This window comes from Loxodonta africana, chromosome 25 (assembly GCF_030014295.1).
Source record: "Loxodonta africana isolate mLoxAfr1 chromosome 25, mLoxAfr1.hap2, whole genome shotgun sequence".
Classification (NCBI taxonomy): Eukaryota; Metazoa; Chordata; class Mammalia; order Proboscidea; family Elephantidae; genus Loxodonta; species Loxodonta africana.
The window spans coordinates 2,130,745-2,346,983 of NC_087366.1; the positions used below are offsets into that span (position 1 = coordinate 2,130,745).

The 216,239-nt window shown below is 37.8% G+C and overlaps 1 protein-coding gene and 1 non-coding gene across 2 annotated transcripts; one reads left to right on the forward strand and one right to left on the reverse strand.

Moving 5' to 3' along the window:
• Positions 1 to 5,422: 5,422 nt before the first annotated feature.
• On the reverse strand, positions 5,423 to 168,443 carry LOC100654507 (complement factor H). Its single transcript, XM_064276478.1, has 14 exons — positions 167,154 to 168,443; positions 77,616 to 77,789; positions 65,624 to 65,815; positions 65,024 to 65,200; positions 34,374 to 34,556; positions 32,746 to 32,922; positions 26,563 to 26,739; positions 25,442 to 25,624; positions 25,157 to 25,336; positions 18,093 to 18,269; positions 11,146 to 11,328; positions 10,464 to 10,673; positions 6,405 to 6,587; positions 5,423 to 5,634 (listed from the first exon to the last, which is right to left on the reverse strand). The coding sequence occupies exons 1-14, from the start codon at positions 167,359 to 167,361 to the stop codon at positions 5,423 to 5,425; spliced, it is 2,616 nt and encodes an 871-aa protein (XP_064132548.1). The 5' UTR covers positions 167,362 to 168,443.
• LOC111750971 (U6 spliceosomal RNA) lies at positions 36,531 to 36,637 on the forward strand. Its single transcript, XR_002786042.1, has one exon. It is a non-coding gene; the product is annotated as a U6 spliceosomal RNA (small nuclear RNA).
• Positions 168,444 to 216,239: the final 47,796 nt, after the last annotated feature.

Here is a 216,239-nt window from a genome sequence, read left to right on the forward strand (position 1 = left end):
CTTTATGAGATCAGAAACAAAGCAGTAAAGCAAACAGATTTACATATGGTAGTGATGCATATGACTAACAGAAGTTGGTTGATAAATGCACAGAAGCTTTAAGGTCCTGTCAAAACGATAACGTTTTAAGGAATAACTCACTCAGGGCCCGCCTGAAATATTCCACAGCCAACGAAGATTTAACTAGTGTTGTTACCTGCACCAAGGTTTAAACAAAAAGTGCAATGCTTGGTAGAGTTGTTTGGATTTTGTAGAACATGTTTCACATTTAGAAATATTGGTAGCTCCTATCCATAAAATTGTTGGAAAGTAAAATCACAGTGAAAAGTGGACCTGAGCAGCATCAGGCCATATCTTTCATACTAAAATATTTGATAAAACTATCCTCTGTGATACTTTGGAAAACAAACAACGCTGTTAACGTATTCTTTCAGGGAAATTATTGAAAAAAAAACCATAATGGTGGTATGGTTTGAATGCTTCTTGCTTCATTGCAGAAAGACATACAAAAGAGAGACTAGAGCTGGCCAGTTTTTAAGGAGAGTTGGGAGGGCATGCAGCTTTAGAGGGTGAATTGATCACTGTATCTGGTCTTTAGTCTAAAGCAAATGAGATTCTGATAATTTATAGATCCACACAGTTGATAAAGCTAATTGCTACTGTATTCCACACTGTAGACTAACCCTACAAACCTATTTGCTTCCTGAATTTGGATTGTTAAAAATACTTTGGTAGTGGCTATTGTTTCATGAATGTATTTATTTCCTGAATTTCAGATAGCGCTTTTAGCTAGAGTTCAGGTAACGCAGAATTTATTTACCTCGTGCTGTGGAGGAAACCCTGGTGGCATAATAGTTAAGAGCTACAGCTGCTAACCAAAAGGTCGGCCGTTAAAACCCACCAGGCACTCCCTGGAAACTCTATGGGGCAGTTCTGCTCTGTCCCATAGGGTTGCTGAGTCAAAATTGACTTGACGACAACAGGTTTGGTTTTTGTACTGTGGATGCAGATGACTTATACCCTAGATTTTGGGAAGAAATTTGCTCTGAGAAGGAGGTTCTCAGTCATACATGATTTAAAATATGAGGTTTTTTTTTTTTTTTAATTTAGTGTGAATGCTGGAAAGATTAAGACTTTTGGGAATACTGGGATAGGGTAAATGTATTTTGCACATGGGAAGGACTTGAATGGGGGTGGCAGAGGATAAACTATTATGGAATGAATTGTGTTCTCCAAAAAGATGTTTTAAATTCTTAAAAACAGAAAAGATGAGAGAATTCCTGTAGAAGAGCGAACGCTGGTGGCACAGAGGTCAAGCACTTGGCTGGTAACCAAAAGGTCCGCAGTTTGAACCAAGTAGCCACTCTGTGGGAGAAAGATGGGGCAGTCTGCTTTCCTAAAGATTTACAGCCTTGAAGACCTAATGGGGCATTTCTGCTCTATTCTATAGGGTTGCTATGAGTCAGAATTCACCCTACTGCAATGTGTTTGGGTTTTGTTTTATACCTGTGGATGTGACCTTGTGTGGAATATGGTTTTTCTTTTTGAAGCTGTTATTTGTTAAGTATGGATCATACTAGAGTAGGGTGAGACCTAATGCCTTTTGAGTGGTATCTTATCAAAGGAGAAAAAGAGGCACAGAGACAGAGTCTCATGGGAGAAGACAGTTACCAAGTGAAGATGCGTCTAAAAGCCAGGGAACAGCAGTTCATGATTGAGGCTACCAGAAGCTGCAAAAGACAAACTCCACTAGAGTTTGCAGTGAGAGCGTAATACTGCCAAGACCCCGAATCTGGACTTCTAGTCTCCAGAACTGTGAGACAATAAGTTTCTGTTCTCTAAAGCCACCCCCTTTGTGGTGTTTTGTTATGGAGGCCCTAGGACACCTAGACACTCTCCGGTTTTCACTGGACAATGACCTTGTGTTCACCGTCTTCTAACACTGTTTCCCTGGAAACCTGGTGAATAGGAAAAGTCACCTGCGTTAGTTGCAAATGCAGGCTTTGGATTAATATTTGGGGAAAGGTGCAGCTTTAAAAGGAAGCTTCTATAAAGGAAGCTTATATTACATACTGATCTGTACTTTACTGTTTTTGTTTTATAAAATATTTCAACTGTTCCAATATTTTATTATAACAGATAAGGAATGATATTGTGATTATACTTGTGCGTATGTTACTTTTTATTTGTGTGTGCATATCATCAGAAGATACAACTTGAAGTGAGATTAATGGATCAAGAGGCCAATATTTTGTTAAATTTATTAGATATTTCAAATTCTTCTCCAGAGGGGTGTGATATTTTAGCCTTCCACCATGTGCTAAGAGCCTACTTTTCCTTGACCTTGCCGACTGAGGTCATCGTCAAACTTCTACATTGTTTCCCATGTGCAAGATATATGGTTCATCTGTTTAATTTGCATTTTCCTTATTATGAATAAGGTTGAAAAATATCTAATTGCATTTGTTTTTCCGTCTCTTAATTTTCTGATTATGGGCTTCTTAGGGGTCAATATCTCCCTAAAGCGAACTTTGGAAGAATTTCAGGTTCCACCAAGGAGAACATTCACATAAAAACCAGGCAGTGGTTAACAGCTTTGCTGCTAACCAAAAACTCGGCAATTTGAATGTACCAGCCATTACTTGGAAACACTTTGGGGCATTCTACTCTGTCCTATAGGGTTGCTATGAGTCAGAATCAACTTGACACAATATTGGTTTGGTTCTCTATAAAAAAAAAAGGAAAGAACACTGAATAAATTTATCAGGAACTAGTGAATGATTTTTAAATGAGAGAAAAGGTAGAAGGAGGTATGATAGAAATAAGACTACTCACCATGAGCCCTTTCATACAATTTTTTCTTTTTAATTGTAGGTGTTTTTTGTAGTTAAAAAATGAGGTTAGATAAAAAAGAGAAGAAACAAAAATCTAAAATTTAAAGCAAGCTAGAAGAAATGAATGTATAACTTCATCAATACGGTAACAGAGTCATGCAGAGATCAGAATTATTACAAGTTGTTATTCATACATAACTTAGAGGCAAACATTCTGGGATAAGAGAAATTTTAACCTTCATTCAGTAGTTGAACTGTTAATAGTAATATTTGCATTGCTCTATGGATGTTATTTTTATAAATTTCATAGAATGGAAAGAAAATAGTAAAGAGAAAATATGTTAAAAATTTATTTAAAACTGATTATTAAAATTCAATTGTAAAATCTAATAGAAATGACTGAATTTTAAATGTCATTTATGTTTCTAAGATCTGACCAGTAAAAGGCTGGAGAAGTACACAGTGTGCTGAGAACCTCTTGTTGTGCTACAAGAGGAGAAATGTGCAAAGGCTAATGGGAATAAGTCAACTGCAATCAGAAGCCAGCTTCAGGGGGCACCCACTAACCAAATTTGGAATAGTTTGAGCTTCAAAAGGAAAATGATTATAACTGATTGTGACAAATTGAACAAATAAAAATTCCTGAATTCTTGGTAATACACACAACAAAAAAGACAGGGAGAGTTCCTCACTGAACTCCCTTAGTGCTGTAGTTTCTACAGATCCCCTGTAAGTTCTGTCAGACTGAGTTTCAACTTTAAAGGTTTTGTGTTTTTGTGGAAATTAAATATGTTTCTAGCCAAGAGTGATTTTAACTAATGCTATTCAAAATGTTTGAACATAAAAATTACATTTCAAAATCTTATTGTTGAATGTTTCACCAAAATGCTTCCCCCCACAAAGAAAAACCCATTGCCATCGAGTCAGTTTCGACTCAGTGACTCTATAGAACAGAATAGAACTGCCTCATAGAATTTTCAAGGAGTGCCTGGTGGATTTAAGCTGCTGACCTTTTGGTTAGCAACCGCAGCTCTTAACCACTATGCCACCAGGGCTTCCAAAACTCTTCCACACAGACAAAATCATGAAAATGTTATTAGACCCTAAGATAATTACAAACAGATTCTTTAGAGTCATCAAATGTATTACTTTTTAAGCCATCTTTATTTTTAAAATAACATTCTTGTGATTCAAATATGATATATGTTAAATATTTGAAAAAACATGAATAACTACTCCTGTTATCTCTAAACCCAAATATGATGTTGTTGATAGGTGCCATCAAGTTGATTTCAACTCATAATGACTTCATGTGACAAAATAGAACTTCCCCATAGGGTTTTCTTGGCTGTAATCTTTGCAGAAGCAGATTGCCAGGCCTTTCTCCCACGGAACCGATGAGTGGATTCGAATCATCAGCCTTTCAGTTAGCAGTCGAGACTTAACCATTTGTGGCATCAGGACTCCTTAACCTGAACATAATCATTGGAATACGTTATTGACTTTTCTGCTATCTTTGTTTTACAGACATTAATTCTGAGCTTACAGAATCGTGTGCATGTATTTGCATGTGTGTCTATATGTGTTATTAGGTTTTTATCACTTTTTATGTCAGTGTTATGATTGTTATATACCCAACTCAATTTTAATTTTTCCTCATAATTTGTTTGAATTATAAAGTGTGCTAGACATCTTGTAGAAGATGATAATTTGATCTTTTTGGCATATTTGTTTATAAATAGGTAAGTAGGCTAATATTAAAAAAAAGAAAAACACTTGCCATCAAGTTGACCTGACTCATAGAGACCCTATAGGAAAGAGTAGAACCGCCACATAGGGTTTCCAAGGAGCAGCTGGTGAATTTGAACTGCTGACCATTGGGTTAGCAGCTCTTAACCACTGGGCAACCAGGGCTCCAGGCTGATATTAAAAAAAAAAAAAAAAGAACAAACCCATTGCTGTCCAGTCGATTCCAACACATAGCTACCCTATAGGACAGAGTAGAACTGCCCCGTAGTGTTTTCAAGAAACACGTGGTGGGTTTGAACAGCTGACCTTTTTGTTAGCAGCCATAGCTTTTAACCGCTATACCACCAGGGTTTCCAGGCTAATATTAAAAAACAAGGCTGATAAATAATTGCTTATATTTTGTTACTAGCATAGGTCTGATTTAGTTTGATTTCTACATGTTTGTCATGTAATGTTACTCTGAAGATGAAGACCACCAGATCTTTTCCAGTTCCTCTGAAACAGAACGTCTTAGAAAGCCTCAGAGGTTATGCTGAAAACTTTGAGAGAGTTAGGAAAGTGATGGACCTAAGCAGGCACTGAAGTGAGTGCCTCTAATTTCTTGTCAAGGACTTTTTAGGAACAGAACACGTTGCTTTATGGTTTGCCAAGTTTTAATATGGTGCTAACTTTTTAGCGTCAGATGTTGGTCTCTCAGATTATAATTACATCATGTACTTAATATTTAATGCAAATTCTAATTTACGAATTAAAAGGACTTAACAAAAATAAAATTGAGAAAACTAGATTAATAATACAAAATTCAGGATATGTATATATTTTGATTATATACACACACTTTAACCAAAGTATGATTTTTCACAACTGGGATACTTCAGCTTCCCTTCCTGACATGTTGCTTGAAAAGTCTCTCTTGGTGTCTTTTCTGTATATCCCTGTTTACAGGTAAATTCAACAGTATCCCCTGTTTTGGAATAAATTTTTTTGTCATATTTCCATTTTAACTTTATATTATGTTTTTCCATCATTTCTTCTGATATTACACATGCATCTGAAAGTAGAAAAAAATAAAAATTATTAATACACAAAAAATTATTTTCATAGACTTTCAGGGTTTCAAGTAGATTATTAGATAATGGTTTAGGAATTCTTTCTCTAAATCTTTACAAACTGCCTCTGTGAAAAATCATCATGTATATATAAATATGGTGGAAATGGTAAACCTAACTAACCTAGCCTATTGCAGTCGAATCAATGATGACTTGTCGAGTCGATTCCAACGCCGTGTATTATAGCATAGAATTGCCTCATAGGTTTCCTTGGCTGTAATCTTTACAGAAGCAAATCGCCAGGCCTTTCTTTCACAACACTGCTTGGTGAGCTCAAACCACCAAACTTTAGGCTAGTAGATGAGTGCAAGCCATTTGCTTCACCCAGCAAACTTGAAATTAGTGAATTTTGCAAAAATGACATATTTTGCTTGCTGAGTGATAACTAGATGTTATTATCAGAGAATCATAACATGAATTATTATATTAAGAGTTTTGCATTAAAGAAATGTTCATATCTATTGTTTCAATAAGAATTTACAAAACTTCATATCTTCACATATTCACATATGGAGAAGTTCTACTCTGTAACACATGGAGTTGCATTGAGTAAAAATTGACTTGATAGCAATAGATTTTGCTTTATTAATATTTGGTAGTCAAGTATTCAACACAATGGTTCTTCACTAATCTATAAACATATTATAAATACCAAACATCATCTTCATTACTCTGATTTTCCCAGGATCCAGGAGAATACTGAAGTACTTACCTAAGCATTTTGGTGGTTCTGACCACTGTCCTTTTGTACATGTTATATGTTTGTTACCCTGAAGTTCGTAGAGGTTCTGGCATTGGTACTCAACTGTTGATCCTTGAGCATATGTGGGTAATGGGAATGAAGTTATGTCTCCATTTTCAATAGGTGGAGGGGGCCCACATTTTCCTTCAGAATCTATATATACATACATATATGATTTATTAAGAGACCCAATCAATGAGCAGATTAAATTGAGGCAAATACAAATTTAGCAAAATAAGTAAAATCAAACCAAACAAAAAAACCAAACCCAAGACGTGTAATTTCTGAGAAAAGAAATGATTCATTGAAGAAATTCTAATCATATAAATTGAGAGCTACAAAATTTTTCAGTTTTTCCTTTTATCCTACTTTAAGATACTAATAAACATGTCTTCTGTGCAGTATTACAGTATCAAGTTTTTTCTTCATGAATATATGCAGAAAAATTCACAGCTAAGGTAAACAAAGGAAGTTTTTCTTTCTGTTATATAATATACTGTAGTGTCTATTGGGTCTCCAGTCATTTTTTAAAAATTTTTATTACAAAGGAAACATCAATTCCTTACAAAAATTCAAAGAATAAAAATGTGTATTTGTACTTCTGCGAAGTGTTGTTAAAAATCTTTGGCATATTATATAAAACCAAGAACACTCTGAAAGATGAAGAGAAGTTGGACCTTGAGTCTCAAGGAACCATATGATTGTGAGTTATTTGGTTTTCTTTCTGTCTTCTGTATATCCTGAACTGGTTATTGGAGAAGACTGCAACCCAGAATCGATATAGAGTTTAGACAAAATAGTTCTGAGAAGAGCCTGTTTCTCTAACCAAAGGCTCTGGAAAGGAGCGGCCTAGCAAGACAGAAATCTTTTTTTAACAATACCTGACTGTGATGGTTAAGATTATGTGTCAACTTGGCTTGGCCTTGATTCTCAGTGTTTATACATGATCACTCCTATGATCTTCACTAATTCATAAATCTGCTGTGAGTAACCAATCAGTTGAAAAGAATTTTCCTTGGAGGTGTGGCCTGCATCCAAATATAAGCAGATGTTGTGGCTTTTTTGCTTGCTCTGGATCCTGCAACTGCCTCTTGTTGGTCGGACCTCTGGTTCTTGGGACTTGAGCTATCAACTTATCTGCCAATCTTGGGATTCCTCAATTTTCAGAGCCTGTGAGTAGGAGCCCTGCTCGCTAACCTGCTGATCCTGGGTTCACCAGCCCCTGCAGCCACATGAATCAGAAGAAGGCTTGCAGTCTTACCGGCCAATACTGGGCTTCACTGATCTTCACAGCCTGTGAGCAAGAGCCCTGCTCTCTGACCTGCCGATCTTGGGTTTGCCAACCCCTTTGGCTATGTGAATTGAGAGAAGCCTCTATCCTGATCCATGGACTTGGGACGTTCCAGCCTCTACAATCATGTGACCCATTTCCTTGATATAAATCTCTCTCTATATATATTTATACACTTTCCTGGTTTTGCTTCTCTAGAGAACCCAGCCTAAGATTCTGACCTACTCTAGAAAATCACCATAGAAGAAATAAAGACCATCTTCCCCTCTCCCATGATCACCAGGGCTAAGTGAGTGGTCTAGACTTCCACTAACGCATGAGATAACAGTGGTGTAGCACTCAGCTGCTAACCAAATGGTTAGTGGTTGGAAACCACCAGCCGCACCACAGGAGAAAGATGTGGCAGTCTGCTTCTATAAAGATTACCACCTTGGAAACCCTATGGGGCATTTCTACTCTATCCTATAGTATCAGCATGAGTTGCAATCTTGGCAATGGGTTATCTTTTTATTTTAATTTTTTTTTTTTTTGGTACTGAAGACTATACGCACAGTTCAGGGACCAAGGCTATAACCTACTATTGCTTCATGTACGCCTGAAACTCTTTGAAGAATTATACATTGTGCATTATTATATCTTTAAGCACTTGCCAAATAAAATCAATAGAGTTGTTTTTATAAATTATAGATTTGTTTTTCTATTTTTTTTTTTTTTTTTGGATCTCCTGTTTGAATACTTTCAGTAAATCATGTCCCTCTTTCTTTAATTACGGTATTCTTTAAAGCATTCTCTTAATTCTTGACTTATTCTTTAAGGAAGTGCATACATGTATTATGTTTCTAAGGGGCTAAAATCATGATTAATAAGCAGAATAACTGCAAATCAAAATCTGATGTCATGATCTCTTTTTTATGGTTTTTTTACAGTTTTCCTATACTCTGAGATTATCTAGGACAACTGTCATTTTCACTGGTTTCTGCGGGAAAAATGTCTGTCTTCTGGTGAAGATAGATGAATGATATAAGGATGTTAAAACTTAAACATTACAGCATTTTTTAACCTATTTTCCTTAATTTTACGTGTAAATTTTTTTATATTGGGAATCTTTACCATGATAGGTTATCTACTGATTTTAAACCTCCTTTGAAATTTATTTGAAATCTCATTTATTATTTGTTACTCAAAATGAACCCTAATGGAGAGAATATTTTTCTTTGTATTGAGATTTTTCCTGTAGAAATCCACCCAAAGTGAAAAATGCTAATATTATCTCAAAACAGATGACTAGGTATCCACCTGGGGAGAGAGTACGTTATAAATGTCAGAAACCTTATTCCCTGTATGGGAAGGTAGAAGTGATGTGTCTGAGAGGAACCTGGACAGAACCACCTCAGTGCAAGGGTAGAATATCTTATTTCATAAAAAATTATAGAGAAATAGTAGTGATACCTTATGTTGATAAAGACACATATATCATAGTGTTTTTGGAACATATTAGTCCAAATGCAAATAAAATTATAATGCTTAAAATCTAATTCTTTTTGTGGACTGAGCCAGCCAATATGCTTTGTTTTATGAAATACTTGACCTTATTTAAGAAATAGTTGGAATCTTGGAAAATCTGTTACCTTCAACCGGAAGGCACTGAATCATTTCCTGAAGAATAAATGTATAAAAGGCACTTCACATAAGTTTCACAGCTCTATGAGAAGTGGAATAGACAGCTGGGGAGTAATCACAGAAAGTGATAACAAATTTAGACACCTTTAGCAGGCAGATTATAATCAAAACTATGTGACCAACTAAGCTCACCTAGGGAATTAGTTTTTCTAGAAGAAGTCTGAACACTTAGTCACGGACACACCAACAGTTAGAGTTTGTGAGACAAGGGGAGCCAGCAAAGGATTTTTTGGGTTTTTTTTAAAACAATGTTTGCCTAGTATATTTTTTCAGTCTTTTACTTGAAGCTACCTATGTTTTTAGGTTTGAAGTGACTTCTTGTAGACAACATATAGTTGAGTCTTGTTCCAATCCACCCAACTATTCTCGGTCTTTTAACTGGTATATTTGGACCATTGACATTTAAAGTAATTATTGATATGTTAGGGCTTATGCCTAGCATTTTATTATTAGTTTTGTGTTTGTTTCTTCTGTGTCTCATTCCTGTTCCCAATTTCTTACCTTTCTTGTAGGTTTCTTGAGTATTTTTTAAGAATTTCATTTTGATTTATCTGTATTGCCTTTTTAGTTTCTCTTTGTATAGTTGTTTAATCCAGTGATTGCATCATGCAATACAATTAAAAAAAAAATTGTTGAGTTGATTCTGACTCATAGCAACCCTATAGGACAGAGTAAAACTGCCCCATAGGGTTTCCAAAGAGTAGCTGGTGGATTTGAACTCCTGACCTTTTGGTTAGCAGCCATAGCTCTTAACCAGAGGAACATTGTATGAAAAACAATTCAAAAAATAAAAATGCCAGTTGGCAAGGCTATAACATATAGTTAGGTTTTATTATACTATGCATTACATTTTAAAACAAAATAAATGGCAGAGTTTAAAGTGATTTTATAATGAACAAAAATAAGACTGATTCGATCATGCAAAATTATTTTAATCATAAGATATATAAACAATTATATATTATATCTAAACTATGTTGCTTTATGACTTTGATGACATCTGATTATTTTTAATAAATTATTCTGAAAACAAATTTTACTTGTTTATACGCCCTTACCTACACACTGAGGTGGAGAACTCCATTTTCCCCCATGGCATGTTATCCCATCTTCTTCAGATAGCTTGAAACCATCTTCACAGATGTAAGTCAATTTAGTGCCATGTGAATAGGATCTAGGTGTGGATGTTTCTTTCCTTACTTCTGAAAATCTTGATAAATTAATTTTTCCATGTTTAATATGAGGTGGTAGAGAACATAGAATGTTTTCTATATGAACAACAAAGAGATCAAAGGGTCAAGCACAAATACAATGTTTAAATGGAAAAATAAAATCAAATACTATTTGGAATTATAAAATAAAGATAATTTAAATAAATATTATTGTTTAAAAACTGAACAACTATCTGGAGCTTGCAAGGATATTTTTCGCCACAATATCTATGCTACTATCCTCTTGTTAAATATCCTTCTTCATTCTTCTGTTCATCATGAGGAAAGAAATAGTAACAAACAACTTCATCTGGTACTTAAATAATATCCCTAAGTCTTTTGTCTGTATTGATTTCACAGTATAAGTGAATGAATGCTGATTAATTTGGGGATAGACTGTAGTTTACTGTTTTAGTTAAAAAGTAATAGATATAAAGAAAGATCTTCATCTTGTTCAATTATGCAAAGCATTGTAGAGTATTAACCTCATTTTGAAGGAATGTTCTAAAGCAAGTTATGAACTACTAACCAACACAGCGAGGTATCGACTGCCATCTTCCATCTTTGCACACGATTTCATTGGTTTTCTGAATTAGGTAATTTTCTTGACAGAGAATAGATATTTTTTCTCCTTCCTGATAATTCACTGTTATTGTCATATTTCGAGCGTTGGGAATATGAGGTGGAGGTGGGCATAATTGTTTTTTTTCCTCTAAAAAATATTGAAATTAGATTGTTTTATTAAAAAATCATAAATTAAGAGTATAAAAAGGATAATTTTAATATATAGAATATTCAGCACCAATGTATCATAATGATCATATACTAATTACTAATTACAAAAAAAATTAAAATAATTTTTATTTATTTTTATATATATGTAGTACTCTTTGTAGCTTTTTAACCCTTAATATTGTCACTTTTGGTTTATATTATAGTTTCTTCCTTTTATTTTTTTCGGTGATCAATCTTGTACAATTTATGTAACTTAATTATATCTAAACATTATGATGTTTTAACTGGATTACATAGTCTTAATGCCAGGCATTATCACGGTCTTTTTTGTAGCTATCCATGAACAAATGTATTGGCATTAAATTAAAACCCTCACAAGATATTCTACCGGTGGAAGCTGATAAGCCAGAAGAAGAATTAACAATTCTTTCATCTGGTACTGACTCTTGGTTAAGATTAAGAATTAAATATGTTTACCTGTGATTTAGAGTATGCCGTTTAAAAAGTGAAATTCACCTGGCGGTACTGTTTATAACTTGTTTACACTATTTAGAGTGTGGTGCTATCGAGTCCTTAGAGACATACAGATTAATGATATGCACTCAGTTTAACAATTATACAGCCTGGCTTTAGTTACATGACAAAAAGGGTATAAAATACCCCTTAGTAAACTTCTGTCTGAGCTCCCCTGAAGCTGAGATACCTCAGATATATCTTGTGGGTTTATAATCTGAAGATGAAAATGTCCTGTCTGACTGAGGGTAGACTCTGGATGGCTGTACCTGAGAGTTTTGACCTTTCTCTGACTCCCTGATTTTGCTTTTTCTTCTTGGTCTGTGTGCTTTACCTTTGTTAAAGCCTCATGCGATTGATTGTACACTGGTAAGTCTCATGAATCCTTTCAGTAGTCCAGCACTTTGCAATCCACCCAGGGAGATATTTGACTGAATTGTTAGGTCTCATCCAGTCTTTACTGACTCATAGTGATCCTATGAACAACAGAACGAAACACTGCCTGGTCCTGTGCTATTCTTACAATCATTGTTATGCTTGAGCCCATTGTTGAAGCCCTCTCATTGAGGGTCTTCCTCTTTTTCACTGACCAAGCATGATGTCCTTCTCCAGGGACTGGTCCCTCCTGACAACATGTCCAAAGTATGTGAGATGAAGTGTCTCCATCCTTGCCTCTAAGGAGCATTCTGGATGTACTTCTTCCAAGACAGACTTGTTCGTTCTTTTGGCAATCCATGTTATATTGAATATTTTTTATCAACACTGTAGCTCAAAGTCATCAATTCTTCAGTCTCCCTTATTCATTGTCCACCTTTCACATGCATACGAGGAAACTGAAAAAAAAAAAAAAAAACCATGGCTTGGTTCAGGTGCACCTTAGTCCTTAAGTGACATCTTTGCTTTTTAACACTTTAAAGAGGTCTTTTGCAGAAGATTTGTCCAATGCTATGCATCATTTGATTTCTTGATGCTGCTTTCATGGACATTGATTGTGGATCCAAGTACAATGAAATTCTTTACAACTTCAGTCTTTTCTCTGTTTATCATGATGTTGCTTATTGGTCCAACTGGGAGGATCTTTGTTTTTATTATGTTGAAATGTAAGCCATACTGAAGGTTGTAGTCTTTGATCTTTGTCAGTAAGTGCTTCAAGTTCTCTTCACTTTCAGCAAGCAAGGTTCCAATCCTGATGCCACGTTCTTCTTCATATAGTCCAGCTTCTTGGATTATTTGCTCAGCATACAGATTTAATACGTATGGTGAAAGGATACAACCCTGATGCACACCTTTCCTGACTTTAAACCGCTTAGTATCCCCTTGTTCTTTTCCAGTGACTGACTCTTGATATATGAACAGGTTTCTCATAAGCACAATTAAGTGCTCTCAAATTCCTATTCTTCACAATGTTATCCTTAGTTTGTTGTGATTCACACAGTCCAATGCCTTTGCATAGTCAATAAAACACAGGTAAGCATCTTTCTGCTATTCTCTACCTTCAGCCAGGATTCATCTGACACCAGCAATAATATCCCTCCTTCCACATCCTCTTATGAATCTGGCTTGAATTTCTGACAATTCCCTGTCAACGTACTGCTGCAACCACTTTTGAATAATCTTCAGGAAAATTTTACTTGGGTGTGATATTAATGATATTGTTTAATAATTTCCACATTTGGTTGAATCACCTTTTTTTGGAATGGGCATAAATATAACTCTCTTACAGTCAGTTGGACAGGCAGATCTCTTCCAAATGTTTGGGCATAGAACAATGAGAACTTTCAGCCCTATATCTGTCTGTTGAAACATCTCAGTTGATATTCAGTCAGTTCCTGGAGCCTTTTTTTTTTTTTGTCAATGTCTTCAGTGAAGCTTGGGCTTCTTCCTTCAGTACCATTGATTCTTATCATATGCTACCTTCTGAAATGATTCACTGTCGACCATTCTTATTGGTACAGTGACTCTGTGTATTCCTTCCATCTTCTTTTGATGTTTCCTGCGTTGTTCAGTATTTTGCCTATAGAATCCTTCAATATTGCAATTCGAGGTTTGAATTTTTTCTTCAGTTCTTTCAGCTTGAGAAATTCCAAGTGTGTATTTTCCTTTTGGTTTTCTAACTCCAGGTCTTTGCACATGCCATTATAATACCGTACCATATCTTTTCGAGCCATCCTTTGAAATCTTGTGTTCAGCAATTTTAGTTTATCATTTCTTCCTTTCAGTTTAGCTCCTCAATGTTCAAGGGCAAATTTCAGAGTCTCTTCTGACATCTGTTTTGGTCTTTTCTTTTGTCCTGCCTTTTTAATGATCTCTTGCTTTCTTCATGTATGATGTCCTTGGTGTCATTCCACAACTTGTCTGATCTTTGGACGTTAGTGTTTAATGCACCAGATGTATTTTTGAGATGATCTCTAAATTCAGGTGGAATACCCATAGGGTTGTAGACTTGTTGTAATTTTCTTCAACTTCAACTTGAATTTGCATATGAGCAATTGGTGGTCTATTCCATAGCTGGTCCTTGGTCTTGTTCTGACTGATTGAGTCTTCCATTGCCTCTTTCCGATGTAGCCAATTTGATTCCTGGATATTCCATTCTGCAAGGTCCACATGTATAGTCGCCATTTATGTTGTTGTAGAAGGTATTTTTTTTTTTTTTAGAAGGTATTTGCAATGAAGAAGTCATTGGTCTTGTAAAATTTTATCACGCGATTTCAGGCAATTTTTTCTCTCATCAAGACCATAATTTCCAACTACCAACCCTTGTTGTTTGCAACTTTCACAATCCTATCACCAGTAATTATTGCATCTTGATTCCATGTTTGATCAATTTCAGACTGCAGAAATTATTAAAAACCTTCAATTTCTTCATCTTTGGCCTTAATGTTTGGTTCCTAAATTTGAATAATAGTTGTATTAAGTGGTCTTCCTTGCAGGTGTGTGGATATTATCCTATCAGTGACAGGGTTGTGTTTCAGGATACATCTTGAAGTGTTCTTTTAGACAATGAACGTGACACCATTCTTCAATTTGTCATTTCGAGCATAGTAGATCATATGATTGTCTGATTCAAAATGGGCAACACCAGTCCATTTCAGCTCACTAATGCCTAGGATATCCATGTTTATGTGTCCATTTAATCTTTCACAATGTACAGATTTCCTAGATTCATACTTCATACAGGCCACACTCCTATTATTAATGGATGTTTGCAGCTGTTTCTTTTCATTTTCAGTCATGCCACTTCAGCAAATGAAGATCCTGAAAGTTTTACTCTATCCACATCATTGAGGTCGAATTTACTTTGAGGAGGCAGCTCTTCCACAGTCATATTTTGAGCACCTTCCAACCTGAGGGGCTCATTTTTTGGGGCTACGGCAGACAATATTCTGCTGCTATTCATAAGATTTTCATTGGCTAATTTTTTCAGAAGTAGACCACCAGGTTCTTTTTCCTAGTCTGTCTTAGTCTGGAAGCTCAGCTGAAACGTGTCCACCATGGCTGACCCTACTGGTATTTGAGTACCAGTGACAAAGCTTCCAGCATCACAGCAAGTAAGACAAATTGACAAACCAGATGCATGGGGTTTGACTGAATATACTTCAATAATAGTAATTAATAACTTAAGGTTTTCTCTTTCTGTCTAAGTCAATATAAGTATTTTATATTTGATCAAAAATACTTTGTCTCATTACTGATTTTATATTTCTTTGCACAATTCTTCAATGTATTCTTATGGATTTATTTTCTTCTATGTCTGATATTTAAACTTTTTTGTCCAAAAAACCTTAATTTGTATTTTCTCTTCATGAGTCTAGACAGAGTTTGTTGTAGTTAATACATTTTCCTAAAAACAGAATTATAAATTTATAAATCCAATATACACTTTGATTTTTTTTAACTTCTTACATTAATGTAGGCTTTAGTTATTCTCTCCTTTAAGTACTTGGGTGTATGTTCTTTTCTACCTTCTAGGTCCCTGGTGGCGTAGTGGTTAAGTGCTAAGCTGCTAACCGAAGGGTCGGCAGTTCAAATCCAAGATGTGCTCCTTGGAAACTCTATGGGGCAGTTCTACTTTGCCCTATAGGGTCACTATGAGTCGGAATTGACTCGATGGCAACAGGCTTAGGTTATAATAACTGTTGCTTTTATCTTATTGCTTGTTTGCTCATGGATATTTTAAAACTAAAATACCCTTGCTATCGCTGTATCTCATTCATTTCAATGTATAATGCTAACACTGAAGTTTCATGAAAATATTTTAAGAATGTAGGTCATCAGCTTTGTTAGATGGAGGATAAGATGGGCAGCTATCCCTCTTATTATTTTCTCTTATTTTGGCCTTTATTTTAGGAAGAAGATTTTGAGGACGTTGATTCTTTGCAATTTGTTAAGACTTCCTTTATCACATAAAAAAAAAAAAAACTGGGAGGAGTGATCGAAATAAAAGAGAATAAAAATGATCAGTATCAGGAATGAAAGAACAGATATAGCGTAGGGTCCTATAAATATTAAAAGGAAAATAGAATAGTAATTTTTTTTCTTTTTATTAGGAACAACGGTATGCTAATAAATTCGATTGAGTTAAAATAAACATATTTCTTAAACAATGCAACTTCCATGTCCTGACAAAAGACAACAGAGAAAATCGTAATAGCCCTCTACCTATTAAAGAAATTGAATTCTTCATGAAAACACATTTTTACAAAAAAAAGTAAACTACAGGATCAGATGGTGTCATAGGTGAATTCTATAAAACATTTAAGGGAAAAATACAAATATTGCACACACGCTTTCAAAATACAGAGGAGCAGGGACCACTTTTCAGTTCATCGTATGAGGCTATATATCCCTGATGACAAAATCTGTTGCGGATATTATAAGAAAATGAAACTAAACACCATTTTCCCCTGTGAATATAGATGTAAAAACTCAACAATATATCAAATCAAATACTTCAAAATAGATAAGGATAATTATATTATCACGAGAATTATACATTACAATGAGGTAAAGTTTATCCCAGGAAAGACATATTGGTTTTGCATTCAAAACCAACATATGGATTTGAACATTTTTAACAGAATTAAGAACAAAGTCATTTAATCATACCAGTAAATGCAGAAAATGCATTTAAAGTCATCAAACATCCATTAATGATAAAATTTCTCACCTAACTAGGAATAGAAGGAAACTTCTTAAATCTGATAAAGAGCATTTTTAAAAATCCTAATCATAAAACATCATGTGGTGGTCCACATCATTGCTGTGGCTAAATATCAAATGATCAGGAACAGATCGAGTGGTTTTTCTCATCACTTCCCTTCAACACTGCACTGGAGACTATAAACAGTGTCAGAGGATAAGAAAAGAGGCAAAAACATGAAAATGGTACGGACAGAAATAAAATTTTAATTTGCAATGATTTAAGTGTTTACAGAAAATTCTAAGAGATTTCTAAGGCAACACCTAAAACAAATAAAGGAATTTAGGTTTTATTTTTCAGGATAAAAGCCAATATGCAAAAATCAAGTATATTTCTTTATACTTGCATCAAAAAATTGGAAAATATAATATTTATAATGACAAAATTGTAAATTAGGAATAATTGTTTTAGAGCTGCAACCTTCTAAATGAAAACATTATTGAGAAAAATGAACTAGATATAAATAATAGGAGAGAAATACAATGTTTATAGATTGGAAGCTTAACATGGTTATGATGTTAATTCTCCCAAATTTGTCTATAAATTTGACGCCATCCCTTTTATTAACTAAGCAGGTATTTTCTAGAAATTGGTACCTTTTTTTCCCCTAAAATTTCTGTTGAGAGCAAAGACCAGAATAGTTAAATCAACCTTGAAACCAAAACACATTGCCATTGAGTAGATTCTGACTTATCGGGAACCTACAGGATGGAAAAAAATTGCTCCACAATTAGTTGTGTGTAATAAAAGGACTGAAGTAATGGGAATCCAACAGTAATGAGCACAACTTAGTGCCCAGATATTACTTTAAAGCCACCGAGTTTCTGTGTGGTTTGTTATACAGACAGTTAATGCATAGGGTAAAATTATTATTTCAAAAACAGTGTTTTGGTTAGCTTTTAAATTACCTTGTTGCTTGAAAAGCAATTGATATAATAGTTTTTTTTTTTTTTTTTTAAGAGACACATAGATACCACTTTTATAAGTTAGGAAGAAATAAATTTTAAAAAACACTGTAAAGACCTTACCTGTGCAAGTTAGCTTGGGATCCCACCTTCCATTTATGCAGGTTGATTGTTTGTACTCTGATTTTCCTCTACACCTGTAACTGAAGTTTGTGTTATGATTAATTTCAGTCTGATCTGATAGTCTTGAATAAGATCCAACTATCCTTGATAATTTACACTTCTCAAGTTGTTCTGTTGCTGTAAAATAAAAATATTCCCATGAAAATACTAATTATAAAAAATCTAAACAACTACTATATAACTCTAGCTACAGAATCAATGATATCATGAAATTATGATTTATGCTAATGAATTCTATCAATCAAGTTATTCTTGGTTGTATTGCATGAGGTGGGCTATTATGTATAAATATAACTTTTGTGTCCATTCTTTGAAATATCAGAGTAAGTATCTGTCATAAAGACATTTTGAACTTCGGGGATTTGTAGAGTCTAAGAAGTTCACTTTCTTGGATGATCTACACACTGAACACTTATGCAACCTATTGTGGCCTTGATCTAAAATATGTAAAAATGTGCATATACGTTTTGTTTCCTTGATCTCAAGAGACACTACATTATTTTTTAATCAATAACCTTAAAGCATTAGAAATAAAAACATTAGCTATGCGGATAGGATAAAAGAAGTTGCTAGTTTAAATATATTTTTTCAGAAAGGCAATTAAATAGCATTAAAAATATATCTATAATGTACAGAATCTGAATATTTTAGCAGATCTCTTCAAGATCACCAAAAAAAAAAAAAACAGATACAGGTCTTGGAATAAGAATTGGGTGCTAAAAATCACAACCTGTTTTATTATATAATCTTAGGGTCTTTGAGAAGCTGTTTTATACACCAATTATATTGCAAGCCATAATAATAAAACTTTGTTGGCTCAAAATGAGTAAACATATAGACCATGTAAGCTTGTAATATAGATACATATTTCAATAATTCTACTATTATCAGAGTCCTTTTTGAATTTGTTAAAATAGCAATGTAAGTCTTTTATAGTATTTGTTGTTAATTATTAGAAAAGCAGAGTTGACTAAGGTTGAACAGAGTAAAGAAAATTTAAGTAATCAGCCAAAGAAAAATAATGGCTTTGTTATGCAACCTTGAAAGAAAGAAAGAGGCTAATTCAAAACATACTAGAGGCTTCAGGAGAAATTAGTCCCGTTTTTAAGAAGGAGTGGCCTACAACATGGTCCAAAGTACTGCTGCAGACAAAGCAAGGTGTTCTTTGAAGGATAATAACTGCGGGGATATCGACAGTAAAGAGGAGTTGTTGTTGTCATTGATATGTCATATGACTGCTGGTTTTATGAGTGGATTTCTTGGTTTATTAGGTGAACAATAAATATATCTGGAAGAGGGAAGAACCCAGAATAGCAAACCCAAAAAACCAAACCCATTGCATCAAGTCAATTCCTATAGGACAGAGTAGAATTTCCCTATAGGATTTCTAAGGAATGGATGGTGGATTTGATCTGCTGACCTTTTGGTTAGCAACTGAACGCATAACCACTGCACCACCAGAATAGAGAGGGATCAAAATAAACACTGAGAGGGAATAACTGGTGGAATAAGGCCTACAGTCATGGGTATACAAGGCTGAACATATGTAGAGAATTAAATTTATGAAGGCTATTCTAAATTTTCAGAAGGGAGTGAAAATTAAAGCTGAAGTTTGGTATATGTTAGAGAGAAAAGCTGACTGTTCTCGTGCCTGATTTTATCTTGGGCTTCTCTCTGTGTGGAATGAGGTGAAATCATTTATGGAGATCAAACAGGACAAAGGTGAGGCTGGCTCATGAAGGACTGGCAGTGCCATTAACAGGAATATGCTCTGCAAAAATAGAAGGATTAATCAGAAACAAAGTTTAACAATTCATTTCACAAACTCTCACTGAATGTCTCCTCTATGTCAGCCAGTCTTTTTGGTGTTGGGAATACAACAGCAAACAAAACAGGTAGGAACTCCTGCTTTCCTGGAGCTTAATCCTGAGCTCTACCTTCTTCTGGAGTTAATTAATATCTAGGAATCTGATGATTAAATAAGAGTGGGCACCCAGATGTTGCTGAATGAAGGACTCAGATAAAGTTTAGGAAAGAACTCATTTAACGGAAAAGTGAATCAGGGTCCACCATCCTCCCACTTGGACTTGGCCATCAGTGGGGCTGATGAACCTCTTACAGAGTAAACTCTATGTCAGGTTTGTTTCCTGGCCCAATTCCCCACTGCCTCATGTCACTAAGTTATACTCTGACTAAGAGGGCTTGTGGCCCCCACTCTGCAGCACATTCACTGCCTTCTGCTGCATTTGAAACAGACTGAGAAATGATTATTGCTAGAAGCTTTGAGAGAGGCAAGGGTAGCAGAGTGGGTATTTTCCCAACTTCATTTCTTCTTTTTCTAGGCCCTAAAGGAATGAGTTATGGAATAACAATAATGGCATTTATGTAAAAAAAAATAGTAAGTTTCCTGATAATCTGTATTCTTATTTTATAAAATATGATAATCTATAAGTAAAATTTAGGTTCACACTTATAAAAATGAACCATATTAATATCAGGGGCATAGGAACCATAATATTATGTTGCTAGTTTATATTTTTCCCCTGTAGACACATACAGGATTTGAGTGGAATATATCTTGAGTCATCACCTTACTGGAGTCATCACCCTTACCCCAGTCACTACCCTTACCACCTTTATTCAAGTCTCAGCCTTACTTGGGTCATACCTTTTATGTTACAAGAGATATAAGGAGAGAGAAATAAGCAGAGATAGACCTCAATACCAAAAAGAAAAAGAAATGAGAGCAGATCATGTCTTTTGGACCCGGGGTCCCAGTGCTGAGATCCTCCTGTTGTTGTTGTTGTTAGGTGTCGTGGAGTCGGTTCCAACTCATAGCGAGCCTGTGCACAACAGAACAAACACTGCCCTGTCCTGCGCCATCGTTACAATTGTTATGCTTGAGCTCATTGTTGCAGCCACTGTATCAATCCACCTTGTTGAGGGTCTTCCTCATTTCTGCTGACCCTGTACTCTGCCAAGCATGATGACCTTCTCCAGGAACTCATCCCTCCTGACAACATGTCCAAAGTATGTAAGACGCAGTCTTGCCATTCTTGCCTCTAAGGAGCATTCTGGCCGCACTTCTCCAAGACAGATTTGTTCGTTCTTTTGGCAGTCCATGGTATATTCAATATTCTTTGCCAACAGCCCAATTCAAAGGCGTCAACTCTTCTTCGGTCTTCCTTATTCATTGTCCAGCTTTCACATGCATATGATGTGATTGAAAATACCATGGCTTGGGTCAGGCACACCTTAGTCTTCAGGGCGACATCTATGCTCTTCAACATTTTAAGAGGCCCTTTGCAGCAGATTTGCCCAATGCAATGAGTCTTTTGATTTCTTGACTGCTACTTCCATGGCTGTTGGTTGTGGATCCAAGTAAAATGAAATCCTTGATAACGTCAATCTTTTCTCCGTTTATCATGATGTTGCTCATTGGTTCAGTTGTGAGGATTTTTGTTTTCTTTATGTTGAGGTACAATCCATACTGAAGGCTGTGGTCTTTGATCTTCATTAGTAAGTGCTTCAAGTCCTCTTCACTTTCAGCAAGCAAGGTTGTGTCATCTGCATAACGCAGGTTGTTAATGAGTCTTCCTCCAATCCTGATGCCCCATTCTTCTTCATATAGTCCAGCTTCTTGGATTATTTGCTCAGCATACAGATTGAATAGGTATGGTGAAAGAATACAACTCTGATGCACACCTTTCCTGAATTTAAACCAATCAGTATCCCCTTGTTCTGGCTGAACAACTGCCTCTTGATTTATGTAAGGTTCCTCATGAGCACAATTAAGTGTTCTGGAATTCCCATTCTTCGCAGTGTTATCCATAGTTTGTTATGATCCACACAGTCGAATGCCTTTGCATAGTCAATAAAACACAGGTAAACATCCTTCTTGTATTCTCTGCTTTCAGCCAGGATCCATCAGACATCAGCAATCCTCTTCTGAAACCCGCCTGAATTGCTAGCAGTTCCCTGTCGATATACTGCTGCAGTCGTTTTTGAATGATCTTTAGCAAAATTTTGCTTGTGTGTGATATTAATGATACTGTTTTATAATTTCCACATTCAGTTGGATCACCTTTCTTGGGAATAGGCATAAATATGGATTTTTTCCAGTCAGTTGGCCAGGAAGCTGTCTTCCATATTTCTTGGCATAGACGAGTGAGCACCTCCAGCACTGCATCTGCTTCTTGAAACATCTCAGTTGATATTCCATGAATTCCTGGAGCCTTGTTTTTCACCAGTGCCTTCAGAGCAGCTTGGACTTCTTCCTTCAGTGCCATCGGTTCCTGATCATATGCCACCTCTTGAAATGGTTGAATATTGACTAATTCTTTTTGGTATAATGACTCTGTGTATTCTTTCCATCTTCTTTTGATGCTTCCTGCGTCATTTAATATTTTCCCCATGGAATCCTTCACTATTGCAACTCGAGGCTTGAATGTTTTCTTTAGTTCTTTCAGCTAGAGAAACGCCAAGGGTGTTCTTCCCTTTTGGTTTTCCATATCCAGCTCTTTGCACACGTCATTATAATCCTTTACTTTGTCTTCTCAAGACACCATTTGAAATCTTCTGTTCAGTTCTTTTACTTCATCAGTTCTTCCTGTTGCTTTAGCTGCTCGACGCTCAAGAGCAAGTTTCACAGTCTCCTCTGACATCCATCTTAGTCTTTCCTTTTTTTCCTCTCTTTTCAGTGACCTCTTCCTTTCTTCATGGATGATGTCCTTGATGTCATTCCACAACTTGTCTGGTCTTCGGTCACTTGTGTTCAATGCATCAAATCTATTCTTGAGATGGTCTCTCAATTCAGTTGGGATATACTCAAGGTCATATTTTGGCTCTTGTGGACTTGCTCTGATTTTCTTCAGTTTCAGCTTGAACTTGCATATGTGATCTGTGCCACAGTCAGCCCCTGGCCTTGTTCTGACTGATGATATTGAGCTTTTCCATTGTCTCTTTCCACACATGTAGTCAATTTGATTTCTATGTGTTCCTTCTAGCGAGGTCCATGTGTATAGTCACCATTTGTGTTGATGAAAGAAGGTATTTGCAGTGAAGAAGTCGTTGGTCTTGCAAAATTCTATCATTCGTTCTCTGGCTTTGTTTCTATCACCAAGGCCACATTTTCCAACTACTGATCCTTCTTCTTTGTTTCCAACTTTTGCATTCCAATCGCCAGTAATTATCAATGCATGTTGATTGCATGTTCCATCAATTTCAGACTGTAGCAGTTGATAAAAACTTCAATTTTTTCATCTTTGGCCCTAGTGGTTGGTGCGTAAATTTGAATAATAGTCGTATTAACTGGTCTTCCTTATAGGCATATGGATATTATCCTATGACTGACAGCATTCTACTTCAGGATAGATCTTGAAATGTTCTTTTTGACGATAGATGCAACACCATTCCTCTTCAAGTTTTCATTCCCGGCATAGTAGACTATATGATTGTCCAATTCAAAGTGGCCAATACCAGTCCATTTCAGCTCACTAATGCCTAGAATATCGATGTTTATGCATTCCATTTCATTTTTCATGATTTCCGACTTTCCTAGATTCCTACTTTGTACATTCCAGGTTCTGATTATTAATGGATGTTTGCAGTTGTTTCTTCTCATTTTGAGTCATGCCACATCAGCAAATGAAGGTCCCAAAAGCTTTACTCCATCCACGTCATTAAGGTCGACTCTACTTTGAGCAGGCAGCTCTTCCCCAGTCATCTTTTGAGTGCCTTGCAACCTGGGGGGCTCATCTTCCAGCACTATATCAGACAATGTTCTGCTGCTATTCACAAGTTTTTCACTGGCTAATGCTTTTCAGAAGTAGACTCCTGGGTCCTTCTTCCTAATCTGTCTTAGTCTGGAAGCTCAGCTGAAACCTATTCTCCTTGGGTGACCCTGCTGGTATCTGAATACTGGTGGCATAGCTTCTAGCATCACAGCAACACAAAAACCCCCACAGGACGACAAACTGACAGATACATGGGGGGAGAACCTCCTAGAATCTGGAAATAGAGAGAACTGTAGCATCAGAGATAGTACAAGATAGTGAGAAGTGGCAGCAGAAGAACAGCGGCACCAGAACCAGGAGACCTGTATGAGAAGGCGTGGCAGCAGACCCAGAGAGAGAGAGAGAGAGAGAGCTGAGTGCCTTCAGGCAGGAGGCTTTCTGGCAAAGCAAGGTGCCTCTGGGCACTTACTGACAAAGCCAAAGAGCTTTGTAACACTTGTTCAAGCAGGGCAGAGGCTGGGTGGAGGAGCTGAGAGCCAGAGAGAGGCCTGACTGCCTTCAGCTGCTAACCAAAATGTTCAACGATCAAACCCACCATTAGTTCTGCAGGAGAAAGATGTGGCAGTCTGCTTCCACAAAGATTATAGCTGTGGAAACCCTTTGGGGCAGTTCTACTCTATCCTATAGGATTGCTATAAGTCAGAATTGACTCCATGAAAACAGGCTTGGTTTTTTTGGTTTTGGTAAACACATACTGAGCTATAAACAGCAAGTGTTTAGATTCATTATAATTGAAGACTTGGCATTTTCAGCAATATCTCTGAATATATTTTTAAGCTATTTATGCAAAACAGTTATAAATTTTCTAATAATTTGTACTTTTATATTATATAACAATCTGTAGGTTAAATTTGGATCCCTAGTGGTACAGTGGTTAAGTGTATGGCTGCTAACCAAAAGGTTGGCAGTTTCAATCCACCACCCACTCCTTGGAAACCCTGTGGGGCAGTTCTACTCTGTCCTATAGGGTCGAGTAAAATTTAGCTCACATTTAACAAAATAAACTGTGTTAATCACGAGGATAAAGAACCATAATATTCTGTTGCTAGTTTATATTTTTCCCCAATAGACACATATTGAGCTAAAAACAACAAATGTTTAGATTCATTACAGTTTAAAAACTGACATTTTCAGCAATATCTCTAAATATATTTTTAAGGTAAAAATATTAAACTTTATTAAATATCTATTTGAGAAATATGTTCTCACCAACGCACTGAGGAAGTTGGCTCCACATTCCGCTGACACACGTAATTAATCTGTATCCGATCATTGTAAAGGATTCTTTGCAAGTGAACTCCACTGAATCTCCGTGGTGATAGGGAGGGTCAGAAGGCAAGCTGTAGCCATGCTCCAGTATAGGTATATCCCCACATGTACTCTCTTCCTCTTTGTAAATTTCACAAAAATATGTTTCTCTTTAAAACATTTGTCTTTATACAAATACAAATAAAATGCTGATTCATTTAAATATTAATAGTTTATGTACATTACCAACACATATAGGCAAAGCTGTCCATTCTCCATCAACACATTGAATTTTCTTAGATCCCTTCATTAGGAATCTGGGATTGCAACCATATTCCACCACATCGTTGTGTTCATATTTTTCCTTCTTTGTCCCCTTAACGTCCCCGTTGAGGAGTTGAGGAGGTGGACCACAAGAGCTTACTTGCCCTACAGTAGAAATAATGTTTAAATAATGGTTAAGTAGTTTCTGCTACAATAAAAATTTAAGCAAAATGGAGAGATCTTTAATTTTTTAATGATAGTATTCTTGAACAATGAACAACGAATGGTGTTTAGTGTGAGTTCTTCTTTCTCAATTCTGTTACTTATCCTGAACTAAAAAATCCCTGGTGGTGCAATGGTTAAGGGCTTGCCTACGAACTGAATGGAAGATCAGAAGTTAGAATCCACCAGCCGTTCTGCTGGAGAAAGATGTGGCAATCTACTTCCTTAAAGATTACAGTCTTGGGAACATTATAGGGCAGTTCTACTCTGTTCCATAGGGTCTCTATGAGTCAGAATTTTTTCGACAGCAACAGGTTTTTTTTTTTTTTAAATATTGAACTAGTTCATTGTAGGTATAGTTAAGCCTTTAAAGTATGTTCAATAATCTGAATGTTTTAAAGATGTGTACAGGTTAGCAAATACGGTTGTGTAAATTAAATAATATTCATATTCCATGGAAACATTGTTTCAAAACTTTTTGAAAAAGTACCATTGCTTGAGACAATCAGTTGATCAACATATTTTAACTTCGATTAAGCCATACATATGATTGAATTGACTTTAAGCTGTTTGAGTATTGCTCAGACAAACACAATGAAACTTGGATAAGGTCCATCTATATAAAATGTTCAGCATTAACAGTGGCATAATAGGTAATGGAAAAGAAACAAAAGAAGTATCTCCAAGTGCAGCTGTCAAGTATGTATCTCTGAATACTCCCAATACACATTTCAAGAAACAATATCCTTCCCAGGTATAACATTTCTTGTTTAATGTGTTACATTATAGATAACCTGAAAGGCCACTGAAAATGAAGAGAAGAAAGTGTTGATATCTAAAAAATTAATTGTTGTTACATCGATTGAAAGATAAATATTCACCTTTACATGTTGGGGGATTAGGGGACCATCCAAAGTGGTAGCACTGGATGGAATCTGCTCCAACTCTTTTAGATCTCTGTTTACAAGAGAATTGCAGTACATCTCCAACTTTATATTTGTCTTTCTTGGGTGAAGCATCTAAGTTTGGTGGTATACCAGGAACACTGCATTCTCTTTCTAAAAAAAAAAATATAGATTAGTTTAATGAAAATATATAATTTATCATTGCCAAAATAAGCTTTACATGTGTCATGCAAAAATGAGGTGCTGGGCGCTATGCAAACAGAGGGGTATCAGATAAACCCTTTTCTTTAAAGAACTTAACAGTTGTGGACATTCTGTCACTTCATGTGGTACTCTGTGAGACACATTAAGGTACTGAACTGCAATGTGTGTGTTCTGAAAATTTATTTGCAAAGTGAAGTTGCTTAGATTGGATCTCATTTTATCACTGCTATGTATAAAATTTAACTTTTTTCACTCTAAATACATAAAATTATTCTCTTGCATTAAAAAGAATGCTATAGTTTTTATATTGCACATTTAATAAAAATTGATATTTGTTTAATATAAGTAACCATTTGCTGTCAAGGCAATTCTGATTCATAGCAACCCTATAAGACAGAGTAGTACTGCCCCATTGGCTTTCCAAGGCTGTAATCTTTACAGACACAGACTGCTACATCTTTCTTCCACAAAATGGCTAATGAGTTCCAACTGCTGACTTTCAGTTATTAGCCAAGCACTTAAGCACTGCACCATCAGGGTTCCTTTTAATACAATTCGGGAACCAGGATTCAGGAAAGATGCAATATGTAATATATTTTAAGTTAGAGGGTCATTAAAAATCAACTAATTAAATTTTTTATGAAGGAAGAAAACAAACACTCATTAATCTACACAATTAAAAACTAGGTTTTAAGACTTGGAGCCATGTTAATAAGAAAATTCATATCAAAGAGTCAAGTATTAACACATAATCATAAAATTAAATATAAATGAACTATTTCAAAAAGGTAATGCCACAAAATAAGTAACTAAAAAAAATAAGCCTTTGTTTTTATTTGTATGTTGAGGTTAGCAACTTAATTGAGATCACACTTGAATAAGAATCACTAAAATTCCTCTCTTTAATTTCATTCTATTACACACCAATTCTTTTATTTGTATTTGGGTTTGTTTCCATATTTTGTGCTCTTTTTATGCAAATTATTTTTCTCATCATGTTGTGGAACAAACCGTCTTAACAAGTAAAAAAAATCTTGCTGTTTGGGTATTTTTCAACTAGTACATTTACATAGTATGATCTCTTTATGATCCAGCCCTTGCCTACACGTCCAACATGCCTTCCCCCCTCTCAATCCAGTACCCAGAATTTCTCACCTTTTAATTTTTTGAATAAAGTCAAGTTCTTTGCTGCCTTAGCTGTTTCACACTCCCTTCTCCCTACCTGAACGGATTTCTCTTTCTTTTCATAGACAACTTCCTACACAAAATAGAGTTTTTTATCCCCGCTATTTTCTACATAAATCCTTGGTTTGTTTTATTTCTTTGAACACAGTAATATATAAAATATATTTATCATTTGCTTCTTTATTTGGTTTAATCCATTGTGTTCCCCCCATCCCCACACTCCTATACTTTAATGAAAGCTCTGGAAAGGCAGGCCTATATTTGTATTTTTCACTATTTTCTCACAGCCTATTAAATAGGTGTTTGTTGGCAGCCTAAATGAGTCAGATTTAACTGGGCTCTCAGCAGTGCAAACCAAGTCTACACCACTGCTGTAATAAATTCACTCTTATTCTCTCTGCAGTCTCTATTTTAAACCTTTTCTCTGCCCAGTGCTGCTCCTTCTCCTATCCCAAACACTGCTCACTCTGAGATCACCTTACCTCATACTTGACAGAAAATAGAAATATCACCTCCTGCTTCTTTCCAGCATTCGCTTTACAGAAGCCATTTTCCTTCTTTCCTCCTGTTACAAAATTGGAAGTAGCCCTGTTGCCACCAAAGCCTAGGATCTCCACAAGAGCTCTGGTTCTCTTTCCCTCCCACAGTCACAGGGACATATCTGCCTGCTATATTCGATCCCTGTCTCCTTCCTTTCTACCACAGCCTTGCCTTCAGCAGTCAGCATGTTCTCATGGCAACGATCTTACCAAAAACAAAAAAATGAACAAACAAAAAAGAATGACATTATTTCCTTTAGTGCAAAATTTGCTCTAGTCATATTCTGAACTTTCTATTCCCTGTCACAGTTAAATTTCTTCAAAGAGTTATGTCCATATGCTTCCTCTCTGTTAACATTTTCTCCTCTTCACATCCATGACAAGAAACATTTTTAGTTTTTTTCTTCTCTCTGATACTCTGAATCCTCCTTTTCTCCATTTATATTGCCACCTATTCCTCTTCTCTTTGACCTTTCCATATGGAAGTGTTTCAGGACTTAGTCCTACACTTTCTTCCTTTTCATTTTGTATGTTTTACTAATTAGATTACATAATTTGTGTGTTAATAATCCAAATGAATTAAAGACTATCTTAAGAATATACTGAACACTAATGATGGAGAACCAGATGAGTTGTGGAATGACATAGAGAATATCATACATGAAGAAAGCAAAAGGACGGGAAAGAAAAAAAAAGACTGAAATTGATGTCAGAAGAGACTCTGGAACTTGCTCTTGAACATAGAGTACATAAAACGAATGGAAAATTGATGATATAAAAGAGCTGAACAGAAGATTTCAAAGGGCAGCTTGAGGAGACAAAGTAAAGTATAATGAAATGTGCAAAGACCTGGAAATGGGAAAACCAAAGGGAAGAACGCACTTGACATTTCACAAGCTGAAAGAACTGAAGAAAAAAATTCAAGGCTTGGGTTGCAATATTGAAGGATTCTATTGGGAAAATATTAAACTACACAGGAAGCATAAAAAGAAGATAGGAGCAACACACAATTCTTTTGAATTGGTCAACGTTCAACCATTTCTGGAGGTAGCATATGATCAAGCCCTGACAGTACTGAAGGAAGAATTCCAAGCTGCACTGAAGGCATTGGCAAAAAAAAGGTTTCAAGAATTGACAGAATACCACTTGTGTTTTCAACAAATGGATGTAGTACAAGAAGCTCTTAAACATCTATGTCAAGATATTTAGAAGACAGCTACTTGGCTAACCTACTGGAAGAGAACCATATCTGAATTCATTCCAAAGAAAGGTGATGCAACAGGATGCAGAAATTATCGAACAATATCATTAATATCACAGAAAAGTAAAATTTTGCTGAAGATCATTCAAAAATGGTTGCAGGAGTACATTGACAGGGAACTGCCAGAAATACAAGCCAAATTCAGAAGAGGACAGGGAAACAGGAATATTATTGCTGATGTTAGATTCATCCTGGCTGAAAGAAGAGAATACGAGAAAGATGTTTACCTGTGTCTTATTGACTATGCAAAGGCATTCGACTGTGTGGATCATAACAAATTATGGATAACATTGCAAAGAATGGGAATTCTGGAATGTTTAATTGTGCTCATGAGGAACCTGTACATAGACCAAGAGGCAGTTGTTGAAACAGAACAATGGAATACTGAGTTGTATATAGTCAGGAAAGCTGTGTGTCAGGGTTATATCCTTTCGTCATACTTATTCAATCTGTATGCTGAGCAAATAATATGAGAAGCTGGATGATATGAAGAAGAACGCAGCACCAGGGTTGGAGGAAAACTCATTAACAGCCTGTGAAATGCAGATGACACTACGTTGCTTGCTGAAAATGAAGAGGACTTGAAGCATTTACTGATGAATATCAAAGACTACAGCCTTCAGTATGGATTACACTTCAACATAAACAAAACAAAAATCCTCACAACTGGACCAATAAGCATCATGATAAATGGAGAAAAGATTGAAGTTGTTAAGGATTTTATTTTACTGGGATCCACAATCAACACCCATGGAAGCAGCATCAAGAAGTCAAAAGATGCATTGCATTGGGCATATCTGCTGCAAAATACATCTTTAAAGTGTAAAAAGCAAAGATGTCACTTTATGTCTAAGGTGCACGTGATCCAAGCCACAGTGTTTTCAATCATTTCATGTGGAAATGAAAACAGGGCAATGGATAAGGAAGACTGAAGAAGAATTGACACCTCCGAATTATGGCCTTGGGGAAGAATATTTAATATACCATAGACTGTCAAAAGATTGAACAAATTTGTCTTCCAAGAAGTACAGCAAGAATGTCCCTTAGAAGCAATGGTGGCAAGACTTTGTCTCACATACTTTGGACTTGCTATCATGAGGGAACAGTCTCTGGAGAAGGGGAGAGAACCTCCTAGACCTAGAAAAGAGAGCTGTAATAATGAAAAAGAGGCAAAAGGCTAATAACTGCAGCAAGGACAGCAGAGCCAAGCAGCAGAGAGACAGCTGCAGCAGTATGAGTGACAGGGTCTTCAAGACCAGTTGTGACCTTTCTGGCCCATGGAGAGAGAGCTGAGTGTCTCCAGGCAGAAGGCTTGCTGAGAAATCAGGGTGCTGGGGCACTTGTTGAGGGAGCTAAAAGAGCTATAACACTTGTTCCTGCAAGGCAGAAGCCTGTTTGTGCCTTGTGCTGGCATTGCACAACTCTCTCCTTCCAAGCAAGGCAGGATTCATGCAGGCTCTTGAGCAGTGTAGGTATGGGTAGCTTGGTAGGAGCCAGTGGTAGAAGTCTGTAAGGCCCCACCAGCAGAGGCTCAGGGTATCCTGTGCAGAGGAATTCCTAAGAATGAGGCCAGGCTCAGTGAGGACCAGGAGTAGAGTAGAAGGCTTGGGACCCATGCAGGCAGCCATGATGTGAACACAGCATCTGACCTGAACCACAATGTGCCTGTCCAGCAATGTAAGAATGGATGTGGGTAATTTGGGGAAAGGTAAGCATTTCCCCCTTGAGAACCTGTGGTAACTGTAATTGTTTACTGTTTGCTTTCCATAAATAATAAGAATGATTTTCACTTTTTCAATACTGTGTGTCTCGTGTGTTCAGGACCCATGGAATTGTTGATACCAGTGGATGTACTCATTCCTAGCAGTTTTATGGCTGCCTGGAAGTTTGAGGTACAGCCTGTCTGCATGCGCAATACAGATAGACAGACAGATAACCATACACTGGCATTACCATTTACCTCCTTGTTATTGAAAAACAAAGAAAAACATGTGAGTCCCTTGATCCAACATTTAATAACATTGCCTCTCCTTTCTACCACCAAATATATCCAAAATTTGTCCTCTTCTCTGCATCTCCACAGCCATCACCTTATCTGAATCCCCACCATTTCTTACCCTTCAAAGGACTCATTTCTTCTTGTCTTGACTATCTCATGCACAGCATTCAGGAACAAAAACAAACAAAACTTTCATAAATGCAAGTCTATTTATATCGCTGATTTTGTTAAAATGTTTTTGTCTTTTCATCAAGCCCAAAATTAATCCAATGCTAATGTTCCCTGAAATAACCTGGATAATCTTGTTTATGCCTCTAATCCAACCTCAGCTCAGCTCAGCTTACACCTTGATTAGATTCTTCTCATCCTGCTATTCCCCAAATTTTCCCTTTAGAGCTTTGCGTATATTTTTTCCTTTGCTTGGAACACTCTATATCCACTCATTTTTCACAGATTCAATGCTACTTTCTATACCTGGAAACATACAACTGTTTGGTAAACATACAAGAGGTTTTCAGAACAGTTCAGAGAATGTGTTGATATCTGAAAATGAAGAGTTCCTGGCAAGAATTGAAGGTGGGAAAGCAAAACAAAAACTCAGGAGTAAAATAACTGAAAAGGTTGTGACTAACCGTAATTTGTAAAGGCTGCCCAGTTTTGAATAATTTAAAAGTTTGCATTTAGTATTACTTGAAAATAATTTATATTTTAATGACTAATCTGTAATGTATGTGGCCCACAGGAAACATTACTATGATGCACTGTTTTAAAGATAGATTATAGTTTTGGGCTTCAAAACACCATCTCCTCCCAGTTTACATTAAATCAGAAGGAGACACCTAGATTTTAATCATTGTTTCTTAACAATGTCTCTAGGTAATTCGATTACTCCTGAAAAGGTGTAATAATTATATTATCCCAAAGAAATGAATACCAGAAAGGAGAAAAAAAAAAAAAAGGACAGTACTTACCATAACACGTGGGTGTGTCAGACCAGCCATCATCACCACATACTATAGAGCCTGTGGTGCTCCCACCTGTGTTTTCATAGCCAGCGCTGCATTCATAGTCCATCTGGTCATTGAGCTTAAACCACGTGCCATTACTTTTGGCTCTGGCGTTCTCAAAGAATGGCATATCACAAGATTCTAATGAGTGATAAAATTGAGAATTTCATTTCATGTTATTGAATGTGGAAGCTGAGTAAATCCCATGCCAGAAGCAAAAATTCTTCCCAATAATTATGTGCTAATATTTAAGTACCTTTTAAAAATAATCTGAGAAGAGCAAAGATAAATTGTTCTCCTGAAATCATTACTACAATATATATACATCTTTACATATATAGCATTCTTGACGTTGCTTCAATCATCTGAAAAAAATTTATATTAAGTGTATTTTTCTCAATTCTATTTATACTTGTGAGCTTATCATATGCTGGTAATAAAACAAGTCATTAAAAAAAGTTAGAAATGTATAATTCTTTTTCAGAAAGCCACAATAACTTTATTTAAGATGACAATCTTATTTCCAGTTGAGACATACATGCCAGAAAAAATGCATTAATCGGATATAAAGATCTATATACTCATTATCTGACATATTCTCTTTCATAAGAAACTATTGCAATAGTTATTTGGTTCCAATTTAGTGTAAAAAAGTCGATATGAGAGGAGCCTTTGTAATTTTTTCTTTAGCCAGATCACATAGTAAACATAAAAGATGAAAAAAAAAAGATAATTACACACTAGGATAGATATTTTTTACTTCTAAAATACCACTAAGGAGCTTTGGGAAAATATAGTGCATAAATAAGGCAAAATAAGCAAACTATTCTTAGAGGGTCTTTATAAAGTTCTAGGTAGTGGGGCAGAGTAAACTCTCAACACAATAGAATTTAGCACTATCAAGAAATGTTTCTCTTCATTACCTAGACTTTTATGAAGATTTTCCAAAAGGACAGAAGGAATTTTCATAAGTGAGCCTCTCTTAAAGCATTAATTATATAAATTATAAAGGTCAAATCTCCTGGGATTCTGCACTATGGACTCATCTCTTCAGTTAAAAACATGACGTTTATGTCTAGGAGCAAGTACTCCAATATTAAAGGCTGATCACCTAAACACAGTCACAACAGACAAGAAGGTTTCAGCTGAAAACACACCAGTCTACAGCCGAATACATGAGTCTCCCTCACTAGTTTCTAAATCACAGAATTTCTTTAAAATACAGAAAACCTGAAATGAAAAAATGGAATGATCCTCCTTCCTATCAGTAATTACTCTCAAAAGGCAAATGAGACACAACTAACTCTATGTACATGTATACGTATAGGATTTGTACATGATATATGATTTCTACGTTATATATATGATTTACATACAATATATATATGAACTCTATATCACATACCTATGATTTCTATATCATATATATAAATTCTACATTATATGTAATTTCTCATAGGGTTTTATTTGTACTTACAAATGAAAACATCTTGGCCCCATCCCAACTCTCCAACTCCCTAGTAAAGAGAATTAACTAAAGTAAAATTTTGTTTTTTTAATTATCAGAAGAATAAGTCTAAGAAATTACTTACTAATGCATATGGGTTGAGTTGACCATCCACTTTCCAAGCATATGATAGGTCCTGATGTTTTACCCTCTGCTGTTACATATCCTGGTTTGCACTTGTATTGTGTTTGATAATACACAGGATATGTATGCCTAGGTTCAGAAATAAATCCATTCACAATATTTGTATCTGACTTTGAACATGTTTCTAGATGAAGAAAGCACAAGTGAAGATAAGCATATGTTCAATAAATTTTTTTTTTGCCCAGAATGAAATAATAAGACAATATAAAATAATAAAAAGTCCTTTGTAAATGAAAATCTGAAGTAACTGTAATTATACAAGTTGTTGTGTCAGAGAAAATAAGCTAAGTTTCCTAAGATATTAAATCAAGAAACTTTGTTAAAGATTTTTTGAAATGAGGCAAGATTTAAAACAAGCACAAAGAAAGAGCCAGTTGTTCACAGAGCTTTAGCACACTGTGGGATTCCAGATCCATTAAACAATTAGATTTCTAATAACTCCTTTAAGGAATTATAAGTGGTATGCCATTAATACATTGATAATTGCCATAGCATTGACTCTTAACAGAATGAAATGTTGCCTGGTACTGCTCATCCTCATGATACTGGCACGTTCAAGTCCATCCTTGCAACTATTTTACCAAATCTTCTCACCAAGAATCTCTCTCATACTTTCTGTCCCTTTTTTCACCAAACATGTTGTCCTCCTCTAGTGATTGATCCCTCCTGATGATGTGTCCAGAGCAAGTGATTTAGACAATGTTCTGTTGTGATCCATAAGGTTTTCATTAGCTAATTTTTGGAAGTAGGTGACTGGGCCTTTGTTCCTAGTCTTTCTTGCTGTGGAAGATTTGCTGAAACCTGTCCATCACGGGTAACCCTGCTGGTATTTGAAATATCAGTGGCATAGCTTCCAGCATCATAGAAAAATGCTGGTGGCCACAGTAAGTGGTACTTTGGGAGAAATTTGTCATACTAAATACCTGTATTAGAAAAGAAAAAGCGTTCCACATCAATGACTTTGATTTCCACATTAAGCATTAGAAAAAGTATTGGACATTAAGCCCAAAGAAAATGGAAGAAACTAAAGAAAGATCAGAGCAAAAATTAAGATAGCTAAAAAAAAAAAAAAAAGAAGAAGCAATTAATGGAGGAAAAATCTTAGATGGATATAATTACAAACCTTTAAACAGACTGATCAGGAAAAAAAAAAGAAAACTCAAATTGCTAATAACAACAAAAAATAAAAGGATGATAAAAGAATATTTTGAACGATAATGTTATTGTCTATTATGCCAATAAATCCACAAATTAGACAAATTGTGAAATTTCTTGACTGCAACAACCTACCAAAATTCAATCAAGAAAGAGTAGATAACATGGATATACTTACGTGTATTAAACAAATAGAAGTTTTAGTTTAAAAAACAAAAACTTTTCCAAAAAGAAAAATCCAAGTACAGATGGCTTCACAAGTGAATTCTACCAAACACTTAAGGGAGAAAAAAATTATAACTCTACATAAAGTGTCCATAAAATTGAAGAGGGGGGACTTATCTGCCTTTCATTTTCTGAAGCCAGCATTATCCTATTACCAAAACCAAATAAATTTATTAAAAATACTAAAAAACAGTAGACCAATATCCCTCATGAACAAAGATGTAAAGCTTCGTAACAAAATTTTAACAACTGCATCCAAAATATTATGAAAGGATATTAGGATCAAATGGGTTATCAAATGATACAAGGATGATTTATTCTTAGAAAGTATATCAGTGTAATTCACCATATTAAGAAGATAAAAAAGAAAAATGTAGACATACCAATGGTGAAAGACTAAATGTGTTTACCCTAAGATCAGGACGAATACATGAATGTTTACTGTCACCACTTCTATTCAATATTTTACTAGAGGTTCTGGGCAATAAATAACCCAAGAAGAAGAAATAAAAAGCTCCTGGCCTGAAAAAGAAATAATTATGTCTTTATTTGCAGTTACCATGATGTCTATATAGAAAATCCAATGGATTACTAGAATTCAGAAGTGAGCTTGTCAAAATTACAAGATATGATGAAATCAATAAACACAAAAAATCAATTTATTCTTACATATCCACAGTGAATCACCAGAAATTGAAATTAAGACTAACAATATTGTGTGCTCGCTTTGGCAGCACATGTACTAAAAATGGAACCAGATAGAGAAGATTAGCATGGCCCTTGCACAAGGATGAACCACAAATTCATGAAGTCTTTCATATTTTTCTGAAACCATTCCCGAAGCCCACTCTTCAGGCAAAGATTAGACAGGACTATAAAACCAAAACTAATACACAGGAGGAGTATGCTTCTTAGTTCAATCAGATATACAAGACCAAATGGGCAGCTCCTGTCCAAAAGCAGAATGAGAAGGCAGGAAGTGACAGGAACTGGTTGAATGGACACAAAGAACCTGGGGTGGAAAAGGGTAGTGTGCTGTCACATTGTGGGGATTGCAACTAATGTCACACAAAAAAAGTGTATAAATTTTTGAATGAGAAATTAACTTGAGCTATCAACTTTCACCTAAAGCACACACATATGAAAAAGACAAACAATATTGTGCCCACTGGCATAAAAAATATGAACTAGTTAGGAATAAATCTAATAAAATGTGTGCAACATTTGTATATCAAATACTTGAAAATATTGCTGAGAAATATTAAAGAATACTTAATAAAAAAAGGATGCAATATGTTCATGAGTCAGAAAACTCAATACTTTTAAGTCAGTTTTCCCAAAACTGATCTACAGATTCAATGCGATCCTCATAAAAATCCCAGAATTTTTTTTTTAGTAATTGTTATGGTTGTTCAAAAGGTCATATAGAAATGAAAAGAACCACAAATAAACTTTTGAAATAAATAAATAAATTTGGAAAGTTAACACTGCCTAATGTCAAGACATCAGAAAACTTGAGTAGTCAAGCCAGTGTAGTATTGGTGTCAAGTTAGAGAAAACATCTTTGGAACAGAATAGAAAGACCCAAAATAGACCCAAACATCTATGACAACTGATATTTTACAAGTATGCTAAGGCAGTTTAGTGGAGAAAGAAAACTCTTTCAACAAAAGGTGCTGCAACAATAGAATACTAAAATACAAATGGGTAAGGTTTGCTCCATACCTCCCATTAAATAAAAAAATTAACTCCATATGGAACATAGACCTAAATGTAAACTGTAAAACTTCTAGTAGGAAACATAAAGTAAAATCTTGAGTTAGGGAAATGTTTCTTACATATGACATAAAAATTTTTTAAAAGTCTTAGAAAAAACAACCCTACTGTTTTTCAACTTTGCATTGGAACATCTAGCTAATGCAACAAGGCAAGAAAAAGAAATAATATACATAGAGAGAGATTGAAAAGGAAGTAATAAAACTCTGTCAAAGATGGTGTAATTGTCTACACAGAAACCCCAAATAGTCTACAAAAAAAAAAAAAAAACTCTAAGAACTAACATCTCAGTTTAACAAGGTTTAAAATACAAGGCCCATATACAACATTCAGTCATATCTTTGTATACTAGCAATAAACAAATGGAAAGCTAAATTTAAAAAACAGAGCCATTCATAATAGCACCAAAAACATGAAATACTTAACAAGAAATATAACAAAATATGTGCAACAAATACTGTTGTAAGAAATTTTAAAAAGATCTAAATAAACTCTCAAGGACTATCCAAAACCAAAAGAATTGCAACAAGGAACCAGAGAGGTTAATCTGTAAATGACAACAATGTCAGAACAATAAAAGAGGGAATAAAAGGTGTAGGTATAGAACTTTCTAATGGAGAGGAAGACAAGGTGATGCCAAGTAATAATAGACTGGTTCAGACCTAGGAAGATAAGGGCAAATTTTCAAGGTAACCACAAAGAAAGTTAACAAATCTACTCATCAAAATAAAGAAAAATATAAAGCCTCAATAAAAACAAAAGAAACAAGAAAGAAATCCAGAAACAAAAGGAATTCAGCACATGAAAATAAGAGGAACAAAGAAAATGTTAGCACCACAAAAAAAGCACTACAAAATGACAGAAATAAACTCACACCTATCACTAATTGCACTGAATGTAAATGGCCTAAATGCACCCATAAAGAGACACAGAGTGACAGAATGGATTAAAAAAACAGGATCTGTCAATATGCTGTCTACAAAAGATACGCCTAAGAAACAAATAAACAAATTTATTAAAAATCAAAGGATCAAAAAAATGTATCGAGCAAATAACTACCAAAAAAAAAAAAAAAAGAGCAGGAGTGGCAAAATTAATCTAAAAAAAAAAAAAAGGCTTTAAAACAACATCCATCATAAAAGATAAAAAAGGGTACTATATAATGATTAAAGGGACAATCCATCATGAAGACGTAATCATAATAAACAGTTACACACCAATGACAGCACTCCAAAATACATAAAATGAACTCTAATGGCACTGAAAAGAGAAACTGACAGTTCCACAATAACAGTAGGAGACTTTAACCCACCACTCTCGGTAAAGGACAGAACATCTAGAAAGAAAGTCAACAAAGATACAGAAGAGCTAAAGAGCACGATAAGCCAACTTGACCTCATAGACATGTATAGAACACTCCACCCAACAGCTACAAAGTACATATTCTTTTCCAATGCACATGGAACATTCTCCAAAATAGATCACATCTTAGGCCACAGAGCAACCCTCAACACAATCCAAAACATTGAGATAATGCAAAGTATCTTCTCTGACCACAGCACCATCAAAGTAGAAATTAACAACAGGAAGAGTAACGAAAAAAATTAATTACATGGAAACTGAATAACGCCCTGCTTAAAAACCACTGGATAATAGAAGAAATCAAAGATGGAATAACAAATTTCCTTGAATTAAATGAAAATGAAAACACATAACACCAAAACCTTTGGGACACAGCCAAGGCAAGCATCGGAGGTCAATTGATAGCAATGGATGCACACATCAAAAAGCAAGAAAGGGACAAAATCAAAACATTAGCTACACAACTTGAACAAATAGAAAAAGAACAGCAAAAGTAGCCCACAGCCACCAGAAGAAAGGAAATGATAAAGATCAGAGCAGAAATAAATGAGATAGAGAATAGAAAAAACAATTAACAAAATCAAAAGTTGGTTCCTTGAAAGGATCAACAAAATCAACAAACCACTGGACAAATTGACAAAAGAAAAACACAAGAGGAAGCAAATAATCCAAATAAGAAATGAAATGGAGGACATTAGAACACACCCAACTGAAATAAAAAGAATCATAACAGAGTGTTATGAAAAACTATACTCCAACAAATTTGAAAATCTTGAGTACATGGACAAATTTCTAGAGACACACTACCTACACAAACTAACACAAGCAATGCTGAAAATCTGGACAGACCCGTAACAAGCGAAGAGATTGAAAAAGTAGTAAAAAAAAAAAAAAAAAACTCCCAAGAAAAAAAAGCCCTGGAGAGGCAGGGCCAAAATGGTGGAGTAGTCAGACACTTATGGTGATCCCTCTTACAACAAAGACCTGAAAAAAAACAAGTGAAATGATTACATTTATGACAACCTAGCAGTCCTGAACATAAAAGGTGAAGTTAGAAAACTGACTAAGTGGTGGGGGAGGGAGGGAGACAGGTGGATAGGATTTACCAGATCTGAATCGCCAGAACCCTCAAGCACCATTCCCGGAAGTGACTGCGACTGGCTGGCAGTAGTATTCCAGCCACTGTTTCCTCAGAGAGAAACAGCCAGCCACACACCTACTCACACCTCTGGAACCAGAGAAGAACAGCGTTATTGGCAAAAATTAAGTAATTGCGTAGATTTTACCACACCCCCAGCCCTGAAGCCAGCTTCCATGGCTATTTCCCTGGGCCTGAGTAGGTTTTACTGAGCATTCTGAGCCATTCTCTCAGCCTTGGAGAAGGAATAAATTCACAGTGGGGGAAAAGATAATCTGCCAGCTCCACTAACCTGGGGAGCTCAAGACAGAAGAGACTCCTGTCCAGGCATAGACAGTCCATGGACATTGAATAACTTTCCTTCCTGCATGGACCTGTGTGGGCCCATTTTAGGAGAATAGACCCTTGTTGTCAGACTGCAACTGTTTCAGCTGTGTGGTGGAGAGGTGGGTGTTTGATATTTGACACTGCTTTGCCTATTAAACAGGGTCCTCACCTGCCCACATCAGGGGCCTAGGACTGATGGCTTCACCCACATCAACCCACCACCCATAACAGGGGTCCAAGGATAACTGGTACCTCCAAGTCCTTACACCCAAAAGCACTGGGTGTTCATGGTCTGTCTGCAGAACCTATCCACCCATGCACTCTAGGGAACAGGGATGCACTTTCCTCATGGACACTTGGGGGACAGTTGTCAGCTCCTGCCTTGTTCAGAGCATGAAGACCTGCTGCAACCAGATACTTGTACCTATACCAATCTCCCCTGTCCCTCTAAGACAATAGGACAGACCCTGTACCACACACTTGATGACCAACTACTTGGACACCTGAGCTGAATCCATACAAGAAAAGGGAATGGACTCTTAGGTTCATTTACCTCATAACAGCTCTAACCATCTAAGACAGAAATTTAGAGCTTCAAAGGTGAAAATAATGAAGCTAGCACACTCCAGCAACCTATTTGGGCATATCAAAACAAAACGAAGTAAGAAGCTAGGATATAGTAACCAAACATAAAATAAACTAATATAATAACTTACAGATGGCTCTGAGACAACACTCAATATAAAATCATATAAAGAAGCAGACCATGATAGCTTCAACAGACTCTCAAAGCAAAGAATCAAGGGATCTTCTGGGTGCAAGTGCATTCCCTGAATTACCAGATGCAGAATACAAAAGGTTAGTATACAAAACTCTTCAAGACATCAGGAAGAGATCACGAAGGAAATTAGGCAACACTCAGAACAAGCCAAGGAAGACATGGATAAAGCAGCTAAAGAAATTAAAAAGTATATTCAAGAAAATAACAAAAAATTTAATAAGCTGCAAGAATCCATAGAGAGACAGCAATCAGAAATACAGAATATTAATAATAAAATTATAGAATTAGACAACTCAATAGAAACGCAGAGGAGCAGAACTGAGGAATTGGAAGGCAGAATTACTGAGATTGAAGATAAAACACTTGGCACCAATATATTTGAAGAAAAATCAGATGAAAGAATTTAAAAATGAAGAAACTCTAAGAATCCTGTGGGACTCTATCAAGAGAAATAAGCTATGAGTGACTGGAATACAAGAACAGGGAGGGATAACAGAAAATACAGAGAGAGTTGTTGAAGATTTGTTGGCAGAAAACTTCCTGATATCATGAAAGATTAGAAGATAGCTATCCAAGATGCTCATCGAACTCCACATAAGGTAGATCAAAAAAGAAACTCACCAAGACATGTTACAATTAAACTTGCCAAAACCAAAGATAAAGACAATTTTAAGAGCTGCTAAGGATAAAGGAAAAGTCACCTACAAATGCGAGTCAATAAGGATAAGCTCGAACTCTTCAGCAGAAACTATGCAGGCAAGAAGGCAATGGGATGACTTATATAAAGCATTGAAGGAAAAAAATTGCCAGCCAAGAATCATATATCCAGCAACACTGTCTTTCAAATATGAAGGCGAAATTAGGACATTTCCAGATAAACAGACGTTTAGGGAATTCATAAAAACCAAACCAAAACTACAAGAAATACTAAAGGGGGATCTCTGGTTAGAAAATCAATAATATCAAATATCAACACAAGACTAGAACATAGGACAGAGTAATCAGTTGTAAACCTAGATAGAGAGATCACAAAAATAATTCAAGATTAAAAAATGCTCAAAACAGGGAAACAGCTATGTCAATATGTACAAGAAGACAATATTAAAACTAGAAAGAGGGACTAAGAAATGTACTTATAGATCTTTCATATGGAGGTGAAGACAAGGCAATATAAAGAAATAAAAGTTATGTTTAAACTTAGAAAAATAGGTGTAAATATTAAGGTAACTACAAAGGAGAATAATAAGCCTACTCATCAAAATAAAATACAAGAAAAAAATAGAGATTCAGCAGAATCAAAATCAACAACAACAAATAAGAGGAGAAGACAATATATGAACTACTCAGGTTAAGTGGGAAAAATTAAATGGGAAAAGGAAACTATCAACAACACACACAAAAAAGACACCAAAATGACAGCACGTAAAGTCATTCCTATTCATAATTACACTGAATGTAAATGGACTAAATGCACCAATAAACAGACAGAGAGGGGCAAAATGGATAAAAAAAAAAAAAAAAAAGATCCATCTATACGCTGCCTACAAGGGACACAAGCAAACTAAAACTCAAAGGATGGAAAAAAAATATATCAAGCAAACAACAATCAAAAAAGAGCAGGAGTGGCAGTATTAATTTCTGAAAAAATAGACTTTAAAGTTAAATCCACCACAAAGGACAAGGAAGGACACTATATAATGATTAATAGGACAATATACCAGGAGGATATAACCATATTAAATATTTATGAAGCCAATGACAGGGTGGCAAGATACATAAAACAAACTGTAACAGTATTGAAAAGTAAGAAACTTCAACACACCACTTTTGGTGAAGAACAGAACATCCAGAAAAAAAAATCTCAATAAAGACAAGGAAGATCTAAGTGCCACAATCAACCAACTTGACCTTATAGACATGTATAGAACACTCCACCCAACAGCAGCCAAGTACATTTTCTTTTCTACTGCACATGGAACATTCTCTGGAATAGACCACATATTAGGTCATAAAGCAAGCCTTAGCAGAATCAAAAAATTGAAATATTACAAAGCGTCTTCTCTGACCATAAGACCATAAAAGTAGAAATCAATAACAGAAAAAAACAGGGAAAAGATATCAAACACTTGGAAACTGAACAACACCTTGCTCAAAAAACAAAGACATTAAGGATGGAATAAAGAAATTCAGACAATCCAATGAGAACGAAGAAACATCCTAAGAGAACATTTGGAACATAGCTAAAGCAGTGCTCAGAGGTCAATTTATATCAATAAATGCACACGTACAAGAAGAAGAAAGGGCCAAAATCAAATAATTATCCCTACAACTTGAACAAATAGAAAGAGAGCAACAAAAGAAACCCTCAGGCACCAGAAGAAAGAAAATAATAAAAATTAGAGCAGAATTATATACAATAGAGAACAGAAAAACAATTGAGTTAACAAAACCAAAAGCTGGTTCTTTGAAAAACTTAACAAAATTGATAAACCATTGGCCAAACTGACAAAAGAAAAACAGAAGAGGAAGCAAATAACCTGAATAAGAAATCAAGACCCAACTGAAATTAAAAGAATCATATCATATTTCTATGAAAAATTGTACTCTAACAAATTTGAAAACCTAGAAGAAATGGATGATTTCTTAGAAACACACTACCTACCTAAACTAACAAGCAGAGGTAGAACAAGAAACCCATAACAAAAGAAGAGGTTGAAAAGGTAATTTAAAAACTCTCCCTGACAAAAAAAAAAAAAAAAAAAAAAAAGCCCTGGCCCTGATGGCTTCACTGCAGAGTTCTACCAAACGTTCAGAGAAGAGTTAACACCACTACTACTAAAGGTATTTCACAGTATAGAAGAGAAAGGAATACTTCCAAACTTTCTATGAAGCCAGCATATCCCTGATACCAAAACCCGGGAAAGAGACCACAAAAAAAGAAAATCACAGACCTATATCCTTCATGAACGTAGATGCAAAAATCCTCAATAAAATTGTATCCAAAAGAATTCAACAACATTTCAACAACAACAACAAAATTACCATGACCAAGTGGGATTCATACCATGTATGCAGGGATGGTTCAACATTAGAAAAACAATTAATGTAATCCATCATATAAGTAAACAAAAGACAAGAAACACATAATCCTGTCAATTGTTGCAGAAAAGGCAGTTGACAAAGTTCAACACCCATTCATGATAAAAAAAAACTCTCAGCAAAATAGGAATAGAAGGAAAATTCCTCAATATAATAAAGGGCATTTATACAAAGCCAACAGCCAACCTCATCCTAAATGGAGAGAGCCTGAAAGTATTCTCTTTGAGAACAGGATGCTCTTTATCACCACTCTTATTCAACATTGTGCTGGAGGTTCTAGCCAGAGCAATTAGGCTAGATAAAGAATTAAAGGACAGCCAGATTGGTAAGCAAGAAGTAAAAGTATCTATGTTTGCAGATGACGTGATCTTATACAGAGAAAACCCTAAAGAATCCACAAGAAAACTATTGAAACTAGTAGAAGAGTTCAGCAGAGTATCAGGATATATAAGCTAAACATACAAAAATCAGTTGGATTCCTCCACACCAACAAAAAGTACGTCAAAGAGGAAATCACCAAATCAATACCATTTACAGTAGCCCTCAAAAAGATAAAATACTTACGAATAAATCTTACCAGAGACATAAAAGACCTATACAAAGAAAACTACAAGACACTACTGCAAGACACATAAAGAGACCTACATAAGTGGAAAAACATACCTTGCTCATGGATAGAAAGGCTTAACATTGTAAAAGTGTCTATTCTACCAAAAGCCATCTATAGATACAGTGCAATTTCCATCCAAATTTCAACAACATTTTTATAAGGTAAAATTTATAAGGAGATGGAGAAAAAAATCACCAACCACATATGGCAGGAAAAGATGCCCCAGATAAGTAAAGCACTACTGAAAAAGAAGAGCAAAGTTGGAGGCCTCGCTCTACCTGATTTTAGAAACTATTATACTGCCACGGTAGTCAAAACAGTCTGGTAGAGGTACAACAGATACATGGACCAATGGAACAGAATGGAGAATCCAGATCTAAATCAATCCACATATGAGCAGCAGATATTCTACAAAGGCCCAAAGTCAGTTAAACGGGGGAAGAGACAGTCTCTTTAACAAATGGTGCTGGAATAACTGGATACCCACCTGCAAAAAAGAGAAAAGAGGGCCATACCTCATATCATGCACAAACACGAACTCAAGATGGATCAAAGGTAAAAATCTAAAACAGTAAAGATTATGGAAGAAAAAATAGGGACAATGCTAGGAGCCCTAATACATAGCATAAACAGTATACAAAACATCAATAAAAATCCTCACCAGAAGGGAAACTAGAGAACTGGAAGCTATGCTCATCCAAAGACTTCACCAAAAGAGTAAAAAGGTTACCTACACAGTAGGAAAAAGTTGTTAGCTATAGCATTTCCGATCAGCATCTGATCTCTAAAATCTACATGATACTGCAAAAACTCAACTGCAAAAAGACAAATAACCCAATTGAAAAATGGGCAAACAGGCACTTTTAAAGAAGACATTCAGGTAGCTAAAAGATACTTAAGGAAATGCTCACGATCATTAGCCATTAGAGAAATGTAAATCAAAACTACAAGATTCCATCTCACTCCAATGAGGCTGGCATTAATCCAAAAAACACAAAATAATAAATGTTGGAGAGGTTATGGAAAGACCAGAACACTTTTATGCTGCTGGTGAGAATGTAAAATGGTACAACTACTTTGGAAATCGATTTGGTGCTTCCTTAAGAAACTAGAAATAGAACTACCATACGATCCAGCAATCCCACTCCTTGGAATATAACCTAGAGAAATAAGAGCCTTTACACAAACAGATATGGGCACATCCATGTTCACTGACTCACTGTTTACAGTAGTAAAAAGATGGAAACAACCAAGGTGCCCATGAACGGATGAATGGATAAATAAATTATGGTATATTCACACAGTGGAATACTATGCATCGACAAAGAACAGTGATGAATCCATGAAACATTTCATAACATGAAGGAACGTGGAAGGCATTATGCTGAGTGAAATTAGTCAGTTGCAAAAGGACAAATATCGTATGAGACGACTATTATAAGAACTCGAAAAATAGTTTAAACAGAGAAGAAAATATTCTTTGACGGTTACAAGAGTGGGGAGGTAGGGAGGGAGAGAAGTATCCACTAATTAGATAGTAGAGAAGAACTATTTTAGGTGAAGGGAAGAAAACACACAATACAGGAGAAGTGAGCACAACTGGACTAAACCAAAATCAAAGAAGTTTCCTGAATAAACTGAAAGCCTCAAACGCCAACGTAGCCGGGGCAGGGGTTTGGACACCATGGTTTCAGGGGACATCTAGCTCAATTGGCATAATAAAATCGATTAAGAAAATGTTCTGCATCCCACTTTGGAGGGTTGCATCCGGGGTCTTAAATGCTAGCAAATGACCATCTAAGATGCATCAATTTGTCTCAACCCACCTGGAGCAAAGGAGACTGAGGAACGCCAAAGATGCAAGGTAATTATGAGCCCAAGAGACAGAAAGGGCCACATAAACCAGAGAGTACATCATCCTGAGACCAGAAGAAATAGATGGTGCCTGGCTACAACCAATGACTGCCCTGACAGGGAACACAACCGAGAACGCCTGAGGGAGCAGGAGCACAGTGGGATGTAGGCCTCAAATTTTCATAAAAAGACCAGACTTAATGATCTAAGACTAGAAGGACCCCAGAGGTCATTGTCCCCAGACCTTCTGTTAGCCCAAGACTGAGACCATTCCCAAAGCCAACTCTTCAGAAAGGCATTGGATTGGACTATGGGATAGTAAATGATACTGGTGAGCAGTAAGCTTTTGGATCAAGTAGACCCTTGAGACTACCTGGGCAGCTCCTGTCTTCAGGGGATATGAGAGGGCGGAGGGGGTCAGAAGCTGGCTGAATGGATACAAAAATAGAGAATGAAGAAAAGGAGTGTGCTGTCTCATTAGGGGGAGAGCAACTAGGAGTATATAAAATATATATATATATATATATATATATATATATATATAGCAAGCCGTATATGAATTTTTGTATGAGAGACTGGCTTGATTTATAAACGTTCACTTAAAGCACAATAAAAATTAAACAAAACAAAAAGCCCTAGCTCAGGTGACTTTACTGGAGAATTCTACCAAACATTCAGAGAAGAGCTTATACCAGTACTACTCAAACCCCTGGAGAACCTAGGAAAGGGAACAATACTTCAGAATTAATTCTATGAAGTCAGAATAACCCTGACACCAAAACCAGGCAAAGACACCACAAGAAAAGAAAATTACAGGCCAATATCTCTCATGAATATAGATGCAAATATTCTCAACAAAATTCAAGCCAATGGAATTCAGCAACATATCAAAAACATGTTATGTCATGACCAGGTAGGATTCATACCAGGTATGCAAGGATGATTCAACATAGGAAATTAATCAATGTAATCCACTACATAAAGAGAAAGAAAATAATCATATGATCATCTCAATTGATGCCAAAAAGGCGTTCAACAAAGTCCAACACCCATTCCTGATAAAAACTCTCAATACAGTATAGAAGGAAAATTTCTCAACCAATAAAGGGCATGTATGTAAAATCAATGGCCACCATCATCCGTAATGGAGAAAGGCTGAAAGCATTCCCCTTGAGAAAAGGAACAAGAAAAGGCTATTTTATCACCAATCCTATTTAACATTGTGTTGGAAGTCCTAGCTATAGCAATAAAGCAAGAAACAGAAATAAAGGGCATTCACACTGGTAATGAAGAATTTAAACTGTCGTTATTTGGGGATGATATGATACAATACATAGAAAACCCAAAAGACTTCACGAGAAAACTACTGGAACTAATAGAAAGATTCAGCAGAGTGGCAGGATACAAGATAAACACACAAAAATCAGTTGGATACCTATACACCAATAAAGACAACAATGAAAAGGAAATCAGGAAAACAATACTATTTATAATAGCCCTTAAAAAAATAAAATACTTAGCAATGAATCTAACCAGGAATGTAAAGGGCCTATACAAAGAAAACTACAAAACACTACTGCAAGAAACAAAAAACGATCTACGTAAATGGAAATACATACCATGCTGATGAGTAGGCAGACTCAACATTGTGAAAATGACAATTCTATCCAAAGTGATTTACAAATGCAGTGCAATCTCAATCCAAATACCAATAACATTCTTTAAAGAGAGGGAAATACATATCATTAACTTTATATGGAAAGGGAAGAAGACCCGGATAAGTAAAGCACTATTGAAGAAGAAAAATAAAGTAGGAGGACTTGCACTACTTGACCTCAGAACTTACTATACAGCTATGGTAGTCAAAACAGCCTGGTACTGGTACAACAACAGATACATTGACCAATGGAACAGAATGGAGAACCCAGATGTAAATCCATCCACCTATGGTCATGTGATCTTCAATAAAGGCCCAAAATCCATCAAATGGGAAAAAGACAGTCTTTTTAACAAATACTGTTGGCAAAACTGGATGTCCATCTGCAGAAAAACTAAACAGGACCCATGCCTGACAGCATATACAAAAACTAACTCAAAGTGGATCAAAGACCTAAATATAAAGCCAAAAATTCATAGAAGAAAAAATAGGATGAACTGTACAGGCCATAATACACAGCATTAACAGGATACAAACCACAACCAACATCACGAAAGCTCCAGAAGATAAGCTAGATAGCTGGGATCTTCTAAAAATTTAATGCTTATGCTCATCAAAAGACTTCACCAAAAGAGTAAAAAGAGAACCTACAGACTGGGAAAAAAATTGGGGCTATTACAAATCAGACAAAGGTCTAATCTCTAAAATCTACAAGAAAATCCAATACCTCTGCAACAAAAAGACAAATAATCCAATTGAAAAATGAGCAAAGGAAATGAACAGACATTCACCAAAGAAGACATTCTAGTGGTCAACAGACACATGAGGAAATGCTCACCATCTTTAGCCAGTAGAGAAATGCATATGAAGGCCACAGTGAGATACCATCTAACCCCAGTATTACTGGCATGAATCAAACAAGCAGGAAATAACAAATTTGGAGACGCTGCAGGGAAATTGGAACTCTTATGCACTACTGGTGGGAATGCAAGATGATACAACCATTTTGGAAAATGGTATGGCACATCATTAGAAAGCTATAAACAGAAATACACATGATCCAGCAATCCCACTGTTAGGAAAATACCCTAGAGAAATAGGAGTTGTCACATGAACAGACATATGCATGCCCATGTTCATTGCAGCATTGTTCATAGTAGCAGAAAGATGGAAACAATCTAGATGTCCATTAACAGATGAATGGATAAACAAACTGTGGTGCATACACACAATGGAGTACTATGCAATGATAAAGAACAACAATGAATCTATGAAACAGCTCACGACATGGATAAATCTGGAGGGCATTATGCTGAGTGAAGTAAGTCAATCACAAAAGGCCAAATACTGCATGAGACCACTGCTCTAAATATTCATGAAAGGGTTTACATACAAAAAGTTTACACACAATCTTTAATGGTTACAAGGGAGGGGAGGAGGGGAGGAGTGTGGATGCAAAAACACTCAATAGACAATAGATAAGTGGAAAATTTGGTGAAGTGTAAGGCAGTACGCAATACTGGGGAAGCCAGCACAACTTGTACAAGGCAAGGTCATAGAAGCTCCATAGACGCATCCAAATTCCCTGAGGGAACAAATTGCTGGGCTGTGGGGACCCTGAGCTCGGGGACTATGTACCTCAATTGGCATAGCATAGTTTGTAAAGAATATGTTCAACATTCTACTTTACTAAGTAGCATCTGGGGTCTTAAAAGCCTGTGAGCGGCCATCTAGGATACTCCACTGGTCTCGCCCCTTCAGGAGCAAGGATGGACGAAGAAAACAAAAGACAGGAGGGAAAGATCACTCCATCTTCCATGGCCTCTGCCAGACCGAGTCCAGAATGAGATGGTACCCTGCTACCACCACTGACTGTTCTGACAGGGATCACAGTAGAGGGTCCCAGAGAGCTGGAGAAAAATGTAGAACAAAATTCAAACTCAGAAGGAAAGACCAGACTTCCTGACCTGGCAGAGACTGAAGAAATCCTGAGAGTATGCCCTACAGACACCGTTTCAGCTCAGTAATGAGGTCACTCCTGAGGTTCACCCTTCAGCCAAAGATTGAACAGGCCCAAGGAACAAAACAAGACTAAAGAGGCACACCAGCCCTGGGGCAGGGACTGAAAGGTAGGAGGGAACAGGAAAGCTGGTAATAGGGAACCCAGGGTTGAGAAGGGAGAGTGTTGACATGTCGTGGGGTTGTTAACCAAGTGGGGTTGTTAACCAATGTCATAGAACAATGTGTGCACTAACTGTTTGATGAGAAGCCAGTTTGTTCTGTGAACCTTCATCTAAAGTACAATAAAAAAATTTTTAAAAAGATCTAAATAAATGAAAAGATATACCATCTTAATATGTTGGAAGACTCAATATTGTTATGATGTCAAATGACCTCAAATTGATTTCTAAATTTATTGAAATTCCAACAAAAATCTCACAAATACATTTAGTAACTATTTTTTTATTTCTCTTTTTTTTAAATAATTTTTATTGTGCTTTAAGTGAAAGTTTACAAATCAAGTCAGCCTCTCACATATAAACTTATATACACCTTACTACATACTCCCATTTACACTCCCCCTAATGAGTCAGTCTGTTCCCTCCTTCCAGTCTCTCCTTTCGTGACTGTTTTGCCAGTTTCTAACCCTCTCTACCCTCCCATCTCCCCTCCAGACAGGAGATGCCAACACAGTCTCAAGTGTCCACCTGATCCAAGTAGCTCACTCCTCATCAGCATCTCTCTCCAACCCATTGTCCAGTCCAATCCATGTCTGCTGAGTTGGCTTCAGGAATGGTTCCTATCTTGGGCCATCAAAAGGTTTGGGGACCATGACCACCGGGATTCTTCTAGTCTCAGTCAGATCATTAAGTCTGGTCTTTTTATGAGAATTTGGGGTCTGCATCCCACTGTTCTCCTGCTCCCTCAGGGGTTCTCTGTTGTGCTCCCTGTCAGGGCAGTCATCGGTTGTGGCTGGGCACCATCTAGTTCTTCTGGTCTCAGGGTAATGTAAGTCTCTACTTCATGTGGCCCTTTCTGTCTCTTGGGCTCATAATTATCTCGTGACCCTGGTGTTCTTCATTCTCCTTTGATCCAGGTGGGTTGAGTCCAATTGGTGCATCTTAGATGGCCGCTTGTTAGCATTTAAGACCCCAGATGCCACACTTCAAAGTGGAATTCAGAATGTTTCTTAATAGAATTTATTTTGCCAATTAACTTAGATGTCCCCTTAAGCCATAGTCCCCAAACCCTCGCCCTTGCTCCACTGACCTTTGAAGCATTCAGTTTATCCTGGAAACTCCTTTGCTTTTGGTCCAGTCCAGTTGAGCTGACCTTCCATGTATTGAGTATTGTCTTTCCCTTCACCTAAAGTAGTTCTTATCTACTATCTAATCAGGAAGTAACCCTCTCCTACCTTCCCTCCCTCCCCCCTCTCATAACCACAAAAGAATGTGTTCTTCTCAGTTTAAACTATTTCTTAAGATCTTGTAATAGTGGTCTTATACAATATTTGTCCTTTTGTCTCTGACTAATTTCACTCAGCATAATGCCTTCCAGGTTCCTCCATGTTATGAAATGTTTCACAGATTCATCACTGTTCTTTATTGACGCATAGCATTCCATTGTGTGAATATACCACAATTTATTTACCCATTCATCCGTTGATGGACACCTTGGTTGCTTCCAGCTTTTTGCTATTGTAAACAGTGCTGCGATAAACATGATTGCTGGATCATGTGTATTTCTGTTTATAGCTTTCTGTTTATGTATTTCTGTACATATCTGTTCGTTTAAAGGCTCTTATTTCTCTAGGATATATTCCGAGGAGTGGTATTTCTGGGTTGCATTTTTTTATGGTAGTTCTATTTCTAACTTTTTAAGGGAATGCCAGATAGATTTCCAAAGTGGTTGTACTATTTTACATTCCCACCAGCAGTGTATAAGAGTTCCAATCTCTCTGCAGCCTCTCCAACATTTATTATTTTGTGTTTTTTGGATTAATGCCAGCCTTGTTGGAATGAGATGGAATCTCATCATAGTTTTAACTTGCATTTCTCTAATGATCGAGAGCATTTTCTCATGTATCTGGTAGCCGCCTGAATATCTTCTTTAGTGAAGTGTGTGTTCATATCCTTTGCCCAATTTTTAATTGGGTTGTTTGTCTTTTTGTGGTTGAGTTTTAACAGAATCATATAGATTTTAGAGATCAGGCACTGGTCATAGCTGAAAATTTTTTCCCAATCTGTAGGTGGCCTTTTTACTCTTTTGGTGATGTCTTTAGATGAGCATAGGTGTTTGATTTTTAGGAGCTCCCAGTTCTCTGGTTTCTCTTCGTCATTTTTAGTAATGTTTTATACTCTGTTTATGCCTTATATTAGGGATCCTAACATTGTCCCTAATTTTTCTTCCATGATCTTTATCGTTTTAGTCTTTATGTTTAGGTCTTTGATCCACTTGGAGTTAGTTTTTGTGCATGGTGTGAGGTATGGGTCCTGTTTCATTTTTTTGCAAATGGATATCCAGTTATGCCAGCACCATTTGTTAAAAAGACTATCTTTTATCCCTGGCTGCTTTTAAAATTTTCTCTTGATCTTTGGTTTGGGCAAGTTTGATGATAATATGCCTTCGCGATTTAAGTTTTGGATCAGTCTTGTATGGGGTTTGATGAGCATCTTGGATAGATATCGTTTCATCTTTCACAATGCCAGGGAAGTTTTCTGCCAACAGATCTTCAACTATTCTCTCTGTATTTTCTGTTATTCCTCCCTGTTCTGGAACTCAAATCACATGCAAGTTATTCTTCTTGATAGAGTCCCACATGATTCTTAGGGTTTCTTCATTTTTTTTTTTAATTCGTTTATCTGATTTTTCAACTATATTGGTGTCAATTGCCTTATCCTCTAACTCCCCCAGTCTGCATTCCAAGTCCTCGATTCAGCTCCTCTGACTTCCTATTGAGTTGTCTAATTCTGTAATTTTACTGTTAATCTTTTGGATTTCTGAATGCTGTTTCTCTATGGATTCTTGCAGCTTATTAATTTTTCCACTATGTTCTTGAATAATCTTTTTGATTTCTGCAACTGCTTTATCAGCGTGTTCCTTGGCTTTTTCTGTTGATTGCCTTATTTCATTTCTGAGGTCATCCCTGATGTCTTGAAGCATTCTGTATATTAGTTTTTTATATTCTGTATCTGGCAATTCCAGGATTGTATCTTCATTTGGGAAAGATTTTGATTCTTTATCTGGGGATTTGTGGAAGCAATCATGGTATGCTTCTTTATGTGATTTGATATTGACTGCTGTCTCCGAGCCATCTATAAGATATTGTAATGATTTATTTTATATTTGCTCACTGAATCTTATCTTCTTGTTTTGTTTTGTTTCAGTATACCCAGATGGGCTACTAGATTGTGCTGTCTTGATTGTTGTAGCCTTTGAATCACTTATGTCCTATTACCAGCTGGTTTGAGCTGTTACCAGATATATAAGCCTAAGAGTCCATTCACTATTCTCGAATAGAATCAGCTTAGGTGTTCTGATTTTGGGTCACCAAGTGTGTGGTGTAGACTGTCACCTGTTCACTTAGAGGAGTAGTGGTGATAGTTGTGTGCACCAAATTTTAGTAGCAGCAGGGGGTCACACTCCCAGGAGGGCAGGATGCTGACAGCATTCCCCCACATGCCAGTGAGGTAGATGTGTCTCTATTCCTAGAGCACTTTGGTGGGTGGGCTCTGCAGCTGTACCTTAGGCACGCAATGCATGTGCCTCTAAAGATTAGTAAGTGTCAGTATCCTCAGACCCCTTTGGCAGGTGGGTAGGTGGTTTGGGTGAAGCTTCAGCCCCAGCTCTCCATTGTGGATCAGTGAGGGCTCTGTTTAACAGGTAGAGAGATCAGACCTGGAAAACTTGTCTTTCCAGTGACTGCTAAAACAATTACAATCAGATCTCTATCAGAATTGTCTTTGCATTATAATAGCCACCCTGTTCCCTGTAGGGATGAAAGTCAAATACTGTGGCTCTCATATGCTTGGCTGGAGCTTGTTTTGTATTTTTATTCCAGTTAGGGAAGTCAGAAAAGGATTTTTCATCCCTGGGTTTTTAGTAGCTGCTTCTCTCAGGCCAGGAGAATGGGTTAGGAAAAAAAAAGAAAAATGCAGAGCACTTCACTCCCTGGTCTAGGAAATTCCAATGTTAATGAAGCCGCCTGGGGCAGGGAGGGGAGGGATCAGATAGATAGGAGAGAGTAGCACCCAGCAATATAGACAAAGTTACTTATCTTGCGTAGCAGATGACTGTTTTATCTGAGATTCCTGAGGGGTGTGTTGCCTGTCTGTGCTGGCTGGGTCGAGATTGCCCCCGAGGGTCAGGCCCACGTCCTGTTCTTGTGCTGTCTCAGAAGCCATGGTCAGCTCCTCCACTCCCAGTCCAAAGCCCAGCGCCAAGGTTCCCCAGCTGGGATGCCACACTCCAGGCTCCAAAACCAGTTGCTGCCTCCTGGTGACTTCTCCTCCTATCAGCCACGTCATTGCGCTGCCTGCATATGCTGGCTGGGCTTCCCCTGAGGCCACTTCAGGGGGCTATGGCTGCATCCCATGTTTCCACCATCTCAGAAAGCTGTGCTCAGCTATCCGTGTGCCCAGTCCAAAGCCTGGCGCCAAGGTTTTCTGTGGGTCACTGGCTCCAGGCTCTGAAAACAGTTGCTTCTTCCCCATGGTTGCTCGTTCTCTCGTCAGCCTCTTCAGTGTGCAGCCTGCTTGCACTGGCTGAGTCTCTACCGAGGTTACCCCAGGGGGCTAGGGGTTAGGGCTGTGTCCCAGGCCTGCCCCGCCTCAGGAAGCTGCAATCAGCCCTGCCACTCCGCACCAGGGAACCGCAAGGGTTCAAGACTGTGGAGCGGGACACCGGTTCCAGAGGTGGTTGCTGCTTCAGGGCGCAGCTTTTCGCTCCCCTGTCACTCAGGTCAACTCTAGATCTGTGTTTGATGGTCAGGGTTCGTAGATTGTCATGTATGTGATCGATTCACTTGTTTTTCCAAGTCTTTGTTGCAAGAGGGATCCGAGGTAGCTTCTACCTAGTTGGCCATCTTGGCCCCCACATTTAGTAACTATTAATAAGCTGATTCTAAAATTCACATAGAAAGTCAAAGGAACTAGAAGAATATCCAAAACAATTTTTCTGAAGTACAAAGTTGGAGGGCTCACACTACATAAAGCTCTTAAGACTTACTAAAAACTACAGTAATTTTAACAACCTGTGGTATTGGTGAAAGGATAAACACAGAGAAGAATGGAATAGAAAAGAGTTCAGATATGGGCCCACACATATATGGTCAACTGATATTTGATAAAGGAGCAAAGGCTATTGATGGGAGAAAGAATAGTTTTTTCAGCAAATGGTAGTATAACTATCAGGTGTCAAAATGAAAAATAATGAATATTGCCATATTCCTCACATTTCATACAAAAATTAACTCAAAATTGATCATATAACTAAATTTAAAACATAAAACTATAAAATTTCTACAAGAGCACACGATCTTCATTTAGGCACTTTTTAGATATGATGCCCAAAATATAAAGCATAAAGGAAAAAATTGATAAATTGAAATAAAAATTAAATACAGTTTCTCTATGAAAAACATTGGAAAATGAATAAAATGTAAGGGATGGATAGGGGGTGAGTGTTGCAAAGCACATATCTGACAAAGCAGTAGTATCCAGAATAAATAACAAACTCTCTAAAGTTCAATAATCATAAAAAATAAAATAAAAAAGTGGGCAAAAGAGTTGACAGGCTTCACTGAAGAAGACACATGCATGGCAAATAAGCACAGGAAAAATGATCAAGAGCATTAGTCTTTAGGAGATGAGATAGTATCACATACATATTAGAATGGCCAAAAAAGAACAAAAACAAAGTAAAACAAAAACTTAACTATATCAAGTGTTAACAAGATTGGGAGCCACTGGAACCTTCATCCACTAAGGGTGGAAGATGGTGTAAATACAAAGGGGCACTATAAAGGAAGTTTTTTTGTGGTGATAAGGTGGTTATTACACAGAATATTTATCCTGATGACTCATGTATTTGTGAAATCTTATGGAACTGTACATCAAAATATAAAAAGACTTCAGTGCATGTAATAAAAAAAAAATATACCTGCGTATTATCAAAAAATTTCAACTTTAATTAAGGATATTAGTTGTAGGTATATTAATATCTACAATTTCATTGTTTAATAGTCCATTTTAGCTAGTGAGAAATAATTATGGATACTGGAAACTAACTGGAGAGACTCTAGAGGACTGAGAAAAGTAGAGCTTTCAGAAGTATCTGTCAAAAGGCTGTTAACTTTTAAGCTGGAAAACAAGCTAAGAAGAATTTCCTATTCTGTCACCAATTTGGCTGTTTCCTTTTCAATACCTATTTTAAAGAAAATCAACGTCAATTTGTATTCATGTAGGACAAACTAAGAAACATGTTTCTGCACTCCCGCAAGCACATTTGAATTCTTCCACTTATTGCCTCAACATGTTTATAATATTTGTTTCAGCTGAAAAGCACTATTCTTCATTATATTGATGATATACTGTTGATATCTCAGTCTGAAGATCAACCTAGGGTTTTTTAATTAGATGATTTAAAAAAAAGCAGCTGATATTGAATATATTCCAACTCATGAATAGATACCTCATGTATTTCTGAGTATCACTGTGCTCCATAGGATTTTCCTTCTTTGGAAACAGATCACCAAGGTTTCTTCTGAGGTACCATTGGGTGGATTTGAACAACTGACCTGTCAGTTGGTAGCTGCACACTTAACCATTTGCACCACCTAGGGACTCATATAACAACCATAGAGTCCTAAATAACCTAACTAAAGTACAGAACTAAGGCACAACAGTAAATTTCTTAGACGTTATGTGGGCCAGGCAGACTGGGATATTCTTCAAACAACCATTAATAACTTTGAGGAGTCTGTTTTATCCTGCCAACTAAAAAATCAAAGCAAGAATCAGAAAATATAATTGGGTTGTTTAGTTTCTGGAGAAACTGCATACCACACCAGGGAATGTTATTAGTCTCTGTTAAACAATCTACCAGAAAAAAAAAAAAATGTATATATCAATTGAGATGTTTCAACAAACGGATGCAGCGCTGGAGGTGCTCACTCATCTATGCCAAGAAATATGGAAGACAGCTTCCTAGCCAACTGACTGGAAGAGATCCGTATTTATGCCTATTCCCAAGAAAGGTGATCCAACCGAATGTGGAAATTATAAAACAATATCAGTAATATCACACGGAAGCAAAATTTTGCTGAAGATCATTCAAAAATGGCTGCAGCAGTATATCAACAGGGAACTGCCAGAAATTCAGGCCGGTTTCAGAAGAGGAAGTGGAACCAGGGATATCATTGCTGATGTCAGATGGATCCTGGCTGAAAGCAGAGAATACCAGAAGGATGTTTAAAAAAAAAAAAGTTTACCTGTGTTTTATTGACTATGCAAAGGCATTTGACTGTGTGGATCATAACAAGTTATCATTAAATTGCGAAGAATGGGAATTCCAGAACACTTAATTGTGCTCATGAGGAACCTTTACGTAGATCAAGAGGCAGTTGTTCAGACAGAACAAGGGGATACTGATTAGTTTAAAGTCAGGAAAGGTGTGCGTCAGGGTTTTATTCTTTCACCATACCTATTCAATCTGTATGCTGAGCAAATAATCCAAGAAGCTGGACTATATGAAGAACGGGGCATCAGGATTGGAGGAAGACTCATTAACAGCCTGCGTTATGCAGATGACACAACCTTGCTTGCTGAAAGTGAAGAGGACTTGAAGCACTTACTAATGAAGATCAAAGACCACAGCCTTCAGTATGGATTGTACCTCAACATAAAGAAAACAAAAATCCTCACAACTGGACCAATGAGCAACATCGTGATAAACGGAGAAAAGATTGAAGTTGTCAAGGGTTTCATTTTACCTGGATCCACAGTCAACAGCCATGGAAGCAGCGGTCAAGAAATTAAAAAGACACATTCCTTTGGGCAAATCTGCTGCAAAGGACTTCTCTAAAGTGTTGAAGAGCAAAGATGTCACCTTGAAGACTAAGGTGCACCTGACCCAAGCCATGGTATTTTCAATCACATCATATGCATGTGAAAGCTGGACAATGAATAGGGAAGACCAAAGAAGAATTGACGCCTTTGAATTATGGTGTTGGTGAAGAATATTGAATATGCCATGGACTGCCAAAAGAACGAACAAATCTGCCTTGGAAGAAGTACAATCAGAATGCACCTTAGAAGCAAGGATGGTGAGACTGCGTCTTACATACTTTGGACATGTTGTCAGGAAGGATCAGTCCCTGGAGAAGGACATCATGCTTGGGATAGCACAGGGTCAGTGGAAAAGAGGAAGACCCTCAAGGAGGTGGATTGACACAGTGGCTGCAACAATGAGCTCAAGCATAACAATGATTGTAAGTAGGGTGCAGGACAGCGCAGTGTTTCGTTCTGTTGTGCATAGGGTCGCTATGAGTCAGAACTGACTCGACGGCACCTAACAACAACAACAACAAATATATATATAAACAGTATCATCATCAAACTCTAATAGCATCTATGGGCCACGTGTCAAAGAGATATAAAGTAACCCATCACTGGCAGGTGGATTACATTAACTTGTTATCCATGCCTCCAGGTAGATACCAATGTTCCTGCCTGGGATATATGTTCTGTTTATCCGGATTTTCATACCTAGTACCCGAAGCAAATGTCTCTAACACTACTTGAGGCTCACAGCTGAAAATATCTCAGTTTGATCCTCCTAAGCAGAGATCATATTTTACTGCCAGTGTAGTGTGATGATGAGTTAAAAAGCATCATATACAAAGAAGTGAACTTATATACTTTACAACTCACAACACACTGGACTGATTAAAAATTGATTGTGCTGGGGAGAGGTGATAAGAGATTGACAGAATGGATTGCATGACTAACGAATGTATGTTAAAATTTAATATGTATGAAAATAAAGGGGGGACACCAGTGGATAGATATTTTTTAGATTTTGTTGGGAAGATACAGAGAAGGTGGGGTAAAACAGAGAAACTTTAAAAAAAAAAAAAACAACTCTATTTCTAAAACGTTTTCTTTTACCCTTCCTGACCTGATCCTATATACCTGGGATGTAATTTTATTTTCAAGTTTAGAGGAAGGATCAGTTGTTAATGTGAACTATAATAATATCTCTAAATACTACTGGCTAAATTTCCAGAGACATCACTTGATGGATTATTTCTTCTTCTTATCTTTCCAAACTGAAATTGATGATTTTTGCCTCTTTCCCAAACAGTAAATGCAATAGTCATATAAGCTTTTTTTTTTAATCCACCTCTATTCCATATTGTCAAACATGTACAAAGTGGGAAACACTGGAGAGACTCATATTGTTGCCATTTTTATGGGTTAATCCTCTGGCTAAACCCCATGACCCTATCCCTGTTTTAGTGTGTAGGTGAAGGATATGGTGAAAATTAATGCTAAATGAAAAATAAGAGAAGATCATTGACCAAAAGGCAACCAATATGCATAAATGCAAAAATGAAAAGCTAAAATTGCCTTGGTAATCTGTGAGAGGCTGTAAGAAAAAGAATGTAATAATCTCATAGTTATTACAAATGCCCAGATAAATTAAGCTATTTGCCTGCAGAAATTCCCCTCTGTCTAAAACTGAAGGTTCAGACTGTGTTCTAGGAAGAATATAAGAACATTCAATCTGAAGTCACCTATGTGATACATTTTAATGATTTAACAAGACCTTATTTGTATGAGAGAATCCCCTTTAGGAGATAACTTGTGGGAACTGTTGCTCCCGAATGCACCCAAAGGGCTTTGTTCAACAATAGAGCCTCAGACCACTGTGTAACTATAACTCAGAAGACTATGTATTGGATACACTAGTCATAAAATATTTTTGGCATGTCTGATTTGTCATATGTTCATGTACCCCAATGGCTTTAGAACTGGAATTGGCAAACCACTGCCTGTGGATCAAACCTATTTTGTAAATAATGTGTCAGTGAAATGCAGTCACACTGATTCATTTACATATTGTCTATGCTACAAAAACAAAGTGAAATAGCTACAACAGAAACCATATGACTGACAAAGCCAAACATATTTACCATCTGACTTTTTACAAAAATTGAGTTACTATCTGGTTCTTGTTCTGTACCATGTTTTTCTGGATAGAGAACAATAACCAAGGTGAAGAAAACTAGTCAAATTAAATCCAATATCAGTATAGGGTGTCATAGTATATTTACATATCTACCACTGACAACCTCAAAGGTTCGCCTATGGCGCCAATGGGAAGATTTTTGGCATATGCAAACTAGTGTATTTCTGGATAACTACCATCCATATGGAGGCCTGGTGGCAGAGTGGTTAAGAGCTGGCTGCTTATCAAAAGGTCAGCAGTTCAAATCCTCCAGTCACTTCTTGGAATCACTATGGAGCAGTTCTACGGTGTCCTATAGGGTCGCTATGGGTCAAAATTGACTCAACACCAATGGGCTTTTTTGGGTACCATGCATAGGACACTATCCTAGGTAATGCACATTTTTGATCCAGAATATATTCTTTAATTGTATTCAGCCAATAAGAAGTCAATGGTATAACATTTTTTGTAGATAATCCAACATTGTCCAAAATGCTCCAGAAGTATCTTAGGCAAAATTGTCACAGGCCAGGAGTTCGAAGAGAAGTCAGATTTACCTTTAAGGAGGACTTACATACTGAGGAAAATTAGTTATTGACCCATATTAGGTGCTTAGAAGGGATATTATTTTAGGAGTTAGGAAAACAATAGTGATTAGCTTGGACAGATACCTCGACTTTAGAACCACAGGTAAAATTAACTCACAGGCAGTACAACAGTATGATCGAAAATATAGATGGACAAGAGTATTCGTGCTTACCCAAAGGAGCTGATAAGTATGCCCCACCAGGTGGAAGTGGAGATAGCTCAAAAAAAAAAAAAAAAAAAAAAAAAGCTCAGAGATTTTGGCAACAGAATCACAAGAAATGAAATCACAAAAGACTTCTGATTGCCCTAGTCTATGGGGTTTTATAAATGGAAAATGTAATTTGCCTAGGTGCTATCTAACTTCCAAGGCCCTGACATAAGCAAAAATCAGATGTACCCCATAGTACGATTAATTAGAGCTGGAAATTGATTACACTTGACTAAGATTATTTGAATTGAGAGAAGGTGAGCATACTTAAAGCCAGTTAGAAGCCCATGCCATTGCAACCTATTGGAGCAATGGTGCAAGGGAAGATTAGGTGGACAAGGGCACAAGGTTACTCTCTTCTGAGATTAAAATTGTCTCTAAATTGATAGGATTTGTGGTCATCAGCGCATATGTATTTTTCAAAAGCCATTGCTTACACGGTAAATGTGGATTTTATTTTGTGCAATTTATACCTCAATAAAGTTGATTTTAAAAGTAAGCTCTTGGAAACTAAAATTAAATTGCTTAGAATATTTAATGTGACTGAGTTACCAGGAGACAAAAACCAAAGCAATCTCTCAGAATAGGAAGTGAAATGTAAAAAAAAAAAGGAAAATACAGTAAAATATTTAATTTTCTCAGAATATCAAGCACAATAAAAGAAATCCCAATCAAAAAGAAAAGGCAAAAATTAAGAAAGATGAAACAAACCAAAGTGGCACTGAAGAAATTCAAAGGCCACCAAATTTTAAGCAAGATTAATAATATTGATATTAATCATTTGAATATTCAAATCAAGTATTAAAAGAACATCCTTAAAGCTTACATAAATAATGAACATGTTATCTATAAGAAACATAACTCATAATAACTACAAAATTCTCATAAGCAAATATACATAAGAGAAAACAACTGGCAGACATTCAAAAACACCTAATGTCATGGGTTGAATTCTGTCCCCCCAAAATGTGTGTCAACTTGGCTAGGCCATGATTCCCTGTATTGTGTGGTTGTCTTCCATTTTGTGATCTGATGTAATTATCTTGTGTGTTGTAAACCCTAGCCTCTATGCCTATGGTTAGGTTCCTATTCGGGAATGAGCTGTCCATTATGTTAATGAGGCAAGTCAAATCTATATGATTAGCCTGTATCTTGTGTCAATCTCTTTTGAGATATAAAAGAGAGAAGTGAGCAAAGAGGAGATGGACCTCAGTACCATCAAGAAAGAAGAAGCAGGAGCAGAGTGAGTCCTTCAGACCCAGGGTCCTTGCCCTGAGAAGCTCCTAGAATAAGGGAAGATTGATGACTTTCCCCAGATTCCACAGAGAGAAAAAGTCTTCCCTTGAGCAGGAGCCCTGATTTCAGACTTCTAGCCTCCTAAACTGTGAGAGAATAAATTTCCGTTTCTTAAAGCCATCACTTGTGGTGTTTCTGTTAGAGCAGACTAGGTGACTAAGACACCTAAATAAATGTTTAAATATTTAGCATTCATCAGCAGAAAGGCTCAATATCATAAAGATATCTGCTTTTCATAAATTGATCTGGAGTTCCAAGATAATCCCAATATGAATCTATGTAATGCTTTAGAAGGAACTTGCTAAACTGATTTAAAATGTATCTGTCAGACTATAGGCTGAAGGAAAAAAAAAAAAAAAACAAGAAAATCAGGACGAAAAAATATTTGGGTGAAAGGTTTTGAGTAAATATTCAGACTTATTTAAATTTACAGTAAAAATAGTTCTAGTGACACTGGAACATTGACTAAAAATGTATTTACTTATGTCAGAGACTAGAGAACTCAGATGAATAGCCATTATATAACTTAAAATTCATGGGAAATGTACAATTACAGATTATTGGCGAAATGCTGAGTTTTTCGTATTATTTAAGAAAAGAAACTTGATTATTACCTTGCATAAAAATCAACCAAAAAAGGGTTGAATATAAAATAGGAAAGGTGAAATATTAAGACTTTTAAGAACAGAATATAGCATAATCTAAGTCCTTGATGTAGAGAAATATTCCTTGAGTAAGACGTGAGAAGCATTAATCATGAAAAAAAGAATAACATTGAATGTAGTAAAAAAGAAAAGAAAAATGGACGCCATAGAAGAGGAGAAATTGCTTGCAATACTTATAAAAGAAAATTAATATTCAGAATAGTCAATTATGACAAATCAATACCAAAAAAACACCTAAAAAGATAAACTAAGAAAAACATCAATGCATTTCATAAATTAGATAAAGCAGTTGCCAATAAATGAATATATGCTCAACTCAATTAATAAAAGAAATGAGTATTGACTGTAATGCTATGACATTTTACAGCCACTCAATTTGTAAATATTAAAATGTAAACCTTAATCATTAACAAGGATGTAAAGCAACAAGGAACTGTTGTTATAAATATATATTGATACAACCACTATGGAAAACAGTTAGGAATCACCTTCTTAGTGGGACATACACAATGTCCAAAAAAATCCATTCCTAGAGATCTATCTATGGATTTCACCTCATCATAAAGAAAACAAAAGTCCTCACGGCTGGACCAAAAAGCAACATCATGTTAAACGGAGAAAAGACTGAAGTTGTCTTCAGTTGACTGAAGCTGATTTCATTTTACTTGGATCCACAGTCAATACCAATGGAAGGAAGCAGCAGTCAAGAAATCAAATGTGTTGCATTGGGCAAATCTTCTGCAGAAGACCTCTTTAAAGGGTTGAAAAACAAAGATGTCACCTTGAAGACTAAGGTGCACCTGACCCAAGCCATGGTATTTTCAATGGCATCATATGCGTGTGAAAGCTGGACAATGAATGAGGAAGACCAAAGAAAAATTGATGCCTTTGAATTGTGATGCTGGCAAAGAATATTGAATATACCATGGACTGCCAAAAGAATGAACAAATCTGTCTTGGAAAAAGTACAACCAGAATGCTCCTTAGAAGCAAGGATGGCAAGACTGGGTCTTACATAATTCGGACATGTTGTCGGGAGGGATCAGTCCCTGGAGAAGGACATCATGCTTGGTAAAGTACAGGGTCAGTGAAGAAGACCCTCAATGAGATGGATTGGCACAGTGGCTGCAACAATGGGCTCAAGCATAACCACCATTGTGAGCATGGCTCAGGACAAAACAGTGTTTCGTTCTGTAGTACATAGGGTCACTATGAGTCGAAACTGACTCGACGGCAACTAACAACAACAACAGATATCTATCCCTCAGAAACACAGACGTAGGGCAGAAATACATGTTGAATTACTGCTTGAGTACGTGAATGATACTTTTGGCTAGAATCTGATAATCATTTTAAGTAAATTAATTTAGTGATTTCAATGTAATATTCAATGTGACTTATTTTTACCAAGTAATATATTCAAAATTATTTTACTGTATCCTTGACTAATATATGTAAATAGGCTCACATATTTTGCTAAATATTTATCAAGAAACTTGATACAAACTTGGATATAAAATTAAATAATTTCCATTTGCAAAACAAGAAGTTGATACATGTATTTTGCCACAGTTAATATACACCAGTTTTATAAAATCATAACATTTCTGTGATCTTACTGACTCGAATGCATTTGGGAGGAGGGGACCAGTCATGCTCTGTACAAGTAACGCTGCCATGTCCATTTGGAAGACTGTAGCCTGGATTGCACTGAACATCTACAGAATGACCCTCTGAATGATATCTTCTTGAATAATGAGAATATCCATTCTCATCATGATACAAATAGCATCTTTCTAAGAACCATAAAAAGAATAAATGAAAAACATGAACTTGGTCAAAATAGTGAACTAAGAATTATTTGTGATATTTAAATTAGAATGTGTAATAATCTTAAAAAATGACATATAAATTAAAGGACAAAGTGTCATGCTATTACCAAATGTTAGTTAAAAAAAGAAAAATCAATATTCAGTGCTATTTATCTTAAGTTTTTATAATTAAAATATGTACAAATGTAGAGACATTTTTATGAATTTCCTATCTTTATTTCTCATTTTATTTTCATGAATAGCTCAAATCTAGTTTGGTCTTTTTGCTACCGCTACTCTTCCTAATGCACTGTTTTTATCATACAAGAAGCAATCATAATCACTACTGTACTCTCTCTTCACTCAGTGAAAGGTTCCTATGCGTTTTTTTTTTTTTTTTTTACTTACTGAGGCACGGGACACTTGGTGACCATCCTTCTCCTGTACATTTTATGTAGCCCCCAGATTGTTCTGAAGGAGTCAGAAAACCACTATTACAGTAGTAGTAGAAAGATTTTCCTGTCTCTACTGGGAAGTCTGGTCTATAATCTTCATTACGTAGATATCCATTTTTTATTTCTGGAAAACCACAAGGTTTCACTTGGAATAAAAAAATACAAAAGAGTATAAATAATATTTTATCTTAATAAACTACCAAATTAGATTTAAATTTTTCCTTGGTAAAGTATACTCCCTTATGACCATAATAACATTCATTACATTAGGGATTCTAAAAAAAGATAATTTATAGAAGTCAGATCACTGAAGTACTACTGAAGGAAGTCTGGTAATGAGGATGAAATTACATTTTCTGGAGTATTTGATGTATAAATTTGTATGTAGGCTTTTCAAGAAGAAAATCTCACAAACCCATTTAATGTAGTCTTCTTGAGTATGCATCTCCCCAGCCTTGGTTGATTAAATGAGCATCCTGGTTGAAGCACTCTTATTTCTTGCTAATTTTAGCACTTATCTGTCTTCTTTATTTTCAATTCCCATCAGAAATCAGAGCCCTGTCTTCTCTTCACAAATATACTCTGATGGAGGGGTTATAAGTTTCCTTTATTCGATGAGGAAAATTTAGACTAGGAATATTTCTTTTTTTTTAATTGTACTTTAGATGAAGGTTTACAGAACAAACTAGCTTCTCATTAAACAATACATATGGTGTTTTATGACATTGGTTAACAACCCCACGACATGTCAACACTCTCCCTTCTCAACCTTGGATTCCCTATTACCAGCTTTCCTGTTCCCTCCTGCCTTCTAGTCCATGCCCCTGGACTGGTGTGCCCCGTTAATCACGTTTGGTTTTATGGGCCTGTCCAATCTTTGGCTGAAGGGTGAACCTCAGGAGTGACTTCATTACAGAGCTGAAACGGTGTCCGGGGGCCATATTCTCAGGGTTTCTCCAGTCTCTGTCAGGCTAGCAAGTCCAGTCTTTCTTTTTGAGTTAGAATTTTGTTCTGCATTTTTCTCCAGCTCTGTCTGGGACCCTCTGTTGTGATTCTTGTCAGAGCAGTCTGTGGTGGTACCCAGGCATCACCTCCTTGTTCTGGACTCAGTCTTGTGGAGGTAGTGATAAATGTGGTCCATTAGTCCTTTGGACTAATCTTTCCCTCGTATCTTTAGTTTTCTTCATTCTTTCTTGCTCCCAAGGGGTGAGACCAGTGGAGTATCCTAGGTGGTCACTCACAGGTTTTTAAGACGCCAGACGCTACTCACCACAGTAGAGTGTAGAACATTTTCTTTATAAACTATGTTATGCCAATTGAGCTAGATGTTCCCCAAGACCATGGTCCCCACAGCCCTCAGCCCAGCAATTTGGTCCCTTGGGGAGTTTGGATGTGTCTATGGAGCTTCCATGATCCAGCCTTGTATAAGTTGTGCTGGTTCCCCAGTACTGTGTACTATCTTACCTTTGAACAAGGCTACCATTTATCTATTGTCTATTTAGTGTTTTTCCATCTCCACGCCTCCACTCCCTCATAACCATCAAAGATTGTTTATTTTTGTATGTAAACCTTTCCAAGAGTTTTTACAGTAATGGTCTCATACAATATTTGTCCTTTTGTGATGGACATATTTCATTCAGCGTAATGACCTCCAGATTCATCCATGTTAAGAGATGCTTCACAGATTCATTGTTGTTCTTTATCATTGCATAATACTCCTTTGTATGTATGTACCACAGTTTGATTATCCATTCATCTTTTGATGGACATCTAGGTTGTTTCCATCTTTTTGCTATTGTGAACAATGCTTCAGTGAACATGGGTGTGCATATGTCTATTCATGTGATGACTCTTATTTCTCCAGGATATATTCCTAGGAGTGGGATTGCTGAACCATACCGTATTTCTATTTTTAGCTTTCTAAGGAAGCACCATATCATTTTTCAAAATGGTTTTCCTCATATTGGATTCTCACCAGCAGCGTGTAAGAGTTCCCATCTCCCCACAGCTGCTCCAATGTTTGTTATTTCCTGTTTTATTGATTTGTACTAATCTGTCTTGGAAGAAGTGCAACCAGAATGCTCCTTAGAGGCAAAGATGGCAAGACTGTGTCTTACATACTTTGGACATGTTGTCAGGAGGGATCAGTTCCTGGAGAAGGACATCATGCTTGGCATAGTACAGGGTCAGCGGAAAAGAGGAAGACCCTTAACGAGGTGGATTGACACAGTGGCTGCAACAATGAGTTCAAGCATAACAATGATTGTGTGGATGGCGCAGGACCAGGCAGTGTTTCTTTCTGTTGTGCATAGGGTCACTATGAATCAGAATTGACTCGATAGCACCTAACAACACAACACCAGCAATGCCTGGGTGAGGTGGTTCTCATTGCAGTTTTGATTTGTATTTCTCTAATGGCTAACGTTTGCTAGCATTTCCTCGTGTCTGTTGACAGCTTTAATGTCTTCTTTGGTGAAGTGTCTTTTCATTTTCTTTGCTCATTTTTTTAATTGGCTTATTAGTCTTTTTGTTTTAGAGGTGTTGGATTTTCTTGTAGATTTTAGAGATTAGACCTTTGTCTGATTTGTAGCAGCCCAAATTTTTTTCCCAGTCTGTAGGTTCTCTTTTTACTGTTTTTGGTGAAGTCTTTCGATGAGCATAAGCATTTAATTTTTAGAAGATTCCAGTTGTCTAGCTTATCTTCTGGAGTTTCTGTGTTGTTCATTGCTCTTTGTATCTTGTTAATGCCATGTACTATGGCCTTTAGCATTGATCCTATTTTTTCTTCTATGAAGTTCATAGTTTTGGGCTTTATATTTAGGTCTTTGATCCATTTTGAGTTAGTTTTTTTTTATATGGCCTGAGGTATGGGTCCTGTTTCATTTTTTTTCAGATGGACATCTAGCTTTGCCAACACCATTTGTTCAAGAGACTGTCTTTTCCCCGTTTGATGGACTTTGGGCTCTCATCAAAGATCACGTAACAATAGGTGCATGGATTTACATCTGGATTCTCAGTTCTGTTCCATTGGTCAATGTGTTGACTACTGTAGCTGTATAGTTGATTCTGAGGTCAGGTAGTGTGAGTCCTCCTACTTTATTCTTCTTCAATAGTGCTTTACTTATCTGGGCCTTCTTCCCTTTCTGTATAAAGTTAATAATAAGTTTTTCCATCGCTTTAAACAATGTGGCTGGTATTTGGATTGGGATTGCATTGTATTTGTAAATCGCTTTGGGTAGAATTGTCATTTTCACAATGTTGAGTCTACCTATCCATGAGCATGGTATGTTTTTCCATTTATGTCGATCTCCTTTGGTTTCTTGCAGCCGTGTTTTGTAGTTTTGTTTGTGTAGGTCCTTTACACTCCTGGTTAGATTTATTCCTAAGTATTTTATTTTTTTAGGGGCTATTATAAATGATATTATTTCCCTGATTTCCTTTTCAGCATTCTCTTTATTAATGTATAGGAATCTAACTGATTTTTGTATGTTTATCTTGTATCTTACCACTCTGCTGAATCTATAAGTTCCAGTAGTTTTCTCATGGAGTCTTTTGGGTTTTCTATGTAAGTACCATATCATCCACAAATAAGGACAGTTTAACTTCTTCGTTACCAATTTGGATGCTCGTTATCTTTTATTCTTGCCTTATTGCTCTCGTTAGAACTTCCAGCACAATGTTAAATAGGATTGGTGATAAAAGGCATCGTTGTCTTGTTCCTTTTCTCAAGGGGAATGTTCTCAGCCTCTTTCCATTAAGAATGATGTTGGTTCTTTGGCATGACCCAAAAAACCCAGTGAGGATTCAAACTGCCGACCCTTTGGTTAGCAGCTGTAGCACTTAACCACTTCTCCACCAGGGTTTCCTTGTTTGGCATAGATGCCCTTTATTATGTAGAGAAATTCCCCTTCTATACCTATTTTATTAAGAGTTTTTATCAGGAATGGGTGTTGAGCTTTGTCAAATGCCTTTTCCAAGTCAATTGAGGTGATCATGTGATTATTTATTTTATTTTATTTATGTGATGGATTATGTTGATTGATATTCTAATGTTGAACCATTCTTGCATACCTGGTATGAATCCTACTTGGTTGTGGTATATTATTTTTTTGAAATGATGCCAAATTCGATTGGCTAGAAGTTTCTTGAGAATTTTTGCAGCTATATTCAAGAGAGATATTAGTCTATAATTTTCTTTTTTTGTGGTTTCTTTGCCTGGGTTTGGCATCAGGGTTATGCTGGCTTCATAGAATGAATTTGGCAGTATTGCTTCATTTTCTATGTTCTGAAATATTTTGAGTAGTATTGGCATAAGCTTTTCTCAGTGTTTGGTAGAATTCTCCAGTGGAGCCATCTAGGCCAGGGTTTTTTTGCTGTTCTTGGCAGTTTTTTGTTACCTTTTCTATCTCTTGTCTTGAAATGGGTCTGTTCAGATCTTCAATATCATTTTGTGTTAATATGGGTAGGCTGTGTGTTGCTAGAAATTTGTCCATTTCTTCTAGGTCTTCAAATTTGTTGGACTACAGTTTTTCATAATACTCTACTATGATCCTTTTTATTTCAGTTGGGTCTGTTGTAATGTCCCCCATTTCATTTCTTATTTGGGTTATTTGCTTCTTCTCTTGTTTTTCTTTTGTCACTTTGGCCAGTGGTTTGTTGATTTTGTTGATCCTTTCAAAGAACCAACTTTTGGTTTTGATTCTTTTGTTTTTCTACTCTCTATTTCATTTATTTCTGCTCTAATTTTGTCATTTCCTTTCTTCTGGTGGCTGTGGGCTCCTTTTGCTATTTTCTTTCTATTGGTTCAAGTTGTGTACCTAATGTTTTGTTTTTGTCTCTTTCTTCTTTTTTGATGTGTGCATCTGTTGCTATAAATTGACCTCTGTGGACTGCCTTTGCTGTGTCCCAGAGGTTTTGGTATGATGTGTTTTCATTCTCATTTGATTCTAAGAAAGTTTTTTATTCCATCCCTGATTTCTTCTATTATCCAGTGGTTTTTAAGTAGGGGGCTATTCAGTTTCCATGTAATTGATTTGTTTCCTTTGTCTTCCTGTTGTTAATTTCTACTTTGATGGTGCTGTGGTCAGAGAATATACTTTGTATTATCTCAGTGTTTTGGGTTTTGTTGACGGTTGCTCTGTGGCCTAAATGTGGTCTATTCTGGAAAACATTCTATGTGTGTTGGAAAAGAATGTGTACTTTGTAGCTGTTCGGTGGAGTGTTCTATATATAAGGTCAAGTTGGCTGATTGTGCTCTTTAGCTCTTCTGTATCTTTGTTGAGTTTCTTTCTAGATGTTCTGTCCTTTACCAAGAGTGGTGGGTTGAAGCCTCCTACTATTTTTTGGAACTGTCAATTTCTCTTTTCAGTGTTATTAGAGTTCATTTTATGTATTTTGGGGCCCTATCATTGGGTGGGTAAATGTTTGTTATGGTTAAGTTTTCATGATGGATTGTCCCTTTAATCATTATATAGTGCCCTTTTTTGTCTTTTATGTTGGGTATTGTTTTAAAGTCTATTTTTTCTGAAATTAATATTGCCACTCCTGCCCTTTTTTTTGGTAGTTATTTGCTTGATATATTTTTTTCGATCCTTTGATTTTTGATAAATTTGTGCCTTTGTTTCTTAGGTGTGTCTCTTATAGACAGCATATTGATGGATCCTGTTTTTTTTATCCATTCTGTCACTCTGTGCTTCTTTATGGGTGCATTTAGACCATTTACATTCAATGTAATTATTGATAGGTATGAGTTTATTTCTGTCATTTTGTAATGCTTTTTTTTGTGGTGCCGACATTTTCTTTGTTCCTCTTATTTTCATGTGCTGAATTCCTTTTGTTTCTGGATTTCTTTTTCATTTCTTTTGTTTTTATAGATTGTATTTTTATTGAGACTTTATGTTTTTCTTCATTTTGGTGAGTAGGTTTGTTAACTTTCTTTGTGGTTACCTTGATATTTATCCTTATCTTCCTAGGTTCGTACCAGTTTATTATTATTTGGTATTGCCTTGCTTTCCTCTCCATTAGAAAGTTTTATACCCTCTTTCATTGTTCTGATGTTGTTTTCACTTACAGATTAACTTCTCTGGTTAGAGTTGTAATTCTTTGGGCTTTGGGTAGTCCTTGAGAGTTCACTTCCTAGGTTGATATCTGGCTTGTACAATCTTGCATCCTAGATTCAGGCTGTGGTCTGATGTCGTTTGCTCTCACAACAAGGGTCTTCATTTAATAATTCTCATAAGTTTGGTTTGGTTTTTGTATATTCCCTTAATTTCTGTTTATTTGGAAATGTCCTAATTTCACCATCATATTTGAATGAGAGTTTTGCAGAATATATTATTCTTGGTTGACAATTGTTTTCTTTCAAGATTTTATATACATCATTCCACTGCCTTCTTGCCTGCATGGTTTCTGCTGAATAATCAGGGCTTAGTCTTATTTTTTCTCCTCTGTATGTGACTTTTCATTTTTCTCAAGCTGCTCTCAGGATTCTTTCTTTGTCTTTGGTTTCAGGGAGTGTGATTATGACAGGCTTTGGTGCTTTTCTTTTGGAATCTATCCTATAGGGTGTGTGTTGAGCTTCTTGGATGATCAGCTTTTCATCTTACATTATATTAGGAACATTTTCTGTCAGCAATTCTTTAGCAATCCTTTCTGTGTTATCCGTTTTCTCCCCCTGTTCTGGAACTCCGATAACTTGAAATTTTTTTCTTTTGATTGTATCCCACATAATTCTCAGGGTTTCTTCATTTTTCTTCGTTCTTTTTTCTGATTTTTCCTCAAACAGAATTGTATCCAATTGTTTGTCTTCCACTTCGCTTATCCTGTCTTCCATCATTTCAAACCTGCTCCTCAGCCCTTCTGTGAAGTTGTTCATTTCTGAAATCTTGTTTATCTTTTGGGTTTCTAGTTGTTTTTGTATGATTTCCAGTTGTGAGTTTATTTTGGCATTTTGTTTCTGTATTATTTTCCTGAATTCTCCCATTTTTTTCTCTGTATTTTCCATGAATTTGTCTATTTTTTCCTCATTTTTGTCTGCTTTTTTCTTCTGCTCTTGGATAGCTCTGAATGTTAGAGATTTGAATTTGGTATCAGGAAGTTCTAGTGCCTTGTCTTCTACTGGAAAGTCATCTGGTGTTTTATTTTGGATGCCTAGTGGAACCATCCTGTCTTTTTTTTTTTTTTTTAATATGTTTTGATATTGTCTGCTGTCTTCAGGACATTCAGTAGTTTATTTCTTCCTTTATTTACTGTAGATCTGTTTGTTTCATCCTGCTTTTTCCTTTTATTTGGTTATGTCTGAACAGGTGGGCTGTGGTCATGATACTTTTTACCTCCTTGTCCAATGGGCAGGGCCAGTCACTCAGATATGGTGCAGCAGAGCAGATCCAGGTGAAGGGTAGGGGCTGGGATGGGTGGTTTTTGGCATGTATTAGGGCCAAGAGAAGGCTGGGGTCAGTGCTGGGCAGGTTCTGGTAGGCCATGCCTGTGGTGCTTAGGGGTATGATGTCCAGTGCATGGTGCTGGCAGGCAGGAAGGAGGGGGGAGGTTGTGATGTGTGGAGTTAATATAGTATGGGAAAGAGAGAAGAGAGAAAAGGGAACTAAAAAAATTAAAAGAGTGCTAGGGCAGCTTGCCATCAGACTGGAGATGAGAAACTGAGAAATGGAGAAAAACAAAAAAACAAAACAAAAAGAGAAAAGGAAAAAAATAACTATATAATGATTTGGAAAAGAAAGAAAGAAAGAAAAGAAAAGCCTCCACATACCCCACTGGTGCATCTGCAAAAACCGGGGAAGTAACTCCCAGGCTGTGCAATACAGCCTGGCTAGAGGTGGTATAGATGTCACACAGCACCAGATATTCAGGAGACAGGAAAAGAAGGTACATATAGAGAGATGAGAACTGAGAAATGAAGAAAGACAGAAAGAAAAAAAAGAGGAAGAAGAAAAAGAAAGAAAAGCCCCCACAAATCCCACCTACATGACTGTGCAGATGGTGGGAGTGGCTCCTAAGCTGTGCAGTGCAACCCAGTAGAAGGGGTTCCCAAGCTGTTAAAAGAAAAAGAGAACAAACAAATAAACAAAACAGAACAAAGCAAAAAAAGAAAGAAAGAAAGAAAAGCCTCGGGATCCCACCAGCATGATATTGTGGGCCAGGGGTGTGGTTGCCCTGTCTAGTGGTGCTTTACAGCCTTTCAAGAGGAAGTAAAGATAGCACATGGAGCCAGGTGTTTGAGAGAAAGGAAGGGGAGGTGGTGGGATTAATGGAAGAAACCAAAAGCAACGGAACAAAGCAACCCCAGCAACAGACAAATGACACTCAAGTAGCTCACCAGTGCGGGTGGAATGAATCCAAACAGCTTAGGGTCGAAGTAATTGCCTCCGGGCCACAAGACTGTGCCCTGTGGGAAACAGAGGAGGCCGGGGGTGGGGGGTGGGGAGGGAAAAAGGGTAGGGGATTAAAAAAAAAAACAGTGCCATCAAGTCGATTCCGACTCATAGTGACCCTATAGGACAGAGTAGAACTGCCCCACAGAGTTTCCAGGGAGTGCCTGGCAGATTTGAACTGCCGACCCTTTGGGGATTAGGAAAGCATATATTGTTGGTTACCGGGAGCTCTGTCTCCTGCTGGGAACTTCATGAAGCTGCTCTCCCATACTCCCTGTCCCCTGATCTCTGATGTGGGTGGGGCAAATCTAAGCAGCATGGAAGCTGCACTTCCAAGCCAGCTGTACCACCACACCCAGCCAGGAAGCACGGAGGTAGAGCACTGGGGAGAAGATGCGGGGGTGGGAAAGTGTGCACCATTGGTTACCAGAAGCTCTGCCTCCTGCTGGGAGCTCCGTGAAGCTGCTTTCCCATGCTCCCTGTCTGCCAATCTATGGCAGGAGTCCAAGATAGCAAATCCATGTTGCATTAGCTGATAGGGGACCTCCGGAAACATCTCTCCTTGCTCTCTGTTGTATCAGTTTTTACTCCATTCAGTGCTTGGCTGGGTTCTTTATCTCTTCATTTGACACTTTGGGTTCCAGAACTGACATTTGTCTCTGTTTCGCTTAGTTTTTTGGGTCTTTGCTGTGAAGGGACGGCATGGTGCTTCTGTCTATGGAGACATATTGGCTGGAAGTCGGAATATTTCTTAATATCTAAATAGTTAAGATTATGGTAAAGTTTTGATTGTTTATTTCTAATTTTAATTTGAGAATGGAGTTCTTCTTTAATGTCCATAAAATAGTTATTTTTATATGGGGTACAATGCAATTTTATTTTATTAATTTATTCTTATATTTTGAGTAATTTTTACTTACATGATTAAGTGCTATTTTGTTTATTAAAAGTTTAAACCTTATATTTTCAGAAATGTTGCCATTTTTATAGCATGTTCTAAAGATAATTTAGTACTTTTAATACAAGAATTAATTTCTTCCATGAAATATGATTTTTTTATTTCAAGAAACTTTATGTAATTTTTAAAAATGTTTTATAAGCATGCCCATACAATACTCAGCTAGTCTTAATCATCTTCTTTCCCATCTTGAATTCAATGAACTGGTTTTTTTTTTCATTTGGTTGGAGAATTCTCTCAAGACATTTCTACAGATGTGTTATATGGATAAAAACTTGGAAGGTATGCATACCCTAAATGTCTTTCTTTAAGCAGAAGTTTGTGAATGATGCCTTCTATAGGTACTAAATGTGGGCCTACAGTCCATTTCTCTTAGAGTCATTAAACTTTCCCCTTTTTTGTAGCTTCTCATGTTGCAGATTAAAATGTTCGTATTAGTCTCATTTCTTTTCAGATAGATTCAAGTTTTTCTTTTCTCTATGGCTTTTTAAAGTTTTGAAATTTTTACTTATTACCCCTGGATTTTTGAAGTTTTCATCATGATATGTCAAGACACTAGTCAGTTCTGTCTTGGGTAACCTTGAGTCTTTGGATTTGAAGAAACTGAGTCTTAAAAACTCAGTGAAATTGTCCATTAAATTGTAGAGCTAAGATTTAAACCCTTGTGGGCAGATCTCAGAACAAGCATGGTTATCCACCTCATTATGGTGCTTCATAGGATACGAACAAATACAATAGTCCACCGAGGTTTCAAAATGTACAAAAAGGACGCATAATTCTGAGTCCCTACATAATTCTCTCTCATTTGGGCATATTTGAGCCTGTTTTTATCTATTTTACAAGTTGTTTCCCTTATGTACATGTAATATTTCATATGGGGTCTGACCAGCATTGAGACTGACAGGAATAAGAATAGATTCCCTCCACCTCTTATATGTCTACCAATGCAGTTTGTGGTCTTGTTAGCATTTCCATTACAGTTGTTATATCACAGCGTTAATCAAGCTGGTCATAAAACTAATTAAACTACTGAATACTTTGTTTGGCTGTTGCTAATAAGTCTGTGTAAGTGTGGTTGATTTCTTTCACCTATAAGGATCTTGTAGTTATCGCTGCTGGAGTTCATCTTATTAGATTCAACCCAGCACAAAGCATTCTTTTTGAATGGTGAATCTGTTATAATTCAGGTTCACTATTATTATCCCCTGTGTCATTCCAATTGTGAATTTATACTGCATTTCTCCTAAACTGTGAGATTATTTAAAGATGAACAATGGAGCAAGTATAAGAACAGATTGCTATATCTGATCTTCAAATAATATTATTTAAGGAAATATCAAACTGTCTTATAAACTATTCAATTTCTCCATGTTGTCCACAAGAATTCCAGAAGGTCGCTGTCTGAAGTCCAGATATAATTTGGCCTCAGTTAATCAGTATACAGTTGGGCTGCTCTATCAGTTTCATCAATCAACCATAAAAATTACTCAATCTTTTCCTTATAATTCTTATGAATATTGGAATCTGTTTCATAGTTATAATAACTTCCTCTCTTAGGTTTTTAATAATTTGTTTCAGAATTATGTCTGTAGTGACACTGAGTTAATTGACCCATGATTTGTATCATTACTTTTGTTTTCATGGAATATCCAGTGTAGCCTGCCTTTACAATGTACTGTGAGATAGAGGCAAAGGAATATGATAGTAGAGGCCTAAAAACTTGGAAAAAGGCAAAGGAAGCATCCTCAGAAATAAATACTTTGTTCAGCAGCAATCTGCTATATGTAATGATTTAAGAAAAAAATTCCACAATTTCTCCAATACTCCTTTCTCCAAATGGTGGAGTCTAATTTCTCTCCACTTGAGTGTGGGCTGGCTTCAGTGATTCACTTCTAAAGAATAGATATGGCTGAAGAGACAATGTGTCATAAAAGGCAAGGAGGCTTCCTCCTTTCTCAGATCGTTAGCTCTGAGGAAAGTTAGCTGCCATTCAAGCAATTTATAGAGAGGCCCACGTGGCAAGCAACTGATGCCTCCTCCCAAAAGCCATGTGAGTGAGCCACCTTGAAAGCAGAGCCTCCAGCCCAGTCAAGCCACCCTGATCAACATAGTGTAATTAAAAAAAAAAAGAGTCTGACTAAGAACAACCCAGCTAAGCCACTCTCAAGTTGCTGACCCATAGAAATTGTAAGAAAATAAAAGCATCCTGTTTTAAGCCAGTACATTTTGGGGGGAACTTTGTTACACAACAATAGACAAGTAATATACTAGGTGTTAGGTGGTACTATTACTCTTTAATGTTTTAATTCATATATTGGGAGAATTATATTATTTAGAGAAATATATATTCTTACACACACATATAATTTTGAGTGGCTAAATAATTGAGTATTTAATGTACACGGCACTGGTTAATGTACAAAAATGTGTTTTTGATTATACTAAAAAATGCCTACTTTGAAAAGCAAAGAATCCTAAAAATGTTCTAATTTACATAAACAATAAGAAAACTATTTGCTGTTATTGTGTCTATGATTTTTTTTTTAGTAGAAACTCATTTCAAATTGTAAAAATTAGATCAAGACATGAATGGAACTTACAACTACATCCTGGCGTAGGTACCCAGCCACTGCTAGTACATAGTGCCGTATATCCCCTGGTTGCAGGATAAAAGCCATTTTTACACCCGTAGTTGATTTTATCTTCACTTCTGTATGTTGTCCTTTTAGGTATGTAGAAACCATTTGCAATAGAAGGAGGATTACATGTGATTTCTGAAAAGAAACATGATGTAGTTCATGAGAATTTAAAAGTAGAGGTTATTTATTTACCCTTAGGACATTAAAAATATATATATATATATAAATGAGTACAGCCTCATATCTTTCCTATTATATCACTGATATATCCCTCTTTTCCCCCACTTCCCTGTCGGTTTGTCATACTGAGGGGGCTAGCGTGTTGCTGTGATGCTGGAAGCTATGCCACCAGTATTCAGGTACCAGCAGGGTCACCCATGGAGAACAGGTTTGAACTGAGCTTCCAAACTAAGACACAAGGACAAAGGACCCAGCAGTTTCTTCTGAAAAGAACTAGCCAGTGAAAACCTTATGAATAGCAGTGGAACATTGTCTGATATGGTGCCAGAAGATGAGCCCTCCAGGTTGGAAGGCACTCAAAAGACAACTGGGGAAGAGCTGCCCCCTCAGAGTAGAGTCAATCTTAATGATGAGGATGGAGTCAAGCTTTCAGGACCTTCATTTGCTGATGTGGCATGACTCAAAATGAGAAGAAACAGCTGCAAACATCCATTAATAATCAGAACCTGGAATGTACTAAGTATGAATCTCAGAAAATTGGAAACTGTCAAAAATGAAATGGAACACACAAGCATCAATATTCTAGGCATTAGAAAGCTGAAATGGACTGGTGTTGGCCATTTTGAATCAGACAATCATGTAGTCTACTATACCGGGAATGACAACTTGAAGAGGAGTGGTGTTGCTTTTATCATCAAAAAGAACATTTCAAGATCTATCCTGAACTACAATGCTGTCAGTGATAGGATAATATCTATATGCCCACAAGGAAGACCAGTTAATATGAGTATTATTCAAATTTATGAACCAATCACTAAGGCCAGAGATGATGAAATAGAAGATTTTTATCAGCTGCTGCAGTCTGAAATTGATTGAACATGCAATCAGGATGCAATGTTAATTACTTGTGATTGGAAAGTGAAAGTTGGAAGCAAAGAAGGGTGGGTAGTTGGAAAATATGGCCTTAATGATAGAAACAATGCCCAAGATTGAATGTTAGAATTTTGCAAAACCAATGACTTCTCATTGTAAATACCTTTTTTCACCAACATAAACAATGACTATACAAATGGACCTTGCCAGGTGGAATACACAGGAATCAAATCGACTACATCTGTGGAAATAGATTATGGAAAAGCTCAATATCATCAGTCAGAACAAGGTCAGGGGGCAACTGTGGAACAGACCATCAATTGCTCCTATGCAAGTTCAAGTTGAAACTGAAGGAAACTAGAACAAGTCCACGAAAGCTAAAGTATATCTCACCTGAATTTAGAGACCACCTCAAGAATAGATTTGATGTGGTGAACACTAATGACTGAAGACCGGATGATCTGTAGAATGATATCAAGTTCATCATACATGAAGAAAGCAAGAGGTTATTGAAAAGACAGGAAAGAAAGAAAAGACCAAGATGGATGTCAGAGGAGACTCTGAAACTTGCTCTCAAATGTCGAGCAGCTAAAGGAAAAGGAAGAAATTATGAAGTAAAAGAACTGAACAGAAGATTTCAAAGGGTGGCTCGAGAAGACAAAGTAATGTATTATAATGACATGTGCAAAGAGCTGGAGATAGAAAACCAACAGGGAAGAACACGTTCAGCATTTCTCAAGCCTTGAGTTGCAGTAGTGAAGGGTTCTATGGGGAAAATATTAAATGACACAGGAACCATCAAAAGAAGATGGAAGGAATATACACAGCCATTAGACCAAAAAGAACTAGTCAGTGTTCAACCATTTTAAGAGGCAGCATATGGTCAGGAACCGATGGTACTGAAAGAAGTATTCCAGCTGCACTGAAGGCATTGGCAAAAAACAAGGCTCCAGGAATTGACAGAATATCAATTGAGATGTTTCAACAAGTGGATGCAGCATTGGAAGTGCTCACTCATCTATGCCAAGAAATTTGGAAGACGGCTACCTGGCCAACTCACTGGAAGAGATCCATATTTATGCCTATTCTCAAGAAAGGTATTACAATCGAATGTGGAAGTTATTGAACAATATCACTAATATCCCATGCAAGCAAAACTTTTCTGAAGGTCATTCAAAAGCGGCTGCAGCAGTATATTGACAGGGAACTGCCAGAAATTCAGGCGGGTTTCAGAAGAGGACGTGGAACCAGGGATATCATTGCATATGTCAGAGGGATCCTGGCTGAAAGCAGAGAATACCAGAAGGATGTTTACCTGTGTTTTATTGACTATGCAAAGCCATTCGACTGTGTGGATCATAACAAATTATGGATGACATTGGGAAGAATGGGAATTCCAGAACACTTAATTGTGCTCATGAGGAACCTTTACATAGATCAAGAGGCAGTTGTTCAGACAGAACAAAGGGATACTAAGTGGTTTAAAGTCAGGAAAGGTGTGCATCAGGGTTTTATCCTTTCGCCATACCTATTCAATCTGTATCCTGAGCAAACAATCCAAGAAGCTGGACTATATGAAGAAGAAAGGGGCATCAAGATTGGAGGAAGACTTATTAACAACCTGCATTATGCAGATGACACAACCTTGCTTGCTGAAAGTGAAGAGGACTTGAAGACTTATTGATAAAGATCAAAGACCACAGCCTTCAGTATGGATTACACCTCAACATAAAGAGAACAAAAATCCTCACAACTGGACCAATAAGCAACAGCATGATAAATAGGGAAAAGGTTGAATTTGTCATGGATTTCATTTTACTTGGATCTACAATCAACACCCACGGAAGCAGCAGTTAAGAAATCAAAAGATGTATTGCATTGGGCAAACCTGTTGCAAAAGACATATTTAAAGTGTTAAAAAGCAAAGATATCACTTTAAGGACTAAGGTGTTCCTGACCGAAGCCATGGTGCTTTCAATGGTTTCATATGCATGTGAAATATGGACACTGAATAAGGAAGACTGAAGAAGAATTGATACCTTTGAATTGCGGTATTGGCAAAGAATGTTGAATATACCATGAACTGTCAAAAGAACAAATAAATCCCTCTTGGAAAAGTACACTAGAATGCCCCTTAGAAAGGAGGATGGTGAGACTACATCTCACATACTTTGGACATGTTATCAGGAGGGACCAGTCCCTGGAGAAGGATATCATGCTTGGTAAAGTGGAGGGTCAGCAAAAAAGAGGAAGATCCTCAAAGAGATGGATTGACACAGTGGCTGCAACAATGGGCTCAAGCATAACAAAGATCATGAGGAGGGCGAAGACCAGGTAGTGTTTTGTTCTGTTTTACATAGGGTCACAATGAGTCAGGATTGACTCGATGGCAGCTAATAACAATGACAACAATAACAGAATCCAGAAGGAGAGCAAAATGAGCTTTACATTCCCCAATCTCTAATACTTTGACTATTAGATCACATGGGGCTATATTCATATTTGGTAATTGAAATGCAAAACAATGTAGCAGTGGAAAGACTAAAAACCAGATACTCTTGCACTATACCAGAAAACATAAAGATAAATAATTAGAATAAGAAATAATTTAATCATGAACTCTGAGGCATTTTAAAGTAACACATTGTGAAAAGTATTTCATAGTTTAGGTGTTTTAATATAGTTGAAAACAATTCTACATCTCCTTCACATATTTATTTCCTTTTTTTGCCTGAAGAAACTGTCCTACAGTCTCCTTTCTTCAAGCCACATAACCCAATTGCTCTTCATCAACAGATAATAAGTCCTTTTGTCCACACAAAACAATTGAGACTACCAATTGTGATTTCCTTTCATTTATTTCCATAATTTCTTCAACTTTGGTTGTATCTATTTCATACTTAAGGCTTTTGCTCAACTTTAGATAATAAAAGTGTTTCTTTCAAATTCAGGTAGCTTCTCACCTTCAGACCTTTCATTTACCCATGGATCCTAACCATTGTTTATTCCTTCCCCCTCTCTCATGTTGTCAGCCACTCTCTCTCATATGGGTATGCAAGCCTCTCCAATTTTAAACTCTTTCTCTCAACTTTTTGTTCCAGTTTAGCTTATATGCTACATTTTTCCATCCTTTCACAAACAAGATCCTCAAAATGCCATTTTACAACTGCTATTTCCACTTTCCTTCTCCCATTTATTCTTTAACACATTGCTATCTGGCTTCTAACACCTCTGTATGCTGGCACTACTCTGACAAAAGCCACAAATGTTCTCCAATTTCCAATTTCAAAAATTCTTTATGTCCTATATATTACATTGGTTGGTATGTAATATACACTTCTTAGTTATTTGTGGAACTGAATGCATAAATTTCTCTAATATTTGAGACTGTTGATCATTGATTTCTTGAAGTTCTCTAATGGTTAATATTCTTACGTTCTGCTTCTCCTCCTTCTCAAACTTTTATTTCATGTTTTTCTGACTCCTCTTCCTCTATTCTCTTACTTTTTAAGCCCTACTTCATCTTTTGTTATGATGAAGGTAAAAGACTACAGACTTCAGTATGGGTTACAGCTGATCACAAAGAAAGTGAAAATCCTTACAACTGGACCAATAAACAACAAATGGTGAAGAAATCGAAGTTGTCAAGGATTTCATTCTTCTTGAATCAACAATTAAACTAGGCATACTTCTTAATAGCCAAAGAGTTAAGATTATGGTAAAGCTTTTTTTTTTTTTAATTTTAATTCAAGAATAAGATGCTTGTTTAATGTCCTATAAAATATCTGTTTTTAATTGGGGTACAACACAATTGTATTTTATTGAGTTATTCATACATTTAGAATAATATTGACTATAATTAAGTGCTATTTTGCTTATTAAAAGTTTAAACCTTATATTTTTCAGAAATTTTGCCATTTTAATAGGATGTTGTAAAGGTAATTTAGTACTTTTAATACCAGACTAGCATAAATTTCTTCTATAAATTATGACTCATCTATTTCATGAAACTTTATGTAATTTTTTAAAAATGTTTAAACACACACAGGCAATGCTCAACTATTCTTAATCATCTTCATCTTTCCTATCTTGAGTTCACTGCCAGGTTTCTTTTTGGTTTGGTTACAGAGTTTTCTCAAGTAATTTCTACAGATGTTATAAGGTTAAAAACTTTGAATGCATGCATTTTTATGGGTAGTGAAGGAACTTGCACAAATATCTTAAATAACGTATCAAACTCCCATCAAAAAATTATTAAAGTTAATTATCCCTGGAAATTAAAGAACAAAGCCCGTTTAATCATATTCTGTGGATAAATCATAGTCAATGACGTATCCTACATCTTGTTGTTGGTTCAAACGGTTAACAAGCTCAGTTGCTAATCAAAATTTGGTGTAGTTTGTCCATCCAGTGGCACCACAGGAGAAAGTCCCAAAGTTCCACCTACAAAAATTCAGCCGCTGAAAGCCTTGTGAAACACCATTCTGCTCTAACACACGTGGGGTCACCATGAGCCAGCGTTTACTCCATGGCAACTGGTTTTTCTGGTTTGAATCTCATTGATGGTTTTATTTACATAACTTGGAAAAATGACTATTGGATTTTAAGAGAAAATGGTCAGAAATTTTCATAATATCATAATAAAGAATTCATAAGGATTGTAAAGGAGTAAAACATGATAGCATAAGTAAAAGATCTTAAGGGTCCTATTAAATAAAAACCTCTTAGAAAAAAAATCGATTAGAATTAACAAAGAAAAATAATTTTTAAAGATAAACTAAAGATTCTACCAATTATATTTGTCATGTTTTAAGACACTTTTTAATGGGTAAGATTTCTTTTCAACCGTGGAGTTAATATTTTTGTTGTTGTGTGCCATGGAGTCGAGTCTGAGAGGTAGCAACCTTATCACTTTCTAGCGGGCTTTCTAGGCCGTAGTCTTTACAGTAGCAGATTGCCAGGTCTTTTCTCCTGCAGAGTGGCTGGTGGGTTTGAATCAATGACATGTTGTTTAGCAGTAGAGCACTTAACCATTGTGTCACCAGTGTTCCTTCATAATTAACACAGAATACATTAATTACTATACTAAAATACTGAAAGAGAAAAAATCAATTACTAAAATCACAGAGTTAATGGTTTCAAATTACATCTTTGTTTATATGTGCAAAATTTGCCAACAAGCTCAGAAAAGTAAATTAAAATTTATTGCCGTTACACTAGAAATTAAGCATATATTTTAAGGTTTGCTAAATGAGATAATAATGTTTATGACTTTTAATAGCTTTATTAAGGTATAAGTGCTAAGAAATGTAATATTTAAAATGCACAAGTTGACAGGTTTTGACATATGAATCTGTAAAACCATCATCAAAATGAATCACTCTTCAAAAAAAATCATCAAAAATTTATCCCTCTTCAAAATATCCCTTTATTACAAATAAAAAATCCCCAAAACATTTTTCATGTCTGAATCTGGCATTTCTTGTGACATATTTTCTAGTTAAGGTTTTATGAGCATATTCACATGTCTCAATAATCAGTGTTGAATGACTTCTCACATTTTGGAACTCAGGAAACAGACATATGATTTATTTTTCTTATGTCATTCTGAAATCATTTCCCCCTAAATGTGTACTTTGTTATGATTTCAGAATACAAGTTATTCCTACTAGTTGATTCATTCACAACTATAGATACCTGACAGTAGATATGACCTAAAGCTTCATTTAAGGGGGAAGTTAAATACTCAGTTCCGTTTTTAACTTACCTTGTCCCTCAGTACTGGACACCCACAAAGTGAAAAGGACATTGATTAGCAACAGCATGTTAGATGTTCTCAATGATGTATAAATACACATATTCCAGTTGTGCTGTTTTGGGTTTGAAATCAGCTTCATTAGCAGTTTTCGAGTGTGACTCTAAATTTAAGTACACTACACTTAGCTAAGTAAACTGATGTCACTAAATAAATATCAAAGTTCAACGAATTTTGCAAACTCTGTAGGTAATTTTTATCAGTGGTTTCACAATCATTCTCTTATTCATTGCCTGTTATGTATGTATACAAATTTCTGGGGGAACAGGAATGAATTGGCTCCAAAATACAAACTAATTTAAATAAAACATTTCCTGAAAATAGGTCAACTTATTCTTCAGCCAGTTGAATAATATGTAAATAGCTCTCACAATCAAAGCCATGTCACTGGAACTTTCTTCTGTCCTGTATTTCCTTTCATCTAACTTCATTACTTGGGGGTCTCTGAAAATCAACCAGGGTATTTAGACCCTAGTCAACCATCTCTATTTTCATGGGGTTATGGAAGCAAACTGATTTCTTTTTTTTTAATATCATCTCATTTGTGTGACTGAGGATACTCTGGGGAAATAAATCATTATCACGTGACTAGGAAAAAGAAGTTCCTTGCTGATTTTTTTTTTTTTTAAACTCACAGTTGATCACACTAGTTAGAGCAAGCGTTCTTAATATTAAAATAATCTTTAACTAAAGTGGTTTGAGGCACCTTTTTTATATGGCACAATATATTCTGGCACATACAATGACTTCCCTTCTATTGAAGCCTCACTTTCCTTTAACTGGACCATCCTCTCACTGACTTATTACTTGCTTTTATTCTTTATTTTCATATACATATTAATATATATAGGTATATATATATATATCTTTCCAATTATATTTATCTTGTTTTAAGATGTCATCCTTTACTATAAAGAATTGTTTTCAAACAGATAATTACTATTGAAAGCATAGTATTACTATGAAGATGGAGAAAGCAAATCAATGGGCAAAGGCCTAGAGTTATATTTTAAAAGTCTTTTATGTGTATGTTTGTTTATTTTAAATACAATAATTTATAAGTATTGAAAATTATTTAAAACTATGTACAGTCAAGACATCCAGAAGAGTTTATAATCTGACGAAGCTTTCTATGAATAGTAATCATCATACCCTCAAGATGAAATAAAAAAATCTAACTGCTTGAGGGACCAAAAGCAAGCAGAAATTGGAAAGCATCCAGTCTTTGCAAGGATAAAATCAACCTGTGAGATCCATATTTTCCCATCTTTTCAACTGAGGGCACCACCAGTCCTTATGGTGCCTGGATGATGGAGCTTAAGCAGAAATGAGTCTGGCTGGAAAACTATGTCTCAACTGAGGAGGGAAATACAGGACAAAAGGAAGTCCCACCAGGGAAATCCTCCCAAATTTGCATACAACCTATCCTTAAATTATTTACTGACTGTACTGAGCAGCTCAATAAAAAGCAATTGTTGCAGAGCTGAAAACCTTAAAAAATTCAGCTCTTTCCAGTGTAGGGGAGAAAGAGTTTGGAGTTGAGGGCCAGAGTAGCTTAGTAAATTTCTCCTAACTTTTTTGAAACCCAGAATGGGATATGAATTAGGGTTACCATGTCCCAGTAGTTGACTAAAGACAATGCACTTGGACTAAGACAAATCTGAAATAGACCCATGCAAGCAAAATTAAAACCAAGACTTCCCAGGATCATAGTGGGCTGTCAGGAATAAAGCTAGTAGAAGAAAGTCAATATTTTTCAGAGAAAGATGCAAGAATGTATAATTTCTACAATGTATTATTCACAATACCTGGTGTAGAATTAAAACTGTGTTAGACTTGTTCAACACTGTGTAGTAGTGACATAGTGATAGATAAATTGATCAATGGAACATTAGAATTCAGAAATAGACCCACACATGTAAATTACTTGTCTTATGAACCAATGCAATTTGATGTGGGAAAAAAAAAAGTTTTTCCCAGAAATGTTGGAGCAAGAACTGGGTTTTGGGACGGTAAACAAAACTGAAGCTTGGCATCTTTCTCACACCAAATAAATCAATTTAAGTTTCATCATTGTCCTAAATGTGAAAATAAAAAGATAAAACCTGAGAAGAAAGTATAGTGGGATATATTCAGCTGTTGGTGGTAGACTAGTATTTCTCTTAAAAAACCGCAGAGAATTATTTTTTAAAATGATATATTGTTCATCAATAATAATTTTAAATCATGTCTATCAAAATGCATAATCATAAAACTAAAAATATAGTAAGCCTTAGATTAAGAAGAGATATTTGTAGTATGTCAGGCAAAGAACTCATATGTATCACACATAAACACTTAAAATATTACAGTAATCACCTCACAAACATAGATTCACAAATGTGTTCAACGTTGTTACTCACCAGTGAAACACAACATAGAAATTCAATTAAATATATTATACACACACAGAATTGCTAATATTTAAATATCTGGCATTTTCAAATTTGGTGAGGATAAGGTTAAGTGGAATTTCCCTTCTGTACAGAAGGAAGATTAAATGGTACAATACAATCGTTTTGGAAAATGTGCTGGCAACTGATTCGCACCTAATAAATTTTTAAGAGAAATGTGTGGGTATGCCTATCAAGAATTATATACCACAATGTTCATAGCAACTTTTTTCATAATAGCCAAATATTGAAATTTAGGAAAATAAATGAAAAAATTATTCTATATCCATACAAAGAAATGTCCCTCAGTAATAAAAAGAATGAACTATTGCTACATACAAAAGCTTGGAAGAGTCATCTACATATTTTGCTTAGTTAAAATGTCAAACAGTAATGTAAATAGAGCAAAGTTTCAGTCATATCAAACTCAAAAACAGGAAACAGTAATTAGGATTTATAATTTCAGAATACTGGTTACCTTTGGAGATGAGCAAGATATAAACTGGGAGCTAGTACATGAGAGTTGCTTAGAGAATGTTAAAAATTTTCTATATTCTGATCTAGGTGGTGGTTATGCAGGTGTTCAAACATGTAAAAATTATCAGCTGTTCAGATAAAATTAGTGCAAATTATGTACTTAATTATACGGATGATATGAACCAAAATAAAAATTCAACTATAATTAGTCTAAAATTCAATATTTTGCTTTATTGTTTTTGTACAAAATGCTCACTACAGAACTTCCCAACCTTTTTTTTTTTTTAGTAAAGCTGTAGAATCATTAAAAATTGAATGAAATTTTTAAAAAAGGATATTTTTGCTGATATACACTTGAGATTTAAATCAAAGATTTGAAAACAATATTATCTTGTTAAAATGTTTACAAGCTCTAGTAAGAATCATATTGTTATGTTATTACCAATTTCTACTTTGATGATGTTGTGATCAGAGAAGATACTTTGTATTATCTCAGTGTTTTCTATTTTGCTGAGGGATGCTTTGTGGCCTAAGATGTGGTCTGTTCTGGAGAATGTTCCATGTGTGTTGAAAAAGAATGTGTACTTTATAGGATGCTCTATACATATCTATGAGGTTAAGTTGATTATTGTAGCCTTCAGATCTTCTGTATCTTTTTTGAGGTTCTTTCTTGATGTTCCACGTTACTGAGAGTGGTGTGTCAAAATCTACTATTATTATGGAATTATCAATTTCTGTTTTCAGTGCTGTTAGAATTTATGTGTTTTGGAGCCCTGTCATTGAGTACATAGATATTTATTATGGTTATGTCTTCGTGGTGGATTGTCCGTTTAATCAATATGTATGTCCTTCTTTGTCTTTTAAGGTAGATTCTGTTTTACCAAAGTTCTCTTTTTTGGTAGCTGTTAGCTTGATATATTTTTTCCATTCTTTGATTTTTAATAAATTTATGTCTTTGTTTCTAAGATGTGTCTCTTGTAGACAGCATATTCATGGGTCCTTTTTTTTTTTTTTTAACCCATTCTGTCATTCTCTGTCTCTTTAAGGGTACATTTAAGCCATTTAAGTTTAGTGTGATTATTGATAGGTGTCAGCTTATTGCTGTCATTTGTAGTCCTTTCTGGGGGGGTTGCTGCCTTTTTTTCTTGTTGTTCCTCTTACTCTTCTGTGCTGAATTCCTTCTGTTTGTGTATTTTTTTTGTTTCTTTTCTTTTTGTAGACTTCTCTGATCACAACACCATCAAAGCAGAAATTGATAATAACATAACAATATGATTCTTACTAGAGTTTCTAAACATCTTCATTTTTTTGAGTAGATTTGTTAACTTTCTCTGTGGTTACCTCGAAATTTACCCCATCTTTTATTACTTGATAACAACTTGACTTCCTCTCCATTTGAAAGTTCTATACCTACAGCATTTATTCCCTCTTTTATTGTTCTGACATTGTTGTCATTTACAGATTGATGTCTCTAGTTCCCTGTTGTACATTTTTTAGTTTTGTTTTATTCTTGAGAGTTCATTATCTAGGTTCGTATCTGGCTGATGCTGTCTTATGTGCTAGAGTCAAGCTGCTGAGCTGTTGTCTGATGTTGTTGGTTCTCTAAATGAAAGACTCCCATTAATAATTCTTGTAAGTTTGGTTTGGTTTTTACATATCCCCTTAATTTCTATTTAAATGGAAATGTCCTAATTTCACCATCATATTTGAGTGAGAGTTTTACAGGATTTATTATTCTTGGTTGGCAGTTTTTTCTTAAAAGACTTTATATATGTCATCCCATTGCCTTCTTGCCTGTGTGGTTTCTGCTGAGTAGTCAGAGCTTAGTCTTTTTGTTTCCCCTTTGTATGTGACTTTTCGTTTTTCTTGAGCAGCTCTCAGGATTCTTTCTCTGTCTTTTGTTTTAGCAAGTGTGATCATGATACGTTTTTGTGTTTTTGGGGGGGAGGTCTATCCTATATGGAGTTCATTGAGCTTCTTGGAGAGTCAACTTCTCATCTTCCATGATATTAAGAAAGTTTTCTGTCAGCAAATCTTCAATGATCCTCTCTGTGTTTTCTGTTTCCTTCGCCTGTTCTGGAGCTCCAATCACGTGCAGATTTTTACTTTGGATTGTATCTCACATCATCATCAGGGTGTCTTCATTTTTCTCTCTGTTTTTTTCCTCAAAGTGGTATCCAAGGATTTGTCTCTAATTTATTGATTTGGTTTTGTCCCCCATTGCTTCAAATTTGCTCCTAAAACCTTCTATTGCACTGCCCATTTCTTAAATCTTATTCATCTTTGGATTTCTAATTGTTGTTTTTGTATAATTTCTATTTATTTATTTAGACATTTTGTTCCTGTATAATTTTCTTGATTTCTCCCACTGTTTTGTCTGAATTTTCCGTGATTTTGTCTATTTTTTTCCTTATTTTTGTCTGCATCTTCCTCCATCTGTTGGAGAACTCTGAATATTAGAGATCTGAATTCCCTACCAGGGAGTTCCAGTGCCTTTTCTTCTAGCAGAAGGTCATCTGGTGTTTTATTTTCGTCAATTTCTGGAGCCATTCTGTTTTTTTTTTTTTTTTTAAATATGTTTTGGTATTGTCTGCTGTCTTGGGGACATTCAGGAATTATTTGTTTACTGATTATATATTTGATTGATTCCACTTTTTTGTTTTATTTGGTTATGTCTGAGCAGACGGGCTGAGTGTGTTTTGTTGTTTGATCGCCTGTAGGCATGATACTTCTCACCACCCTTTCCAAGTGGGTGGAGCAAATCACTCAGCTATGGAGCAGCAGGGCAGGCTCAGTGGGGGTGGAGGGACAGGTATGAGTAATATTTGGCACAAACCACGGGAGATGGGGCAGTGCTGGGGGGAAGTGCAGAGTAGGATCTAGGGGACTGCATTTGTACCATGGCACTTGCAGATAGGCAAGAGAGAGAGTATGTGATGTGTAGTGCTAAGTGGGTGAGTGAAAGAAGAAAAGGAAGAGGAAGAAACAAAGACAAAAGAAGTTTTAAAAAAGCAAAAAAGAAGTAAATAAATATATTTTTTAAAGTAAATAAAATGGTGGTATGGTAGGATTCAGCAGGTGTGGGAGAGCCAGACCCGGCAAAGCTGTGTGCTGGTGGCTGTCTACCCAAGCAGTGTGGTTCAGCCTGTCAAAAAGCAGTGTGGATGGCACATTGGTCTAGGTGGGCAGGAGAAAGGAAAGGAAAGAGGGGAAAGAGAGAAGAAACCAACAATCAAACAAAAAATCAAAACAACAACAACAATAAAATATGGTGATGGGGTACCAGTCATTGTCAGCTGGCAGAGCTGTGGTGTCAGGGAGCTGATGTTTCTCTTGCTGGGTGGCAAGGCACAGGAAGGTGTGGAGGCAGTGCCAGGCATAGGTAGGAGGGAGAAGGAAAAAAGAAGGGGAGAGATAAAGAAAAATATAAAATGTTGCACTGAAGGAACTGGCCTATGGGGCAATGCAGACCCGGGGAGGTCTTGTGCCAGAAACTCTCCAGCAAGCAGCACAGCACAACCCACCATGAAGTTAGGAGCAGCTCGTGGAGCTTGGTGGATGGGAGAAAAGAAAGGAAAGAAAGGGAGCAATAATTTAAAATAAAGGAAAAAAAGACCAAATAAATAAAATGATGCTGAGGGAGTTGGTCAGTAACAGTGGCACAGACCCAGGGAAGCCACATGCAGTGACTCTCCAACTAAGCTGTGCAGCATGGCCCCTCCAGAAGGGGGGGGTGGTGCACAAGGCTGAGTGGGTGGGAGAAAGGAAAGGAAGGAAAGGAGAGAGAGAGAAGAAACAGAAAAAAAGAACAAAGCAAAGAAACCAAAAAAAGAAAAAAACACAGCCTGTCAAGAAGGGGAAGAAATGGCACACAGGGCTAACTGGGTGGGAGAAAGGAAAAGAACGAAAGGAGAGAGAGATGCAAATAAATAAATAAATAACCAAAAATAAAAAATCAGAAAACAAACAAAAATGCAGACCAAACCAAAACAAACAAAAAAAAGTGGAACTGAACGGGCCGGCTCCTGGGGGCGGGGTGGATGCCAGCAGCAGTGAGCTAGTGTCTCTCTGGCTGAGCATCCGTGGCTCCTTGGCAGGCAGTGGAGTTCATGTAGAAGGAAGAAGCACGGGGGTGAGGAAACTTGTTTCCCTGGTTATCAGATATTCTGTGTCCTGCTGGAAGCTCCATGAAGTTGCCTTCCTGTACTTCCTGTCTGGAGTTCTTTGGCAGCTGTAGCCCAAGATGGTGCATCCAGGTGGCAGTAAGCTGGCATCTCTCTGCCCAAGAAACAGTGGCCCATTTGCAAGCAGCAGAGGCCTTGTCATGGAAGAAGTGTGTGAGGTGGGAAAGCAGGTATCCCTGGTTACCAGGTGCTCTGTCTTCTGTTGGGAGCTCTGTGAAGTTGCCTTTCTGTACTGCCTGTCTGAGTTCTTTGGCAGCTGTAGCCCAAGATGGTGAATCCGGCCACTTTAGCTAGTATGGGCTCTGCACTCCGTAGCTCTCCTCCTTCTGTTTTCTGTCAGTATTTTATTCCATTCAATGCTTGATTGAGTTCTTTATTCATTCATTTAATACTTAAGGTTTCAGAATTGATGTTTGTATCTGTTTTATTTAGTTTTCAGGTCTTTGCGGTAGAGAGAAGTCATGGTGCTTCTGTTTATAGTGCCTTGTTGTCTCTGCCTCCTTATTATGCTATTATCTATGTAATAATACAAATGATCACAACATGTGAGAATCCATACCACATTTCAGGTTGTGACTAACCGTAATTTGGAAATGGATGCCCAGTTTTAAGTGATTTCGAAGTTTGCATTTAAGATTATTAGAGAACAATTTACACTTTCTTGACAAATCTGTAAAGTATGTGGCCCACAGGAAACATTACTTTGATGTACTGTTTTAAAGATAATAATCTTTGGACTTCAAAGCACCATCTCCTCCCAGTTTACATTAAATCAGAAGCAGACACCTTGATTTTAATCATTGTTCATTAACAATGTCACTACATGATTCAAATATCCCACAAAAGGAACATATATAAATTTTATCATCCCAAAGAAATGAATACCAGAAAAAAAAGACACTACCATAACACGTGGGTGTATCAGACTAACCATCATCACCACACACTATAGAGCCTGTGGTGCTTCCACCTGTGTTTTCATAGCAAACACTGCATTCAGAGTACTGCTTGTCATTGAACTTAAACCATGAGCCATTGCTTTTGGCTCTGGCATTCTCAAACAATGGTGTATCACAAGATTCTAATGCATGATAAAATTGAAGATTTTATTTCATGTTATTGAATGGGTAAACTGAGTGAATCCCATCCCAGGAAAAAATTCCTTCCCAATTATCATATACTAATATTTGAGTACCTGTTAAAAATGATCTAAGAAGATAAAAGATAAATTGTTCTTCTGAAATCTTTACTACAATAGAAATGTATGTTTATATATACACTATTTTTCACATCACTTAAATTATCTGAAAAAAATTTATACTAAATATATTTTCTCAATTCTATTTATACTTGTAAGCTTGTCATATGCTAGTAATAAAAAAGTTATTAGAAGTGTATTTTTTATTCTGAAAAATTAAAGATATTAAAATTAAAAATTTTTTTAATTTAAGAAGCCAGTCTTATTACCAGTTAAGACATGTAAACCAAATAAAATGGATTAATTGCATATAAAGATCTGTATATTTATTACCTGATATTTTTTCTTCCATAATAAAGTCCTGTAATAGAAATGCCTTTTAAAAATAAACATCCTGAAGAGGATCAGAAACTACCACAATTTACTTTTGCCCCCTGGTCAAAAGCAGAACGTCATGCTATTGTTAAAAATGTCTTACACCTCTTGAAGATCCTCACAAATTTATTCAAGAATTTAGAATCTTGGCTGATACATATGAATCTGGTCTGGCAGACTTATATAATTTAATAAATTCACTGATAAAGTCAGGTGACTCTCAATGCCTTTGCCATCACTTTGATTCCAACTCAAATGTAGATGGAAAAGGTCTGATGGAGAAGTACTATAGAATTCCTAAACATCCAGCCTAATGACCTGACATGGAACCAATAGCATATACAAGAACTATTGTCACAAACCTTATTGAAGCTATCCCAAAGATATTTCCCTGAAAAATAGATTGGACCAAGGTTCAGAGTTGCAAACAAAATAAAGATGAAAATGTTTATGACTATAGGGACCATATGACTAAACTTTTTTGAGAAAACTCTGGCTTAAAGTTAGAAGAGTCTGGATCCCTTATTGCTTTCAAATTCTTTTTTGTCAACAGCCTCCATCTGGAGCTAGCTGAGTTAGATTGGGAAAATGAAAGCATGCAACAGTTAGCTACTGTGGGTTATAAGTTATCAAAAATTCTTGAACACAAGGCTGAGGAAGCTGAACGAGGAACTGAAGTTAAACAAAATAAACTTATGGCCCTGTACTTACAGCAGTTACAGACCCAGCCTCAAAATAATTTCTCCACACAGAACAGATCCAACTGACACATGGCTAAGACCGTGCCCAGTACGTTGCCCTTTGTTTGTTACTACTGTAAAAAGCCCAGACATTTCAAAAGGGAATGTTTGAAACTAAAAAATAAACTAGGCAACCTAACACCGGATGTAGACCAGAAGTAAATAGAATGAGGGAACTCCAAGCACAAACCAGAGGCTTTTCCTATGGTAGCACCAAATTCTCAGGAAGAAACTACTATTCAAATAAATGGAGAACCATGCAAAATTCTAACTGACACAGGTTCTACTTTATCTGCAATAATTCCATCAAACTTACAAAAGCCCTTACCCTAGAGTAATAAAACCTCAAGAACCATGGGGGTCACTAATCAAGAACAGGTTTTAATTCATTCCCACCCTGTTTCTGCCTCTTTGGGTCCTATAGAGGACATGTACCCTTTTTGCCCAGCTTATATACTCCTTTTTTTAATATACTCCAGTAAATTTACTAGGAAGAAATCTGTTATTCAAATGGAATTCTCAAAAAAATTCTCAGGAACAGGAGAAAGGTTAGACTTACCTGAAGCCAATCAACAGATAGACCCTATGATAGAAAATACTTTAAGTGAAGAAGCCTATTGCTATTTACAAGCATTCAGGCTACCAGTACGAAAGGTCCTTCTCCTACTTTACCTAATTCTATGGAAAGTCTTTCTTTGTTACCCAAAAGTTTATGAGTTAATACTTCTACCACTGTTGGTCAGATCCTGTCTGTTGAATTAATTGAATTCATTAAAATACCTCTAAATTTTTACCTAAACTTTCTCAGTATTCTTTAAAAAGAGAAGCTAAGGAAGGGCTTGTTCTTATAATTCAAGACTTTTTGGTTAAAGGTTTAATAAACCCTTGCAGCAGTCCTTGAAACAGTTTTCCCTGTTAAGAAATCCAACAATTGGGGCAGGAGATTTGTACAAGACTTACATGAGATTAAGCGTATAGTAATTCCAAGATTCCCCCTAGTTCGTAACCTTAACCTACACCTTCCTAATGTTTCCCCTGAAGCCACTCACTGCACAGTAGTTGATCTTTGCAGTGTTTTTGTTTTTACTATCTCAGTCCTTCTGGAAGTCAACATTTGTTTGCTTTCATTTTGGGGGAACAGCAATTTACCTTAACTATCGTGTTCCAAAATTTTACTAAGTCTCCCATCTATTTTTCTCAGGTTTTACATGTTGATTTATAGCCTTTACAGTTTGCAGGGTTCTATTGGAAAACCTGGTGGTGTAGTGGTTAGGTGCTATGGCTGCTAACCAAGAGGCCAGCAGTTCGAATCCTCCAGGTGCTCCTTGGAAACTCTATGGAGCAGCTCTACTCTACCCTATAGGGTCACTATGAGTCGGAATCGACTCAACGGCACTGGGTTTGGGTTTTTTTTTGGTACCTTATGACAATATGTGGATGATTAATGATTAACTGGTCTGTTCTAACTCTCAGCAGGCATGTCTTAGTGATAGTATTCTCTTGTTACAACGTTTGGCCAGAGGCAGTCACAAAGCCTCCAGAGAAAAATTATGGTCAACTCAATCTTTTGTTAAAAACTTGGGACATATTATTTCAGCAAAAGAGGTCACTTATAGACCACAAAAGAAAAGAGATGATCTTAGCTTATCTTGTCCCTACTACCAACAGGACTCTGCACCCACTGAAGACCTTGGCTATCTGATTTTTCTTTGCTGGCTCTAACCACTTTACCATTATATAAAAAGCTAAGGGCCTGATCTCTTCCATATGTCTGAGGAAGGAAAAAAAGCTATTGCTCAACTAAAAGAAGCTCTTAACCACTGCACCACCAAGGCTACACTCTTGTTCTAGATCTTCCAAATTATAATTTATAATTTTCACTTTTTGTCCATGAAATTCTGGAATGCTCTTGGAGTCCTCACTCAAAAACACAGAGGACAACAAAGAGCCATTGGTTATTTCACCATCCAGCTCGAGCACTTTGCAAGGAGCTACCCCCATTACCTTATAGCAGTCATTGCAATCGCTAGACTGGTCGAGACCACAGCAGACCCCACAGTTTTGGGAAAATTTCTTGATGTTTATGCCCCTCATGTGGTGTCAACCATTTTAAATTCATCACTTACTGTATAACTGTTAGCCAGCAGCCTGGCTTCTTATGAAGTTCTCCTTTGGCCGCTTCTAATATTCAGTTACATACTGTAACCTCTCTGAATCCATCTACATTTTTACCTTTACCTAGTAATGATGACTACCCACCCCACGATTGCTTAAATCTTACTTAGCAGCTTTTGTCTCCTAGAAAAGTGTTATGGATTGAATCGTGTCCCCCCCAAAAAAGTGTGTCAACTTGGCTAGTCCATGATTCCCACCATTTTATTATCTGATGTAATTTTTCTAAGTGTTGTAAATCCTGCCTCTATGATGTTAATGGCACATAGGGTCACTATGAGTTGTAATCAACTCTAAGACACCTAATAACAACAACAACAATGATGTTTATGAGGTAGGATTTGGGACAGTTATGTTAATGAGGCAGTACTCAATCTACAAGATTAGGTTGTGTCTTAAATTGATCTCTTTTGAAGTACGAAAGAGTGAAATGAATAGAGAGAGGGGAAATTCATACCACCAAGAAAGCAGATCTAGGAGCAGAATGTGTCCTTTGGACCCGGGATTCCTGTGCTGAGAATCGCCTCGACCAGGGGAATACTGATGACAAGGAACCTTCTCAGAGAGAGATATTACCCTAGAGCTGGCACCCTGAATTTGGACTTCTGTCCTACTAGAATGAGAGAGAACAAATCTGTTTGTTAAAACCATCCAGTTGTGGTATTTTTGTTAAAGCAGCACTAGATAACTAAGACAACAAGGTTTGCAAGCAACCCCATTATCAAATCCTAATTTAGTTTTATTTGTAGATGGGTTATATTTAAAGCCTGAACCTACCAGCTCTCATTACCAGGGAGGATATGCCATTACTACGTCAATTGAGGTCCTCAAAAGTGGCTCTCTTCCTGAAGTCACTTCAGCAGAGCAAGCTGAAATAATCACACGCACAAAATCTTGCGAACTGGCCTTTGGATTGTTAGTAATTGTTTTCATGAACTTTAGATATGTGATTGGCATTATTCATTATTTTAGGGATGTTATGGAAACAAGGAAACCCTGGTGGAGTAGTGGTTAAATGCTATGGCTGATAACCAAACGGTCAGCAGTTCGAATCCACCAGGTGCTCCTTGGAAACTCTATGGAACAGTTCTACTCTGTCCTATAGGGTCACTATGAGTCGGAATCGACTCGACGGCACTGGCTTTGGTTTTTATGGAAACAAAGGGCATTCCTAACTTCTGAGAGCCAAATGAAAAATGGCTCTTTAGTAGCAGACCTTTTAGAAGCCTTTCTGCTCCTTTCTGAGATTGCTGTATTTAAAATCCAACCCCATCATCCCAAAGGGGTTCCACAAAGAGAGAAAATTTAAGGAAACAGCTGGTAGAGCAGATAAACAAGCCATTTCCCAATCACCCTTCAAAGATACCACCCTCATTTATAACCATGATAATTCCAGTCATGATCATGATGAAAAAGAGAGAATAGATAATATTAATAGAACAGTTATGTGGCCTGTAAACATGAAACCTATAAAATGTTGCCCACCAAATTTTGAGTGGAAAGAAATTTCAGAAGCACTTTTTAAACATCAATAATTAACCCCCACAGGTGAAATTAGAGAATGGAAGCAGGCCAGCTGTCATCAGATCCAATCACTGGATGTGGATTGGGCCTAATAAAAACACATTTTGCCAGAATGCTTACATGTTCCAATGGTTCAAAACTGCTAGCACTATAATATAGAAATAACAGCAGATGAACTAATCAAGGCTTTAGAAGCTACTTGGGGGAGATTTTTCTGCAGCTGTAGACCATGTTTTCTTCTCATAGTTTTAAAAATCACACTCCCAACAGGAGACAGAGTACCCAGTAACCAGGGTACACACTTTCCCACCCTCCACTCTTTTTCTCTGTGTGTGGCCTCTGCCACTTTCCAATGGGCCATGCCTGCTCAGCTGGGGAGATACCAGCTCACTGCCACCTGGATTCACCATCTTGGGCCTCAGGCATGAAAGACAGCAGAAAGGGAGTATAGGAAAGCAATTTCACTCATCTCCCAACATGAGACAAATACCAGGTAACCAAGGATACACGCTTCCCTCGCCGTTTTCCCTCTATGTGACCTCTGTTGCTTTGCAACAGGCCACGGTCACTCAACAGGAGAGAGAACATCTCACCAATGCCCGGGTTCATCTTTCTGCCACTGGCCAACGCTTTCACTTCCATTTTTGTTATTTTGTTGTTGTTGCTTCTCTCTCTCTCCCTTCCTTCCATTCCTTTCTCCCCCCAGGATAGCCCCATGTGCCATCCCCTCCGTTCTTGATGGGCTGAGCCATAGTGATTGGCTTGAGAGCCGCTGGTACACGGCTGCCCAGGGTTTGCATCACTCCTGCTGGAAGGCTCCCTTAAAGCCGTTTTTTTTTTTTTTTCCAATTTCTTCTCTCTCCCTCTTTTCCTTCCTTCCCTTTCTCCCCCCAAGCTAGCCCTGTGTGATGTCCCTGCTCCTTTGTGGCGGGCTATGCCATGTCACTCTGTGAGAGAGACACTGGTGTATGGCCTCCCAGATCCAGGTCACCCCCTTTAGCAGGCTTCCTCAGAGCCATTTTTAATTTTATTTTCCAGTTTCTTCTCTCACCTGCTCTTCCTTCCTTTCCTTTCTCCCTCCAAGCTAGCCCTGTATGATGTCCCTGCCCCTTCTTTGCAGGCTGTGCCACATCACCCTGCTAGATACACACTGATTCACAACCACCCAGATCCACATCACTCCCTTACAGCAGGCAACTTCTTTTCTTTTCTGGTTTCTTCTGTCTCCCTTCCTTCCTTTCCTCTCTCCAGACCACCTAGCCCTGTGAGCTGCCCTCACCCCTTCTCAATGGCATTGTGGCACCACTTGGCTAGACAGCCACTATCACATGGATTCCCCAGGTCTGGACCTCTGTCGACAGCCAGTTCCTTTGGCACAATATTTTTTTCTTCATTTTTTTTCTCTGTCCCTTTTTTCCCTTCCTCCTTTCCCCTTCTCGACAGGCTGAGACACACCATTTGGCTAGGGAGCTACTGTCACATGGTCTCACTGGGTCTGCCCTACAACCGCCTACCAAATCCTAGCACTCATTCATTTATTTACTTTTTTCTTTTTTTGATTGTTTCTGTCTTCTTTCACTCACCCACTTTGCTCTCCACATCACATCTTCTCCCTTCTTTCCTGCCCATTGGTACCAAATGCTGAGTGTCACACACCTGAGAAGAAGGGACATGGTCCTTCTGATTTTGCCCTGCACTACCCTCTGGCCCAGCCCTATCAGCTCTAGTTCATGCTACAAATTACTCATGCCCACCCCTGGCCCTCACTGGACCCACTCTGCTACACCATAGCTGAGGGATCAGTCTCCCCACCTGGACAACACGGTGAGAAGTATTATGCCCACAGTTAAGTAAGCAACAAAACATGCCCAGCCCAACTGCCCAGATATAACCAAATAAAACAAAAAAGGACAAAACAAAGAAATCTACAATCAATAAATGAAGAAAATAATTCCAGAATGTCCCAGAAACAGCAGGCAATATCAAAACATACAAAAAAACAAAAGAGGATAGCTCCAGGGCAAACAAAATAACACCAGATGACTTTCTGGTAGAAAAAAGACACTGGAATTACCTGGCAGGGAATTCAAAACTCTAATATTGAGGACTCTGCAAGATATGAAGGAAAATGCAGATAAAAATAAGTAAGAAACAGACAAAATCACAGAAAATATAGACGAAATCAGGGAAAACACAGATAAAGCAATGGAAGAATTAGGCAAAATAATACAGGAATAAAATGTCAAAATAAGCAAGTTACTAAAAATCATACAAAATCAGGAAATAGAAATAAAAAAATACACAATGAGATTTCAAAAATGGGCAATGCAATAGAAAGTTTTAGGAGCAAATTTGAAACAATGGAAAATAGGATCAGCAAAATTAGAGACAAATCCTTGGATATTACTTTGAGGAAAAAAACAGAGAAAAGAATGAAGAAAAATAAAGATACACTGGGAATGATGTGGGATATAATCAAAAGCAAAAATTTGCATGCTATCAGAGTTCCAGAACAGGGGGAGAAAATGAAAAATGCAGAGGATCATTGAAGATTTGCTGACAGAAAACTTCCCTAATATCATGAAAGATGAAAAGCTAACCATCCAAGAATCTCAACAAACCCCAAACAGGATAGGTTCCAAAAGAAAATCACCCAGACATATAATCACATTCGCTAATACCAAAGACAAAGAAAGAATCCTGAAAGCAGAACAAGAAAATGAAGTCACATACAGAGGGGAAACAATAACACTAAGCTCTGATCACTTGGCAGAAACCATGCAAGCAAGAAGGCAATGGGATGACATATATAAAGCATTGAAAGAAAAAAAACAGCCAACTAAGAATTATATATCCTGCAAAAGACTCACTCAAATTTGATGGTTAAATTATAATATTTCCAGATAAACAGAAATTAAGGCAATATGTAATATCCAAATCAAGCTTACAATGATTATTAAAGGGAGAGCTTTGGTTAGAGAACCAACACCATCAGACAACGACATGAATCTAGGACACAGGACAGCATCAGCCAGGTACCAACCTACATAATGAACTCTCAAGGATGAAACAAAACTAAAATATTTACAACAGGGACCCAGAGATGTCAATCTGTAAATGAAAACAATGTCAGACAATAAAAGAAGGAAAAAAAATATTGTAAGTATAGAACTTTCAAATGGAAAGGAAGTCAAGGCATTATCAAGTAATAAAAGATTGATTTAAACTTAAGAAGAAGGGTTAATTTCAAGGTAACCACAAAGAAAGTTAACAAACCTATTTGTCAAATAAAGAAAAAAAAAGTCTTAGTAAAAACAAGGAAACCCTGGTGGCATAGTTGTTAAGTGCTACGGCTGCTAACCAAAGGATCAGCAGTTTGAATCCTCCAGGTGCTCCTTGGAAACTCTATGGGGCAGATATACTCAGTCCTATAGGGTCACTATGAGTCAGAATTGACTTGACAGCACTGGTTTGGGTTTTTGGGGTAGTAAAAACAAAATCTACAACAATAAAAGAAAAAAAAATCCACAAACAAAAGGAATTCAACACAGGAGAGTAAGAGGAACAAAGAAAGCATCAGCACCACAAAAAAAGAAAGAAAAAAAAAGCACTAGAAAATGACAGCAATAAACTCACACCTATCCATAATTGCACTGAACATAAATGGCTTAAATGCAACAATAAAAAGACAGAGTGACTGAATGGATAAAAAAAAAAAAAAAGGACCCATCAATATGCTGTCTACAAGAGACACACCTTAGAAACAAGGACATAAATATATTAAAAATCAAAGGATGGAAAAAATATAGCAATCAAACAGCAACCAGAAAAGAGCAGGAATGGCAATACTATCTCAAATAAAATAGGCTTTAAAACAAAATCTACCATAAAAGACAAGGAAGGACATCATGTAATGATTAAAGGGACAATCCACCATGAGGGCATAACCATAATAAATGTCTTAGGCAGGGTTCTCAAGAGAAGCAAACACAGTAAATAGTATAAATATATATATATAGAGAGATTTATGTCAACAAAATGGCTCATGCAGCTGTAGAGGCTGTAACGTCCCAAGTCCATGGGGCAGGATAGAGGCTTCTCCTGACTCATGTAGCCATAGCGGCTGGTGAATCCAATATCAGCAGGTCGGGGAGTAGGGTTGTTGCTCACAATCTGTGAAGATCAATGAATCCCAAGATCAACAGGCAAGACTGCAGGGAAGCTGCTAGCTCAAGTCCCAAGAACCAGAGGTCAGACAAATAGGACCCAGCTGGAGGATCCAGAATGAACAAAATGCCCCAACGTCTGCCAGAATGTCCACCCACACTTGATGCAGCCCACACACCCAAGGAAACCCCCCTTCAGCTGATTGATTACTCACAGCAGATCCCGTCATGAGGGTGATCACATATCGAATCTCAACAGGGAAGTGACCACAACATCACGCGACTGCCAAAACACTGAAAATCATGGCCTAGCCAAGTTGACACACAATCATAATCATCACAATAAATATCTATGCACCCAATGACAAGACTCCAAAATACATAAAGCAAACTCTAACAGCACTGAAACGAGAAACTGACAGTTCCACAATAATAGCAGAAGACTTCAACACACCACTCTCGATAAAGGAGAGAACATCTAGAAAGAAAATCAACAAAGATACAGAAGATCTAAAGGCCATAATCAAAGTACTTGACCTCATAGACGTATAAAGAATGGAGTAGCAAGAGTAGCAAAGTACACATTCTTTTCCAATGCACATGAAATGTTCTCTACATTTTAGGCCACGAAGACACCTCATCATAATCCAAAACTTTGAGAGGTACAAAGCATTTCCTCTTATCACAATGCTGTTAAAGTAGAAATAACAGGAAGAGCCAGGAAAAAAAATCAAATACATGGAAACTGAATAATACCTTGCTTAAAAACCACTGGGTGATAGAAGAAATCAAAGGCAAAATAAAAAAATTGCTAGAATCAAACAAACTAAAACCTTTGGGACACAGCAAAGGTACTGCTCAGAGGTCAATTTATAGCAATAAATGTAAGTATCAAAAAAGAAGAAAGGGGAGGCAGGGCCAAGATGGCGGACTAGGTGGACGCTACTGCGGATCCCTCTTGCAACAAAGACTCGGAAAAACAAGTGAATCGATCACATACATAACAATCTATGAACTCTGAACAACAAACACAGACTTAGAGATGGAGAACGAACAAACACGGGCAGACAGCGATTGTTTTCAGAACCAGGAGCCAGCGTACCAGCTGATTACCTGGAAAAACCAGTTTCCCAGTGATGGCTCGGAGACAGCAGTCCATATCAAACCACATAAAGAAACAGACCATGACAGCTTCTCCAACCCCCCAAACGAAAGAATCAAAATCTTTCCCAAATGAAGATACAATCCTGGAATTATCAGATACACAATATAAAAAACTAATTTACAGAACGCTTAAAGACATCACAAATGAAATTAGGCTAACTGCAGAAAAAGCCAAGAAACACACTGATAGAACTGTTGAAGAACTCAAAAAGATTATTCAAGAACATAGTGGAAAAATTAATAAGTTGCAAGAATCCATAGAGAGACAGCATGTAGAAATCCAAAAGATTAACAATAAAATTACAGAATTAGACAACGCAATAGGAAGTCAGAGGAGCAGACTCGAGCAATTAGAATGTAGACTGGGACATCTGGAGGACCAGGGAATCAACACCAACATAGCTGAAAAAAAATCAGATAAAGGAATTAAAAAAAATGAAGAAACCCTAAGAATCATGTGGGACTCTATCAAGAAGGATAACTTGCGAGTGATTGGAGTCCCAGAACAGGGAGGGGGGACAGAAAACACAGAGAAAATAGTTGAAGAACTCCTGACACAAAACTTCCCTGACATCATGAAAGACGAAAGGATATCTATCCAAGATGCTCATTGAACCCCATTTAAGATTGATCCAAAAAGAAAAACACCAAGACATATTATCATCAAACTTGCCAAAACCAAAGACAAACAGAAAATTTTAAAAGCAGCCAGGGAGAAAAGAAAGGTTTCCTTCAAGGGAGAATCAATAAGTTCAGACTACTCAGCAGAAACCATGCAGGCAAGAAGGGAATGGGACGACGTATACAGAGCACTGAAGGAGAAAAACTGCCAACCAAGGATCATATATCCAGCAAAACTCTCTCTGAAATATGAAGGAGAAATTAAGATATTTACAGATAAACACAAGTTTAGAGAATTTGCAAAAACTAAACCAAGACTGCAAGAAATGCTAAAGGAGATTGTTTGGCCTGATGACCAATAATATCAGGTACCAGCACAATACAAGGTCACAAAACAGAACGTCCTGATATCAATGCAACTCAAATAGGGAAAGCACAAAAACAAACAAATTAAGATTAATTCTAAAAAATAAATAAATAAACAAAATAATACACATAACAGGGAATCATGGAAATCAATAGATAAACGATCACAATAATAAAAAAGAGGGACTAAATATAGGAGGCATTGAATTGCCAGATGGAGAGTGATACAAGGCGATATAGGGGGGATGGGAAGATAGAGAGAGAGGGAAGACGGCAAAATTGGCACGAAACGAGAGACTGAAAGGGCTGACTCAATAGGGGGAGAGCAAGTGGGAGAAGGGAGTAAGATGTATGTAAACTTACATGTGACAGACTGGAATGGTAAATGTTCACTTGAAGCTTAATAAAAATTAATTAAAAAAAAAAGAAGAAAGGGGCAAAATCAAAACGTTAGCTATACAGCTCGAACAAATAAAAAAAAGAACAGCTAAAGGAGCAGGCAGCTACCATAAGAGAGAAAATCATAAAGATCAGAGCAAAAATAAATGCAATATAGAAAAACAAAAGAATCAACAAAATGGAAAGATGGTTCTTTGAAAGGATAAACAAAATCGACAAACCACTGGCCAAATTGACTAAAAGGAAACAGGAAAAAAAAAAAAAAAAGGAAACAGGAGAGGACACAAAATAACCCAAATAAGAAATGAAACAGGAAACATTAGAACTGGAGGGCATTATGCTGAGTGAAAAAAAGTCAATCATGAAAGGCCAAATATTGTATGAGATCACTACTACAAAAACCCATGGAAAGTTTTATACACACACAAAAAATCAATCTTTGATGGTTACAAGGGAGGGGAGAGGTAGGGATAGAAAAACACTAAATAGACAATAAATAAGTGGTAACTTTGTTGAAGGGTAAAACAGTACACGGTGCTGTGGAAACCAGCAAAACTTGTCCAAGGAAAGGTCATGGAGGCTCCATAGACACACCCAAATTCCCTGGGCTGAAGGATGTGGGGACCATGGTCTTGGGGAACATTTAGCTCAATTGGCATCACATAATTTATAAGAAAATGTCCTACATTCTACTGTGGTGAGTAGTGTCTGGGGTCTTAAAAGCTTGTGAGTGGCCATCTAAGGTGCTCCACCTGTCCCATCCCATCTGGAGCAAGGGAGAATGAAGAAAACTAAAGGCACAAGGGAAAGATTAGTCCAAAGGACTAATAGGCCACATCTACCACAGCCTCCACCAGATGGAGTCCAGCACAACTAGATGGTGCCTGGCAGCTACCGCCACCAACCTTTCTCACAGGGATCACAATAGAGGGTCCCGGACAGATCAGGAGAAAATTGTAGAACATAATTCTAACTCACAAAAAAGACCACACTTAACTGCTCTGACAGAGACTGGAGAAACCCTGGGACTATGGTCCACAGACCTGCTTTTAACTCAGAACCTCATTCCTGAGGTTCACCCTTCAGCCAAAGATTAGACAGGCCCATAATACAAAACCAGACTAAACGGACATACCAATCCAGGGGCAAGGATAAGACGGCAAGAGGGGACAGGAAAGCTTATAGTGGAGAACCCACGGTCAAGAAAGGGAGAGTGTTGACAAATTTGGGGGTTGACAACCAATGACGCAAAACAATGTGTATTAATTGTTTAATGAGAAACTAATTTTTCTCTGTAAACCTTCATTGAAAGCACAATAAAAACAAAACAAACAATCGAAAGACAAGGAATGATCTTTCACCAGAGTTTGCAGAAAAACCAAAACCCAGTGCAGAGGGAGCATAATACTGCCAGAAACCTGAATCTGGACTTCTAGTCTCCAGAATGTGAGACGGTAAGTTTCAATTCTCTAAAGCCACCTACTTTGTGGTGTTTTGTTATGGCAGCTCTAGGAAACCTACACATTGGACAATGACCTTGTGTTCACCTTCTTCTAACATTGTTTCCCTGGAAACCTGATGAATAGGAAAAGTCATCTGCATTAGTTGGAAACATGGGTTTGGATTGATAAATATTTAGGGAAAGGTGCAGCTTGGAGCTTCCTGAGTGTACTGTGATTTTTATGTCAGTGTTCCCTTTGGCAGATCCTGGAAGTTCTGCTGAAGTTCTCTTTGGGTGATATTGACCCGTATAGAGCCCTTAATCAGAAAACTAAGAGAGGCAGAAAACAAATGCAATTACATATTTTTCAACCTGATTTATAATAAGCAAAATGAAATTAAAACAGACAGATGTGCCATGTATCTAGCAAGTGGGAAGCAATGTAGAAGCTTGACAACATTCTCAGTTGGCAAGGTCAAGAAAAAGTAGGCTCTTAGCACATGGTGGAAGGCTAAAATATCACACCCCTCTGGAGAAGAATTTGAAATATCTAATAAATTTAACAGAACATTGACCTCTTGATCCATTAATCTCACTTCAAATTGTATGTTCTGATGATATGCACACACATATAAAAAGTAACATATACATTCATGGTATCATTCATTATCTGTTACAATAAAATATTGGAATAGTTATTTTCTAAAATGAAAACAGCAAGGTGTAGATAAGATGGTAATATAAGCTTCCTTGGCTATAAAAAAAGAAGAATGAACACTGGAGGGACTTATCAGGAACTCATGAAATGGTTACTTTATTAAACGTGGGAACAGGTAGAAGGGGGTGTGATGGAAATAAGACTACCCACCATAGACTCTTTCATACAATTTTTATTTTTGAAATTGTGTTTTTCATAGTTAAAAAATGAGGTTAGATAAAAAAGGAAGCAAAATCTAAAATTTAAAACAAACTAGAGCAAATAAATGCAAAATTTTATCCATATGGTAACATTAGTCATGCAGAGATTAAAATTATTACAAGTTGTTTTGGAAGAGAATATTCACACATAACTTAGAGGCAAACATTCTGGGACAAAAGAAATTTTAACTTTCATTCAATAATTGAACAGTTAATAGTAACGTTTGCATTGTTCTATGGGTGTTATTTTTATAAATATTATAAAATGGAAATAAAACAGTGAAAAGAGAAAATATATTAAAAAGCTATTTAAAAACTTTATCATTAAGCTTTCATTGTCAAATTCAATAAAAACTACTGAATTTTAAATGTTATTTGTGTATCAAAAATCTGACCAAGTAAAGGCCCTGAAAATGATGAGATTTTAATAGGACTGAACATCTGCAACTAGCACAAATAGCAAACAGTTCTTGTGGTCTAAATTGTTCTTCAGTGCCATGGAGTGGATCCCAACTCATAGTGACCCTATTTGACAGAGTAGAACTGCCCCATAGGATTTTCTAAGCTGTAAATCTTTACGGAAGCAGACTTCCACATCTTTCTCCCACTGAGTACCTAGTGGGTTCGAACCACTGATCTTTCAGTTAGCAGCCAAGAGCTTAAATTTTGCACCACCAGGCCACCAATAAAAGAATCAGAGCTAATGGAAAGATGCATGATAGCAGGTGATGGGCATGGGAAGCACACAGTGAGCTGAGAACATTGTGCTGTGCTACAAGAGGAAAAATGTGCAAAGCCTAATGCAAATATGTCAGATGCAGTCAGGAGCACCTACTAGCCAAATTTGGAATAACCTGAGCTTCAGAAAGAAAAATGACTGTAATCAATTGTGAGAAATTGAACAAATGAAATCCCTGACTCCTTCTTGATACACACAACAAGAACAGGGAGAGTTCTTCACTCAGCTCCCTTAGTACTGTAGTTCCTTCAATCCCTTTTAAGTTCTATCGGTAAGACTGAGTTTGATCTTTAAAGGTTTTGTGTTTTTGTAGAAATTAAAAATGATTCTAGCCAAGAGTGATTTTAACTATTTAATGCTATTTGAAATGTATGAACATAGAAATTGTATTTTAGGATCTTATTGTTGAATATTTACCATTATTCTTCTACATAGACCAGGAGAAATATGTGCCAGTCTGCTCCTGTAAAGATTACAGCTTTGGAAACCTGATGGAGCAGTTCTATTCTGTCCTGTAGGGTCACTGGCATGGATTGAATTACGTTCCCCAAGAATGTCTGTCAACTTGGCAGGGCCATGATTCCCTGTATTCTGTGAGTCTACCATTTTGTCATCTGACATGATTTTCCTATGTGTTGTAAATCCTATTTTTATGATGTTGATGAGATGGGATTGGCGGCAGTTATGTTAATGAGGCAGGACTCAATCTATGAGATTGGATTATGCCTTGAGCCGGTCTCTTTTGAGACATGGAAGACAGAGGCAAGCAGAGAGACATGGGGACCTCATTCCACCAAGAAACAAGAGCCAAGAGAATAGTGCATCCTTTGGACCCAGGGTCCCTGTTCTGAGAAGCTCCTCAACCAGGGGAAGGCTGATGATAAGGATCTTCCTCCAGAGCCTACGGAGAGAGAAAGCCTTCCCCTGGAGGTGACACGCTGAATCTGGACTTGCAGCCTAACTAGGCTGTGAGATAATAAATTTCTCTTTGTTAAAGCTATCTGGTTGTGGTGTTTCTGTTAAAGCAACACTAGAGAGCTAAGACAGTCACTATGAGGTGGAATTGTCTTGACGGCAAAGGGTCTGGCTTGTTCATTTGGTTTCTACAAACACACAAAACCATGAAAATGTTCGAACCACCAAACTTTCGGTTAGCAACCAAGTACTCAACAATTTGTGCCATTGGGACTCCTTAACCCAAATGTAGTCCTTGGAATATTTCATTGACTTTCCTATCTTTGTTCTATAGGCCTTAATTCAGAACTTACCATATCATGTGCATGTATTTGTGTGTGTTTATACATGTTATTGGATTTTTATCAATTTTTATATCAGTGTTATGATTGTTATATACCCAACTCAATTTTTACTTCTCCTTATAATTTGTTTGAACTATTAAGTGTGCTAGGTATCTTGTAGAAGATCATACATTTGGTCTTTTTTGGCATATTTATTTATAGATCAATAATGAGGCAGTTCTACTCTGTCCTTTATGGTTGCTATGAGTCAGAATTGACTAGATGGCAACGAGTTTGGTTTTTTTGGTTTTAAGTAGGCTAAATATCAAGAAGTGACAAATAATTGCTTATATTTTGTTACCAGCATAGGTCTTTGTCAGGTTTTTACGTTTTTCATGTAATATTATTTTGAAGATGTAGACCACCAGATCTTTTCCATTTTCTCTAAAATACAGAATCTCAGAAACCCTCATATGTTATGTTGAAAACTTTGAGAGTTAGGAAAGTAGTGGACCGAAGCAAGCACTGAAGTGAGTGCCTCTAATTTCTTGCCAAGGATGTTTTAGAAACAGGACACACTGCTTTATGGTTTGCCAAGTTTTGATATAGTGCTTTTTAGGGTCCGATATTGTTCTTTCAGATTATAATTACATCATTCAGTTAGTATTTAATGCAAATTCTAATTTACTGATAAAAATGACAACACTTGGAAAAATAAAATTGAGAAAATTGGATTAATAATACAAAATTCAGAAAATTATGTATTTTGATTATATAAATGAACTGTATCAATGGCATTATTCACAAGTGGGAATACTCCAGCTTCCCTTCCTGACATGTTACTTGAAAAGTCTCTCTTGGTGTCTTTTCCCTATATCTCCATTTGCAAGTAAATTCAATGATTTCATTTGTTTTGATGTAAATATTTGTGTCATATTTTCATTTTAACTGTATGTTATGCTTTTCCATCATTTCTTCTGATATTACACATGCATCTGAAAGTGGAAAAAACAAATATAAAAATTATTAGTACACAAAAATTATTTTCATAAACTTTCAGGGTTTCAAGTAGAGTGTTATATAATGGTTTAGGAATTCTTTCTCTAAATCTTTCCAAACTGTCTCTGTGAAAAATCATCATGTATATTTAAACATTGTGAAACGGTAAATCTAACTAACCTAACCTAATCGATTATGAGCTGTCGAGTTAATTCCAACCCTATGTGTTACAGCATAGAATTGTCTCATAGGGTTTCGTGGCTGTAATCTTTACAGAAGCAAATTTCCAGGCCTTTCTTTCACAGCACTGTCTGGTGGGCTGAAGCTGCCTTTATTAGTAGTTGAGTGCAAACCGTTTGCACCACCCAGGGAACTTGAAACTAGTAAATGATGCAAAACCACATATTATGCTTAATATCTGATAAAAAAAAAATCTGATAGCTAGATGTTATTATCAGAGAATCAAAATATGAATTATCATATTAAGAGTTTTGTATTAAAGAAATGTTCATATCTATTGTTTCAGTAAGAATTTCTAAAACCGTATTTTCACATGTTAATATTGAAAACACTATGGAGCAGTTCTACTTTATAACACATGGAGTTGCACTGAGTAAAAACTGACTCAATAGCAACAGGTTTTGATTTATAATATTTGGTAGTCAAATATTCAACACAATGGTTTTTCATTAATTCATAAATATGTTGCAAACAGCAAAACATTATGCTCATTACTCTGATTTTCCCAGGATCCAAGAAAATACTGAAGTACTTACCTAAGCATTTTAGTGGTTCTGACACTGTCCATTTCTACATGTTATATGTTTGTCACCCCGAAGTTCAGAGAAGGCCTGGCATTGGTACTCAACTGATGATCCTTGGGCATATGTGGGTAATAGGAATGAAGTTATGTCTCCATTTTCAATAGTGGAGGGGGCCCACATTTTCCTTCAGAATCTAGAAATAAATATATTATTTGATTTAATGAGATACCAGCTCAGTATACAGATTAAATTGAGGCAAATACAAATTAAGCACATAATGTAACATCAAAACTTGTGATTCACTGAAGAAATTCTTATCATAAATTGAAAGTTACTACATTTTTCAATTCTTCCTTTTATCCTGCTTTAAAACACACATAAAGCACTGATAAATAAGCTTTGAAATATTGGAGTATCGATTTTTTCTTCATGAATATATGCTGGAAAATTGATAGCTAAGGTAAACAAACGATGTTTCTCTTTCTCTTTGAGAACTAATGTATGCCTGATACAAGCCATTGTATATTTAATTGCCTCATATGCATGCGAAAGCTGGACAATAAATAAGGAAGACCGAAGAAGAATTGATGCCTTTGAATTATGGTGTAGATGAAGAATACTGAAATATACCATGGGCTGCCAGAAGAAGGAACAAATCTTTTTGGGAGAAGTACAGCCATAAGCCTCATTAGAAGCAGGGATGGCGAGATTTCATTTCATGTACTTTGGATATGTTATCAAGAGGAACCAGTTCCTGGAGAAGGACATCATACTTGGTAAAGTAGAAGGTTGGCAAAAAAGAGGAAGACCTTCAATGAGATGGATTGACACAGTGGCTACAACAATGGGGTCAAACATAGCAATGATTGTAGGGACGGTGCAAGGCCAGACAGTGTTTCATTCTGTTGTACACAGAGTCTCTATGTACACCTAACAACAGTGTCTTTGGGTCTGTAGTCATTTAAAAAAAAAATTATTACAAAAGATGTATCAACTCCTTGCAAAAATTCAAACAATAAAAATGTGTATTTATACTTTTTTTTTAAGTATAGCTAAAAATCCAAGACATATTTATAAAACCAAAGTAAGAACATTATGAAAGACAAAGGGAAAAAATTGGACTTGGGGCTAAAGGATAGCCATGTTGGTGAGTTATCTGGATTTTCTTTCTGTCTCCCGTATATCCTAAATTGGGCATTGGGAAGACTGCAACCCAGAATCAATATTCAGTTCAGATAAAGTAGTTCCGAGAGAAGCCTGCTGTTTCTAACCTGTCTTTAAAAAGGAGCAGCCTAGCAATACAGAATTTTTTAGGCAATAACTGACCTACGGTAGAAAATCATCATAGAAGAAAAAAAGACCATCCACCCCTTCCATGGTCATCAGGGCTGAGCGAGGGGCCTAGACTTCCAGGCACACCCTTAGGTAACAGGGCACCTGTGTCGTTTCTATAGTGTCAACAAGGCCAAGTGGGATGCCTGGTTTACATTCTACATGGCAGTAATGGAAGTCTGCCAAAATGCCAGATTTAAATAAAATTCACGGTTTCAAAATGTAAATACCCAAAATGTACAGGACGCAACTGAAAATCACTCATAATATCAAGAATGGGGAAAATCTCAAAAGAGGAAAGACAATCTACAGATGCCTACACTGACATGATTCAGATGTTGAGATTAATTGAAAATGATTTTTAAAACCCACTCGGGATTATGTAACTGAAAAATAAAATAATGGAAATTTTTTTTTATTAACTTTTATTAAGCTTCAAGTGAACATTTACAAATCCAGTCTGTCACATATAAGTTTACATACATCTTACTCCATACTCCCACCTGCTCTTCCCCTATTGAGTCAGCCCTTTCAGTCTCTCCTTTCGTGACAATTTTGCCAGCTTCCCTCTCTCTCTATCCTCCCATCCCCCCTCCAGACAAGAGCTGCCAACACAGTCTCAAGAGTCCACCTGATATAATTAGCTCACTCTTCATCAGCATCTTTCTCCCACCCGCTGACCAGTCCCTTTCATGTCTGATGAGTTGTCTTCGGGGATGGTTCCTGTCCTGTGCCGACAGAAGGTCTGGGGAGCATGGCCGCCGGGATTCCTCTAGTCTCAGTCAGACCATTAAGTACGGTCTTTTTATGAGAATTTGGGGTCTGCATTTCGTTGATCTCCTGTTCCCTCAGGGGTTCTCTGTTGTGCTCCCTGTCAGGGCAGTCATCGATTGTGGCCGGGCACCAACTAGTTCTTCTGGTCTCAGGATGATGTAGGTCTCTGGTTCATGTGGCCCTTTCTGTCTCTTGGGCTCCTAGTTGTCGAGTGACCTTGGTGTTCTTCCTTTTCCTTTCCTCCAGGTGGGTTGAGACCAATTGATGCATCTTAGATGGCCGCTTGTTAGCATTTAAGACCCCAGACGCCACATTTCAAAGTGGGATGCAGAATGTTTTCATACTAGAATTATTTTGCCCATTGACTTAGAAGTCCCCTCAAACCATGTTCCCCAGACCCCCGCCCCTGCTCCGCTGACCTTTGAAGCATTCATTTTATCCCAGAAACTTCTTTGCTTTTGGTCCAGTCCAATTGAGCTGACCTTCCATGTACTGAGTGTTGTCTTTCCCTTCATCCAAAGCAATTCTTATCTACTGACTAATCAATAAAAAACCCTCTCCCTCCCTCCCTCCCTCCCCCCTTCGTAACCACAAAAGTGTGTGTTCTTCTCAGTTTTTACTATTTCTCAAGATCTTATAATAGTGGTCTTATACAATACTTGTCCTTTTGCCTCTGACTGATTTCGCTCAGCATAATGCCTTCCAGGTTCTTCCATGTTATGAAATGTTTCACAGATTTGTCACTGTTCTTTATCGATGCGAAGTATTCCATGGTGTGAATATACCACAATTTATTTACCCATTCATCCGTTGATGGACACCTTGGTTGCTTCCAGCTTTTTGCTATTGTAAACAGAGCTGCAATAAACATGGGTGTGCATATATCTGTTTGTATGAAGGCTCTTGTATGTCTAGGGTATATTCCGAGGAGTGGGATTTCTGGGTTGTATGGTAGTTCTATTTCTAACTATTTAAGATAACGCCAGATAGATTTCCAAAGTGATTGTACCATTTTACATTCCCACCAGCAGTGTATAAGAGTTCCAATCTCTCCGCAGCCTCTCCAACATTTATTATTTTGTGTTTTTTGGATTAATGCCAGCCTTGTTGCTGTGAGATGGAATCTCATCCTGGTTTTAATTTGCATTTCTCTAGTGGCATTTTCTCATGTATCTGTTGGCTGCCTGAATATCTTCTTTAGTGAAATGTGTGTTCATATCCTTTGCCCACTTCTTGATCGGGTTGTTTGTCTTTTTGTGGTTGAGTTTTGACAGAATCATGTAGATTTTAGAGATCAGGCGCTGGTCGGAGATGTCATAGCTGAAAATTCTTTCCCAGTCTGTAGGTGGTCTTTTTACTCTTTTGGTGAAGTCTTTAGATGAGCATAGATGTTTGATTTTTAGGAGCTCCCAGTTATCGGGTTTCTCTTCATCATTTTTGGTAATGTTTTGTATTATGTTTATGCCTTGTATTAGGGCTCCTAGGGTTGTCCCAATTTTACCTTCCATGATCTTTATCGTTTTAGTCTTTATGTTTAGGTCTTTGATCCACTTGGAGTTAGTTTTTGTGCATGGTGTGAGGTATGGGTCCTGTTTCATTCTTTTGCAAATGGATATCCAGTTATGCCAGCACCATTTGTTAAAAAGACTATCTTTTCCCCAATTGACTGACACTGGTCCTTTTTCAAATATCAGCTGCTCATACGTGGATGGATTTATATTTGGGTTCTCAATTCTGTTCCATTGGTCTATGTGCCTGTTGTACCAGTACCAGGCTGTTTTGACTACTGTGGCTGTATAATAGGTTCTGAAATCAGGTAGAGTGAGGCCTCCCACTTTCTTCTTCTTTTTCAGTAATGCTTTGCTTATCCGGGGCTTCTTTCCCTTCCATATGAAATTGGTGATTTGTTTCTCTATCCTCTTAAAATATGACATTGGAATTTGGATCGGAAGTGCGTTATATGTATAGATGGCTTTTGGTAGAATAGACATTTTTACTATGTTAAGTCTTCCTATCCATGAGCAAGGTATGTTTTTCCACTTAAGTATGTCCTTTTGAATTTCTTGTAGTAGAGCTTTGTAGTTTTCTTGGTATAGGTCTTTTACATCCTTGGTAAGATTTATTCCTAAGTATTTTATCTTCTTGGGGGCTACCCCAAGAAGTAGATAAGAATTGCTTTGGGTGAATGGTATTGATTTGGTTATTTCCTCTTCGGTGTTCTTTTTGTTGATGTAGAGGAATCCAAGTGATTTTTGTATGTTTATTTTATAACCTGAGACTCTGCCAAACTCTTCTATTAGTTTCAGTAGTTTTCTGGAGGATTCCTTAGGGTTTTCTGTGTAAAAGATCATGTCATCTGCAAATAGTGATAACTTTACTTCCTCCTTGCCAATCCGGATACCCTTTATTTCTTTGTCTAGCCTAATTGCCCTGGCTAGGACTTCAAGTACGATGTTCAATAAGAACAGTGATAAAGGGCATCCTTGTCTGGTTCCCGTTCTCAAGGGAAATGCTTTCAGGTTCTCTCCATTTAGAGTGATATTGGCTGTTGGCTTTGCATAGATGCCCTTTATTATGTTGAGGAATTTTCCTTCAATTCCTATTTTGGTAAGAGTTTTTATCATAAATGGGTGTTGGACTTTGTCAAATGCCTTTTCTGCATCAATTGATAAGATCATGTGGTTTTTGTCTTTTGTTTTATTTATGTGATGAATTACATTAATGGTTTTTCTGATATTAAACCAGCCTTGCATACCTGGTATAAATCCCACTTGATCAGGGTGAATTATTTTTTTGATGTGTTGTTGGATTCTATTGGCTAGAATTTTGTTGAGGATTTTTGCATCTATGTTCATGAGGGATATAGGTCTATAATTTTTTTTTTGTGATGTCTTTACCTGATTTTGGTATCAGGGAGATGGTGGCTTCATAGAATGAGTTGGGTAGTATTCCGTCATTTTCTATGCTTTGAAATACCTTCAGGAGTAGTGGTGTTAACTCTTCTCTGAAAGTTTGGTAGAACTCTGCAGTGAAGCCGTCCGGGCCAGGGCTTTTTTCTGTTGGGAGTTTTTTGATTACCGTTTCAATCTCTTTTTTTGTTATGGGTCTATTTAGTTGTTCTACTTCTGAATGTGTTAGTTTAGGTAGGTAGTGTTTTTCCAAGAATTCATCCATTTCTTCTAGGTTTTCAAATTTGTTAGAGTACAATTTTTCAGAGTAATCTGAAATGATTCTTTTAATTTCATTTGGTTCTGTTGTGATTTGGTCCTTCTCGTTTCTTATTCGGGTAATGTGTTTCCTTTCCTGTATTTCTTTAGTCAGTCTAGCCAATGGTTTATCAATTTTGTTAATTTTTTCAAAGAACCAGCTTTTGGCTTTGTTAATTCTTTCAATTGTTTTTCTGTTCTCTAATTCATTGAGTTCAGCTCTAATTTTTATTATTTGTTTTCTTCTGGTGCCTGATGGGTTCTTTTGTTCCTCAGTTTCTATTTGTTCAAGTTGTAGGGACAGTTCTCTGATTTTGGCTCTTTCTTCTTTTTGTATGTGTGTATTTATCGATATAAATTGGCCTCTAAGCACTGCTTTTGCTCTGTCCCAGAGGTTTTGATAGGAAGTATTTTCATTCTCATTGCATTCTATGAATTTCCTTATTCCCTCCTTGATGTCTTCTATCACCCAGTCTTTTTTCAGAAGGGTATTGTTCATTTTCCAAGTATTTGATTTCTTTTCCCTAGTTTTTATGTTATTGATTTCTACTTTTATTGCCTTGTGGTCTGAGAAGATGCTTTGTAATATTTCGATGTTTTGGACTTTGCAGAAGTTTGTTTTATGACCTAATATGTGGTCTATTCTAGAGAATGTTCCATGTGCACTAGAAAAAAAAGTATACTTTGCAGCAGTTGGGTGGAGAGTTCTGTATAAGTCAATGAGGTCAATTTGGTTGATTGTTGTAGGTAGGTCTTCTGTGTCTCTATTGAGGTTCTTACTGGATGTCCTGTCCTTCTCCAAAAGTGGTCTGTTGAAGTCTCCTACTATAATTGTGGAGGTGTCTATCTCACTTTTCAATTCTGTTAAAATTTGATTTATGTATCTTGCAGCCCTGTCACTGGGTGCATAAATATTTAATATGGTTATGTCTTCCTGATCAATTGTCCCTTTTATCATTATATAGTGTCCTTCTTTATCCTTTGTGGTGGATTTAAGTCTAAAGTCTATTTTGTCAGAAATTAATATTGCTACTCCTCTTCTTTTTTGCTTATTGTTTGCTTGATATATTTTTTTTCCATCCTTTGAGTTTTAGTTTGTTTGTGTCTCTAAGTCTAAGGTGTGTCTCTTGTAGGCAGCATATAGATGGATCGTGTTTCTTTATCCAGTCTGTGACTCTCTGTCTCTTTATTGGTGCATTTAGTCCATTTACATTGAGCGTAATTATAGATAAATAAGTTTTTAGTGCTGTCATTTTGATGCCTTTTCATGTGTGTTGTTGGCAACTGCATTTTTCCACATACTTTTTTGTGCTGAGACGTTTTTCTTAGTAAATTGTGAGATCCTCATTTTCATAGTGTTTGACTTTATGTTAGTTGAGTCGTTACGTTTTTCTTGGCTTTTATCTTGAGTTATGGAGTTGTTATACCTCTTTGTGGTTACCTTATTATTTACCCCTATTTTTCTAAGTAAAAACCTAACTTGTATCATTCTATATCGCCTTGTATCACTCTCCATATGGCAGTTCAATGCCTTGTGTATTTAGTCCCTCTTTTTGATTATTGTGATCTTTTACCTATTGACTTCCATGATTCCCTGTTATGTGTATTGTTATTACTATTTTTTTTAATTAATCTTAATTTGTTTGTTTTTGTGATTTCCCTATTTGAGTTGATATCAGGACATTCTGTTTTGTGACCTTGTATAGTGCTGGTATCTGATATTATTGGTTTTCTGACCAAACAATATCCTTTAGTATTTCTTGTAGCTTTGGTTTGGTTTTTGCAAATTCTCTAAACTTGTGTTTATCTGTAAATATCTTAATTTCGCCTTCATATTTCAGAGAGTGTTTTGCTGGATATATGATCCTTGGCTGGCAGTTTTTCTCCTTCAGTGCTCTGTATATGTCGTCCCATTCCCTTCTTGCCTGCATGGTTTCTGCTGAGTAGTCAGAACATATTCTTATTGATTCTCCCTTGAAGGAAACCTTTCTTTTCTCTCTGGCTGCTTTTAAAATTCTCTGTTTATCTTTGGTTTTGGCAAGTTTGATGATAATATGTCTTGGTGTTTTTCTTTTTGGATCAATCTTAAATGGGGTTCGATGAGCATCTTGGATAGATATCCTTTCTTCTTTCATGATGTCAGGGAAGTTTTGTGTCAGGAGTTCTTCAACTATTTTCTCTGTGTTTTCTGTCCCCTCTCCCTGTTCTGGGACTCCAATCACACGCGAACCAGCTGGGCTCCCCCCCTCCCCGGGGTCAGCTCAGGGGAGCGGAGCAGCTCCCCGCACCTGAGCCGCGACAGCACGTCCCGGCTCGGACGCCACTCTACCCGCTCCAAGACCCGTCACTGTCTCCCTGGGACTTCTCCCACCGGCTGCGTCACCACGCCGCTCGCGTGAACCAGCTGGGCCCCCGCTGGGGTCCGTTCAGGGGGGTGGAGCTGCTCCCCGCTCCCGTGCCCTGCCAAAATCCCGGCGGGACGGCTCCCCGGCTCGGATGCTGCTCTCCCCGCTCCAAGACCAGTCACTGTCTCCCGGGGACTTCTCCCACCGGCTGCGCCGCCACACCTCCCTCGCGAACTGGCTGGGACCCCCGGGTCAGTTCTGGGGGATGGAGCTGGTTCCGCACTTATGCAGTGCCTGCACCCCACCAAAATCCCGGCGGGACGGCTCCCCGGCTGGGATGCTGCTCTCCCCGCTCCAAGACCTGTCACTGTCTTCCGCGGACTTCTCCTACCGGCTGAGCCACCATGCCGCCCGCGCGAACCGGCTGAGCCCCCCCGGGGTCAGTTCTGGGGGATGGAGCTGGTTCCCGCGCTTATGCGGCGCCTGCGCCCCGCCAAAATCCCGGCGGGACGGCTTCCCGGTTGGGACGCTGCTCTCCCCGCTCCAAGACCAGTCACTGCCTCCCGGAGACTGTTCCCACCAGCTGCGCCGCCACGCCGCCTGTGCGAACCGGCTGGGCCCCCTCCCGGAATGAGTTCGGGGGCTAGGGCTAGGCCCCTTGTTTGTGCCGTCTGCCTCCCTGGGCTTTGCCCCAAATCGGGCGCCGAAGGTCACCTGAGTGATACGCTGGCTCCAGGCTCTGAAAACAATCGCTGCCTCCCCGTATTTGTTCGTTCTCCGTCTCTAAATCTGTGTTTGTTGTTCAGGGTTCGTTGATTGTTATGTATGTGATCAATTCACTTGTTTTTCTGAGTCTTTGTTGCAAGAGGGATCCGCGGTAGCGTCCACCTAGTCCGCCATCTTGGTCCCCCCAAAAAATATAATGGAAATTTTAAAGAATTCACTGAATGAGCTCAATAACGGATTGGAGATAAGAGTGAATCTAAAATTGGTGGTAAAATAATAAATAATAAACACTCTAAAATTAGAGTGAAAACAAACAAAAATAAGCAGAGTTTCAGGCTTCTGCTGGAAAATTGAAAGAAGTTTGGAGACCCATTAAGAGAGAAAAGTGTGGAGTGGAATGAAAAAATATTTAAAATATAATGATGGAAATTTCTCAAATTGGACATAAAGCATAAATCTGCATACTCAAAAATCTGAACGGACTTCAAAGATAAACCCAGAAACACTGTGTCAAGACACATCATAATCAAATGGCTGAAAAGTAAAGTATGTCAAGACACATCATAATCAAAAGGCTGAAAAGTAAAGTAAAAGAAAAAAATCTTGAAAGCAGCTAGAGAGAAATCATGCATTACCTATAATGGAACAAGGATTCAAATGACAGTGGGTGTTTCACCTAAAATCAGCGGCAGTGAGAAGGAAGTGATGTAACATTTTTAATCTCTGAAAGAAAGGAACTGTCTAATGCAACTTTTATATGCGGTAACATCATCCTTAGGAATAATGAAGAAATAAAGACATTCTCAGACAAAGGAAAACTAAGAGAATTTCTCTCCAACAAGTGCACACTTAAAGAATGGCTAAATAATTTCTTCAATCAGTTATATTTAAAAAGAAAACAAGTTTTTAATACCAATGATCAAATGTTCTACCATGGATATCTAGATATCTAGAAAAGGAGGAACAAATTACACTGAAATTAGAGAGGAAGGGAAACACAGGACAACAAAATATCAATGACATATTAACTCAACAAAGAAGAGAAATAAAACAATTAAAATAAACGTTAGGTCTTTGAAAAGATCCGCAAAATTAATAGTCCTCTAGCTAGAAAAATCATGAGAAAGGAAAAGCAAAAATTAACAACATTAGGAGTGAAATAAAAAACATCAATACAGGTCTTAATACATTCAAAATTAACGAGCAATTGTTTCCCTTTAAAATTTGACAACTTTACGCACAAATTACCAAAATGAATGCAAGAATGAAGAGAAAACATGAATATACTTGTTTTTGTTCTTAAAAATAAATGTGTAATTAAAAATCATTCCACAGTGAAATAGCCAGGGACAGAAGCATTCACTGGTGAATCCATTAGTCATTAAATAAAAATATTCCAGCCCTGCACAGAATCTTTTAGATAATAGGGGAGAAGGAAACATTCCCTGGCTCATTTTAAGGAGCCAACGCTATCCTGCTAACAAAATGTGAAAATGACACATAAGAAACAAACAATGGGCTGATTCCTCATGAACACAGACACAGATATTCAGAATAAATACTTATCAAGTTAAATCCAGCAATATATGCAAAATATAATAAATCACAGCCAAGGTCACATCATTATATTAATAATTACAAAAAAGCATTTGCAAGCAATTTTAATGTCCATCCATGATAAAAATAAATACAACCATAAAACTAGGAATGAAAAGAACTGTTTAAAGTCGTTATCGACGGCATTGGTTTTTTTTAACTGATATTGTGATGGTTAGAGTTTCTATCAGCTTGGCTGGGACATGTTTTTCAGTAGTTTGACGCTTACATAATGATGTATTTTGGCATTTATGTAATGATGCAATTTGGCAGTTAGGAAATGATGTAGTTAGTCTCCCTTTTTATGATATAATGTAACCACTTCCATGATTAGAGAGGATCGGCCAGTCAGTTGTAAGGGTAGTTTCCTTGATGGTGTGCTCTGCATCCAATATGTATGGACGTTCTGGGAAAGCTCATTGGCTTTTCCTTGCTCTGGATCCTGCATCCAGCTCATCATAAACTGACCTCCAATTCTTGGAACTTGAGCCAGTGGCCAGCCATATGGCTTGCCCATCTTGAGATTCATTGTTCTCCACAGCTTGTGAGCCAGCATCATAGCATCTGACCTACAAACTTTAGATTCATCAGGCCCTGCTGCTGTGTGCGTCAGGAAAAGCCTCCAGCCTGAACCTGACCTATGGATTTGGGAATCTCCAGACTCTACAACAGATGTGTCATTTCCTTGAGATAAACCATTCTATCTATCTATATACATACACTTCACTGATTCTGTTCTCTAGAGAATCCAGCCCAAGGCACATCGTACGAAGAGTGGTTCTAGAGAAACAAAATTGGAACGATGAGTTTTCTAAATTGGTTTTAAAGTCTGGTTAGTATTAAAGATATTGATGACAGAGGGCATTACTAATCCATAGCATAAGATGACAACAGAAATACAGAAAATATCACCACCGCTAGATCAAGTATGGGTGAGAGGTGATAGCATGCTTGATACTTTTCTATAATTTTATTTAAATGAGAAGTATAAGGAAGCTGGTTGTCTGGTGCTACTTTCACAAGACAAAGTGGTGAAAGAAAGAGATGAGCTTAGGGTTCAAGCACCATACAAACGACCTCTAAGTTGTCATTCGAGCCCTGAAAGAAAGCCTTATTTCTTGTAATAAAAGAGCTGATATCGCAGGAAACCTAACCAGAGTCTTATTGTAATAGTGGCTGAATTTCAACACCAATTGAATTTCCAGCATGAATAGTGCCTAAATTTAAAGTGAGGGCATTGATTGGGAAGAAATGGAATTCTGAAACTTGCGATGGGGGTATATGGGCAGATAATCTGGGAGCTATGGACATTGAGCCCCTAAATTCCATTGAGTCACTGCTGCCCACAGAACCAGCCTCTCACTCCCATCTGAAGAGATTACCTCATGTTTGTCTGCTAAGCCGTCCTCCCTGGTAAAACCATTTTCCCCTGCACCCCTATCTGATGAGATTAACCCAGCTGTGTCTAAAGAACCTTTGTCTGAGATATTCCCTGGGGCCACATCTGAGTCATTGCCTGGGGTATCACCTGAGGCAAATGCCTTACAAGACATTGCTGAATGTTTGCAAAACACATCCCCACCACTGATTTTTGAGTCTACACCTATAAGAAGACTTAAGTCCCAGCAAGCTCCAAAAGCTGAAGACAAAGTGTGACCCAGGAGGAACTATGCTACACTCCAAAAGAACTGCTTGACTTTTCTAATATGAACAAACAGACACCTGGGAAATATGTGTGGGAATGGCTATTTAGGGTGTGGGATAAAGGTGCAAAGAAGATAAAGTTGGATCAGTCTGAATTAGTTGACATGGTCCCACTAAGCAGAGATTCTTCTGTTAATGATTCTGCTCGAGAGGTTAAGAAAGGATCTAATAATTTATTTGGTTGGGTCACTGAAGCATGGATTACACAGTGGCCTATGCTAAATCAAGGTGATGTACCAGACCTTGGTACACTGAAAAAGGTATCAAAAGGGTTAGGGAAAGCAGCATATTAGAGTGAATTTATTAACTTAGACTCACAGATCCACACACAGAGTGTCCAGAGGCCATACTTTCACCACAACGGTGAGGAACAATTTTGTGAAGGGAGCCCCAGCATCCTTGAAGACTGCTGTGATTGCTACCCTATGTAAATCAGATTTGACAGTGGGAGCTCCCCTAACTGAATTAAGACACCTAACTACAATGGGTCTGACTGGACCCTGTGGTGGCAGGGGCCAAGTGGTGGCACTCAATCGACAAAGACAAGGTGGGTATGATTACTGTAATGGAAAGTGGAGTCAAAACAATAATCAATATATTATGACTTGTATGGACTTATGGCATTGGCTACTTAGTCATGGTATCTCGAGGAGTGAAAAAGGCGGGAAATCTACTAAATAATTACTTGATCTGTATAAGTGGAAGAACTTTAGGTGAAATGAATGACAGTCTAACTCAAATTGCCAGAATAGAGAGTCAGAGCCCCTCAGTCAATTCCCAGATTTGAGGAAGTTTACAGATCCACAACCCCTTGGATGAAGGGGAGGCTGGGTCTCCTTGAGAAAGGACCCACTACACAGAGCAAAAATTTATACAGGTACTCTTTATCCCAGCCTTCCCCAAACAGATCTGTAGGTTTTTATGAGAGAAACTGTTCACTGGGGAAAAGGAAATATTCAGACTTTTCAGGGATTGTTGGATAAAAAAAAAAAAAGAAATATAGTGGCTCCAAAATAACAATAATTCCAGAAGACTCAAAATATCACTGCGGCCCACTAGTCAGAGTAGAGGTATAGTAGACTCTTAGTTTAGTTTCATCTCACAGGGGATCCAGTGAGTGTCCAAACCCATCCTGTAGTGATTTCCCCAGTTCCAGAATGCATAATTGGAATAGCTATACTCAACAACTGGCAGATCTCCCACACTGAATCCAAGATAAGTGGATTAAGGGAGGAAAAACTACTATTATGGTAGGAAAACTCTAATGGAAGCCATTAGAACTGTCCTTACCTAGCAAAATAGTGAACCAAAAGCAATGTCACATTCTTGGAGGGATTGCAGAGGTTACTGCCACCATCAAGATTTTGAGGAACGCAGAGGTAGTGATTCCCACCACATCCCCATTCAACTTGCCTATTTGGCCTGTGCAAAAAACAGATGGGTCTTGGAGAATGACAGCAGATTATCGTAAACTTAAGCAGGTGATGACTCCAGTTGCAGCTGCTGTTCCAGATATGGTTTCATTCCTTGAGCAAATAAATACATTTCCTGGTGCCCGGTATGCAGCTATTGAGCTGGCCAATGCCTTTTCCTCGATTCCCATTTCAAAGGAACATCAGAAGCAGCTACACTTCAGTTGGCAAGACCAACAATACACCTTCACTGTCCTATTTCAGAGGTATAACACCTCTCCAGCCCTGTTATAATTTAATACACAGGGTACTTGATTGTCTTTTCCTTCCACAGACCTCATACTGGTCCATTACACTATGCTGATTAGATCTAGTAAGGAAGAAGTGTTAATAACTCTGGACTTATTGGTAAAACGTTGCCATGCTAGAGGGTGGGAAATTAATCTGAAAATAATTCAGGCACCTTCTACCACAGTGAAATTTCTAAGAGTCTAGTGGTGTTTTTTTTTTTTTAGTGGTGTGGGGTGGGGCATTTTGAGATATTCCTTCTAAAGTGAAGAATAAGTTATTGCACCTGGCCTCTACCACGACTAAAAAGGAGGCACAACACCTGATGGGCCTCTTGGGATTGTGGAGACAACATATGCCTCATTTGGGTGTGCTGAACCAGTCTATCAAGAGACCCGAAAAGCTACTATTTTTGAGTGGGGCCCAGAAAAAGAGAAGTTTCTGAAACAGTTGCAGTCTGCTATGCAAGCTGCTTTGCCACTTAGGCCATATGATCCACCTGATTCAATGGTGCTTGAAGTGTCTGTCACAGAAACGGATGCTGTTTGGAGTCTTTAGCCGACACCGATTGGTGAATCACAATGCAGGTGTTAAGATTTGGATAAAAGTCCTATCATCCTCAGCAGATATTTACTCTCCTTTTCAGAAACAGCTTTTGGCTTGTTACTGGATCTTAGTAGAGCATGAATGCTTAGCCATGAGCCATCCAGTCACCATGTGGCCTGAGCTGCCCGTCATGAACAGGTTGAGGTCTGATCCACAGAGCCATAAAGTCGGATACGCACAGCAGCATTCCATCATTAAATGGAAGTGGTGCATGTAAGATCAGGGTCGAGCAGGACCTGAATGCACAAGTAAGTTGCATGAGGAAGTGGCCCAAATGCCCACAGTATCAACTCCTGTCACACTGCCTGCCCTCTCCCAGTCTGCACCTATGGCCTCATGAGGGGTTCCTTATGATCAACTGACTGAGGAAGAGAAATCTTGCACCTGGTTTACAGATGTTCTGCGCAATATGCAGGCACTACTCAAAAGTGGACAATGGCAGCACTACAGCCCTTTTTGGGGCCTCCCTGAAGGACAATGGTGAAGGGAAATTCCCCCAAAGGACAGAACACTGAGCAGTGCACCTGGATGTTCACTTTGCTTGGAAGGAGAAATGGCCAGATGTGCCGTTGTATACTGAGTCATATGCTGTTGCTAATGTTTTGGCTGGATGGTCAGAGACCTGGAAGCAACACGAATGGAAAATTAGAGACAAGGAGGTTTTGGGAAGAGGTATGTGAATAGGCTTCTCTGAATGGGCCAAAGAAGCGAAGATATTTGCATCTCATATGAATACTCACCAAAGGGTGACCTCAGCCAAGGAGGATTTTAACAATCAAGAGGATAGGATCACACATTCTGTGGAAACCAGTCATTCTCTTTCCCCAGCCACTTCCATCATTGCCTGATGGGCCCGTGAACAAAGTGGCCATGGTGGCAGAGATGGAGGTTATGCATATGCTCAGCAACATGAATTTCCACACACAAAGGCTGACTTAGCTATAGCCTCTGCTGGGTGCCCGCCCAATCTGCCAGCAGATGAGATCAAAACTGAGTCCCTGATATGGCACCATTTCTTAAGGTGATCAGCCAGCAGCTGGTGGCAAGTTGATTATATTGAGTTACTTCCATCATGGAAAAGGCAGCATTTCTTTCTTACTGGAATAGACACTTATTTTGAATATGAATTTGCTTTCCCTGCACACAATGCATCTGCTAAAACTGCTATCTGTGGACTTACAGAATGCCTTATCCACCATCATGATAACCCACACAGCATTGCTTTGGATCCAGGGACTCATATCACAGGAAATGAAGCATGGCAGTATGCCCATGCTCATGGAATTCACTGGTCTTACCATGTTCCCCATCATCCTGAAGAAGCTGGCCTGATACAATAGTGGGATGGCCAAGAATACCACACCAGGCAGATAGCAACACATTGCAGTGTTCAGGCAATGTTCTCCAGGAGTCTATATATGCTGTAACCCAAGGTCCAATACGTGATGCTGTTTATCACATTGCCAGGAACCATGGGTCCAAGAATCAAGGGGTGTAAATAGCAATGGCACCACTCAATATTATCCCTACCGACCCACTCAGAAAATTTTTGCTTCCTGTCCCTGTGACCCTATGCTCTGTGGGTCTAGAGGTCTTAGTTCCAAGGGAAGGAATAGTCCCACTGGGAGACACAACACTGATTCCATTTAACTGGAAGTTAAGAATGCCACCTGGCCACTTTGTTTTCCCTATGCCTCTGTATGAACAGGCAAAGAAGAGTGTTACTGTATTGGCTGGTGTGATTGAACCTGAATATCAAGTGAAAATCAGACTGGTATTACATAATGGAAGTAAAGAAGAGGATGTCTAGAATATAGGATATCCCTGAGCATGTCTCTTAGTACTACCGTGCCAGGTGATTAAAGTCAATCTGCAACAACCCAATTCTGGCATAACTACTATGGCCCAGGCCCTTAGGAAGGAAGGTTTGGGTCACCGCACTAGGCAAATAACCACACTCTTTTGCTGAGGGCAAAAGGAATGTGGAATGGGTGGTGGGAGAAAGTAGTTCTTAACACCAATTAAGTATTTTTTAATACCAGTTACGACCGCGTGAGCAGTTGTAGAAATGAGGACTGTAATTGTTATGAGTATTACTTCCTTATATGTATATATCAAATATTTTTGTTCTTTTCATTCTAAAATGTAAGATGTAAGTGGGGTTAGTGTGTTTTCAGTTATACGCATGTCAGTTGTATCATGTTAGGCACAAGTATGACTTTATAATTGCCTTTATTTAGAGATCTTATATGATTTAAGATGTGTACAGGTGCCAAGTTGGTTAGGGGTGAACTGTGATGGCCAATATTTTATGTCAACTTAGCTGGGCCTTGATTCTCAGTGGTTTGGCCATTACATAATGATGTAGTTATTCCCCATTTTGTGATATAATATAATCACCTCTATAATGTGATCTGATGTGATCAGCGAATCAATTGTGAGGGGAGTTTTTCTAGGTTGTGGCATGGACATTCTGGAAAGTCTCACTGGCATTTGCTTGCTCTGGATCCTCCATGAGGCTCATCATCTTCTGAATTCTGGCTCTTGGGACTTAGTCAGCAGTCAGCCATACTGCCTGTCAAACTTCAGAGCTGTAGACCTTTGCAGTCTGTGAGCCTGCAGCATACCATCTTACCTGCTGATCTTGGATTTGTGTGTATATATATATATATATGTATACATACGTACATATATACATACATATATGCATTTATATACACTTCATTGGTTTTCCTTCTCTAGAGAAACCAGCCTAAGGCAGGCATCTACAAAAATCTTAAAGCTACAATATATTAATAGTGAAAGACTGCTCTCCTCAAAAGATCAGAAACAGGACAGGGGTACCCAATCTCCCTACTCTCATTCAAGTTTGCACTGGAATACCTAGCCTGTGCAACAAGGCAAGAAAAAGAAATAATATATAGAGTGAGAGAGTGGGAAGAAATAAAACTTTCTCTGTCAAAGATGTTATCATTGTTTACAGAGAAAACTCTAAAGAATCTACAAAAAAACTCTAAGAACTAATATATCAGTGTAACAAGAATTCTAAATATAAGGTCGATATACAGCAATCAGTCATGTTTTTGTATACTAGCAATAAACAAATGGAAAACTAAATTTGTAAATGGGTACTATTTACAATAGTAAAAAAATGCTTAAATTACTAAGAATATAATGACGTATGTGCAACAAATACTGATGTAAGAAATTTTAAGAAGACCCAAATAAATAAAAAGATATAACATCTCAATAGATTGACTCAATGTTGTTATGTCAATTTGACCCCAAACTGATTTTTAAAATTATTGTAATCCAAATCAAAATCTCAGTAAAATATTTAGAAGATATTAATAAGCTGATTTTAAAATTCACATAGAAGTCAAAGGAACTAGAATATCCAAAACAATTTTTCAGAAGAACAAGGTTGGAGTACTCATACTACCTAAGTTTCTTAAGACTTACTAAAAACTACAGTAATTTAAACACTGTGTGGTATTGGTGAAACAATACACACATAGAATAATGGAAGGGAATAAAGAGTCCAGAAATGTGCCCACATATATGGTCAATTGATATCTGATAAAGGAGCAAAAGTAATTCAGTGGAAAAATAACAGCCTTTTCAACAATTGGTACTATAACAATCAGGCATCGAAATGAAAAATAATGAACATTACCATATTCCTCACATCTTATACAAAAAATTAACTCAAAATTGATCACATAACTAAATTTAAAACATGGAACTATAAACTTCTACAAGAGAACATAATCTTAGCTTAGATACTTTATGGATATGATACCATAAATATAACCCATAAATGAAAACAAAAAATTGGAATAAAAATTAAATATATTTTCTGTATGAATGACACTAGAAAAAGAATGAAAATGTAAGGTACAGACAGGGTTGGGGGGAGGGTGGTATATGCAAAACACGTATCTGACAAAACACTAGTATCCAGAATATATTACAAACTCAAAAATTCAATAATCATTAAAAAAAATCAGTAAAAAAGTGGAAAAAAAATTCGACAGGTTTCACCAAAGAAGATACATGGATGATAAATATGCACAGAAAAAATGGGAACAGCATTAGTCATTAGGGAATGAGATATTACAGTGGCCAAAAAAGAGCAAAAAAACAAAAAGTAAAACAAAAACTTCACCATATCCGTACCAAGGCTGGGGAGCAACTGGAACTCTCTTCCATTAAGGGTGGATGATGGTGTGAATACAAGGGGCCACTATGAAGGAAGCCTTTTGTGGTGATAATAAAGCTATCTATAAAATACGGAATATTTATTCTGATAACTTAAATCTTACAGAACTGTACATCAAAATATAAAAATAATTTACTGCATGTAATTAAAAAAATTATACCTGGGTATAATGAAAAAATTTCATCTTTAATTAAGGATATTATATAGAAGTTCATTAATAACTATAATTTCATTGTTTAATAGCCCAGTATGGCTAGTGAGAAGTAATGATGGATCCTGGAAACTAAGTGTAGACTCTGGAGGACTGAGAGAACTAGTGCTTCCAGAATGATCTGTCAAAAGGCCATTAACATTTTAAAATGCACAACAAGCTAAGGGGAATTTTGTATTCTGTCTCCAATCTGGCTAATGTTTCCTTTTCGATACCTATTTTGAAGAAAACCAAAGTTAATTTCTATTCGTGTGGGACAAACTATTATGCATGCTCTTGTGCTCCCACAAGTATAACTGAATTCCTCGGCTTATTGCCTCAACGTATTTTAATATATTTAGATTTGATTCAGTTGAAAAGCACTGTTATTCATTATGCTGATGATATACTGTTGCTATCTCAGTCTGAAGATCAAGCTATGATTTCGTAACTAGAGAGACATCAAGAAAAACAAAGAAAAAAAGTTGATATTGACTCGATTCCAAATCATGGATACCACGTGTTTCAGAGTACAACTGTGCTCCATCGAATTTTCCATCTTTTGGAAATAGATCACCAAGCCTTTCTTCCAAGGCACCTCTGGGTGAATTCAAACCACAAACCTTTCAGTTAGTAGCCAAAAGGCAACCAATAAGCATAATGCAAAAATGAAAAGCTAAAATTGCCTTGGTAGCTTGTAAGATGCTGAGAGAAAAAGGATATAATAATCTTATAGGTATAAATTACAAATGCCCATGTAGATGAAACTAGTTGCTTGCAGAAATTAGCCACTGACTGAAGATGACAGTTTAGATTGGGTTCTAGATTATAAGAGCATTCAATCTGAAGTCATCTATATAAAACATTTTGATGATTCTAATAAGACCTTATTTGTATGAGAGAATTTCTATTGGGAAGTAACTTGTCGGAACTGTGGACTCCTGAATGCACCCAAAGGGATCTGTTCAACAACAGGGCCTCAGACCACTGTGTGTAACAATAACTTAGATGTTGGATACACGTGTTGGATACACTCGACATAAAATATTTTTGGCATGCCTGATTTTTTCATATGATCATGTACCTCAAGTCTTCAGAACTGTGATCGGCAAATTACTGCCTGTGGATTAAATCTATTTTATAAATAATGTTTCTGTGAAACACAGCCACATTCACTCATTTTCATATTCTCTATGGTTACTCTCATGCTACAAGAACACAGTGAACTAGCTACAATAGAAACCATGTAACCCACTGTGATGGTTAAGATTGTGTGTCAACTTGGCTGGGCCATGATTCTCAGTGTTTTGGCAGTTATATAATGTGCTTACTTCCCTGTTGAGATTTGACATGTGATCACTCCCATGATACAATCTGCTGTGAGTAGCCAATCACCTGAAATGGAGTTTCCTTGGGTTGTGGCCTATATCAAATATGTGACCTGCCCATCTTGGGATTCATCGATCTTTGCAGCCTGTAAGCAATAGCCATGCTCTCTGATCTGCCAATCTTGGGTTCACCTGGCCCTGACGCTACGTGAATCAGGAGAAGCCTGTATCCTGACCCATGGACTTGGGACATTCCAGCCTCTATAATCATCAGAGCTTTTTCCTTGATATAAATCTCTCCCTCTATATATATTTATACTCTTCACTGGTTTTGCTTTTCTAGATAATGTGGCCTAAGACAAACACAAACCAAAAAAACCAAACCCAGTGCCATCGAGTCGATTCTGACTCATAGCAACCCTATAGGACAGAGTAGAAAACATATTTATTGGCTTTTTACAAAAATTTAGCTACTCTTTGACTCTTGTTCTGTACCATTTTTTGTGGATAGAGGAGAATAATCAAGGTGAAGAAAACTAGTAAAACTAAATCCAATGTCAGTATAGGGTGTCATGGTGGGCTTACATATCCACCGTTGATAGCCTCAATATTCACTATGGGCACCTGTGGAAAGATATTTGGTGTATACAAAGTAATGTATTTCAGGGTAACTACTATTTTACCACCGATATGGAAACCCTGGTGGTATACTGGTTAAGAGCTAACCAAAAGGTTGGCAGTTTCAATCCGCCAGGTGCTCCTTTGCAACCCTATGGGGCAGTTCTACTCTTTCTACAGGATCACTATGAGTTGGAATTGACAGCAATGGATTGGTTTTGTTTTTACCACCCACATGACATTATCCTGGGTAACTGCACTATTTTGGATCCAAAATATGTTCTTAAATTGTATTCAGTCAATAAGAAGCTAATGATATATTTCATAGATAATTGAACATTGTCTAAAATGCACCAAAAGTATCCTGGGCAACACTGGTTGCAAAGTGTTCGAGGACAAATCAAATTTGACTTTTATGAAGACCTACATACTGAGGAAAATTAGTTACTGACCTATATTAGGTGCTTAGAAGGGATATTATTTTAGAAGTTAGGAAAACAATGGTAGGCAACCTGGACACAAAACACAACTTTAGAACCATAGGTAAAATTAACTGGACAGTACAACAGCATGATAGAAAAAATAGGTGGGCAGAAGTATTCATGCTGACCCAAGAGGAACTGATAAGTATGCTACAACAGATGAAAGTGGAGAGAGCTCAAAATCAATGGTCTTGATTTTGGCAACAGAATTGCAAGAAACGAAATTATGAAAGGCTAATGATTCCCCTCATCTATGGAGTTTTATAAATGAAAAATGTAATTTGCCTAGGTGCTGTCTAACTTCCAAGGTCCTGATATAAACAAAAACCAGAATAACCCAATAGTACAAGTAATTAGATCAGGAAATGGATTACAATTGGCTAAGATTTTATCAATGGAGGGAAGGTGACCATTACTTAAGATAAAGTCCATTGGGTTCCCATATCACGGTAACTTTTAGGAGCAATGGTGTGGGGGAAGATTAAGTGGAAAAGAGCACAAGGTTACTTTTTTTGAGATTAAAACTGTCTCTAAATTGATAGGATTTGTGGTCATCAAAGTGTATGTATTTTTCAAAAGACATTGCTTACATGGTAAATATGTGTAAATTCTATTTCGTGCAATTTATACCTCAATAAAATTGACTTTAAAAGTGAGCTCTTGGAAATTAAAATGTAATTGCTTCAAATTTTTAATGTGATTGAGTTACTAAAAGACAAAACCCAAAGTAATCTCTTGAATAGAAGACGTAATGTAAAAAAAAATAAGAAAATATTTAAGTTTCAAAGAGTATCAAGCAAAATAACAAACTTCAGGCAGAAAGAAAATAAATTAAGAAATAACAAACAAAAGCAGCAGTGATGAAATTCAAAGGCCATCAAATGAAAGCTAATGCCAAATTTTAAGCAAGATTAATAATATTAATCAAATCACCAAAGATTAAAAGAACATTTCTGAAGCTTAAGGAAATAATAATCATGTTATACATAAGAAACATAATTCATAATTATGAAATTTTCATAAGCAAAAATGCATAATAGAAAAGAGCTAATAGATTCAAAAAGACCTAATGTCATGGGTTGAATTGTGACCCCCAAAATATGTGTCAAGTTGGCTAGGCCATAATTCCCAGTATTGTGTGGTTGTTCATCATTTTGTGATATGATGTAATTATCCTGTACATTGTAAATCCTAGCCTCTATGCCTATGGCTATGATTCTGTTGTTTCAATAAGAATTCTCAAACCTTATTTTCTTATACCCTTAGAAGCATGGATAGTGACACCTCATCTCACATACTTTGAACACGCTATTAGGAAGGATCACTACCTGGAGAATGACATCATGCTTGGTAAGGTAGCAGGTCATCAAAAAACAGACAGACCCTCAACAAAATGGACTGACACAGTGGCTACAACAACAGGCTCAAGCATAAATGATGATCATGAGGATGGCGCAGGAGTGGGCAGTGTTTCATTCTGTTGTACACAAGGTCGCTAAGAGTTGGAAGCAACTTGACAGCACCTAACAACATTTCCTCACATATTAATTTTGGAAAACCCTATGTTGCAGTGATATTTTGTAACACATGGGATTGCAATGAGTTGGCATCAACCGGTTTGGGTTTATTAATATTTGGTAGTCAGGTTTTCAGAAGAATGGATGTTTGTTAATCCATGAAAATTCTATCATAACAGCAAAACATCATCTTCATTACTCAGATTTTCCCAGGATCCAGGAGAATACTGAAGTACTTACCTAAGCATTTTGGTGGTTCTCACCACTGTCCATTTCCTACATGTTATATGTTTGTCACCCTGAAGTTCACAGAAGGCCTGGCATTGGTACCCAACTGTTGATCCTTGTGCATATGAGTGTGATGGGAACAAAGTTTAGTCTCCATTTTCAACATATGGAGGGGGTCCACATAGTTTTTTAGATACTAAAACAAACAAATGACAGCAAAAAAAAAAAAGGATTTAATTTATTAACAAACCAAGTCAGCATACAGATTAAATTTAGGCAAATACAAATTATGCACAATAATATCAAGACTGCCTTATTCCGAGGAAAGAAATGATTCCTGGAAAATTATAGTTCATGTGAACTGAAAGTTATAACATTTTGCTACCTTTCCTTTCACGCCACATTAAATCACACATGAGCCATTAATAATGATGTCTCTTTTGCAGTACTCCAGAATTAAAATTGTTTTTATCTTAATGAATAAATGCTAGTTAGACGGGTAATTAGATCATCACAGAAAGTGTCTTGGATTTCTTTTTTATAAGACATACTGCAGTATCAATTACATCTCGTCATTTTCTTTTTCATTTTAATTAAAAAGGAAACATCAGGAGATGGGGCTAAGATGGCAAAGTAGTCAGATGCTTCCAATGAACCCTCTTACAAAAAAGACCAGAAAAAACAAGTGAAATGTGTACATTTATGACAAGCCCTGAATATCAAAAGCAATGTTAGAAAACAGACTGAGTGGCAGGGGGAAGGAGAGATGGTTCAGAAGCAGAGAGTTGTTAGACCTGACTCGCCAGGAACCCTCAGTCTGTGGTGGGCTGGTGGTAGCTTTTGGCTGCAGTTTCCTCAGGGAGAAACAGCCAGCTGCACACCCAACTCACACCTCCCGAACCAGAGAAGAACAGCACTCTCAGCAAAAGCTAAGTAGTTGCGTACATTTTACTGCACCCCCCGCCCCTAAGCTGGCTTCTGTGGCTGTCGATTTCCCTGGGCCTGAGATAGGTCCTGTTGCATGCCCTGAGCCATTCTCCCAGCCTTGGAGAAGGAACAAATTCACTACTGGGGACAGGATAATTTTTGAGCTCCACTAACCAGCGGACCTCAGGACAGAAATGGCTCCTGTCCAGGCACAAACAGTCTGTGGACTTTGAATACCTTTACCCCCTGCATGCACCTGTGTGGGCCTATTTAAGGAAAACAAGATCTTTTTGGCAGACTGCAACTCTTTAAGCTGTGTGGTGGAGAGGTGGGTGTTTGACGTTTGACACCACTTTGCCTATTAAACAGGGTCCACACCTACCCACATCAGGGGCCTAAGGTCTGGTGGCTCCACTCAGGTCATGAAGCAACCCGTAACAGGGGTTCAAGGATAGCTGATGCCTCCCAGTCCTTACAACAAAATGCACTGGGTCCCCAAGGTCTGTCTGCAGAACCCACCCACCTGTGTGCTCTAGGTAACAGAGATGCACTTTCAGCACAGACACTTGGGGGATGTTTGTCAGCCCCCTGCCTTGTTCAGAGCATGACCCCCTGCTGCAACCAGATACCAGTACCTACACCAATCACCCCTGCCCCTCTAAGACTGTAGGATAGAGCCTGTACCACGCACCTGATGACTACCTGGACTCCTGAGCTGAATCCATACAAGAAAAGTGAATGGACTCCTAGGCTTATATGCCTGGTAACAGCTCTAGCCAACCGGTGACAGGACGTTAGAGCTTCAAAGGCGAAAATAATCAAGCTAGCTCATTCAAGAAACCTATTTGGACAAATCAAAACAGAACAAAGAAGCTAGGATATAGTAAAAAAATAAAAAATAAAAAATAAATAAGCAAACATAAAATAAACTAATACAATAACATAGATGGCACAGAGACAACAGTCAATATCAAATCACATAAAGAAGCAGAGCATGATCGCTTCAACAAGCTCTCAAAACAAAGAACCAAGGGATCTTCTGGATGAAAGTGCATTTCTGGAATTACTGGATGCAGGATATGAAAGATTGATATATAGAATTCAAGACATCAAGAACAACATCAGGAAGATCAGGCAATATGCAGAACAAGCAAAGGAACACACAGATAAAGCAGTTGAAGAAATAAAAAGGTTATTCAGGAACATAATGAAAAATTTAATAAGGCGCAAGAATTCAGAGAGAGAGAGCAAGCAGAAATTCATAAGATTAAAAATAAAATTACAGAATTAAACAACTCAATAGAAACTGGAGGAGCAGTATGGAGCAAGTGGAAGGCAGAATCGGTGAGATTGAACATAAAGCACTTGACACCAATATATTTGAAGAAAAATACAGTAAAAGAATTTAAAAAAATGAAGAAACCCGAAGAATCATGTGCGACTCTATCAAAAGAAATATCCTACGAGTGATTGGAGTACCAGAACAGGGAGGGATAACAGAAAATACAGAGAGAGTTGTTGAAGATCTATTCGCAGAAAACTTCCCTGATATCATGAAAGTTGAGAAGATATCTATCCGAGATGCTCAATGAACTCCCATAAGGTAGATCTTAAAAGAAAGTCACCAAGACATGTTATAATCAAACTTGTAAAACCAAAGATAAAGACAGAATTTTAAGAGCATCTGGTGATAAATGAAAAGTCACCTACAAAGGAGAGTCAATAAGAATAAGCTCGGACCACTCAGCACAAACCATGCAGGCAAGAAAGCAGTGGGATGACTTACATAAAGCACTGAAGGAAAAAACTGCCAGCCAAGAATCATATATCCAACAAAATTGTCTCACAAATATGAAGGCAAAATTAGAACATTTCCAGATTAAACAAGTTTAGGGAATTCTTAAAAACCAAACCCAAACTACAAGAAATACTAAAGGGAATTTTCTGGTTAGAAAATCAATAATATCAGATATCAACCCAAGACTAGAACATGGAACAGAGCAATCAGATGTCAACCAGATAGGGAAATCACAAAAATAAATCAAGATTAAAAAACGCTCAAAACAAGGAAAAAGTGATGTCATTGTGTAAGACAACATTAAAAAAATAAAGAGGGCCTAAGAAATGTAGTCATAGATCTTTCATAAGGAGAGGAAGACAAGGCGATACAGAAAAATAATAGGTTTAAACTTAGAAAAACAGGGGTAAATATTAGGGTAACCACAAAGGAAACTAACTCATCAAAATCAAACACAAGAAAAAAATGGAGACTCAGCAGAAACAAACTCAACAACAACAAATAAGAGGAAAACACAATATATAAACTATTCAGCACAAAAAATTAAGTGGGAAAAAGAAATGGTCAACAATACACAAAAAAAGACATCAAAACGACAACACTAAACTCATAAAAACTCATACCTATCCATAATTATGCTGAATGTAAACAGACTAAATGCACCAATAAACAGATAGAGGCAGAATGGATAAAAAAAAAAAAACCATGATCCGTCTATATGCTGCCTACAAGAGACACACCTTAGACTTCGAGACACAAACTAAAACTCAAAGGATGAAAAAAAATATATCAAGTAAACAACAAAAAATAGCAGGAGTGGCAATATTAATTTCTGACAAAATAGACTTTAAAGTTAAATCCACCACAAAGGATAAGGAAGACAATACATAAGGATTAAATGGACAATATACCTGGAGGAAATAACCATATTAAATATTTATGCACCCAACGACAGGGCTACAAGATACATAAACTCTCACAGCATTGAAAAGTGAGATAGAGAGTGACACAATTACCGTAGAAGACTTCAACACACCACTTTCCGTGAAGGACAGAACATCCAGAATGAAGCTCAATGAAGACACGGAAGATCTAAATGCCACAATCAACCAACTTGACCTCATAGACATACACCCAACAGCAGCCAAGTATACTTTCTTTTCTAGTGCACACAGAACTTTCTCTAGAATAGACCACATATTAGGTCATAAAGCAAGCCTCAGCAAAAAACAAAACATCGAAATATTATGAAGCATCTTTCCTGGCCATAATGCAATAAAAGTAGAAATCAATAACAGAAAAAGCAAGGAAAAGAAATCAAACATTTGGAAACTGAACAATAACCTGCTCAAAAACGACTGGGTTATAGAAGACATCAAGGATGCAATAAAGAAATTCAAAGAATCCAATGAGAATGAAAACTCTTCCAGTCAGAACCTTTGAGACACAGCAAAAGCAGCCAACATCATCCTAAATGGAGAGAGCCTGAAAGCACTCTGCTTGAGACTAGGAAACAGACAAGGGTGCCCTTTATCACCATTCTTATTCAACATTGTGCTGGAGGTCCTAGCCAGAGCAATTAGGCTAGATAAAGAAATAAAGGGGATGCAGGTTGGTAAGGAAGAAGTAAAAGTATCTCTATTTGCAGATGACATGATCTTATATACAGAAAACCCTAAAGAATCTTCAAGAAAACTACTGAAACTAATAGAAGAGTTCAGCAGAGTTATCAGGATACGACATAAACACACAAAAATCAGTTGGATTCCTCTACACCAACAAAAGAACATTGAAGAGGAAATCACCAATTCAATACCATTTAAAGTAGCCCCCAAGAAGATAAAATACTTAGTAATAAATCTTGGCAGAGACACAAAGAAAATTACAAGACACTACTGCAAGAAACCAAAAGAGACCTACATAAGTGGAAAAACATACCTTGCTCATGGATAGGAAGGCTTAATTAACATTGGTAAAATGTCTATTCTACCAAAAGCCATCTATAGATACAATGAAATTCTGATCCAAATTCCAATGACATTTTTTAATGAGATGGAAAAACAAATCACCAATTTCATATGGAAGGGAAAGAGGCCCCGAATAAGCAAAGCATTACTGAAAAAGAACAAAGTGGGAGGCCTCACTCTACCTGATTTTAGAAACTATTATACCACCACAGTAGCCAAAACAGCCTGGTACTGGTACAACAGATACATAGACCAATGGAACAGAATTGAGAATCCAGACATAAATTCATCCACATATGAGCAGCTGATATTTGACAAAAGCCCAAAGTCAGTCAATTGGGGAAAAGACAGTCGGTTTAACAAATGGTGCTGGCATAACTGGATATCCATCTGCAAAAAATGAAACAAGACTCATCCCTTACACCGTGCACAAAAACTAACTCAAAGCAGATCAAATGCCTAAATATAAAATCTAAAACTATAAAGATCATGGAAGAAAAAATAGGGACAACACTAGGAGCCCTAGTACATAGCATAACAGTATATAAAACATTACTAACAATGCAGAAGAGAAACTAGGTAACTCGGAGCTCCTAAAAATCAAACACCTATGCTCATCCAAAGACTTCACCAAAAGAGTAAAAAGATTACCCACAGACTGGGAAAAAGTTTTTAGCTATGACATTTCCAGTCAGCATCTGATCTCTGAAATCTACATGATACTGCAAAAACTAAACTACCAAAAGACAATGCAATTAGAAAATGGGCAAAGAATATGAACAGGCACTTCACTGAAGAAGACATTCAGGTAGCTAAGAGATACACAAGGAAATGGTCATGATAATTAGCCATTAGAGAAATGTAAATTACAACTACAATAAGATTCCATCTCACTCCAGTAAAACTGGCATTAATCCAAAAAACACAAAATAATAAATGTTGGAGAGGTGGTGGAGAGACTGGAACACTTATACACTGCTGCTGGGACTCTAAAATGGTACAACTACTTTGGAAATTGATTTGGCACTTCCTTAAAAAGCTAGAAATAGAACTACCATATGATCCAGCAATCCCACTCCTTGGAATATATCCTAGAGAAATAACAGCCTTTACACGAACAGGTATATGCACACCCATGTTCACTGCAGCATTGTTTACAGTAACAAAAAATGGAAGCAATGAAGATGCCCATCAACCGATGAACAGATACATAAATTATGGTATCTTCATGCAATGGAATACTACACATTGATAAAGAACAACGATGAATCTGTGAAACATTTCATAACATGAAGAATCTGGAAGACATTATGCTGAGTGAAATTAGTTGCAAAAGGGCAAATCTTGTATAAGACCACTATTATAAGAACTCGAAAAATAGTTTAAACAGAAAAGAAAATATTCTTTGGGGGTTATGAGGGCAGGAAGGGAAGCAGGGAGAGGGGTTTTCACTAACTAGATGGTAAATAAGAACTATTTTAGGTGAAGTGAAAGACAACATACAATACAGACGAGGTCAGCACAACTGGACTAAACCAAAAGCAACAAAGTTTCCTAAATAAACTGACGCTTTGAAGGCCAGCGTTGCAGGGGCAGGGGTTTGGGGACCATGGTTTCAGGAGACATCTATGTCAACTGGCATAATAAAATCTATTAAGAAACCATTCTGCATCCCACTTTGGAAAGTGGCATGTGGGGTCTTAAATGCTAGCAAGCAGCCATCTAAGATGCATCGATCGGTCTCAACCCACCTGGAGCAAAGGAGAATGAAGAACAGCAAAGACACAAGGTAATTATGAGCCTAAGAGACAGAAAGGGCCACATAATCAGAGACTACATCAGCCTGAGGGTAGAATTAGATGGTGCCCGGCTACAACCGATGGACGCCCTGAGAGGGGTCACAACAGAGACTCCCTAAGAAGCTGGAGAGCAGTGGGATGCAGACGTCATATTCTCATAAATGGTCTGAGGCTAGAAGGACCCGAGGTCATCGTTCCCAGGCCTTCTGTTAGCCCAAGATAGGAACCAGTCCCACAGCCAACTCTTCAGACAGGGATTGGACTGGACTATGGGATAGGAAATGATACTGGTGAAGAGTGAGCTTCTTGGATCAAGTAGACACATGAGACTACATGGCCAGTTCCTGTCTGGAGAAGAGATGAGAGGGTACAGGGGGTCAGAAGCTGGCCAAACGGACATGAAAATAGAGAGTGGAGGAAAGGAGTGTGCTGTCTCATTAGAGGGATAGCAACCAGGAGTATACAGAGAGGTGTATATAAGATTTTTTATGAGAGACTGACTTGATTTGTAAACTTTCACTTAATGCACAATAAAAATTAAAAAAAAAAAGGGAACATCAGCTCCATACATAAATTCAAAGGATACAAATTCATATAAAATAAGAAAGGAATTCTTGGCTTCCTGTTCTGCACAAGATGAAGTAGAAACATTTCTACCTATTCCTTCTGAAAAGTTCAAATAACACTCCTGGACATAATATAGCAAACTAAAACAAGAGACTATGAAAGATGCAAAGAGCTGGAACTTGTTAGGGACCTTGGGACTTAAGGAATGAAATGACACTGAGTTACTTAGGTTTTCTTTCTACCTCCTATATATCCTGGACTTGTTACTGGACAAGACTGCAACCCAGAATCAATGTCAAGTTCAGAAAAAAACGTCCCAAGAAGAGCCTGCTGTCCTTTACCGAAGGCCCTGGATAATAACAGCCCATCAAGACAGAAATCTTTTTTTCTACTCTAGAAAATCACCATAGTCAAACCCGAAGACCACCTCTGCCTCCCCTTGATAACGAGCCTGGAATTCCACCTATACACTGAGATGACAAGGCACCTATCCTGTTCTCATGGTGTCGGCAGAGGCCAAGTGGGAAACCCAGTTTGCACACTGCATGGCAGTTAACAGAAGCCTGCTCAAACAGAAGATTTAAATAAAATTCAGGGTTTTAAGCATACATATGCACAGTGTTCAGGAGATAACTGAAAACCTCTTGTCGCACCAAGAACAAGGAAAATCTGAAGAGAGAAACAACAGGTGCCAACAATCAACAGATGCTAACAATCAACAGATGCCAACAATCAAAGAGATGGCTCAGATGTTGGAATTATTTGACAAAAATATTTTAAAAGCCTATGATAATAATGGAACTGAAAAATGTAAAAACATTTTTTAATTCAGTGAATGAGTTCAACAGTAGCTTGGAGATGATAAAAGAATGAATTCATGAACCTGAAGATGGAACAAGAGAAAATAACCAGTTTAAAAATAGACAGGAAAAAAAATTAATACAGTTTCAGGGACCCGTGGGAAAATAGCAAAACTTCAGAGTCCCAGAAAGACAAGAGAAAAGGTGTAGAGCTGGAAAAAAAAAAAAAAAAAATCAAAAAATAATGACTGAAAATTTTCCCATTTTGGGCATAAAGCATAAGCCTGCATATTGAAGGAGCTGAAAGAAGTTTAGATCTTTCAACTCCAAAAAAACTCATGCCAAGGCACATCAAAACTACATGGCTAAAAATTAAAGTAAAAGAAAAACACCTTGAAAGCAGCTAGAGAGGAATTTTGCATTACCTATAGCGGAACAGGAGCCCTGATAGCACAGTGGTTAAACAAGCTGCTAAACAAAAGGTCACTAGTGCAAATCCACCAGCTGATCCTTGGAAACCCTATGGGGCAGTTCTATTCTATCCTATAGGGTTGCTATTTGTCAGAATCAAATCTACCGCAACAGCTTTGGTTTCATCATAGGGGAACGAGGATTCAAATAACAGTGGGTTTCTCATCTGAAAGTGTAGAGACCAGAGAAAAGTGGCTCATTTTTCAAGCTATGAAAGAACTATCAATCCCATATCTATATCCAGCAACACTAGCCTTTAGGAATAAATTGGAACTATTAACATTCTCAGACAAAGGAAGCTTTAGAAAAACTTCAACCCATTGGTAACTGGCTTCTGACGCCAGGGAAGAACCAAATGTTGGTAGAGTTCTGCCATGCTGCAGGATTCCAGATCCACTGGACCATTAGATTTCTAATAATTTCTTAGAATGGATTATAAATGATGTCATAAATGAGACCTCTTTAATAATCTTCACATTAGTTTGGACCCCTGAAGCTCATTCAGCCAACTGGGGTATCTCAGGTCAGGTGATGATCTAAGAAAATCTGCCGCCATAGCTGCCACAGCCATTGGCTCCAAGAATTTGAAATGTATGTCATCATGTGTTTAAAACCATATGGATATATGCAGTTCAATAAAGATAAGGAAGAATAACACATTTATTTTTCTTCCAAGACCAAATTGATGTTTTCTCAAATTATGTATAACTTAACTTGAAAGAGTAAATATAGACTTCTCTCATTTACTGGAGCCCTGGTGGCACAATGCTTAAGAGTTCAGCTGTTAACCAAAAGGTCAGCAGTTTGAATCCACCAGCTGCTCCTTGGAAACCCTATGGGGCAGTTCTACTCTGTCCTGTAGGGTCAATATGAGTCAGAATCGATGCAACGGGTTTGGTTTTTTTTTTTTTTTTTGCTCAGTTACTTGGTCTCCACTCAGAGCTCTGCTTCATTTATTAAATGACACACAAATAACCATGGACAAAAAATAAATCACAAGAAAAAACATTAAATATTTTGAACTGAATAATAATGAAAACATATAATACATATGTATAATAATGAAAACATACAAGTTTTCATTATAAATATAAAATTTTTTATAAGAAAATATAAACATTTGTTGAGTAACACTGAACTTGTACGTAGATGGAAATTTTATTCTTACACATCTAAAGGAGAAAAGAATAAAGACTGATAATAAATAACTAATTTCACCTTAAGAAGTTAAAAAAGAAAAGCAATATTGTACAACTATGGAAAACGGTAGGGCACATCCTCAAAAGACTAGAAATACCTTACCATCCAGCAATTCTACTCCAAGGTATATACTCTAGAGACTTTCTGAGAGAGACACGGACAGACATATGCACAACTATGTTTACTGCAGCATTATTTGCAATTAAAAAAAATGGAAATAGACTAAGTGCCCTTCAACAAATGAATAGATAAGCAAAATATGGAACATATACATACTATGCAACCATAAAGAACAATGATGAGTCCCTGAAACATAACATGGATGGATGTGGAGGACATAATGCTAAGGGAAATAAGTCAATCACATAAGCACAAATACAGTATGATCCCACTTTTATAAGAAGACAAGAATAGATACATATACAAAGACAAATGTTCATTGGTGGTTACCAGGGATGGGTGGGAGGGGAGGGATTTCAATCTCTAGATCATAGATACTTGTTATTTTTGGTGGAGGGAAAAGTAGCTCTGAATGTGGGTATAATGAGCACACCTTTACCAAAGTAAAGATGCCACTAAGAAGTGCACAAGAGAAAAGGATGTTTGCGGTAAAGAACACGAGATATGTAATTTTGCAACAACACCAACAATAACCAAAAACGAGTGTACGGTCACACATATATGTGTATAGGCACATACGTGTACAGGTAAGTGGACCTGTGTACATATACGAGCACAGATAAAAAAACAAAAAAAGAAACTCACTGCCCTTGAGTTGATTCTGACTCATGCAGACCCTATAGGACAGAGTAGAACTGTCCCACAGAGCTTCCAAGGACTGCCTGGTGGATTCAAACTGCTGACCTCTTAGTTAGCAGCCGTAGCACTTAACTACTATGTCACCAGGGTTTCCATGTGCACAGACACAAGTGTTTATATGTATGTGTATACACAGATACGTGTGTGCATGCACATATACTCACAGAAGACACAGTTACAGTACTTCTCAGACATAACCAAACACCTTGTGAGTTTGGTTTTCTGGGTTTGAAGGCTTAGAACCTTAGTCATTTGGGTAAGTCAACCAAATGGCATAATACAGTTCTCAAAGTTCATGCTCTGCATCCTAGTGAGGTGAGTAGCGTCTGGGGTCTCAAAAGCTTGTGAGAAGCCGTCTAAGATACCACTGTTGGTCTCTACTCATCAGGAGCAAAAGAAAGAAGAAGGAAATCAAAGTCTCATAGAAGAAACTAGTCTATAGGGCTAATAACCTACACAAGCCACAGCCTCATGTACCCTGAGACAGAAGAGCTAGATGATGCCTCGTTACCAAATTGACCGTTCTGATAAGGACCACAATAGATGGGCCCTAATAGAACAGGAGAAGAATGTACAAGAGAATGCAAATTCTTTAAAAAATCCAGACTATGGACCAGTTGAGACTAGAGGACTCCTTGAGACTATCACCCTGAGATACTCTTTAAACCTTGAACCGAAACTATCCCCTAAGGTCACCTTTTAGCAAAAGGGATATTACCCATGAGAACAGTGGTCTATTAAAAAACCATCTATATGAGATCAAAAGGCCAACAATTACTCTGAAGCAAAAATGAGAAGCTAAAGGAGAAGAGAAACTGAAGCACTGGAAGCAGAACAACCAGAACGCAATGAAAGAATGTTGACACATTGTGAAAAATGTAACTAATGTCACTGAACAATTTTTATAGGAACTGTAAATAGAAGCTTAAGTTGCTGTGCAAACTTTCCTGAAAACATAATAAAATATTGTTTAAAAAAAAGAAAGAAAAGCAAAGAAAAACCAAACTAAATAGGAAGAAATGAATACATACATATATACGCAGGTAAAGTTAATTCTTTGAAGGCTGATAATAAAACTGATTAATACCAAGCTATAATAATCAAGAAAAACAGAGTACTAGCCATAAACAATGAGAAAACTGAACTAAATATATGAAAATAACCTTGGTCAGGCAATGCCTGACTACTGCCTATGTGTTCACAGTTGCCCATTTCTTATTCTCCGTTTCACCTTGACCAAACCTTAGTCAAACTTCTCTCCTTTCCAACCAAAAACCAGTTGATACTGAGTCAACTGACTCATGGCAATAAATGTGTGTCAGGCTACAACCGTGCTCTGTATAGAGTTATCAGTGGCTGACTTCTCAAAGGTTGATCATCAGGGCATACTTCCACAGCACTTCTGGGTTGACTGGAGCCTGCAGCCTTTCACTTAGCAGCTCAGTCCGCCAATCACTTGCACCACCCAGGTACTCCTCTCCTCTCCAAAGGCTCCTAAAATTTGGCTAACTTCCATGTGTAAACAAGCACTAAATCACTAATGTGCAGGAACACCCTCCCTCGATAGCTCAGTCTGAGAATCAGCCAACCACAAAGAGAAACTTTTCCTGCAGAAGCACGCTGGTTTTGCCAGCTGTACACCATCAAATCATGCCCTCTCCTCTAGGAGCTCCTGCTAGCTCTTTTTATTTTTTCCTATAATTTTTTTTTCTGTTTAATTTTGAGATACTTGAAAATTTCTAATGTGGAGAATTCTTCCTATTGCAGTATTTTTTCTGAATAAAGTGCCTCTTGTTCTAAGTCTGGATTTTTTTTTTTTTTGGACACTATTATTCCAGAGCAAAAGAGACAAATGAGGTGAGCCTGTTTATCAAACTGGTCTTAAGCAGAGCCTCCAGCTTAATCAAGCCATTAGATAACTGCAGCTCCAGTCAACATACGGCAGTCAAAAAAAGAGTCTGCCTTACAACAACCCAACTAAGCCACTCTCAAATTTCTAACCCATAGAACTCGTAAAATAATAAAGGGTTGTTGATTTAAGCCAATATGTTTTGGGGGAAATTTGTTGCACGGCAATAGACAATTAATATACCAAGTCTTAGGTGGCACTATGGCAAGAGACCTCTTTAAAGTCTTAATAAACAAAGATGTCATCTTGAAGACTAATGTGCACCTGACCCAAGCCATGATGTTTTTAATCTCCTCCTGTGCACGTGAAAGCTGGACAATGAATAAGGAAGACTGAAGAATTGGCCCCTTTGAATGATGGTATTGGCAAAGAATACTGAATATACCACAGACTGCCAAAAGAATGAACAAATCTGTCTTGAGAAAAGTACAGCCAAAATGCTCCTTAGAAGCAAGGATGGCGAGGCTACATCTCACACACTTTGGACATATTATCAAGAGGGTTCAGTCCTTAGAGAAGAACGTCATGTTTGGTAAAGTAAGAGGATCACCAAAAAAGAGGAAGACCCTCAATGAGATGGATTGACACAGTGGCTGCAACAATGGACTCAAGCATAACAACTATTGTGAGGATGGTGCAGGACCAGGCAGTGTTTCATTCTGCTGTATATAGAGTTGCTATGTACAACCTTGACAGCACCTAACAACAGCAAGAACAGGTGGTACTATTATTTCTCAATGCTTAAATTCAGACATTGGAAGAATTATATTATTTAGAGAAATATACTCCTATACACATACATTTTGAGGGGCTAAACAATTAAGAGAACATGCAAAAACGTATTTTTGATCATACTTAGAAAAGCCTACTTTGGAAACCAAAGAATCCTAAAAATGTTCTAATTTACATACACGATAAGAAAACTATTAGCTTTTATTGTGAGTGGTTTTTTTTTAGTAGAAAGTCATTTCAAATTCTAAAAACTAGATCAAGACATGAATGGAACTTACAGCTACATCCTGGCACAGATACTCAGCTACTGCTAGTACATAAGGCCATATTTCCCCTGGTTGCAGGATAAAAGACATTTTTACACACATAGCTGATTATTATACTCAAGGTCGTATTTTGGCTTTTGTGGACTTGCTCTGATTTTCAGGTTCAACCTGAACTTGCATATGAGCAAATGATGGTCTGACCCACAGTCAGCCCCTGGCCTTGTTCTGACTGATGATACTGAGCTTTTCCATCATCTCCTTCCACAGATATAGTTGATTTGAACCCTGTGTATTCCATCTGGCGAGGTCCACATGTACAGTCACTGTTTACGTTGGTGAAAAAAGGTATTTGCAATGAAGAAATTGTTGGTCTTGCAAAATTCTATCATTTGATCTCCAGCATTGTTTCTATCACCAAGGCCATATTTTTCCAGCTACCAATCCTCCTTCTTTGCTTCCAACTTTCACTTTCCAATCACGAGTAATTAACAATGCATCCTGATTGCATGTTCGATCAATTTCAGACTGCAGCAGCTGATAAAAATCTTCTATTTCATCATCTCTGGCCTTAGTGGTTGGTGCATAAATTTGAATAATACTCATATTAACTGGTCTTCCTTGTAGGTGTATGGATATTATCCTATCACTGACAGCATTGTAGTTCAGGATAGATCTTGAAATGTTCTTTTTGATGATGAATGCAACACCATTCCTCTTCAAGCTGTCATTCCCAGCACAGTAGACTATATGATTGTCCAATTCAAAATGGCCAACACCAGTCCATTTCAGCTCACTAATGTCTAGGATATGGATGTAAATGCGCTCCATTTCATTTTTGATGATTTCCAGTTTTCCTAGGGTCATACTTTGTACATTCCAGGTTCCGATTATTAATGGATGTTTGCAGATGTTTCTTCTCATTTTGAGTAGTGCCACATCAGCAAATGAAGGTTCCAAAAGCTTTACTCCAGCTATGTCATTAAGGTTGACTCTACTTTGAGGAGGAAGTTCTTTCCCAGTCATCTTTTGAGTGCCTTCCAACCTGGGGGCTCATCTTCCAGCACTGTATCAGGTAATGTTCAATACAATGTATCCTTCCACCATACCTATTCAATCTGTATGCTGAGCAAATAATCTGAGAAGCTGGACTATATGAAGAACGGGCATCAGGATTGGAGGAAGACTCATTAACAACCTGCGTTATGCAGATGACACAACCTTGCTTGCTGAAAGTGAAGAGGACTTGAAGTGCTTACTGATGAAGATCAAAGACCACAGCCTTCAGTATGGATTACACCTCAGCATAAAATAAAAATCCTCGCAACTAGACGAATAAGCCACATCACGATAGAGAAATGACTGAAGTTGTCAAAGAATTCATTTTACTTGGATGCACAATCAATACCCATGGAAGCAGCAGTCAAGAAATCAAAACACACATTGCATTGGGCAAATCGGCTGCAAAAAGACCTCTTTGAAGTGTTGAAAAGCAAAGATATCACCTTGAGGACTAAGGTGCACCTGACTCAAGCCATGGTATTTTCAATTGCATCCCATGCATGTGAAAGCTGAACAATGAATAAGGAAGACCAAAGAATTGACGCCTTTGAACTGTGGTGTTGGCAAAGAATATTGACTATACCATGGACTGCCAAAAGAACGAACGAATCTGTCTTGGAATAAGGACAACCAGAATGCTCCTTGGAAGCAAGGATGGCGAGACTGTGTCCTACATACTTTGGACATGTTGTCAGGAGGGATCAGTCCCTAGAGAAGGACATCGTCCTTGGTAAACTACAGGGTCAGAAGAAAAGATGAAGACCCTCGGTGAGATGGACTGACACAGTGGCTGCAACAACAAGCGTATTTTATCTTCACTTCTGTGTGTAATCCTTTCAGGTATGTAGAAGCCATTTGTGGTGTAAGGAGGATTACATGTGACTTTTGAAAAGAAACACAATGTGATACATGGAATTAAAAAGTAGTTTTTTTTTTATCCTTAGTACAATAAAACATGTAACATAAAAATGAGCACAGCCTCATATCCTTCCTGCCACATCACTCATATATTCCTCTGTTGTATTTGTTAACTGTTGTATGTGTGCCCCTTGGACTCATGATCCTTCTATTTCTCCAAAGCCATCACACTCTTCATGACATTCCATAACTGGCAAATATTCCTTCCACTTTCTTCACTTCCTTGCCTTCTTTATCTGTCTACAGGACTATTTACAAAGTATTCTGGTTCTCTTCTTTCCACACATGGTTGTATAGGTTATTCTTGCCCTTTTGATGTAGACATGGACAAACGATTTGTATAGCCAATGAAATGACTTGTATAGCCAATGAAATGAATGTGGAAGTAGTATGTTTCACTTTAAGGAGGAAGTTTTAAAAGCCACTGTGTAAACTTTTATGTTCCCTTCTCCATTGCTACAGTGATTATAGATGTACGTTGAGAGATATTTCTATCATTTGAGTCTTGAATTAACACAATGAAGAATCCCTTTCTGACTTACACTGGAAATGAAGCACAAACAGGAAATATAATTTGATTTATTAGGCTACTGAGATTTGGAGAGTTATTTTTCTTACTGTGATCTGGAGATACATTTTCCTTAACAGTAACAGAATAACCTAGTCCCGGGACTGGACAACCTTTTCTGCAAAGTACCAGATACAAGTTCTCTGTTACAACTCCTCAGCTCTGCCATTGTAACACAAAAGAACATATATATAATACCTAAACAAATGGCTATGGCTGTATTCTGATTAAACTTTATTTACAAAAAAAGGGGACAGTTTGTTTTAATTAGTGACCTGATCAATTGATAAAGCTCCTTCTCATTCCTCTCCATCAACTCTGCTAAATCTCTGCAATGGATAAACTTTTTAAGTTCCCTTTTCAAATAAAATATCATTCCTTTTAAGAATCATTGTAGAAAAGCCACAAGACAATCTTTATTGTTGCCATATTGTAATTCTACCTAATAACCTGTGGTAGAAACTCAGCATTGCCTGAAATCCATTTATATGTCCCTAATTTATTTCCTTTTCCCAAAGAAACTGTCCCACAGTCTCACTTTCCGCAAGCCACCTTACCCAACTGCTCCTTCATTAACAGGTAATAAGTCCTCGTATTCACAGAAAACAATTTAGACTATCAGTTGTGACCTCCCTTCATTTGTTTCCCAAATTCCTTCAACTTTAGTTTTACCTATTTCATACTTAAGCCTTTTAAGTCTCAGATAATAAGGTATTTCTTTCAAATCAGGTAGCTTCTCACCTTCAGGCATTTCATTTCCCCATGGATACTAAACCGTTGTTTATTCCTTTCCTCTCTGTCATGTTATCAGCCACCCTCTCATACAGATATGCAAACTCGTCTTATTGTTTAAACTCTTTTCCGAACCTTTTGTTTCAGTTTTGCGTAAGTACTGTATTCTTCCCTCCTTTCACAAACAAGATCCTCAAAATACCATTTTATGATTGTTATCTCCACTTTCTTTCCTCCCATTTTTTTTCAAGACATTGCTATCTGGATTCTAACGCCTCCATGTGGTGGCACTACTCTGAAAAAGTCGCAAATGTTCTCCAACTTCCAAATTCAAAAATTCTTTATATTATACATATTACATGGTTGACATGTAATATGGACTCCTTAGTTACTTGTTGAACTGAACAAATTTCTCTGTAATATTTTGAGACTATTGATCACTGAGTTCTTGAAGTTCTCTAATTGCTCATATTTTTACGTTCTCTGATTCTCCTCCTTCTCAGACATAACTTTTATTTTTCTCTGGCTCCTCTTCCTTTATTCTACTTACTTTTTGGGCCCTGTCTATTTCATCTTTTGTTACAATGAAGGCAAAAGGCTACACCCTTCAGGATGGACTACACTTGATCATAAAGAAAGTAAAAATCCTTATGACTGGACCAAAAAACAACATCATGATAAATGGCAAAGATATTGAAGTTCTCAAGGATTTCATTCTCCTTTTTTCACTGTACTTTAGATGAAGATTTACAGAACAAATTAGCTACTCATTAAACAATTATGACACATATTGTTCTGTGAAAATTGGTTGCCAGCCCTATGACATGTCAACACTCTCCCCTTCTCAACCTTGGGTTCCCTATTACTAGCTTTCTGGTCCTCTCCTGCCTTCTCCCCCTTGTCCCTGGGCTAGTGTGCCCATTTAGTAGTTTTGTTTTATGGGCCTGTCTAATCTTTAGCTGAAGATTGAACCTCGGAGTGCCTTCATGACTGAGTTAAGAGAGTTTCCGGGGACCATACTCTTTGGCTTTCTCTTGTGTCTGTCAGACCAGTAAGTCTGATTTTTTTTTTTTGTCTCTTAGTCACTCGAATGTCTTCCTTGGTTTAGTGTCTGTTCATATCCTTTGCCCATTTTTTTAATTGGTTTATTTGTCTTTTTGTTGTAGAGGCGTTGGAATTTTTTTTGTGTGTGAAGATTTTAGAGATTAGACCTTTGTCAGTCAAAAAGTTTTTCCCAGTTTCTACGTTCTCTTTTTACTCTTTTGATGAAGTCTTTTGATGAGTATAAGTGCTTGATTTTTAGAAGATCTGTTATCTGGCTTATCTTCTGGAGTTTTTGTGTTGTTAGTTATGGTTTGTATCCTGTTAATGCTGTGTATTAGGGCCTCTAGCATCGATTCTACTTTTCTTCAATGATCTTTATAGTTTTTGGCTTTATATTTAGGTCTTTTGATCCATTTTGAATTAGTTTTTGTGTATGATGTGAAGTATGAATCCTTTTTTTTTTTTTTGCAGATGGACATCCAGTTTTGCCAGCACCATTTGTTAAGAAGACTGTCTTTTCCCCATCTGATGGACTTTGGGCCATTGTCGAAGATCAGGTGACTGTACATGGATGGATTTACATCTGGGTTCTCAACTCTGTTCCATTGGTCAATTTGTCTGTCATTGTCCCAGGACCAGGCTATTTTGCCTACCACAGGCTGTATAGCAGGTACTGAGGTCAGGTAGTGCCAGTCCTCCTACTTTATTCTTCTTCTTCAATAGTGCTTTACATATCTGGGGCCACTTTTCTTTCCATATAAAGTTAATGATTAGTTTTTTCCGTTCTTTAAATAATGCTGTTGGTATCTGGTTTGGGATTGCATTGTATTTGTAGAATGCTTTGGATAGAACTGACATTTTCACAATGTCGAGTCTACTTATTCATGACCATAGTATGTTTTTCCATTTATGTAGGTGTCCTTAGGTTTCCTGCAGTAGTGTTTTGTAGTTTTCTTTGTATAGGTCTTTTACGTCCCTGGTTAGATTGATTCCTAAGTTTTATTTATTTATTTATTTTAGGGGCTATTATAAATGGTATTGTTTTCCTGATTTCCTTTTCATCGTTCTCTTTACTGGTACATAGGAATTCAAATGATTTTTGTATGTCTATCTTATATCCTGCTCTCTGCTGAATCTTTCTACTAGTTCCAATAGTTTTCTTGTGGAGCCTTTTCGGTTTTCTACTTATAGTATCACATTATCCACAAACAGGGACAGTTTTACTTGTTCATTACTGTCTCAGTTATCTGGTGCTTTTATAACAGAAGTACCGCAAGTGGATGGCTTTAATAAAGAGAGGTTTATTCTCTCACAGTCCAGTAGGCTAGAAGTGAATACAGGGCACCTGCTCCAGGGGAAGGCTCTCTCTCTCTCTCTCTCTCTCGGTCAGCTCTGGAGGAAGGTCCTTGTCATCGGTCTGGGAGCATCTCAGTGCAGGAACCTCAGGTCCAAAAGACACACTCTGCTCCTGGCTCTGCTTTCTTGGTGGTATGAGGTCCCCATGACTCTCTGCTCATTTCTCTCTTTTATTACTCAAAAGAGATTGGCTTAAGACACTACCTAATCTCATAGATCTCATCAGTATAACTGCGGCTAATCAATCTTATTACATCATAGTGATAGGATTTATGACATATAGGGAAATCATATCAGAAGATAAAATAGTAGACAATCATACAGTCATACAAGTGTATCATGACCTAGCCAAGTTGACAAGTATTTTGGGAGGACACAATTCAATCCATGACAATTACCAATTTGTATACCCTTTATTTCTTCTTCTTGCCTTATTGCTCTAGCTATGATTTCCAGCACAATGTTAAACACGAGTAGTGATAAGGGGGATCTTTGTCTTGTTCCTGTTCTCAAGGGGAATGTTTTCAGCCTCTCTCCATTAAGAATGATGTTGGCTGTTTTTCTATTTAAAAAAAAAAAAAAAAAACCTGTTGCCGTCAAGTCCATTCTGTCTCATAGCGACCCTATAAGACAGAGTGGAACTGCCCCATAAAGTTTCCAAGGAGCACGTGGTGGATTTGAACTGCTGACCTTTACGTTAGCAGCTGTAGCACTTATACCACTACACCACCAGGGTTTCCTGGTTTTCTATAGATGCCCTTTATTATGCTGAGGAATATCCCTTCTATACCTATTTTTATCAGTAATGGGTGTTGAACTTTATTAAATGCCTATTCTGTGTTGACTGAGACAATCATGTGATTCTTTTATTTATGTGGTAGATTGTGTTGATTGATCTCCTAGTGTTGAACTATCCTTGCACACCTGTTATGAATCCCACTTGGTCATGATGTATTATTTTTTTGATATGATGAATTCTATTGGCTAGAATTTTGAGATTTTTTGCATCTATATTCATGGAAGATATTGGCACTTAATTTGTTTTTTTTTTTTTTTTTTTGGTGTCTTTTCCTGATTTTTGTATCAAGGTTATGCTGGATTCATAGAATGAATTCAAAAGTATCCCTTCAGTTTCTGTGCTCTGAAATAGTTTGAATAGTACTGGTATAAGCTCTTCTCTAAATGTTTGGTAGAATTCTCCAGTGAAGTCATCTGGGCCAGGGCTTTTTTTATGTTGAGAGCTTTTTGTTGTTGATGTTTTTAGCTTTTCAGTCTCTTGTTATGAATCTGTTCAGGTTTTCAACTTTTGTTTCTGCTAGTTTGGGCAGCAGTGTGTTTCCAGACATTTGCCCATTTCCTCTAGGTTTTCAAATTTGTTGGAGTATGCTTTTTCATAATACTTTGTTATGATCTTTTTTATTTCAGTTGGGTCTGTTGTAGTGTCCCCGTTTTCATTTCTTATTTTGGCTATTTGCCTCCTCTCCTGTTTTTCTTTGGTCAATTTGGTCAATGGTTTGTCAATTTTGTTGATCCTTTCAAAAAACCAACTTCTGGTTTTGCTGATTCTTTCTATTGTTTTTCTATATCCTTTCTTCTGGTGGCTGTGGGCTTCTTTCGCTGTTCTCTATTTGTTCCAGTTGTGTAGCCAATATTTTGATTTTGTCCCTTTCTTCTTTTTTGATGTGTGCATCTATTGCTATAAATTGACATCTAAGCACTGCCTTTGCCGTGTCCCAAAGGTTTTCATATGATGTGTTTTCATTCTTATTTGATTCTGGGAATTTTCTGATTCCATCTTTGACTTCTTCTACTACCTGGTGGTTTTTAAGCAGGATGTTATTCAATTTCCATGTATTTGATTTTTTTTTCCTTGCTCTTCCTCTTGTTAATTTCTACACTGATGGCATTGTGACCAGGGAAGACACTTTGTATTATCTCAGTGTTTTGGATTTTGTTGAGGGTTCCTTTGTGGCCTAAGATATGGTCTATTCGGGAGAATATCCCATGTGCATTGGAAAAGAATGTGTACTTTGCAGCTGTTGGGTGAAGTATTCTATGTATGTCTACGAGGTCAAGTTGGCTGAATGTGGCCTTTAGATCTTCTGTATCTTTGTTGAGTTTCTTTCTAGATGTTCTGTCCTTTACAGAGAGTGGTGTGTTGCAGTCTCCTACTATTATTGTGGAACTATCAATTTCTCTTTTCAGTGCAGTTTCTTTTATGTATTTTGGAGCCTTGAGACCTGGTGGTGCAGTGGTTAAGCATTTGGCTGCTAACCAAAAGGCTGGCAATTCAAATCCACCAGCTGCTCCTTGGAAACCCTATGGGACAACTCTATTCTGTCCTATAGGGTTGCTATGAGAAGGAATTGACTCGACAGCAACAGGTTAGGTTTTTTGCTTATTGGTGTGCAGCTGTGTATTATGGTTATGTCTTCATAATGGATTGTCTCTGTAATCATTACGTAATGTCTTTCTTTGTCTTTTATGGTGGATTTTGTTCTACAGTCTATCTTATCTGAGATTAATATTGCCACTCTTTTCTCTTTTTTGGTAGCCGTTTGATACATTTTTTTCCATCCTTTCATTTTTAATAAATTTATGTCTTTGTTTCTAAGGTGTGTCTCTTGTAGACAGCATATCGATGAGTTCTGTTTTTGCATCCATTCTGTCACTCTATGTCTCTTTATGAGTGCATCCAGGCCATTTACATTCAGTGTAATTACTGATAGGTATGAGTTTATTGCTTCATTTTGTAGTGTTTTTTTGGAGGGGTGCTGACATTTTCTTTGTTCCTCTTATTCTCCTGTGCTAAATAACTTTTGTTCGTGGACTTTTTCTTTTTTTGCTCCTTTGTTTTTGTAGAGTTTGTGTTTACTGAGACATTAGATTTTGCTTCTTTATTTTGATGTGTAGGTTTGTTAACTTTCTTTGTGGTTACATCAAAATTTACCTTTAAGATACCAAGTCTTTTATTACTTGGTATCTCCTTGCCTTCCTCTCCATTTAAAAGTCCTATACCTATGCTGTTTATCCCCCTTTTTATTGCTCTGATGTTGCTGTCATTTGCAGTTAACCTCTCTGGTTCCCTGCTGTAAATCTTTTAGTTTTCTTTTATCCTTGAAAGTTCATTACCTAGGTTGGTATCTGGCTGATGCGGTCTCGAGTCTTAGATTCAGGCTGTTGTCCAATGTTGTTGACTCCCTGGCTGAAAGACTCCCTTTAATAATTCTTGTAAATTTGGGTTAGTTTTTACATATTCCCTTAATTTCTGTTTATCTGGAAATATCCTACTTTTGCCATTTGAGCAAGAATTTTGAAGAATATATTCTTCTTGGTTAGCAATTTTTTCTTTCAAGGTTTTATATATGTCATTCCATTGCCTTCTTGCTTGCATGGTTTCTACCAGGTAATCAGAGCTTATCCTTTGTACATGACTTTCCATTTTTCTTGAGCTGGTGTCAGGATTCTTTGTTTTTAGCGAGTGTGATTATGATATGCTTTTGTGTTTTTATTTTGGGGTTTATGCTATATGGGGTTCATTGAGCTTCTTGGACAGTCCGCTTTTCACCTTTCATAATAGGGAAACTTTCTGTCAGCATTCTTTCAATGATCCTCTCTGTTTTTGCTGCTTTCTCCCCATTCTCAAACTCCAATCACTTGCAAATTTTTGCTTTTGATAGTATCCCACATGGTGCTCAGGGCTTCTTCATTTTTTTTCTTTTCTCCCATTTTTCATCAAAGTGTTATCCAAGTACTTGTCTTCAATTTTGCTGATCCTCTCTTCCATTGTTTCAAACCAGCTCCTCAAACCTTCTATGATACTGTTTATTTCTGGAATCTTGTTGTTCACCTTCTGGATTTCTAATTGCTGTTTTGTATAATGTCTAGTTGTGAGCTTATTTTGACATTTTATTCCTGTGTTATTGTCCTGAATTCTTTCATTGCTTTGTCTGTCTTTTCCATGATTTTGTCTGTCTCTTCCTCATTTTTGCCATGTTTTCCTTCATCTCTTGGACCCAAAAAACCAAACCAAACCCAGTGCCATCGAGTTGGTTCCGACTCACAGCCACCCTATGGGACAGAGTAGAACTGCCCCATGGAATTTCCAAGGAGCGCCTGGCAGATTCGAACTGCCAACCCTTCGGTTAGCAGGCGTAGCACTTAACCACTACACCACCAGGGTTCTCTCTGAATATTTGAGATCTGAATTCCCTATTAGATAGTTCAGTGCCTTTTCTTCTGTTGGAAGGTCACCTGGCATTTTATTTTGGATGCCTACTGGAACCATCCTCTTCTGTTTTTTTTAAATGTTTTTGATATTGTCTGCCATCTTCGGATCATTCAGTAACTGTTTTCTTTGTTTATTCATTGTAGACTTGTTTTGTCCTGCTTTTTTGTTTTATTTGGTTATGTCTGAGTAGGTGGACTAGGCATTCCTTGTTGTTTGTGGGCAAGATACTTCTCACCACCTTGTCCAATGAGAAGGGTCAGTTGTACAGCTATGATGCAGCAGTGCAGGTTCAGCGGAGAGCGAGGGGCTGGGAAGGGTCATTTTCAGCATGTACTGGGGCCAACAGGGCAGCACCAGGGGTCACTGCAGGGCAAGTTCTGGTAGACTGTGCTGTGCCACTCAGGGGTGTGATGCTCAGCACACAGTGCAGATAGACAGGAGGGACACGGAAGGATGTGACGTGTGGAGCTACGTGGATACGGGAAAGAAGAGAAAGAGAAGAGAGTAACAGAAGCCAAAAAAAAAAAAGTGCTGAGGAAGCTGGCCATTGGAGTGGTGCAGAGCTGGGGAAGCTGTGTGCCAGTCGCTTTCTAGCTGGGTGGTGTAGCACAGCCCATCAAGAAGGGACAGATATGGCACATGACACCAGGTGGGTGGGAGATAGGAAAGAAAAGAATAAGAAACTAGGTTTTAAGAAAAAGAGACAGAGAGAAAGGCACACACGGCCTGTCTTTTCAATGACCTCTTGCTTTCTACATGTATGATGTCCTTGATGTCATTCTATAACTCGTCCAGTCTTTGGTCACCAGTGTTCAATGCGTCAAATCTATTCTTCAGATGGTCTCTAAATTCAGATGAGATATACTCAAGGTCATATTTTGGCTCTCGTGGACTTGCTCTGATTTTCTTCAGTTTCAGCTTGAACTTGCGTATGAGCAATTAATGGTCTGTTCCACAGTTGGCCCCTGGCCTTTTTCTGACTGATGATATTGAGCTTTTCCATTGTCTCTTTCCACAGATGTAGGAATTCGATTTCTGTGTGCTCCATCTGGCGAGGTCCATGGGGACAGTCGCCGTTTATGTTGGTGAAAGAAGGAATTTCAGTGAAGTCGTTGGTCTTGCAAAATTCTATCATTCGATCTCCAGCATTGTTTCTATCACCAAGGCCATATTTTCCAACAACCGATCTTTCTTCTTTGTTTCCAACTTCCACATTAAAATCACCAGTAATTATCAATGCATCTTGATTGCATGTTTGATCAATTTCAGACTTCAGAAGCTGATAAAAATCTTCTGTTCCTTCACCTTTGGCCCCAGAGGTTGGTACGTATATTTGAATAATAGTCATATTAACTGGTCTTCCCTGTAGGCGTATGGATATTATCCTATCACTGACAGCACTGTATATCAGGATAGATCCTGAAATGTTCTTTTTGACGATGAATGCAACACCATTCCTCTTCAAGCTGTCATTCCCAGCATAGTAGACTATATGATTGTCCAATTCAAAATGGCCAATACCAGTCCATTTCAGTTCACTAACGCCTAGGATATCAATGTTTATACGTTCCATTTCATTTTTGAAGATTTCTAATTTTCCTAGATTCATACTTTGTACATTCCAGGTTCCGATTATTAATGGATGTTTGCAGCTGTTTCTTCTTATTTTGAGTTGTGCCACATCAGCAAATGAAGGTCCTGAAAGCTTTACTCCATCCACATCATTAAGGTCGACTCTACTTTCAGGAGGCAGCTCTTGCCCAGTCATCTTTTGAGTGCCTTCCAACCTGGGGGCTCATCTTCCAGCACTGTATCAGACAATGTTGTGCTGCTATTCATAAGGTTTTCACTGGCTAATACTTTTCAGAAGTAGACTGCCGGGTTCTTCTTCCTAGTCTGTCTTAGTCTGGAAGCTCAGCTGAAACCTGTCCTCTGTGGGTGACCTTGCTGGTATCTGAATACCGGTGGCATAGCTCCCAGCATCACAGCAACACGCAAGCCCCCACAGTATGGTGATGGTAAAGATGGTAAAGAATATTAAATATACTAGGGACTGTCAGAAAAATGAACACATCTGTCCTCGAAGAAGTACAGTTAGAATGTGTCTTAAAAGCAAAATGGAGAGACATCTTGAGGCGGGACCAAGATGGCGGACTAGGTAGACGCTACCTCGGATCCCTCTTGCAACAAAGACTCGGAAAAACAAGTGAATCGATCACATACATAACAATCTACAGACCCTGAACAACAAACACAGATTTAGAGACGGAAAACGAACAAATACGGGGAAGCAGTGATTGTTTTTGGAGCCAGGAGCCAGCGTCCCAGTCAGGTAACCTTGGCGCCCGTTTTAGGGCAGGGCCCAGGGGAGCTGACGGCGCAAACAAGGGGCGCAGCCCTACCCCCCTGAACTCATCCCGGGAGGGGGCCCAGCCAGTCTGCGCGGGTGGCGTGGCGATGCAGCCGGTGGGAGAAGTCCCTGGGAGGCAGTGAGTGGTCTTGGAGCTGGGAGTCCAGCGTCCCAGCTGGGGAATCTTGCCGCCGGGCATTTGACTGGGCGCTGTCACGGCACAAGCATGGATAGCTGCTCCACTCCCCTGAACTAACCCCGGGAGGGGGCCCAGCCGGTCTTCAGGAGTGGCGCGACGATGTGGCGGGAGGGAGGAGAAGTCCCCGGGAGGCAGCGACTGATTTTGGAGCTGGGAGGGCAATGTCCCAGCCGGGGAATCTTGCCGCCGGGCATTTGACTGGGCGCTGTCCCGGAGCAAGCACGGAGAGCTGCTCCACTCCCCTGAACTAACCCCGGGAGGGGGCCTAGCCAGTTCACGGGGGCGGCGAGGCGACGCGGCTGGCGGGACGAGAAGTCCCTGGGAGGCAGCAACTGATTTTGGAGTCGGGAGTACACCGTCCCAGCAGGGGAACCTTGACGTGGGGCGTGGGACTGGCAGTGGAGGATCTGACCACGGCTTCAGTGGGCCAGATCCCCGGGGGCAATCTCCACACAGCCAGCACACTTAGGCGACATGACCCTCGGGATTCTCAGATAAAATAGTCATTCCAAGCAAGACAAGCAACTCTGGCTATATTCTGAAGTGCTACTCTCCTATCTCTCTGATCCCTCCCCCACCCTCCCCAGGCGGCATCATTAACATTGGTATTTCCTGAGCCAGAAGGAGAACGGCTCCGGCTCTGCGGCGGCTTTGCTTCCCCCCCGTTTTTTTTTCTTTTGGTCTTTTCCTAATCCACTCTTCCGGCCTGAGAGAAGGAAACACAAAAAACCCAGGGACCAAAAATCCACCCCTAATTGGACTAAAAACACAGAACCAGCTACAGCCAAGCATATATAATCCAAATCTCAGACTTTCATCCTTACAGGGAACAAGGTGGCGGTAATAATCCAAAGGCAGTTCTGATAGGGATCTGACTGCATTTTTTTTTTTAGTGGATTTTCTGGAAAAACTAGTTTCCCAGTGATGGCTTGGAGACAGCAGTCCATATCAAACCACATAAAGAAGCAGACCATGACAGCTTCTACAACCCCCCAAACAAAAGAATCAAAATCTTTCCCAAATGAAGATATAATTCTGGAATTATCAGATACAGAATATAAAAAATTAATTTACAGAATTTTTCAAGACATCAGAAACGAAATAAGGCAAACTGAAGAAAAAGCCAAGGAACACACTGATAAAACAGTTCAAGAACTCAAAAAGATTATTCAAGAACATAGTGGAAAAATTAATAAGTTGCAAGAATCCATAGAGAGACAGCATGTAGAAATGCAAAAGATTAACAATAAAATTACAGAATTAGACAACGCAATAGGAAGTCAGAGGAGCAGACTCGAGCAATCAGAACGCAGACTGGGACATCTGGAGGACCAGGGAAATAACACCAACATAGCTGAAAAAAAATCAGATAAAAGAATTTAAAAAAATGAAGAAACCCTAAGAATCATGTGGGACTCTATCAAGAAGGATAACTTGCGTCTAATTGGAGTCCCAGAACAGGGAGGGAGGACAGAAAACACAGAGAAAATAGTAGAAGATCTCCTGACAGAAAACTTCCCTGACATCATGAAAGACGAAAGGATATCTATCCAAGATGCTCATCGAACCCCATTTAAGATTGATCCAAAAAGAAAAACACCAAGACATATTATCATCAAACTCGCCAAAACCAAAGATAAACAGAAAATTTTAAAAGCAGCCAGGGAGAAAAGAAAGGTTTCCTTCAAGGGAGAATCAATAAGTTCAGACTACTCAGCAGAAACCATGCAGGCAAGAAGGGAATGGGACGACATATACAGAGCACTGAAGGAGAAAAACTGCCAGCCAAGGATCATATATCCAGCAAAACTCTCTCTGAAATTTGAAGGCGAAATTAAGATATTTACAGATAAACACAAGTTTAGAGAATTTGCAAAAACCAAACCAAAGCTACAAGAAATACTAAAGGATATTGTTTGGTCAGAAAACCAGTAACATCAGATACCAGCACAACACAAGGTCACAAAACAGAACATCCTGACATCAACTCAAATAGGGAAATCCCAAAAACAAATTAAGATTAATTAAAAAAAAATGCTCAGAACAGGGAATCACTGAAGTCAATACGTAAAAGATCACAATAATCAAAAAAGGGACTAAATACAGGAGGCACAGAACTGCCATATGGAGAGTGATACAAGGCGATATAGAACAATACAAGTTAGGTTTTTACTTAGAAAAATAGGGGTAAATAATAAGGTAACCACAAAGAGGTATAACAACTCCATAACTCAAGATAAAAGCCAAGAAAAACGTACCGACTCAACAAACATAAAGTCAAACACTACGAAAATGAGGATCTCACAATTTACTAAGAAAAACGTCTCAGCACAAAAAAGTATGTGGAAAAATGAAATTGTCAACAATACACATAAAAAGGCATCAAAATGACAACACTAAACACTTATTTATCTATAACTATGTTGAATGTAAATGGACTAAATGCACCAATAAAGGGACAGAGAGCCTCGGAATGGATAAAGAAACACGATCTGTCTATATGCTGTCTACAAGAGGCACACCTTAGACTTAGAGACACAAACAAACTAAAACTCAAAGGATGGAAAAAAAAATATATCAAGCAAACAATAAGCAAAAAAGAAGAGGAGTAGCAATATTAATTTCTGACAAAATAGACTTCAGACTTAAATCCACCACAAAGGATAAAGAAGGACACTACATAATGATAAGAGGGACAACTGATCAGGAAGACATAACCATATTAAATATTTATGCACCCAATGACAGGGCTGCAAGATACATAAATCAAATTTTAACAGAACTGAAAAGTGAGATAGACACCTCCACAATTATAGTAGGAGACTTCAACACGCCACTTTCAGAAAAGGACAGGACTTCCAGTAAGAAGCTCAATAGAGACACAGAAGACCTAATTACAACAATCAACCAACTTGACCTCATTGACTTCTACAGAACTCTCCACCGAACTGCTGCAAAGTATACTTTTTTTTTCTATCGCACATGGAAAATTCTCTAGAATAGACCACATATTAGGTCATAAAACAAACCTCTGCAAAGTCGAAAACATCGAAATATTACAAAGCATCTTCTCAGACCACAAGGCAATAAAATGAGAAATCAATAACAGAAAAACTAGGGAAAAGAAATCAAATACTTGGAAACTAAACAGTACCCTCCTGAAAAAAGACTGGGTTATAGAAGACATCAAGGAGGGAATGAGGAAATTCATAGAATGCAACGAGAATGAAAATACTTCCTATCAAAACCTTTGGGACACAGCAAAAGCAGTGCTCAGAGGCCAATTTATATCAATAAATGCACACATACAAAAAGAAGAAAGAGGCAAAATCAGAGAACTGTCCCTACAACTTGAACAAATAGAAAGTGAGCAACAAAAGAATCCATCAGGCACCAGAAGAAAACAAATAAAAAATTAGAGCTGAACTAAATGAATTAGAGAACAGAAAAACAATTGAAAGAATTAACAAAGCCAAAAGCTGGTTCTTTGAAAAAATTAACAAAATTGATAAACCATTGGCTAGACTGACTAAAGAAATACAGGAAAGGAAACAAATAACCTGAATAAGAAACGAGAAGGACCACATCACAACAGACCCAACTGAAATTAAAAGAATCATATCAGATTATTACGAAAAATTGTACTCTAACAAATTTGCAAACCTAGAAGAAATGGATGAATTCCTGGAAAAACACTACCTACCTAAACTAACACATTCAGAAGTAGAACAACTAAATAGACCCATAACAAAAAAAGAGACTGAAACGGTAATCAAAAAACTCCCAATGAAAAAAAGCCCTGGCCCAGACGGCTTCACTGCAGAGTTCTACCAAACTTTCAGAGAAGAGTTAACACCACTATTACTAAAGGTATTTCAAAGCACAGAAAATGACGGAATACTACCCAACTCATTCTATGAAGCCACCATCTCCCTGATACCAAAACCAGGTAAAGACATCACAAAAAAAGAAAATTATAGACCTATATCCCTCATGAACATAGATGCAAAAATCCTCAACAAAATTTTAGCCAATAGAACTCAACAACATATCAAAAAAATAATTCACCACGATCAAGTGGGATTTATACCAGGTATGCGCGGCTTGTTTAATATCAGAAAAACCATTAATGTAATCCACCACATAAATAAAACAAAAGACAAAAACCACATGATCTTATCAATTGATGCATAAAGCATTTGACAAAGTCCAACACCCAAAATAGGAATTGAAGGAAAATTCCTCAACATAATAAAGGGCATCTATGCAAAGCCAACAATTTTTTTTTTTTTTTATGCAAAGCCAACAGCCAGCATCACTCTAAATGGAGAGAACCTGAAAGCATTTCCCTTGAGAACGGGAACCAGACAAGGATGCCCTTTATCACCACTCTTATTCAACATCATGCTAGAAGTCCTAGCCAGGGCAATTAGGCTAGACAAAGAAATAAAAGGCATCCGGATTGGCAAGGAGGAAGTAAAATTATCTCTATCTGCAGATGACATGATCTTATACACAGAAAATCCTAAGGAATCCTCCAGAAAACTACTGAAACTAATAGAAGAGTTTGGCAGAGTCTCAGGTTATCAAATAAACATACAAAAATCACTTGGATTCCTCTACATCAACAAAAAGAACACCGAAGAGGAAATCACCAAATCAATACCATTCACAGTAGCCCCCAAGAAGATAAAATACTTAGGAATAAATCTTACCAAGGATGTAAAAGACCTATACAAAGAAAACTACAAAGCTCTACTACAAGAAATTGAAGAGGACATACTTAAGTGGAAAAACATACCTTGCTCATGGATAGGAAGACTTAACGTAGTAAAAATGTCTATTCTACCAAAAGCCATCTATATATACAATGCACTTCCGATCCAAATTTCAATGTCATTTTTTAAGGTGATAGAGAAACAAATCACCAATTTCATATGGAAGGGAAAGAAGCCTCGGATAAGCAAAGCATTACTGAAAAAGAAGAAGAAAGTGGGAGGCCTCACTCTACCTGATTTCAGAACCTATTATACAGCCACAGTAGTCAAAACAGCCTGGTACTGGTACAACAACAGGCACATAGACCAATGGAACAGAATTGAGAACCCAGATATAAATCTATCCACATATGAGCAGCTGATATTTGACAAAGGACCAGTGTCAGTTAACTGGGGAAAAGAGAGTCTTTTTAACAAATGGTGCTGGCATAACTGGATATCCATTTGCAAAAAAATGAAACAGGACCCATACCTCACACCATGCACAAAAACTAACTCCAAGTGGATCAAAGACCGAAACATAAAGACTAAAACGATGAAGATCATGGAAGAAAAAATAGGGACAACACTAGGAGCCCTAATACAAGGCATAAACAGAATAGAAAACATTACCAAAAATGACGAAGAGAAACCAGATAACTGGGAGCTCCTAAAAATCAAACACCTATGCTCATCTAAAGACTTCACCAAAAGAGTAAAAAGACCACCTACGGACTGGGAAAGAATTTTCAGCTATGACATCTCCGACCAGCGCCTGATCTCTAAAATCTACATGATTCTGTCAAAACTCAACCACAAAAAGACAAACAACCCAATCAAAACGTGGGCAAAGGATATGAACACACACTTCACTAAAGAAGATATTCAGGCAGCTAACAGATACATGAGAAAATGCTCTCGATCATTAGCCATTAGAGAAATGCAGATTAAAACTACGATGAGATTCACTCTCACTCCAACAAGGCTGGCATTAATCCAAAAAACACAAAATAATAAATGTTGGAGAGGCTGCGGAGAGATTGGAACTCTTATACACTGCTGGTGGGAATGTAAAATGGTACAACCACTTTGGAAATCTATCTGGCATTATCTTAAACAGTTAGAAATAGAACTACCATACAACCCAGAAATCCCACTCCTCGGAATATACCCTAGAGAAACAAGAGCAAACAGATATATGCACACCCATGTTTATTGCAGCTCTGTTTACAATAGCAAAAAGCTGGAAGCAACCAAGGTGTCCATCAACGGATGAATGGGTAAATAAATTGTGGTATATTCACACAATGGAATACTATGCATTGATAAAGAACAGTGAGGAATCTGTCAAACATTTCATAACATGGAGGAACCTGGAAGGTATTATGCTGAGCGAAATGAGACAGAGGCAAAAGGACAAATATTGTATAAGACCACTATTATAAGATCTTGAGAAACAGTATAAACTGACAAGAACACATACTTTTGTGGTTACGAGGTGGGGGGGGAGGGAGGGAGGGAGGGAGAGGGTTTTTTTACTGATTAATTAGCTGAAAAGAACTGCTTTAGGTGAAAGGAAGGACAACACTCAATACATGGAAGGTCAGCTCAACTGGACTGGACTGGACCAAAAGCAAAGAAGTTTCCGGGATAAACTGAATACTGCAAAGGTCAGCGGAGCAAGGGCGGGGGTTTGGGAACCATGGTTTAAGGGGACTTTTAAGTCAATTGGCAAAATAATTCTATTATGAAAACATTCTGCATCCCACTTTGAAATGTGGCATCTGAGGTCTTAAATGCTACCAAGCGGCCATCTAAGATGCATCAATTGGTCTCAACCCACCTGGATCAAAGGACAATGAAGAACACCAAGGTCACTCGACAACTAAGAGCCCAAGAGACAGCGAGGGCCACATGAACCAGAGACCTATATTATCCTGAGAACAGAAGAACTAGTTGGTGCCCGGCCACAACCGATGACTGCCCTGACAGGGAGCACAACAGGGAACCCCTAAGGGAGCAGGAGATAAGTGGGACGCAGACCCCAAATTCTCATAAAAAGACCATACTTAATGGTCTGGATGTGACTAGAGGAATCCCGGCGGTCATGGTCCCCAAACCTTCTGTTGGCACAGGACGGGAACCATCCCCGAAGACAATTCATCAGACATGAAAAGGACTGGACAGTGGGTGAGAGAGAGATGCTGATGAAGAGTGAGATAATAATATCAGGTGGACACTTGAGACTGTGTTGGCATCTCCTGTCTGGAGAGGGGATGGGAGGATAGAGAGAGTTGGAGGCTGCCAAAGTTTTCACGAAAGGAGAGACTGGAAGGGCTGACTCATTAGGGGGAGAGCAAGTGGGAGTAAGGAGTAAGATGTATATTAACTTATATGTGACAGACTGACTTGATTTGTAAACGTTCACTTGAAGCTCAATAAAAGTTAATAAAAAAAAAAAAAAAAAGCAAGATGGAGAGACTTACTTCAGCCATGTCATCAGGACAGACTAATTACTGAAGAAGAACTTGATGCTTCGTAAAGCAGAGTCTGTGTAGAAAAGAGACCCTCAATAAGATGGATTGACACATTGGCTACAAAATGTGGCTCAAACATAGCAATGATTGTGAGGATGGTGCAGGACCTAGCAATGTTTCATTCTGTTATACATAAAGTTGCTATGAGTTGGAGCCAACTCGATGGCACCAAACAACACCTATTTTATCTTCGGTCACTTTCCCTTTTCCTGTGTATTACCACCACAGTGGCCTTCTGTTTGTCCTTTGATTCCATACTGTATAACAGCGATGTTTGTTTCACTCACTGTGGCAAACCTTACCAAAAGCTAACTCACTACATTTCATAAATGTTCCCAAATACGTGAAGAACACTCTCATCATCTTATAGCTTTGTCTTCTTTTTCTTCTTAAGGTATGATGCTTTTAAATTCTTCAACTGTCTATATGCTCTGATCTAGGCCATGATAGTTTAAACCATCATTTTTAAAAAGCAATATGCTGATTAACACACAATATTCTAGCCATAACTGTTGGTGGACAAAAAACAGTTGAGATTAACTCTTTGGTGCTGAACAACATCCTTCCATTATGAAATCCAGGAGGGTTAGATTATTTTCAGCACCTACATCACTGTTGATTAGTAATAGGCTTGTTGTTAATTAAAATTTCCATTTACATCTTCCTCCCCCGGGTGGGGGGGGAATCCTACCCTGCTCAACTTCTTCTGATTAATTAATTAAGGTTTTCCTCATCTGGTACTTTTTAAAGCAAAAGGAAGATCTTTCAAGGACACAAAGTAATTATTTAAGAATCATTTATGCCTGAGAATTAGGAGCCTGGTATATTCCTGGCTCTAGGTGTGCTTTTTGACAATGAACCTACTACTTACTGAAGTATTAAACTCTCTAGTCTTGTTTATTTCTATTTTCAGAGTGACAGGCTCATGCAAACTGATTTCAAAACAGACCTTGCAAATGTTAAATTCTATGCTTTGTACTTCTGAGATCAGATCTCTATTCTAAAATAGATACCCATGTAAAATTAAATATTTCACTTGGGAGAAAAAATAGATTGCTTATTTAAAAGAGATATCAATTGAAATGGTTAATTAAAGTATACTGCAAAAGAGACAGAAAAGAAATATAACATAACTTTTATGTGAAGGACATGAACTCCATCTATTTTGGGTGCATACAGCATCTCCTCTTTCACTGTATTCAAAACCCTGGTTACATTTATGGTGAAATCGCTCATTCACCTTATAAATTCTGTCTGGAGATACAGAATATCCACTTACAATTTCTTGTAATTTGCAGGAAATTTCTAAAAAGAAAAGAGTAAATTCCGAAATGTTAACCATGAATGAAAGGGCTGTGACCAAGGCACAGTCATTTAAAAAGGCAATTTTTGCTTCATTACATAAGCACCCAACCGAAGTTCTATTTCAACTTGAACTCTTGATGAATGATTTATCTATTATTCTTAACACTCATTTTTTAAATAATTTTTATTGTGCTTTAAGTGAAAGTTTACAAATCAAGTCAGTCTGTCACATATAAGCTTATATGCACCTTACTACATACTCCCATTTACTCTCCCCCTAATGAGTCAGCCCACTCCCTCCTTCCAGTCTCTCCTTTCATGACCGTTTTGCCAGTTTCTAACCCTCTCTACCCTCCTATCTCGCCTCCAGACAGGAGATGCCAACACAATCTCAAGTGTCCACCTGATACAAGTAGCTCACTCTTCATCAGCATCTCTCTCCAACCCATTGTCCAGTCCCTTCCATGTCTGATGAGTTGTCTTCAGGAATGGTTCCTGTCCTGGGCAAACAGAAGGTTTGGGGATGATGATCGCTGGGATTCCTCTAGTCTCACTCAGAACATTAAGTCTGGTCTTTTTATGAGAATTTGGGGTCTGCATCCCATTGTTCTCCTGCTCCCTCAGGGGTTCTCTGTTGTGCTCCCTGTCAGGGCAGTCATCAGTTGTGGCCGGGCACCATCTAGTTCTTCTGGTCTCAGGATGATGTAAGTCTCTAGTTCCTGTGGCCCTTTCTGTCTCTTGGGCTCATAGTTATTGTGTGACCTTGGTGTTCTTCATTGTCCTTTGATCCAGGTGGGTTGAGACCAATTGATGCATCTGAGATGGCCGCTTGTTAGCATTTAAGACCCCAAACCCCACGCTTCAAAGTGGGATGCAGAATGTTTTCATAATAGAATTTATTTTGCCAATTGACTCAGAAGTCCCCTTAAGCCATAGTCCCCAAACCCCCGCCCTTGCTCTGCTGACCTTTGAAGCATTCAGTTTATCCTGGAAACTTCTTTGCTTTTACTCCAGTCCAGTTCAGCTGACCATCCCTGTATCAAGTATTGTCCTTTCCTTCACTTAAAGTAGTTCTTATCTACTAACTAATCAGTAAACAACCCTCTCCCAAACTCTCTCCCTCCCCCCTCTCGTAACCACAAAAGAATGTGTTCTTCTCAGTTTATACTATTTCTCAAGATCTTATAATAGTGGTCTTATATAATATTTGCCCTTTTGCATCTGACTAATTTCACGCAGCATGATGCTTCCAGGTTCCTCCATGTTATGAAATGCTTCACGGATTCGTCACTGTTCTTTATCGGTGCGTAGTATTCCATTGTGTGAATATACCATAATTTCATTAACCATTCATCCGTTGATGGACACCTTGGTTGCTTCCAGCTTTTTGCTATATTGTAAACACTGCTGCAGTAAACATGGGTGTGCATGTATCTGTTCGTGTGAAGGCTCTTATGTCTCTAGGGTATATTCCGAGGAGTGGGATTTCTGGGTTGTACGGTAGTTCTATTTCTAACTTTTTAAGAAAATGCCAGATAGATTTCCAAAGTGGCTGTACCATTTTACATTCCCACCAGCAGTGTATAAGAGTTCCAATCTCTCCGCGGCCTCTCCAACATTTATTATTTTGTGTTTTTTGGATTAATGCCAGCCTTGTTGGAGTGAGAGGGAATCTCATCGTAGTTTTAATTTGCATTTCTCTAATGGCTAATGACTGAGAGCATTTTCTCATGTATCTGTTAGCTGCCTGAATGTCTTCCTTAGTGAAGTGCATGTTCATATCCTTTGCCCACTTTTTGATTCCGTTGTTTGTCTTTTTGTGGTTGAGTTTTAACAGAATCATATAGATTTTAGAGATAAGGCACTGGTCAGAGATATCATAGTTGAACATTTTTTCCCAGTCCATAGGTGGTCTTTTTACTCTTTTGGTGAAGTCTTCAGATGAGCATAGGTGTTTGATTTTTAGGAGCTCCCAGTTATCTGGTTTCTCTTCGTCATTTTTGGTAATGTTTTGTATTCTGTTTATGCCTTGTATTAGGGCTCCTAGGGTTGTCCCTATTTTTTCTTCCATGATCTTCATCGTTTTAGTCTTTATGTTTCGGTCTTTGATCCACTTGGAGTTAGTTTTTATACATGGTGTGAGGTACGGGTCCTGTTTTGTTTTTTTGCAAATGGATATCCAGTTATGCCAGCACCATTTGTTAAAAAGACTCTCTTTTCCCCAATTAACTGACACTGGTCCTTTGTCAAATATCAGCTGCTCATATGTGGATGGATTTATATCTAGGTTCTCAATTCTGTTCCATTGGTCTATGTGCCTGTTGTTGTACCAGTACCAGGCTGTTTTGACTACTGTGGCTGTATAATAGTTTCTAAAATCAGGTAGAGTGAGGCCTCCCACTTTCTTCTTCTTTTTCAGTAATGCTTTACTTATCCGGGGCTTCTTTCCCTTCCACATGATGTTGATGATTTGTTCTCCATCACCTTAAAAAATGTCATTGGAATTTGGATCGGAAGTGCATTGTATGTATAGATGGCTTTTGGTAGAATAGACATTTTTACTACATTAAGTCTTCCTATCCATGAGCAAAGTATCTTTTACCACTTATGTAGGCCCCTAAAAGTTTCTTGCACTAGTACTTCGTAGTTTTCTTTGTATACGTCTTTTACATCTTTGGTAAGATTTATTCCTAAGTATTTTATCTTCTTGGGGGCTACTGGGAATGGTATTGAATTGGTGATTTCCTCTTCGATGTTCTTTTTGTTGATGTAGAGGAATCCAAGTGATTTTTGTATGTTTATCTTATAACCTGAAACTCTACCGAACTCTTCTATTAGTTTCAGTAGTTTTCTGGAGGATTCCTTATAGTTTTCTGTGTATAAGATCATGTCATCTGCAAATAGAGATAATTTTACTTCCTCCTTGCCAATCCGGATGCCTTTTATTTCTTTGTCTAGCCTAATTGTTCTGGCTAGGACCTGTAGCATAACGTTGAATAAGAGCGGTAATAAAGGGCAACCTTGTCTGGTTCCCTTTCTCAAGGCAAATGTTTTCAGGCTCTCTCCATTTAGAGTGATGTTGGCTGTTGGCTTTGTTAGATGCCCTTTATTATGTTGAGGAATTTTCCTTCAATTCCTATTTTGCTGAGAGTTTTTATCATGAATGAGTGTTGGACTTCGTCAAATGCCTTTTCTGCATCAGTTGATAAGATCATGTGGTTTTTGTCTTTTGTTTTATTTATATGGTGGATTACATTAATGGTTTTTCTAATATTAAGCCAGCCTTGCATACCTGGTATAAATCTCACTTGGTCGTGGTGGGTTGTTTTTTTTGATATGTTGTTGTATTCTATTGGCTAGAATTTTTTTCTTAATAATTTTGAGTTTTAAGTGAACGTTTACAAATCAAGTCAGTCTGTCACATATAACCTTACTCCATACTCCCACTTACTCTCCCCCTAATGAGTCAGACCTTCCAGTCTCTCCCTTCGTGACAATTTTGCCAATTTCTAACCCTCTCTACCCTCCTATCTCCCCTCCAGACAGGAGATGCCAACACAGTCTCTAGTGTCCACCTGATACAAGTAGCTCACTCTTCATCAGCTTCTCTCTCCTACCCATTGTCCAGTCCCTTCCATGTCTGATGAGTTGTCTTTGGGAATGGTTCCTGTCCTGGGCCAACGGAAGGTTTGGGGACCATGATCACCAGATTTCTTCTAGTCTCAGTCAGACCATTAAGTCTGGTCTTTTTATGGGAATTTGGGGTCTGCCTCCCACTGATCTCCTGCTCCCTCGGGGGTTCTCTGTTGTGCTCCCTATCAGGGCAGTCATCGGTTGTGGCCGGGCACCAACTAGTTCTTCTGGTCTCAGGATGATGTAAGTCTCTGGTTCGTGTGGCCCTTTCTGTCTCTTGGGCTCATAGTTATTTTGTGACCTTGGTGTTCTTCATTGTCCTTTGATCCAGGTGGGTTGAGACCAATTGATGCATCTGAGATGGTCGCTTGTTAGCATTTAAGACCCCAGATGCCACACTTCAAAGTGGGATGCAGAATGTTTTCATAATAGAATTATTTTGCCAATGGACTTAGAAGTCCCCTTAAGCCATAATTCCCAAACCCCGCCCCTTGCTCCGCTGACCTTTGAAGCATTCAGTTTATCCCCGAAACTTCTTTGCTTTTGGTCCAGTCCGGTTGAGCTGAGCTTTCGTGTTTTGAGCATTGTCCTTCCCTTCACCTAAAGTAGTTCTTATCTACTAACTAATCAGTATATAACCCTCTCCCACCCACCCTCCCTCTCCCCGTCATAACCACAAAGGAATGTGTTCTTCTCAGTTTATACTATTTCTCAAGATCTTATAATAGTGGTCTTATACAATATTTGTCTTTTTGTCTCTAATTTCACTCAGCATAATGCCTTTCAGGTTCCTCCATGTTATGAAATGTTTCACAGATTCGTCACTGTTTTTTATCCATGTGTAGCATTCCACTGTGTGAATATACCAGAATTCATTGAACCATTCGTCGTTGATGGACACCTTGGTTGCTTCCAGCTTTTTGCTATTGTAAACAGAGCTGCAATAAACATGGGTGTGCATATATTTGTTTTTCCATTACATTTAAAAATATCATTGGAATTTGAATCGGAAGTGCATTGTATGTATAGATGGCTTTTGGTAGAATAGGCATTTTTACTATGTTAAGTCTTCCTATCCATGAGCAAGGTATGTTTTTCCACTTAAGTAGGTTCTTTTTAGTTTCTTGTAGTAGTACTTTGTAGTTTTCTTTATACAGGTCTTTTACATCTTTGGTAAGATTTATTCCTAAGTATTTTATCTTCTTGGGGGCTACTGTGAACGGTATTGATTTGGTTATTTCCTCTTTGATGTTCTTTTTGTTAATGTAGAGGAATCCAAGTGATTTTTGTATGTTTATCTTATAACCTGAGACTCCGTCAAAGTCTTCTATTAGTTTCAGTAGTTTTCTGGAGGATTTCTTATAGTTTTCTGTGTATAAGATCATGTCATCCGCAAATAGAGATAATTTTACTTCCTCCTTGCCAATCCGGATGCCCTTTATTTCTTTGTCTAGCCTAATTGTTCTGGCTAGGACCTCTAGCACAATGTTGAATAAGAGTGGTGATAAAGGGCATCCTTGTCTGGCTCTCGTTCTCAAGGGAAATGCTTTCAGGCTCTCTCCATTTAGAGTGATGCTGGCTGTTGGCTTCGTATAAAAAAAAAATGTTGAGGAATTTTCCTTCAATTCCTATTTTGCTGAGAGTTTTTATCATAAACGGGTGTTGGACTTCGTCAAATGCCTTTTCTGCATCAGTTGATAAGATCATGTGTTTTTTGTCTTTTGTTTTATTTATATGGTGGATTACATTGATGGTTTTTCTAATATTAAACCAGCCTTGCATACCTGGTATAAATCCCACTTGGTCGTGGTGGATTATGTTTTTGATATGTTGTTGAATTCTATTGGTAGAATTTTGTTGAGGATTTTTGTATCTATGTTCATGAGGGATATAAGTCTGTAGTTTTCTTTTTTTGTGTTGTCCTTACCTGGTTTTGGTATCAGGGATATGGTGGCTTCATAGAATGAGTTAGGTAGTATTCCATCATTTTCTATGCTTTGAAATACCTTTAGTAGTAGTGGTGTTAACTCTTCCCTGAAAGTTTGGTAGAACTCTGCAGTGAAGCCGTCCAGGCCAGGGCTTTTTTTTTTGTTGGGAGTTTTTTGATTACCTTTTCAATCTCTTTTTTTTGTTATGAGTCTATTTAGTTGTTCTACTTCTGACTGTGTTAGTTTAGGTAGGAGGTGTTTTTCTAGGAATTCATCCATTTCTTCTAGGTTTGCAAATTTGTTAGAGTACAATTTTTTGTAATAATCTGATATGATTCTTTCATCTCAGTTGGGTCTGTTGTGATATGGCCCATTTCATTTCTTATTCAGGTTATTTGTTTCCTTTCCTGTATTTCTTTAGTCAGTCTGGCCAATGATTTTTCAATTCTGCTAATTTTTTTCAAAGAACCAGCTTTTGGCTTTGCTAATTCTTTCAATTGTTTTTCTGTTCTCTAATTATGTTCATCTCTAATTTTTATTATTTGTTTTCTTCTTCTACCTGATGGATTCTTTTGTTGTTCGCTTTCTATTTGTTCTAGTTGTAGGGACAGCTCTCTGATTTTGGCTCTTTCTTCTTTATGTATGTGTGCATTGATAGATATAAATTGATCTCTGAGCACTGCTTTTGCTGTGTCCTAGAGATTTTGATAGGAAGTGTTTTCAATCTCGTTGCATTCTATGAATTTCTTTATTCTCTCCTTAATATCTTCTATAACCCAGTCTTTTTTAAGCATGGTATTGTTCAGTTTCCAAGTATTTGATTTCTTTTTCCTGATTTTTCTGTTATTGATTTCCACTTTCATGGCCTTGTGGTCTGAGAAGATGCTTTGTAATATTTCGATGTTTTAGATTCTGCAAAGGTTTGTTTTATGACCTAATATGTGATCTATTCTAGAGAATGTTCCGTGTGCACTAGAAAAAAAGTATACTTTGCAGCTCTTGTGTGGAAAGTTCTGTATAAGTCTATGAGGTCAAGTTGGTTGATTGTAGCAATTAGGTCTTCTGTGTCTCTATTGAGCTTCTTACTGGAAGTCCTATCCTTCTTCGAAAGTGGTGTGTTGAAGTCTCCTACTGTAATTGTGGAGGGGTCTATCTCACTTTTCAGTTCTGTTAAAGTTTGTTTTATGTATCTTGCAGCCCTGTCACTGGGTGCATAAATATTTAATATGGTTATATCTTCCTGGTCAATTGTCCCTTTAATCGTTATATAGTGTCCTTCTTTATCCTTTGTGGTGGATTTAACTTTAAAGTCTATTTTGTCAGAAATTAATATTGTTACTCCTGCTCTTTTTTGCTTCTTGTTTGCTTGATACATTTTTTTCCATCCTTTGAGTTTCAGTTTGTTTGTGTCTGTATGTCTCAGGTGTGTCTGTTGTAGGCAGCGTATAGACGGATTGTGTTTCTTTATCCAGTCTGAGACTCTCTGTCTCTTTATTGGTGCATTTAGCCCATTTACATTCAGTGTAATTATAGATAAGTATGTGTTTAGTGCTGTCATTTTGATGGCTTTTTGTGTGTGTTGTTGACAACTGCATTTTTCCACTTACTTTTTTGTGCTGAGACATTCTTCTTTGTAAATTGTGTGTTCCTCATTTTCATAGTAGTCGAATTTATGTTTGCTGAGTCATTACTTTTTCTTGATTTTTATTTTGAGTTATGGAATTGTTAGACCTCTTTGTGTTTACCTTAATATTTACCCCTATTTTTCTAAGTAAAAACCTAACTTGTATCGTCCTGTATCACCTTGTTTTCCTCTCCTTATCGCAGTTCTATGCCTCATGTATTCAGTCCCTCTTTTTGGTTTTTGTGATCTTTTACATATTGACTTTAATGATTCCCTGTTTTGAGCACTTTTTTCTTTTTAAAATTAATCTTAATTTGTTTTTGTGATTTCCTTATTTGAGTTGATATCAGGATGTTCTGTTTTGTGACCTTGTGTTTTGTTGGTATCTGATATTATTGATTTTCTGACCAACTTCCTTTAGCATTTCTTGTAGCTTTGGTTTGGTTTTTTCAAATTCTCTAAGCTTGTGTTTATCTGCAAATGTTTTAATTTCACCTTCATATTTGAGAGAGAGTTTTCCTGGATATATGATCCTTGGCTGGCAGTTCTTCTCCTTCAGTGCTCTGTATATGTCATCCCATTGCCCTCTTGACTGCATGGCTTCTGCTGAGTAGTCTGAGCTTATTCTTATTGATTCTCCTTTGTAGGAAACCTTTCTTTTATCCCTGGCTGCTTTTAAAATTTTCTCTTTATCTTTGGTTTTGGCAAGTTTGATGATAATATGTCCTGGTGATTTTCCTTCTGGATCAATCTTATATGGGGTTTGATGAGCATCTTGGATATATATCCTTTCTTCTTTCATGATGCCAGGGAAGTTTTCCGCCAACAGATCTTCTACTATTCTGTCTGTATTTTCTGTTATCCCTCCCTGTTCTGAACTCCAATCACATGCAAGTTATTCTTCTTGATAGAGTCCCACATGATTCTTAGGGTTTCTTCATTTTTTCTAATTGTTTTATCTGATTTTTCTTCAACTATATTGGTGTCAATTGCCTTATCCTCCAAGTCCCCCACTCTGCATTCCAATTCCTCGATTCTGCTCCTCTGACTTCCTATTGAGTTGTCTAATTCTGTAATTTTACTGTTAATCTTTTGGATTTCTGAATGCTGTTTCTCTATGGATTCTTGCAGCTTATTAATTTTTCCACTATGTTCTTGAATAATCTTTTCGATTTCTTCAAGTGCTTTATCATTGTGTTCCTTGGCTTTTTCTGTAGATTGCCTTATTTCATTTCTGAGGTCATCCCTGATGTCTTGAAGCATTCTGTAAATTAGTTTTTTTATGTTCTGTATCTGGCAATTCCAGGATTGTATCTTCATTTGGGAAATATTTTGATTCTTTAATTTGGCGAGTTGTAGGAGCAATCATGGTCTGCTTCTTTATGTGGTTTGATATCGACTGCTCTCTCCGAGCCATCTATAAGGTATTCTAATGATTTATTTTATATTTGGTGAGTCTTATCTTGTTTTGTTTTTTTTTAATACATAGATGGGGTACTAGATTGCACTGTCTTGATCACTGTAGCCTTTGAATCACTTATGGCCTATTATCAGCTGGTTTGGGCTGTTACCAGATACATAAGCCTAAGAGTCCATTCACTATTCTTGAATAGAATCAGCTTAGGTGTTCTGATTTTGGGTCACTAAGTGTGTGGTGTAGACTGTCACCTATTAACTTAGAGGAGTAGTGGTGATAATTGTGTGCACCAGATTTTAGTAGTAGCAGGGGGTCACACTCCAAGGAGGGCAGGATGCCGACAGGCTTCCCCCAAGTGCCAGTGAGGTAGGTGTGTCTCTATTCCTAAAGCACTTTGGTGGGTGGTCTCTGCAGCTGTACCTTAGGCACCCAATGCATGGACCTCTACAGATTGGTAGGTGTCACTATCCTCAGACCCCTATGGCAGGAGGCTAGGTGGTTTGGGTGGAGCTTTAGCCCTCAGTTCCCCGTTGTCGGTCAGTGAGGGCTCTGTTTAATAAGTGGAGATATCAGACCTGGGAAACTTGTCTTTCCAGTAATCCACTAAAACAATTACAGTCAAATCACTATCAGAATTGCCTTTGCATTATAACAGCCACCTTGTTCCCTGTAGGGATGTAAGCCCTAGGCCGTGGATCTCATATGCTTGGCTGGAGCTGGTTCTGTATTTTTAGTCCAATTTTGGGAAGAATTTTTGGTCCCTGGATTTTTTGTAGCTGCTTCTCTTAGGCCAGGAGAATGGCTTAGGAAAAGACCAAAAAAACCCAAAAAAACAAAAAACCGCAGAGCACTTCAGTCTCTGGCTCAGGAAATTCCAATGTTAATGAAGTCGCCTAAGAAGGGGAGGGGAGGGATCAGATAGATAGAAGAGAGTAGCACCCAGGAATATAGACAAAGTTACTTATATTGCTTGGTGATGGCTGTTTTATCTGAGATTCCCAAGGGGTGTATAGCCTGTGTGCTGTCGGCTGGCTGTGTCGAGACTGTCCCCGAGGGTCAGGCCTGCGTCCTGTGCTTGTGTTGTCTCAGAAGCCATGGTCAGTTCCTCCGCTCCCAGTCCAAAGCCCAGCGCCAAGTTTCCCCAGCTGGGCCCCGCACTCCAGGCTCCAAAACCAGTGACTGCCTCCCGGTGACTTCTCCTCCTGTCCGCCGCATTGCTGCGCTGCCTGTGTGCACTGGCTGGGCTTCCCCCAAGGTCACTTCTGGGGGCTAGGGCTGCGTCCCGTGTTTGCACCATCTCAGGATGCCATGCTCAGCTCTGTTGCACTCATTCCAAAGCCTGGCGCCAGGGTTTTCTGACTGGAACGCTGGCTCCAGATTCTGAAAACAGTCACTGCTTCCCCGTGGCTGCTTGTTCTCTTGTTAGCCGTGTCAGCATGCAGCCTGCTTGCGCTGGCTGAGTCTCTGTCACTCAGGTCAACTCTTTAGATCTGTGTTTGATAGTCAGGGTTTGTAGATTGTCATATATATGATCGATTCACTTGTTGTTCCAAGTCTTTTTTGCAAGAGGGATCCAAGGTAGCTTCTACCTAGTCAGCCATCTTGGCCTTGCCCCCAACACTCATTTTGAAGGACATTAAAATTTTGGTTAATTTATTTTGCTCATTTTATTTGGTCTGAAATCTGTTAGTCCTCTCTAAATAAATGGTGGCCAGTAACATTCTTCAAATGTAATAATAAAATTTATGTTTACTGATATAAGCGTTTTCACTAAGTGAAGGAAAAAGAGTTACACATATTCTAGTTATTAATTATAATGTAATTATGGACTCAACACTTTGTCAATGAAATTAAGTCTTACTATGTTTCTGAAAAGTAACCAAATTTTTGTTTTTGTGGCTTCACCATCCATCTAGATTTTCTGTCAATAAGAAACTGGCCATCATCTTTGATGCCACCTTCTCTCAAAGATTTTCTTCCTGGGATTACAGCAATGTTAACTGGCTTCCTTGATCTCCAATCTTTCGAATACGTTTTCCTAGTGTATAACTTAATGGTCTTCCATCTGGTCACTCTGTCACTCCACTTAACCTCTTTCTTTGATTCCCAAATCAGGCTGAATAAGAGCCTAATTTTTCAGTGTTGTGTATACTGTAGCTCAGAACCTTGCACTGGCCTATCTACGATCCAACACTGACTTCTCCCTACATGCATCCTACACTACAGCCCCCTGCTCCGAGAACCATGAACAATGAATAAGCATAAGCCTCACTTCATTTGCATCTTCCTCCCCATGGCATACTCATTCCATGCTCAACTTCTGAAGTATCCCCATTTTTCGTCTAAGACTTTTCTTGAGCATCTGCAATTCCAGAAAGCTTTTACTAGCCACAGAAAACTAGTTGCACAAATGTAAACGCCTACCATGAGCCTCTAGAGTATGCAGTATTTGCTAGGCTAAGTATCAATAGTAGTTCATCATCACTGACTCTAAGTGCTAGTTAGAAAGAATTCCTAAGAAAAGAAATGTTTCTGCTTGGATCTCACTGTAAGTCTAAAGAACTTGGAGATTTTGATGATGCTAAAAAATAAAAATTGTCTTAATTTCTGCCAAAGTATTGGTAAAATGAAGAACAGTGCTAAGTCAAACAAATTTAACATAATGTTTCATTACTAAAGCCAAAATCATCAGATTGGTCACAGGTGAGCATTATTACAATTAAAGAAATCTTGGCTTATAATTTACTACAGAATTATTTTTAAAGGCAAAGATTAGCGAATTCAACTTCATTCATCCAATATTTATTTTAAACTCACAGTGTATAGCCAACATAAAACAGAGCCACTTCCTAGAAGCACTGTTAAAAAACAGAATGTCATCATAATGTATCAGTAGAAATAAATAACAAATCCTTGCTTAAAATTTATAAAAAAATTATTCTGGAAACCAATATTATAGTAATGCATCTTGAAGCAGAAAGCTTAGCATTCTATTTCAGCCTATAAAAACCAAGTAGTATACTATACTTACTCTTAAGAACATAGACTTTGATGTCAGATAACCTAGGTTTGAATCAATTTCATCATTTAAGCTAGGGCAAGTGAATTCACTTCTTTAGATCTCAGTTTCTTCAAATATAAAAGAGACGATAATAGTATATAAATCAAAGAATTGTTTAGAAGGTAAAATGAGATGGCACGTGTAAAGAACGTACATCAATCACAGGGAAATTGTACCTGCTCAATAAAAGTCAGTTATATTATTTACATTCTTTATAATGGACAAGATATTCAAACAAATATTTGCATAAGAAAAGCAAAAAATATTCAAAAGATAAAATAAATAATAAGTGAAACATGAATTACACTCAGACTGTGCCATTTGTCCAAAAGCATATTCCTGGTCTGGTTCCAATGCACCACTGATAACTCTCCGACTCTTCAGTTCTGTTACTGGCAAACACCTAACAACTGAAAAAAACAAATACAACTTTTTCTAATATAATTTGAAAACTTTACATCAAAAATATGTTTGTGTGTGTATCGTTGTTGTTGTTATTGTGTCCTGTTGAGTCAATTCCCACTCATATCGACCTATACAACAGAGTAAAACAATCTTTACAGGAGCAGATCGCCAGGTATTTTCTCTGGTGAAGAGGCTGTTTTGAACCACTGACAATTTGGTTAGCAGCTGAGAGCTTTAGCATTGCACCACCAGGACATCTACAATATATACAAACGCATACATCCCTGAATTTGTCAAGGATTTCATTTTACTTGGATTCACAATCAACATTCACGGAGCAAGCAATCGATAAATCAAAAGACACATGACATTGGACAAATCTGTTACAAAGGATCTCTTATAGTGACAAAAAGCAAAGACATCACCTTGAAGACTAAAGTGACCCTGACCCAACCCATGATGTTTTCAATCATCACATGTGCATGCGAAAGACGGATGATGAATAAGGAAGACAGAAGAACTAACATCTCTGAATCGTGTTGTTGGCAAAAAATATTGAACATACACATGGGCACAGGTAGACATATGCACACCCACATTCACTGCAGCGTTCTTTACAATAGCAAAAAAAAAAAAAAAAAGGAAATAGTCCAAGTGCCTGTCACAGATTGAATTGTGTCCCCCAAAAATGTGTCAATTTGGCTAGCTATGACTCCCAGTACTGTGTGATTGTCAACCATTTTGTCATCTATATGCGATTTCCTATATGCTGTAAATCCTACTTCTATGATATTAATGAGACAAGTTTTGTGGCCGTTATGTTAATGAGGCAGAGCTCAAGATACAAGATTACATTGTGTCTTAAGTCAATCTCTTTGAGAAATAATAGAGAGAAGTGAATACAGAGACAGGGGACCTCATACCACCAAGAAAGCAGTGCCAGGAGCACAGCACATCCTTTGGACCTGAGGTTTCTGAGTGGAGAAGCTCCTAGACTAAGAGAGGACTGATGACAAGGACCCTCCTCCAGAGCTGACGGAGAGAGAAAGACTTTCCCTGGAGCCAGCGCCCTGAACTCGGAATTCCAGCCTACTAGATTGTGAAAGATTAAACTTCTGTTTGTTGAAGCCATCTGCTTGTTGTATTTCTGTTGTAGCAGCACTAGATAACTAAGACAGTGCCCTTCAATGAATGAATGGATAAGCAAAAGGTGGTACATACACACAGTGTGGAAACCCTGGTGGCATAGTGGTTAAGTGCTACAGCTGCTAACCAAAGGGTCGGCAGTTCAGATCCACTAGGTGCTCCTTGGAAACTCTATGAGGCAGTTCTACTCTGTCTTATAGGGTCGCTATGAGTCAGAATCGACTCGACGGCACTGAGTTTTTTTTTGTTTTTTTATACACAGTGTAATAATATGCAACTGTAAAAAACGATGAAGAGTCCACAAAACATATCCTAACATGGATGGATCTGGAGGACATAATGCTAAAGGAAATAAGTCAATCACATAAAGACAAACACTGTATTACCCCCCCTTTCATAAGAAGACAAGAATAGATTCATATAGAGAGATCAATGTTCACTGGTGGTTACCAGAGATGGGTGGGAGGGGAGGCAAATCAATCCCTAGATCAGATATACTCATTATTTTTGGTAATGGGAAATGTAGTACTGAATGTGGGTGTAATGAGCACACCTTGACCAAAGTAAAGATGCCACTAAGAACTGCACAAAAGGATGTGTGTGCTAAACAGCGAGATACAGAATTCTGCAACAACACCAACAATAACCAAAAATGAGCGTATGGTCACACATTTATGTGTAGGGGCACTTACGTGTACAGGTAAGAGCAGGTGTGTACATATATGGGCACAGATAGAAGTATCTATATGTACAGATATAGCTGTGCTTGCACATATATTCACAAAGGACACAGTCAGAGATACTTCTTAGACGTAATCATACACCTTGCGAGATTGGTTTTCTGAGTTTCAAGGCTTAGAACATTACTCTCACGGGGTAAGTCAGTCAATTGGCATAATATAGTTCATGAAGTTCATGTTCTGCATCCCAGTGAAGTAAGTAGCATCTGGGGTCTGAAAAGCTTGTGAGAAGCCATCTAAGATACCACTATTCTTTTTATTCCTTCCTATAAATTTTTTTTGTTGTTTAATATTGAGATGCTTGAAAATTTCTCAGATCAGAGAAATCTCCCTATTGCAATATTCTTTCTGAATAAAGTGACTCTTTATCTAAGTCTGGAAGTGTTTTTACTTGACACTATCATCCCAGAGACAAAGAGATAGATGAGGTGATCTTTGTTTATCAAATTGGTTTTAAGCTTGGAGGCAGTTTCCAGACAAGAGTACATGGCAGTCTTGCTCAATAGAAAAAACAAAAATCAGTGTTCAAGAAGTTCTGGTTACTAGATTTTCCAAGACAGAGAGATAAAGAGGGAGGGAGCACTCTCTACAAATCTGCGCTGCCAGCGTTTAGTCTTCAGTTGAACACTAATGTGCTGTAAAGGTGTAGGGCAAAACTCCATGAAAATACAGGCAAAGGACAACTACCTGAACACAATAAAGTCAACAACTGCCAGAAAACACACAAAACAGGGAAACATACATTTGGCCAGTCAGAGGGGAAAGACCCCTTTGACCACCCAGATCATCAGCAGAAATTACAAAAGTGGCCTTATTAGTATTCTGAAAAAACTTGTTCTTGAGCAAAGATTCCTAAAGCCAGCTTTAATAAAGCTTAAAAACAAGCCTTTGAAAGATCAAGTTGATCCATAACAAAATTAAATGCCTACCAAAATAAAATTCATTATAGGTAGTCCTCTCTTTGTACAGTAGCGTGGGAACATAAAAATAATGGTTCAGGCTAAAATTATGCAAAGAAATCTTAAAAATCAATGGGAAAATTATTACTTTCCTGACATTTACAACTCTTTGTTAAAACATTAAGAATTCTCCTACTGTTAGTTACAAATTTACAGGTCAATTAAAAAATACTAAAACTATTTCATATGGTAAGCACTAATTTAAAACATTAGAAACATTGAGAATAAAAGTGTTTTACAGCTTTGTAAAGAACTTATCAAAGCCTAGATGGAATAGCTTCATTCACCCCAGGTCCTTTCTCTTAAACCTAAAATCCATGCACCTAACACAACAAATCGACTCGAAATTGACTCGATGGCAATGGGACTGGTCTGGTCTCTGGTCTGAACACAACAAAAAAGCACAGGAAGGCTCCGAAAGGAGGAGAACAGAAGGAAGACTGCTTAGGGACCTCTGGATCTCCTCATAGCCTCATTTACATCCTGTACGGGGTGGAGCAAAGGTCTTCAAACTGGAGCCTCAAAAAAGCACAGACAGAAAAGCTAGAAGAAAACTTGTTCCCCTAGTCAACAGATGAGGAAAAGAGCAGACTGACAACAGAAAACCTTTTTGTTAACATCCACCATACTCGAGCCAAACACCAGTGAAAAAGCCACAGCACCACCCAGCTTCGGCAGAGTCAAGCACAAAGTTAATTTTTCATACCACTCCCTACTCCTGCCCTGCCTGCACAGAGGTTAATTAGCTCAGGCTGCTAACCAGAAGGTTGGAAATTTAAATCCATCAGCTGCTCCTTGGAAACCCTATGGGGCAGTTCTATTCTGTCCTATAGGGTTGCTATAAGTTGGAAACGACTCCATGGCATACAACAAGAACCACCACCCCTTACCCTGAAACCAAAAACCAAACCTGTTGCCATCAAGTCAGTTCCAACTAACTGTCCCATACGGTTTCCAAGGAGCCCCTAGTGGATTCCAACTGCTGATGTTTTGGTTAGTGGCCATAGCTCTAAATCACTATGCCACGAATATTTCCTTTCTAAGCCACAGCAAAAGTTTAAAATAATATAATACCACTTGCCAGTGGAGTCAGCTATGACTCATGGCTACCTCACATGTGCTACAGTAGAATTATGCTCCATAGGGCTTTCAATGGCTGATTTTTCAGAAATACATCACCAGGCCTTTCTTCCAAGGCACTTCTGGACAGACTCTAACCTACAACCTTTAGGTTAGCAGCCAAGTGTACTAATGCTTTGCACCACCCAGGGATGCTGCTCGTGTTGCAGTGTTCTCTAAACTTGTCTCCTTAATTTCATTCCAATCCATCATCACTCTGCCAAAGTCAGCATTCTGAAAAGCAAATTTTACCATGATTTCCAATATCAGAGTTCTCCATTGCTAAGAGGGAAACATTCTGGTAGTAATTCGTTTAGCTACATGAGAACACATAAGTTTTTTTAATAAGCAAAATATGTCATTACTGTTAGAGATTTCTCTAACACTAATGAAGTTCTGTTATACTGGCAACTGAGTTTTTATAATCTTCCTCTCACTTGCTTTTGCTGTGCCTATCATCACACCTAGCACACTGCCATATTTATTAGCATTAGCATGGCTTTCTTCTCCTTTTCTTTATACTTGTACTATTTCTATTTGTACCTATACTCTGTTTCTTCCATAATTCTGAAAGATGAGTCTGAAAATAACATTTATTTTCTGTTACTTCATCTTTTTACCGAAAGGACAGTATTTATATTCGAGTCATTGTAAATTATGTAGAACTGGAGGGGATCAGCCGCTGACAAAATGTCAGCAGTTCAAACCCACCATGGCTCCTTTGGTTCCACGTGAAGTCGCCCTTTTAGGGGCTCCAATCAGATAGTTCCGCATAGGCCCCATAGATATGTTGTATGTATGTATTCTCGCAGGCCGCCCTAGAGCGCAGACCCCTCTACAGAGGGCGTCCGGCAATGTAGGGCCTCGCTCGATAAACTACGCTTTTTGACATAAAGCGCGCACCGCGCGCGTCGTAGTTTTACAAAGTTCGCACGCGCCGCGTACTGGCGAGGCCCCGCGTTTCGTCATATCTGGCACTAAAAAAAAAAAAAAAAAGCACTAGAGAGTAGAAAATGGAGCGGTACCTTACGGGGGCCCTCGATTGCCGCTGCGGTGCTGTTTCCTCCTCGCACAAGTGAAGGGTGGCACACTCCGGTCCCGACCGCGAACGCTCACGATGCTTTTCCCCGCCGGTGCTTCCCAATACCGCAGAACTCCTCACCCTCTCCACTCTCCCCACGCCGTCCTTGAGAGTTTTGCGGGACCCAGCAGGGGGCGATGGGCGGGGGGGCGGGGAGACACGTCCTAGGTAAGAAAGCGCCTTGGGAAACTTTATCCCCCAGCCGCCGCCCCTCCTCTTGCGCGTAGCCGCCTATGGTGACTCGTAGGCAGAGCTGCTCTCCTTCCCGGGAGGGGCGGGCCGACCCCGCGGAAGGGCGGTGCAACACCACTCGCCTATCGCCGCTCCGGTTTCCCCACTCCGAGTCCGAGAACCGTCTCGCCGGGGCGAACTGGGGTCCGGCGCATGAGCGTGTTTACAGTGCTCCAGTCGTGCGCCTGGTTGCGAGGGGCGAGCCTCCCCTCCCCCGGCCGTCGTGCAGCTTTCCGTCGGCTCCAGTCCCCAAGGAGCCGCAGCTAGCGCCAGCCGCCTCGCTCGGTGGCGCTTCCGGCGATGTGCCCCTGGACCGGACGGATGAACATTCGGGGGGCCCGCATTAGGGCCGAAGTCGTGCAGAGGCGCCGCTGGCAGGGCCGGACCGTGGGTGGTTTTCAGGTTTGCAGAGGCCAGCTGCCGTCCCAGACGTCATGGGGCCGCCCTCAGACTTGATACTCTGGCGATGAGACCACGTGTGCGTTTTCCAGGCGACCTATTGGGTCGGAAGCTTTCCATAACTTAACCGGCCTCTCCACGTTGGGTATCGCTTCCGGCTTCCCCCGGCGATGGTGCTCCCTCGAGGTGTGCCCTCGGACCGGACCCGGGACCCGCGCGTGCCGGACTGGTCGGCTGTGTGCGGCTGTAAAGCGCGCGAGGATTGTCATTTGTTCCGGGGGTTTCCACGACCGCGTTGTGTTGGTGGGGTGCGACTCCCCCCAGGGCGCCACAGCCTTACGGTGCCCACCCTTCTCCCTCCGCTGCCTGTCCTCATCTCTTCATCCATCCAGCTTCCGATCCGGGCCGCGTCCCGGTGTGTATAACTTCCTGGGCGGCCGACGATCCCCCACTCTGTTTCGCGCCCACTGCCACCGCCCGTCTGCAGCGTGTAGCCCACAGGCCCTTCCAGAACGGCCTCTCCTCCTTGGTCTGATGCTCGCCTCCAGCTTGCCCCTCTGGGGCTGGGTGTGAAGGGGATTCGATCCGTGAATCTTTCGGACTTTGCCGAAGTCTCATTCTGTTTTCTCTTCTGGCCGGCCCAAGGCGCCCTTCTGAGATATGTACCGTGGGGAGTGGGGGGGGAAGTAGGAGGGGCGTGAATCAAAACTCAAATGACTGTTAGGGGACCTGGCGAAGCACTGGCTAAGCGTTTGGCTGCCAGCCAAAAGATGCGCTGTTGAATCCACCAGCCCCGCCCTGGAAACCCTAAAGGGCAGTTCTGGTCTGTCCTAGAGGAACACTATCAGTCAGAATAAACTGGAAACGGTTTTATAATAAAGATAAATGACAAGTGTGATGTTAGTCATGTTCCGGTTGTTAGGTGCCGTGGAGTCAGTTCCGAGTCACAGCGACCCCATGCACAACTGAACGAAACACTGCCAGATCCTGAGCCATCCTTACAATCGTTGTTATGCTTGAGCCAATTGTTGCAGCCACCGTGTCAATCCACCTCGCCAAGGGTCTTCCGCTGACTCTGTTCTCTGCCAAGCGTGATGTCCTTCTCCAGGGACTGATCCTTCCTGACAACGTGTCCGAAGTGTGTAAGACGCAGTCTCGCCATCCTTGCCTCTAAGGAGCATTCTGGTTGTACCTCTCCTAAGACAGATTTGTTCGTTCTTTTGCCAGTCCATGGTATATTCAATATTCTTTGCCAACACCACAATTCAAGAGCGTCAGTTCTTCTTGGTCTGCCTTATCCATTGTCCAGCCTTCACACGCATATGATGCGATTGAAAATACCATGGCTTGGGTCAGGCGCACCTTAGTCTTCAAGGTGACATCTTTGCTCTTCAACACTTTAAAGAAGTTCTTTGCAGCAGATTTACCCAATGCAATGAGTCTTTTGATTTCTTGACTGCTGCTTCCATGGCTGTTGATTGTGGATCCAAGTAAAACGAAATCCTTGACAACTTCAGTCTTTTCTCTTTTTATCATGATGTTGCTCATTGGTCCAGTTGTGTGGATTTTAGTTTTTTTTTATGTTGAGGTGCAATCCATACTGAAGGCTATGGTCTTTGATCTTCATTAGTAAGTGCTTCAAGTCCTCTTCACTTTCAGCAAGCAAGGTTGTGTCATCTGCAATACACAGGTTGTTAATGAGTCTTCCTCCAATCTTGATGCCGCATTCTTTTTCATATAGTCTGGCTCCTCGTGTTACTCGCTCAGCATACAGATTGAATAGGTATGGTGAAAAAATACAACCCTGAAGCACACCTTTCCTGACTTTAAACCAATCAGTATCCCTTGTTCTGTCCGAACAACTGCCTCTTGATCTATGTAAAGGTTCCTCATAAGCACAATTAAGTGTTCTGGAATTCCCATTCTTTGCAATGTTATCCATAATTTGTTATGATCCACACAGTCAAATGCCTTTGCATAGTCAATAAAACACAGGTAAACATCCTTCTTGTATTCTCTGCTTTCAGCCAGGATCCCTCTGACATCAGCAATGATATCCCTGGTTCCATGTCCTTTTCTGAAACCAGCCTGAATTTCTGGCAGTTCCCTGTTGATATACTGCTGCAGCCATTTTTGAACCATCTTCAGCAAAGTTTTGCTTGCATGTGATATTAATGACATTGTTCTATAATTTCCACATATTAGTCATAAGATACTACAAATACGATGTTTTAGCTATGAATCTATTTTAATTTTATCTTTATGTAGTCTCATTTTGCATAATTTCAGTATACATATTAAATTCAAGTTACCAAAACATCAGCATCCTTCCAGAACTCTCACTGTACTTTTGACTGGTGTTTTGTACAATCACCTGTATTGATTTTCTAGTGACTAGCCACAGACAACTGGAACCATAGACTGAAAAGGTTACAGTGACAAGAAAAGCAATAATGCATATATTTAATATAGTTATTTCTCTACAAAATCCAAAAACATACCTGGAGCTTAGAGGACAGTATTTTACTTACTGGCAGGGCTGCATTTGGGAGGAGAGGACAAGTATCTTCTGTATATGTAATGCTGCCCTGATTATTTGCAAGTTTGTAGCCCGTCTCACATAAAATTACAGTGTCACCTTCCAGGTATATTTTTCCTGAAGATGAAGAATGCCCATTTTCCACTGAAGGAACTACCACTGTCCTAAAGACCTAAAAGATGACTAACATATAACAAAGAATTTAGAAAGTATTACATCATACAATCTTCAAAAGAGAAATCGTGTGAAAGTTAGTTACATAAAAATTAGTTTATGCATGTAAAAAAAAATATGCAATTCCATCAATCATTGATTTGTAATAGAAAGCAGTTTTATTTGTAAGAGGTTTTTAGGTATTAAAAAAGCTACTATTTTTATTTCTCATTTGATTCTCATGAATTGCTTTCCAGAGGTGCAGGCAGAAGACTGGTCTCCTAAGTGTGACACCTCTGTTTTCTCTGTCAGGATCCTCTCTTTTTCACTTTCTGCCTTTCTCTACATTCGTTGAAAGAATAACACATAGATAATTTTAAGGAAAAAAAGGTATGATATGTGGAAAACCCCAAAATAGAGAAAATAGTATAAACAAAATTGCACCTTGAATACTCAAAAGAATATAAAATTTTACATCAAATATTGTACAGGAAAATGAAGTGTCTTGAAAAAAGTTGTGTTCACACAATTGTAAAATCAATGTTTAAATGTTAGCTGTTAAAATTATTGTATTTAAAAGTTGTTGAAGATTTAAAAGTAGGATTTAAAAATTAAAATATTGAAGATGGGGGGCGGAGCCAAGATGGCAGACTAGGCAGACGCTACCTCGGATCCCTCTTACAACAAAGACACGGAAAAACAAGTGAATCGATCACATACATAACAATCTACGAAACCTGAACAACAAACACAGATTTAGAGATGGAGAACGAACTAATACGGGGAAGCAGCGATTGTTTCCAGAGCCTGGAGCCAGCGTACCAGTCAGGTACGGCACAAGCACAGAGAGCTGCTCCACCCCCCTGAACTAACCCCGGGAGGGAGACCAGCTGGTTCCGCAGGCGGCGTGGGACGCAGCCGGTAGGAGAAGTCCCCGGGAGGCAGTGACTGGTCTTGGAGCAGGAAAAGCAGCGTTCCAGCCGGGGAACCATCTCGCCGGGATTTGGACTGGACGCAGGTACGGCATAAACACGGAGAGCTGCTCCACCCCCCGGAACTAACTCCGGGAAGGGGCCCAGCTGGGTCACGAGGGCGGCGTGGGACGCAGCCGATAGGAGAAGTCCCCGGGAGGCAGCGACTGGTACTGGAGCAGGGAGAACAGCGTCCCAGCCCGGACACTCGGTCATGGCACAAGCACGGGGAGCTGCTCCACCCATCTGAACTAACTCCCTGGGAGGGGGCCCACCTGGTTCTTCGGGGCGGCACGGCCACGCGGCTGGAGGGACGAGAAGTCCCCAGGAGGCAGCGACTGATTTTGGAGTCGAGAGTGCACCGTCCCAGTAGGGGAGCCTTGGCGCTGGGCGTGGGGCTGGAAGCAGAGGATCTGACCGTGCCTCCAGCGGGCCAGACCCTCCGGGGGCAATCTCCACACAGCCAGCACGCATAGGCAACCCGCCCGCGGGAATCTCAGATATAATAGTCATTCCAAGCAAGACAAGCAACTCTGGCTATATTCTGAGGTGCTACTCTCCTATCTCTCTGTTCCCTCCCCCACCCTCCCCAGGCGGCTTCATTAACATCCGAATAGCCTGAGCCAGAGGGAGAACTCTGATAGGGGTCTGACTGCATTTTTTTTTTTAGCAGATTTTCTGGAAAAACTAGTTTCCCAGTGATGGCTCGGAGACAACAATCCATATCAAACCACTTAAAGAAGCAGACCATGACAGCTTCTCCAACCCCCCAAACAAAAGAATCAAAATCTTTCCCAAATGAAGGTACAATCCTGGAATTATCAGATACAGAATATAAAAAACTAATTTACAGAATGCTTAAAGATATCACAAATGAAATTAGGATAACTGCAGAAAAAGCCAAGGAACACACCGATAAAACTGTTGAAGAACTCAAAAAGATTATTCAAGAACATAGTCGAAAAATTAATAAGTTGCAAGAATCCATAGAAATCCATGTAGAAATCCAAAAGATTAACAATAAAATTACAGAATTAGGCAACGCAATAGGAAGTCAGAGGAGCAGACTCGAGCAATTAGAATGCAGACTGGGACATCTAGAGGACCAGGGAATCGACACCAACATAGCTGAAAAAAAATCAGATAAAAGAATTTTAAAAAATGAAGAAACCCTAAGAATTATGTGGGACTCTATCAAGAAGGATAACATGCGGGTGATTGGAGTCCCAGAACAGGGAGGGGGGACAGAAAACACAGAGAAAATAGCTGAAGAACTCCTGACACAAAACTTCCCTGACATCATGAAAGACGAAAGGATATCTATCCAAGATGCTCATCGAACCCCATTTAAGATTGATCCAAAAAGAAAAACACCAAGACATATTATCATCAAACTCGCCAAAACCAAAGATAAACAGAAAATTTTAAAAGCAGCCAGGGAGAAAAGAAAGGTTTCCTTCAAGGGAGAATCAATAAGAATAAGTTCAGACTACTCAGCAGAAACCATGCAGGCAAGAAGGGAATGGGACGACATATACAGAACACTGAAGGAGAATAACTACCAGCCAAGGATCATATATCCAGCAAAACTCTCTCTCATATATGAAGGCGAAATTAAGATGTTTACAGATAAACACAAGCTTAGAGAATTTGCAAAAACCAAACCAAAGCTACAAGAAATACTAAAGGAAATTGTTTGGTCAGAAAACCAATAATATCAGATACCAGCACAACACAAGGTCACAGAACAGAACATACTGATATCAACTCAAATAGGGAAATCACAAAAACAAATTAAGATTAATTTTAAAAAGAAAAAAACGCCCCAAACAGGGAATCATTGAAGTCAATATGTAAAAGATCACAATAATCAAAAAGAGGGGCTAAATACAGGAGGCATTGAACTGCCATATGGAGAATGATACAAGGCGATATAGAACGATACAAGTTAGGTTTTTACTTAGAAAAATAGGGGTAAATAATAAGGTAACCACAAAAAGGTATAACAACTCTATAACTCAAGATAAAAGCCAAGAAAAACGTTAACGACTCAACTAACATAAGGTCAAACACTATGAAAATGAGAATCTCACAATTTACAAAGAAAAACGCCTCAGCACAAAAAAGTATGTGGAAGAATGAAATTGTCAACAACACACATAAAAGGCATCAAAATGACAGCACTAAAATCTTATTTATCTATAATTACACTGAATGTAAATGGACTAAATGCACCAATAAAGAGACAGAGAGTCACAGACTGGATAAAGAAACACGATCCATCTATATGCTGCCTACAAGAGACACACCTTAGACTTAGAGACAGAAACAAACTAAAACTCAAAGGATGGAAAAAAGTATATCAAGCAACAATAAGGAAAAAAGAAGAGGAGTAGCAATATTAATTTCTGACAAAATAGACTTTAGACTTAAATCCACCACAAAGGATAAAGAAGGACACTATATAATGATAAAAGGGACAATTGATCAGGAAGACATAACCATATTAAATATTTATGCACCCAATGACAGGGCTGCAAGATACATAAATCAAACTTTAACAGAATTGAAAAGTGAGATAGATACCTCCACAATTATAGTAGGAGACTTCAACAGACCACTTTTGGAGAAGGACAGGACATCCAGTAAGAAGCTCAATAGAGACACGGAAGATCTAATTACAACAATCAACCAACTTGACCTCATTGACTTATACAGAACTCTCCACCCAACTGCTGCAAAATATACTTTTTTTTCTAGTGCACATGGAACATTCTCTAGAATAGACCACATATTAGGTCATAAAACAAATCTTTGCAGAGTCCAAAACATCGAAATATTACAAAGCATCTTCTCAGACCACAAGGCAATAAAACTAGAGATCAATAACATAAAAACTAGGGAAAAGAAATCAAATACTTGGAAAATGAACAATACCCTCCTGAAAAAAGACTGGGTTATAGAAGACATTAAGGAGGGAATAAGGAAATTCATAGAAAGCAACGAGAATGAAAATACTTCCTATCAAAACCTGTAGGACACAGCAAAAGCAGTGCTCAGAGGCCAATTTATATCGATAAATGCACACATACAAAAAGAAGAAAGAGCCAAAAGCAGAGAACTGTCCCTACAACTTGAACAAATAGAAAGTGAGCAACAAAAGAATCCATCAGGCACCAGAAGAAAACAAATAATAAAAATTAGAGCTGAACTAAATGAATTAGAGAACAGAAAAACAATTGAAAGAATTAACAAAGCCAAAAGCTGGTTCTTTGAAAAAATTAACAAAATTGATAAACCATTGGCTAGACTGACTAAAGAAATACAGGAAAGGAAACAAATAACCCGAATAAGAAACGAGAAGGACCACATCACAACAGAACGAAATGAAATTAAAAGAATCTTTTCAGATTATTATGAAAAATTGTACTCTAACAAATTTGCAAACCTAGAAGAAATGGATGAATTCTTGGAAAAACACTACCTACCTAAACTAACACATTCAGAAGTAGAACAACTAAATAGACCCATAACAAAAAAAGAGATTGAAAAGGTAATCAAAAAACTCCCAACAAAAAAAAGCCCTGGCCCGGACGGCTTCACTGCAGAGTTCTACCAAACTTTCAGAGAAGAGTTAACACCACTACTTCTGAAGGTATTCCAAAGCATAGAAAATGACGGAATACTACCCAACTCATTCTATGAAGCCACCATCTCCCTGATACCAAAACCAGGTAAAGATATTACAAAAAAAGAAAATTATAGACCTATATCCCTCATGAACATAGATGCAAAAATCCTCAACAAAATTCTAGCCAATAGAATCCAACGACACATCAAAAAAATAATTCACCCTGATCAAGTGGGATTTATACCAGGTATGCAAGGCTGGTTTAATATCAGAAAAACCATTAATGTAATCCATCACAGAAATAAAACAAAAGACAAAAACCACATGATCTTATCAATTGATGCAGAAAAGGCATTTGACAAAGTCCAACACCCATTTATGATAAAAACTCTTACCAAAATAGGAATTGAAGGAAAATTCCTCAACATAATAAAGGGCATCTATGCAAAGCCAACAGCCAATATCACTCTAAATGGACAGAACCTGAAAGCATTTCCCTTGAGAACGGGAACCAGACAAGGATGCCCTTTATCACCACTCTTATTCAACATCGTGCTGGAAGTCCTAGCCAGGGCAATTAGGCTAGACAAAGAAATAAAAGGTATCTGGATTGGCAAGGAAGAAGTAAAGCTATCACTATTTGCAGATGACATGATTATATACACAGAAAACCGTAAGGAATCCTCCAGAAAACTACTGAAACTAATAGAAGAGTTTGGCAGAGTCTCAGGTTATAAAATAAACATACAAAAATCACTTGGATTCCTCTACATCAACAAAAAGAACACCGAAGAGGAAATAACCAAATCAATACCATTCACGGTAGCCCCCAAGAAGATAAGATACTTAGGAATAAATCTTACCAAGGATGTAAAAGACCTATACAAAGAAAACTACAAAGCTGTACTACAAGAAATTCAAAAGGACATACTTAAGTGGAAAAACATACCTTGCTCATGGATAGGAAGACTGAACATAGTAAAAATGTCTATTCTACCAAAAGCCATCTATACATTTAACGCACTTCCTATCCAAATTCCAATGTCATATTTTAAGGGGATAGAGAAACAAATCACCAATTTCATATAGAAGGGAAAGAAGCCCCGGATAAGCAAAGCACTACTGAAAAAGAAGAAGAAAGTGGGAGGCCTCACTTTACCTGACTTCAGAACCTATTACACAGCCACAGTAGTCAAAACAGCCTGGTACTGGTACAACAACAGGCACATAGACCAGTGGAACAGAATTGAGAACCCAGACATAGATCCATCCACGTATGAGCAGCTGATATTTGACAAAGGACCAGTGTCAATTAATTGGGGAAAAGATAGCCTTTTTAACAAATGGTGCTGGCATAACTGGATATCCATTTGCAAAAGAATGAAACAGGACCCATACCTCACACCATGCACAAAAACTAACTCCAAGTGGATCAAAGACCTAAACATAAAGACTAAAAAGATAAAGACCATGGAAGAAAAAATTGGGACAACCCTAGGAGCCCTAATACAAGGTATAAACAGAATACAAAACATTACCAAAAATGATGAAGAGAAACCCGATAACTGGGAGCTCCTAAAAATCAAACACCTATGCTCATCTAAAGACTTCTCCAAAAGAGTAAAAAGACCACCTACAGATTGGGTAAGAATTTTCAGCTATGACATCTCCGACCAGCACCTGATCTCTAAAATCTACATGATTCTGTCAAAACTCAACCACAAAAAGACAAGCAACCCAATCAAGAAGTGGGCAAAGGATATGAACACACATTTCACTAAAGAAGATATTCAGGCAGCCAACAGATACATGAGAAAATGCTCTCGATCATTAGCCATTAGAGAAATGCAAATTAAAACTACGATGAGATTCCATCTCACACCAGCAAGACTGGCATTAATCCAAAAAACACAAAATAATAAATGTTGGAGAGGCTGCGGAGAGATTGGAACTCTCATACACTGCTGGTGGGAATGTAAAATGGTACAACCACTTTGGAAATCTATCTGGCGTTATCTTAAACAGTTAGAAATAGAACTACCATACAACCCAGAAATCCCACTCCTGGGAATATACCCTAGAGATACAAGAGCCTTCATACAAACAGATATATGCACACCCATGTTTATTGCAGCTCTGTTTACAATAGCAAAAAGTTGGAAGCAACCAAGGTGTCCATCAACGGATGAATGGGTAAATAAATTGTGGTATATTCACACAATGGAATACTACGCATCGATAAAGAACAGTGACGAATCTCTGAAACATTTCATAACATGGAGGAACCTGGAAGGCATTATGCTGAGCGAAATGAGTCAGAGGCAAAAGGACAAATATTGTATAAGACCACTATTATAAGATCTTGAGAAATAGTAAACCTGAGAAGAACACATACTTTTGTGGTTCCGAGGAGGGGAGGGAGGGAGGGTGGGAGAGGGTTTTTTATTGATTAATCAGTAGATAAGAACTGCTTTAGGTGAAGGGAAAGACAACACTCAATACATGGAAGGTCAGCTCAATTGGACTGGACCAAAAGCAAAGAAGTTTCCTGGATAAAATGAATGCTTCAAAGGTCAGCGGAGCAAGCGCGGGGGTCTGGGGAACATGGTTTGAGGGGACTTCTAAGTCAATTGGCAAAATAATTCTATTATGAAATCATTCTGCATCCCACTTTGAAATGTGGCGTCTGGGGTCTTAAATGCTAACAAGCGGCCATCTAAGATGCATCAGTTGGTCTCAACCCACCTGGAGCAAAGGAAAATGAAGAACACCAAGGCCACACGACAACTAAGAACCCAAGAGACAGAAAGGGCCACATGAACCAGAGACCTACATCATCCTGAGACCAGAAGAACTAGTTGGTGCCTGGCCACAATCGATGACTGCCCTGACAGGGAGCACAGCAGAGGACTCCTGAGGGAGCAGGAGATCAGTGGGATACAGACCCCAAATTCTCATAAAAAGACCGTACTTAATGGTCTGACTGAGACTAGAGGAATCCCGGTGGCCATGGTCCCCAGACCTTCTGTTGGCACAGGACAGGAACCATCCCCGAAGACAACTCAGCAGACATGAAAGGGACTGGTCAGCGGGTGGGAGAGAGACGCTGATGAAGAGTGAGCTAATTATATCAGACGGACACTTGAGATTGTGTTGGCAACTCTTGTCTGGAGGGGGGATGGGAGGATAGAGAGAGAGGGAAGCTGGTAAAATTGTCAAGAAAGGAGAGACTGGAAGGGCTGACTCAAGAGGGGGAGAGCAAGTGGGAGTAGGGAGTGAGATGTATGTAAACTTATATGTGACAGACTGATTGAATTTGTAAACGTTCACTTGAAGCTTAATAAAAGTTATTAAAAAAATTAAAATATTTAGGTATTAAACTATATAGCAAAATTGTATATATGTATGTTTTTTCTCATTAGGTTGACATGAACGACTCCTTATGAAAAGAGGAAGAATGGCATCTTTTCTGGCTCATCTGGTCCCCACCCCTACGACTGGGAAGACCCTGATCCTTTCTGGCTCAGCTCACTCCACTCATGAATGATTCTTTCAGATAACTGCGAGAGCATTTACTCACTGCGACACTTTGGTATTGGTGACCAGCCTTCCTCTGTGCAGGTTATTCGAGTCCAGAGAGACTGCAAAGCAGACACATAGCTGTGATCACAGGAATAGTACAAATACTTTCCCATAGCAATTGGGAAGGTTCTTTTAGGTTGATTTTCACCATGTATTTTTCCATGTTTTATTTCTGGAAAATTGCAAGTTTTCTGTTGGGAAAAACAAAACAAATAATACATATGTTAATGAAAAATAATATAATATTTAAATGATGACATTAATAATTCTATTATATTTAGCTGAATTTGTCCAGTTGTATTAGTTATCTGGGGACTGGGAAAATCTATTTGTAAACCTACAAAACTATTTGAGGACGTCAGTTTTGGAGTCACAAAAGGTGAGTATCTTTTCTAAGTACCTCCAAGATTAAAATCACTCAAAAATGTAAATTCAGAAGAAGAGGGCAAAGGTCATTCAATGTATTAGACCTTGCAGGCCTAAGAAATATCCTGCTGGTCTAAGAAATATGCTGCTATTCCTTCCTTTATCTCTCACTTCCTTTGCCTTTCCATTTTCAGCAAAGAGAATTTGAATATAAAATATTCATTAAAAAATCAGTTAAAAAAAAAAGAACAGTATAACAAAGATATAAATAATCCTGAAGAAGGTCCTCTAGAAATATTTATGTAGGTATGTTTCTACATTTTTGACTGATTATCACTACCCTTTATTGAAAATGTATAAATATTATCATTCTTTTTTAGAGTGTTTTTCAGAAAATGAGGCTAGTATGCTTCTCAAGCTTGAGTCCTTATATCAAAACAGCGCTGTTTTCCTTAATCTGTTTCATTCTGTTTTTATCTGTTTTGTCCTTGTTTGAAAAAGTTACATGTAGCAATTCAGCGAACAAAGACGTTAATCAGGGAAATTTATTTTTCTACCTTTGGCAGTGACCAAGGGTGACGTCCTAAAATAATTAAAAGTATTAAATGCTGTGATAGGAAACACTGTAAAATATGACGCTGTGTATCTGAAAATAAAAATGAAAATGGCATCATTTTGAGAGGTGTGGGTGGGGGGAAAGATACTCTCATAAACTGATAGTGGAATTTCAAGCATTACCCCTGGTTACTCTCATTCAAAGGAGCCCTGAAGGTATAATGGTTAAAGCCCTTGGCTAACGAAAAAGGTCCTCAGTTTGAAACCACCGACTGCTCTTCAGGAGAAAAGGCCTGGCGATCTGCTCCAGTAAAGATTGTTGTTGTGGTTAGGTGCTATCAAGTCAGTTCCTACTCATGGTGACCCTATGCACAACAGAACAAAACACTGCCTGGTCCTGAGCTATCCCCACAATCGTTGTTATGCTTGAGCTCATTGTTGCAGCCACTGTGTCAATCCACCTCGTTGAGGGCCTTCTCCTTTTTCGCTGACTCTATACTCTGCCAAGCATGATGTCCTTCTCCAGGGAGTGATACCTCCTGACAATATGTCCAAAGTATGTAAGACACAGTCTTGCCATCCTTGTTCCTAAGGAGCATTCTGGTTGTATTTCTTTTAAGACTGATTTGTTTGTTCTTTTGGTAGTCCTATATATTCAATATTCTGCACCAACACCACAATTCAAAGGCGCCAATTATTCTTCGGTCTTCCTTATTCATTGTCTAGCTTTAACATGCATATGATGGGATTGAAAATACCCTGGCTTGAGTCAGGCACATCCTAGTCTTCAAGGTGACATCTTTGATCTTCAGTACTTTAAAGACGTCCTTTGCAGCGTTTTACCCAATGCAATCCGTCTTTTGATTTCTTGACTGCTGCTTCCGTGGCTGTTGATTGTGGACCCAAGTAAAATGAAATCCTTGACAACTTCAATCTTTTCTCCATTTATCATCATGTTGCTCATTGGTCTATTTGTGAGGATTTTTTTTTTTTTTTTATGTTGAAGTACAGTCCATACTGAAGGCTGTAGTCTTTGATCTTCATTAGTAAGTGCTTCAAGTCCTCTTCACTTTCAGCAAGGAAGGTTGTTTCTTCTGCATAACACAGGTTGTTAATGAGTCTTCCTCCAATCCTGATGCCCCATTCTTCTTCATTTAGTCCAGCTTCTTGGATTATTCGCTGAGCATACAGATTGAATAGGTATGGTGAAAGAATACAACCCTGAAGCACACCTTTCCTGACTTTAAACCAATCAATATCCCCTTGTTCTGTCCGAACAACTGCCTCTTGATCTACGTAAAGTTTCCTCATGAGCACAATAAAGTGCCTGCAATTCCCATTCTTCGCAATGTTATCCATAATTTGTTATGATCCACACAGTTGAATACCTTTGCATAGTCAATAAAACACAGGTAAACATCCTTGTTGTATTCTCTGCTTTTGGCCAGGATCCATCTGACATCAGCAATAATATCCCTGCTTCCATGTCTTCTTCTGAAACTGGCCTGAATTTCTGGCAGTTCCCTGTTGGTATACTGCTGCAGCCGTTTTTGAGTGATCTTCAACAAAATTTTACTTGGGTTTTTTTTTCTTTTTTTATGGTATTAATGGTATTGTTCTATAATTTCCACATTCGGTTGGATCACCTTTCTTGGGAATAGGCATAAATATGGATCTCTTCCAGTCAGTTGGCCAGGAAGCTGTCTTCCATATTTCTTGGCATAGATGAGCGAGTACCTCCAGCCCCACATCTGTTTGTTGAAACATCTCAATTGATATTCCATCAATTTCTGGAGCCTTGTTTTTAGCCAATGCCTTCAGAGCAGCTTGGACTTCTTCCTTCAGTACCGTCGTTTCCTGATCATATGCTACCTCTTGAAATGGTAGAACTTCAATTAATTCTTTTTGGTATAATGACTGTGTATTCCTTCCATCTTCTTTTGATGCTTCCTGCATCATTTAATATTTTTCCCATACAATCCTTCACTATTGCAACTTGAGGCTTGAATTTTTTCTTCAGTTCTTTCAGCTTGAGAAACACTGAGCATGTTCTTCCTTTTTGGCTTTCCATCTCCAGCTCTTTGCACGTGTCCTTGTAATACTTTCCTTTGTCTTCTTGAGCCACCCTTTGAAATCTTCTGTTCAGTTCTTTTACTTCATCAATTCTTCCTTCTGCTTTAGCTGCTCGACGTTCAAGACCAAGTTTCAAAGTCTCCTCTGACATCCATCTTGGTCTTTTTTTCCTGTCTTTCCACTGACCTCTTGCTTTCTTCAAGTATGATGTCCTTAATGTCATGCCACAGCTCATCTGGTCTTCGGTCACTAGAAGAAAATCCGAGCAAGTCCACGAGAGCCAAAATATGACCTTGAGTATATCCCAGTAAAGATTAACCTAAGAAATCTGATGGGGCCGTTCTACTCTGTCCTGTAGTGTCTCTGTGCATCAGAATTGCCTTAACAGCACACAAATCTCATTCAGAAATTCTGTAGTTCAAGCAAGTTACAATATTTTATTCTTCATAAGTAACCACAAGTGGCTGAACATCCATGGTCTTTGATCCCCTTGTTTCCACTGCTCAGTGTAATCCCTTCATCTTCCACTGATCTCAATCTAATCATCCTTCCAAAAGCTCACTCAAGAACATTCAACAAAGATTTATTAAGTGATTAATATCTGCCAGGCACAACTCCTGTGTTTAAAACTCCCTTATCTAGCTACCCAATTCAGGAGTTGAGAATCATTTCACTTGTCTGTGAATGTTAATAGAATCTTATCTTTTGATGCATGTATTTTTTTGCTGTACAAATATTTAGTTGTTAGAATGTTTTGTCTCTTAAGAGAAGTGCTGTGGAGCATGGATTTTTTGTTTGTTTGTTACGTCGTTCCAGCTTTGTACTGCAGCATGAAACAATGTGTTGCTCAGTAAATACTGTGTTACTGGATACGTAAAAATACTTATATCCCTGCACATATGTTCTTTTACTAAGTGGGTAGCTTTCTTAAAGACCACTGTTAGAGTTTATTGAAGAAGTCTAGTTTTCAACTGGAATTGCAGGCAGGCTTTGTCCAAATTCCACTGGTCACATTCAAGTTGACACATTCTTATATATATCTTATATTTAGAAGTATCCTTTTATTCCCATCTCTAACAAAAGGCAGACCTTTTAGCATACACTTGGGAATAAGGAGAAAAGACAAACACACTTCGAATAGGTTCCTCAGCAGGTACACTGATGACAGAGCCCTCAGTCTAGTTGAACTGGATGACTGTGGTGCTTTTAATAGAGAAACTTAAAACCATTTACAAATATGAAATTAATATTGTTGTTGTGTGCCATTCAGTCAATTCTGATATAATTAGTGGACCTATAGGACAGTATGGAACAGCTCCACAGGGTTCTCTGGGCTATAATCTTCATGGGAGCAGATGGCCAGGTCTTTTCTCCCATGGAGTGGCTGGCCGGTTTGAACCTATGACCTGTGGATTAGCAGCAGAGTACTTAACCATTGTGTAACCAGGGTCCTTTCATAGTTAATATAGAAAATATTAAGCACTATATTATGGTAATGAAGGAGGAAAATCAGATACTAAAATCAAAGAGTTAATGGTTTCAAATTATTTGTTTGTTTATATATGCAAAATTTGCCAATGAACTCAGAAAAGTAAATTAATGTTTTGACATTGCACTATAAATTAAGAATATATTTTAATTTTTGCTAAAAGAGATAATTTTACATGCTGTTATTTTTGTTGAACCATTAAATTGATGATAATATGATGATAATATTAATGGCTTCTAACAGATTTAGTAATGTATAATTGCTGTGAAATACACTGTACATATTTAAAATGCACATTTTGAGAGGTGTTGGCACTTGAATCTGTGAAATGATCATCACAATGAAGACTATGAAAATATTTACACTCTCCAAAATTCCTTCGTATTACAAATAAAAAAGCACCCAAATATTTCCAAGTCAGAGTCTGGCTTTTCTTGTGCACGTTTTCTAGTTAAGGCTTTATGAGCATATTCACATGTCTCAGTAATCACTGTTGAATGGCCTTTTCACACCTGGAACTCAGGAAACAGAGAAAGCATGACTTACTTTATTTTCCTTTTAGGTTATTATAATTTCCCCCAAACATATAATTCATTGTGATCCCACAGTACAAAATATTCCTACCTGTGGATTCACTTAAAACTACAGATACATGAAAGTAGATACATTTAAGAGGGAAGCTGATTGTTCATCTATGTTTTTAATTTACCTTGTCCCTCAGCACAGGACACCCACAAGGTGAGGAGGATATTGATTAGAAACAGCATGTTAGATGTTCCCAATGATATATAAATATAGGTATTCCAGTTGTACTGTTTTGGGTTTGAAATCAGCTTCACTACCAGTTATCAACTGTGACTGTAAAATTAAGTACACTACAATTTAACTAAACCAACTGATGTCACTAAGTTAGTATCAAAGTTCAGTGAGTTTTGCAAAATCTCTACGTAATTCTTATCATTGGTTTCACAATCATTTATTCATCACCTTTTATATATGTATACAACTTTCTCTGGGAAAAGGATGAACTGTCTCCAATTTCTTGAAAATAGGTCAACTTATCCCTCAGCCAGTTGAATAATTTGTGATTAGTCCTCACAATCCAAGCCGTGTCACTAGAACTTTCTGCCAGCCTGTACTTTCCTCCACCCAACTTCATTACTTAAAAAAAAAAATTTTTTTTTTTTTTTTTTTTTTTAATCAACTAGGCTGCTTGGACCATTGTCAGCCATCTGTATTTTTATGGGATTAGGGAAGAAAACTGCTTTTTTTTCTTAACCCATATTTGATCACACTAGCTAGTGCAAGGGTTTCAGAAAGTTCTTAATATTAAAATAATCTTTCACTGAAGGTTTTGAGGCACCATTTGTATATAAAAAAAATGAAAAAGCCCACTGGCATTGAGTTGATTCCGACTCATAGGGACCCTACAGGACAGAGTAGAATTGCTGCATAGAGTTTCCAAGGAGCACCTGGTGGGTTTGAACCGCCGGCCTCTTGGTTAGCAGCTGTAGCACTTAACCACTATGCCACCAGGGTTTCCGTTTTTATACGGCACAATATACTCTGACACATACAATGATTTCCCTTCTATTGAAGGAATGTCACTCAAGGCTCACTTTCCTTTAAATGGGCTGTCCTCTCACTGACTTACTAATTGTTTTTATTTTTTATTTTCATACATAAAAATTATATATGTGTGTATACATATATAAGAGAAAAATATACTTCATATTTATATGAAAATATATATCACTTTCAAAATATATTTGTCATGTTTTATTATAAAGAATTGCCTTCAAACAGTTAATTAGAATTAAATATATATGACTATGAAGGTAAACGAACAACCAAACCAAACCCGTTGCAGCTGAGTCAATTTCGACTCGTAGCAACCCTGTAGACAAAGTAGAACTGCCCCATAGAGTTTCCAAGAAGCGCCTGGTGGATTTGAACTGCTGACCTTTTGGTAAGCAGCGGAAGCTCTTAATCGATATGCCACTAAGATTTCCACTATGAAGGCAGAGAAAGCAAATCATTGACCAAAGTGATAGAATTATGTTTTAAAAATTACTTATGGGGCAGTGGAGCCAAGATGGTGGAATAGACAGATAGTTCTTGTGAGCCCTCTTTACAACAAAGACCCCAAAAAACAAGTAAAACGAGTATATTTGTGACAAGCTGGGAGCCCTGAGCTTCAAGGACAACCTTAGAAAACTAACTGAGGGGCAGGGGGAGGAAGACACTGTTCAGAAGCAGAGAGGAGTTACTGGAACTGAATCGCAGAGAGCTCTCAAGCACCATTCCCAGAGTGGCAGTGATAACGGGCTGGTACTAGCGTTCAGCCACAGTTTCCTCAGGGGGAAGCAGCCAGCTGCACCGCCCACTCACAACTCCAGAACCTGAGGAGAGCAGTGCTCTCAGCAAAAGCTAACTACTTGTGTATATTTTACCACGCCCCCCACCCCCAAGCCAGCTTCAGTGGCTGAATTCCCTGGGCCTGAGACAGGCACTGTTGAGCACCTAGAGCCATCCTCCTGGTCTTGGGGAAGGAAAAAAATTGTATTTGGGGGAAAAGATAATTTGCAAGTTCCACTAACCAGGGGAGCTTAGGAGAGAAGCAGCTCCTGTCCAAGCATAAACTGTCTGTGGACTTTGAGCACCTTTCCCTTCCGCATGGACCTGTGTGGGCCTATTTCAGGAAAATAGGCCCTTGATGGCAAACTTCAACCATTTCAGCTGTGTGGTGGAGAGGTGGGTATTTGATGTCTGACATTGCTTTGCCTATTAAACAAGGTCCCCACCTACCCACATCAGGGACCTAAGGACTGGTAGCTCCACTCAGGTCACCCAGCCACCTGCGACAGGGGTCCAAAGATAAGTGCTACCTCCCAGTCTTTACAACCAAACACTTTGTGTGCCCGTGGTCCATCTGCTGAACCCACCCACCTGGATGCTCTAGGGAACAGGGATGAGCTTTCCTCAGAGACACTCAGGGGTCAGTTCTCAGCCCCCTGCCTTGTTCAGAGCGTGACCCTGTGCTGCAATCAGATACTGGTATATACGCCAATCACCCCTGCCCTTCTAAGACTGTAGGACAGAGCCTGTACCACGCACTTGATAATTGGCTACCTGGAAACCTGAGCTGAATTCATACAAGAAGAGTGAATGGACTCCTAGACTGATATACCTGATAACAGCTCTAGGCATCTGGGGACAGGACATCAGAGCTCCAAAGGGGAAAATAATCAAGCTAGCTCACTCAAGCAACCCATAGGGGTATACCAAAACAAAACAAAGTAAGAAGCTACAACACAGTAGGGGTGGGGGAGCAAGCATAAACTAATACAATAACTTATAGATGGCTCGGAGGCAACAGTCAGTATCAAGTCACATAAAGAAACAGGCCATGATTGCCTCAACAGGCTCTCAAAAAAAAGAATCCATGGATCTTCTAGATCAAAGAGCATTCCTGAAATTACCAGATGCAAAATACAAAAATTTAATATACAGAACCCTTCAAGACATCAGGAAGGAATTAAGACAATACACAGAACAAGCCAAGGAGCACACAGATAAAGCAACTGAAGAAATTAGAAAGATTATTCAGGAACATAATGAAAAGATTAATAAGCTGGAAAAATCCATAGACAGGCAGCAATCAGAAATTCAGAAGATTAACAATAAAATTCCAGAATTAGATAACTCAATAGAAAATCAGAGGAGCAGAATTAAGCAAGTAGAAGCTAGAATTTCTGAACTTGAAGATAAATCACTTGGTACTAATATATTTGAAGAAAAATCAGATAAAAGAATTAAAAAAAAATAAAGAAACCTTAAGAATCATGTCGGACTCTATCAAGGGAAATAACCTATGAGTAATTGGAATACCAGAACAGGGAGGGGTAACAGAAAATGCAGAGAAAATTGTTGAAGATTTGTTGGCAGAAAACTTACCTGATATTGTGAAAGATGAGAAGATACCTATCCAATATGCTCATCGAACTCCACATAAGTTAGATGTTAAAAGAAAGTCACCAAGACATATTATAATCAAACTTCCCAAAATCAAAGATAAAGAGAGAATTATAAGAGCAGCGAGGGATAAACGAAAAGTCACCTATAAAGGAGAGCCAATGAGAATAAGCTCAGATTATTCAAGAGAAACTATGCAGGCAAGAAGGCAATGGGATGACATTTTTAAAAAATTGAAGGAAAAAATTGCCTGCCAAGAATCATATATCCAGCCAAACTCTCTTAAATATGAAGGTGAAATTAAGACATTTCCAGACAAACACAAGTTGAGGGAATTTGTAAAAATCAGATTAAAACTACAGGAAATACCAAAGGGAGTTCTTTGGTTAGAAAATCAATAATATCAGGTATCAGCCGAAGACTAGAACACTGGGCAGAGCAACCAGAAGTCAACCCAGATAGTGTAATCCAAAAAAACAAAGCAAGATTATAAAAAAAACAGTTTGAAACAGAGTAACAACGATGTTATATAAAAGAAGAGAACATTAGGATAATAAAGAGGGCATAAGAAATGTAATCATACACCTTCCATATGGAGAGGAAGATATGGTGATACAAAGATATAAAAGTTAGTTTTAAATTTAGAAAAGTAGGGGTAAATAGTAAGGTAACCACAAGGGAGACAATCTATCCTACTTATCAAAATAAAATACAAGAAAAAATAGAGACTCAGCAGAAACAAAATCAACAACAACAAATATGAGGAATGGACAATATATAATCTATGCGGAACGTAAAATTAAGTGGGAAAAAGAAACTGTCAACAACACACAAAAAAGATATCAAAATGATAGCACTAAATTCATACCTATCCGTAATTACTCTGAATGTAAATGGACTAAATGCACCAATAAAGAGACAGAGAGTGGCAGAATGGATTAAAAAACAAGATCCGTCTATACTCTGTCTACAAGAGACACACCTTAGACTTAGAGACAAACTAAAACTCAAAACAAAACAAAACAAAAACTCAAAGGATGGAAAAAAAATATCAAGCAAACAACAATCAAAAAAGAGCAGGAGTGGCAATATTAATTTCTGACAAAATAGACTTTAAAGTTAATCCATCAGAAAGGATAAGGAAGGACACTATATAATGATTGAAGGGACAATACACCAAGAAGATATAACCATATTAAATATTTATGCACCCCATGACAGGGCTGCAAGATACATAAAACAAACTCTATCAGCATTGAAAAGTGAGATAGATAGCTCCACAATAATAGTAGCAGACTTCAACACACCACTTTCAGTGAAGGACAAGACATCCAGAAAGAAGTTTAATAAAGACACGGAAGATCTAAACGCCACAATCAACCAAATGGACCTCATAGACATGTAGAGAACACTCCACCCAACAGCAACCAAGTGTACTTTCTTTTCTAGTGCACATGGAGCATTCTCTAGAATAGACCACGTATGAGGTCATAAATCAAGTCTTAGCGGAATTCAAAATACTGAAATATTACAAAGCATCTTCTCTGACCGTAAGGCCATAAAAGTGGAAATCAATAACCGGAAAAGCAGGGAAAAGAAATCAAACACTTGGAAATGAACAATACCCTGTTCAAAAAAGACTGGATTTAGAAGACATTAAAGATGGAATAAAGAAATTCATAGAATCCAATGAGAATGAAAACACTTCCTATCAGAACCTCTGGGACACAGCAAAGCAGTCCTGAGAGGCTAATTTATATCAATAAATGCACAAATCCAAAAAGAAGAAAGGGCCAAAATCAAAGAATTATCCGTACAGCTTGAAGAAATAGAGAGGAATAAAAGAAACTTGCAGTCACCAGAAGAAAACAAATAATAAAAATTAGAGCTGAACTAGATGAAATAGAAAACAGAAAAACTACTGAAAGAACGTGACCGAAAGCTAGTTTTTTGAAAAAATCAACAAAATTGATAAACCACTGGCCAAACTAACAAGAGAAAAACAGGAGAGGAAACAAATAACCCAAATAAGAAATGAGATGGGCGATATTACAGCCGACCCAAATGAAATTAAAAGAATCATTTCAGATTACTACGAAAAATTGCACTCTAACAAATTTGAAAACCTAGAAGAAATGGATGAATTCCTAGAAACACACTACCTACCTAAGCTAACACAAACAGAGGTAGAACAAGTAAATAGACCCATAACAAAAGAAGAGATTGAAAAGATAATCAAAAAACTCCCAACAACAAAAAAAGCCCCGGTCCAAACAGCTTCACTGCAGAGTTCTACCAAACTTTCAGAGAAAGAGTTAACACCACTACTACTAAAGGTATTTCAGAGCATAGAAAAGGACGGAATACTACCTAACTCATTCTATGAAGCCACCATATCCCTGATACCAAAAGCACGTAAAGACACCACAAGAAAAGAAAATTAGACCTATATCCCTCATGAACATAGACGCAAAAATCCTCTCCAAAATTCTAGCCAATAGAATCCAACAACATATCAAAAAAATAACTCACCACGACCAAGTTGGATTCATACCAGGTATGCAGGGATGGTTCAATATTAGAAAAAATAATTAATGTAATCCACCACATAAATAAAGCAAAAGATAAGAATCTCATGATTTTATCAATTGATGCGGAAAAGGCATTTGACAAAGTTCAACACCCATTCATGAAAAAAACTCTAAGCAAAATAGGAATAGAAGGAAAATTACGGAACATAATAAAGGGCGTTTATACAAAGCCTACAGCCAACATCACCCTGAATGGAGAAAGCCTGAAAGCATTCCCGTTGAGATCGGGAACCAGACAAGAATGCCCTTTATCACCACTCTTATTCAACATCGTGCTGGAAGTCCTAGCCAGAGCAATTAGGCTAGATAAAGAAATTAAGGACATCCAGAACAGCAAGGAAGAAGTAAAAGTATCTCTATTTTCAGGTGACATGATCTTATACACAGAAAACCCTAAGGAATCCTCCAGACAACTACTGAAACTAATAGAAGAGTTTAGCAGAGTATCGGGATAAAAGATAAACATAAAAAAATCAGTTGAATTCCTCTACACCAACAAAAAGAACATCAAAGAGGAAATAACCAAATCAATGCCATTTACAGTAGACCCCAAGAAGATAAAATAAAAAATAAAATACTTAGGAATAAATCTTACCGGAGATGTAAAAGACTTATATAAAGAAAACTACAGTACACTTCTGCAAGAAACCTAGAGACTTACATAAGAGGAAAAACATACCTTGCTCATGGATAGGAAGACTTAACATTATGAAAATGTTTATTTTACCAAAAGCGGTCTATACATTTAATGCAATTCCGATCCAAATCCCAAGGACATTCTTTAATAAAACAAATGACCAACTTCATTTTGAAGGGAAAGCGGCCCTGGATAAATAAGGCATTACTGAAAAAGAAGAACAAAATGGGAGGCCTTACTTTACCTGATTTTAGAAACTATTATACCGCCATAGTAGTCAAAACAGCCTGGTACTGGTACAACAACAGATACATAGACCAATGGAACAGAATGGAGAATCCAGACATAAATCCATCACATATGAGCAGTTGATTTTGACAAAGGCCCGAAAACAGTTAAATGGGGGAAAAGACAGTCTTTTTAACAAATGGTGCTGGCATAAGTGGGTATCCATCTGCAAAAAAATGAAACAAGACCCATACCTCACTCCATGCACAAAAACGAGATCTAAATGGATCAAAGACCTAAATATAAAATCTAAAAGGATAAAGATCATGGAAGAAAAAATAGGGACAATGTTAGGAGTCGTAATACATGGCATAAACAGTATACAAAACATTATTAAGAATGCAGAAGAAAAACTAGATAAGTGGGAGCTCCTAAAAATCAAACACCTGTGCTCATCCAAAGACTTCACCAAAAGAGTAAAAAGATTACCTACAGACTAGGAAAAAGTTTTTAGCTATGACATTTCCAATAAGCATCTGATCTCTAATATCTACATGATACTGCAACAACTCAACTACAAAAAGACAAATAACCCTATTAAAAAATGGGCAAAAGATATGAATAGACAGTTCCCTAAAGAAGACATTCAGGTAGCTAACAGATATATAAGGAAGTGTTCATGATCAGTAGCCATTAGAGAAATGCAGATCAAAACTACAATAAGATTTCATCTCACTCCAACAAGGCTAGCATTAATCCAAAAAACACAAAATAATAAATGTTGGAGAGGCTGTGGAGAGATTGGAACACTTCTACACTGCTGGTGGGAATGTCAAATGGTACAACCACTTTGGAAATCGATTTTGCACTTCTTTCAAAAGCTAGAAATAGAACTACCATGCTATCCAGCAATCCCACTCCTCAGCAAATATCCAAGAGAATTAAGAGCCTTTACACGAACAGATATATGCACACCCATGTTTATTGCAGCACTGTTTACAATAGCAAAAAGATGGAAGCAACCAAGGTGCCCATCAACGGATGAATGGAGAAATGAATTATGGTATATTCACACAATGGAATACTATGCATCGATAAAGAACAGTGATGAATCTGTGAAACATTTCATAACGTGGAGGAACCTGGAAGGCATTATGCTGAGTGAAATAGACCACTATTATAAAACTTGAGAAATGGTTTAAACTGAGAAGAAAACATACTTTTGTGGTTCCGAGAGGAGGGAGGGCAGGATGATGGGAGAGGGGTATTCACTAATTAGTTCTTAGATAAGAACTACTCTAGGTGAAGGGAAAGACAACACACAATACAGATGAGGTTGGCACGACTGGACTGAACCAAAAGCAAAGAAGTTTCCTGAACAAACTGAATGCTTCAAAGGCCTGTGTAGCAGGGGCAGGGGTTTGGGGAGCATGATTTCAGGGGATATCTAAGTCAATTGGCGTAATAAAATCTATGAAGAGTGGCGTCTGGGGTCTTAAACGCTAGCAAGCAGCCATCTAAGATGCATCAATGAGTCTCAACCCACCTGGATCAAAGGAGAATGAAGAACACCAAGGACACAAGGTAATTACGAACCCAAGAGAAGGAAGGGCCACATGAACCAGAGACTACATCATCCTGAGACCAGAAGAACTAGACGGTGCCTGGCTACAACTGATGACTGCCCTGACAGGGAACACAACAGAGAACCCCTTAGGGAGCAGGAGAACAGTGGGATGCTGGTCCCAAATTCTCATAAAAAGATCAGACTTAATGGTCTGAGACTGGAAGGACCCCGGTGGTCATGGCCCCAGACCTTCTGTTAGCTCAGGATAGGAACCATTCCCAAAGCCAACTCTTCAGACATGGATTGAACTGGACAATTGGTTGAAGGGATGCTGGTGAGGAGTGAGCTTCTTGGATCAGGTGGATATTTGAGACTATGTTGGCATCTCCTGCCTGGAGGGGAGGTGAGAGGGTAGAGGGGGTTAGAAGCTGGTGAAATGGACACAAAAAGAGAGAGTGGAGGGAGAGAGTGGGCTGTCTCATTGCTGGAGAGTAATTGGGAGTATGTAGCAAGGTGTATATAAGTTTTTGTGTGAGAGACTGACTTGATTTGTAAACTTTCACTTAAAGCACAATAAAAATTACTTAAAAAATTACTTATGTGCATGTTTGTTTATTTACAATAATTTCTAAGTATTCAAAAATACTTAAAATTATGTATCATCAAGACTTCCAGAATAGTTTATAATCTGAATAAATTTCTACTAATAACAATTATATACTCAATATAAAATAAAATGTAACTACTTGAGTTACTAAAAGCAAGCACAAATTGGAAAGCATCTAACCTTTGAAAGAATGAAATCAACCAGTGAGATCATATTTTCCCCTCTTTTCAACCGAGTGCGCACCTCAGTCCTCATGGTGCATGCATGATAGAGCTTAAGAGAAATGGGTAGTATTGTTTTTGTGTTAACTTAGAGATCTGAGTCTGGCTGGAGAAATGTGGGTCAACTGAGGAGAGATATACAGCACAATAGGAAGCCCCATCAAGAAAACCCCCCCAAATCTGCACACAGCTGCTTCTTAAATTATTTACTGACTCTACACTGAATGTTGTGAATTACAAGGAGTGCAGTGAAAAACAATTGTAACAGACCTGAAAACATTGACACATTCAGCCATTCTCAATGTAAGGAAGAAAGAATTTGGAGTTCAAGGCTAGGGGAGCTTAGTTAATTTCTCATAATTCCTCTTGAAACTCAGAATGGGATGTGTCTTAGAAATACCATGTCCCAGGAGTTGACTAAAGAATATGCATTGGACTAAGCAAAATTTGGAATAGACCCGCTGTAGCAAAACCTAAAACCAGGTCTTCACAGGATAATTGTGTGCCACGAGGAATAAAGCTCTTAGAAGAAAGTCAATATTTTTCAGAGGAAGATGCAAGAATGTATAATTTCTACAATGTGTTATTCACAGTATCTGGTGTAAAATTAAAAACTTGTTAGGCTTGTTTAACACTGTGTGGTAATGACAAATGATAGACAAATTGATCAATGGAACAGAAGAGTTCAGAAATGGACCCACACTTGTAAATCACTAGTTTCATGAACCAATGCAATTTGATGTGAAAAAGAAAAAAAAAAAGGGTTTTTTCAAAAGTGTTGGAGCAACAACTGGGATTTGGGATAGTAAATAGAACTGAACCTTTGCCTCTATCTCACATCAAATAAACCAATTTAAATTGTGCATAGTCCTAAATGTGAAATTAAAAAGATAAAACCTGAGAAGAAAGTATACTGGAATTTAATTCAGTCTTTGCTGGTAAACTAATATTTCTTTAAAAAAAAAAAGACTACTAATAATTTTAAAATATGCTATTTGGATGTCAGTAATAATTTTAAATTCATTTCCAATAAATGGTGTTATCATAAAACTAAAAATAAAATAAGCCTTATATTAGCAGAAGATATTTGTAATATATCAGACAAAAAATCTGTATCATACATAAACATTTCAATTAAAATATTACAGCAATAGCTTCATAAACCTAGATTCGCAAATGTATTCCGTATCATTATTCATCAATGAAACACAACATAAACATTCAATTAAATATACTACACACTCATAGCTAATATTTAAATGCCTGATGTTTCCAATTTTTGGTTAGAATGAGGTTGTGTAAGGGAATTTTTGAAACTGAGATACTGAGATAAATCTGAAATGGCCATTTTGAGGTTTGGGTATGACTTCTTTGTTGCTGGCTCCATTTTCACCCTATCACAGTCATCTCCCATACAGACCTAATCATGAAACTAATGAATGGCCAGTAATGATGACATAATGACAATGAAACACACCCTCATCAAGTACCCTTACAATTACCATGCTGTAAACAATCTAAGAAAGACATGTATATCCTTTAAGCCAATCACCTTATAAGCTTTTGTTATAAGAAGTCCTGCCTTACAAGTTCCTGCCACAGGATGTCCCACCTGAGAGTAATCTACTACCAATCAAGTAGTGTCTTTTGGTTATATAAGTTTGTAAATACCAATCAAGTAATGTACTTCATGTTCTTTGTTCCTCCCTTACAAACACTGCAGTGTAGCTATTTTGAAGTGCTGGATTTCACTGCATGGAATTCAGTCTCTTCCTGGATGAACTGTCTCTTTACTTTCAATAAATCTCTCAAGTTTACTCTGACCAGATATGGGTGATTACTTTTAGACATTCATTGGTGTAGGTGGCAGGATTCTGAAGGACATTATCTTCTGAATTCCTGAGAAGCTGTGGAACCAGCTTCCCGTGGTACCAGCAAGTTTCCTTTTGCCCAGAACCATCTCCTCTAATTCTCTGGGTTCGCTGGAAGTAAGCCTCTCAGATGAAAGCCTATGCTTGCTGCGAAGTCGCCTCTTCTAGATATTTATTGTCCATCTTTTCCCTATACCTTCGTTTTCTGCTCATCTCCTGAGCATCTTTCTGGGTTTATTATCAAATTAAGTTTGGTGGGACTGCCATCTCATGACCAGTCCATATCATTGAACTCTCTTTTCATTCTGGCACATCATAGGATTTTTCATTAGCATTTAGGTATTTAATACTTGCAAGTTTCCCTGTAAGATGGGACATGGCACTTCCAAGACTGAAGGAGAAGCCCCTAAGAGGACTCCCACAATTTATATGACTAAGCGTTATGTGCCCACTTCAGTCTTGCATTTAGGCTGCTGGCATGCACTTATGGAGGGAAGTTTAAAAGACCAAAAGCTATTGTGGGGGTCATATGAATTAACTACATTAAACCTTTTGCACAGTAGCTTGGAGGCCGAGGGTTTACAAATAAAACTAAAGCAACAGGAGGTATTTTCTGATTGGTACTTTGAAGCTTCTAAAAGAAATCAAAGTGATAAATTCACCTCTTTGCAGGAGACTGTTTTAAAACCAGCTAAACAAACTAAGGAATTACAGTGTCAGAGCTCTGTAACCTTGATGACTACCTAACCAGCAGCAGCTCCTACACCCTCCCTTTCCCCGAATTATTCCCTTTATCAGAACAGCCCCCTTTCCCAAAACATCTCTCTTGTGGATTGACTTGTGTCCCCCTAAAGATGTGTCAAATTGGCTAGGCCATGATTCCCAGTATTGTGTGGTTGTCCTTTTTGTGATCTGATGTGTTTATCATTTGAGTTGTAAATCCTAACCTCTATGATGTTTATGAGGCAGGATGAGGGGCAGTTATGTGAACAAAGCAGGACAGAATCTACAGAATTAGATTGTATCTTGAGTCAATCTTTTGAGATATGAAGTAGAGAACCAAGCAGAGAAGAGAGGGACCTCATGCCACCAAGAAAGAAGCACCAGGAGCAGAATGCATACTAGGACCTAGGGTGCCCACACTGAGAAGCTCCTAGACCAGGAGAAGATTGATAGAAGACCTCCCCCCAGAGTCAAGAGAATGAGAAAATCTTCCCCTGGAGTTGGCATCCTGAATTAAGAATTCTAACCTCCTAAACCATGAGAGAATAAACTGTTTATTAAAGCCTTCTAATAGTGGTATCTCTGTTATAGCAGCACTAGATATCTAAGACAGGCTTCCTTTCCAAAATGGCGCCTTTCTCAAAAATGGAGAAGTTCCTGGTATCTGTAGTCCACCCCCAGCCTCTGATGCCCAGCTGCATTCCTCTACATCTGCCCCTCCCACAGATACTACCCTGTAACACTCTTCTCTACCTCCTCCTCTGAAACCCCCCCCAGTGAACCTCCTTATTAACTTATAAGAACCTCTAGAAGATGTAAAACCCATTTGTGCAATGTCTTTTAAAAACAAACATTCCTAAAAGGATCAGAAGCCACCGCAAGTTACTTTTGCCCCTTGGTCAAAAGTGGAACTTCACAATGTTGTTAAAGAATTTCCAAATCCTCATGAAGATCCTCAAAAACTCACTCAGGAATTTAGGATCTTGGCTGATATCTATGAACCTGGTCTGGCAGATTAATACATTATATATATGTATATGCATATATATATATGAATTTAATAAATTCACTGGTAAGACCAGGTGACTCTCAAACCCATTGCCATCAAGTCGATTCCAACTCAAAGGTGGATGGGAAAGGCCTGATGGAAAAATCCTGTAGAATTCCTAATCTTCTCACCTAACATTTCTGATATGGAACTAATAGCATATACAAGGACTGTCATCTCAAACCTTATTGAAACCATCCCAAAAGTTTTCCTCTGAAAAAATAGTTCAGAACAAGGTTTAGAGTTGCAAACAAACTAAAGATGAAAATGTTTATGACCATAGGGACTGTTTGACTAAGCTTTTTTGAGAAAACTCTGGTTTGAAGTTAGAAGAGTCTGGATCCCATAGTGCTTTCAAATACCTTTTTGTCAATGGCCTCCATCTGGAACTAGCTGAGTTAGTCGAACGCCCCAAATTAAAATTAGACTGGGAAAATGATACCACTCCACAGTTAGCCACTCTAGCTTATAAGTTGTCAAAAATTCTTGAGCACAAGACTGAGGAAGTTGAAACACAGAACTAATGTTAAGCAAAGTAAACTTATGACCCTGTAATTACAGCAATTACAGACGCAGCTTCAAAATTTCTCCACACAAAATAGGTCCACCTGACATATGGCTAAGACTGGGCCCAGTAACTTGCCTGTTTTTGTTACTATGAAAAGCTTAGACATTTTGAAAGGGAATGTTTAAAACTAAAAAACTAGGCAACCCAACACCAGATGTAGGCTACAAGCAAATAGAATGAAAGGACTCTGAGCACAAATCAGAGGCTTTTCCTAAGGTAGCATTAACCTCTCAGGAAGAAACCACTATTCAAATAAATGGAGAACCACGCAAAATTTTAATTGACACAGGCTCAACATTATCTGCAATAAACCCCACAAATTTACAAAACTCTTGCCCACAAGAGCCATGGGGGTACCAATCAAGAACAGATTTTAACCCATTCCCAGCTTTTTTCTGTGTCTTTGGGTCCTATAGAGGACATGCACCCTTTTTGCCCAGTTTAAATACTCCAGTAAATTTACGAGGGAGGGATCTGTTATTCAAATAAGATTCTCAAAATTCTCAGGAACAGGAGAAATGTTAGATTTACCTGAAGCCAATTAAAAGATAGACCCTATTATAGAAAACTATGAGTTGGAATTGACTCGACGGCAGCGGGTTTATTATAGAAAATACTTTAGTTGAAGAAGGCCCTTGTTATTTACAAGCACTCAGGTTACCAGTACAAAAGGTCATTCTCCTGCTTTATCCCAGTCTATGGAATGTCTTCCTTTGGTACCCAAAAGTTTATGAGCTAATACTTCTACAAATGTTAGTTGGATACTTTCAGCCGAACCAATTAAAATTCAAATAAGCACCCCTAAACTTTTACCTAATATTTCTCAGTATCATTTAAAAAGAGAAACTAAGGAAGGACTTGTTCTTATAATTCAAGACTTTTTGGCTAAAGGCTTCATAAACCCTTGCAGCAGTCCTTGCAACTGTTTTCCCTGTTAAGAAATCCAACAATTGGGGCAGGTGATTTGTACAAGACTTATGTGAGATTAAAAAAAAAAAAAAAAAAAAAATTTTTTTTTTTTTAAGATTAAGCATATAGTAATTCCAAGATTCCCCCTAGTTCCTAACCCCCACCTACTTCTTCCTAATGTTCCCCCTGAAGCCAATCACTGTACAGTAGTTGATTTTTGAAGTTCTTTTTTTGGCATCTCAGTCCATCTGGAAGTCAATATTTGTTTGCTTCCATTTCAGGGGACCAACAATTTACCTGAACTGTCATGCCCCAAGATTTTACTGAGTCCCCCACCTATTTTTCTCAGGTTTTACATGTTGACAGACTTTACAGTTCACAGTGTTGTACTTTATGACAATATGTGGATGATTAACTGGTCTGTTGTAACTCTCAGCAGGCATGTCTTACCAATAATATTCTCTTTTTACTATTTATGGCCAGAGGTGGTCACAAAGCCTCCAGAGGAAAATTATAGTCAACCCAATCTTTTGTTAAAACTTGGGACATATTATTTTAGCAAAAGGGGTCACACTAGACCCCCCAAAAAAGAGATCATTTTAGATTATCCTGTCCCTACTATCGAAAAACAGTTAAGAGGATTTCTATAACTCTGCAGCCACTGCAGCACTTGGATATCTAATTTTTCTTTGCTGCCTGTAACCACTTTACCATCATCTAAAGAGTTCAGAGCCTCATTCCTTTCAGCTCTCCGAGGATGGAAAAAAGCTATCACTCAACTAAAAGAAGCTCTTAACCATTGTACCACCAAGGCTACACTCTTGCTCTAGAGTTTCCTCATTATAATTTAGAATTTTCACGTTTTGTC

Bases quoted from the DNA above. Each gene is read 5' to 3' on its own strand.
- LOC100654507 (XM_064276478.1), bottom strand. From the start codon at position 167,361: ATGGTTAACATTTCGGAATTTACTCTTTTCTTTTTAGAAATTTCCTGC. The intron at 34,557-65,023 runs GTAAGATCACAG...TTCTTCATCTAG, and splicing joins TCCCAAATGCATTCGAGTCA to AAACATGTTCAAAGTCAGAT. The intron at 5,635-6,404 runs GTAAGTACTTCA...TTCTACTTTCAG, and splicing joins AGAACCACCAAAATGCTTAG to ATGCATGTGTAATATCAGAA.